This window comes from Syngnathus acus, chromosome 22 (assembly GCF_901709675.1).
Source record: "Syngnathus acus chromosome 22, fSynAcu1.2, whole genome shotgun sequence".
NCBI classification, from domain to species: domain Eukaryota; kingdom Metazoa; phylum Chordata; class Actinopteri; order Syngnathiformes; family Syngnathidae; genus Syngnathus; species Syngnathus acus.
The window spans coordinates 7557062-7803163 of record NC_051106.1 but is presented as its reverse complement, the minus strand read 5'-3'; the positions used below and the strand labels follow the sequence as shown (position 1 = coordinate 7803163).

The 246102-nt window shown below is 44.8% G+C and overlaps 27 protein-coding genes, 4 long non-coding RNA genes and 1 other non-coding gene across 68 annotated transcripts; 19 read left to right on the top strand and 13 right to left on the bottom strand.

Moving 5' to 3' along the window:
• The first annotated feature begins 12635 nt into the window (after positions 1–12635).
• LOC119116339 lies at positions 12636–32685 on the top strand. The gene is made up of 3 exons (XR_005096266.1): positions 12636–12772; positions 32200–32280; positions 32494–32685. It is a non-coding gene; the product is annotated as an uncharacterized LOC119116339 (long non-coding RNA).
• A 1911-nt stretch (positions 32686–34596) lies between these two features.
• uggt1 (UDP-glucose glycoprotein glucosyltransferase 1) lies at positions 34597–46029 on the top strand. 3 transcript variants are annotated; one of them, XM_037241643.1, is made up of 39 exons: positions 34597–34695; positions 35404–35545; positions 35633–35709; positions 35823–35956; positions 36027–36139; positions 36207–36381; positions 36454–36550; positions 36611–36689; positions 36763–36863; positions 37838–37937; positions 38011–38071; positions 38846–38937; positions 39089–39239; positions 39317–39436; positions 39511–39596; positions 40034–40169; positions 40248–40379; positions 40459–40623; positions 40915–41035; positions 41121–41219; positions 41322–41416; positions 41551–41757; positions 41844–41975; positions 42041–42171; positions 42270–42365; positions 42433–42535; positions 42623–42702; positions 42799–42988; positions 43060–43218; positions 43293–43378; positions 43465–43549; positions 43644–43735; positions 43845–44034; positions 44110–44292; positions 44397–44557; positions 44627–44741; positions 44821–44937; positions 45094–45247; positions 45366–46029. In XM_037241643.1, exons 1-39 carry the CDS (start codon positions 34665–34667, stop codon positions 45383–45385), a joined length of 4608 nt encoding a protein of 1535 aa, XP_037097538.1. In that variant the 5' UTR covers positions 34597–34664; the 3' UTR covers positions 45386–46029. The 3 variants fall into 3 exon arrangements, with proteins under 3 accessions (XP_037097538.1, XP_037097537.1, XP_037097539.1); XM_037241642.1 differs by having other exon boundaries at positions 41319–41416; XM_037241644.1 differs by lacking the exon at positions 34597–34695 and adding an exon at positions 35193–35235 and having other exon boundaries at positions 41319–41416.
• A 2266-nt stretch (positions 46030–48295) lies between these two features.
• Positions 48296–54151, bottom strand: LOC119116341 (transcription factor Sp3-like). Of its 2 annotated transcripts, none has more exons than XM_037241647.1 (8): positions 53626–54151; positions 52163–52378; positions 51439–51993; positions 51094–51297; positions 50797–51004; positions 50451–50643; positions 50105–50301; positions 48296–49988 (listed from the first exon to the last, which is right to left on the bottom strand). In XM_037241647.1, the coding sequence occupies exons 1-8, from the start codon at positions 53677–53679 to the stop codon at positions 49732–49734; spliced, it is 1884 nt and encodes a 627-aa protein (XP_037097542.1). In that variant the 5' UTR covers positions 53680–54151; the 3' UTR covers positions 48296–49731. The 2 variants fall into 2 exon arrangements, with proteins under 2 accessions (XP_037097542.1, XP_037097543.1); XM_037241648.1 differs by lacking the exon at positions 53626–54151 and adding an exon at positions 53032–53349.
• A 602-nt stretch (positions 54152–54753) lies between these two features.
• Positions 54754–57702, bottom strand: ola1 (Obg-like ATPase 1). Its single transcript, XM_037242094.1, has 11 exons — positions 57583–57702; positions 57200–57297; positions 56989–57132; positions 56735–56862; positions 56299–56474; positions 56147–56227; positions 55960–56057; positions 55684–55824; positions 55437–55533; positions 55145–55267; positions 54754–55008 (listed from the first exon to the last, which is right to left on the bottom strand). Exons 2-11 carry the CDS (start codon positions 57295–57297, stop codon positions 54907–54909), a joined length of 1188 nt encoding a protein of 395 aa, XP_037097989.1. The 5' UTR covers positions 57583–57702; the 3' UTR covers positions 54754–54906.
• Positions 57703–58125: 423 nt separating this feature from the next.
• Positions 58126–61722, bottom strand: tra2b (transformer 2 beta homolog). Its single transcript, XM_037242095.1, has 8 exons — positions 61531–61722; positions 60071–60210; positions 59844–59991; positions 59549–59737; positions 59328–59443; positions 59095–59259; positions 58953–59023; positions 58126–58755 (listed from the first exon to the last, which is right to left on the bottom strand). The coding sequence occupies exons 1-8, from the start codon at positions 61561–61563 to the stop codon at positions 58745–58747; spliced, it is 873 nt and encodes a 290-aa protein (XP_037097990.1). The 5' UTR covers positions 61564–61722; the 3' UTR covers positions 58126–58744.
• Positions 61723–61954: 232 nt separating this feature from the next.
• Positions 61955–67552, bottom strand: senp2 (SUMO specific peptidase 2). Its single transcript, XM_037242093.1, has 18 exons — positions 67542–67552; positions 65725–65904; positions 65453–65514; positions 65253–65362; positions 65072–65135; positions 64910–64991; positions 64677–64827; positions 64461–64567; positions 64305–64381; positions 64175–64223; positions 63969–64026; positions 63652–63801; positions 63446–63577; positions 63158–63382; positions 63013–63092; positions 62842–62926; positions 62660–62755; positions 61955–62551 (listed from the first exon to the last, which is right to left on the bottom strand). The coding sequence occupies exons 2-18, from the start codon at positions 65871–65873 to the stop codon at positions 62489–62491; spliced, it is 1740 nt and encodes a 579-aa protein (XP_037097988.1). The 5' UTR covers positions 65874–65904; positions 67542–67552; the 3' UTR covers positions 61955–62488.
• On the bottom strand, positions 66397–90176 carry pcnt (pericentrin). 8 transcript variants are annotated; one of them, XM_037242085.1, is made up of 63 exons: positions 89973–90176; positions 89267–89296; positions 87554–87730; positions 86762–86896; positions 86544–86693; positions 85782–86476; positions 85401–85697; positions 84995–85316; positions 84513–84908; positions 84223–84441; positions 84043–84138; positions 83680–83823; positions 83395–83596; positions 83245–83312; positions 83093–83165; positions 82874–82971; positions 82590–82701; positions 82368–82494; positions 82175–82294; positions 82046–82112; positions 81730–81813; positions 81542–81653; positions 81421–81461; positions 81221–81352; positions 80968–81157; positions 80777–80894; positions 80239–80692; positions 79959–80156; positions 79714–79785; positions 79475–79579; positions 79244–79396; positions 78434–78565; positions 77574–77734; positions 77311–77483; positions 77021–77205; positions 76670–76832; positions 76348–76590; positions 75719–75951; positions 75520–75627; positions 75282–75302; positions 74550–74786; positions 74296–74469; positions 74060–74212; positions 73810–73986; positions 72802–73734; positions 71953–72123; positions 71710–71884; positions 71289–71614; positions 71106–71208; positions 70861–71033; positions 70454–70720; positions 70241–70380; positions 70033–70162; positions 69251–69955; positions 68985–69167; positions 68694–68906; positions 68201–68424; positions 68046–68125; positions 67840–67963; positions 67642–67754; positions 67218–67353; positions 66961–67142; positions 66397–66778 (listed from the first exon to the last, which is right to left on the bottom strand). In XM_037242085.1, the coding sequence occupies exons 1-63, from the start codon at positions 90018–90020 to the stop codon at positions 66744–66746; spliced, it is 11808 nt and encodes a 3935-aa protein (XP_037097980.1). In that variant the 5' UTR covers positions 90021–90176; the 3' UTR covers positions 66397–66743. The 8 variants fall into 8 exon arrangements, with proteins under 8 accessions (XP_037097980.1, XP_037097981.1, XP_037097982.1 ...); XM_037242086.1 differs by having other exon boundaries at positions 86544–86690; XM_037242087.1 differs by lacking the exon at positions 75282–75302.
• Positions 90177–90541: 365 nt separating this feature from the next.
• trnak-uuu lies at positions 90542–90614 on the bottom strand. Its single transcript has one exon. It is a non-coding gene; the product is annotated as a tRNA-Lys (tRNA).
• A 137-nt stretch (positions 90615–90751) lies between these two features.
• Positions 90752–96573, bottom strand: atg9a (ATG9 autophagy related 9 homolog A (S. cerevisiae)). Of its 2 annotated transcripts, none has more exons than XM_037242497.1 (20): positions 96221–96573; positions 96065–96117; positions 95573–95731; positions 95454–95497; positions 95191–95255; positions 94945–95094; positions 94722–94863; positions 94502–94642; positions 94313–94433; positions 94004–94179; positions 93818–93940; positions 93555–93742; positions 93323–93476; positions 93012–93191; positions 92715–92927; positions 92413–92642; positions 92189–92306; positions 91855–92119; positions 91622–91770; positions 90752–91335 (listed from the first exon to the last, which is right to left on the bottom strand). In XM_037242497.1, exons 3-20 carry the CDS (start codon positions 95673–95675, stop codon positions 91327–91329), a joined length of 2571 nt encoding a protein of 856 aa, XP_037098392.1. In that variant the 5' UTR covers positions 95676–95731; positions 96065–96117; positions 96221–96573; the 3' UTR covers positions 90752–91326. The 2 variants fall into 2 exon arrangements, with proteins under 2 accessions (XP_037098392.1, XP_037098391.1); XM_037242496.1 differs by having other exon boundaries at positions 95573–95724; positions 96221–96572.
• Positions 96574–99426: 2853 nt separating this feature from the next.
• myo10l1 (myosin X, like 1) lies at positions 99427–116275 on the top strand. The gene is made up of 44 exons (XM_037242495.1): positions 99427–99744; positions 102865–102963; positions 105708–105866; positions 106081–106268; positions 106359–106493; positions 106635–106759; positions 106900–106913; positions 107014–107098; positions 107170–107276; positions 107369–107498; positions 107563–107681; positions 107752–107898; positions 107957–108057; positions 108134–108200; positions 108315–108407; positions 108474–108542; positions 108615–108697; positions 108771–108873; positions 109048–109128; positions 109203–109327; positions 109405–109522; positions 109613–109719; positions 109786–110062; positions 110126–110401; positions 110497–110961; positions 111194–111317; positions 111380–111518; positions 111606–111710; positions 111778–111873; positions 111979–112072; positions 112185–112240; positions 112329–112465; positions 112620–112814; positions 112891–113048; positions 113114–113237; positions 113302–113450; positions 113521–113669; positions 113741–113948; positions 114011–114147; positions 114218–114341; positions 114411–114755; positions 114878–115054; positions 115123–115314; positions 115382–116275. Exons 1-44 carry the CDS (start codon positions 99724–99726, stop codon positions 115484–115486), a joined length of 6108 nt encoding a protein of 2035 aa, XP_037098390.1. The 5' UTR covers positions 99427–99723; the 3' UTR covers positions 115487–116275.
• Positions 100640–110243, bottom strand: LOC119116803. Of its 3 annotated transcripts, none has more exons than XR_005096369.1 (9): positions 110108–110243; positions 108456–108638; positions 108108–108389; positions 107355–107814; positions 106618–106773; positions 106340–106446; positions 105717–105844; positions 102437–102543; positions 100640–101402 (listed from the first exon to the last, which is right to left on the bottom strand). It is a non-coding gene; the product is annotated as an uncharacterized LOC119116803 (long non-coding RNA). The 3 variants fall into 3 exon arrangements; XR_005096368.1 differs by lacking the exon at positions 100640–101402 and adding an exon at positions 102093–102269; XR_005096367.1 differs by lacking the exon at positions 100640–101402 and having other exon boundaries at positions 102093–102543.
• Positions 116276–118200: 1925 nt separating the features above from the next.
• pttg1ipa (PTTG1 interacting protein a) lies at positions 118201–120882 on the top strand. 2 transcript variants are annotated; one of them, XR_005096366.1, is made up of 8 exons: positions 118201–118452; positions 119207–119259; positions 119476–119584; positions 119710–119812; positions 120003–120068; positions 120173–120219; positions 120295–120491; positions 120553–120882. XR_005096366.1 is itself a non-coding variant. In XM_037242498.1 (7 exons), exons 1-7 carry the CDS (start codon positions 118314–118316, stop codon positions 120330–120332), a joined length of 555 nt encoding a protein of 184 aa, XP_037098393.1. In that variant the 5' UTR covers positions 118201–118313; the 3' UTR covers positions 120333–120882. The 2 variants fall into 2 exon arrangements, 1 of the variants encoding a protein (XP_037098393.1); XM_037242498.1 differs by having other exon boundaries at positions 120295–120882.
• A 291-nt stretch (positions 120883–121173) lies between these two features.
• On the top strand, positions 121174–123853 carry sumo3a (small ubiquitin like modifier 3a). Its single transcript, XM_037242499.1, has 4 exons — positions 121174–121350; positions 122421–122549; positions 122657–122728; positions 122838–123853. The coding sequence occupies exons 1-4, from the start codon at positions 121330–121332 to the stop codon at positions 122898–122900; spliced, it is 285 nt and encodes a 94-aa protein (XP_037098394.1). The 5' UTR covers positions 121174–121329; the 3' UTR covers positions 122901–123853.
• Positions 123854–124208: 355 nt separating this feature from the next.
• Positions 124209–126644, top strand: si:dkey-251i10.3 (uncharacterized protein LOC553498 homolog). Its single transcript, XM_037241815.1, has one exon. The coding sequence runs from the start codon at positions 124285–124287 to the stop codon at positions 126463–126465; it is 2181 nt and encodes a 726-aa protein (XP_037097710.1). The 5' UTR covers positions 124209–124284; the 3' UTR covers positions 126466–126644.
• Positions 126645–127053: 409 nt separating this feature from the next.
• Positions 127054–132804, top strand: tspeara (thrombospondin-type laminin G domain and EAR repeats a). Its single transcript, XM_037241816.1, has 13 exons — positions 127054–127497; positions 127941–128149; positions 128476–128801; positions 129189–129279; positions 129363–129516; positions 129582–129713; positions 129777–129847; positions 129943–130107; positions 130184–130379; positions 130456–130688; positions 131722–131900; positions 132072–132173; positions 132273–132804. Exons 1-13 carry the CDS (start codon positions 127410–127412, stop codon positions 132424–132426), a joined length of 2100 nt encoding a protein of 699 aa, XP_037097711.1. The 5' UTR covers positions 127054–127409; the 3' UTR covers positions 132427–132804.
• A 738-nt stretch (positions 132805–133542) lies between these two features.
• Positions 133543–141332, top strand: usp40 (ubiquitin specific peptidase 40). The gene is given in 30 exon segments (XM_037242215.1): positions 133543–133741; positions 133807–133874; positions 133978–134091; positions 134169–134333; positions 134415–134561; positions 134634–134777; positions 134867–135187; positions 135249–135356; positions 135617–135778; positions 135855–135990; positions 136055–136136; positions 136266–136437; positions 136506–136590; positions 136668–136738; positions 137044–137432; positions 137495–137633; positions 137717–137765; positions 137826–137879; positions 138060–138148; positions 138229–138318; positions 138425–138461; positions 138532–138596; positions 138681–138755; positions 138836–139027; positions 139107–139222; positions 139303–139368; positions 139453–139663; positions 139887–139982; positions 140083–140156; positions 140279–141332. Coding segments are annotated over 30 exon segments (3825 nt in total). The 3' UTR covers positions 140388–141332.
• Positions 141333–141473: 141 nt separating this feature from the next.
• LOC119116653 (fatty acid-binding protein, brain-like) lies at positions 141474–142358 on the top strand. Of its 2 annotated transcripts, XM_037242222.1 has the most exons (4): positions 141474–141625; positions 141704–141876; positions 141949–142050; positions 142130–142349. In XM_037242222.1, exons 1-4 carry the CDS (start codon positions 141553–141555, stop codon positions 142178–142180), a joined length of 399 nt encoding a protein of 132 aa, XP_037098117.1. In that variant the 5' UTR covers positions 141474–141552; the 3' UTR covers positions 142181–142349. The 2 variants fall into 2 exon arrangements, with proteins under 2 accessions (XP_037098117.1, XP_037098116.1); XM_037242221.1 differs by having other exon boundaries at positions 141478–141876; positions 142130–142358.
• Positions 142359–143801: 1443 nt separating this feature from the next.
• Positions 143802–155174, bottom strand: si:ch211-266g18.10 (titin). 13 transcript variants are annotated; one of them, XM_037242208.1, is made up of 29 exons: positions 154983–155174; positions 154115–154297; positions 153942–154025; positions 153766–153870; positions 153539–153694; positions 153315–153470; positions 153058–153201; positions 152565–152783; positions 152435–152479; positions 152298–152345; positions 152204–152230; positions 150414–151649; positions 150014–150064; positions 149775–149906; positions 146884–149620; positions 146525–146853; positions 146350–146448; positions 146247–146288; positions 146088–146159; positions 145974–146021; positions 145807–145845; positions 145672–145740; positions 145505–145570; positions 145381–145431; positions 145238–145282; positions 145132–145164; positions 145034–145063; positions 144930–144956; positions 143802–144855 (listed from the first exon to the last, which is right to left on the bottom strand). In XM_037242208.1, the coding sequence occupies exons 1-29, from the start codon at positions 154990–154992 to the stop codon at positions 144770–144772; spliced, it is 6369 nt and encodes a 2122-aa protein (XP_037098103.1). In that variant the 5' UTR covers positions 154993–155174; the 3' UTR covers positions 143802–144769. The 13 variants fall into 13 exon arrangements, 12 of the variants coding, with proteins under 12 accessions (XP_037098103.1, XP_037098107.1, XP_037098104.1 ...); XM_037242212.1 differs by having other exon boundaries at positions 146525–146967; positions 147115–149620; XM_037242209.1 differs by having other exon boundaries at positions 146525–149620; positions 150414–150823; positions 150857–151649; positions 154983–155173.
• Positions 155175–155365: 191 nt separating this feature from the next.
• On the bottom strand, positions 155366–157325 carry LOC119116652 (E3 ubiquitin ligase TRAF3IP2-like). 2 transcript variants are annotated; one of them, XM_037242220.1, is made up of 7 exons: positions 157034–157320; positions 156835–156972; positions 156513–156679; positions 156195–156328; positions 155897–156001; positions 155716–155790; positions 155366–155635 (listed from the first exon to the last, which is right to left on the bottom strand). In XM_037242220.1, exons 1-7 carry the CDS (start codon positions 157045–157047, stop codon positions 155477–155479), a joined length of 792 nt encoding a protein of 263 aa, XP_037098115.1. In that variant the 5' UTR covers positions 157048–157320; the 3' UTR covers positions 155366–155476. The 2 variants fall into 2 exon arrangements, with proteins under 2 accessions (XP_037098115.1, XP_037098114.1); XM_037242219.1 differs by having other exon boundaries at positions 155542–155790; positions 157034–157325.
• LOC119116654 lies at positions 155656–164436 on the top strand. The gene is made up of 3 exons (XR_005096311.1): positions 155656–155741; positions 156220–156312; positions 163581–164436. It is a non-coding gene; the product is annotated as an uncharacterized LOC119116654 (long non-coding RNA).
• Positions 157898–166546, bottom strand: fyna (FYN proto-oncogene, Src family tyrosine kinase a). 2 transcript variants are annotated; one of them, XM_037242216.1, is made up of 12 exons: positions 166304–166546; positions 163593–163855; positions 162449–162545; positions 162152–162250; positions 161895–161998; positions 161532–161681; positions 161282–161446; positions 161027–161206; positions 160390–160466; positions 160107–160260; positions 159888–160019; positions 157898–159168 (listed from the first exon to the last, which is right to left on the bottom strand). In XM_037242216.1, the coding sequence occupies exons 2-12, from the start codon at positions 163843–163845 to the stop codon at positions 158960–158962; spliced, it is 1620 nt and encodes a 539-aa protein (XP_037098111.1). In that variant the 5' UTR covers positions 163846–163855; positions 166304–166546; the 3' UTR covers positions 157898–158959. The 2 variants fall into 2 exon arrangements, with proteins under 2 accessions (XP_037098111.1, XP_037098112.1); XM_037242217.1 differs by having other exon boundaries at positions 163593–163852.
• A 2009-nt stretch (positions 166547–168555) lies between these two features.
• Positions 168556–171568, top strand: marcksb (myristoylated alanine-rich protein kinase C substrate b). The gene is made up of 2 exons (XM_037241847.1): positions 168556–168946; positions 170119–171568. The coding sequence occupies exons 1-2, from the start codon at positions 168845–168847 to the stop codon at positions 170680–170682; spliced, it is 666 nt and encodes a 221-aa protein (XP_037097742.1). The 5' UTR covers positions 168556–168844; the 3' UTR covers positions 170683–171568.
• A 2139-nt stretch (positions 171569–173707) lies between these two features.
• col10a1a (collagen, type X, alpha 1a) lies at positions 173708–178252 on the bottom strand. Its single transcript, XM_037241477.1, has 3 exons — positions 178130–178252; positions 177783–177928; positions 173708–176222 (listed from the first exon to the last, which is right to left on the bottom strand). Exons 2-3 carry the CDS (start codon positions 177910–177912, stop codon positions 174388–174390), a joined length of 1965 nt encoding a protein of 654 aa, XP_037097372.1. The 5' UTR covers positions 177913–177928; positions 178130–178252; the 3' UTR covers positions 173708–174387.
• A 13385-nt stretch (positions 178253–191637) lies between these two features.
• plb1 (phospholipase B1) lies at positions 191638–199977 on the top strand. 2 transcript variants are annotated; one of them, XM_037241476.1, is made up of 32 exons: positions 191638–191705; positions 191803–191920; positions 194176–194246; positions 194309–194359; positions 194480–194540; positions 194613–194671; positions 194824–194897; positions 194972–195015; positions 195088–195196; positions 195326–195377; positions 195646–195726; positions 195794–195859; positions 195929–196029; positions 196130–196211; positions 196299–196403; positions 196473–196568; positions 196626–196697; positions 196826–196903; positions 197147–197207; positions 197267–197325; positions 197402–197469; positions 197671–197714; positions 197792–197891; positions 197956–198007; positions 198150–198230; positions 198309–198374; positions 198440–198534; positions 198624–198705; positions 198905–199009; positions 199092–199187; positions 199325–199399; positions 199618–199977. In XM_037241476.1, exons 4-32 carry the CDS (start codon positions 194315–194317, stop codon positions 199825–199827), a joined length of 2319 nt encoding a protein of 772 aa, XP_037097371.1. In that variant the 5' UTR covers positions 191638–191705; positions 191803–191920; positions 194176–194246; positions 194309–194314; the 3' UTR covers positions 199828–199977. The 2 variants fall into 2 exon arrangements, with proteins under 2 accessions (XP_037097371.1, XP_037097370.1); XM_037241475.1 differs by lacking the exons at positions 191638–191705; positions 191803–191920 and adding an exon at positions 193865–193991.
• Positions 199978–200167: 190 nt separating this feature from the next.
• LOC119115867 (serine/threonine-protein phosphatase PP1-beta catalytic subunit-like) lies at positions 200168–205674 on the top strand. Of its 2 annotated transcripts, XM_037240717.1 has the most exons (9): positions 200168–200282; positions 201461–201592; positions 202828–203058; positions 203133–203237; positions 203341–203412; positions 203511–203662; positions 203737–203871; positions 203934–204060; positions 204091–205674. In XM_037240717.1, the coding sequence occupies exons 1-8, from the start codon at positions 200231–200233 to the stop codon at positions 204036–204038; spliced, it is 984 nt and encodes a 327-aa protein (XP_037096612.1). In that variant the 5' UTR covers positions 200168–200230; the 3' UTR covers positions 204039–204060; positions 204091–205674. The 2 variants fall into 2 exon arrangements, with proteins under 2 accessions (XP_037096612.1, XP_037096611.1); XM_037240716.1 differs by having other exon boundaries at positions 203934–205674.
• A 275-nt stretch (positions 205675–205949) lies between these two features.
• On the top strand, positions 205950–208368 carry manea (mannosidase, endo-alpha). Its single transcript, XM_037240713.1, has 5 exons — positions 205950–206243; positions 206488–207022; positions 207129–207238; positions 207313–207389; positions 207459–208368. The coding sequence occupies exons 2-5, from the start codon at positions 206533–206535 to the stop codon at positions 208090–208092; spliced, it is 1311 nt and encodes a 436-aa protein (XP_037096608.1). The 5' UTR covers positions 205950–206243; positions 206488–206532; the 3' UTR covers positions 208093–208368.
• A 466-nt stretch (positions 208369–208834) lies between these two features.
• Positions 208835–213941, top strand: fut9a (fucosyltransferase 9a). The gene is made up of 3 exons (XM_037240714.1): positions 208835–209140; positions 211063–211189; positions 211271–213941. Exon 3 carries the CDS (start codon positions 211280–211282, stop codon positions 212357–212359), a length of 1080 nt encoding a protein of 359 aa, XP_037096609.1. The 5' UTR covers positions 208835–209140; positions 211063–211189; positions 211271–211279; the 3' UTR covers positions 212360–213941.
• A 1258-nt stretch (positions 213942–215199) lies between these two features.
• LOC119116253 lies at positions 215200–217133 on the bottom strand. The gene is made up of 2 exons (XR_005096254.1): positions 217014–217133; positions 215200–216267 (listed from the first exon to the last, which is right to left on the bottom strand). It is a non-coding gene; the product is annotated as an uncharacterized LOC119116253 (long non-coding RNA).
• A 24-nt stretch (positions 217134–217157) lies between these two features.
• On the top strand, positions 217158–219227 carry fhl5 (four and a half LIM domains 5). Its single transcript, XM_037241492.1, has 5 exons — positions 217158–217462; positions 218060–218234; positions 218419–218588; positions 218660–218846; positions 218926–219227. Exons 1-5 carry the CDS (start codon positions 217301–217303, stop codon positions 219075–219077), a joined length of 846 nt encoding a protein of 281 aa, XP_037097387.1. The 5' UTR covers positions 217158–217300; the 3' UTR covers positions 219078–219227.
• A 1734-nt stretch (positions 219228–220961) lies between these two features.
• On the top strand, positions 220962–223175 carry LOC119116252 (protein yippee-like 5). 3 transcript variants are annotated; one of them, XM_037241495.1, is made up of 4 exons: positions 220962–221131; positions 221216–221279; positions 221371–221516; positions 221608–223175. In XM_037241495.1, the coding sequence occupies exons 3-4, from the start codon at positions 221376–221378 to the stop codon at positions 221830–221832; spliced, it is 366 nt and encodes a 121-aa protein (XP_037097390.1). In that variant the 5' UTR covers positions 220962–221131; positions 221216–221279; positions 221371–221375; the 3' UTR covers positions 221833–223175. The 3 variants fall into 3 exon arrangements, with proteins under 3 accessions (XP_037097390.1, XP_037097388.1, XP_037097389.1); XM_037241493.1 differs by having other exon boundaries at positions 221216–221284; XM_037241494.1 differs by lacking the exon at positions 221216–221279 and having other exon boundaries at positions 220963–221131.
• A 738-nt stretch (positions 223176–223913) lies between these two features.
• Positions 223914–231694, top strand: lbh (LBH regulator of WNT signaling pathway). Of its 3 annotated transcripts, none has more exons than XM_037241893.1 (3): positions 223914–224001; positions 228310–228412; positions 230557–231694. In XM_037241893.1, exons 2-3 carry the CDS (start codon positions 228335–228337, stop codon positions 230773–230775), a joined length of 297 nt encoding a protein of 98 aa, XP_037097788.1. In that variant the 5' UTR covers positions 223914–224001; positions 228310–228334; the 3' UTR covers positions 230776–231694. The 3 variants fall into 3 exon arrangements, with proteins under 3 accessions (XP_037097788.1, XP_037097786.1, XP_037097787.1); XM_037241891.1 differs by having other exon boundaries at positions 223969–224185; XM_037241892.1 differs by lacking the exon at positions 223914–224001 and adding an exon at positions 226553–226665.
• A 2389-nt stretch (positions 231695–234083) lies between these two features.
• lclat1 (lysocardiolipin acyltransferase 1) lies at positions 234084–239331 on the top strand. 2 transcript variants are annotated; one of them, XM_037241939.1, is made up of 6 exons: positions 234084–234373; positions 236248–236415; positions 236501–236699; positions 236759–236905; positions 237600–237716; positions 237833–239331. In XM_037241939.1, exons 2-6 carry the CDS (start codon positions 236248–236250, stop codon positions 238351–238353), a joined length of 1152 nt encoding a protein of 383 aa, XP_037097834.1. In that variant the 5' UTR covers positions 234084–234373; the 3' UTR covers positions 238354–239331. The 2 variants fall into 2 exon arrangements, with proteins under 2 accessions (XP_037097834.1, XP_037097835.1); XM_037241940.1 differs by lacking the exon at positions 234084–234373 and adding an exon at positions 235785–235962 and having other exon boundaries at positions 237833–239330.
• The last annotated feature ends 6771 nt before the right edge of the window (positions 239332–246102 follow it).

Genomic DNA, 246102 nt, shown 5'->3' with positions numbered 1-246102 from the left:
ACATTTAATAAGAAAATGTGAGTATAAACAAACCGCACCTATTTTTAATGATTACCAAAATAGACGTGAAGTATTCAGCGCACGCAACCGTTTTCTTGCTGCCGTCGGCGTGACTGCTTGGAAGCTCCTCGGCGGCACCGCGTTCCTTTGTTTGTTCCCCGTAAACACACGACGCTTACGTCAAAAGAATTAGCAATCTGTTTTCATCAGTCCCCCCCAAAAATGAAATTCCCACAAGCCCTCGCTGCCGTTTCAGACGTCAATATTTTCTTTGGATGAGCTTAGAGGTGGGGAGGGGGGGGCGCCATGTATATCCGACATTCCACAGTCAATTCTGAATTTATGTGATCTGCGTTCTACCCCCCCCCCCCGAACTTTGTTTTTTTATCCAAGTGGAAGCGATTCATTCCATTTGGGACTTTTTAACTTTTTCACCCGTCTATCATGTTGCATTTGAACTGTTCGCAGCAAAGTTCATTGCAAAATCATCCCCTCGGGGTCGACCCCTCCCCTCCTCCCTCGTTGCATTTGTGTAACGTTGCCCGGAACATTCCTCCGTGTTGCTGTACTTTCCCCCCTCCTGCCTGGTTGTTTTTCTTGTGACAACGTGACCTTTGAACTTGTTCCTGCCGGAGGACATATGTTTATATCGGGCGTGCCGGCTTTTGCATTTAATTCTCTCTCACGCAGACAAGAGGGATTAAACAGCCATCGGCCGTCGGGGAATTGGATTATGGTGTGTTGCTAATGATGAAGGTGGGACTGTATATTTAAAATGCTGCTGCTGTTTACTGTTGGCGGGGCTGCTTGGACGCGATTGATTTGTGGGGATTACGCCGGCTTGATGAATATGTTGGAAGAATGTTTGGGATGTAAAATTGGCATTCAAACATCATAGAGGGAGAACAACTAGCAAATACCTGTGTAGAGAGCGACTAAAGAGGCCATAAGTATGCAAAAATGACTTTTTCAAGAGGATTAGAGTATAATGGCAAATGGACTTTTTGGTGTTTTCAAGTGAGGAATAGAAACCAAGACAAGTAATATGTATATATGTATGTATATATATAAAATAAAAGAAATAAATATATATATATATATATATATATATATTTATTTTTTATTTTTGTATTTTTTATTTTTATTTTTTTAAAGACAGCAGTAGTAACATGGAGTGTTTTGCAAGTGCTTATTTACCGCAGCCACATTACAAATAAATAAAATATGTTGTAAAAAAAAAAAAAAAGTATAAATATATGTATGTTGTTTTAGAAATCTGAAGTAGTCAAATAAATGTGATAAATGCAACGTGGCATTATGTAGTGTGCTCCGTATCAATTTTCTTCGTCGGCATTTGCCTGGGGAAGCGCAAGCCGCAACAAACGCAAGCGGACTCGAATAACCAAAGCTCTTTGTTTGAACAGCGTGCAATCGGAGCTCGCCGCTCCTTGCACGGCCAAGACGGGCTAATGGTAGTAACCTCGCATTCTCTTTCTTGCCTGTCCTCTGTTTTTATTTTCACTTGCCATTCACGGGAAGCCTGGAGGCATCTGCTTCTGCCGCTGAGACGTCCGCGCCCGACAGTCCAAGAAGACCTCATAATTACGGCTCTGTTGTGGCTCTGGCCTGGGATTTTCAGCTTCTTGTTTCATCCCGCCACCCTTTTCTGCCCTCTGGCTCAACTTCCGCTTCATGTAGCTTATTGACGTGACTCGTTGGAAAATACAATATTGTTCCATTGATAGCTTTGGGAGCTGGCTCGACGACGGCCACCTTGCCATTAGCGGATAGAAGCATGACAGTAGCCTCGTGTTACACCTGAGACCAGATAGGATGTATCTTAAACATGTTTTTCCCCCACCTCTGGGATTTATTCCAAGGTAACCTTGGAGAAGTGTACGTTTCAACTTCAGCAGTTGGCCACAATTGTTTTCAAGAACTAAGAAATGAATGTTCATATTAGACGTTTTTATATTGGACACAAACGGTGACAACAAAAATAATAATCATTAGACATTTTTAAAAAAAATTAATGTTCAGCCAGAAAAGGAGACGACAAAAAACTTTTTTGCGTTGTGTTCTCAGGCCACTTAGACTGATGGATTGCCGTACGTGACTAATCTATCTCCTTAATGTATCGTTTTGTCAGCAACTTTTACGCTCCTGCTCAGTCATTTTTCTCGAGATACATCCACTCGGATGTGTTTTTTATATGAAATCCATAATTCGATTTGTATCTACCTGAGCAAGTTTCGAGATTACCCAAGAAAGTTTCTTCCGTTTGATTTTCTTGGGCCACACAAAAACAACCAAATAGATCCAGTAAGCATTTATCTTTGCGGCGTTTATTTTCAGAAATGTGTTTGTGATAGTTCACATAAGTGTGGTCTCCATTCAAGAATGTTTTTTTTTTTTGGGAACACAACAAAACCAGAAGCAGACGGACAGAAAAAACGTCATAAAGGATATCTCTCCATTTTGACTCAATCAATTAAAAAAAAATATCGCAATGGATGATAAAAGACGAAATCCTGGAATCCCCGTTCCACCCCCTCTGCTATCCTCCTCTGCCTCCTAAGTATAAGCAGATTAAAGTTAATGATCTAAAGTGAATTAGATATTTAATCATCTTATCATTTGAGTCGAGTCGGGTCATAACTCTGCGCTGATGTGAAATCCCATCTGTTTGAACCAAGCCGTACAATATGCTCCATTCAAAGGTCGACTCGTCAAGCCTCCGGGCTCAGAAAGTTCTACTCTAGCAATTTGGAGATTGAATTGAATTTACAAGCCATTATTATTAGAATGGAAAAAAAAAAAAGGCTTCAGAGTAAACCTGTTTATACAATCGTCAAATTAAAGAAGAGAAAATATCCCTGCACCGATTCATTTCTTTGCCGCATTTTAAAACTCTTCATCCCCCACTGACAAGTAAACACGCCAAGTAAAATGCATGCCAAGTAAAAAGCACTTTAATTTTTTTTGCCACGCACACACAGACTGAAATGCCTGAGGTTGTGGTTAAAGGTGTCCTTCTTTAGTCTCCGCTCCCTTCTCGTCTGGTTAAATGAATGACAATCTATTTGGAGCCATCTCGCCCACTTTGCAGCCCCACGCTTGGGTCAGGTGTATCATCACGCCGACATTTTCCAGAAAAGCTCTTGCGCAAAAAAGAAAATTGGCTGCCTGTCGCACGACTCATTTCTACCAATTTGCCGTGACCGTCTACCGTGGGCTGACAGGGCTGCTAGAGATGATGGCGGAGACGGTTCGTGTCGGGTGACACTTGAGAAATGCTGGCGGGATCGTGACCGAGAGATCGTGGCTGCCAACAGTTGATTTTTTTTTTTTTTTTTTTTTTTGTGGAAAAGTTTGATTTTATTTGCATTTCTATCGTCATCATATTTATTTCAACCGCTTTACAATTTTAGGGTGAGTAACATCATTTTAACCCAGGCAACCTTGTGTTGAACCTGTCATATATATTTATTTATTCATTTATTTTTACGTATTTAATTCTTTGTCTATTTATTTATTTATTTTACCCGCGCAAAAATCCTCGCAACTTCGATAATCTTACTTTTTTAAACGCTACAACAATAAATATAGTTGTAAAACCTGTGAAATGACAATCGGTGTTTGTCATCCGTCACTATTGTAACCTTGCTGCTCCAAAACCAAATGATATATTTTCTTTTCTGATGCAGTGACAAAAGGAAGGTGCCCAGACGGTGTTCTATTTTTAGCATTGTGTGTGTGTCTACCGTCTGTAAAAGATCACATTATTAAACAGCAAGAAGCTTGACTTTTTCATTAAAGCAATCGGGAAATAATCAAAATGCCTCCGTTGATGACAAAAATGGACCTCTTCATTTCCACTGAGGAAACTTCAGTGCATAACGTGATTAGCAGCTTTATGTTTGACATTTTGCACATGATGGAGGGTGCTGAGGTTCGATCAAAGTCCAGTAATCCTATTTTTTCTTTGAAGAAAATAAAGAGTATGCTCAATTTATGAACTAACAAAAAATGTCACATTCCTGTAATGTACAGTGTGAGTAATTATACAGAAGGTTGGCAGGTCTCTGCTCGAAAACGCTTCATTAAATGTCAGGAAAATCCATAACCTGCCCTGGATACATACACTGTGCTCTGAGTGTATCACATTTATTGGTCACATGTCACACATGTGTGTGCGTGTATGCGTAGCGGTTTGGAGCAATGTTCATTTTGTGCCAAAAAAACCCCAAACGTCAAAGCATCTGGCAATTTGCTGTTGAAGCTCTTTCGTCTATTGTTGTGACAAAACATATTTTATAACCAATTCCGGGAAAACCGAGGTAAGAAATACGAGACAAAGAGCTTCTCCAGAAAAAAGCACTCTTGATAAAACAGAAGAAAGAAAACTTGAGAAAGCTCGTCCTATTAATTCTCTATGAAGTTTGAATAAAAGTGACATTGAAATAAATGCGGGGTTTTAATTAGGTTTCGGCTTAACATTTGGAATGTTTGTCAAAGTCAATCAGAAGAAGCGTGTTAAAGCTGCGTTATCTGAGGAGGGCAATTTTCCAAACGGTTGTGACGTTACATGACGGCTAGCTAACTGCTAGCTAACCTTCTGTGATGTCGTTGATAGAAAGACTTTCATGACTTGTTCAAATATTACTGCGGTTGGAATTTGGAACTAGCCTGCATCATACTGAGATATCATGAACTCATTCACTCCCAATCCAGTTAATCTTTGACGTCTATAACCGTCCATGGTAGTGAATGAGTTCAACCATCACCAAATTGCCCCTCAATATTCTGTAAGAAAAATTGCAAAAGGGGAATTGTTTTTCTCGCAGTACGTGTGCAAATATGCCTAATATTCTTTTCTCAGTTCCACGCGACAAACGGGGGAGCCTCGTAAACATCAATCAACGCTCGGTGAGTCGGCCGTGACAACTGCATTACTCTCATTTTATGTTTCCGTCATTAATACTCATGACTCGCTACTCATGTCGGTAAATTGCCGGAGAATGATGTATGTGCGGCACGCTGCCGCGATAATAAATGCGGGACGGCGAGTTGAAATGTGGTCTGCGTTTCAGAGATTCTCCATCGGTAAAGCAGTGAAACTACTTTGGGAGGTCGTGTCAAACTATTGTTTTGTAAAATACAAAATGGCGTCCATCCTTTCCCTCATTGTGTAAGCGATCATATCATCAGTATGCCATTACGTGTGATTATTCATTTCAGCCTCCCCTTTGTTCAATGACACAAAATTAAGAGGGGATTCGCCAACTTCATCACCTCATGCGTTTCTTTCTGCGGAATTCCCACTGGGTCGGCACTTTTCTCCCCCTCGCAGACCTTTTCTAATTATCCCGTTCCCCCTCCTTTCAATAAATACTTACAATAAAGGCTATCAATCACGAGGGAAACATTGATAACCGAAGAGAAAGTCCAATGTCCTTTTGGCACGCCCATCCTGTCATAAATATGAGGTTTGTGAGTGAGAACTGAACCGGCTCACCCATAAAGGCAAATGCTGAGGGAAGGGGGCGGGGCTTCTGGAGAAACAGGAAGGGGAGGGGCTATCTAGTACTTTAATACAATTTCATTAAAAGTGTTTTTTTCTTAAACTATGATTCAAATGGAAGCAAGAAATACCCAATTCTTCTGAAACCAAATGATTATTTACATTGTACTTTTTTTAAAATTACCCAACTGAGTACTCCGTACTTCTCTAGTACATCACGAGTATGTACTTTAACCATCTCGGCCAAAATGAGATTGCGCGCAAATCAGTCACGAGCACCTGCTCAGCCACTTGTACGAGGAATTGAGAACATCTGAGAGGGAACGCCGTCTGCCGGAAGAGTAAACAGTTTGTGGCGTTTGAACGCGGGACCCCGAATGCATTCATTATTTCGTCGTCGCTGCGCTTTACATGTCAACACTCAAACGCCGCCCCGTCGCACTCATCACCATGCAAAGCTGATCTCACAGCAGAAGGCCCTGATGACTCCAGCACGAGAAAATGGCTTTCACTGGACTTTTGAAAGATTCAGATCCTTTTTTTCTTTTTGCCACCTTCTAACAACGCCGCCGTCTCTCCGGGCGTCTGCTTATTTGCCGTCTAATTGGCGCCACGACATACCGCCGGGAGGGCCGCAAATGTAAATGAGTCGTTGCCGGAGTGCAATTTCACCTGGATTGGAGCGGGACGAGTGTCTTGCCGCAGCGAGATTTCATGGAAAAAACATGTCGAAAGTAGTAATATTTATACTTTAATTTTTTTGTCTTTTGGTTGGAGCTATCTTGCTAAATTTGATTTGTTATTTATTACATTAGTAGCTTACAATGTGATAGGAATACCATCTCTTCCTTGTTTTTGACGAGGACATCAGTATTTTTGTTGGCCATGTTTTTTTTTTGAGGCAGTACGTACATGAAACACCATCCTAGAAAGATGGCTTTTTTTAAATTGTTTACACGCTGTCACATTCCCTGTAAGCAATCTACCTATTCAATAAGCGCGTTTATGCAGGAGCCAGGCTCTTTTCATCGAAATCCTGCAAAGGTGCCAAGTGACTTGCAAAGTGTAGCGCAGCACTTTTTTGAACGAGCGAGCTTTTGTGGGATTTGCTTTTCTGTAAAAGTGGGAGCCAGAGCCAAGAGTGTGACGGTGGAGGGGTGTCCGAGGCATCGTTGAAGAGACAGCGCGTGAAACGCTTTTCCAGGCAGAGGCGGCGACAGGAGACGGCTGGTGGGTGGCAAAGCGGCTCTTGTTGCTGCATTTTAAACAGGTTAAAAATGCTCCGTGTTGGATGATGATGCATCATTATATCATCAGCCCATCACGGAGACATTCCTTTTCATAAAGCGCCACACTCGCCCGCCGGTGTCTGCAAATTATTCTGTGGAGGTCTGAGCCCTGCATCACTGGGCATTTGGTATGTTATTATTATGATGTCATCACAATGTGAGACTTTTTTTTTTTTCCTCTTGAAATACTGGACAGGCGGCGATCAAACCTGTCATATTTGTTTACAAGGCATCTTATTGCCCACTCCTCCACAGCTCTAACGAACCAAACAAAAACAGATCTTAGTGAGGCTAACCTAGCCTTAGCATTGGCCTTCATTTAGTGGTGTAGTAAAGACGCCCAAAAGGAGACTATTAAAGTATTTTTATGTGGCTCCATTTTGTTTGGAGACGTTCCCATTTGAAATGGATTTTTACTCCATTTCCACCAACATGATTCATCGCTGTGTTTTAAAATTCGCAGCACTAGAACAAACTTGTGATTGTCAATAAAAGACAAGCTAGCTAGCGTTGCTCATCATGTTCTCTCATTTCTTGCTAAGTGGCAAATATGTCTGAGTGCGGAAGCAAAGTCGACTTCAATTAACTTCACTTTCGACCAACCAGTAATACTTAAATCTGTGCGTGTCCGGTGTTTCTCGTTTGATTGTTGACCTTTGCTTGTAATTAGTTTGGCTCGGAATTTGGTCGCCGATTATGGACAGTTTGCGTTAGCAACATTGTGTTTTCAATTCATTAGTAGTCCATCCACTCGCCAAGCCTTTTTCTGCTCATTTTGCGTGCGTCTCGATAGATATTGACTCAGCAGCGATATTTGGACTACGGGGACCGTACATTTCGATAATTTCTAATTACACGCACGTGAGCTTCAATAAATCTTATCGCGAGGGGCCAACAAATTGCGTCTGTGATCTTGCAATGTCGATAAAATACGACGATGCCTGGTTGATTTTGATTTTGTTTTGCCAGATGAAAGAGGCAAATATCACGGAGGTCTTTAATTGCTTTTGCCGTCATTTATCTCGATGTGGCTTCTGTTTGAGTTCCCCCAACTGTCTGGTTCGCAAAGCCCGCCCTTCTTCTGTCTCCTCGTTGTTCGAGCCGTTGGTTCGGCATCAATCAGTACGGGAATCTAATTTGTCAAAAGGTGGCTGTTGCGAGGGAGGCCGCGCTTTCTTTCTGGAGATGTGCGATAAGGCAAGCGAGGGACTTGTGCTTCGACTGCTGCCAGGAATAAAAACCAGACTTTGGCGCTTTGAAGCCAAGGCGGATCAAAAAAAACAACAGAGGGGCGTTTGAGCTACAGAGGGAGCGTTTCCCCCCTTCCTCTCTGCCTTTGCCGTATTCCACCACCTTTTGTTTGCAACCCGCTTGTCACTCTGTGAGCCCCCACATATTCAGCACAGCCTCTACGAGAATGTTTGTTCGACTACTGCGGGGAAGTGATGTGACGGCGTGCGCTTCGGTGTGATTGTGCATCCCTTGAGGCTTTGTAACTGCCAGTGCAATTTCGGGATATCCAGCTGATAAAGACATGCGGGATGTGTTTTGCTGTTACTCGTAGCTACCTGGATAAACAAAAGGTAGATTAAAAAAAATAAAATTGTTGTAACTTTATATTTTATCGACAAAATAGTCACCCTATCGGTGCTAGTTTTCATTCCTGTACTCACTGATATCACTCGAACTTTGGCTTCATAAGATTTGAAGTCGTGAACAAAGTTCTTGCTGACACACACTGCTGCACTTTAGCCCCATCTACTGGCTGGAGGGCAACCAAAAAATAAATGTTATGTTAGCTATCTGTATGTGTATGAATATTGGTTAATTGAAGGATTATCGCTCCTGTAACTTGATGCTAATTTTTTTATTAGCCTGTCAATGGGATTTCAGCGACGCTGTTCAGCGCATTTATCGTTTTTCTTAGATTGTAATGTCTTTATGATCGAGAGAAGTCAAAATCGAAATACAATGACATTTCTATTACTTATCCAGCCTTACACTGGACTGAAATAAAAAAAATAAGAAATGAATTTTGCCATCATGTTCCCGTTTCAAATGTACTTTTAATAGTCGATCTTTTTTGACGCATCTGCAGGCTGATCTTCTCCGCTTTTCGCTGAAGGATCTTTAGTACAAATTGGATTTTTTTTTGGTCTCACTCTCCAGCCGTCACGTGCCAAAAGACACTGTCACTGTCAGCGCTAATATTAGCAGCGAACAGTACATCTTGTGTCCCCATCACCCTCCAATTCCACCGGTCCACCCCCGGCACCTGTGTTCCCCGACACAATAGTCATTTGTCTTCTCCGTGTCCGCCGCAATGATGCGGGATAACATCGGGGGCCAGCGGAGCAGACAAGGGACTATTGGAATATCGATTCTGCTCCATTCTCCCTCTCCTCTTTTGCTCCAGACTTTTTTTTTTTCTTCTTTCCTTGGCTTGCGTGATAAAGTGACTGCTGCTGATGGGTTTTTCCCTCCTTTGCTTCCGTGTGTAGGCAATTTATTTGGAACAGCTTTGTGGCCATAAAGGAACGCTCGTGTACAAGTTGCTCTCAGGCAATTCATATCTATTTGATTGTGTGTTGAATCTATTTGTTTGCCAATGGCTGCACAGGTCCGCTGGACACCTCTTAGCATTTGGGGAGACATACATTTATCTGCGGTGATAATAATGTGCTGCTGAAATCCCTTGGACAGCATATTTTTGGAGTAGGAATCATTCATCATCATTTTTATTTTTTTATTTAAAAAAGCTAAATGCTCAACGCTGCTTTTGTTGATTCAAAATACGCCTTGTTTTTTTCTAGGACATCAGGTTTTCATAATAATAATAATGATGACAATGATGTTTTTAGATTAGTTGGCGTAATTATTTTTGTGTGTGTGAATATGTGCGTGTGTGCCACCCTACTAAGTCTGTTTATTTTTAACAAACTTGCCATATAAAACAAAAAATACTGCTGTGTAAGTGCTTACTTTTCACTTCCCCAACTAGCCCATATTATGAAATTGTCTGTGAGTCCTGCTTGCTTTTGGAACTCAGCAACACACCCGCATGGAAACAAACATGGAACCAGATATGCACACGTACGCACAAATAAATACAGATCTTAGCAAAGGTCAGCAGTGAAGGTTCTAAAGAGGTCATGAACAAGTGAGGTGGAAAAACACGAGACACACCTGTGCATATCAGATCACAAGATTGGTGTGTGTTTGCATTAAGCTAATGGACAAATTACATGGAATTATTTGTTTAATTTTCCTCAACATATGTCGGCAACTAAGCTCCAGCAACATTTGTCTACCGTTTAATTATTCTTTAGTGCAAAATGTCTCCCCTAAAGTAGGCAAAGTCACACACAAGCACGCACACGCACTCGAGCGTCCGAGCACTCCGGTCCTCAACAGCACCCGGAGTAATTTGTCATGTTCATGATGAATTACACCCTCTCCAGTTCATAGCCTACAGAGAGTGAGAGCACATTTTCCCAGCTGTTTATACAAATGTGTGTTCATTGCTCACAGCAAACAAATGAAAGTGACAAAGTGTGACAAGATGAAAAAGTTTGCGCTGCAAAGTGCGGCTTGTCCATTCATCTGGATTACATAGCAAAAACAGAGCCATCGCTCTTTTTCGGACTCGGAAATCTGCATAGAGTGGTCCGAAGGATACTTTATTATTTTATATTTTCAAAATATTGGTGGTGAATTATATGATTCGAATGAATGAGTCAGGGAGGTAGACTGAGATAGTTCGATGGGGAACTTTTTTTGTGCAAGTGAAATAAAGACGTCCCAAGAGCACCTTGTGGCGATATCGTCTCAACTGTATTCACAAAAGGAATTTTATTGCCCGCATGCTCGCCCATGGCGGTTTGAATCGAGATGTGCAGCCCGGGGTGGGTTAGGGGGGGTCAGGCGGAGGCGGGCGTTCTCATCAGTCCCTTGGCTCTTGGCCGATCCAACACTTCGAATGCCTCCCTCCCCCGGGTAGCATTGCTTCTATAATAGCCTGAAACTATTCAGCAATGGGGAAAGAGCAGGGAGAAAAATAATTCTCACACAGGTCAGGAGGGAAACACCACATTGTGTTGTGAACTAGTCAACAAAAAGGAGAGCAAGGTGTGAAAAAAGAGGCGGAGCTCTACAGGACTGCAATGGTGTATTTCCAGCAATAAATCAGCTTATTCTTTATTGGCCCTATTGTGCAAAGCTCATACTGCTGACCCCTTTTGCTGACGCCTCCAGATGTGATGTGTTGTTCTAATAAGCCGAGAGTCACTGAAGGGACTGAAATAACAGCTTTCATATGCGGGCGGGGAAAACACAACCAAAAGACGGGAAATGGGTTTTAACCAGCATAATCTGAGCGGCCAACGAGCTAACGCCGTAGCATGAATTGCCAGGGATGTGGACCGGGCCGGCCTCTGAAGAATTTGCTTATAATTGATGTCGATTAGAAAAGCAAAACAAATCCTCCCCCAAAATTCTTGAAAAAGTGTTTTCTATGAGAACAACCCAAAATTCCAAAGATGTTAAAAGTTTCTTGGGAAATGGGAAATGCATTCCTTGGCAATTGCCTTGTAGCATTCTGCCAAAAATGCTTCCCAGCTAAGAAATTATTCACAGGGACTCTATTAATAAGCATGCTGTCAGCATGTACTATGGCCAAATTTGGTGATGAGCTATACCATGGCCAATTTTGTACAGATGAATGAAGCGATGCTACAAAAAAGCTAATTGCATTTAACAAAAAAAAATCAACAAGTATAAAAAATTAAACCTTGGTTTGTTATTTGTTTTTCTAGTTCATTTCTGACCATAGTTTAGTATTTTCAATTTGTGTGCCCCCTACTGGCCAGGTCTATGGACTGCACTAAAAGGTGTGCACTCAAAGGTCAAAAGTAAAATTGCCACCTCCAGTGTGTGTGTGTCTGTGTGTGTGTACTTTGTGGAGACGAGCGACAGATAGAAGCAGGCTCGATGCGAAAGTAATATGTTTTGACATTCAGCAATGTTTCGACATTTTAAATGATCTTCAAACGCTAAAGCTCACTATAGTTGGCATTTTATCAACTTATCAACATGCTCGTCTTCTTCCTCGTCTGAACAAATAAATGGTGATTGAATTGCATTGAAGCCTTGCTTTGGAATCGATGCAAGGAAAATATTGGAATCCTGAAAAATAGCACAAATACAACCATTCACGCTCACATTAACACTTATGAGGTCACTTTAGAGGTCAATTTAATCAGTTCAACCAGAACCTCAAAACTGCAAGACTGTGTGTGCTAACACTTTCATAATTACACAACCTGTTTTTTATTATTTTGATTTTTTTACCACGGCGTCTTTCGGGAAAGCGTCTATTTACCATTTCAAAGCCAACTTGCTGAGGTTCGAACCTGGTCTAACCTTACGTTGGGTCACACCAACCATCGCCCTCTCTCTTCTTATTTACAGCAGAGAGCAGGAAACATGTCAGTCTTAAATCGGACATAAAGTCTATGTGATTGATCCAGATGGCGCACAGATAAAAGCCAAGTGGGATCTCGAGGTCCCAGTGTGTGCGTGTGTGCGATCGCATCACCGTTGCACAACAGAAGTGCTGAAATGCTGTGTCGGAAGGCGAGCCATTGATCGATGATAATGAGCGGTCGCTTAAGATCACATGTCGACTCGGGAAAGGAAGAAGGGCTGGAAAGCCTCCTCTGATGAAAAACGCCAAGCTAAGTTAAACATGAGGGAATGATGCAGAAGAAGAGAAGCACGAGTGCAGGACTTAGGAGGGATGAGGGAGCGGATAAGCTCCAAAAAATAATAAATGTTGGATTATTTTTTTTTCTTCTGCAGAAAAGCTGGGCCATCTGGTGAAGTGGAATTACATTATCCATGCACATATACGCTCCTCCTGCTTCTCCCATCTTGGCGCCGTGCTCAAGCTGACAGCAAGGTGAGCCAGTCGCCATGGGGACAACACACATGCGTGGACAAATGTGTTATTTTCCGTGCGTCTTACTTGGCAGGTTTTAATTAATAGGTTGTCATCAAAAAATAAAACTCAGATAGCAGACATAGATAATACTAATAAGAGGATAAGTATACCCTATCGAGATTCTAGCTCTGAGCATCGATAGTCCTCCCTGACGCTAGGGGGCGCTGCAGTACCAATGACTCACATGAGAAAGAAGCACCTGAATGAGAAAAGTTAGTTGTTTTTTTCTTTTTTCTCCATTTCTACTTTGTTGACTATATGCATGTGTTCAACGTAAACTAAGAAGCAAAAGTAAATTCAGTACACGATATTCGTCCGAACGACTTATTTTAGTTCACGAGATTCAAATGGAGCCGTTCAAAACAAATATCATCCTCAAATGTGGTTGTTAAAACGCCTCCCTAAAAATGTAAACAAGCACCTTTTACTCCAATTATTTCCCGTGCTCAAAACAATTCATCTTGACTGCAGAAAAAGAAAAGCAAACAAACTTTTCAAGTAGTTTCCCTGCGGGTTGTGTTTGTGCATATGTGAGTGTGTGCGTGTTGCACACGCCAGCACACTAAGAAAAAATCTTAGTTTCTATAGCAACGCACTCTTATCTCTCCATCAGGCTGTATATACATAGCTCATCTCCGGGGTGTTCCTTCTCCGTCTCAGCAAAGATATTAGCAATTATGTGCTTGTTAGGAGCGGGCCGCAGATAAGGAAGATGTGTTTTGCGTCTGATTACCTTTGTAGAGAGTTCCGAGGGAGAAAGCCTGGGAGCCCCCGTGAGGATGCCGCCACCCCCAGCTCATTTAGAACTGGGTCCTTGTGGAAAACATGACACTTTGGCGTATGCTGGATTATTCCAGAATGAAATATGGAATGAACGGGAGTTTGTTAGTTGTACTGACCAATCACAACGTGGCATAGCAAGATAGCTAGCTAGCTATTTAAGTAGCTCGCTTTCTAGCTAGCTATCTTGAACCAAAGTTCTTACAACTAATGAAACTTACCCCATAACTAAAACTAACACCGAAAATAAACATTTGTTAAGGAAATACACTAAAATCAAGTGTGCTTTTACAACAAGCCTAAATTCAAGAAACTACAGTAGAACCTCAAACTAAGAAAAATCCGATAAGTGCATAGTCAGTTGAATGCATTAAAAAAAAAAATCAAGGCTGCTCCAAGCTGAGCAAAAGTATGTTTTTATCTTCTTATTGAATAAAAGGTGATCCACAGAAGCCATTTATCTGCTCAGTCATTGAAATCTATGACGCTACTAAGGTGAGGACTAGTTACTAGCTGTGGCGTTGTTATTGTTGCAGTACAATAAATAAAACAGAAAACGTAGCCGAAGAATCCATCACGCTATACCGTGAAGTCCATTTCCGTTTCATACAGAATCCACAAAGCCAGACAGTTATAGTTTGATGTTATCTAACCGTTGTGAGTGGATGAGTCAAGTTGTTGTGTGTGTGTGTGTGTGTGTGTGTGTGGCATCAGTTTAGCAGCTTTCTAATAAAACGTCGACCCTCAACCCCCAGCCCCCCCCGTCCTCTTCCTTCCGCCTCTCATTTTACTTTCCACGGTAATACACAACCTTTTTATTGCTTTGCTTCACAAACTTTTCCATGTACTGGATGTTCTTTTTTCTTCTTCTCTTTTTTTAATTTGACAAAAGCCAAAAAAAAAGCTCAGCCTTTGATGCAACCACTTGATCACATGATCATTTCCTCCAGTCACGGATTTTTTTTCTATCAAATCCCTCGAATTCACCTTGAATCTTTTCATAGAATACCTTTGAATATTTTGCTGTCTTCCTTGTCAACCGCCGTGCTCAATCACAGATACATTCAAACTACCCGTGTGTGTGTGTGTGTGTGTGTGTGTGTGTGTGTGTGTGTGTGTGTGTGTGTGTGTGTGTGTGTGTGTGTGTGTGTGTGTGTGTGTGTGTGTGTGTTAAACAACCCCGTGACTCTATTTGCTGCATAACGGTGAGAAAATTAACATCTTCACCTGGCTGCAGGTTTGTTCCTGTTAAAAAGCCTAATTAATCACGGCGACAATGTTGGAAGTGGAGTCGGTCCTGCCGAGCGTGAAATTACCTTTCTCTCACAGGCAGAGTTTGCGTGTCCATAAACTGTGATCCTGGCAGCCCGGCCGCCCCCCCCACCCTCCACTTGACTGGACTATTTGTTATCTCACATACTGAATGAAAGACCTTGAAAAGGGGACCAAGTGGAAAAAAAAAAATATGGCATCAGAGGGTGAGGAAACACCCGATGATGAACAAGGTTGGGGATTTTATCAAGGCCACATGTAGTTTGTTAACTGAAACTTGAATGGCTTAGTCAAGACGAAAACTTTGAGAGCTTGAGAAAGAGTCAACATCTTCTTTGATATGCCACTCAATAATAAAAAAAAAAAAAGTGATGGGGGGGGCAATGAGTTGGAGCAGGTAAGCGAGAGCCTCCTCCGAGTTAGCATTTCCAAATCGATAACTTTTGAACTCCCCGTTGAGAGATGCTCTTGACATCTGTAGACTTATCCTGGAAAGCGGGACCGGCTCGCATGAATCACTGGAAGCACCCACTCGGGCCCCCCCCCTTGCAGCCGCCCACCTTCCAGGCACGGCCCGGCGTCGACCATCTTTGTACTTAACCTCGCGAATGGTGTTGAGACGCCACCGAGCGGGATGCTGGACTATTTGTGGATCAGTGGGAGGAGTGGATGATGGCTGCCGAGATTGTCAAACTGATAGAAATTTGTTTTCCGGGAATGAGCTGACACATCCTTCCGTTAACCGTTTGAGTCGACCTTATTCCTTATTTGAACTGAAAAGTAGCATGAAACATGAAAATGTAGCGAAAAGTGGACCTGAGGCTGAAACTTTTTGTGTCGTTGCTAGTTGGTACGCTGGCTTTTTTTTTTTTTTTTTTTTGTGCAGTAGTCCAAAATAGCACGGTGACATTTAAAAATGACAAGCAAATAGTAAACGGATCAACGGCGCCGTAAGAGCCATTGCCTGTTTCAGCAGCTTCACCGTTGGGCTTTTCTCTGCTTTTTCTTTTTTTTTTTTCTTACCTTGTTTGTTTGTGTTTCTGAACCGTGAGTTCTTTCTACTTTGGAAAACACGGATGTGCAATTTGCGCTGACCTCTGTTTACAGTCGGGAGCAATTGTTAGCGGTCCGCGCCAGCGCTACGGCAGCTCCCAGAGCATGATCCCAAATTGAAAAAAAAAAATTCAAGAAACATATTTTTTTTCTATTTTTTTTACAAATATTTAATCATATTTAATTTGAATTAAATGTAATAATAAAATTCAATAATATACCCTTAAATGTCACAAGTCTCATGGCGGCTTTGAAAACTTTGTGTGCACGACTCATTCACGACACAAATTTCTTTTTTCCTTTCCAGTGAAGCGTGGCAAATAGCAAACCAGATTTTATGGCAAAAATAAAAACATTAATTGTGACATAATGTCCTGACAACACCGTTGCAGCAGAAAACTCAAAATCGACCTGCTGTGGGATACTACCATGTGACACACACACACACACACACACGCACAGATGAAGTCACATGGGACCAATGTTCCAATCTCCCATACAAATCTGCGACGAGGCGTTTGTGTTTTTTTTTCTGTGCTGTCCCGTGGGAACTGGCAGATAATTAATTTGGTTTCATAAACGTCTGTCGCGCCACACACACACACACACAAGAACCGGAAGTTCCCTTTTAAACAAATAATTACATTTCCACACCATTCCCAGGTAGGCCACGTGGAATAATCGGGTTCATGTGTGCGTGTTTAGATGGAGATGCGTAAAGTTGGGATCAAGTCCACAGCTGCTGCTCGGTTTCCTGGGAAATCAGACTGACTGAGGACATGGAGGCAGGGGAGAAACAAAACAAATAAGTACATTTGTTGGGATTGGGAATGGGGGAATAATTAACCAGACAGAGGAATACTGAGATGGGGGAAATGGATGAGTTCAGAAGAGGCAGAGGGAGTAAAATGTTGATGCTAGCTGGCAGCCTGAGAATGTAGCTTGCTTTTCGGGCTGCAATCAAATCCATATAAACCGAGTCATCATTCACACGCGCGCTGCTGCGTCACTCGGAGCAAGCGAAGGAAGCACGAACCGGACACAACATTAGGTACACTTTACATTGCTTCTCATTGTCCGAGGTAAAAATGTAAATATTTGTATATTTTTCCAGGTGACATTTAACCTCGGTTAAAGGTCTCGACAGCGTCGCAATAACGCGGGCAAGTTTTAGTGCTGAACTTAAAGCTGAGAGTGCGAAGCCACGACGGGAAAAGCCAATCAATGAGCGGCACGCCCGAGTCGATCTGGAACCTCTTCCATCACGGTCCGCAGCAATAAGACGGACGCTTACCTGTGCACTTACTCGGCTGGCGGACACAGTCAGCGAGCGCGGAAACACCAAGTCAGGGAAAAGAAAAAGTGCCTCTCGCTCGCTCCGCGTGCTTGCTAATGCATCTTCCGCCGCGTCCTGCTGGGCTCACCCAGCTGCTCTCTGCACCAGAAATAGGAATTGCACCTTCTCTATGTACACTTGCTTTCACAGTCATAGCAGTGTGTGCTTTATTATTCCAATTTGGGAGACACATGTATAATAAAAGCTGAGCACAGATGCCTGAGGTTGGTGCGAAACGTGCAAAACAATTCTCTGAAAAATCTAAAACGTAAATCAAAAGTCGATTATGCGGCTTGGAATTTGGCAGGTCCAAGCAGATTTCAGGTAGGGGGCAGTGAAATTAGTCCAAAGGCAGCACCGCCGCCCGAAAATGCAATTACGTATCATCAAATTGCCGTAAAATCTGATCATCCCCACGCCCCCCCCCCCCCCTCGCCTTTGAGTCGCTTTGGAGTGGCGAGTGTCATTGTTTATGTATTTATTCATTGTGAAGCGGGGATTACCGACTTTACAAGGTCACTCAAACACACACACACGAGTGAATCGCCTATTGACTGGAATGTAAATACGGACTCGCCGCCGCTGTCCTTTCTTGTCAATCCCGGTGGGTTTAAAGTGTTTCCCCCCCTAAAGTGCTGATGAAGTCGCGTCTTGGAGGGGAGGGGGCGAAAGGAAAAGTGGACAGAAGCGGATTTGACAATCTAATAACAGAGGGCACCTTTCACTCATGATTATTGAGCCGATAAATGTATAATAAATCACCAGGAGCGTAAATAATTTACACAAATTCCCAAATTTTAATCCCCCCGTTTGTCATTTAGACATTCTGTGATGCGAAGAAACCCAAGTGGGCTCATCTGTACTTCTGTCAGCAGCAAAGGTCATTTGCGGGTTGTGTGTGTGGGGGGGGTCAGGTAATTATCATGTGACCTCGCACACTTCATGTTCAAATGAGCCTTTGTAAACAATTTAATGGCGAGGCTGCGCTCCTATTTTAGCAGCAGTCACAATATTTCGGGGTCGTTTTATTTTTGTCTGCCGCATTTGTATTCCGTCAAGCGTCTCTAGGCTACTGATGTCTCATATTTATTTAGTTGGGCTGCTTAGACAAACCTCATCCAAATGCATTTTGAAAAAATGAATAAATAAAAACATGACCGGCGGCTCACTCGCTCTCGAAGCGGCCGATCCTGCTCGCACCTGATAAAAGTTTGACTTCGCTTCTCCCGCAAATAGGATCAGTAGGATTCCTTTGAGACGGAGGATGTTCAGTACAGCCCCGACATGCGGATAAACGTAAGAGCGGAGAGCAGCATCTGTAAGAAAGAATAAATACGATGACGGTGTGCTCATTGATTAAATTAAGAAACGGCATTTTTCGTCAATTTGGGTTGTTCGGATGAAGAGCCGGCTCGTTTGGTTGATTGTGTGGCCTGACGTATTTCGAATTTTCCCACGTGATTTTCTTTAATTGCAGCAAAATTGCACTTGATCATTTCACAGTTTTGCCATATGAGCACACAAACACACACAAATAATCCCCCACATCCAAACAAGTCTTCGGGGTGTATTTAGCCCTGAGGTTGCCATCTGTTCCCGCCTGCTTGCTATCCAGCATTTTCCATCCATTCCTCCTTGGCTGCTGTGGTGGCATTTGTTTGATTTGCCGCGTGTGACATTAGCATGTTGTCGGAGAGTCCCATTTCGCGTCAAGCTAGCGCTAATCTTTCAGTATCGCCCAGCGGATCTTTTAAGATTTTGCCTGCCTCCCGGCTTCCGAAAACATGTTTGCCTTGATATGTTGTTGCTCTTCTTACTTGGTCAGTCAGAATTTCAAAAATACCGGCTGGACGTTAGCATTTGAATGCTAATATAATGGTGACGATTTGTACGATTTGGTCTAATGGGATTCCAAACGCAAACCACTTAATGGTGGAGAATTTCAAATATATTTGAGGATACAAAAACTAGAAATCTTCCCTTTCGTCAAACATAATTACGCTTTGTTTGCTCGTAACTACTCCGAATTTTTAAGCACTCCATCATACCTGCCCCAGGTGCCAATGGAAAAAAAGAAATTGGCAAGAAAAGTCAAACCCACTCGGCTGTTTGATAACAAAACAGCACGATGGCACAAAGTGGGACACATTGACGAAGCCGTATCAATTTTGCAGCTGCTCTGTATTAAATATAAAATACATTCGGGAAAGGAATGTCCCGAATGCAAACACGCTACCGGCTGTTTATTCTTTTCTAAGGACTTGAGCATGAATGGAATTCTCAGATTTGCCTCACATGCAAATACACACACTAACATCAATGAAAAAGTTAAAAAGGGAAGATCAATACCGTTTACAATACAGCGAGACCCGGAACGGATTCTAATTCAAAACATCCATACATTATTAATTACCTTAGCAAGACCTGAAATTAAAAGGAGACAACTGGAGCGAATAGTTTGAAGCAATCCGGCCACGAGCTGCTGATTGGTTTTGCAAATTTATGTCGATTAATGCACACTTGTAAAAAGTAAATTTGGAAATTGCTGTGAAATAAAGTATATTGTATCTTTTCTTCTTAATAGTCCTGTTGAGTCCTCCCTATCTCACTTCATATTCTCCACTCTGAGCAATTAACCTGCTGAATAACACGGATAATGTTTAAATCCTTAATAATAGGGATTAGCTGGTAATCAACCACAAGGATCCTCCAGCGACGTCATTGCGAAGACATTTTTTTTTTTTATGCGGACGCTGAGACGGGACGCAGGCATGAAAGCAAGCCATCGTCCGAGTTCATCTGGGTTCAGCAGCGGGGGACTCAGAAACTTCCGAGAATGAAGCCAAAGAGTTGGCTAATTACAAAGCGGCTTAAACGCTCATAATTTGCCTTTTTTTTTGTAGCTCGGGTTATCGACGAGTCACAGCGGTGTAATTTCAAAGACAAACCGAGTTGAGCTTGTAAAAGCCCAATTATTGTTTGAAAATGGAGGAAATGAGCAACAATTCACAAACCTGTATTTTTCTTCTTGGGGTCCTTTGACACCTTGGCTTTGATATTCTATATCATCTTTATGCAGCGAGCATCCTCACGATGTGGCGAGTCGGCCTTGCCGTGCAGGTGCGGCGCTTGTGTTCGCCGCTTGTATGCGGGTGGGATGAAGCGGCTTTGACTACATCCTCCACATAGCAGATAAGGATCAGAGCCGTCTTGATGGAAGGAATTAGGAGCAGAGATTGCATTGATCTCTAATAGAGCGCTACAAACCTGGAAGCGTATCCGGGGAAACGCCTCCCAGACGGGTAACCGGCGCATGTTTATGCACAACGCGTACACCGCTTTACAAATGTGCGAGATCTATTGTCGCGAGAGGACACCACGTCTGAACATTTTCCTGGGAATGAGACACCTCAGGCAGAATGAATCTTTTTCAGTATTAATTGCTCTGTACCTCATTTGAATTGTTTTTGGGGGTTTAACCTTTTTCATAATCTTTTTTCGTTTGAATTAATACCAAACATATTGGTTGAATTGACTCCGCTAAAGCTTGGTGTCATCGCATATCATATATCATATCATATCATGGACATCATTATATTCTAAAGCTTGAAGGTGTTCGCACACATGGGCTGAAGCCCGTGTACTGTGTCGAGCTATCCTTCTCAACCGTGTAACTTGAAGAGCTGTGTGAGAGTAAAGCGATACGACGGGAAGTGAAGCGATAACGAAGCGGGCTAGATTTCACAGGACGTTATCGGCCATTATCTGCTCGAACGGTAATGACGACATCCTTTCTCACGTCCCGCTGTTTCATTGCTCTGTCAGAATGTACTCTTGTAAAAGCTTTGCAGGGTAGTCATTAAAATTGTTGAACTGTTTTCACATGATTCTACGCTGAGAGAATAGCTAGCTAGTTTGCTAGCTATCGTGCTTGCGAGCTAGCTGAGTGGATGGATGGATGGATGGATGGATGGATGGATGGATGGATGGATGGATGGATGGATGGATGGATGTCAAACTGGTCTTGCAGTTTTAGTGAAGACAGAGAAAAACGTGAAGGCTTACGCCGTTCCGATTATTTTGGTCCCACATTTAATCCTTGAGACGTTTAGCCGGTGGAGAGATTTTCCACAATAAAAGCTTCCCGGTTGTTTGGAGGGGACTGCCCCCGAGAGGTCCTGGAAGTTGGCGATTAATTACTTTTTCTTTTCCTTATTTTTTTTCCAGCGAATTAAAGACAGGACAGAAAAAGAGAAAAAAACCTCATCGCTTCATCAACTAATGAGCTTCAGAACATTCCCCCCAACGCGGCGAAACGCCGACACGCACGCTACTCTTATCATCGTAGGGCCTCGTTTCACTTCCGTCACAGACTAAACAGTCCGTTCGGCCTCTTTTAAAATAGATTTGAAGTTCCACTTTGAAGGAGGGCCAAAAACGTACTCCCATCAAAAGAGCCATTCTAAACTTTGATGACTGCCGATGTTGTTTGGTACTTTGGGGTCAAAGGCGGAATGCCCGTTCAAGTTCACACGCACAATTGGCTGATGTTTACCCCCCCTCGTCCGCCACCGCAGCTTTCATATAGGCCGATAAGAGTGAAACAAGCCATTCATTTTTTTTTTTTTTTTTAAATAGCTGAAGCATGGGAAAGACGGCAGAAGATATGCGATGGGAAAAAACGTCTGAGAAAAAAGGAGCGAGAGTTTATATGAAAGCCATTTAATTAAAAATGGACTTCTGATAGGATTACGTCGCTTAAGTCTCAGTCCTCATTTTGACCTTGACTCACCATCCCAACACAGAGACATGATGACGGTCAAACAGTGAATGAAACTATTTTTTTTGCACACCTGTGAGGAGAATTTCCGCACGCTGATGCGACCCTGGAATGTGGAAGTGGCCCTCACTAACAACGGCAGTCGTAGAAATTGTGTTGTGGTTGTACACAAATTTGAAGGATAGTGAAACGAGACGGTACCCAATTACATGGCTCCATTCTCCTCTCCCGTTTTGTCCTTGACATACCATTCCGCCACCTTCTTGTTCTTTTTCGTCCTTTCCCTGCAGCTATGTCTCCATCTGGCCTCCTCACCCCTTCCTGTCATCCATGACACCACACCCCCCCCCCACACCCGCTCCCACCATCCTCATCCCGTTCGCCTTTGAGCGAGGCCGATGAAAAGAACGACCAATTCTTTATCTCATCACATGTCGCTCGACACCATTCTGCTTCGCTTCCTCCCTTTGTGTGTGTGTGCGTGGGGTGTGTGTGTGTGTCCAGGTTCAGATTGCCACAGTGATTAGATGGCTTCCTGTTTAGCAATGGTCCTCAATGGGCTCTGAGTGCTCTTTGGTGTGTACGTGCGAAGCAGCATGTGGCTCATTACCCAAGGTTATCTTAGCATCACAAGTCACAATTGTATGTTTGTGATTACGAGGCAACTCAATGTTAAACACTGTTTTTCCACGTTACAGCCTCATTCCAATTTTATTTATGTATTTATTTTCTAAAGGACAGACCCTGTCCATCCATTTCCAAAGACCACCAGAAGTAGCAAAGACTCTCCATAAATTCCACTGACAACCCAGGCTAAACTTAGCTGCTAACCGCTAACAAAACTCTCAGTCGTGACGGATCACTTCCAAGACACATTATTATTTACCAGTTTAGACAGGACTTTAGCGGCATATTGTGGTATTAGCTCGTTCTACTTTCAGTGACGTAAAGCCGTTGTCAGTGTTGGCCTCTTGCATCCGACAAATGATTACAGTCCAATAAAAGCTCAGCGGCGGTTAGCGCTTACAAAATTGTCGCGCAAGAGTGTGTGTGTGTGTTTTCTTCCCTTAGCTAATCAATGTATTGACCAAAACATAATGAGGCATGTGTGTGTGTGTGTGTGTGTGTGTGCAAGAACCTGCCAACGTCTGGAGGTCAGCAGGAACTATTTAGGTAGCATCATGGCGCGAGGGGGGTAACGTTTACTGTTGAGCCCTCATTTACGCAGCATCCAATTTGAGTGAACTGGCGTGCGTCTATCTGTCAAACACACGGGCGCATCCGGCCGCTTTGTTGATTTTTAACAATATCCATTTCAGCAGGCAAACAGCAAACCAGCACCGAGGTGCATTAGCTATTTATTAGCAAACATTAGCCGAGCGGCACCCGTTGGACATAAATGGCTGTGCAAATAGAGTTTTTTTTAATGATTGTTGTTGTTTTAACTAAGGCTCGAATGAAACTGGAAATAACTCCTGCGACTGCTCAAGAGGGCCATCGTCCCCCAGGCCCGGAAGCTACTTTGCGTGAAAGTTTGCTACCCCACCGCACTTCATCCCTCCAATAGACTTTTGACTTCCATACTGTGGTCGTGCAAATGAGTCAGCTGGCAGATGGTTGATGCAGCAATCTGCATTCAAGTCAGCGGCCTCGTAAAAGCGCCTGAAAGGCTCCCCTATGCTTGCGCACGGCAAACAGCGCATTTGTCTTCTGCGCGCGCGCGCGTTTGTGTTAACACGTCCGGCGGCGCTTGCAAATATGCCCCTTGAAGGATTCATGCGCACGTGCGAGAGCGTTTCGCCGTGTTTGCCGGGTACACGTTGAGCTCGTCGCCAGCGGAATGAGAATAAGTGCCGCTTTGCCATGGCAACGGACGGGTGGGGGGCAAGAAGTCTGGCGGGTGGGATTGCAACCCGGCTCTCATCACGCAGCGGGGGGGATTTGGGCGCACCTTCCTCGAACGCACCTTCCTCATCAGTAGTCCTCAACATCCTTCAACCTTTTCTGTATCAGTCACTGTTGATTCTGTCATTGGTCATTATCACTCACTGGCCGTCACTCATTCTTCATGTCGTCATTGAGCAGTCATCGGTCCTCGTGTCACTCAGCATCACTGGCAGGCTTCCCATTCCATTCTGCTCCTTTTTTTTTCTGGCCCTTCTTTCCGTTGTACTTAAGAGCATGAAAGAAATGCGGGGCCCCCTGAGGGCGAGCCTGCCTTTGTACAATCATTTTAGCGGAGAAAATGGGCGAATGTCTTGAAATTAAAAAATATATAAAAGCTCACGCTCTGACCTTGTAAAGACAATTATAGTCCGCCTGGTGAGGCCTGGCGCCGTTTTAATATAATTGACGCTGACGTGCGTGATGTAGTGACCGCGGCAAGACAGCGGCAGCGATGTCCGCTCCCCCCCTCCCCTCCCCATTTTTGGGTCCTGTCAAAAAAATTATTCACGGCATTTTCTTTCATCATGACTATTTTTAGGCGCAGCGCTGATGGAATATTCTGGCAATTACATGTGCCGCTGATTCATCTCCTCCTTTTCCTCCTTCACTTACTCATGCAAAAGTTGTGTAACAGACCGTTTTATATACGTGTCAGAAAACAGTGCTCAGTCACATACAAACGTCCATTTTATTTGATTTTATTCTAGGATTGTCCAGCGATAGAATATTTTTGACGTGACCATAAAGCAGGCAATGCGTGGTCGCCATGGCAATGACAAAGGTGTTCTGTTCTTCTTATTCCAAAGCGCCTCTCTGCCCCGATGATTTTGCGAGCTGTCATTTCAAGGTACAATTACGACGTATTGCTGCTTTAAATGAAACTGCAGAGGCCGCCTAGAGCTCAGATGCGTTTACTGTCGTCGTATTGTCAGACATTAAGGAAATATACTTCGTTTACTTTCTCTGTACATCTTGGTCCTGATTTGATATCGACAAAGTCTATTCTTGGGCAAAGCTGACCCGGAACATACGATGTGTGTTTGCAAACGAGCAGCATGTCCGGGTTAAAGCGTGTCCTCTGGACTGCCGCCAGTTTATCTTTTTCTTACAATAACATCCTCATTCCTAATAACACGCACAGGTCAGCCTGTCTCCCTACCCGAGCTATTTCTCAGCATTGCTCCCAGGAGAGCTTCTAACAGACAGTGGTGGCACCTCAGCGAGGTCACGCCCGACGTGCGCCTCATTTGTCACCCCGGCTAGCCCTCGTTCCTCAATACGGGAGCCAAATCAAGACGTATGAGTTGCAAACATGCAGCCCTTTTGTGTCTTTAACATGCGCGCTGAATAAAAGATGTATGCTGTACGGCTGGGAATGAATGACCCCTGGTATACGGTACTTTGTGTGCGATTAGTGAGCTGAGTAACTCAGGAGTACTTCAAAGAACAAGAAGCCGCCGGCGGTCGTTTGGATTTACACGCTTGTACCATATTATATAATGTTGGATGGGTTTATCAGTATTTGGGAAAAATGGCTTACCTCCGACCCCCCTAAAACAAAAATGGTACCCTTTGCAGTCCTCACTCCCTATTTTTAGGACCCTTCTAAAAACAGATTTTTATTCCGTGTTTTACAGTGCTTACTGTTTTTGGTGCAAAATTCATTGTTTGAGCTGTCTTTGTTTTTATGTCTGATTTTTACTGTGTGTGTGTGTGTGAGACCTTTGTCATAACTATACAATAGTTTCTAGTATACAAACACAAATAACAGTTGTTGGGTGTTTGTTCGAGTTGTGTGTTTCTTGTATATGGTGTGGACATTTTGCCTGGTGTACACAACGCAACAAGAACAAATTCCTGGAAACAGATCCGAGCGGTTTCTGCTAAATCCCGTGTTTACATCGAGGATGTATGCGCACGTGTGTCTGAGCGCGTGTACGCTTCTTGCCTATTCCTCTTGATTGGTTGCCAGCGTTTGCCTTGTGAAGCCGACACAATGGCATCGTTTCATCTGGCAGCAGTTGAGATGGTTGACACGAATGCATTCAGAGCACAAGCATGAAGCCATCATCTAAAGACCCTTTGTGTGCTTTATTTTGGCTTCTTTCAGCAGCATTAATGAAATATCAATCGCACTTGTTGTTTCATTCATGAGCCCGCTTTGGGTTTGTTTTTTGTTTTTTCCCCCATCCCATTGATTTGTGGCCCGCAGCACAGACTGGAGAAAAGTTCTTTTTAAAACAAGCCTTGAAACTTTTACCAATTGTTTACTCGATATGAAAAAGTGGGAGGCAGCAATAGCATATTGCTGGTATCAATTATTGACCGCCCTGCCAAACGTGTACGCCTGCGAGTCTTCCCAGTTGCTCAAACAATTATCTATTTGGGGATAACGTGACAGAACCCAATATAAATTCTTTCACTTTTATTTTGGTTTCCAACAACCGTCATTGTTTTCTTAGGCTCTCCCTACAAAACAAATGATCATTAACCTTTTGCTAATTTATTTCTCATCAAAAAGATTATACTATCAATCATAGATTACCGAGGGGGGGGGGGGGTGCCCTCACGGCCCCCCCTCTAGCTCCACCAATGAACGGTGTTTAAATTTAGAACTACTCCGTTTTAATGTGTTTGTTCGACAGAATTGCAGATGACGATCTCCATGTGCCAACATTGGCTGATTGTAAACATGTCTGCTGGATCTCATTCAATTGTGAGTGAATGATGAATTCCACCGCCAGGTAAATAAAGCAAGTGAGTGGCAGTCACAGTGAGGAGGAGGCATCTCTCACTTCTATGTCTATCCCCAAAGACTCGATAGCAGACAGCAGAGTGGAAGCCAGCCAGTCTCCCATAAATTGCCACCATGAAAAAGGCGATGATGACACTCCATTTCACTTCTCGTCTACCTGCGATTTCCCCCAACTTCTGTGCCACTGAACTCTGCTTGGCCCGACAAGGCAGCCGGCTTTAACCCGGCGTTAACCCCGTGCATCCACTTCCCACCTCCTCCTCCTCCCTCCTTACTCGTCCCGCCATCTTCACTTTCCCAGAAAAAAACAACACGCTCATTCATTGCGGCAGCTCCTCGCTTGACTGGCAGAATGAATTGCCTCGCGCCATACAAACTTCCCATCCATTTTTAATCATGGTCGGAAAGCGGTTAAGGGAAAGATACGGGAAAAAAAAAACATCAGGATATATGCAAGCTTGAGAAGACGGAGCACGCTCGCAAACAAACATGAAAGCGTCGCGAAGGCCTCATAGCCTCGAGAAGTGGCTCAATACGGTGGCTTCAAGTTCGTGGCACAGGAAACGTTGCAAACTTTCCATTTTTAACATAACCAGATAATGTTTTAGCTAGTTTAGCCCATGTGACACTCCACATTTAGCCCATGTGACACTCCTCACAACTTATTTGATCTTTATTAGACGGCCTTGAAGAAATTAGACCTGGTGCTAATGTCAACTACCGTAGTTAGCATAGTTTCGTGTACATTATTTACATTTGATGAGCAAATCTCCTGGAGACTTTTTGGTGGGTCTACTTATCTTGGAAATGCCAAACAAATTCCATTTTTCTAACTAAAACTGGCTTCATGTGTTCATGGTGTCTATACACTAACATTCAAGTCAGTTGGAATCAAATAGTGTGTGCGTGTGTTTGTTTGTGTGAGATCGTATTGTACGCGAGTGCGTGTTGAACCTAAAAGCATCACACGGTTGAACGCTCTGTTGAATCCCAGCTGGGCTTTTAGACAACTTTGATCGTACACCTTTTTGCCTCGAAAATCTTTTTTCTTGCACCAGTAAACACATGTAAGCAACACTGCCTCTGCTAGCATACAGTGAGGCTATCATACATTGCATTTTTCAGATTTGGAATCCAAATAGCTTTATTGTCATTTTACCTCAAAGTGCAACGAAATGAAACAGAACGGCAGTCTGCCGAGGTTGCCGTTGACAGCGACCTGTTTTCACAGAAGAAAAAAAGAAACATATGGAAGACGAGCACAGGTGAAAGTGAGATGTCAGGCGGAGGAACATTACAGTGGCAGATGCACGTCGGCGTTGACGATGGGGTCGTGTCCTGCGTCATTTGAGTCTGTGGCTGCTACGCCAAAACACGTCTGGTTTCCTTGGAAATGACCTCGCTGGCTCCTAAGCAGGAACACGAAGCACGGAAGAATGAGGAGGTGTAGGGAGATAACAGGGCAGCGGTGGGGGTCAAGCGTCTGTTGGAACCAACATCCAGGAGATAAGAGTCTAAAATAAGGTCTGATTTGGAAACAGGCCGAGAATAATTTCTGTCTTTCACTTTAGCTCTCAATGGGCTTCATTTGGCCCAATCAGCGATAGATTATTCAAGGCTTCTCCATATTGGTATCCAGTATCCAAAGTTTGGTTCTGTGCTGACATTTAGGTGCATTGTTATCATAAGTCCAATTGTCCATCCGTCCATCCATCACTCACTCCATTAAGCTATCTATCCATTCACCCACCATTGAATTGGTGGAACATTATTTAGTGCAAGACAAATGCAAATAGCCTCTGCAAATGGAGTAGACGGAGAGAGAGAGGGAGGGAGAGGGGAAGAAGGAGGTGAGGACAGACTGTCAGCAGCCAGAAGGAGATAGATTGCATGATGGATAAAAGGCAGAGACCAATGAAATATGCATCAGGGGGCTCTTGTGAAATTTTAATCCACACTGTTGACTGGAGGTTGACCCCGGCGTGACCCAACACTTGCAGGAGGCGAAATGTGTGCCGCGGGTAGCGGTGAGGGGGCCAAGGCGAGGTCAGGAGAGGGCGGTAAAGTGGTGGAATGGCCGGGAGGACAGGCTGTAATGAGCCTGGCGGCAGGTGGATACATGTCATCTTGTCTGAGGGTCTCCACTCATGACTACTTCATTTTATACAACTGCGTGTGATTTATTATTTTATTGGTTAATTATATTTTATTATTTAATTTATTCATTGTTATGTCTATTTATCATTTTATTTATTTATTTAATTTGTTCATTATTGATTTTGTTGTAACAAATCCTACTTTGTCGAACGGTGAACCGGCTTTCCGTTGCTGGGACGCGGCAGTGATTCCGGCGAGATGGCAAAATGATAAATCTCCTGTACAGCTTATTCACGGAGCCAAGCTGACCTTTAGCGCGAGAGCCAGAACGCCACGCGAGGCGACGCGACAAGAGAAGACAGAGCGAGAGGAAGCGTAAGGGGATGAAAAAGCAAAGAAGTCACGTGGGATGGGCTTAAAGGGAGCAGATGGGATAGATGATGAGAATGACAATGAGGACGAGGTGATAGAAGGGGTGTGGGTGTAAGTCCATGATGACTAGATGGACCTGGCTGGGTGTGAATTGAGAGGGAAATTATGATGGAGACAGAAAAATCGAGACATTGACAGCGAGAGGGACCGAGAGGTTGTTTCCACACCAAAGCAATCAAAAGGTGAGAAGAGAAAGTGGACAAGTCGTCGACGGTGGTCTGCAAGAACATTTATAACAGTCCCGCGTGCGGCACCTGTCGCGTCTTTAATAAAGTCTCCGTGCTTCGGGGGGGGGGGGCACTTGGCTCTTGGATGGCGAATCTCCTCAAAAGGCAAAACACGTGGTAATTGTAATTATATTTGTCTTCATTAGCGGCGTGTTTGAAGTCCTTTTCTTTCTTATTTGTACTTTGTTACCTCCCATGACCGTTAGTGACAACACTAACAAAAAGCAAACAACAGAAACATCACCTGCAAGTGAATCCGTGACAAAACGGTCAACAGAAAGACAAACGACATCAGCAGCAGCGACGACGCCCCCTGGCACTTGTCGAGACAAAAAAAAGACACTTGAGTTGATTGACACAAAGTTCCCATCACCCCCCATCCTCCTCCTCTTGCCCTCATCTTCCTCCCATATCTCCTGTCTTCCGTCTTTGTCTCTCCTCTAAGCGCTGTCGCGGCACCGACATCTGACAAAACATCGTCTGCGCCATAAAAGTTCACCGGTGGAGCCTTCCTGTTATCCCCGCGTAGCGCTCACCTGCACTTTGACAGTCGTCGTTACATCCAATCCACCATGTCGGGGCCTCCCGGTGGGACGGCGACAACCCAACAGTTTGTTACTCCAAACAAAGCACTCTCTCTGTTTTCTTTTTTTTTCCCGCTCTGCATTAAGTGCATGGGAGTGACTCGGGAACAGTAGCGGGCGTTGGGGGGGCTTTTATCGTTGTAATTTGCAGCCACGCGTCGGGCGAGGCGAGCGGTCGGCGGCGACACCGAAGTGCACTTTCCTCGGGTTGAAATTGACAAGCCAATCACGGATGAATAAATAAAACAAAACAACTCGGCTCTCGGAAGATGCAAAATGAGCGAGGGGGTGACGTATTTCTCACGCCCAGACGTGAGAGTCAGTGCGGTTTGGCATTTTGGATGGTGAGTTGGCAAAAATGCACATTTTTGGGGGGCAAGAGAAGGAAATGGCGGAGGATAAAATGTCACAGTTGATGGACGGCAAAGGTCCATCCTCCGGCGAAAGATGGAGAAGACGGGAGGGGAAAAAGTCACCGGGAGAAAAGCGAGGGATTACGGAGGAGAGGAGAAAAAAAGGGGGCTGGAGATGGAGGGAATATTTGGTGAAAGGTGAAGAGGGTCAGGTAGATTTCAATAGCAGATGGAAGGGGAGAGGAATGAGGAGGGTGTCTTGGGAAAGGTTAAGGGAGATTTTGTTAGATGTGATTTTATTTATTCCTTCCCGACTCTTTCTAACGGGGACTTAAAGTCACCGTGAGGTTACCTTGGCAACCGAAATGTGCAGTCAGACTTGCGGCGGGATGTTATTCGTGCACAATTATCCCTCTGTGACTATTTGGCTGCAACAGATTAATGGTGTTTCCATTCATTTCAATGGGGAAAGATGATTTGAGTTACAGAGTTAGGTTTTTCGCTTGTACTTGTTTTTGTCCTGATGCAGATATCACACATAAAATCATGATCATTTATTTTAATGGATATTTTTTTGTCCCTTAATGCCGACAATAAATATATAACATCTGATTTTTTTCAGATTTGAAAAGACCCAATATTGAAAGACTCAAGTACAGCGTGAGTACTTTTTCCACCTCCGCCGTAGAGAATCAAATCTTCTACTGTGGATTTACACGTGTATATTGGATTGTGTGTGTGTGAGTGTGTGAGGCCATGAATCTGTCCCTCGACCGCCGCCGTCTCCACGGCTGTACGCCGCGTGTGAATCACCGACGGCAAGCGAGCCCATAAAGCCCCGTGAGTGGTTAGCGGCGATGGCTGTTAGGAATGATCACAGCCTGCCTGGCTGCTATACTTCCATCTCCCCCCCGCCTCCCCGTAGGCCCGTCTTGACGACTTGGCCGGGCGCACGGTCACGGCTGACGGCGGTCCCGATGGCCATCACGTCAGCAGCGATGATGGAATGTATGAAATATGGGCTCTTTGTCTGTGCTGTTGGACGGGGTGGAGGTTAGAGGAAGAGGTCAGGGAAAGGGTGAAGGCAAAAGGAAAATTGCCTGTTTGGAAAGAAAGCCTCGCTCTGCCTACATCTTTTTTACCCCCCCCCCCTCCTGTACAGTGAAAGACATTTGTCAGAGCTGATTCGAGCGTGTTAATAATGCATGGTGGTCGATATTATCAAAGCTGATGCCGGCGTCATATTTAAAGCTACGACTTTAGGATGGATGAGGCAGCACGTTGGAGTGCAGGGGTCTGCAACCTGTGGCACTTTTATCCGTCAGTTACGTCTCTCAGAGACTTGCCTCGATAAATATTTAATTCTAAATGACTTTGTTCGTTTGTCAAATGCAAGTTTGCATTTGAAGGTTATTTTGGAACTATATTAAAGACATCACTCAGGCATCACAGACAACAGTGTGAAACTGAAGGTGACGTCGGCAGCGCCGATGTGGCTGAGGTTCAGGCACACATAACACTTTCATCCTGTGAAATACAGATTTTAATTGGCTGTTTGGTTCAAACAGTAAAAAATGTGTTCAGTGATGAGTGCAATGTAAGCACACTGCAAAAGAAGCTCAACAGTGCCCCCGACAGGTGATATGGTATTACCGTCACTTCTTTATCCAGTCCCTTTGGGAGTCCTCTTTTTTTTGGGGGTGTAATGGTGGAAATTTATCAGAAGTATGATCGGCTCATAAAAATGAAATGTTCCGCCGCCTCTACAGGATCTGCTGAAGGATATACGAGGCTGAGGGGGATTAAGGTGAACCCCAAGCTGGCTACTGTCCAAAGTATTCTTTGCCAAGGTTAGACTATCCTCTTGGCCTTTTATGCACACACACACAGACACACACCTTGGCATTATCTTGCCATAAGCAAGGTTAAGGTTAGAGCACATCTCTCTTTTTATGTTACTTGGAAATGTATTTATTTATTTATGTATTTTATTTATTTATTTTGGGAAAGCTCCGTATTTTCAAGAAATGCCTCAAATATTTTCTCGATGAAATATCTTCCAGGGTAAAAGTGGAAACCTTCTGCAAATGAAGAAGACACTCCATAAACGCAAACATAGCAGACAGTCAGCTCCATCCATCACTGGAGGGGCTCACAGGACCCCTGGGTGCCCCCTGGCAAGTTCAAACCAGCAATCCCCTCACTGGTGGAGCACAAAGAAGGTGACCCCGAGCTACGGCAAGGAGAAGGGTAATAATAATGATAATCATCATCATCATCATCCCTCTGGGTGTATCCAAGCGCTTGGATGGAGATGGCAAGGGCGGGCGGCGGCATTAAAGGCGTCCTCTTTTTGCCGAATGGATTTCTTTCAGCATTTTAAAACATCTGTGCATGTGTGAGTGGGCAAATATAGAATGTCTGAGATCATCACTGTTACAGGACGATGATTAGCACGTTTGTTGTCACCTACAAACATTGGGTTCTCACGCTGTAGGTGTCAGTCGTCCAAAGTTTATGGCTTGGCTGACATTTCCAGAGCCAGTCAGTCCGTGTAAAAAGTTTGGGACCCCCTTTCTAACTTCAATGGAGCAAGCTGATTTGTGATTTCAGGACGAACTAAATGGAATGTTTTTTTTCCTGCATTTGCTTTGTTGACGCTGGCATTTTCCAAATATACAATTCCGTCTTTGACGGCAGCCATTCTTAGCCGGGAGCATGGCGGCGGCTGTGTCGCGAGTGACAGAAGTGGTTCATCGCCGTCAGGTCGTCTTTGTCTCGGCAGACTAATTACGGAGTAATGGCTGTCAATGATGTCAGGGAATTGATGCAGCGCGACACATGCTAACGGCGCTCAGGGGTCTCACGGAGCCTCGCTAACTCGATGCGCTGCTTATTTATAGAGCACGTGAACGGGCCCGAGAGCGCTGAGATTTATGTTGCCCTGTAAAAAATAAAAGAAAGAAAGAAAATGCCATTAGTCTCAAGCGCTTGAATATGACGATGTCATCTGTTCTGCTGATGGAGGACGGATAAAAGACAAACTTGCATCCCGCGGCCGATGCATGCCTCCATGGGACCCCGTGCAATATTTGATTTTAGGGCCCTCTGCCAATAACATTGAATGACTTACTCCTAAATTAGCTAGAGCTAGATATGAACACTCAATATATGAATACTTCCGCCAATCACAAGTCCCTTCCCACTCGCTTATTTCCCCTTTTTTTACGATTTGTCTGGTGTTTGCAGTTTCACGACAGGGGGACCCCAAGATGACCCCCATTAAACAGTCCGGTACATTTTTTTAATTAGTGAGAACTGGCGCGAAACGACGTGACGCCTTCATATTAATGGGACTTTAATTGAGGTCGTTGGCGGGTCCCCCGTTGAGGCTTTCAACCTCTAAAATGGCTGACGTGCCCGTAAGGGTGGCGGTAGCAGTAGACGACCCACCGACCCCCAAAGTGCACTATTTGAATGATGACAGCCATCTCTGTTATTCATGTGAGGATGTCACCTTGTTGACAATGACAGTCCCCTGCAGTGTGTGTGTGTGTGTGTGTGTGTGTGTGTGTGTGTGTGTGTGTGTGTGTGTGTGTGTGTGTGTGTGTGTGTGTGTGTGTGTGTGTGTGCGTGTGTGCGTGTGTGTGTGTGTGTGTGTGTGTGTGCATTTTCTACATCCTGCTTAATTACACTTGTGCTAACTGACTTGTGGGGACACAGCAGCCAGCCGGTGAATGCGGATCCATCAGATTGTTTTGTGTGTAAAGAAGGTGGCTGCACATGCACTTTAAAAGTGAAGGTCAACGCCGTCAGGATAATTAATGTCGGCCGCTTTTCACAAAATGTTGAATCACAGGCTGGAACCGCTCCCTCCAGAGGATCTCTTGTTCAATTTCATTTAAGCCGCAGAGCAAGGAAATGGAAAAGAAAAACGCAAAGAGCCATGATGTATTAGTATTATTATTATTATTATGAAAATAATACGAAGATAGATACATTTAAGTGAACTGGCGGACGTACCTCAAGCCTTAAAAAAAATACCTGAATTAAAATATGTACGCTTGTGTAATTTTGAGAGACAGATATTAGGAATCATGGTTGTGATTCGCTACTTTATTTTTGTCTTTTTTTTTTTTACGGCAGGGTCCACCCACCTCTTTTTTGATCAGGCTAATGTATTGGCTACCTAAACTGTCCTCTGACAAAGACCCCACCTACTCTCCGGCAAATCATGACTCCAGGAAGCTCCGAAGCCGGCTTCGGTGAGGAAAACAAGACCTTTCTTTTGCCTTCAAAACGTTGCCTGCCTGCTGGTTTGAAAGGAAATGGTCTTAATCGCGCTGCGTGCTGACGAGACCTTTCCAAACGATGGTTTACTGTTAGCTGATAGCGCTAGCTTCTGCAGCTAGCTGCTGTGAACTCGCCGCCATTGATTTTCCTTTAACCACAACATAGACGTCTGTAGTTCGTATTCACTGAGTGTTTGATTGTGGCGTCTGTCAACGTATTCGCACTAATAACGTGACAGCTCTGGCCTATCGAAGCAGTGACAAAACGTCCAAACTTTGCGGTCATTGGACGAAGCGGCCACGCTGAGAGTTCCTATTGGTTAGAAGCCGTAGCGTCTTTCTGTTTACAAGCGAAACTGCTGGTGCACTCTCATCTTCCCGTTACAGGAAATGTAGGCATACTAAATGATGTCAATGAGTCTTTAAGGGACCTAAGTTGCCTGTTTTTGCAATGTGGGAGGAGGCTGGAGCAAACCTACGCAAGCATGGGGAGAACATGCAAACACCAGGAAGGTGGAATCAAAAAACATTATATTGTGGTTGTAAATGGCATTCTACTCATATGTCCAATATCTATTTGAATTCGATTCATTGTTCAGTCCTAATCTCTACAGTTAATTATTACGTTGCTATCTCCTATATTATGTATGCCCTAATGTTTCTTCTAATGCCTGCTGCCAGGTGCAGGCTGGACGATGTGGCTTCTGTGGATCTTGCTATTGTCGCCACTCGCCGCAGCGTCTGGTGGCGGGGCAGACTCCAAGGCCGTCACCACCACCCTCACCGCTAAGTGGGCTGACACGCCTCTGCTCCTGGAGGCCAGGTGGGAATGAACAAACACTGCTTAAAATGTCCATTTAAACATTTACCAAAGCGCAATGGCAAATTTCTTTTGCGTCATCGTATTCAGTGAGTTCCTGGCAGAGGAGAGCCAGGATAAATTTTGGGACTTTGTTGAAGCCAGTCAGAACATAGAGGACAATGATGGTGAGCGGTGATGTTTGCAATTTCTGTCAAAATGGCTGCACCCTTTAATGGATAAAAATTGATTCATTTGATTGATTCTTATTCCAATGCCTTGTTTGCTTCTCGCTCTCCAGCCAACACAGACCAAGCCTATTACAAGGTGATAGTGCAGACAGCGAGCGCCTTGCTCAGCTCTGTCCAAGTCAACATGCTCAAGTTCGCCCTGTCCCTCAGAGCCTACTCGGCAACAGTGCACTCCTTCCAGCAGGTATTGTCAATGTAACTTTTTGTTGTGATTGGTTTTTATCCGGCGTTTAATGATCCTGCTGTGCCTCTAGATTGCGTCCAATGAGCCTCCTCCTGCCGGCTGTTCAGCCTTTTTTAGCGTCCACGGAGAGAAAACGTGCGATCCCGACACCTTGAAAGCACTCTTGAAAACGGCGTCAGAAAGGTAGCGACAAACACAAACAAATCACCAAGACTCCCGATAATAATTGACCTCTCTGTCACCCTCCCAGGCCCAAGCCTTATCTTTTTAAAGGCGACCATAAATATCCCGGATCAAAGTCGGACGCTCCCGTCGTCATCCTGTACGCCGAGTTGGGGAAAGCGCAATTCCGGGAACTTCACCTGGCCGTCGTGGACAAAGTCGGCGAAGGCCTGGCCACTTACCTGCTCCGTCATTATGTTGCTGTAAGTGTTACGTTCAGTTTGTCCTTTTGAAATGATCATGAATCTTCCTTCACGGATCATGTTTCCTGGTAGAATCCAAGCGCAAAGAGGGTCTCTCTCTCCGGATATGGAGTGGAGTTGGCCATCAAAAACCAAGAGTACAAGGCAAAGGATGACACACAAGTCCAAGGTACACATGCGCGCACACAAAACCACACTCTGTGATTTAATTAATTGATTGCGGTTTTAGGGGCGGAGGGGAACGCCACGATGATCAGAGAGAACGATCCGGTGGATGAGGTCCAGGGATTCCTTTTTGGCCGACTCAAGTGAGCCGAGCACACTTTATTTCCTCGCCGCAGAATAAGAACACGTTATCAGAGGGGCATTGTCTATCTCCAGGACACTATACCCAGAATTGAAAGAACAGCTGAAGGAGCTGAGGAAACATTTAGTGGAAAGCACCAATGAAATGGCACCACTCAAAGTCTGGGAAATGCAAGGTGAGTTTCGGGGTATTCCAAAATGATTTTGAATCTTTTGAAATGCAGCCATATACAATTCTAGACAAAGAAATGAATTTGAAAAGGGCAATCTAACACCAAGTAAGAGACTCCGAACAGTCGGCAGGGATGAAACACATCCTCGGCTTACAGTTTAACACCTGCTGGCATTATATCTGCCACTTGCAATTTTGAAGAAATCCATTTTACGACGTTGTAAATACCCCCCGCAGCTTTGCGTCCATTAGTTTGTCGACAAAGTTGACAAATGGCGACTTTGCGCGAGCAAAGTCCCGTGTCGCGGTCTCATCATAAAATACTGCCATGTTCATTCACCTCAGTTGTAATATGATTTCCCGGTCCGTATCACATCAAGTACATCTCGATATCATCAGTTGAATTGATAATGCGCTAATAGAATGGATAAAATGATTCCATTTAAAACATTTTATTAATAAAATGAGAATGAATGTAAAGTGGAGTTGATATTGCTTCGTGCCGTTTTTGCCTCTGAGCTCGTGTCATCATGCAGGCCAAGTCGCAACCCGTCTACAGACTCACCAATCAATAAGCGGGGTCGATTGTCAAGAGGTCACATCTTCGGGGAGATGCTGCAGCATTAAAGCCGCATTGATTCGCATTTTACAGCACCCTTGAAATAATCTACTTTCGCACAGTTTCTTTCCACTCCCGCCAATTCGTATGCGTTCCGGCGTACTTGGGCAGTGTCTCCTCAAGGCCGCACGGGTGTGTGTGTGTGGGGGGGGGGGGCTGAGCTGCCTCTTCAAAGTTTCGGGTGCGCGTCGGTCAGGTCTTTATCTGCAACCCTGCCTGGACTGATTCAAGCTGACCTCGAGGTCCATGATACAGCAGGGCATTTAAAATAGATGCTTAGACTTAACACAAGGACAATTATCGTGAAATGCAGCAAAATGCTGATTCAATAAAAACAATTTGCACCTCCTATTTTACAGACTTGAGTTTCCAGACAGCTGCCCGCATCCTGGGTGCCCCAGCAGCCGAAGCCCTTAATGTTATGAAGGACCTCAGTCAGAACTTCCCCAACAAGGCCAGGTAAACGCGCACATAGAAGCACCTGCCTGATGAAGTTCCACTCATTAAAATATGTCCATCCCCCCCCTTGTAGGTCCATCACCAAAACAGTGGTCAGCGCCGAGATACGCAAAGAGATTGGCGAAAACCAGAAGGTACCGCTTGAGCTTCTCAGCTATGTCACTGGCCGTTTGAAAGCTGTGGAGGCCAGATTTTCAACAGCGTGAATTGAATCGCTTTTCATTGTGCTGCTGTCGTTTTATAATCGACTCTTGTCTTTAAATGCAACAGATAAAAAAAAATTGTGAAAGTGGAAAAAAAATTATAAGTACCACAAACCAATATTGCACAGAGCCCTCAAACAACCTCCTCGTCTTTAGGGTCCAAGGGGAAATATCTCAAAATGAGGACCACTTCCACTTTTTTTTTTTTTTTTTTAATATTACTTAAAGTGTGGACGAATGCACCCGCGTGACATTTTCTCTGTCTGTTTGAGCGAGATGCACAATATTTATTTCCTCGGCGTCCTGTTGTAATTGCGGCGCTCCCAAGTTTGATTAAACTGACATCTTTGTCTCTCCCTAATGAGATTGAACGGGCGCCAGGCAGCGACTTCCTGCAATGTCACGCAGGCAATAATTAGCTTGTTTAGCTCGGGCTTGGAATTGCTCAACTACTGGACTCTTAAGCAATGCTGACAGGGCTTGTTTGTGTTGACCAGTTAATAGTGTAAGACAGTTTCAGAAACTGGGGAATGGCTCCCTCTAGTTGTACACAAAATCACTTGGACTAACTACTGATGGTGATACTCCGAGAGGTGTTTTCTTATCGGTGGTACTTGGTGTAAAAGATTTGACAACCACTGGCATCACAAACAAAACAAAACCATGAGTTTAGTATGAATTTGGGGTTTATTGGTCTTCTTTCAGTTCTTCAAAGGAACACTGGGGCTGCACCCAGGCGACTCTGCCTTGTTCATCAACGGCCTGCACATCGATCTGGACTCCCAAGACATTTTCAGGTACTCGCACTTGAGTATTTAGCAAACCAACCAGCTGTTTGGTCCTTCTACTGCTGTGATTATTATTTTTATTTTCTGGCATCATTTTTAGTGTTGTATACAAATATGTTGAACTCGGGCATACTCTGAGCTGTTTTGTGTTTGGTCCTAGCGTGTTTGAGGTGCTGCGCAGCGAGGCGCAAGTGATGGACGGTCTTCGCTCGCTGCTCATCGACACGCCCTACATCCACGACATCCTCAAGCTCAACGTGCAGCCGACAGACTCCGACTACGCCGTCGACATCCGCAACCCCGCCATTAGCGTGAGAGGAAGCGTCAACCCCTCCAATCATGTTCATCATTTCAGATCATCATGTTGTGTTGTGTGTGTGTGTTTTAGTGGATTAACAACTTGGAGATAGACCACAAGTACAGCTCATGGCCTTATAATGTTCAGGAGTTGCTCAGGCCCACATTCCCCGGAGTGATCAGGCAGATCCGCAAGAACTTCCACAATCTGGTAGGACGCCACCCCCCAAACCAAGCCAGAACCAAGAGCAACACTTTCACTTTATTTTGTGCGTTTGTGTGTAGGTGATCATTCTGGATCCGACTCAGGAGAGCGCCGTGGAGCTGTTAAGTGTCGCAGAGATGTTCTATTCCAACAACATCCCGCTCAGGTAGCTGCTTTCGAGACCACCAAACAATCATTAATAAATTTTCTTAGTTTATTTAAGGTGGTATTTATTTTATTTTCCATGTTTTAGAGTGTTTAATGATTTGTGTATTACATATTTTACAGCACAAATATGACTCAATAATCACATTTAGCATGATGACAACGTAATTATGATTAAGCTGCCATTTGTTTTTGTAAAAATGTAAATATTTGAGATAGGAAAAAGTTTTTATAATATCTCTTGTCCTATAATTACTATGACATTTTAAGAGATGAGCACGACACTACTGGACCTTTTGGGATCAATTTAGTTTTTTCATACGTGGTTGGGAGGACCCTTAAATTGTCTGCACCTGGCATCTTTGGTGAATGCTGATGGAGTGAACAGCGCACGCTCCGCATCCAAATAAGAAACTCACCTATGTGTGTCTTTTGTAGGATCGGGCTTGTGTTTGTGGTGTCGGATGAAGACAACATTAACGGAATGGAGGACGCGGGCGTGGCCCTGCTGCGCGCTTACAACTACATCAGCGACGAGGTGGACAGCCACAGCGCTTTCGACGCAGTTGTCTCGGTGAGTCCAAGCCGCCGACGTGCGATACACCACAGCTTTGTTGTCCACGTCACCTCATCTTTTTTTTTTCTCCTTAAGATGTTCAACCATGTCCCTCCTGGAGGGCGACTGACGGTCAGCAATGTGATTAAAGTTCTGGAGAAGAGGTTCCCCTACGTGGAGGTCAGCAGCGTCCTGGGAGCCGACTCCACCTACGACAATAACAGAAAGGTGAGGCGGACCGTTTTATCCCGCTCAAATCCGGTTCGCTCGGACGTTCGCTGGAATTGTCGCGTGTGCGCATTTTCAGGAAGGACGGGCCTACTATGAGCAAACCGGAGTGGGCCCACTACCGGTGGTCATGTACAACGGAATACCGTTTCCGCGCGAGCACCTGGAGCCGGACGAACTGGAGACGGTCACCATGCAGAAGATCCTGGAGACCACTTCTTTCTACCAGAGGGCCGTCTACTTGGTCAGTTGGATCCGCAAATGAGGATTTGATACTCGCTTTTCCACACCCACTCGAATCCACTGATTTGCGCTGTTTGCTAATGACTTGTTTTAATCTCCGCTGTGCTGACTTGCGCTAAACTAATGAGATCGAATGCTGAGCTAACAGTCGAGGGAGGGCGCCCGCTGCTGATTGGCTGACAACAAAAGGAACAAAATAATTAGTTTTCTCATTTGGAAACAATTTGAATCGAAGGGAATGGGTCTTTTTTTTTTTTTTTTTTAATTCATCATAAGCGACGTTCATTCGTAGGGCGAGCTGGCCAGCGATCACGACGTGGTGGACTTCATCATGAACCAGCCCAACGTCGTCCCTCGCATCAACTCCCGAGTGCTGTCCACCACCAGAACTTACCTGGACCTCTCCGACACCAGTCTGTCCATTTTCGATAACAGCCCTAAAGTGTCATAAGGGAGCCTCTTATCCAACCCTCATCCCTTTTTTTTTTTTCTCCTTAGACAACCATTTTGTGGACGATTACGCTCGCTTCTCCACACTGAACATGCGGGAGAAGAGCACCGCCGTGGCCAACAGCATCAATTACATGACCAAGAAAGGTCAGCACTTTAAAACGGGACTTCTTTGAGGCCTTCACTTGTGAGCTAAACGCACGATAGCACATCAACCCAGCGTGAAACTTTTCTTTTCTCGCTCAGCAGATGATGGCTACATTCGGCCTGTGACCTTCTGGGTGGTGGGAGACTTCGACATGCCTTCAGGACGCCGCCTCCTCTATGATGCCATCAGACACATGGTGACGGCATTTTTTTGTTTATCCCATTTTTGCTCGATTATTCTGTCTTTAGCTGGTTTGATAGTTCATGTAAAACAGAAAAGCGCAACCATTTTCCCAGCCAAGTCTCCGCTGACGTTTCTTGTCACCGACAGAAAACGAGCAACAACGTACGCCTCGGCATGATCAGCAACCCGTCGGCCGAGCTGTCGGCCGAGTCGAGCCGCGTGACGCGTGCCATCTGGGCCGCCATGCAGACGCAGTCCGCCAACAACGCCAAGAACTTTATCACCAAAATGGCCAAAGAGGACACGGCAGCAGCGCTGCACAAAGGAACCGACATTACAGAGTTCGCTGTTGGGGTGAGGTTCATCTCGCTTCTCCGTCTCTGTTCATGTTGTGGCAAAAATTAAGAGTTGTTTCATGTTTTTTTTTTTTTTTCCATCAGGGGATGGACTTGTCATTGTTCAAGAGTGCATACGAGAGTCACAAATTTGACTTCCTGCTTTCCCATGCCGCCTACTGCCGAGACGTCCTCAAGCTAAAGAAGGGCCAGCGAGCCGTCATCAGCAACGGACGAGTGAGTTCTTATTTTCTTTGCTGGCTTTGTTCCTCACTTTACGCTTTCCCTTCTTCCCGCCGCAGATTATCGGGCCACTGGAGGAGGAGGAGGTTTTCAACCAGGATGACTTCCTCCTGCTGGAGAGCATCATCCTCAAAACCTCGGGCCAGCGCATCAAAAGCAAAGTGCAGCAGTTTGGCATCGAGGAGGACAGGTAAAAAACACGCTTCTTAGCTTCGTGTCTCGTTGGTACACCGAGCTCACGGCCATATTTATAGTCTTTATAAAAATTGTGCCCCTTGTTTCTGCCAGGGCCAGCGACCTGGTGATGAAGGTGGACGCTCTGCTCTCGTCTCAGCCCAAAGGGGAGGCGCGCATCGAGTATAGCTTTGCCGACGACCGCCACAGGTGTGACCTTCTGACCCGAAAACGCAAGCAAACGCGAGCGAATTGATAACTTTGCGCTTATCGGCAGTGCTGTGAAGATCCGCCCCAAGGAGGGAGACGTATACTTTGACGTCATCGCCGTGGTAGATCCTGTGACGCGGGATACTCAGAAACTGGCTCCTTTCCTGATGGTAAGTCCATGCGCGCTAAGACTTAACTGACTTCATCTTCCACTTGTCTCCTGTCCGTGACTCTTTGACGCTGTGGTTTGCCTTCAGGTTCTGAAGCAGCTCGTCAACGTCAACCTGCGTGTCTTCATGAACTGCCAGTCCAAACTTTCTGACATGCCTCTCAAGAGGTACCTAGAAATCCTGTTTTTAGCGTAACGTTAGCATTTTAGGAAATTGTGCCCGTTCATATTTGAGGCTAATTTATTTCCCCGCCTCCTCTCCAGTTTTTACCGCTATGTGCTGGAAGCCGAGGTGGCGTTCCAGGCGGACGGCAGCTTCTCTCCCGGCCCGATGGCGCAGTTCCTGGACATGCCCCAGTCGCCGCTTTTCACACTGAATCTCAACACTCCGGAGAGCTGGATGGTGGAGTCCGTGCGCACGCGTTACGACTTAGACAACATCTACCTAGAGGAGGTAACCTTCATGCTATGAGCGTGAGATTTTTTTGAATCTGCTTATTTGACGATTGTCTTGCAATTTGGCAGGTGGAGAACGTTGTAGCGGCGCAGTACGAGCTGGAGCACCTTCTCCTGGAGGGTCACTGTTTCGACGTCAGCTCGGGCCAGCCGCCGCGCGGCCTCCAGTTCACGCTGGGCACCGCCTCCGAGCCCGTCATTGTGGACACCATCGTCATGGCGAACCTTGTACGCTGCTTCCCATTGGACGTTGTCACAAATGCTTTGACTTGGCCGTCAACGTGGTGAAATGTGTTCCGCAGGGTTATTTCCAGCTCAAGGCCAATCCAGGTGCCTGGAACCTGAAGCTGAGGAAAGGCAGATCTGATGAAATCTATAAGATTTATAGGTGACAATCACACTTGGGCAGGAATTCTTTTGGCATCGTCATTTTTGGACCCAATACTCATGAGTAAAAGTGTTTCCCCATCGCAGTCACGACGGGACGGACTCTCCGACAGACTCTGACGACATCATTGTGGTCTTGAATAACTTCAAGAGCCGAATCATTAAGGTCAAGGTGAGTTGGTGTGTCACGTTAACTCGGTCGGCGTGGTTTCTTCTGCCTGAGTTTCCACATCTTACCCACGCATGCACCCGTGTGTGTCCATCAGGTCCAGAAGAAAGCAGACAAGTTCAACGAGGAGCTGCTAAGCGACAGCAGCGCCGAGGAGAACGACACCGGCTTCTGGAAGTCTCTGACTAGGTAAGCTCAAACCTTTTGAAGAAAAGTGATAGTAATTTAAAATATCTGTTTTTGTAAAAAAAAACAAAAAAACTTCTCGACCTTGAAAGCCTTCTCCTCTCCCCCACAGAGGCTTCACGGGCGGCAAGAAGACAGAGGAGGCCAAGCAAGATAAAGAGGATGTCATCAACATCTTCTCTGTGGCCTCGGGTCACCTGTACGAGCGCTTCCTCAGGATCATGATGCTGTCGGTCCTGAAGAACACCAAGACGCCCGTCAAGTTCTGGTTCCTCAAGAACTACCTGTCGCCAACCTTCAAGGTGAGGCCTTGTCCATCGCTAGCCGCCTATAATATCACACGCTATGCTTGAAAGCTTGTCTTTGCCGTCCCGTAGGAGTTCATCCCCCACATGGCCAAGAAGTACGGCTTCCAGTACGAGCTGGTGCAGTACAAGTGGCCCCGCTGGCTTCACCAGCAGACGGAGAAGCAGAGAATCATCTGGGGCTACAAGATCCTCTTCCTGGATGTCCTGTTCCCGCTCGCTGTTGACAAGATCCTCTTTGTGGATGCTGACCAGGTCCATGAAACAAACAAATTTCTATGACAAACATTTTTTTGTAAATGTTACTTTTCTTTTGCTCACCCTCATGTGTATAATTTGTTGTTCTTGTGGGCATTTAGATCGTGCGTACTGACCTGAAGGAGCTGCGGGACTTTGATCTGGAAGGTGCGCCGTACGGCTACACGCCTTTCTGCGAGAGCAGACGGGAGATGGACGGTTATCGATTCTGGAAGTCCGGATACTGGGCCAGTCATTTGGCAGGACGCAAGTACCACATCAGGTACATGAGACAAAAAACAAAACAAAAAAAAGGTTGGTGATTTGGCCTCATGTGCTGTGTTCCCTCCAGCGCCCTCTATGTTGTGGACCTGAAGAAGTTCAGGAAGATCGCAGCAGGGGATCGACTACGTGGTCAGTATCAAGGCCTCAGCCAGGACCCCAACAGTCTGTCCAACCTGGACCAGGTAGATGCACAGCTTCAAGTTGCACTCAACTCTTTTGAATGACTTTTTTTTTTTTTTTTTTTTTTCTTCTTCCTGAAAGGATCTTCCAAACAACATGATCCACCAAGTGCCCATCAAGTCTCTGCCTCAGGAGTGGTTGTGGTGTGAGACGTGGTGCGACAACGCCTCCAAGAAAAAGGCCAAAACTATAGACTTGGTAAACAACATGCACCACAAATCAGAAAAAAAAACACAAATACGATGCACACCAACACCAAAGTTCTCATAATTAACAAAAACAAATCAAATAAGTGAAAGTAAAATTGAAAAAAAAACAAGTGTCACATCGATTTGCTTCTGCTTGTTTTTGTAGTGTAACAACCCAATGACGAAGGAGCCCAAGCTTCAGGCGGCCGTGCGGATCGTGACCGAGTGGAGCGACTACGACCAGGAGGTCAAACGGCTGCAGATGCTCGTCCAACAGGAAGTGACACAGAAAACTACCACAGCAGAGTCGTCCAGCACAGGTACAACATTAGTAATTGACACCCACTAACCATGCACAAACACACACATACAAGGCTGACTAGATACAGCTCAACCTCAAACTTCAACATTGGTCTCTTGAACGTTTGCTTCTTTCAGACAAACACACGGAGCTGTAAGGACGCATATCTTATCAGGACGGACGCCAAAGCCAGCTCTGTTTCAAGAGTGCACATAACGACTGTCCACAAGATGGCAACTTCCATAATCAAGCCGTGTTTTGTTTCATGGCACCGCCGCCTCACATTTTTGAGCTTCTGGGTTCCTTCAAGGTTTTTAGCCTTCTGTGGGGAGTTTGCCAGAGTACCTGGAGGACTTTGAGCTTTGGTGATTTTCTCCAGCAAATGCATGTTAGTTTCATTCAACACTGAACACAATTGGCAACAGTGATTGTTCCCTGCGATCCGCTGGCAACCGGGCCAGGGTGGACCCCTGCCTCTTTCCCAGTCGACTGGGATGGGCTCCAATTTGTGAGAGTATGTGTGTGAGAAAATGTTATTTGTGAAAGATAGTCTATCAAATTCCATTTTTGTGGTCACTATGATGTCCATGCTTGACGACTTTGTTTTCAATGGCACACACACTGTGGTGTGGTACGAACTTCTTACCTTTTTTTTAACTGCATTTTTGTCACCGACTTGGGGAATGAAGACTTTTCTTGAGTGCCGGCACAGAGGGCAATAAATTAGTGGAATAATTCCTGTGTTTTTGTTGTCATATTTTTGTTTAAATAAAACAAAAATGCCTAAATTGGTTGACTTTAGATGTTTGGTATTCTTTTTGTTTCAAATGTTTTTCTCTGTGAAAATTACACAAAACAAATGTATCTCGCTTTTAATATAGGTTGGTATGATGGAGAGAGAGAATCATGCATACATATAATGTAGTATAATATAATATATGATAAATGTAATATTTAATCTCATATCATGAAATATAATATAAAATATATAATATAATATATCCATGCTGTGGGGCAAAAATACACATCCACCTAAGGCACTGAACCGAAATCCTCCAATTTGAGGGTCAGCGGAGGTTTTGAATTGCTCTGTCGCCCCCTCGTGGTAAAGGTGTGAAGCACATGCACCAGTAATATCAATATAATGAATAGGTATACACTAATATACAATAAATATATTTGTGATAAGGGTGTAATAATAAATATAAAATATATTAGCAATGAAAATTTATTTTAGATTCAAGTACTATTTTTAAATAATCTATTTATATATTATCTATCCAATATAATATAATGTATTATCATATAATATCATACAATATATAATATAGCCATGCTGCGGGGCAGAAATTCACATCCACGTAAGTCACTGAACCGAAACACTCCAATTTGAGGGTTAGCGAAGGTTTATGAATTTCTCTGTCGCCCCCTCGTGGTAAAGGTTTGAAACACATGCTTAAACCATTAATATCAAGTGTACCTAATAACAGGCCACTTTATTAGGGAAATATCATGGTCAAAGGTCACGACTAGAGCTTGACACCTGTGACCTTTGACCATGACATTTCCCTAATAAAGTGGCCTGTTATTAGGTACACTTGAAAATGGCGATGTACCTAATGGAGTGTCCGTGTGGTTCCCTCGTTAAGTGCACCTGCGTGAAAAGTTTTAGCTCCGGCAGAACGTGAAAGGAGCTAAAACTTTTCACGCAGGTGCGCTTAACGAGGGTCACTTGGAAAACATGTTGGAATGCGGCCCCGAGGACTAGAGCTTGACACCTGTGACCTTTGACCATGATATTTCCCTAATAAAGTGGCCTGTTATTAGGTACACTTGAAAATGGCAGTGTACCTAATGGACTGTCCGTGAGATTCCCTCGTTAAGCGCACCTGCGTGAAAAGTTTTAGCTCCTTCAGAACGTGAAAGTAGCTAAAACTTTTCACGCAGGTGCACTTAACGAGGGTAACTTGGAAAACATGTTGGAACGCGGCCCCGAGGACTAGAGCTTGACACCTGTGACCGTTGACCATGATATTCCCTAATAAAGTGGCCTGTTATTAGGTACACTTGAAAATGGCGGTGTACCTAATGGAGTGTCCGTGTGATTCCCTCGTTAAGTGCACCTGCGTGAAAAGTTTTAGCTCCTTCAGAACGTGAAAGGAGCTAAAACTTTTCACGCAGGTGCGCTTAACGAGGGTCACTTGGAAAACATGTTGGAACGCGGCCCCGAGGACTAGAGCTTGACACCTGTGACCTATGACCATGATATTTCCCTAATAAAGTGGCCTGTTATTAGGTACACTTGAAAATGGCAGTGTACCTAATGGAGTGTCCGTGTGATTCCCTCGTTAAGCGCACCTGCGTGAAAAGTTTTAGCTCCTGCAGAACGTGAAAGGAGCTAAAACTTTTCACGCAGGTGCGCTTAACGAGGGTCACTTGGAAAACATATTGGAACGTGGCCCCTCGAGGACTGGAGGCCGACACCCCTGGTTTAAGTGAAAAGTGCCACACCCGCCCTCACCCCCACTTTCTGATTGGCTGTTTGATCTGTGACGTCACACGGACACTCCATTAGGTACACCGCCATTTTCAAGTGTACCTAATAACAGGCCACTTTATTAGGGAAATATGGTCAAAGGTCACAGGTGTCAAGCTCTAAAAATGAATTTTATATTTATACATTATAGTAATTAATATTATTATATAGTAATATATTTAACCAGTAATATTCAAATATTACACTTTTATTAAAAATATATTTGTTTTATATATATTAGTATATATTCATTTTATATTGATATTAATGGTGTAAGCATGTTTCAAACCTTTACCACGAGGGGGCGACAGAGCAATTCATAAACCGTGTTAACCCTCAAATTGGAGTGTTTCGGTTCTGTGAGTTACGTGGATCTGTATTTTTGCCCCGCAGCATGGCTATATTATATGATATATTGTATATTTTGCCCCGCAGCATGGCTATATTATGATATATTGTATTATATCAGAGAGAGAAAGAGAGAATCAGATGGAACCACTCTACCACTTTTTAACAGATGCTCAGACACTGTGACAGAATGTTTCAGACTTTATTGTGATCGTTTGAAAAAAGGTTTTACAAAACAAGGTAACATTCAATTTTTACACCAACTCTTAATAAAAAGAAAATCATTTTAAAACAATGTTTCGATATATTGAAACAAATTGTGTCGACTAATTGATGGCTTCTATAAACAAGATAATACACTTAAATGAGTGCTACAAACATGCGGACAAACATGAGAATTATACATGGAGGAAACAATAATACAACAAAATTCACATGATTGTTTTGATTTTGTTTTGTTAACTTTCAAGTTCACGTGGCCACACATGTTTTATTGCAAGAATTGAATCTCACCTCATATCTGGACTGGAATGTTTGCCTCTAAGATTTGTTGCATCTGTTTGGCCGAATTTTCACCAAACAAATGTGAATTTACCACAAGTGTTACTGTACGCACAAAAAAAGCCATCCAACTCCACATCCTTATGATTTTTTTCCTTTCATCTGAAAAGTTTGGCTGTTTTCCATATTAAAATGAAAGTTTGGAGATGCATGTTTTTCATTGGACTGATGAAACACAAAAAAGCTCAAAAACACAAAGGCCAAAAAAAACAACAGATGACAAATTTTCAGAGAAACAAAGCAAAAGCATTGTGAGAAACATTCAATTCTGGGCGCTCAAAGAAGCTGCATATTTTGTCAGCTATTTTTGGAAGCTCACTTAGTGTTAGCCTAGCATTCACAAAACCACGCCCTAGCCGACCAGATCTTGTCCAGCAAACGGCATGACGTGGTATCATGACAAAACCCTCTCTGGAAAACGTTTTTAATTTAGTGCATAATTGAAAGGTGAGAAAAACAAGTGAGCTGTTGTGTTTTTACAAAGATCTGCGCCAACCTAAACCGTTTCCGAGATGAGCGGAAGTGCCCATCTCGTTCAGGAACCGACCTTTGGTCTTGTGACGTTGTGATGATCGAAAAACTCTAACGGTGAGGGAAAAAAAACGAGTGAACTTCTGCATTGGACGTTTTGTCGGGAAATATGGCTGCTGACTAAATCAACTGTACTGTAAGCGCACTTCCCAAACTTGTCGGGGAATCTTTCCACGGCGAATCTTTGTATTCAATAAACAAAAAAATAAAAAACACACACATGCACCTCCAGCATTTTATACACGACTATGATACAAAATAAGGCATTTCATTGTGTAGAACGTGTGTGAGTGTGTGTGTGTGTGTGTGTGTACATAGCAACCATTTTGAATGCTTCCGCTGGCCTATAAAAAGACTGCAAAAACAAAGTCTGAATAACTCTTACTTAAAATATATATATTTGTCATATATATTTATATTCATATGTAAAAAAACAATAAAACCAAAGAACCCAAATCAGAGAGGAGATCGGAGAGGCTGTCCTTGCGATAGAGCAGTTCTCTCTCTCTCACCTGTCCGTCTCGGCCTCATTCCAACACCTCGCCGGGCGCCACCGTGACCAACTGCAGCGGGATCTCCTGATTGGCCACCAGGTTGTGGGCGCCGGTCGACTGCAGGATGAGCGTGGTGCCGTCGGCTGTGATGAGGGTGTCCGCGGGCAAGGGCGATGACGACGAGGCGGGCGCGCCGCCTTTCTTATTCTGGTGAGTCTTTATGTGCTTGGCCAGGTGGTCGCTGCGCATGAACCGCTTGGAGCACTCGCCGCACACAAACTTCTTCTCGCCTGGGACAGACATGCAGTTGGCAATATTAGCTTAGTTGGATTTAAATGTACAGTTGTGGTGGTACAATGAATAGCAACAACTTGCAAGCTGCAAAAAAAAGAAAAAGCTCCGTTACCTGTGTGCGTCCTTCTGTGTCTTTGCAGCTCGTCACTCCTGGTGAACCTTTTGCCGCAGTACATCCAGTTGCACACGAAGGGCCGCTCGCCGCTGTGCCAACGCAGGTGGGCGCGCAAGTGCGACGTCTTGCCGTACACTTTGCTGCAGCCCACGATGTGGCAGATGTGCAGCTTCTTCTTGCCGAGCCCGGAGCCTCTGCGTGAGTGAGACACGTTTAAATGACATTCCACCTCAAGTCACAAATCCTACCCCAGAAAAACACAACTCGGGCACGCCGAACTGCGGTGTTGCTGAAGCGACACCATCCAATGTGTGTCGTTTCAGACGATAGCGCTGTCGCTCACCTTCCTCCCGACTCTTTACAGTTGGGGCAGGTGCAGGCCACCCGCCGCAGACGCTTGCCCTCGCCGCTGGCGGCATCCGCGTCGTCGTCGATGGTCATCTGCACGCGCAGGTTGTTCAGGTCGCTGGGGTTGAGCGTGGAGTCGCCGCTCAGGTGCCAATCCTCGGAGTCGGGCTCCTCCTTGATTTGGATGCCTGCCTCGACACAAAGGGGGGAGACGCGCACTGAGGGAGAAGGCAAGCCAGAACGACGTGCAAACTCAAACGCCAAGCCTTACGCCATGTTTTTCAAACAAACATTCGGACTTCGTATTTGAAAACGCAAAAGTAACAGGGCACGCGTCGTACCAGCCGGGCTGTTGGTGTCGTCGCCCTGCTGCGGGAACTGAACGCCGCTTTGCGTCAGCGAGTTGACGGTCACCGTCTGGAGGTTGGGCAAGCTGACCTGGCCCGCCTGGCCCAGCGGGAGCGTCTGCACGGGGGCCAAGGTCAGCTGCTGCGCCTGGCCCTGCCCCTGCGGCAGCTGGAGCCCCTGAAGCGACTGAACACCCTGCACCTAAAAACAACAACACACGCCTCCATCTCTTCTCCCAACAACTTTGTCTTGACGTCCCCGTCACGCCGGACCACCCCACCCCACCCCACCTGGAAGGTCTGCCACTGGATCTGCCCGGTGGGGCTGACCGTCTGGGCCTGGATGAGGAAGGTCCCCGGGTTGACCAGCTGGACGCTCTGAAGTGTCTGATTGGCCGCCGCGTTCAGGTCCTGGCCCCCGGTCACCTGGGCCTGACCGTCGCCCGACAGTTGGAGGATGGGCTGCGAGAGAGTGGCGGCGCTGGAGGACGACACCTGAGCAACACCGGTCAGAGGAAAGAAGATGAAGAAGCTTAGGCTGCGTTCGGGAGGAAGGTGGAATGATTGGGCTGTCAAAATTAGTTCTAACATAAGACAAAAATAAGAGCATTCAAACAAAAATATCTGCACGCTGACCTGGATCTGCTGCAGGTGGGAATTAAAGTTCTCCGAAGTGGACGTATGGTCCGACACGCCAGCGGACACAGCCGTGGCCTGGGTCAGCACGCCCGTCCCGTCGATGGTGGCGGGGAGCTGCGAGGGGGCATCCGAGGCGGACGCGTAGAGCTGCTGGTGTCCGTCGCCCGTCAGTTTGCCGTCCTGCCCGGGGTTCTCCAGGGTCTGTCCGCTCATGATCAGCTGGCCCTCCGCCGTCACGCCCGTGGCGATGGGCACCGTCTGCGCCGCCGTCAGGCCCAGCGACTCCAGGTCCACGCTGTTGATGGGCACGAAGGTGATGTTGCCGGGCAGCCCCACTGGGTACGCCGAGCCCCCGGCCAGCGGAAGACCCTGGATGGACTGCGCTTGCCCCGCCTGTGTCAGGAGGTCCGTGGTGGTCGCTGCCGCGCAGCCGATTCCGATGCCACCTTGGCTGCCGTCTTGGAGGAGCTGGATTTGCCCCGTGCCGTCATCCAAGCCTTGCGTCTGGAAGCTCGTCAGCGTCCCGTCCGCATTTTGGATCTGGGGGATGACCTGAAATGTACATTTTCCCATCATCAGCCTCGGCCACACTTTGACAATCACTGATCGATAACAATGGTTTGAATCATTATCACAAACCATGAACCCACAATCAATCGGAAAAGCAAAATCATACAATTGAATTATTAGATCAACGACTCAGGTGACAACTTCATCTCACTTGATATTGAATGCCCGACACGCCATTGGCCGCCGCCTCGCCCCCCGGCGCAGTGACATAGATAGGCTGGCTCGGGAGACTCCCGAGGGGAAGCACGTACTGCCCGTTGGATGTAGCCATCCCGCCGTTGGGATCATCCTTTGCGGACGAGACGGGCGTTAACACCTCCCAGCGGTCTGATCCCGACAGCTGAATGGCAGACATGTCTGTCGTCGTCTGCGGAGGTGGAAAATGCGCCCATTAAGCTTTAGCAGATTAGCAAGCGGTAAGCAGATCATCACATTTCGAATCACACACACATTCGAGTTGGTGTATAAAGGCCCGTCCATCTCAATATATTTTTCCATTGTATGCTGGTCTTCTTTTACAAAAGAAGTGAAGCAACATGCATGTTCTGGGAATGTGTCGAGAAGCCAGAGCGGCAGGAGAAAACACACACAAGCACAGTGAGAACACAGCAAGCACAATCTGGTTCACTGTGTCGCACTAGTGGCCTAACAAATAAGTCACATACCATGTTTCACTTCCAACTAATAGCACGTCACTGCTTTGTTTCCTTTTGCGATTGTGCAATGTCACTCAATAAAGAACTACAAAAAGTGGTCTCAATGCTTTAAGGATGTTTAGGGATCTACAGAAACCCTGAACCCTTTGTTCACACTTCAAAACTCGAGCCCTATTCTCTTTGCATGAAGACATTGTCCAGAAAATGATGCCATTTAAAGGAGTCATTACATAGCATTTACTTTAACGTTTTTATGAGTATTTGGGGAAATAAGATCACTGGAATTGTTTTTGAAAGATCTGTCTGATATTGCTGGTCTCGTGCATATCAGTTCATCTTTCTTTGACATTGTACAAACACATACGTACGAAGGCCTGCTGGTAGCTAGCTGGCCAGGAGAGATTCGAACCCACTGAGCTGAGAGGCACGCGTGCAAACCACCAGTGCACCATGCTGCCCTAAAGAAATGGGTCAAACTGACCACAAATAGGAGAGGATGACAGCATTGCAAGAGTTTTCAAGGGGACAAATATGCAATAGCGCCGCTAGCTCACATCATGGAGGCTAGCAGGCGAGTGGGGGATGGGCGAGAAATGAACGCTACTGTTTTTGATTATGGACGCCGAAGCGGAGCGACATTACGCCGTCGGTGGCGCGCCTACACCCGCCCTTTGCGTCGCGGAGAGCGCACCGAGCGACTGTCCCCGTACGGAGCGACGGTCTCGCAACGTCCTCCCCACTATGGGCGGGTTTTAACGGGCTTAAGAAGTGGGTGGCCGCTGTAGAGAGTGGGGGGAACACAGGAAGTGTACTACGGCGTTTCACCCTCCTCCACCCTTCCCCACCCCCCAATGGCATCAAAATTTCAAAACGTGTGAACTTCCACGCTCGCTAAACACAACGCCGAAAACCACTCGAGAGGAAGGAAAACAAGGGGGACCTAATGTGGCGAGTTTACCTGCGGTTCCTGAAGAAAGTCGCTTTGACTGCTGTCCACGTCCGCGGACGCCATTTCTCCCTTGTTTCACTCGGTAATCTTCAACTCCCGTCGGGCCTTGAAAGCCCCGCAAAGCATCCCCCCCCTCGCTACTCTTGCTCGGTCCTACCCCCGCTAAAAAAACTTTCCCCTCTCCCCACCAAGCCGAAATTCCCGTCAACTTTGCAGGGACGCGACGGGCCACCGGGACAAGGAGAGCGGCTGTTTACAACTCCGTCGCTAGCCTGCTAGCTCGGCTGCTAGCTCACCATAGCCGAGCTAGTTAGCCGCCGAGCAAAAAAAATAAAAAGGTTTAAAAGAGACGTAGCTTCCGTCAATAAAACTCACCGCCCGGGTAGCACGTCGATGCGCTAACTGTTTTTATAGTTTACATCCCGAGTGGGGATGTAATTAAAAGCTGCTAAACTCCAAACATGATCATTTTATCATAGACGAGCTAGTTGGGTTGATCGGTGAATAAGGGGCGATTTTTTTTTTCTATTTTGATTGACGGTGCGGGAAACACAAAGGGGCGGGACTTAGCGAGGTCGCCTATGCAATTTGCATCGCATTACAGGACGTCCCACCTTTCTTCTTTGCAGCCATTGGCTGAAGGTGCCAGTAGTTCGTAGCCTGATTGGCTGACCTGAATGTCAATCGTTTTTAAAGTACGTGTGTTTCCTGTTTGGTTGAGTTGGAGAAAGAAAGCACGGGAACTTTTGCCAAGTTTTTAACTTTTAACTATATTTTAAAAACGTGTATTATATGCGTGTATATTATTATGATCACCTTTCAAAAAACAACTAGCAGAATTAAATGACATTTTCTGACCAATACCCCATCCAATTGATCATTTTTTGATCGCAAACGCCACGAGCCGAAGGAATAGTGATGAAAATGAGAACAGCACGATTATTATTAATTGACTGGACACACACTCAGCTGCTCAAAGTTCTAGTACATATATATATATATTTTAAAAAAAAAACAGTTATTCATTGTGTTGTCATGTTTTATTGTTCAATAAAACCCTTGCTGTAGTTCCCTGGGATTGACCTGCAAAAAAATCTCCACAAAGTTAGAAACGTCAAAAATATATAAAATCATGAGTGGGTTTTGTCACATTTTATTGATGACCAGGCTGAGATTTTTGGGGCAACATTGACAGTCCACATGATTGCGTAGCGGATCGAAGGCATTCTGTGTATGGTCAAATAAAAAGTGTGGATGGCATTCTCTTCTTTAAAATGATTATTGACATTCCTATTTCTTCTTGGGTGCATTGGGTGTGTTGAACTTAAAGAAGATGATGTCACCGTCCTCCACCACGTAGTTTCGACCCTGTTGTCTGTATTTGCCTGCAGCCTAAATTGGGCAGATGAAAATGCAATATACAAGATAAAAATGACGTATTTTTATTAAATAACTTCTTGTGGACCTGAGAAACTGCAAAAATTTCCTCTCTGATGATTGACACTTTGTGACTCCAGATATGCCGTACCTTGACTGCATTTTCGGTACCCTCCTCTTTGAAGTCGGTATATTTCATCACCTCGGCCATGATGAAGCCCTTCTCGAAGTCCGTGTGGATCTTTCCGGCCGCCTGTGGAGCTTTGCTGCCTTTCTGTTGGGGTGCAATGATAAAAAAAAGTGACCTTAATTTTCATAATAACCTGAACCGACTTCACCCTGGGAATAAAAAAACAAAACTGGTTTTCCAGGTAAATTGTCTCCAAGGATCAGAATGAATCGTTTCACTCCTTTGTGGTGACAACGCTGAAGAACACACTTACCCGGACAGTCCACGCTCGCACCTCGTCCGGTCCCGCAGTGAAGAAGTACTCCAGCTGTAGTGCCGCGTAGCCTGTCTTAATTATTTTGGTCAGGACACTAGAAGGAGACCACGACAACGACATTATGTGTCATGACCAAGGTTAGAATAGTTTGGGGATTTTTCATTTTAGCAAAATTGTTTTTAGAAAGCTCATGTATAAAATTGACAGACAAAACTAAGGACATTTTCACTACAGTTTGGACCACCTCTGCGTCTTTTGCTCCTCGCAGTATTTTGTCTGGTCCTCTGGCTCCATGTCAAATAGTTTGGACTCCAACGCTCCACTGAGGGGGATCACCATGGAGCCCGGGTCGTGAACATCCACCCACTCCTTGATTTTCGCCAACCTCAGAGAAGAGAATAGATGCTACTTTCAACATGACAACACACACCTGAACCAAAACAAACCCAAAAAAAATGACAAAAACGATCCATGCGCAAACAAACAAAAAAACAGACACACAAAAATACGAGACACATACCACTTGTTCTTTTTGCGGATGTAATCCTTCTCGGAGAGGTTGACCAGGTAGATCATGGGTTTGGATGTGAGGAACAAGTACTTGTTCAAAACCTCAATCTGCAACATGAGCACATTTCCACTCAGGAGAGCGCCGCCACCCCCCCACACAAGAACGCAGAGCCACTAAATGAGGTTAAGCGCCGGACCTCTTTGTCATTCCAGTCTCGGCAGAATCGCACGTGTTTCTTCTCATCCATCACCCAGTTCTTCACCTTCACCATGATGTCCTGAATAAAGAGGAGGCGCTCATCCGTTACCTCGCTTCCATCCGGAAGGCCGATGACAACACAAGTCATACGTATTCGGGTTTAAGCTTCTTATCGTTGCCTCGGACAGCCGTCTTCTCCAGCTTGTCCAGAATGGGCGCGATCATCTCCTCATCTTTGAGCCGCAGCTCCTCGTGGATGATCTCCATGTCTCGCACCGGGTCCACGTTGCCCTCCACGTGGACGATGTCCTCATCGTCAAAGGCACCTAGAGAAACGGTGAAGTTAACCCGAGTGCGAATGCTTTTAAATCCGGGTGAAAAACTTCTTTTAGTGATAATTTAGATCAGTCAGCCATTTCTCTTATATTCATCTGGTTTCTATCTAATACTTAGCAATAATAAGAACATTATGGCTCTGGGACTTGTTTGGGTTCAGCACTCTGGGCTGCACCTGTGCGCTTCACTCAAGTTCTTGGCTCAGGCACTGACACACTGAGACACACACACAAGCAGACAAGTAACTCACGTGTCATGTGGAAGATGGCATCACAGGCGCTAATGTGAGAGAGGAAAGCGTTCCCCAACCCTTGTCCCGAGTGTGCGCCCTTCACCAGGCCGGCGATGTCCACCACATTGAGAAAAGCAGGAACCTTACTGGGGAGGCGATGGCAGAAGCGTGTCACAGGTGGTGTACGGTCAAAACTTCACTTACTCACTAGAACCTAACTACTTCACTCAGCTCAGTCACTATCCTTTCTGTATAAAATCACATCGTCACACCTGGCTGGTTTATGATATTGGCAGAGAAACTCGAAGCGTTCATCGGGTACTGGCACTCTGCTCTCGTTGGGGTCGATAGTGCAGAAGGGGAAGTTCTCCGCTGCTGCTTGGCTCTTGGTCAACACGTTGAAAAACGTGGATTTCCTGCAAAGACTTCATCTCAAAATCTGTCTTAAAAAAAAAAAAGCATCGTGTATCAAATTGTACCAACCCGACGTTTGGCAGTCCCACAATTCCGATTTTAAGCGACGTCCCGAAGCGTCCAATCAACGGGGGCGGCTTAGGTGCGTCTCCCTTCTTTGGAGCCATCTGCAAGAGTGGCGTCAAGTTACCATTCGGCCACGATACATTCTCCTGAGGAATATCACTACTTTTAGAGCTCCTACAGACACTTTGTAGGCTCTGTAGCTTTAGGCTAGCTGGAGGTAAAAACGTGGAGCTTCATTCAAACCCGATTTATGCTAGGGTTAGCAGGCGGCTAATATGAACCACACCTGAATATGTCCGAGGAAGTCGCTGACCGACTCTCCACGGAGACACTTAACTTAGACCTCAGGTTTTGAGTTTTAGTGTGAAAACGATTTTCATGTGTACCTTTATTTCGTTTTCTACGTGCCGTACACTTCAGCGATTGCCGCTCACACGGACCACTCGGCTGGGAAAGACAGCACGGGCTGCAGCGAGAGCTGAGCGGAAGTGTTTTGGCAAGCAAGTCTTCCGATTGGTCAGTGTGACAGCATACGTCACAGCGACGTGTAACATTTTCATCCCGGAGTAAAAATAAAATACCGAAGTATAAAAACACTGGCGTAGAAGCACTTTCACCATCCCATTTTCTCTTGACTGCATAAACACACATTTTAAATTTACATTATGCAAAAATGAATTGTCTTGACAGGCGAACGCCTCGATTGGTTGGTGCCAGAGTGGTGCGGCTACGTCAGAGCTGCGCGACGCTCCGACCCCATTTTAATAACACAATCTTATCTTCACAAATAATTCACAGGGTTGGGATCTTTGCATTTAAATTTTCTTTAACTGGCCTCATCCATGCACTTGGGGAAGATCATTTGCATGACTGTACTGTCAAGGCATCATTTTGAAAAAACATGCAAATAAAAACACAAAACTGCTGACAATGGTTTCAGCTTTTATTTGAAAATCCACATGACAAACGTATGACGCATACAAATTCTACCTCCTGTATACCGTGTAATATGACAAACTGCAGAAGGGACACAAGCCATTTATATACTGTGGTGGGTACTTCTATTTCTGAACATTGAGAAAACGTAATGAAAGCTTACCATGTCTAACATCCTCATTAAGAACTTGCTCTACGAATTGAGTCTTTATAATGAAAAAAAAGAAAGACTACAATGGCTGTCATACTAAGAATAACATGGACAGGTATTATGACAGAAGATGAACTGAACATTAGCAGATGCATTCAAACCTACTGCAAACAAAGTGGACAAAATTACTTTGTGTATTGTTTAAAAAAAAAAAAAAAAAATCCACACTCCAAACATACGTTTCTACTACAAAACAAAAAAGCCATTCTTTTAAACATCACCTTTTTTGGTTCTGTGTTCAAAATAAAACAAAAGAGTGTCCAGATTTCAGCAGACAAAACAACTTTCAACATCAGGAACGTTGTGCACGTTATCCTTGAAATTTGTAAGGTAAACTTCTATCACTGGTCTGGTCAAAACATCCAAAAATAAAAATAAAAAATCATGGACGACTTCACTGCTCAGTAGTGACCTGTGGGAAAGAAAGGAAGAAATACATTTATTTTTTTAAATAGTGATTTAGTCCATTCATTGATACCATTTTCCCTCAAATAGTGGCCTCACTTGTCATTTATTTGCATCAATAAATACCATACCCCAAATTGACGTGCCTTATTTAGTAAGCATAGAAGAAAAGACAGTAATCGTGTGTGCCAGTGTCAAACATACGTGGGGAGTAGGATCGTGATCTGGATCGAGAGCGGTACCCTCTGCTGTAGTACGGCGATGGAGATCTTCGTCTATCGGACAAATAAAAACAATTCAATGTCAACCACCAATCCCACAAGATAACCAGACGCAAAGCACTTACCTGTATGATCGGTACTCTCGGTCGTCATAGCGATCGTAGTCCCGATCGTAACCACGATCATAACCACGATCGTAGCCTCGGTCGTAGTCCCTTGACATGCGCCTTGAGCCGCCGCCTCCCCCTCCGCCGCCTCCACCGCCGCCACCACCGCCACCACCTCCACCGCTGGAAACGGAACATAGAAGCTCAGGAAAACATTTTCGAACCTACGGCGTGGTCAGGACGACACTCACTATGTGGGCCGTCCCATGTAGATGCCAGGAGTGGGGGTGTGCGCTCGTTTGGTAATGGAGAAATCCACGCGGATTCGTCGGCCGTCCAGTTCCATTCCGTTAGCGTGCTCCTTGGCCTGAAGGAACATGCGGGCGTTAGTCATCCAAATCAGCATGTTGGTGGGAAACCCGTACCGCAGAAGCTTCAAAAGTCAATTAATTCCTGGGTAACTGATACTCGCCTCCTTGGAGTCCTCGTAGTTCTCAAAGTAGACGAAAGCGAAGCCCCTGGAGCGCCGCGACTGCTGGTCGTACACTATGTTGACGTCCGCCAGGGGGCCATACTTTGAGAACACTTCCCGCAGGTCCCGCTCAGTGGTGTACAGGCTCAGGCCAAACACGCCCAGGCATGTGTTTGGGTCAGGGTTGGCCTTTGGGAGGCAGAAGGAGTTTGGCAATAAGCACAACAAGATCTTTTTGGCCCATTAAAATAATAAACAGCTGGTTTGCAGCCATTTTGGACAATGTAATAGTTACCCTATTGCCAATGTGCCTGCGGCGGTTGGACATGGGCGAGCGGCTGTGGCTCCTTCGCCGGCTGCCAGAGCGGCTTCGGGATCGGCGACGGCGAGAGCGGGAACGAGAGCGGGAATAGTTCCTACGTGAGCTCCGGTGGGAACGGGACCTAAGAAGATGATGCAGCGCTCATATGAAGAGGCAGTTAACTCAAGACGCTCCCGGTTGTTACCAAAATAGGGTCTTACCTAGATTTGGATTTGGATCTGGAGCGTGAGCGAGACCTGGACCTGGAATGCTGGGAACCATCCTTGGAGCGTGCCGGCGAGCGGCTGGCAGATTTTGCCGATCGCTGAGGGGAGGAACTCCCCGAGCCAGGCTGTGGCTCCTGGACAAACCGGACAGCGACGTTAAGACAAAACAAGTCGCGCTGGTGTTAAGAAAGAATGATACAAAATGTGTGACTCCACTCGCCCTTTAAACCTTTAGAAGGACTTTTTTTTTTAGGTTAGCGTATTTATATGGATGAAATACACATGAAATACATGAATGTACTTATTTAGCTGAAAAGCAGATTTGAGATAAATAATAATGAAGGTGGGGCGCTAGCGAGTGAGTTACAGAGAGGGACATTTAACATGCATGATTTAGAGAAAGAAAAGAGAATAGCAACATAATAGGCTGTTAAGAAATTACTCCTACCCGGCCAAACCTCTGATCATAACTTCATAACTTCTTTTACTTCATTACTTCAAAACAACCCGTCATTTCTTCTTTCTTCTCTTTGACATTACGACGTCTTTTTTGCTCCTCTTCCCCAATTTTACCATCTGCCATTACAACACTAGTCGAGGGATAGGATCTTGAGCGCTTCTTTTTTTCTGCTCCCAATACATTAGCATGCATCAACGGCATTGGCTTCAAACATTAATAACTTCGCATCAGAAACGTCTTCCGCCTTTTTTTCTTTCTTCCAACCTCAACCTTGACAAAGAACAAACAAGGGGGTGATAAGGCAAGTTGGTTGGTTTGGTTGCATTTAAACACCAAAAGGCACAAAGAAATAATACCAGCATAACCAGATAACAGTAAGAGTGCACAAAGGAGTATATTGAAAGCTACACTGAAAGTAATACATATGGTGACGAGCCAACGTCTCAAATTCATTGTGATAAAAAATAAATACATAAAACTAGTATTATGTTAAACACAATTGGGAAAAAAATCCGCACGATATTGAACGCAACACTACGACCGCCATTTTCCCCTAATGGTTTTATTTTACTCATTTTTATTCAGTGTCGCCCCAACTACTCCTTTGTCACAAAAAAATTCAATACTCAACACAGCATTGATTAAAATTCACATTTACAAAATACAATTTAGACGCAGTTTTACAACCGTAGGCAACATGTGTCGGATGAATAAAAGCATGGCCATGGCGGCGCGGCCTAGTCTAAGAATGACGGCTGATAATGGGCCGCATGCTTTCATTGATTAAAAAACACAACTTAAAAATCAAGGGAAACAACTAACACATTACATAAAACATATCCAATACCACATTTTTGGTTCACGGTTCAGAAGACACGTTGCCATAACCACGTCGGCTGAACAAAGCAACAAACATTGGAGCTAACAAGCTAACGTTAGCTTGGCGTCTTTTTCCCCGCTCGATGTGTTCCGTTAAAAGTCAAACAAAACTCACCTTATCCCTGAACTCTTTCTCGGTGTCGCTCATGTTCGCGTCACTAGTCACCTTTTTAGCAAAAACTGCTCTGACGATTGATTTTGTTATATATAGATTTTAAGCCCCAAATAGCTTTAACGCTGTGGTAAACTGGATCAAGACGAATTAGGCTAGCAGAGGGGACTGTCTTTTCGCTTCCGGGATTTTCGAAATAAAATACATAACTTCCGCCTGAACCCCGAGGAAATAAAAAAACTTCGAACACAATCCAAGTACCGGTATTTTGTTTTCGTAGATCGTTAATTGTTATACTACTCAACAATATAAAGTACAGCAAGCCCTAAAATTTAAAAGCTAAATTTTACATAATCAAAAGGGAATATGAATGTCTTTAACTATGGCTGCTCGCTACACAAAAAGTAATGACGTGTAGATACATAGATTATATTATAAACTTTTATTACATGAGGGGAAACAAACAAAAAAACACTTTAAAGCATGAACTTAAACATGCATTTGTATACAGTAGTTTGCTATGCATTCAATACTGTACGCAATGTGCCTCACATCTCTTAGCAGTTTATTAAACTGGGGGAAACAAAAATATATATTCTCATTCAGTCATTTCAAAAAATAATGATTTCACCAAGTTTGTCAACATCTCCGGAGTAGTGCTTGAATAAATTAGCATCTTGCGAAAAACATGGAAGTGACCTGCACATACTGTAATAAGTGAATACGACAACATAGCTCAGTATGATGTCAACCTCTCCAGTTTCAGTGTGAGAACCCTGAAAGGCACTTGCGGCAGGACTTCCAACACAAAGGTTTTCCTTAAAAAAAATAAAATTAAATTAACACCAATGGTTGTTGCTTGTGTCTAAATGTCTCCAATTACAACTCGGAGAGGTGGGGGGGGGGGGGTGCCGTGTGTGTTAGTCCTTTGCAGGTATCTGATGCTGACGCGCTGAGCAAGCTATAGGAGTTTCTGATGCACAATTTCCCAAATCATCAGCTTCCGGAAAAGAGGCATGTGCCACTGCAGAGAAAGTAGATGTTGTTTATCAACAAATTAAGTTGCCCACGCTCACTCAGTCGTTCATTCTCACTCACCACACGTTGCATAAATACACACACTCTCCCATACCTGTCTAAAGGTGAGCGGCTTTCCTTTAGCGATATATTGAGCGTATTTACACGCAAACACACCGCAATCGCTGCCATTCTTCTGCTGGGGAATCTCCTGCAAGGAAAGAGACAGCATTTTCATTGCATGCTTGCATGAGCAAAGGAGATTATTTGAGGAAATGCTACCAGTGGGCTCCTTACAGTGGGCCGCATGCAACTGACGTTCCATTTGGTGGTGTCCAGATCTCTGCCTTTCTTTGCTCTGTGTTCCTCCTTCAAGTAGAGGCTGGGGGGAAAAGAAGCCAAGTGTGTGTCAGTTTGGAGACGATCGCACAAAAAGGTGGCGAGAGGGAGACGACAAAAAGGACTCACAGCAGTAGACCGCAAACAGCATCATGTCTTTGGCCCATCGAGTCGTACGACTTCACCGTCTTTGCTTTCAAGTCTATCACCTGCCAAGCAAGGCAAATCGTTTTTTTTCCATTTTTCACACAGTTCCCGTGTGACGTCGACTCACAGCTAAGGCCCAGTGGACGCCCATGTGTAGCGGGACCAGTAGCAGGTCATAGAGGAAGATGTCCACGGCTTTGGTCCAGCGCTTCACGGCGGCGTGACCACCGGCCAGCCCGCCCGGACTGCCGCGGAGCTTCGGGTAGAAGAAGGTGCTGAACGAGTACACCCGTGGTCCCGCGGCAGAGTTGGAACTCTCCTCCATGACCAAGGAAAGGTAGAAGTTGATCACCTGCACACAGGGACAAGAATGTTATCGTTGGCCAAAATGACCAAAACAATTCTGAAGGAATACCTCGTCGTTGAGCCAGCCGCCTTCCTGAAGAGTGGCCAGGTCTCTCTGCGTGATGCGCAGCTTGAAAGCAGCACTTAAAACCAAGTTGGGGTCACTCTGGGCCAGAGCGCCGCACACCTCGGCCGCCATCTCCTGCAAATGCGCAAAAAGACAGCAAACGGGATGATAAATCTGATCTGATAATGGCGTGATCGTCTGTAAAAGACCTTGGTGAGTCGAGGTATATCGTCGTCGGTGTGTCGGACATGCGTGGAGAGTGTGTGCGAGTCCGCCGGGCTGGCGGCGGGCGCCACTCGGTCCACAAGGTTGAGGCGAGTGGCAACTTCAGTGGAGAGGTCCCAATCCGAAAATGGTTTCTAAAAAAAGACGGGAGAATATCAATGTTTACAAGCAACGACAATGTGTGGACTTCCGCTTAGCAGAATCCGTTGAGCACTGTAATCTTTTTACATGCAGCTTGGATAAAATGCTAGCAAAAAGGTTAGCATCGCATACGTCCTACGATAAATAAAGGCAAATTAACCTTTGAACATTTCATATGCTGTCTGTCATCCGAGTTGCTGAGAGGCAGGGCACCCCATCTGGCAAAAAATAAATGGAGTTAACGCCCACACTTAAGACTATTGACAGGAAATTCCATAAATAAAAGCCTACAACAGACCTCAAAAATTATAAAAAAATTTCAGCTCATCTATCTGTGTTCAACCTCGAAGAAATAATGGCACCAACCTGCTCTTATTTACAGGAGCAATTCTCCGAGGTAGCGCGCCGGGGCAAGCTGTTCCGGAAAAAAAAAAATTCATTAGCGTACTTCATTGCTTAACATTTGTATGAACAATAAGCATAAAAAAATATTTACGGGAATATGGCATCTTTTTGGAAGCCGACTCGGAAGGCTTTCTTGTTACTGCATGTTCACCGTGGGAGAGCAACACGCTTCAAAAACAGTCAGAAGATATTGAGCTGTCTGACACATTCTAGTCGTTGTGTACCAGACTTTTGGTCTTGTACTCACGCTTTTGGTTTTGTTTGATTGAAAGGTAGCGGCTGGCTTTTGCTGTATTTTTCTGTCACCATCTCCAGCAGGCGTCTGTAGTGCTCTTTGTCATTCTGCTTGATGGTCTACAGAGAAATCAAGAACGAAAAACATTTGGTGAAACGTCTTCTAAGATGGGATCGATTCAGAATGAAACGATCGGGATGAACGAGCATATCGGCAGGCGTGATGGACCTCTTCCACGGTAAGACTGGGTTTGTAGCAGCGATTGTGTCCAAAGCCATTGCAACTAGTCTGGTTGGCGTTGGGCATTCCCACACTCACAGAGGGCCGTGAAGGCAGCAGCTGAAGGGAGCCCCTCATCTCAGAAGACACAGTGGTTCCACTGAACAGATGAGACAGAGAAGTTTAAGGCCTGAGTAAACATCATTTCTGTTCTGTTTGTCCTCCTCCCAAAATTGACTTGCCTGAATTTCCTCCTTAATGGTGGCAAGGAGCTCTGGAAGGGCCTAGCTCCAGCCCTATCATTCATTCCGATCCCTGGTTTATCTGCGGCGAAGAAACCAATTTAAAACAGACTATATGGAGAGAGTATATGACATTTGTGTTCATTTATTATCTTCACACACCCATTCTCCAGTCAGGGCTTGTCACCCATGGAGTGCCCAGCTCATCGATTCCCAGCGCGACAGACTGGAAAACAAGAAATTACACTTTTGAAAGAAATGTATTATTATTGAAAAAGAAATCCCAAGTGTTATGTTAATGGTAATCAAAAATATATATTGACAACTGGCTGGGTATTATGACCTTTAAATAAGTGTCCGGATACTGTACATGATTATTGGGGCATGGTTTCCGCAACCGAAGCAGGCTTGCAACCCCGGCCACAGTGTTCTTGACGAAACTTATCACCACATCTGTTTGGAAAACAAAAAGTGATGATCATCAATTAGCTCATTTTTAAGTCAGTGCAAGAAAATAGCGATTTATTTTTTTTATGCCCAGACCTCGTCTACACCTTTTTGCTGAAACCGGCTCGCTCTGGCCAACACTGTCTGCTGCATCAACACTGGAAGGAGAAGAAAGGCTTCTAAATAAGATGCATGCGAAGGAAGACAAGGAATGAATCTGCCTATCATGCACTCGCATATATCAAGTTGTACTAAAACTCGCTAGCTTGTTTGGATAACGTAATGTGACGACAGTCAGAAAGTTAGTCCAGTCAAATAACGCTGCAGCAAGATCGACTAAATTTCGCGTTTACTGTTCGTTTACTAACCTCTGGTAGCTCCTCTTGACCGGTCTACCGTGGCTCTCTCGGCGCCGTGCTAGCGTGCTTGTCAGCAGCTCCCCGTTATTAGCTTGGTGGTTTTGACCCGTAGTGGGCTCAAATAACGACGAGATTCCGTCAAATATCCATTCATACATCCCAGATACATATGTAAAATGGCAACCAGGTCTCTACACGGGCCAGGATGGTCTCTCTTCGTCTCGGGGTTGTGTCCAAAAAGAAAAGAAAAGATGTACGACACTGGTATCGGTAGCGAAGCTAGCTTAGCTTGTTGTTTGGTTTCGCAATGCGCCTCAAGCGTATTTGGTGTCGTTTCACCGAGTAGGCGGTATTCGATGTTCCTACAGAAGACCACTTTGTGAAACAACCGGGGTCGTTCGGAGTCTGAAAACGAGCGCACCCAAACCTGCTGTCACTGGATGACGTCAGGAGAAGAGGATTGGCTGAAACTGAAAGTGTCTATTTACGTAATTGTCAATAATAGGAAAAAAAAAAAAAAACATGTAGCACGAATTAACTAATAAATAGTCTGGATTTTTTTTTGTAAAAGATTCGAACTGATCATTATAAAAATTTAAATGCAGTATTTCTTAATATAGCCCATATACCATTTATTACATTCTAGTACTTTGTAAAGCAGACTTTGAAAACAAAGACCAGTTTAAAAGCACATTTAAAATATTTATTATCAGAACAATACAAACAATATAAAATGGCCAATGTACAATCAGCTGTACAGCTTAAGGACTTTTCAACACACGCACATAAAAACACGCATGACACAGCACATTTGGTGATGTACAATTTGAGTAGAAAAAAAACATTCTTGAAACAAGAGAAAAACTCATTTGAGCATCAAAATTGAAATACATAGAAAACAAATGTCGTAGAAAAGCTCCAAAAATACTTTGTGCACAAAATGACACGTTATGTACATGTACAAAACGGTACGGCTTTGACGTAAGGCATAGACAGCTGCAAACTGGGGACACTGACGGCATCAATGGTCACATTTGGGGCTCATGCTGGACGACTGAAGGACCTGAACGGACAAAAATACACATTTACTTTAGAAGAAAAAAATCATACATTATTGCCTTGACTGAGAGTGTCCCAACTTTCGGAGTGTTTTCAAGTTACAACTCGTGACATTTGCTTTGAGTTGTGAGCAAATATTTGGGCCAATCACAACTGCGGACAATTTAGAGTCTTCAATTAACCTACCATGCGTATTTTCGCTAAGTGGAAGCAAACTGTAGTACTCGGAGTAAACCCACGTAGGCAATGGGAGGGCATGCAAACTCCATTGAGGGAGGCTGCAGCCCAGATTGGAGCTCATGACCTCTAAATCACAAGGCGGGTAGGCTAAGCAGAGATCCACCGTGCCGCCATCAAAGATCCATCCACTGAAATAACAGGAGACAAGGAATGCTGAAGGTGACCCGAGCGGCTGCCGACAGCCATCGACCACTCGCACTCACCTGGGCTGTGCGGGCAAAGGGGTGACAAGCAGCTCAGGTTCTCCCGTAGCCAGCGTTGCCGATAGCCAATCATATTGGGGGACTGAATCACTTGTGATGTCCATCACATGTTTCTGGGCGGGACTAAATGCGACTGCTGCGCTAGGTTGGGGGGGCACATTTGGCAACACGGCCCCAGGATAACATTGGGGTTTGGTTTTTACTTTTAAAGTGAGTGGAGGCATGCCTTAAGTGCTGCTATCAGATCACATAGCATTTGGGTAAGGGAAATTAATTGGGGAAAAAAAATTTTTTTTAGGTGCCACCCCCACTTCAGTGCTTCACCAGAAGAGCACCAGATGTACAACACTGACCTCCCCTATATTCATAAATTAGCATTTATGGAAAAAAGAAAAACAAGCCGAGAGCTTCAAGGAACGCTCACCTGGCTTGGAACCGACCAGCCGATGCTGGACCTTCTCCAAGTGGTGGATGTAATCAGTCAGGGATTTTTCTGGGTCTTGAGACGTTGAGGCTTGAGTTGGAGTTGAGCAGGACCTGCAAAAAAAGAAAGTTTTGTTAAAAAAACAACAACTCCTAGATACATGTCACGTGGTGCAGTTTCTATGTGAGGGCGGCAGACCTGTTGTGCAACCTGAAGGACGTTTTGCTGGGCGAGACGAAAGCAGACGCCGCATCTCTGTTCGGGGAGAACTCGGGATTCAAGCGAGGCTGCTGTTGCTCTCGTAAAACTTCGGCTTTCAACCCTAAAATGGATGCGCAGAGTGAAACCCTGCCGACGCGCAAAATCCCCGAGTGGCATCGAAGGTGCGCATCAAAAGAGCCGACCTGGAGCGTGGACATGTGCGGTCGCGCACACAGGTAAGCGTCTGATGGCTTTGTGCCACTTCCTGGTTAGGAACTTCATTCTGGCGAGAGAAACGTTTAGATTCAGTGCTACGAGTATTAGCGCAAGCTAAATGCTTCCTCAGTTCCATCCGCACCTCGAGATGGCGATGACCACTCGCACCGCCGACCGAAACCTTCCAAGGGGCTTCCGGCACGTGGTCGGCGGCGACGGTTGTACCCCCATGGTGGTGATCAGACACAGGGTGGCCCGCTCACACTCCTTGAATCCTCCAAGCAGCAACAGCAGGTAGCGTTTCTGGTACACCAGCGCTTTCCGGAAGCTCTCGGCGCGCAGGTAGCGCTCGTATAAACGCTGCACCTGGAAAAGGAACATTTGACAAATTGTTGTTTAATCTATCAAGCCTTGTTGGCTATTGAGCCTTCGTTTTGGGTGCTTTGCCGCCAACTTGTGGTGTCTACACGCAATTACAAAGCCTTTTTCATTTGCTCCATTGGAGAGCAACAATTCTTTTCATGGGTTTCAATTCTACGTCCACAATAGTCCCAATTTGATCTCAACAACAATGTACAATCCTATTTTAAAATACTGACAAAAATTCCCACTCTGGGAGAGTTTTACCCACTGACCTTGCTGGGAGCCATTTCGTTGACCGGTATGTTTTCACTCTCCGAGGCCATTTTAGCCAGCTCATTCTCAGCACGGTGCAGTTGGCGCTCCAGGTAGGAGACTTTATGTTTCAGGGCGCTCTTTTCTTGGCCTAGAGACGTCACGCTGCGTGTCAACTGAGCATTCTCGCTCAGGATCTTCTCCAGCTGGCTGGGTGAGGTAGTGGGCGCTCTCTATAGCGAGTAGGGAAACTTTTGATGAAACTTGTGCTCGTTCGAGACCAAAGCGATGCTCGGCTGTCTCGATTGTACCTGCTGACTGCGTTGTGAGGTTTGGCCGCCGGCGTCGCCGCGATCCAACCGGCAGCGTTCGCCGCTCAGTCCCGAGATCCTCTGAGCGGCCATGTCCCGCTCCTCTTTTTGGAGCTCGGCCAAAGTGCGTTGTAGCTCCTCCGTGTGTTTCCTGTCCTGCTGCCTCAGCAACTCCAGGTCGCGCTTCCACGAGAGCAAAACAGAAAGAAGGTCAACCTTTCGTGTACTGGTTGTCAAAATCCATGGATGAGCCTTGCCGCACTTACCAGTTTGTTATTGGTCCTCTCCTGCCGTCTCTCCTTCTCCATCTGCTCCTGCCAGCCCTTTTGGCGCTCCTGCTCCCATTGCTCCTCACGTTCCTTCTGCTTGTCCTTCAACAGTTGCATCCTCTCCTTCAGTTCCGCGAGCTCCGCAACCTGCGCCTCCAAAGAGAGGTCGACCTTTCTTTTCTGCTCCCTCAAGGTTTCCTCCCGGCTCTTTTCCTCATCGAGTCTCCTCCTGCTCTCCAAGACCTCCGCTCTCAGTTTGTCCGCCGAGGCTGCGAGATCCTCCCCTCGCCTTCGCTCCTCCTCGAGCTGCGAGCGCAAGTCGGAGATGAACTTCCTGTCTCGGGCGGCGTCGGCTTCGTGTCTGCGGTTCACGTTGTCGATTTGTTTGGAGCAGCGGTCAAGCGCTTCGTCCAGCGTCCTTTGGGAGTCAGCCAGCTTGGAGCGGACTTCGACGAGGCGGGATTCCGATTGGCTCAGGAGGCGTTCCAGGCGGGCGTTCTCCTCGTGTAGGTCGGCCGAGTGCCGGCGCTCGTCTTCGAGCTTCTTTTGCAAGTGGTCCAAACGCTTCTCCAGCAAATCGCTGCGGGACTGCTCGATCTGGAGCTCGCGTCTCAGGTTGCTGCTCGCCACCTTCTCCTGCTCCACGAGACCCTGGAGGGCCAGCATCTCGGACCGCCGCTCCTCAGCGGCTGCTCGCATAACCTGGGAGAGGACACGGGTTCTTTAGGTGAGTTTGGGAAATCACACAATGCCCCCCCCCCCCCAGGTCTAGTCCCTACCTCTAATTTTTGCTCGACCTCATTCTCTTGACGCACGTTGAGAGCTCGTTCTTGCTCCAGCTGCTGCTTAAGCTCCAGGGCGAGCGCTCGTTCCTTTGTCAACGTCTGCTCGCACTCTTCTACAGTCAACCTGCGGGATCCATTTTAGCGCTTATATTTACACGAGGAACGTTTCGCATTTGGCATTAGGAATGCGAGAATATTTTACCTGAGTGTCTGTATTTTGTTCTTTTGCTCCTGCTGTGTCTCGTGTGCATATTTCAGCCGCTTCTGGCTCTCGTCCAGATCTGCCCTTGTTTGGGATTCTGACTGCAGCTGCTCCTTGTCAGCGCCAGCTCTGGTGTCAGTCTGGAGACGGAGGGGGAAAAGTGTGTCAAAAACACAGATTGCGCGGCAAAAACACACACGTTAACAAACTCACATTTGTACGCCTCTGTGCCATTCGGCAGAGCAGCTCACGCAGTGCGATCACCGTCTCCTGCAGGGCCCTCTTCTCCTCCTGCCAGCCCATCGGGGCGTCGGACGACGGCTTGTCCCCTTGGCCCAGTAAAGCGGGACGCTCTTGATCCTGGAGCTGCGAGAGCGAGTTGAATTCCGCCACGTATGATGGATGGAACGAGGACGAGGCCCGACGCTGGGACAAGGTCAGTATTCGACAGCTTTCTTGGTACACTTTCCTTAACAGGGCCTGTTAAAAACATACATATATAGTCATCCCCAAATAGAATAAATAAAATTAAAAAGTACCAAAATTAAATTAGAGCTGCTGCATCATAACTGTTAATAAGTGATTTAAAAAAAAAAAGAATTTGACAGTGCCAGCTCTACCTGAAGTTCCGGAGACAAAAGGTCATCGCAGTAGCTCATGCTGCCCGCAGCGCTATCGGTGTTAGCCGTGGGGTTCATGCCCCGGCAGCGGAGATACTCGACAAACTGTGCGTCCAGCCTCTCGGTCTGGTCCAGCTCCACTCGCAGCCTGGCGCCCAGTTCCGAGCTCATGTCTGAAGCGAGGCAGATGAAGGAAAGTCTCCGTTAATGCTGCATTGCAGATGGGGGCGATCACAACTACCCACTGCTGCCGTAGCCGTCGCTGGCCCATTCTGGTGCCGATATGGAAGAGGCGGAGCCGAGCGGTGACGGGGGTGCTGTTACGTCAAGTCCTTCCAAATCACACACCTAAAATGGATCGATACACAAAGAAACGATTTCAAACAAATGTCTTCAAAACTGAACACGATCCTATTGCGAGCACATACTTTGTCTTCGCCGACCGAGTCCACGATGGAGAAGTTATCCGAGACGGAGAGCGATCGAGGGGAGTGGCTGCTCTGTGTGGTCAGGTCCGGTGTGATGGTCCTGGAGAGCGGTGGCTCCATCGCCACCACGGGGGATTTATTAACCCGAACGTGGTCCTGATCTAGCACGCTTAGCTCGGACAGACGAGAGCCCAGAGCGGACACGTGAAACTGTTCTTGGAAGAACTCTTCGGAGCGCTCCAGGTGCCGCAACACCTCCGGGGAGCTCAAGGAGGTGTTGTCACGGTAGAGCCTCACCACGTCTTCTAAGGCCCTCTGAGAAAGATCTGAAAGGTGAATTTGAGAAGGTCATATTGGTTTTGACTAAAATAATAATGAAATGAAACAAGCGCTGGACCACGGAGGTTCATGGAGGACTCACCCCTGTACGGGTCTCTCTTGTATTGAACAAACGTGTCCGGTTGGCTGTGCTGCAGCTGGCTTTGCTGGGGGACCAGCGTCTCCTCGTGTGTGTTCAGGTCTTCCCGTAGGCGTTCAAGCTCTTCTTTCAGCAGGCGGTTGTTATTTTCCAGGTCCGCTACGGCGCGGTCTTTGCTCTAAGAATGGAATTTGAAAGGGAAATTTCAGGTTGAACATTTGCAAAATTTGAGTGTCCGGTTGTTACCTGTCCTTCTTGGTGTAGTTTTTCAGCCCTTTGAGTGGTGTTGCTTAAGTCTTGTTTCACGGTGGTCAACTCTTCCCTCAGGGCCTGATGCTCTGCCCCCAGTCTCGCCAGCTCCGTCTCGCTCAGCCTTAAGGCGGCATCGGCTTTAGCCAGAGTCTCCTCTGCATGGGTCTAGTGGAGAGGCAACCAATGACACACATGGGATTTATTTTTGTCTACAGCGCGACACGGACTCAGCTGGATCCCGGCACAAAGTAGTCCAACGTAATCCAAATGAGCTTTTTTGGCTGACGAAAACCGCACGCAAGAGAACAGCTTGATAAACAAAAGCTACCCCCGAATCTTTTATCTGCTTCCTCATTTCAATGTCACTTCCCCCGCGACGCTGCCGTGACGTGCCTTCCGCTATAACTAACTGCAACCAGATGTGCTCCCGCTGCTGCAGTACATAGTTTCCTTTTTTTTTTTTTTTTTTTTAAGTGGCAGCGAGGCATCCATGGACCCCAACACCCCCAAAAAAGGACTCCCATACTGGCCAAGAGAAATCATGAGCAATATTCTTTTAACAGCTGATCCCATCAACTTTCGCTCATATTTATATAATTGTCTGTAGTCACCATTTCAGTCATAAAGTACAAACTATATATTGTTGGCGTTACTCTTTCCATGACCTAAGGATACATCCGCATCCAATAATTAAATTTGATTCATGGTGTGGTTGATTATGTCTTGAAGCAAGGAAGGCAAAATGGGTTGCAATACTTGGCTGCAACCAGTAGAGGCGCTGTTGCTACTGTCTCAAATTACTAGCATTAATTGTAATGTTTTTTTTTTTTTGTGAGGACTCACCAGCACTTCCTTTTGGGCATCCTCTTGATGAGTCTGCTTTTCTAGAAGCTGAGCAGTGAGCTCGTCAACGCGGGCCCTCAGCGCAGCGGCTTCTTGTCCAAGCCTTTCAATTTCCTCCTGGAGCTGCCCCTCCTCCCTCCTGAGCGTCTCCCTTTCATCCGAAAGCTCCGCCTTGACAGTCTCGAGCGCGTCCGCCCTCGCCTGCTCCTCGGCGACGGCCTCGTCTCTCTCCGCCACTTCGGCTCGCAGCCTCTGGACTTGTGCTTCCAGAGTCAGGCTGTCATTCTCCATTTCCCGGTCTTTGTTCTTTAAAGCCTCGATTTCTCTCACGAGGTCTTGAGACTTCTGTTGAAGTTGAGTAACCAGAGAGCTGAGGTGGTCTCTCTCTTTTTGCACGGCGTCCACTTGCTGTGCCTGTTTTCGGAAAGCGTTCCTCTCCTCCTCGATGCCCACCAGCTCGGCCTCCTTGAGAGCGAAGAGGCCTCGGATCTCGTCCGCTTTCTCCCTCTCCGCCGTCAGCCGTTTGCCAAACTCTTCGCCGTGCCCTCTGTACTCTTCCTCCTGGGTTAGCAGCAAACGCTCCAGGGCCTCCTTCTCAGCCACCGCCGTCTCCAGCTGACTCTGAAGCGCTTTCAGGCGGGTGCGGAGGGGCCGAGTCGACGCCGAGTGACTCAAGCTGAGTTCGTGCTTCAGGCTGCTGGGCCCGACTCGAGGCTCAGGGCTCGGGGCCGGCGATGGGTTGATGCTGTCGCCGTCCTGCGAGTCGCTCACTTCGCACACGTTGGGCCCGAGCCTGGAGAGCTCGGCTTGCAGCGTGCTGATGACCTCGTGGAGGCGCTCTTCTTCTTCGCCCCTGTCCTGGCGCAACCTGGCAATTTCTGACTGGAGATGCTCCACTTGCGAGCTTAGGTCGTGGAGCTCCACCTCCAGATCCTTTTGAGAAAGCAAATAATGTTCATGTACCAAACCTTTTGGTGAAAACCAGGCTTTATCAAGTGTCGTTCGAACCTTATTGTTGGTATTCTCCAGCTCCTGTTCCAGCTTTTGAATCTCATTATTGAGGTGGTCAATCTCCTGGTTCTTCTCGTGCAGTAGAGCAGAGGGGAGGGTCTCCACTTTCGGATCGTCCACCGGTCTTTGTACCTCTTTTTCCTCTGCCAGAATACTAAGGGAAGACACTTTTTCCTGATAAGAAAAACACAAGGCAGCTGTTAGATGAGCACAATGTAAAAATACCTGTCGATTGAGACGAGGCTACCTCGAGGGCATCTATCTGCTTCTGCAGCTCGTGAACGTGTGCTGCGTTGTCGCTGGTGAGTCGCTCCAGTTGGAGCGCGAGATGTTTCAGCTCTGTTTCCTTGATGCTTAGGTCGCCCTGCACGTTCTCCAGTTGGCCCAGTAGAACGTTCACCTTCCGAAAGACAGCGACGTGAAAAGACTCGAAATTCTTACACAATCCACATAACTGTGAACGGCAGACAAAATGCGCCGTACCTCTTGTTCCTTGCTCTGTAGGCTTTGCTGTGCCACGTCCAGAGCATCCCTGAGCTCCTGCGTGGGTTCTCGCGTGTTGTCATGGTAACAGTGTCTCGTCTCATCCAGCTTGGACTGCAGCGCTGAGATCTGAAGCCTGTTGGACAACTGTTGCTGTTCCAGGGCCTGCTTGTCCTTGCGAGGAAGAGTAGAAATTTACGGTGCAGGTCCAAGAGAGTCGAGAGCCAAAAGTTGAAGGAGCCAGCTTCTCTTACTTGCGTGAGCTCCTCTTCCCTCAACTTAGCCCGGTGAAGTTCTTGCTCCAGTTGCCCGACGGCTCTGTTACACTCGGTGCTACTGAGCAGGGCTTGCTCCAGCTCGCGGATCCTTGTAGCCATCTTGTCGATCTCCTCGTTGCGCTCGGCGAGCTCTCTCTGCGCCTGCTGGTTGGTTAGCGCCAAGGAGGCGTGGTCCTCCAGCTTGTCTTTGATGATGGCTTGCAGACTCTCCACCTTGGAATATGTCAAAGGGGTGATAAGGAAGCTTTAAGAGACGCAGCGATGGGATTTGTGAGCTGCGGTGGAACCTCCAAAGTCAGAAACTCCAAGCTCTTCTGTGATGCTTGATGATTTGAAATACCTTGATTGTTCAACCTAAAGTCTCACGAAATTTCCTAGCCTTTCTCAGACATTGCGTCTTTTATCCACAGCATGACTTTTGACTTTGGAGGTTCCACTGTATATGATTTGGAGCTAAAAAAAAAGGAGGCATTTGGGATGAGCAGCATCTGGGAGAAAATGACGAAGCCATTCATTGGGAGGAGCGACATGGACGTGACGGAGCGTTTAGGCAAGGAGGAAGGCAAATGCATGCAACATGACTGACAAAAGGCGGCCACTACACACACACAAAAAAAAAAAAAACTCGACCAAAGCGGAGCGATAACGATGCAACAACGCACACCATGCATGAAATTGAGAGAAATACGCTCCGGTTGAAGTCCATACCTGCAGAACCAAGTCCTCAAACTACAGCAGTCCAATTCAGCACAGGAATAAACACATGGCAAAAGTCAAGCTTTGTTTCAACACGCTTGCAAACACCAACAGGCTCGAGGTTAAGAGCTCCTTAACTAACTGCATCACTACACACACCTTCATGCACATTCTATTTTGGAGCTATCGGTTTGTTTTTTTTCCTTTTCCATCCTTTAGTGAATTTATTAAGACGAGCGAGTGAAATCACCTTGTGTCCTTTGACGTCGCCGCCGGCCGTCTGCCTGAGCTGACTCTCCAGCCGTCGGATCTCCTGCTGGAACTCGTCTCTCTCGTGCTCACGCTCCACGGCTTGTTCCTGTTTGACCAAAAAATGTAATCCTGGTCTATTCCATGAAACCATGCAAGCATGGAAACAGAAGTTATGAGAGAAATATTTCTCCTTTTACCTCAATGAACTGCCGATCGTGCTTGAGTTGTTTCTCCAGCGCTTGCACCTGCTGGTCGAGGTCTTCGGCGCGGTTCTTGTGGTGCAATTCCTTCTCCAGGCCCTTGGTCTCCTGCTCCTCCAGCTCCCTCTCCAGAGTCCGCAGGCGCTGTGACAGAGAGCTGTGGTCCTTCTCGGCCTGCCGCTGTAGGTCCAGACGCTCCCGGGTCAAGCGCTCCGTCTCTGCCAGCAGACCTTTGGGGGTGGAAGATGGTGGAACAGTCAAGTAAAAGGTTTCCAAAATTTCCCCAGCTTAACCTTTCCATGGATTTTTTCCCCCCATAAATTTCCAGGAAACGTTTAAGGAAAGGGGGAAAAAGAGAACACTTCACTCCAAGAGCCTTTACCACAAACGGGCGAACTGGCAATGATGGCGTTGTGAAAGCAGACCAAAAAAAAAAAAAAAAAAAAACACAGCACACAGCCTCCCCACCTCTACATTGCAAACATACTCTGACCCACAAACCGGCAGCGGGATCTAAATTGAACCAACGGCCTGGAGGAGAGAAGACACATCTGAGTGCGCCCGTTACGTAAGCTTGCTCACTGAACAGGACATTTGAAGATTTTACGGCTTGTCGCTCTACCCACCTTTTTCCCTCTCCCCGAGGTCGGCGGAGAGATGCTCCTTTTGCCGCAAGATGGCGGCGTGCTCCTCGCTCAGCTCCTGGTGTTTGGCTCGCAAGTTTTCCAGCTCGGCGCAGAATCCCTCCGTCTGGTGAGTTTTCCTTCGGAGGTCCTCCAGCTCCTGCGCTAAGCGCTCCTCCTGCGCTTCCTTCTGCAGGAAGGCCTCCTCCAGAGCCGCCTTGTCGGCCACATAACCCTCCAGGAGACCTGCGTGTATCATGATGAGTGAATTATTTTCTAAGCGAGGCAGGCCAGTGCTTCGAACAAGACAAGACCCGGCGCTCACCCTCAGCCTTGTGGAGTTCCAGCTCCAGTTGACTCTTCAACTTCACTTCCTGCTCAACCTGCATCAACAAGAGATTGTGCTGCTCGAAGAGTTGGGCCGAATCCTCCTGGCTTTGGGCGAACCTCTCCTCCAGAGACAAGTGGACGTTATGTGTCTGCTCCAGCTGCAGTTAGGGGAAGGTTTGAACCTGGGTTAGTCGTATTTGCCAACCGAGGGAGCTCATCAGTACAGCACTAATATTAGTCGCTATTCACAGCGGATAAAGAATATACAATGACGATTGTTACTATATATCATAGTGAAAGGCTTTTCTATCTGGAATCTTAGGAAATCAAATAAAGTGTACAGTACCTGTGTATTGGCCTGGTTGAGCAGCTCCAGGAGCATATCGACTGTTTGGCGGAGTCGGTCGGAGGCATTCATGGCCGCTTCCTCTCCTCCAGGATTAATGTGCGTGTCCGAAACCAGCAGACTCTCGCAGAGTTGGTGTGTCAACTCCAACTCCTCGGCTTGAGACTCATCCGCAACCAGAATGCCTTTTGAAAGAAACAAGAGTGTTAACTGATTAGTCAAATCCGCTGAACTGCTTGCTGTCAAGCCCACATGCTGGGGGGGGGGAAAAAAAAAAAAAAAAGACTGACCCGATTCTTGTGCGTCACTATTCCCTAATGGGCTCCTCTGGTGGGTGACTTCCCCAGGCACGTTGCTTCGGGTGTTAATCTTTTTGCCAATCAGCTCTTCAGTCGCAACGGTACTACGAAGCATTTCAATCAGCGCTTTCTTCAGCTTGTCGTTGTCCTGGTGCAGCTTACGTCTACATGAGACAAATGAAGGCAGGAAAAAATGACTGCCACACACACACACAAAAAAAAATCTCAGAAGAAAAATCAGAGACAATACAAACCTCTCTTCTTTGGCGGTCTGCAAGTCATGGGTGAGCATTTTGAGAAGGTTGCCTCCCTCCTGACTCTCACGCTCCCGTCTTTGGAGGAGAGTGTCCAGCGTCTCCATCTCGGCACGCTTGCCTTCCAACTCTCCTCGCAGGCAGCCGATCTCCGCTTGCAACTGGGAGGAAAAAAACGAGGTTACTTGTCAATCCTATTGAATTACTAAACTTTTTAAAATCCACATCGAGTGCAATCTGCCTTTAAAAAAAAAAAGTTTGTCCAACTTTGGGACTCGCTCATTAGATTTCTCTTACCTTGCTTATTTCCCTATCTGCCAGCACCAAAACCAACAGAACTTCCCTCCCCTTTTCGCTCCCCCTCCTACTTCCCATTAAAAACGCTTCACGCAGCCACCTGCATCAACCAAACAATGGCATCACCCGGGCAACAGAACGCTCTCAAGCTGCTCTTTGCTGACCTCATGATAGAGACGCTTGAGTGCACATGTTAATATGTTACCATCAAACAACCAAGTATCAGGTGCTATGACGACAACAAAAGGGTATGCAAACACTCACTTCCCATTTGCAGCACAAATACAGAGCTCAAGCAAAATGTTTCACGCTGTATTTTCTTTTTTATAGTTTGACAGGCACTGTGACTTATACTCTGGTGCGTTCCCTAATCGTGTCGACTTTGTGAATTAGCGCCACCTTCTTTCCACCGACAATAATGCACCAAAAGTATCTCCCGAAAAAAAAAGGGTAAAAGAATTAAAGTTTAAAAAAACGTTCTTTCGGCTTCGAAAATATTTCACCCTGATAGTTAAAGCCGACTTGCATGCTCATGACTGCTTGCATGTGCGTGTGAAGCGTACCTGGGCCACCACAGTGTCAAGCTGCTGCAGTTTTGCGGTGAGCTGACTCATTTTGCCGGTGTAGTTGCGCTCCTTCTCTTCCTGTTCCGCCAATGCCCGACGCAGGTCCTCAAGCTCCGCCTCCTTTCCAGCCTTGAAAGAAATAGCGATGCATGAAGTGGGGGGAGAAAAAAAGAATGCCGACGGCATCTGCTTGTTGTTGTTCGCTGGCTGCGAGTGAAATGTCTGAGAAAAAAAAAATATCGCATTCGTCCTACAAACCTTGCGCATCAGCGGATAAAAAGCTTACATCCATCCCCCTTAGCAACTGTTCAGATGGCAGCGATGGAAAAACACGCATGTACCGAAGCACATGCAGACAGACGGCCAAGCGTGCCGCCTCTCGTATAGGACGGCGGGATTAAACGGAAACCGGGTTTGAATAAAGCTCCACTAGGAAGGAGTCCAATAGCGGGGAGGAAAAAAAAAAAAAAAACTAAACCTTCAGATGAACTAGTGCATGTGGAGATTAGAGGAGCAATGTAGCAAACACACGAGAGCATGAAATAATCCAGAGATTACATAATGTTGGCCCAAACGAACACGGTTGGATAGATAGAGAAACTATTAGACGTACACAACGTCTCCCTCGTATTTTCCCTTTTGGCAATTGTGGATTCTTTTTTAGCCAATCCTCATTTAAAGAAAAAAAAAAACGATTTGCTGTTTTTCTGATCAAACTATTGGAGTGAGTTGAGGACCTTCATGACGCCCTCTATTGTCTAGAATCACAGCCATTGTAAGCAACAAGTCAGCAAAACCAGGTTTCACCTTCTTGTGCTGAATCTCCTCTTGCAACCTCTCCCTGGATTGGACTTTGAGGATCTCCGCCTCCTCCAAGAAGTGCTGTCGTTGCCTCGACGACGACTCTTCAAGCTCCCGACGACATGCCTCCAGTTCCCGTGCCGAGGCTCCTTTAAGCTCCTGTGGTTTCACAGAAATGTCAAAGCCTCTCCTCTAATGGGCTAGTGTGAGTAGAACTTTTACACACGACAAACACACCTGAAGATGGAGTTGGTGCTGTTGAAGAAGTTGTTCTTTCTCAGCGGCGTACGCCTGCGTGAGCTCCTCAAGAGCAGTGCCGTGTTGCTCCTCAAGTTCCAGAACCTGACAAAATAATTTGCTGTTCAGTATAAAGTCTAGAGAACATCCAGAAGCACTTTTATGACATTTCTGTATGTTGATAACTATGTGATTGATATATTATTTGCTACATCGCTCGGATGATTGGATGATCATACCTGCGTCTTCAGGCCAGTCAGAGCTTTGCAGTGTTCAGTGTCCAAGGACTCTTTTTGAGCCGACAGTTCAGTCTGTAAAAGGGAACGCAAACTTCTATGAAATTAAAAATATCAAGACTAACTGTGATTGAATATTACATTAAAAATTGTCAACAGGAGCAATATTTCCGTTGATTGACGCAAAATAACGATTGCATTATTGTAATATTTCGCGATTCCCATCAAATTCATGAACCCTTGTTCACCTGGTGAGCGTGGCTGAGCTCGGCCGCCATGGCCCTGAACTTGTCCACGTGTATCTGAGCCAGATCCTTTCGCAGCTCCTCTCTGAGAGCCTCCTGCTCGGCGGCGTGACGCTCCATTTTACGCTGGTGGTCCGCCTTTTGACCACTGAGGTCCTGAAGATGCCTCTGCTCCAGTTGCACCATTTCATCACGCAGTGCCTGATATTCCAAAAAAAAAAGGGATCAGAAAGCATTTGGGATTTTCTTTCTGCTATGCGGTCCTACAACTGTGTGCACTTACGTGTACTTCCTTAAGGTACGTTGCTTCCAGGGTGTCCATGTTACTGAGCATCCTCTTCTCCATTTCATCCGTCTCCTCCTGGTGTTTCCGAGCCAGCTCGGCTTCTCGAGCCTCCAACTGAGCCCGACCGGTTTCTTGAAACATGACCTCGAGGGCTTCCAGGTCCTCCCTGCGCTTGGAATTGAGCGCCGCTTCCAAAGCAACAAGCTGGGCTTTGTGGTCTGACTGCAGTTGGGAAATGACGGCGGCGAGCTGCTCCCCGTGCCTGGCGCTGAGCGAGTCCACTTGCTCTTTGTGTTTGGCGTGGAGAGTCTCCGTCTCTTTGGAGTGTTTGTCTGCGAGGGCCGCTCGCTCCTGTTCCAACTTGGCGTGATGTTTGTTGCGCAGCTCCGCCATAGAGATTTCATTCTTCTGAGCCAAACACTGCTCCAACACCACTTTTTCTTCCTCAAATCTGAATTTAATTCAATTTAATTTTAGGCCCTGGGCCAAAATGATCAAGCAATATTATCATAATAGATGCTAAAATGTTTCTCACCGGTCCTGGGCTTGCTTCAGTCGCTCCTCCGCCTGCTGCTGGAGAAGAAGCATCAGCTCTTTCATTTCCTTTGCCGTGCTGTTCTTCTCATGTTGGAGCTCCACAAGAATCTGGGGGCCTACGGGCACAAGCGGCGGAATTTCGAACCCAACGACCATCACGTCACTGTTAGCGGCGCCGAGTAATCTTACACTCGCTCTCCGTGGACTTTTCCTTCTCGGAGAGCGCTTTTTCCAAGCGCGTCTTCTTCTCTTCCATCTCAGTCTGGATGGCAGCCAGTTCTTCTTGGTGCAGGTCTCTCATCCTCCTCATTTCCTCCTGGCCTTGTTGCGCCAGAGCGTCTTTAAGGCTGACACGCTCCTTGTCGAGATCCCTTTTCAGCTGCGGCAGACACTTCGATTTAGCTTCCGTATGATCGATGAATGTTCAGAATTGTTCCTGTACCTTTTCATTCATCTGATGCAACTCGCCGTTGCGTTTGTTCACGTCGGCCAGCGTGTTCTCCAAAGTGTGGATGAAGGTCAAATTGGTGTGCAGCTCCTCAATGGCGCACCATAGACGCAGTTCAACCTCCACCTGATTAAAATGAGCCTATTGTGTCAAACGGCGGCCATTTTCTACATATTTAGTTTTGATCCTCCCACCTCGACTTGTCTCGTCAGCTCCATGTGGACACGAGTGATATCTGCAAGAGACGGGTTACGGGTGAATTTTGGCTTGCCAACTGCGACATGAATATTTGGATTAAAAAAAAAAAAAAAGCACCTTGTAAGTGACGGTCAGAAAGTTTGGCTCGGAGCTGCTCCAGCTCCAGCGAATGGCGAGTCTTCATCTCCTGCAGTTCGCTGTAGTAACGTTCGGCGAGATCTGAACGCACCTAAATGAGCACGCAGAAAAGTCGGATTTTCATGTGGGGTGGGTTAAGAGTGAAAGATGGGAAAGACGTGACTTACCTGGTGCAGTTCTTCCTTAAAGGATGATTGTAGGTCACTGAGGTCCATTTTATGTTTGTCCTCCAGTTGAGTGTCAAACATTTTCTGGATAGGACAATGAGACATTTTCTATGCATTCAAAGACTTGAGTCAAATTTACAGCACCATGGCAGATGCTCAAATTCTTTTTTTCAACTTGAAAAAACACCAAATCGAGTAACTTGTACTAAATCATAAATGCGGATGCGAGGCGCAGGTATTTTTCTCTCCACTTGGGGGCAGCATACTCACATTCTACACTGCATTCTGAATTCCACTGCAATTTGCGTTTGCTCACCTTTTGTTCGTCCGCTTCAAAGCTGGTGTCACGTTGCACGTGGTCCGTTTCCTCTTGAGATATGAAGCTGGAGGAAATATTTCATGTGAGTATTTTAGGAGATTCGTTGAGGTGGCTTTGCTGGTTTACCTGCAGCTCGTGGTTTTGAGCACAGACTCTTCCAAAGCACTTTCCACCAGTTTCAGCTGGAGCAGAGCAATTTCCTCGCGGTAGCTCTCCTCAGACACTTGCAACCGCTGCTCAAAATACCTGAAGGTAGGGGTGAGGGGCACAGTTGTGACACCCTACCAATGTGATGAAATATTATAGTTTTGGTGTATACCTCCTCAGGCTTTCCAGCTCAGCCTCATTCTGCTCTTTGATTTCACGCTTTTGTTGGTTGAATTCGGCTTTGAGGCGCTCGATGTCGTCCACGCAGGACGAGCGAGCCAACAGCTGCTCCTTCAGCTCTGAGATAACAAAAACAAAAAAGGTCGATGCTTGGAGCGAAAAACATTTTCAGGTTCGTGATGTCGCATTTCATCAGTGAATTTGTAAAGCTCACCTCCGAGCTCTTGACGGCTGGCTCTCATGCTCTCCAGCTGAGTCCACAATTGACTGGCTTCCTGCTGTGAGCTCTTCTTGAGCAGATCTTTCTCCTCCTGCAGCTGCGTCACCTGCTCGACAGAGACCAAAGCATGACGGCTCGATTTGGAGTGGCCCAGCCGACTAGCGCGAGAACATCCGACACCGGAGGAATAATATCTAAAGGATAATCTGACTGGTTGATGAGAATGAATTAAAAGGAAGGTTAAAAAATAAAATGCTCAAATTTGGTCTGATGGGCACCTCTTGCTGCAGCTGCTGCATCTCCTCTAGGTGGCGCACTTGCTGCTCTCTCTCCTGAAGCAACACATTGTGGCTGGACATCAACTCCTCCAGAGAACCTGAGAGCCATTTAGAAGAAAAAAAAACATGTTGAAATATTCAGAAAGTATTCAGAATAAGACATCAAGTGACATGACTTATTCATATGTTTTCATAGAAATTTAAAACATTTGCATCTACCCTTGGCTTTGATAAGAGCTTGGCTGGTGTGGGCGAGGGAGGCCTGCGTTTCGGAAAGTTCTGACCTGAGAACCTGCAAGGAGAACAGAAAATTAAATTTCCTAAATGGATACATATGGAAAAACACATTCACTGAAGTCTTTTGGACTGACGTTTATCTCTTTGGTCTGCTTCTCCTCCATGGAACCTTTCTCGTCAGCAAACTGCTGCTTTAAATCCTCTGAGAAAAAAACAAAACACTTATGAAATAATTGATTTTAAATAATAATAATAATTGAAGCTGTCTGCACACAGCCACTCACCCAGGTCACGATGATGCAACTCACTCAGTTGGTGCCTCTGTGCTTCATTCTGCTCTCTGATGCGGTCCAGTTCCAACTGGTGCTGGTCCCCCAGGGACGCCTGAAGCTTTGCGAGAGCCGTCTCCTCGGAGACCACGAGCTGGGATGGCTGGTGGTGCGTCAAGCTCAGGCGCAAGGCTTCCAGCTCACGGCTTTTCTTGGCCTTAGCAAGGGAAAAAAAGACAACAATGAGGTGCTGACAAACACGTCGTCATGCAAAAAAAATAAAATAATTCACTTCTTTACCTGTTCCTGTTCCATTTCAACTTGGTGTGCGGCTTCCAGACTCTCCGTCACCTCCAATAGAACTTGCGTCTTCAACCGACTGAGCTCCTCATCGTGTTTCTCCTTCAGCTCCGACACTGTCCGCTCGTGCTCGCGTTCCGTCACCTACGTCGGGAAGCGTTGAAGATGGTCGTGCACAAGAACCTTTTAAAACTGTTCATTTTATTATTTACAATAAATGAATGAACCAATCATTGATTAATAAATGACTAGAATTCTGATAAAGCAATTTTGGAAAATTTAATTCTAAAATAAATGCTGAGTGGGCAGAATTAAAGTATGACCATACTTTGCCTAGCGCAGCACCAAAGTAAATTTGACTACCTGCTTAATGAGGGTGATCTGTCGCTTCTGCTCCTGCTCCATGGCCGCTTTTTGCGCCAGCAGCTCACTTTCCATGCGGCTGTCCAACTCTGACATCTAGCAGTTATGCAGGAGGAGGGAAAAAAAAAACATTACAGAGCCGGAAGAAAAGAAAAATCTCCTTAACAATGTTGGTTGTACCTCTTGTTGATGTTGATCCAGCAGGTTTGCCATCTCTTGTTGGTGGGACACCTGAAGCCTCTCCGTGGCCTCCTCCACAGCCGAGACCTGCCGCTCTATCAAAGCCTTCACCTCGTCCTCCCGCTCCTTTCTGAGCTCCTCAAGGATTTCCCTCACATCCTGAACTTCTTTGTCCTTCTCCCGTCTCTCGTCCTCCCATTTCTCTTTCTCTTCAGAAAACTGTAGAAAAGAGGTGGGGGTGTAAATTTGGTGTTTTTTTTTTTTTTTTTTGTGATTGGTGTATGACTCACCTCTGCATCCTTGACTTGCAGCAAGTTCTCAAAGTGTTCAAGTTCCTCCCTGAGAACCTGTTCCATCTTCTTCATTTGTTCAACCATCTCCTCTTCTTTGCTCTGGTATCTGCCTTTCTCTTGCTTTGCCAGAGCTTGGGCCTCCTCCAGGTTGACCATCTCAGCTTCCAGTTCACTCCTGCGCTTCTCAGCATTTTGCAAATGGCTGCACTTCTTCTCCAATTCTACCTGCAGGTTTTTGACCTCCATTTGGACATCTAGTAGGTGAGCACGTGTGCTTTGGAGCTCCTCCGCTGTTAGGTCCATTGCCGAGGTTCTTTCATCCAGTAGAGCAGAAGTGGTTTGATACATTATTTTTGTCTCTTCCAGCTCCGATGTAACTTTGTTATAATTTTCCTTGGAGGGGGAAAGGGAACAGTTGTTTGCATCATTTCAGCAGTAATCATGTTATCTTCATCTAAATCTTTTTTCCCCAAAGGTACCTGCAGTGTTTGCAGACGGTTGTCAGCATGTAAAGTACCATCAGCAGTCTGTTTAATCTTCTGTAGAGACGCTTCCAGCATCTCCTGCTGGTTTTGCTGCAACAGGAACAGCGTCTCGTTCCCCTCATTTAGCTTCTCAGACGCTTCATCCTCCTCTACCGAAGAGACCAGCGGGGACGTTTCCTCCGATAAGGCGGCTGGGTTGTTCTTAAGGCCATCTTGACTTCTCAGGTCCAACTCCTCCTCGGCGCAAATCCTTCGCTCCTTCTCTTCCTCGAGCTCTCGGAGGGCTTCCATGAGCTCCTCCGTAACTTGAGCCCACCTGGACAAAGATGGCGTTAGCGGTGCGCTTGCTCCAAATGGCAGAGTAAAAAATTTTTGAATCGTTGACAACTTGAGTCTGTACCTGTTCCTAACCTCCTCCACCTCTTCTGCAGTCTTGCACACTTCATCTCGCATCACGTTTAGTTCGCGGTCCTTCATGGACAGCTCCTGACGCAGCTCCCTGCACTGCTGTTTGAGGTCCGTCTCGCCGCTCGTCCCCGCTGGCTCAAAAACGGAGTCGTTGAGCCATAAGGCGTTTGAACTTTCAGACGCACGAACGAAGGGTGAGTCGTCGTGAACGTCCGAGTCCTCTTTGGGAGCACAGTTGGAGATGGATAGCAGAGGTTGCTCGCAGAAAAGGTCACTGTTCAGCTCAAAGCTGTAAAGGGGAGGTGCAATTTTATCGAAAATAAAATGGTGAGGTTGACACAGCAAAAGCACAGGAGAACAAAAGTGATCAAACCTTTGGTCTGAAGAGATGTCCAGCTGACCGCAAGGCCCGACATGAACCTGTGAAGACGATGCAAAGTAGCGTTCCATCAGAATGTCCCCAGAAGACGACACATTCAAGCTGTCCTCAACCGGCCCAATTTCGCCGTTGCTTTTGTCGATGCCGGCGACCTCAGAGTAACCAAAACCAGCTTTGGCCTGATTCTGAAGGTTCTTGGAAGCTTTCAGTCCCGTGACTTCTTTGGCGCTCTCCTCCAACAGCCGGTTGATCCTCTCCAGCTCTTCTCTGTGCTCCTCTTCCAACTTCCTCATAGCTTCCTCCTGTTTCAGTCGCTCGTCCTCAACGTTTTGGAGACGGCGGGTGAACACCTCCTTCTCCTCGAGGTAGTGAGTCCGGACTTCGCTCAGCTGGCTGAGCACGTGTTGGTGACTCTCCTTCTCTTTTTCCAGCTCGGAACACAGGCGTAGGCAGTTGTCCTTCTCCTCTCGTAGCTTAGCCCTCAGCTCGGACAGGACGTTGTCCGTCTCCGTCTCGCTGTCGGTGCCAAAGCCCTCGGCGCCGGTTCGGGCACCACTTCCCGACCGCTCACTCGATGCCTCTTCCGTGCTGAGGTCCTCATTTTGGGAGGTGAGCATCCACTGCTGTTTAGCCGCATCACAGATGTCTGCTCCGGGCTGATTTTTAAGGCGTTGAAAGCCCACGCTGGTCTGCGTCACAGAATATTTACAGATTGAAGTTTAGTTTCCACTTTTAAACCGTCTTCCCCATCCAGACCTGTTGGAGCTGTTTCTGTAGGTCCTGGATCTGGCCGGCGAGGGACTGCACCTCCAGCTGGACCTCGTCTCGACTGGCCAGCGCCTCCTGCAGTTTAGAGGTGAGCTTGGCGATGATTTCGTTGCGCTTCTCCACGGCCTGCTTTAACTGCTGCAAAGGTGAATGAAATAATGTTGAATTTGGAACCCGGTGTGACAAAGAGCCTCGATGGTGCGTACCTGCAACTGTTCTTGACTGGTGAGCGCAAGCAGCTCGTCATCTCTCAGTTCACCGACGGGTGAAATGTTCGCCTCCGTGGTGAGAAGCTCGTCCTTCTGTCGGTGAACCTCTGCGTTTTGGGGCTTCGGTGTATCCTACGGACACGGGCGTTAAAGATTAAACAAGTTCAAACATTGCTTTGCATTTAAACTCTTACAAAACACACTTGCTTGTTGTGTTGAAAAGAGAAAAAAAAAAAAAGGGGGGTCTGTAAATGTCAGTTAATCCGGGCCAGGTTGCCATGACAACACGGCTCGCAGGCAACATGATGGTTAGTGACCCATTTCTGTAATATATGTTCGCAGAGCCGAGCGGAGAGGAGGGTTACCGGGTTACTCGTTAAAGCGAGCGACGAGAACACAAATCACGCCGACACGCACTGCGCACGTTTGAGCCATCGCGTCGTCGCCCACCGCAAAGGCAAATTGGGATAATGGGAGTGTTTTGAAAAATAGCACAGCTTCATACATAGTAATGACGACTACTTATGTAGCGCCTTGGAAAATGTGGTTGAAAAGTGAAATCAAGAAAAATGATAAAATAAGACACAAGCTCACCTTTAGTTTTAAACCTCAACTTTGGTGCAACCTGAGCGAGACTGCGGGCAGCTCATAATAGGGTCAAAGTTCACCAGACCCATGTGCTTTAAAAGTACCCAAAGCTTCCGAGTTGGTCAGATTTTTCCCACGTGGTGTCTACCCGTCAGTTCTTGTGTCTGTTTGACTCGGAAGATGTTGCAGTTGGAAGCGTACCTCGTGTACGGAGTTCCCATCCGTCTCGTTGTGATTTGCTGGCGGCGCCGGCAGCACTATGTGGGAGTCTTGCGTCGCACCGTCATCCTGCGTGACAGGCGGGCCCGTCCTCTTCGACGCCTTTTTCGCCGCCCCCGCACCGTTGCTCTTCGCCCGCTTCTGTCGGAAGCTAGCAAGCTACGCAGGAAAGACAGCGAGAGGTAGATGGACACGTAGGTCAGCACCGCTGAGCACCACCACACCAGTAGCATGGCGGACTTTAAAAAAAAAAAAAAAAAAAAAAAGTCAAGAAAAAGACGAAGAGTCACAAAAAGTGTGCACCGTTGATCATCCCCATTCTGGTGAATCGATTCGGTACAATAAAAAGTAGAAGAAATTCCAAACTTGAGCTTCGAGGAGGCCACCCATGCAAAATCAGACCTTATTCATTTTTGAACATGTACCATCCACTTGATGATGCTTCTCTGTGTCCCGTCATTTTTAAGCAGCTTAAATCAGACTAGAGTCGTTCAGATTGTGAAGCCCCCTCGTGACCACCGTTTCGTAGATGCCCGGCGGCAGATTCTCCTGCCACTCCTTCATCATAATGTGAGCACCGCACTGAGCCGAGGGACGCGCAAACTCTGAATAAGGGATGGTATGAGTCTAGACGGAGGAAAACAAGGCGGCGCATCGGGACTATTCATACGGAGAGGAGGAGACAAAGCAGAGTGTGTGTGCGTGTGTGTGTGCGCGCAACAGAGCGTTCAATTCGATTCAAGACGACATGGCCTTGGGAGAGCTACTTGTTGCTCTATGCGAGGAGTCACACGCATGCGCATGTTGGGTTCAGCGCCTTGTTACTACTGCCATCATGTCACATACAGTAACTCGGGCTCTGCTAATGTAATTGTGGATTAGTGCAATGAATCATAGCAAAAGGAAAGTCGATTTATAAGACAGTCTCGCAATGATTCTAATTCTGCACGTGTGGTTTGACTGCTACAGGGTGAAGATGCAGCTTGATATGAGAGCTAGTCACCAACTCAGTGGGCAAGTGGTAGAGTGTCCGCCCTGAGACTGGAAGGTTGTGGGTTCAAACCCCGTCCGGGTCAGACCAAAGACTATAAAAATTCTTCCCTGCTTGGCACTCAGTGTAAGGGGTTGGAATTGGGGCTCCCCTCTCCCCCAGGGGATGGATCAAAATCTCATCTTTAAATGCAGAGGACAAATCTTACCACACCCAGATGTGTGTGTGATGATCATTGGGACTTTAACTACATTACGGAACAGACCATGTTTTTTTTGTTTTTCTTTTAAATCTGAAAATAGCATTTTCAAGAATCCTATTCACTGCCTCTGCTTGAACATAGCACAAATAATTAGTGACTGTCACAGTAGAAGTGCTGAAATATAGCCCAAGGCCACTCGCATGTGACTAAACAGCAGTTGAGTGTCGAGTTGCAATTTTGTCATCAACAAAAGCAATGCCCGAGAAGCCTGCTGAGATTACACTGAAAACAGTGTGTGCAAACAGAACTGAAATATTAAAAACTGCAAATCAATTGAAGCAACAGCAATGACTATAGAAACACCATTCATGAGATTGACCACACCTCCTTGCACAAGAGTGGCAGTGAAATGTTTCAGCGGGGAAAGGCACACCACCCACAAGAGTCTTGAATCCATAAGAATAATTCAAAGTTATGTCATCTCATCTTCGTCCTTACTTACCGACTGCTTTCGTGGCATGTTAGAGGAGTTCTGCATGAATAGAGAATATCGCAAGATGAAATAAGTATTGTACTTGACAAGCAGCATGGAGCTGTTATAAAGAGTCAAACCTATTGTGGTCACCAGACAAAAATTCAGAGTTATCCTTCAGTCATCCTATTTTCATTTGAATATCACATTTCTGCGACCCAAAACCATAAAGGCAAAAGTGGTTCCATATTGTGGCCCCAACATGTTGACCCCTGACAATGACGAAATCCAGTAACTATTGTTATAGATTATTCCACAAGAGTAGTTATTAATGTTTTATTATTATTTGACTACCTGCTTCTACCTAAATGCAGTAAAAGGAACTGTTTATCTACATTCCTTCTTGATATGTGTAACAAAAAATGATGATTCTGATGCCTGAAACCTTTTTTTTTCTGAATGCAAAAGAACTGCGCCGATTTGAAAAGTTGGGTGTTGTTATCACGATTGCACTAACCCGCGTTTTCAGCGCGCCAAATGAGTTTACGTCGCAATTGTATCATTGCCTCTCACGCGTAGCCAGGAGAATGTGAGACGTACAATGGCGAATAGTTGGCAAAGTGGTGTGAATTCAGCGTAGCCAAGCAATGAGCAATATAAATCTGTGACAAAAGAGTTGGCTAACGTGCTAGCATCCAAACACTAGCGTGTGCGCACTGTTAGCCCAGCCACCAACCTTAGCTCTTCCCGCCTCTAGTTTCTTCTGGCGTTCATCTTCGTCCATTTCCTGGCTAAGGCGAAAATATTAAAATGTAGGACAAACGTCCCGAGTTGACTGAAAAGCACAACTTTTATTTTTTCTGAGCATAAGTTAACATTAAGAAATCTTCAAGCTTCCTCGAGACGCAAAACTGTCAAACGCTATTCAATATGGCCGCCAAGTAAATTTGTGTTTTCTGACCAAAAGAGCCAATCAGAATCGTCGCGTTCCGCCTCTTCGTCCAATGAGATTGTCGGTAAATATAGCACAACGGAAAAGAAACCGCCCACTGGTGGGAACGCCAAGCGAATGTGGAAACTTGATGACCAATCAAATCGCGGCCTGATGTTCCAATGCTTGACTATTTTGCCCCGAGAGCCAATCAGGACAGAACAATGGAATGTTATTGCAACATGCTCAAAAGAGAACGTAGTATTGTACGTAGTGTAGTATAAGGTAAACAAAATTGTGCGACTGTCGAGTGAATTCAAAAGAGGTTACGTATATATTTTACTGCATTTATCGAAGAAATGGAAAAAAAACTTCGCCCGAACAGGGACTTGAACCCTGGACCCTCAGATTAAAAGTCTGATGCTCTACCGACTGAGCTATCCGGGCTCTGACATATCAGGTGGAAATAATGTTTATAATGAAACATAAAACGGGTGCGGGCGAAATTCAGAAAGATCGAGACAGAAATAGGTTATTACGTCCGTTTGGTATCCGGTTGCTCTCAGAAAACAGGGACATAAATCGATTAGATTACGTCAGTTTAATGGCTGAATTTACATCTGTACAAATCTTTATTTTACAATAACTATGAACAACATAAAACTAATCTCTTTACTACACCCATAACATTCAGCATCTCATTGGATTGACAATCATCTCTATGGCACATCCCTTTTGTGAGTCACATAATTTAAAAAACAAAAAAAATCGTAAACGTTCAGGCGACACATGCAAACACCAAGTCATTCAACTGTATCAAGAATGGTGAATTGATGATATTTCGAGTCGTGCTGCTAATGCTACGATGAAATAACTTCTTCTCTTGGTTAGCATTAACGACATAAACTGAGAATTGTTCATGATGACCTTAGTTCAAGATAGTAGTAGCGAAAACCACCTGAATCTGTTATCTTTTCACAGCAAGTGTGCATAACTCACCGTCTTTTTTAAAATAACGCTGAACTATCTCATGCAAAATGTCAATTCAGGGTCCATTCTTACATAATTTTTACTATCAGAGTCAAAGAGAAAAGTCCAGTCAAAGTTGGCGTGTTTAGGTGTCGTTGAAGGGAATCCACTGGTTGATCTGATGTCGTAGCTAACAAACCTGAAATGAAACAAGCAGTTTATTTCCATGTTATTTTACGACAACAGAGTTGCTATGTGAGGTATTTTCATTTTAATACTTTATTTGATCTCAAGTATTTCAAAGAGATTTGCACCCAACCTCAGAATGCAACCAACCACGCCTCTGTTGTTTACACTAAAGTGCAACACTAGGGTGTGTCAGAACTGGATGGAAGATTACAACTCGGTGACGAGTGGTACGTGAAACAAAATGCGCAAAGAGAGAATGTAGCCTTTTGGATCCAGACTTTAGGTGCAGCGTGTACCTTGTGGATGTGCGGTGGCAACTCATCCTCCGAGCTCTCCTCCGGTAGTGACTCGTGGCGGCGTGGTGCCAATTGGTGCGACTCTTCTGCCCAGCCACCCATCGGAACACGAGCGGACCTCGTCACCTTCCCCCCTGTACATAAAATATCTGCGTGGGAAGCAGAGTGTTAACTTCATCATGAGATTCAATCCACAATCAAACGTTGTATACTCTGCCTGCCCTGCGACTTACCGGCGTATGGCCGCCGGTTACTGCCGCCCTGTTGTGACGCCGTCCCCTCCGGGCCCGCGGCGGCGGCGCCATCAGAAGCCGAAGTAGGGATGGCGGTGGGGCTGGGCACCGTGGTAGGGAAGGTGTGCGAGCGTGGTAGGTGTTTATAGCGCGAGCCGGGCACGCTTTTCACCTCGTCCGGGATGCTGTCACTGCTCTCGTCGCTCTCCTGCCTGTGCCACGTGTGCCGGGAGAGCGCATTGCCACGGGACTGCTGTTTGTGCAACTGCGTCAAAAGAAATGATAAACGTTAAAAAAAAATAGCTCAAGAACAACTGTGGACACTTGCACTTACCTCGTGCATGTAAAGTGCGTGAATGCTCATCTCCGTGGAGGCGTACTCGGACAAGACCAAACTGGTGAGTTGAGCCTCCCATGCACTGCTGCCTGAACTCATCGTGCGGGCGTCCGTCCTTTGGGAATTGAGTAAAGAGAGCAAAAAAACAAATTAGACTGAATGCAATAACTGCGAATAGGAGAGTTTATCTGCTGTATTATTTTCAGATATACTGCTCGTACCCAGAGCCTGCCATGGTCCTGCTCGTGGCGGAGGCGTTCCCGGCGGTCCTGTAAGCCCCACTGAAGCTGCCCCTCAGGTGAAGACTGCTGCTGATTGGGGAAAGCGAGCGCAAGGCCGCCACGGCGTCGCTGGCCGCCACCACGTGACCGCTCAGTGAACCATCCCGGTCAAAATGAACCGAGGGCTGAGCGGACGGCGCTGCCAAAAAATTGGCAATCAGGCTCCTCGGCTACAAGGGGACGGGAACAAAACGATAGAATCAGCGGGCGGTTTGTCAACGGAGGGACGCTCATGTGCGTACTTGCGATTCGGAGAGCGAGGGCGGATGCATGTCTGAGGAAGCGCCGGTGGCCTCTCGCTGAACTCTCTCCTTCAGCTGGCTGATGAAGTGTGTGGTCTCCCGGGGAGGCTGCCACTGCGGGTTGGTGATGGCAAAGTGCATCAGGGACAACTCTGTCTTGCCGTCCTCAGCCTGCTGGTAGATGGACGCCTCGGTCTTCCCCTCGGACATCCACTGCGGAGGCAGAGGTACATTTTTACTACGTAACAAAACAAATTTTACATTAGATGGCTTACCATGACCTCATGAGGTTCTTACCGCAGGGTGGCCGTGTTGCCTGATGTCCATCTGAGCAAATGAGCAAGTGTCTCCCACACCCACCACCTCCACGGTGAAATTTCGGAAAAAGTCGATGATCTCCAACGACTTCCTCCTCAGGCAGAAGATGAGGATGATGGGAGTCACCACTGGACTCAGCAGCTCTTCGAGTATAAACACCTTCAAGGAAGAAAACCATGATGAATAAAATGATCAATTAGGGGTGGGTACAGCCTGCTCCATCCTTTAATTCGGTCGACCAAGTTATGTCATCAAGAATCCACATTTGCGGGTTTGGCGTTCATACTCACGGCTTTGTACTGGAAGAGCTGCGAGAACTGGTCTCTTGTTTCATATCGGTGGGCATTGCCCTGCCAGTGGTCAGGCATGTAATGAATATGAGCCAGGATGACCCGCAACAACTGCTCGGGACAAAACACCATGTGCTTATCAGGGATAAACGACCTGCGGACAAAAACATACAGCTCCGATCTTCACACTGACATTTTATTGATGTGAACTCATCCGGAACAATATCCTGACCTGCACACGGTGATGCACACCCCCAGCAGCGTGATCGACGACAGGACGTGTTCAACTGCGAGTACGTCCTCGTCGTAGATGGTCAGCGCGATCAAAACGGCCAGCAGGGAGCCGGCAAAAAAAGCCACATTCTTGGCCACCACAGTTAGCAGAGGTGAGAGGAAGCAGTTCATGTACTTGGATGCAGCCTGTGTGTCAATGAGGAATGGAGGAGGTGGAGGTTAGAGAACGTTGATGATTATCGATAGACCACAGTCAGTCACCTTGTAGCCTTTGCTAAGCCTGGACATGAGTTCATGGTCCAACTCGTTGAAGTGGCGCAGGTAGCATCGGCCGTACAGAGACCAGCATCGCGCCCCGAGAGAACCGGGCTCTCGCTTGATCACCTTGACACACACACGCATCATCATCACGCTCGATCGAAAAGTTGAAAGAGAAGCCGTACGTACTTCTGTGTAGCTAAAGAAAGCATAGAGGATCTGCCACACGAGGATGACGGGACACAAGAGGAGGTTGGCCACGCCGATCCACAGGATGCGCGACGCCAGTCTGTCGGCCAGCTCCAGACGGTTTACTCCTCTCTTATACTCAGACTTCAGGCTCCACTCGTTCTCAAACAGAGAGCCTGGAGGAGGAAAACAAGGAAGAAATGAAGCAAAATAAAAATATGTGCTATCGAACGCAAAGCTATGGTTTTCTGAAAAATCGTACACAACGCGAACATTTTTTAAATATGCACGATCGGCGAAGAAACCAACCTGGTCCCCAAAAGAAGATAAGCTCAAAGTTGTATTTGAGGCCGCGCGTGAAGAACACAACGTCTCCAAGAAGTGGAAGTCGAAAGCGCACAGGAAGTAGAGATTTATTCACCATGGCAACCTGCAAAAGTGGTCTGAGATTACGCAGAGCTTTGATAGATACAAAGGCGGCACGCAGACAATAACAACCATATAATTTTTGAAGCGGAGGATGCGGTGGTAAATGTCCAGCTCCGTCAGCTCCTTCTTATGAATGCAGATCTGGTGCTCCTTCTGGATCTCCACTATCCTGGCCTGAACCTCCTGCCACGTTGCATACGGTAGCTCCGACTAGTTAAAACAAAGGAGTCAAATTATAATCGTTTTTTTAATCGTAATAATAATGGCATGAGTGACACCATCGTCTCACCATTGTCATCTTCAAGGCATGAATGTAGAAGGATCGGATCTCCCAGTAGCAGCACACGTTGTAGATGAATTTCACCAAGCGATGGAGCCAAAACACTCCGGAAATCATCAGCACAAAGATGACAAACGCGTTGTCTCGGATGCTGCCGGGCGGAATGGACAGCGTTATCTGCTGTGAGATTGTTACATTAATAAACATTCCTGATGGGAAGAAGCTGCCTTACCGGGCGTTGCAGACTTCCACCGGCACAAAAGCATCCGGCAGCGTGACCTTGGAGGAATCCGTGTGGTTGACAAACTTGTTAGCGAAGAGGATGTCATAGTCCACGCAGTTAGCGAGGAACACGGTGAAGCCCACCACGAACAGCAACTGACTGCGGCGGCAACACAGAATCCGGTAAAACGCAATTGAACAGCATCGATTTAAAAACAAAAAAATGCTTTCAAAAATTTTAGCGGCTATGACGTACATCAGCTCGAAGATCTCGCCCAGGAGCATGCACGTGAAGCCATTTTTCTGATGCAAATTATAAACGTAAAATATGTTAAGGACATTTTCAATTGGTCACGAGATAGATTCCTGCATCTCATAACTACTCGATACAGAGATACTCAATTTCATGTGATTCTTTTTAAAAAAAAATACTAAATTGGGATATATATCTTGATCGGGATATAAAATTGTTAGTATCGGGATATAACAGTTATGGAGATCATAAGCTCAAAAGGATATTCTTTGGAAAAACAGGTCCAGGTTTTCGATGTGGTGCCATTGGGCTGCAAAAAAAAACAAATCCATAAATATGATTTTTATAAGAGCCCAGGATTTTGTCATTTTTATGCATCACCTACATTTAGCGCCCTCAGGGACGTGCATCAGCAGGTTCTCCTCGCCCGGCGGGGAGTCGCTGTACGACGCCTCCAGGCGCTGGTACTCCGTGTCAAAGTGCGCCATCGTGGGGGGAGCGGCGTCAGTGATGAGTCGCCGCGGCCGCAGCTACTGTCTGCAGCCCAGAGGACGAGATAAATGAAATGATGGGAAGTAAATATGACAAAAGGAACATAAGCAAGTTTACTTTCCGTCAAAGGATAACATCTTGACTAGAAAGCTCTAGAACAGCTGAACTTTATTCATAGTGAATCAGTCACTTAAAATGGTAGCAGGTGTATGTTGACCCGTAACATAAGTTTAAATATTATTATTATTAGAGGGTATATATAGCTTTACTCCCACTCCAGAAAACCTACAAAGATGTTTTTATTCAATTATCTTGGACGAGATGAGGCCTACGTTAAAGGTGAATAAATTTTTAAAATCTGTTTATGTCCACAGCACAGGCTCACCTCCATTCCAGCACAAGGCGTCCCCTCCAGCTGTGGATATTCGTCATTCCTTACTAGGCAAAAAAAAAGGGGAACGACATCAAGGACGACATTAACACACTGTTTACAGTACATATCAATATGGTAAAATGGTCATATATATCAAATGTAGCTTACATTTGACGACGTGCTCTTTGGAAGAGGATGTAAACAAACGGCACATTGGCGAGGTGGGGCTGTGAAACTGGTTCAGGTGTTGTTGCTGTGGTTGACAGCGAAAAGGCCCGCCTTATCCACACCTTGTGAAGAGTCACACAGTCGGCGTTCGTTTCTCGCGGCGGATTCTCTTACGAAAGAGCGAATTAGCACGTCGAGAATTTGATGTTTTGCTTTCCAATCTGCTGCCCCCGTCTTCCGCGGTTAGCTTTCGTTTTTCAGACAGCGACTCGCTTGCTAGCGTCAAAGGTATGACGGACATAGAGCGTCAGCCAATTAGAGAGCGTGTTGTAGGAGGTCGTCACCCAGCGACTAATCATATTTGAGTAGAGGCGGGCCTTGTCAGGTGACGGGCTCCCTCTGTAAACATTGCGCAATGAGGAACTACCGCCACCGCCTGGTCAAATGATATTTGACAAAATATAAAAATGGTAAAAAATAAAAACATATGGGTATGTTAAGTTAATTTATAAAAGATCATTGATACACAAGTCAAATCTAAACAGAAAATTAAATACAGTGGTGAGGAAATAATGATTAAAAACAAGATTTAATGGAAAGATAAAATATCAAAGCAGAATAAATGAAAAACTCAAACCAAATAGAGATGATCAAGTTAAAATCTCATCATAACGGCATGGTAAACACAAGAAAATGTGATGGAGAATAAAAAATCTTGTCCATTTGGTTCACTGTTATGCACTCGTGAGTGTGTTATGGTTGTGCTCAAAACAACAAGATGAAGGAGCTGACTGTGCATTACCGTGATTAAGGTTTGCGCGGTTGAGCCTACCTTCTGTCACCCTGCTTTCCGCGCTGAATATTTAAATAGTGTGCTGCTGCCTGTACGCATGTGGTGGGACAGCTGGGCCTTTTGTACACTGCTTGAGTTGCACCCTTCAACAGTCATCACACATGCACGAAAAGCACCATTGTAGACACCCACAGTCAGCACAAACTGAACATTTTAAAAGAACTTCTATTATCCGGTTAATTATACTGATCGGGGTCGTTTAAATTGGCCAGATTGGGATTAGCCCCCCCCTTCAGATAAGCATTGAAAGTCACTGAAGCACTTAACTAGCTTCAAACAGTACCGCAATTTTCATCCATTATGCATGAATCTGGAAAGAGGGAAAAAAATAACACTCTCAGACACACCGTTAACATTTTTTTTGCATTGAACAGTTTGTAAAAAATTGGTGATATCTATGTCATTTTCAGTGTGATATATGGACCGTGTGTTGGAGTATACTATGTGCCCTGCTCCAGGCTGTAACAAGGCCGATTAAATTACCCAATTGTCTCTCGGGAATTAGGGGTTGGGGGGTTGGGATGGGCCCTCATCGACTAATTTGAACCCAAAGAGGTGCTGTCATGCCAGCAATATACAACCCACGGGTGGGTAGTATTGCATTAGCCAGGGGGGTGTTTGCAAGTGGTGGTGGAGGGTGGGTGGAGTGGGTGTGGCCTCTCAGGATGAAGTCATCCTATCTCCAGACACAGCAATTAGTATACGTCCCTTCCTGAATGATCATCTTTATATGGATCGCAGTCATCAGGTCTATTCATTGGATCCAACTCTGTTGCTAACCAAAACAGCAGCACTGGCTGACTCTTATTAATAGTATTTATAGCTAATCATACATTATGCGGAGATGTCTTCTTTTAACAGGTAGACCTCCGAAACCTTGTGTCAATCTCACCATAATGAGCCTAGTTGCTAACCAAAACATTAGCACCTACCAAAGCATAGAAACAGCTATATGTGATTTTAGATTATGCGATAACTGCGTCTTCTGATACAACACTTGTATTGACGCGCAGTCGATTTTGCAGGTATGGCTAATGCACTCACACTACAAATTTGCAGCGTCAGGGGAAGAGGAGAAGGGGACACAAAGGAGAAAGGGAGCAAATAAAAAAAAGTTGACGTGGTCAGATGAGTAAGCAGAGTTCTGCTCTCACGGAACAAACCTATCAATCCACCAAGGGGATGCTCACACTGTTGTCATGGTGATGCGATTTCAACCGACGTGCGCGTGTTGTCATGCACAAGTGGCTTTCGGCCATGTAATTATCAACCGCCGCGACCCCCACCGTCTTTTTGCACTGCAGGGATTTTGCTGGGAAAATCTCCCGAGCTGTAGCATTTAGAGAATCGACTTCCAAGTAGACCTCCAGCTGAATATGTTGATTGCGTTTGATTACATCCGGGAGTATTGGTTGGGAAAAATAGAATGAGAATACGGTCAGGTTTGTGTGTTTCTTTTTAGTCTATTTCGATCAATATTTGACCTGCAGTTGGATTTGTTGACTTGGGCTGTCTATCCTCCCCGTTCCGAGCATTCCATGATGCATTTAAGGTTCATTTTAAAGATGATCCCTTCATATCCTGAGTCTATCTTCTCTCTGTGAGCAGTACGGTGAAGACATAATGAGCCTCGCAGGAGGGCCCCACTTTTACCCCCGGGGCTCCAGAGGGGAGGAGGCTGAGCTTTCACAAAGCCGCACCCCGACGAGGCCTCACGCCGCTGGGCCGACTTCGGCTCTTACACCTGGCCCCAGCAGGCTCGGAGCTAGGGGGCTTTTAAAAGTGCACATTAACCATCTGTCCGCCGCTATACGAACAAAATGATGTCTTTGGAGACTTGTTACGTTGTCCTTTTTCATTCACCCTAATGTAAGGGGGTGTCAGCATTTGGATTTGCTGTAAAGGGGGCGGGGCTGTTTTTCCTGAGCGACAATATGAAATGATTCACTTCTGACAGCTCACTCCATATGGCTAATTTCGACATATTTCATGGTTGAAGTCAATCTGTTGCTGTCTCTTATGCTCGCTCCACAGTCTCCACTTGGCTGCAGTGTTATTGTCTGGCTGCCCTCAGTCTCCACTTTATTTTCTGCCGTACTGTGCCACTCTACTGTAGCTATATATGAAAATAAAAATACACAAACTAATTCTCGGACAATAAGAACTTTCACAACTTTTGTTAAATATATTTTTTTTTCCTTAGAAATAAACATTAGTCTTTAAAAATTCACTAAATAACTTCAAGATGAAAAACTTGCGAATATGTTTTTCATATTTTCAAAAACAGGTTTGAGATAAGTGCACCCCCATTCAACGCACACACACACACGACTCGCTCTCCACCCCACGCACACACACACACACACACACGCACACGAGACCACGGAAAACAAGCAAACCCTCCGACGAATCCCAGTCAGTCGTGGACATTCTCCCATTCCCCCCTTCCCAGCCCCTCTCCCTCCATCCGTGGATCTGTCACAAGAAGAAGATGATGATGATGACGGTGAGGATGTGAATGGGACACGGACGCATCCAGCATCCGCATTTTGGAGCGAGCACGCGGAGATTTGCGCACCGGCGAGCGGTGCCAGCGTGTGCGCTCTGCCGGGGCCCGGCGCGCGTCGTCTGGGCGAACTGACGGAGAAGGATGGAGGCGTTTTTCACGGAGGTAAGATAAATATCGCGTCAAGCATCGTTTAGCCTTGATTCACTTTTGACGTGAGGATGCTGTTGCACGTTTTCCTCTATTTATTTTGTATCCCCGGGATGATGGCAGGTGTTGCGATCCCGGAGACATGCAAAGAAAACGGGCCGCCTCCTTGCGTATCGCGCAAGCCGAGCATGATGCCACATTGCAGAACAGACCGCAGAGCTTGGATGAAAAACAAATTGGCCCAAACGAGAGCTGACACTCTTTCGCCTCCATAAGGCTCTGGTCTGGATTAACAGGCAAATCTGTTAACGCGGGCTGGGCTTTGCAAAAACAGCTTGGAACGCCCTCATCTCTGTGGATATTGAGGATTTTTTTTTTCCTCAACGATTTTCTGTGTGCACTTTGGGGAAGGTGCACGTATCGGGGTGGTGCACAGCTGGAAAAGGAAGGGGGGAGGGTATGGTGTCTGCCGTGGGGAGTGGTGGAAGAATGGAATCGGCGAGATTGCATTGCAACTCAAGTGGGACGTGAATGTATCTTTATTTTGCAAAGAGTCATTCCTGCAGTGAAGCCTGACTGAATAGCAACAATTTGCTAACAATGAATCCCAAAATATGTTCATAGGTCACTTAAGAATTGAAGAAAAATGTGTATTCATTGCACCAGTTATGTCACCTTTTTGTTGTGTTTTCAAGAAAAAAAACAAATAAAATATATCTTATAATTTGATTCATCCAGCCAATTAATCAAAGGTATAAAGTTTCTGCTCAACACTACATGCTAGCTGATATGCTAACTACACACAACAAATTAAGCTATCAAATAAATGGCACAACTTTGATATGAAGCTTTTTGAAAATATGAATAATCATTTGTTTAGTAACAGACTTTGTCTTGCAGACGTATTTGGCAAAGCTTTAACACGATGAGGCTGGTGTTTTATGCAAAGAACTTCATAACCGCATTAAAATATTCATCAGTTGGTTAAATCGTGTGCAGGAAGCTAGAATAGAGAACCAGCCACACTATAAAAGCATCTTGTTTGCACGTCGAACAGAACAGAACGTGCGTGTGATACATATTTCAACGTGGCTTTTGCCCGTCTCGATTGTGCTTGAAATTATGCAGGATTTGAAGTAGCGCAGGCAAAGAGGGGAGGGAAGAGTCGCTGGAGATGTGTGACCTATATTCTGAAGCTCCCAACACATTTGTTCTGCTCAGAAAGCTGCATCATTTGACTTTTTTTTCCCTCCTCGGCTCGTCTCCTTCCTCCCTTAAGCTACAGCTCAGTGCCATGAGTCCTTTGCTGTAGCCTACTTTCATGCACCGGCGTGTAGGTGGGACACCACTATTGCTGTCGAAAGGCATCAAGTCTATGCTACTGTAAGGTCATTGCAAATAAAATAGCATCTCCCAAAATGCTTCCTTCCCCCTAGAAGGGTTGAACATGGCATATGGCCAAATCACATTCAATTGGTGCATTGAATATTTTTTTTCTATTTTAAAACGTTTTTAAGCTTTTGGTGTTTTTTTTTAGTCCAACACTCAGCAAAACTGGAACTCCATCTCCCAGCATCCATCTGCGGCAACAGAAGGAGGCTGTTACCATGGCGCCCTGTTGCCGTCGAGTCCTGTTGCCATGGTGTGTGTGTGACAGAGCAAGAGACTGTCGTCTAATCCAAGATGAGAGAGAATGGAATAATTAGCAGGCTCTTTAAAACGAGCCTCTCAAAGAGGATTTAGGTTTACACAGACGCGCAAACAAAAACACGGATATTGTTCAATTCTGAAAATAAAATAAACATTTTTGTGCAGCTAATGCATATCGAATGTTTTGGGGCAGTGTTCCGTTTCAACTGTAATCTTGTTTCATGTGACTCCCGCAGGACAGGTGACAAGCATACGTCCCACTCACACTGAAACACACCCACACGAAAAAGTCAGATCTCATTTGCCGCCGCTATAATCTGCTGAAAGCCCGTCTGTCCCGATTGTGTTATCACCTTTAATGGAATATTACTGACACACTTTCATGGCCGTCATGCAGCTCAGGGAGGGATCAGAGTGCTTTATGACAGCTCTGGATGAGCCTTTCACACCAAATCAATATAGATACAAATGTATTTCATTTTTTTGCTTTGCAATATAGGACTCTGAGAAGTCAGAGTCGTGAGCCTTGCGGAACTCCACTCACTGTAAAAGCTTTAAAAAATAAAATAAAATAACGCAAGATTATGAGGTACCACCTGAAATTATATTATTGATCAATTATTATTATTTATATTATTTTTCTCATTGTTTGTGCATTCATTGACAAGTATCCTTCGTTTTGGAATCAGAGGTTTGGCATGAGGTCACAGGGGTCATGATTTCACAATGAGGTTTAATGGAGCATTTCGACAAGATGGAGGGCTTGGGTCGGTTTGGGTTACCGGGATCATATTTCACAGGGGGAGGCCGAGTGTACGGATGGAAGGACTCTGCTTTGGTGACATTCCGTGTCTTAAGGTTTGTTGTCATGCATGGCCATCTCTCCCTGTCTGGACTCGTCATTCCCAAGACACGAGGGGAGAATGGGGGGGATGGGAGGGATATATATCAGAGTGCTGTGCTTGGTCTTTCATAACCGACCAAGTGACTGGATCAATATGAGACTAAAGAGCAATTACTGTAAAGCTATGCACACATTTGCTCATGTTGAACGTACCAATGGGACGGAGAGCCACTGAGAGAGTGAGGTCATGTGGTCATCAGGTCATGTGCCGGAATCCAATACGGGTCGCTGATTGGGCTTGGTTCTCTGATTTCTCTGACCTGTCATTCAACAGAAGCAAAGAGATATCAAGAGCTTGTTGCTTTACAGAGGTGGAAAGTCCAGATGTTGCAGTCTTTATCTCTCATTAAACACATCTGTCTGTGCACTCGGGCGGGCCTGACCGGAATAATGCGTGAAGCTTTTTTTAAATACAGCTGTTATTTAGTTTGACATTGCTTTTTCTCTCAGCAAGACCAAAGCGCCATAAGCCATATCTGCCATCTAGTGGTGAAGACTGTTATTACAACTCAAAATGGATCAGCTTCAAGTCTCATTTGTCTTTTCTCACAATTTTAATCATAAACTGCTGTGTGTTCCAGGGGGCCCGAGTTTGGGTCAGGGAGAAGGAGCAGTTGGTTCCGGCCACGGTCAACTCCTGCGGAGATGGAACCTTGGTGGTCACTACAGACTATGGAGAGGTAAGGACACACACACACATACACACAAGCATAGCAAACCTCAAGCATTTTCGAATGGGCAGATGTTAAGCTTGGCACTCAGCATGGAGTGTTAGCTCCTCTGGCAATATGCTCTGCATTTAAGCTTCACATTGCCATGAAAGGCAGCTTCGCCACATTTGCATTCATTCTAAGAACAGCAATTAATCCCAAAGCAGGGAGCCCGAGAGGTCTGAGACTCATTTTGAAGCACCAACGCTGAGTCATGTAGCGTTTGAAGGTGACTCTCCGGTAAATTGGAGTTTTGTGCTGTCCTTTCATGCTCCAGCCTAAGCATCAGCAATGTTCTGATGCCGTCAGATTGATGTCTCAACCTTTGTCTTTTGCAGCAGTTCTGTTAAATATAGTTGCAAGGAAAAAAAATACAAGAATGACCTGGATGGTTTTAACTTTGTTAAGCCCTCCAGCATGACAAATATTCAGCACCTCCAGCAAGGGCTGATTTAAAAGCGAACTGGGGGAGGAAGGACGGCAGGGAGCTTCGTTGTATGTGGAACGAACGAGGGGGTTGGGCAAATTAAGGACATTCATAATCCAGAAGAATAATGAGGGTATTTGGTGTGATAGGCAGACTTCAAGATTGGGAGATATAAGCAGGAAAGTACAAAGATATTGTTTTGACACATGAATGTATGAGAGAAGAAAATATATGTATGTGTGTGTGCTGGGCTCAATAACATTCAATCCAAATTATAATGTGTGCCCCTGCCAAGATGTGCAGATTAGATCAACATGCGCACCTTGTTAATGAGATCTCAAACCTTCAATTACATTATTTTGGCGGAGCTTTAACAAGGGGCTGAAGGCAATGTTGTGCTGCTTTGATTTTGTATTTAGGGCTTTCTGATAATTCCTTAAATGATTAAAGTCTTCCCAGTAAGGAAAATAAACTGAAATAATGTGTGGCGTCCCACAAGGCTCAATATGTGAACCCCTATACTTTCAAGTAATTTGCACTCTTTACAAATTTAAGTAAAAAGTAACATTTGGAATGGGAAAGAATTCAGAATCTTGTGTCCTTAGATATGATTGAAATAAAAAGGTGCTTCCTCGTTCTTTTGAAACAACTTCCTAACATCCCGATAGCAACTCTAAATTTAGCTCTCATATCTCCTGTGGGGTTCCTCTCCTTTCCGTGCTGCCGCGGTCGCCATGGTTACCGTCACAGAATCGCTATCCTTTTTTTAAAAAAAATTATTTTTCTCAAATATGCGTTTATTGCGACACAATAAAGCCAACGCCAGACAAAACGCACAGACGCCACCAGCACCCGTGTGTCTAATTTCATTCCATACGCAAACATGCGCGCAGATAACGTGCGCAAACGCGAACGCACACGCAGGTTATGTTAGCATCGATGCGTGTGTGACGTGACCTGGATTTCGAGCGCGGTGGCGAGAGCTCACTCGAGCAGGAAACATGCTGCGGGGATGCTTTACGAGCACACACACACACATGCTCGCAAATAAAACCGAAATGTGACTGTGCAAAAAAAAAAAAAAAAAAAGAAGCGCTATTTATTGTGGTATAGTGCAAGCTGGATGACCCACATTCCTCTTCCCCATCAGTTTAGTGTCACCGGGCGGCCGCAGAGGACACTCATGCGCTTACTCACTCCCCGCTTTTTTAATTAATTTGACACAAAAACACACTTATGCAAATGTAGCGCATTGCATGCTAAAAAAAAAAAAAAAGGGGGGGGGCGCAAAAAAAATAAAATAACTATGCAACAAATATGATAATATAAATACAGTTTGGGCCGGATTGAAGAATGGAACATTTTCCAATGGTGAGAATGATTTAATAATCATAAAGCGGCTCCTGTGTAGCAGCCAGGATGAGATTAAACGATGAGCCATGAAGGTCATCTGATCCCAGGTCAGTGCAGCCAGCTTGCAAGTATCTGATAGTTCATCCTGAGTTTGGTCGGACGGGGAAAAGTACGATTATATCAGTCACTGTGCCAAGGGGTCTTTCTCCCTCTCTGTGTCTTCCGAATTAATATGTTAAATCACATGAGGCGCTTCGCCTGTTATCATGCAAAGCATATTCACACATCAGAGAGCTTCAGAAGACAAATCTAGTACATAAAAAAAAAAGAGGCTTTCCTTTTACGTAACAGACACGAGAGACATGTTGGAAGCTATCGTCCAGTTTCTTTGCTTCTTGTAAAAAATGTCAAATGTAATCTGGTAGAAAGCATTTTTTAAAAAATATGTATAAACCAAAATTATATGATTCAATTCAGTAAAAATGACAAGGAATTAAAATATCATTCGCATGTGTTTCAATAGGCCAATAGTGGCCACGATAGAAACTATAGAACATTTCCAAATTTAGACAAAAAAACCCCAATTTAAGTTGGGTGAAAATTCCATTGACACAGCTAAAAAAAAAAAAAAAAAAAAAAAAAGGAAGTGGACACAAAAGGCCAGCAAATATAGCCCGGAGGGACACAAGCTGTGACATTAACAAAGCACTCTTTGAAAAGGCCATACTTCCTATTCTTGGACACGTTTGAAGCAATGAATGGATGACCTTAACGGCCATTATCTCCTATCGGGGTGTGTGCGTGTGCCCACATTTGACCTGACTGCACACCGGGTCACATTTACTGAAGGAGAAAGCCTTTCATTCTGATCATATGAAGACTGCATATAAAAGTGTACGTCCGTTGTGATTGACATGTGTCTGTCATGTGTCAGGTGCTGTACCTGCAGCAGGCCGAGGTCACCAGGGAGCGTGTGTATCCCATGCACCAATCCAGCGTGGACGGCGTGGAAGACATGTCGGCGCTGGCTGAGTTGCACGAGGCGGCCATTATGCATAACCTGCACCAACGCTACCAGAAGGACAACATCTATGTGAGAAATTATCTTTCAGTTTGAGGCATTTTGTTATTTTTGACTTACTCAAATCATTTTAAGTATTTAATTTTCTCTTTTAACCCCTCGCAAATGCTGTCACCATGACAATAACGCAAAATATAAAATGCTACCAGTTGCCATAGCGCTAATTAGTTAAGTAGGCTAACAGGCGCCGATGTTCCAAGGTTAATTAGGGATGGCTTTTTTTCAGACAAACATCGGCAGCATCCTGGCGGCCGTCAACCCTTACAAGCAGATCCCAGGTCTGTACGACTTGGAGCGGGTGGATCTCTATTCTAAGCATCAACTGGGCGAGTTGGCGCCGCACATCTTTGCCGTGGCCAACGAATGCTATCGCTGCATCTGGAAGAGACACGACAGCCAGTGTGTCCTCATCAGGTGAAATTTGAATTTTGATTTCTGGTGGTCTCGTTTGAATCCGTTCAATTTTTCAGTCAAAGTTTCAATACCGATTTGTGTGTGTGTCAGTGGCGAGTCGGGAGCAGGGAAGACGGAAAGCACTAAGCTGTTGCTCCAGTTCCTGTCGGTGATGAGCCAAAAGTCGGCTGCGACGCCACTGTCGGAGAAAAGCACGCACGTGGAGCAGGCCATTGTACAGAGCAGGTACTATTTAATATTCGCAATATTCTCGAGCGATCACATGACTACTGGAAAGAGGCAAATAGTTGCTGTTAGAGACTTGTTTTGAATTAAAGAGTTGTCCCAAGAGTTTTGAATTAGCCCTCACCTTCATTTTCTTCACAGTCCTATCATGGAAGCGTTCGGGAACGCCAAGACCGTTTACAATAATAACTCCAGCCGCTTCGGGAAGTTCATCCAGCTTCACTTCTCGGAGTGCGGCAACATCCAGGGAGGCTGCGTCATCGATTGTATCCTCTTCAATCTAAAAAAAAAAATGTTTTTGTTCATTGTTATTAAATTAAAGAATCGGCATAAAAGATATTAGCTCTCTCCAAATCAGCAAAGAATCGATGAATCGGTTGATTTTCCTTGATTCGCGTTGTGTCAGACTTACTGGAAAAGGTAACCGACTGTAAATCATTTGTGAGACTGTTATTTTGTTTTGCGGGAATGTTGTTATTTTGTTTGCGGGAATGTTGACGATTGGGTTGATTGGTCGCAGAACCGAGTGGTGCGACAGAACCCCGGCGAACGCAATTACCACATCTTCTACGCGCTGCTGGCGGGAGCCAACAAAGAGCATAAAAGCAAGTTTGCTTGCGAATCAAATTTATTGGATTTTTCTCCAAATTAATTTCTTTTTTTTTTATTCGGTCAGGTCTCTACTTCCTGGAGGATCCAGCGGAATCTTTCCATTACCTCAGCCAGTCAGGTTGCCTGAAGGACAAAAGTCTGAATGACAAAGAGCTATTTAACAGTGTTATGGTGAGTTCATACAAAATGGAGAAACAGTGTTAAAGATAATATTTGAAAAAATAGTGTCAATTTTTTTCTTATCCTTACATTGTTGCGAGCAGGAGGCCCTGAAGGTGCTGGAGTTCTCCGAGGAGGAGATCAGGGACATGTTCAAGCTCCTCTCGGGCGTCCTGCAGCTCGGCAACGTGGACTTCATGACGGCGGGAGGAGCTCAGATCACCACCAAGCAAGGTCGGTGCCAAGCTCAAAAGAAGAAAAAAATATTTGGGATAAAGCGTGTTTATGCTTTTTCCAGTGGTGACCAACGCGAGCGAGCTCCTCGGCCTCGACGCCTTCCAGCTGTCCGAAGTGCTGACTCAGCGCTCCATCATCCTGCGAGGAGAAGAGATATGCTCGCCGCTCACCATCGAACAGGTCGTTAAACACTCGCCAATTGTTTTTTTATTCCCACAATGCTAACCGACCTTCCGTGGCGTCGTCACAGGCTGTAGATTCTCGGGACTCGGTTGCCATGGCGCTGTATTCCCAATGTTTCTCCTGGATCATCCTCAAGATCAATCAGAAGATAAAAGGGAAGGAAAATTTTAAGTCCATCGGCATCCTGGACATCTTTGGCTTTGAGAACTTTGAGGTTTGTGACATAAATGCACTTGCGTACAGGATAAGCAAATGAGTTTGGGTGTCTTTAGGTGAACCGCTTTGAGCAATTCAATATCAACTACGCCAACGAGAAGCTCCAGGAGTACTTCAACAAGCACATCTTCTCACTGGAGCAGCTCGAGTACAACAGGTGCATTTTGGATTTGTATTAACATTATTCTATAGGGAATCTAGGAGCACCTAATATCTGATTGTCGCCTTCACAGGGAAGGTGTCCAGTGGGACGCCATCGACTGGATGGACAACGCCGAGTGTCTTGATCTCATCGAGAAGGTATTGCACGTAATCCGCAGTCTCCACTTGGATGCAGCACTTGGTTTTCTCGTTGCTCTTCTTTGAGAGAATTTCTCTCATCTAATGGGCCGACGATTTTGCTTGGCTCTTCAGAAACTGGGCTTGTTGGCTCTGGTGAACGAAGAGAGTCGCTTCCCCAAAGGCACGGACTTCACTCTTCTGGAGAAGCTTCACAGCAGACACTCTGTGAGTTACCTATTATTTTCTTGGGGGTGACATAGAACCGATACTGACGTTGGCATTTTGCGGCAGACCAACCCTTACTACGTGAAGCCCAGATTGGCCGACCATCAGTTCGGTATCAAACATTACGCCGGGGAGGTGAGTAGCGCTCATCATTTCTCCTTTGCGCTATACATCCAACGTGATGTCTTGCGTTTCGGGCGTCTTCAGGTCTTGTATGACGTCAAAGGCATCCTGGAGAAAAACAGAGACACCTTCAGAGATGACATCCTCAACATGCTTAAAGACAGCAGGTAGGTAGGACACATGGGAAAAAAAACTGTCCTTTGATTCCTTCATAAACCCAATTTTGCACTATGTCTTTAGATTGGACTTCATCTACGACCTTTTCGAGAAGGTGGGCAGCAGGAACAATGAGGAGAAGATGGGAACGGCCAGACGCAAGCCCACCGTCAGCTCCCAATTCAGGGTGCGTGCACAAAACACCGGCAAATTGCAAATGCATATTTGAACACAAACGCCGAGGCAACACATGCGGACAGACAATATCACAATCGTCGAGGGCATATATTCTTTATCCTCTGCAAAAATAACGATCAACCAAAATCAAACTGGACACTGTTTTATTTGTCTCCCCTGCCAGGACTCCCTGCATGCTCTCATGGCCACTCTAAGTGCATCCAATCCTTTCTTCATCCGCTGCATTAAGCCCAACATGGAAAAGGTCAGGATGCTTCTACCTCATGTCTCGTGGATGAAATGATTTTTTTTCTTCAAAATTGTTTTTTTTTCTTGCAGAATCCCAATGTGTTTGACCCTGAAGTGGTCCTCAACCAGCTGAGGTACTCAGGGATGCTGGAGACCGTCAAGATCCGTCGTGCCGGGTTCCCCGTCCGAAGAACTTTCAAAGACTTCTTTGTGCGGTGAGTCATTCTAAAATCCGACCATGTGCGTTGTCGACAATGGAGGAGACAAAGGTGCCATTCCTTCTTCTCGCTAGATATAAGATCATTTACAAGGAGAAAGCAGCTACAGCGGGAGATGACAAGAAGAGGAGCACGGATCTTCTGACGAAATACGACAAGACCAAGAAGGAGTGGCAGCTGGGGAAGACCAAAGTAACATTTTTTTTTTTCAATTTCCACATTTGCAATGTGATCATTATGTTTTAACAAGAATACTTTTTTTTTTTGCTCTTTCCTGTCCAGGTGTTCATGAAAGAGTCTCTGGAGCAACGCTTGGAGAAAGACCGCGACGAAGTGCGACGTCAGGCGGCCATGATCATTAGAGCCCACCTTCTCACTTTCTCGGCCAAGTAAGATCCCCGTCTTCTTTACTTTTTGCAAATATGAGAACTGTAACAAGAAGGCGTGTCGATTAGGAAACACTTCAAACAAGTGCGCGCCAGCACCGTCGTCCTGCAGAAGCACCTGCGCAGGCACATCCAGCGAGGACGCTTCGTCCGCCAGCGCAAAGCGGCGCTGGTGCTCCAGAGGCACCGGCGAGGCCAGGTGGCCCGAACACGTGTCCGCAAGCTTCGAGAGGAGAAGAAGAAGAAGGAGGAGGAAGAGAAGAAGCAAGGACAGGAGGACGTTGGGGAGACGGAAGGCCGTGTGGAGGAGGAAGGAGCCACTGAAGGAGCCAATAAATCCTCAGAGGCGAGTTTTTATCATTTATCAGGATGAGCGGCAATCACCGATTACCTGGAATCTCCATTCCAGGACGAAGTGCGTCAGATGGAGGAGATCCTTCAGCTGGAGCGTGAGATCGAGCGTCTGCAGAAGAAGCGCGAGGATGAGGTGTCGCAGCTGTGCGAGTCGTCCAAGCAGGAGCTTCAGCTGCGCCGCGACGCCGAGCTCAAGCGCATGAAGAAAGAAGCCTCGCGCAAAGCCACCAGCCTCATCGACCTGCTCAACTTCGGCGGCGTGGATCCCACTCAAGGCGAGGCCGCGCAGGCCGAGGTCGCTGGCAAGGCCGAGCCTCCCAAAGCCGCCCGGGTGAGTCTGGATGTCATCCACGATGCGGTCGGCTAATTCATGAAAAAAAATGGAATGATTTTTTTGGGTCTATCTTTGAAAATCTGGCGGACTAGGCTGCCAGCGCCACGCAGCCCGGCACGTCCAAGGACGAGGAGGTGGACGAGGGTTTCCACGCCGAGGAGGAGTTCATCCCGCTCCCTGACTTTCCCCCTCCGGTTGAGACGGACACCCCCATGGATCAGGCCATGTTCGCTCACCTCCCTCCCCCGCCGCCGGCGTTCGCCGAGGGGATGGTGCCCCCTGCCGCGCCCCCGCAGGAGGGGCAAAAATCCGAACCAGAGAGGAAGGTCAGCATGGTCGACAGCCTGGTGGACGGCGAGGAGCCCATCTACAGCATGCCCGCGGACACCGAGTCCGACTACGACCAGGAGGAGGAGGAGGGTTCGGTGACGGCCGGCGACGACAGCTCCGTGTCGGGCAGTAATCGTGGCAGCGCCGCCGTCGCTGACGAAGAGCACCCGCGCAAGTCCACCTGCACCAGCGTCAGCGCCGAGTCCTACCGGGAAAGCTCCGACTCTGTGAGGACACGCACGTGCGCGCAGAAACAATAGAAAGAAATACATATCATTTTAAATAATTAGGAAAAAATGAATGATTTTTTTTATTAAATAATATATTAATAGCGTAATAATATGATATATAAATAATAGTAATATGATATATAAATAATAGAATAAAAACCTAAAAATAAAATTGATTGATTCCTTCAAAAATGGATCCTCACCATCATTAAGACTTTTTGGATTTCAGTACGCAGGCAGCGACGACGAGCACGACGGCATGATGGACACCGACGAGGAAGCCACAAACGGACGAGTGACCTTGTTCAACGGCAACGGGCCGCCGTATTTCCACGGTTACCTCTACATGAAAGGTGAGGCTTCATCTGGCCTCGCTTTATGTCATTTTTTGACTCCGCCTTCTTCCACCATGCAGCCGGCCTGATGATCCCCTGGCGGAGGCGCTGGTGCGTGCTAAAGGACGAGACCTTCATGTGGTTCCGCTCCAAGCAAGAGTCCCTCAAGTCCGGCTGGCTCTACAAGAAAGGAGGAGGCCTCTCCACCCTCTCACGCAGGTTCTTGTACTGTTAAAATTAACAGGCTTTAGTCAAAAGATTATAACAAATGGACCTTCTGAAATCAAACAGTTTGTCTTTGAGCAGAAACTGGAAGATGCGCTGGTTCGTTCTGAGGGACAGCAAACTGATGTATTACGACAACGACAGCGAGGAGAAGCTGAAGGGAACCATCGACATCCGGGCTGCCAAGTAAATCATCTCAGGAGGAGGAAAAGAACCAAACCAGAATTTCCCCTCTTTTTTTTTGTGCACTCAGAGAGATCGTCGACAACCACGAGAAGGAGAACGCTCTGAACATCGTGACGGATGAGAGGACCTACCAAGTTTTTGCAGAGTCGCCAGAAGACGCCAGGTCGGTTGGTCCTTGTTGACTACAAGCTTAATTATTTATTCATGACAAAAATATTATTTTGTGCCAAGTCATTCTCACTGCCGCTCTTTTTTTTTTTTTATGTAGCGGGTGGTTCAATGTGCTGAGTAAGGTGCGGGTTTGCACGCCAGAGCAGCTTCTGGAGATGTCCCACGAGCAGGCCAACCCCAAGAACGCTGTGGTCAGTCCCTAAATACAATTTTTGGTCCAATTAGTAGACACTGACCGCTCAAAAAATAGGTGTGCATAAACCTTTTAGAATGTCATTTCTGTTCTTAATATTTTGACCTCAGGGAACGCTCGATGTGGGCCTGATTGACTCTGTCTGCGCATCGGACAATCCTGATCGGTGGGTTGCCATTTTCTTTTTGGACAATTGCAGTTGTGAAAATAAGTTAAGTTGGATTTTTGTTTTTGCACTTTGGTGCTTTTTCCAGGCCCAACTCCTTCGTGATCATCACAGCCAACCGCGTGATCCACTGCAACAGCGATACGCCCGAGGAGATGCATCACTGGATCAGTCTGCTGCAGAAGCCTAAAGGCGACGCCAGGATCGAAGAGTTCCTCGTTCGAGGTGACATAACCTTTGTAACATCGACAGGTTCTCTGGGGCTAGCCGCCAGCTAGCTTGCGAGCTAGCTTGAAACGAAACAAACCTCACAATTACTTTTCGAAGTAAAGATTTCCTTTCTGCTTTTTCTTTCCCTCTTGCTTGCTCACTTTTCAAGGTTGGCTCCAGAAGGAGGTGAAGACCAACACCAAGAGCGCCTCGCTGAAGCTGAAAAAGCGCTGGTTCGTCCTCACGCACAACTCGCTGGACTACTACAAAAGCTCCGAGCGCAACTCTTCCAAAATGGGCACGCTGGTGCTTAATTCGCTATGTTCCGTCATCCAGCCGGACGACCGAGTGCACAGGGAGACGGGTGAGCAAAAAAAGAACAAGAAGAACTGATTTAAAAACATTTCCGTAAAACTGTTCTCAATCCCCCCTCCTCTCAGGATACTGGAACATCATCGTGTATGGTAGGAAACATTCCTACCGCCTCTACACCAAAATGCTGAATGAGGCCATGAGATGGACAGCGGCCATACAAGGCGTCATTGACAGCAAGACCCCCATCGAGACCCCGACTCTGCAGCTCATCAGAGACATCAAGGTAAAACCCTGTTAGATAATCATGACTTCATGCTGAGGGCCGTTTCGAACCTGCTGTGATATTAGCAGGAGAACAGTGTGAATCCAGAAATCGTGGAGCAGATGTACAGGAGGAACCCCATCCTCAGATACACCCAGCATCCGCTACACTCGCCGCTACTGCCGCTACCGTACGGCGAAGTCACCAGCCGTAAGTTCTTCTTCTTCACTCCACCTAGTTCTCCTTTCATAACGATTGCCGTGTCCTCGTGTAGTCCAAAGGCAGCAGGGCTACGCGAGCCTCCAGGACGAGGCGGTGCGGGTTTTCAACTCGCTGCAGGAGATGGAGACGCTGGCAGATACGGTCCCCATCATCCAAGGCATCCTGCAGACCTGCCAGGACCTGCGTCCTCTCAGGGATGAGGTTGGTACTTTAGCTTCCGTAACCTAGACCAAAGTAAGTCAAGCAATATAACCCCTGTTGTGTTCCTCAGGTTTATTGTCAGGTGATCAAGCAGACCAATCACGTGCCTCAGCCCAACAGCCCAGCCAATCGGGCGCACTGGCACCTTCTCACCTGCATGAGCTGCACCTTCCTCCCCAGTCGGGTCATCCTCCGATATCTCCGCTTCCACTTGAAGAGGTGTGGCGGTGGACCCACCCCCCAACTGGACTTCCTGGAAACTGCGTCTCTAACGTGTGCATCTGCATTAGGGTCCGGGAACGTTACCCCAACACGGAAATCGAGCGCTACGCCACTTTCATCGGGGAATCCTTGAAGAAGACCAAGACTCGTGAGTTTGTGCCCTCTCAGGAGGAGATCGCCGCCTTGCTGGTGAGGCAGGAGATGAGCACCACCGTTTACTGCCATGGGGGAGGATCCTGCAAGATCTCCATCAACTCGCACACCACGGCCGGAGAGGTGCACACGCATTTGATCGTTGAGGGAGAAAATTACAATTAATTCAAATCTTTCTGCTGAAGGTTGTCGAGAAGTTGATCCGAGGGTTGGCCATGGAGGACAGCAAGAACCTTTTCTCTCTTTTCGAGCACAATTCTGTGACGGATCGAGCTTTGGAGAGCAGAGTTATTGTGGCAGATGTTCTTGCCAAGTTTGAAAGGTATGTCGAAGCCCAACAACCAACTGACTTTCCAACTCAAAGCAAACCACCTGACCAAATCTGTTTCCAGGCTTGCTGGCAGTGAAGAAGAAGAGGAAGAAGGAGAATGGAAACTGTATTTTAAGCTCTACTGCTTCTTGGATGTGGAGAGCATGCACAAAGAAGGGGTGGAGTTTGCCTTCATGTTTGAGCAGGTGAGCTTCTCGTCTTACCAAACCGACCGACCGACCGACCTCTACCCTAACCCTCTCTCTGCATTGCAGGCCCACGAGTCTCTCATCAGCGGACACTTCCCGGCATCCGAGGAGACTTTGCAGCATCTGGCCTCTTTACGTCTCCAGTATCTCCACGGTGACGGGGCGGGCCGGGCCGGCTGGAGCCTGGGGACCGTCTATCCCATCGGACGTCTCCGCAGCCGCATCATCCACTCCACCAAGCCGGGGGTGGGCTCAGCGAGCGCGACGGCAGGAGGAGTGACGGCGGAGGGTAAGGCGGCAGCCGGAGGAACGGGCGGCGTTGGCGGTGCAGTTGAGAAACGCAAAACGCCAAGCTTCCTGGACGGCACGCTGAGGAGGAGCTTCAAGACGGGCTCACTCAAGAAACAGAAGGTTAGTGAGGAGCAGAAACTGGAATGTTCAGATCTTTACCAAATGAGTGAATGTTTGATCAGTTCGCCTTAAATGGTTGCTCAACTCTGGATGAGCAGATATGGATGGATATGTGTGTCCAGGTGGAGGAGGAGCAGATGCTGGAGATGTGGGTGAAGGAGGAGACGTCGGCCACACGGACCAGCGTGCTGGAGAAGTGGACCCGGCTGCAGGGAATGGCTCAGCACCAGGCCATGCTCAAATACATGAGCATCATCAAGGAGTGGCCAGGATATGGATCTACTCTCTTTGACGTGGAGGTAAAGATCACCAATGGGATAGGCCACAGTTTTTTAGAGATCTTCCTCTGTGAACTTGTCTTCTGCAGTGTAAGGAAGGGGGTTTCCCTCACGACCTGTGGCTGGGCGTAAGCGCAGATAACGTATCGGTGTACAAGCGAGGCGAACCCAAACCGCTGGAGACGTTCCAGTACGAGCACATCACGTTCTTTGGTGCCTCGCAGATCTGCACCTACAAGATCATCGTGGATGAGAGGGAAATGTTCTTTGAGACACCGCTGGTGAGCTGATTTTATTTTCTTCCTTTTAGTTGTCAATCGTCCGATATTGAAATGAGACTTTCTTCAGGTTGGCGAGATCACCAAGATCATGAGGGCTTACATTAATATGGTGGTGAAAAAACGCTGCAGCATCATGTCCGTCACCAGCGTCGCCAGCTCGTGCGCCAGGTGATTGCCGTTGGCCAATCGGTTTTCCCCAGCGGCTAACGACGCCTCTCCTGGATGGGGGAAGTCGCCCCAACTCCTACCAAGGATGGAAAAGTGGATGCTGAACCCGCAGGGATCAATGGAACTGGGTTGAAGACATTTCACCATTTTTTTTTTTAAAGCATGACACATGAATCTGGATTTTGGAGCACAGTCCTTTCACATTACCCCAGTGGTAGCCCTTGCATGTAGATGTTCAAGCACACTCCAAAAGCTCAGATTTCCTTCTACGTAGGCCTCTAGCACAAAACATCCATCAGCTGTCCTGTCCTACTTTGACCAGGACTTCGGGGACTCCTTGGAGGACCTAGCTTTTCTCTCTGTGGGCTGCATTAAAATATTCGGGTATGGTCTCTAACACAGGACCTTAGAGTCCCTTCTTGGATCCAACCGACCTGGGGACTGGAGGCTGAATCTCGACACCCCTAGAAGACTTCAAAGATCTCTCCCAAGAACCCGCCGCTGGACCATGGCTACCTCTTAGGATGCTGGGGGTTTCTCATCCAGGAACCATGGGGCCTACCTCTGAGGCCGCAAGGTATGGCTCCCTGATAGGACTCCACCACCTTAGGACCAAGTTGAACTTGCAGGGCTCTTTCTTTCCTTCCATCTTCACTCTCGTCGCATATTATTAAGTTAGTGTTCAAATCTTTGCTTGCTTTTGTCACTGTTTCTTTTCCATGTGACATCACTTCTATCGCATCTATTGTTATTAAGGGAGGGGGGGGGGTCTTCTTTTTGGACAAGGGGTTAAGAAAAGAAGACATTCACTCACCAGTGCCACTGTGTGGCCATTAGAAGAAACTACAGCCAAACAGAAAGCTGCTTGGAACAATATCAAGGAAGACAACCAATGTGATGTACCGCGTTCCACTCACATGAGTCAAACACAAACTGAACCGAGTTGTTCTGTTTTTGTATTGTTTATCACACATAATAAGAGTTATTATTGAGTTTTTGGCGCTCACAGCACTGTACCACCGATAGAGAATCTACGCTAAAGGTGATGGGACACCTCTTGTGTAAGATACGAGCAATTTAAAGGGTGTCATTCACTGGCAGTGCCATTCATGTGACTCGGAGAGAAAATTATGAATTTATCTTTTTTTTTTTTTTTTTTTTTTACACCAAAAGTACTGTATATGCTTGTTTGATCATGCTGACTGTTTTTTTTTTTCTTCATAGCAACAATGACATAAGCGCACCAATCTGTCTGTATGTTTCCGTGTGACTTTACTTTCTGGTTCTGCTATTATAACTACAACAACGCCACTGCTAAAAGTGCTGTGTGTGGAATGCTGCTGTGTGTGTGTATGTGTACCATGTTGTAATCCAAACCGCATTATATTGGAAAATGAAAGGAAGAGAAGTAACAAGTGTATTAGATGTATTTATATGACTACGCAAATGATGATGATGTGATTGTGTGTTAAAGGCAAGGGAAGAGTACGGGGACATTTAATGGGAGGGAGGCATGAGGTTATGTATTTATTAACATTGATGAGTATTGAGTGTGAGTATTGATGAGTGTGTTAATGGAGGAGGGCTGTGTCGTCTATTTAAAAAAAAAAAACTATTCTAAAGGTGCATACCGTATTTCCTCAAATAGTGGCATTAGCATTGAAGCTATTGTTCACACAACACTTAACTGCTGAGGCCAAGTCAACTCTGTTGCTAACCAAAACAGTAGCAACCAAAGGTACAGAATCAGTCGATAGTCTTCCGATCTTTAGACACCTTGACATGTATCCACTCAGTAAAATGTTCTTCTTTGGAGCTATGCACCTCGTCCCATCTGCACTTGAGTAAATGAGCGCCCCCTCTGGCCACTAATTGGGGAAATATGAAATGCAGTCTATGAAACTGTGAAGAGACAAATATGGATTTTGCATAACATGACAAAGGTTCCATCCAGCTTGAACTTTTGGCAATAAATAAGCGCAAAACTGAAGAAGCCATACATAACAAGGACCCTGGAACCAACCGCCTGTTCTTTGTGTTCGAGCTGTTCGCTTCTGTCCGTCACGGCTATTTTACCCAACAGGAACTTAAGCAGTTTGCGATCTCGGGTGGGGCGACAGGAAAAAAAAAAAAAATCCTGCCATCAGCCGCAGGCGGCCAATGTGGGTCTTTTTATTTATTATAATTACATTTTCATGTTATGCTTACTATCATCTTTAAACATCGTGCTTGTTGAGAGACAAAAAAATAAGAGAAAGAGATGTGTGTTGTTATTTTTTATTTTCAACTGAATTTAAAAATCATGCTTTAATAAATTATAGGAATTGTCCATTGATGTAAGTGGATTTCTTGTATTCAACTAACCTAACTTTGTATTATGAAAGTCTGCTAGCATAATGCTACTAGACATAATACTCCACCCCGTTGCCCCCACTCTCTATGCGCCCCTGGCTGACAATATAGTTTGCTTCAAAAAGTTTTTTTTTTAAATATGCAATTACCTCCTAAAAGACACTGCATTCTTTGATTGAATTGTAAATGCTACATTTTTTTAATTAAATTTAGGATATCTTTGTTTGATTGTATAAGTAAAACAACTAAAGAATCTGAAAAGAAAAGGAATTTTATGACGCAAAATATACAAGGAACAATTTATAAAACAAAAATAGTCTTGTATATTTTTGATTGGATGACGCACTTAAAATGTGTCAGTGTTTCCTCTCACTGGAACGTAATCGCACACGCCTTCCTTCTCTTGCGTGCGAGTTAGAATTTCGGCGTCTCGCGTTAAGAACCCGAAGCAGACCGTCGGGTTTCCTCTCACCCACTGGATGAAATTTACGAACTACCGGAGGAATATAAGAATTATCAACCAAACCGAGATGGATATTAGGAGTTTAGCTGCAGTTGTCATTTTTCTTGCGTTGTCTTCGACTCAAGTTTTAGCCCAAAATGCCACACCTGGTGTAGGTAAGAAGAAACACCTTCTTTCCCCCTTTTTCTAACATTTTACTTGCGTTAACGTGTACTAATATATAAAGTCGTTTGGCGTCAATGTCATGCGGGTTGAAGACGAAATATTGAAGTCTTGATTGGTTTGTTAGTTTTGGCGTTTTGTCAAAAAACAAAGGTGAACTATTAAACTCACGCCATGTTTTTTCTAATCTATTTCCTCCAAACATTTTTTTCTTTTCAATTCCCATTCCCCTATTTTACAAAAGAAATACCAAACGGTGTTACTTTATCTGCAGTGCCATTTATATATTTATTTTCAAAAAAAAAATTTATTTACTTGAAAGGGACTGGTGCAAAAGTAAATAAAAATTAAAAAATGGTGGCGTGAAATTACACAACTAAGACTATCTGGGGGCCAAGATTGTCTCCTTGAAGACAAGAATGTTTTTTTATTCCACTCTTGGTCTCCATGGCGAGATTCCCACTAGGATGAGCAGGACACAACAAACACACCAAGGACCTCATTTAGTCCTCATGGCACCAGTAGGAAATAAAGAAGGACAAATACTTGAGTAAAAATTTGCCTCATCTTGAATATTTCTTTTCCTGACAACTTTTTACGCCCTCCATTTTAAAACAGATACTTGAATACAATGTGTCTTTTCACCCCTTCAGCCTCAAGAGCTTTTAGCATCATTACTACTTTGTCTGGTAAAGTGAGAAATGTCAACATTGTATTTTAATTGTTATTAATCCTCTTCTGACACAGCTTGCGAGTCCATGAACGGGACGAGCTGCGAGCAATGTCTGAGCAACGTGACGGTAAGCAACCTTGAAGGAAGTCTTTTATGTTTGCTTCATGTGAGGGAACTCAAAAGAGGCCAAAACTTCACCACGGCCGCACCTGTCCGACCGGTTTGAGCACTAACTGATCTCATTCTGTGCCTCCCTCCTCCCCCTCCCTTCTTTGTCAATCTTTGAAATTCCTCAGCAGATATGAATCATTATCTATCTTTTTTTTGTTTTGTTTTTCCATAGTGTTTGTGGTGTATCAAAACCAAGACGTGTGTTACGTATCCAGTGAGGACCATCCTGCCACCGCATTCACTTTGTCCGCTCTATGACGCCCGCTGGGGCCTGTGTTGGAGTAAGATGATACCCTCGCACAATATGCACACACGCTGGTCACAGCATTAGGCACACCAATGCAAAATAAATAAATAAAAGTAAATAAAATGCCTCACCCGTTTTGGTGCATTCTCTGCTGCGCAGTGAACTTCCAGAACTTGATCATCACGCTTGCAGTGTTTGGTGGCATTATCATCATCGCCCTGCTGATCTGCATGTTCTGCTGCTGCAAGTGTGAAAACATTGGGTAAGTCTCTCGTTTCGTAATGCAGCAGAAAAACAATTACACATTGTGACTTTTAAAACGCCAAATAGCCTCCGATGCTAACATACAAGAAACATGAGTTCATCACATTTGTGCTTTGATATCTTTAGGAACCTATGTAAAGGATTTAATGATTTAATGGTTATTTAATTGTTTTTGTTTTTTGCGCCAGATCGTCAAGTTTTGTGTCCCAGATGGAGAGGCAGGTAAACAAGTCAAGGAACAAACAGGAGGGAAGGTAATGAAAATTATTTTGGGGAAAAAAAAAAATCGTTATTTTCTTTAACACAATTTTGATTCTTTTATTGTGGTCATGATTTGTCATTGCTTATGTCTCCGCAGGCGTGCCGAGATGAAACAGAGACACGATGACATCAGGCAGAAATACGGTGAGGCCTTTTCCTGTGATTGATGGATTATTGTAATTATTTTCAACGATGCTAACTTTGAACGTTTTCTACCAGGCCTAAGTGGACCAAATCCATATTCCCGATTTGGATGAGAGGATTTAAACAGCGGGACTTTATTTAACAAAACACCTGTTTATTTTTTGCAGTAATGAATTAAAGTAAATTGCCATGTAATTATTATACAGTAGATGCCGATGTCATTCAGCCAACAGAGATTAATGTTGTGTGACGAGACGAGGCTATACAAGAACGATTTTGCTGTTTTTTCCCACTCCACGCTACCTATTTGCTAAAAGTGGCCACGACAAATAATATTTCTCGAGCTTGATGTATTTTTAGATGTTTTCTGACCATACGTGATGTCTATAAGCTGATATCAGTCTTAAGTAGTTTGTTTTTATCATATTGTTTGGCTCCTGAATAAACATTTGGTGAAGGAAATCTGTTCAACTAACTTTCCAAGGGTCCTTCAATGTATTTAAGTAGTTGTTCAATTTTGAATTGTAGCATTAAGAACCTTTTTTTTTTTTTGCACTTTTGTCCTGTTTTAAAATGTTAATTTAAGGTGAATGTGTGTCATTCACTGATACACCTTGTAAAGATACACGTTCTGTAGGAAATAAAGTATAAAACGGACACCAACCACATTTTGTATTTTGTTTGCATGGCAAAAGTGTGGCTGCCGAAAGAGTGGAGAAATTATATAATTTTGGTGTTCCTCCTAAAATTGCAATTGCAATTTAATATGCATTTTTTTTTCAAAGTGCTTTGTTTCAGTTTATTCCCATGAAAAGCTTCCAATTTAGGAATTTCGCAATCCCAGCGGAGTCCTCCCAGTGCGCGTGGCCGAGGATTTTGAAAGAGGGTGGCAGCGCGCGCTCCCGCCTCCGCGTTCCCGCGACTTGGTGGTCACGTGTCTCCGGGCATCCAATTAATTTCACGATAGCGTTTCAACGCGCGCTCCCGTCACCGGAGGAAGCTAGCCGAGGACACAAGGCGGCAGGAAGACAAAATAAAATACAAACACGCAGTCAACCGGCTTTTATAAAAATCTTCTTTCTTTCCTCTGCATTTTGAAATCCGGCAGCCATGTCAGAGGAAAAGCCAAAGGTGAGACTTGGCGTTGTTTAAAAAGGTGATAGCTTATCTAAACGTTTTTTGCCATGGGGAAATGGCCTGTATTTTGCACGTTTCTCTCAATTGGCGCAGTGTTTGTTTCGCAAATGAACGAGTCTTCCTTTATTTGTGTTGAAATCATCCAACGTTCTGGAGCGTTAACTTCCGACCTTTGTGATTTTTAAATATTAAAATAAAGTGGTTTGAGGATTTTTCTTTCTTTCTATTTTGGGGAGGGGGGGGGGGGGGGGGGGTTCTCGAAACGGCAGCACGCAATGTGCGCAACTGCCGCAAACCCTCGCCGTCACAATGGGTTAACGACTCGCACATCATACCAAATTAACGCAATGCTTCACGCTACAGAGCCCCAATTGTGTTAGTTTTATTCTCCCTGGGCCTTCTTGTAGCACATTTGGACGAAACGAGCCTACTTGCGTGGCCCAAATTGAAACGTTTGTGAGCGAGTGACGTATCTGCCTGCTAGCATCGAAGCCAACGTTAGCGGAATTGGTGCTATGAGGCTGTCGTTTGAGGCCTCGGCTATTGTGTTTAATATTATTTTCAATTTTACGCTAATGTAATTTTGTGTTTTCATGTTTGCCTGTTAACCCTTACATACTGTTTATTTTCATACACATGAATATCTTCATAATGGTATTCCATAATGAACTTACTGTTTTCAAAATGTAATTATTACTTCTTAATAAATATTAATCCTCTGACCTCTGAGGTCGCTTAAGTTTACTTTGCATGATCATTGTTTTACTTTTTAATTGTTTCAAGATCCCCCAATGATCCAGATTCAGCGATGAATCTTCCTCGCCCTATAAGTGCATGTTTCATGAAACCTGGGCTAAACGCAGACAGTTCTGAAGTGTTTCAAGATTCCAAGTTACCACAATTCCATAAGTAATACAGGCTTACGGCATCATTGTTGTGGTTTTTTTCGGGGGTCATTTGCAAACAGCATGTATGGGTTAAACAGAAATGAAATTATGAATAGCTTTCTCCTCTGCTAACTGAATGTTTTGACAAAATATCCATCTCACCTTGGATATGCGCAGGAGGGCGTCAAGACCGAGAATGACCACATCAACCTCAAGGTCGCGGGGCAGGATGGCTCGGTGGTCCAGTTCAAAATCAAAAGGCACACGGCCCTCAGTAAACTCATGAAGGCGTACTGCGAACGACAGGTGAGATTTGCTACTTGTTTTTGGTGAGGTTTTTAGAAGAGGCCTTATTCTGATCTAAAGATACAACGCGGCCCACACAGTCTCATTTTATCGTCTCGTTCATACAGGGACTCTCACTTAGGCAGATCAGGTTCAGGTTTGACGGGCAGCCCATCAACGAGAACGATACGCCTTCGCAGGTTTGTGAGCCTGGCCCTTTTTTTCGCTTACGGACAGGATGTCGGTTACAATGGAACCTCAAGACTTAGCAGAAAAATACCTCTTACCTTTTGTTTTTTTTCCCTCTAGCTTGAGATGGAAGACGAAGACACCATAGACGTTTTCCAGCAGCAGACGGGCGGCCGCTGCTAAGCATCCTTCTACCCTGTTGACAGACCCAACTTGCTCAAGCCCACATTCATCACCCTTTTCCATCGCTTCTCTCAGCTATTTATATTGTTATTATTATTCACTTAAGCTACAGTACATCCGTTGTGATTTATTTTTTTGTGTGCGTATCTGGGTGGGGTACTTAGGGGTTCTCTAACACTGGCGTCGGTTCGGACCAACGATGCAACAGCTTTGTCGCCAGTGAGCGTTTTCGGAATTGTCTAGTTTGCGTGGGCACATGTTAGCCTGCCGCCGTCAACATGTTATTATTTCTAGCCGCTTTCGCTAAATGACTGTTTATGTTTTTAAGCTCTAACTCTGTGCACACAGTTCAGAATGGGATGTAAGTATCAAAACTTTAACACGACCAAACAAGGAACTCAAAGGAAGTCTGTATTTTTGCTTAGTTGCTGCTTTTTTGGTTTCTGCATGTCCAAGAGAGAGAGACTACTTCCGTACCACCAAGTATTTATTCACACAGCAAGAGGACATGGATTTATGACAGTATATTATTAACACCTACACCTCACTTGAGTTTGTGTCTGTGTGTGAGTGACTGTTTGTTTGTGTGCGTGTGTGGCCTACGATGAAGAACATTTAGCGCAAACGCAACAATAGTTGACATGGGAAGGCATGGGGACATCTCATTAGATCTAAAGATCTAAAGCTTCAGGTTAAGTTAGACATGCTGTAAAATAGTTAACCCTTTATTATTAGAAATAGATGACATTGCCCCTACAGTGTTTTTTGTGTGTTCAGTACATCAGCTGTTTGTATTGTTTGTTCAAATGAGAGCACACTTACCTAGCCATGGTGGAGTAGCTCAAAAAGTTACAAGGTTGCCCAGGTCTTCTGACGTTTTGTTTCTCTACTGATTTGTATATTATTTGTGGTCTTTTACTACTGTATACAATAAATATAGTTTGGTACTCAGATTTGCTGTTTTGTGTATTAAAATGTTTAATATCTTACTTGGAAACTAGTCTCCATGGCTTATCGTGCCTACAAATTCGAAGACTATACACCGGCGCGTTGTAGCTGCCTAGCTAACTTAGGTGATTCGGTGTCGGCCATGTTAGAAGGGACAACGTTCCCATTAAAAGGCAATAAACTGAATCTTTGGGGAATCTTACGACGTTGCGTGCAACTGTATGCCGAACAATATACCGGCCGCCTTTGTTTTTCGCTTTCTTGCCATCCACGTGTAACGCGCTGAAGACTCTAGGGGGCGTTGTAACTATTTCATATATTATGGCAAGGGAGTAGTAACAGAGCCGAAGAAGACGAGGAGGCGGAAGTAGTAATACTTGTTGTCACTACACGTGTATTCTCGAGTCACCCATCCTCCTGTGTTGTCAGCAGCAACATGGCGAAGGTTTTGACGAAAAAGCGGACGATGAAGAAGAATCGCAAGAAGGCCGTGAGCGTTGTAGATGACAAGCCAGAAGTAAGCTACGATTTTCAAGATGACTTAACAGAAGCTGATGAGACTATCGCTAGTGACTTGGAGCAAGACAGCGATGATGAACGCAAACGGCTAAAGCTAGTGGAGGCTATCAGCTCTCTCGGAGGTGCGAAACGAAAGAAAAAGCTCGGGGAGCGATCGGAGCCGGCTGTGCAAAAGTCTGAATTTACCGTCAATGCAGAGGGGGAGGGCGACAAAATAAATTTGTCGGATCTCCTGAATTCCATGAACAAAGTCTCAGCTGTCTCGAACCATTCCAAGAAACAGCTGAAAAACCTGCAGCGAAGTAAGAAAACTATTGAATGCCCTCTCAGTAGGCAGGAAAGTGAGAGGATCCAGAGAGACCTGACCTTTCAGAAAGTAGCATCAGAGGTGACCCATTGGGAAAGTGTGATTAGACAGAACCGGACTGCTGAGCAACTTATTTTCCCTTTGAATCAAGAGCCACCCGGCCCTAAGCCGATGGGGGAGGTTGTCACGGGCTGGCAAGCAGAAACTCCCCTTGAACAGGAAATATTTTCCATCCTGTCTGCCAACAACCAACCGACCACTGACCCCACTTTGACCCCTGCCGAGGAGGCTTCCGTGAAGGCCATGAGCCTGATGGAGATGAAGATGCGCCGTGCTGAGCTTCAGAAGGCCAGGGCTCTGCAGACCTACTATGAAGCCAAAGCCCGACGTACGAAGAAGATCAAGAGCAAGAAATACCACCGAGTGCTCAACAAAGAAAAGCGCAAAGGTTTCCTCAAGAACTTTGACGACATGTTGAAAAATGACCCGTCGGCTGCTTTAGAGGAGATCAACAAAATTGAGTTGGGCAGGATGCAAGAAAGAATGTCGTTAAAACATCAGAACAGCGGCAAATGGGCCAAGTCCAAAGCCATCATGGCAAAATATGACCAAAGTGCTCGCAAAGCGATGCAGCAGCAGCTGGAGGTCAACAAAGATTTGACGCAGAAACTCGCCATTACTTTGAATGACGAGGACGAGGAAGACGAAACCCCGGAAAATGTGCCCGATTTTATAAACGAAGCACTGCCTGGGACGGATTCCAATCCCTGGATGAAAGGAAAGCTCTCCGAAGATCCCGCAGAGAAAGTGAAAGAGACACGTGACGTCGACTTGACTGCAGAGTCCACCGGAACTGCTGTAAATGTCGAAGAGGAGGAGGAAAGTGAGGTGGAGGAGACTGAAGAAGAATCTCTCCTGCGCGAGTTTGAGAACCGTCGTAAAATGCGCCGAGATCCTGACACCCTTGAAAAGGAGGACCCCAAAAAGTTTGAGGACCGTGGAAAAGTGGAGGAACCCGCAGATGCCTCCCTTCAACTGACGGGAGGCCAGACGGACCAAATGGAGACTTTGGAGTTCATCGAGCTTCTCAATCAAGAGGAGTCAGTTCAACCCGAGAAACCTCCTGTCAAGCCGCAGCCGTCCTCTGAACAAACGAAGAAAAATCGCAGCAAAGAAATAACGTTGAAAGAAGTTCTCACAAAAGACGCCGCGGCCATTCTTATGCCGCTCGCTCCGACCACCGTGGTCACGGAGGACTCGGACGAAACGCTCGCTCAGACGGACCTCATTCAAGAAGCCTTCGCCGGCGACGACGTCATCTCCGACTTCATCAAGGAGAAGAAGAATCAGGAGAACGCGGAGAAGCCCAGCGCGGTGGACACGACGCTTCCCGGCTGGGGGGAGTGGGGCGGGGCGGGCCTCGTGCCCTCCCGCCGCAAGCGCAGGAAGTTCCGGGTGAAAATGACCCCACCGCCGCCAAGGAAAGACCAAAAACTGCCCGGGGTGATCCTCTCGGAGAAGAGGAACAGCTCGCTCAGCCTTCACCAGGTGAGCATGATGCCGTTTCCTTTCACCAGTCACGTGCAGTTTGAGAGCACCTTGCGCTCTCCCGTGGGCCGCAACTGGAACACGGAACGCACCGTTAAGAAGATTACCAGGCCCGCCGTGGTCACCCAGCTGGGGACCATCATTGAGCCGATGACTCGGGAAGAACTGTTGAAGAGCAACAAAACACAAGCGCAAAGGAAGAGAGTGGGGAGGAACTTAAAAGGAACTGTTTATGAAAAGTAGGGTGGCAAAGAGGTGGAACATTTCAGTGGGAATTTTGTAAATTAGGAGGAGAAATATGTCTAAAAAAAATGGATGATGTGGTTTCATGTTTTTGGTTCATTTGTGACGTGATCATGCAGAAACAACATATTTCATTGTGGCTTAAATTTGGAATAAATGAGAATTTATGTCAATTGGAATGGTATTTGCTTTCTTGGTCCAGAAGAGGGCGCTCGTGTCCCAGTAATGACGTTAAAACTATCAGGGCAGGGGGAAAAGATAGAGCAGTAGAACCTCTTTTTATTATTTAAAAGAATGGACGGTAATGAGGAATTCTAATGCACAATTTGAAAGATGCTAAAACATGCACCACTTCAAAAAGAACATTTTTAATATTTTTGAGAAGCACACATGAAGAAGGGCTTGACGAGGTTAGTTTATTATTAAATGGTAAATATTATTAATAGTTAGTTGTATTGCATTCAGTTCAACCAATTATTCCCTTGTTTGCAATTACTCTCTTATGAATTTGTCTTTAAAATAAATATTTTATTCCATTGTTTCGCAAATGTTAACATAGACATTAACATAAAGTCTTCTGTAAGACAGAGTCCCCTGAAAACCTGGTATATAAGTGTGCATGTTTGTGCGTGTGTGTGTGTGTCTGAACAAGACTGTTTAAAAAAAAAAAAAGCTGCAGGACGAGTGACAGCTCATTTGCATGGCGGGGGCCTCTTTAAAGGGGGCTGTGCAGGTGCACGGCTTCTCCACACTTCAGTGGATTCCTCTCCAGACACACATGCTCACAGGTCCTCCAGAACCTCCTGTCTTGTATTTCCCCTCAACTTTTGGACTTTTTTTTTTTCTTTCAAGAAGGATGATGTTTAAGATGCTTTTACCAAAAGAACATCCCGCACGGAGACCCTTTGTCAAGGAGATCGAGTAAAGTGAAGAGGCTCGTGGTGATGATGTCGTCACTGCTACTCTCCCAGCTGCTTCTGCTCAGCCTCAGGGTCATTTTCATGACAGCTGACCTTGGGGAACAATGTCCAGGTAAATATTTCCCGCTCTCTCACTAAAGTCTCTCGTAATAACCATGATCCAAGTAATAATATCCGGGAACCCCCCTCCAGCCGCAAATTCCTCCGGTTTGCCAAGTTTGGGATGCCAATTTTGCACTTCCAATTTCATTTGCATCCCTCCCCGCCTTTAAACAAGTACAGACGTGGTCCGAAGTTGGGATTCCGTTTTGCAAGCGATTCCCATTTACGGGAAAACACTCAAAGCCACCGCTTCACCACCCAGGGCTATTCCGCACATGGCAGGTATTCCGGCATGCTACGACGATTTTTGAAAATGCAGGAGTTCCCACTGGTTGGCACCCACGTCATAATCCTCAAAACTCAGTCATCCCCCTTAAAAAGAAAAATAATCATCCCCTAACATTTGTTTCACCAACCACTCCACCATGACTAATATTAGTCAACGGCCTCCAGATTCGGTTCCTGTGGATCTTCTATCTGCTGTCCTCAAGAAGGACGCCTCTGCATTCACGTCAGGGGTTGAGGTGAGGTCATCCGGAGGATTCCGCGGCGTCCATTTCACTGGTCCTCACGATCCCGTCAGCCTGCTCTCCGATTGTGAACGCTCCCCGAAAGACTTCTCCATCGTGGTTACGCTGAAAGTGGCTCACATGGCACAAAAGGTGAGTGACCCGCACGGGATTTTACACAAGAGTGCCCTCTAGTGGTGTCTTGGTTCCAAGGAACTGTGGAAGTGAGATGAGGAGTTTCCTTGACACAGAATGAGTCTTGTTGCCATCTAGTGGCAGACTTTGTCAATTACAATAAGGGGTCAATAACGGTTTTTGCTATTCCTGTGGCGGTTCTAGGTGGGGGGCCAGAGGGGGCTAAAGCCTCCTTAATTCTGTGTCTGGTCTCCCCCAAATAGTCTGTGTTCTGAGGATTCACTATAAAATTCCAACTAGCATCATTGAGTAGATTGTGTTGGATTTTTTTTTTCACCTTCCAGAAAAGTGAGTACATCTTCACCATGATGGAGCCAAAAATCACAGCGCAAGGAGCGCTGGAGGAAAAGGAGGATGACGAGGGAAGTAGGCTGCAAATAGACACGAGTGGCAAAAAAGTGAGGAACAACGCAGAACACCGCCGACTCCTCCTGGGACTGAGGCTCTCAGGGAAGCGACTGCACTTGCTCTTCAGAGGGGAGCGAGGCGTCACGGAGCAGCAGATGTTCCGGGGCGCCCAGCTCGCAGACAACCGCTGGCACACCCTGGTTCTGTCCGTCGTCGGTCACCAAGGCAGGCTGACGGTGGATTGTGGCACACTGCGTGAAATGTAAGTAACCTAGACCTGGATAAAGACCACGGTAGTACTTTACTAGCTTTGATTGTAACCCCGTGGATGCTAACGTCGTCAAAACAAAGCACTGAGAACATGACTGTGTTTTTAAGTTCACATGAACCAGGAAGCAGGATCAGAATTTTCCAACCCCACCACCTGAGTCCCGTTCCGTCCCCTCGAATGCGCCCCGCGGGGATCATAGATCATTCAACGCAATACATCAGCAGTTCTCGAAATATGCTCACAGCCTCCGGCCATACAATGTCAGCAACCTGACATCGTTTGATAGATGGCTCGGAGTGCCTGAAATATTGCTAGCCGTAAAGATAATATATATCGTTGACGTCAATTTATGAAACTGCTATCTTTTCTGGCAAGCAGCCTTCCCTCCAGGTCCTTTCCGTCAGACCTCAGCTTTCACCTGTCCAGATTTCACATTGGCAGTCGGGGCAGATGGAAAGGATTGTTTACGGTAAGGCCCGCATTCCTCTCTTGATGGCCCTTCTCATCTACTCACATTGTTCGTCAGAGTAAGGTTTAGGGTTGAATCCACAGGGCCTGTTACGACAGTTGGTTCTGGTGCCGGGTTCTGACGCCACCCATCAGATATGCCCATCTGCCCAAGCTCAACTTGCATCTCTATCTGTTCCGCCATTGCTGTTGTCAGATGTCGCCGGGAAGAATCCCGCAAGTCAGCTGATCCCATACGGTAAAGTCCATGCAGTATTTGTAGCGTAATACCCAAGTCTCTTCTAAATCTTTGGGAACCACCAGAATCAGAGACGAGAGTGTCAGTGGGTTTGGAGCAGATGTGTTCCGAGACACTCCGAGGCCAGTTGCGGTTTAACCCGCTTAGGAAAGCCCTTTACGTTTGCGATGGGACCTCGTGGATCACCGTTCTGGAGGGTGAGAAGCCAAAATCATCTTCAGTCTCGGTTTAGAAATGAACAAACGTCTGCATCTTCTCAGATCGTAAACGACTGGACTATGTTGAGGAACGGCAGGTTCTCAGCACCAGCTCAGAGACACATGACATAGAGGTAACTAAAAGCTCTTCTAAAGATCTACGTGTCAGTCCCATCACTTTAGACAAAGACCAAAACTTAAGAGCATCTTTGTTTGGTGTCATCTTCAGGTCTTCCAGATTCAAGGCGTGGGTCTGATGGCTGCCATGGCTCATCGCTCCACAACTTCTGGGTCCGCGGTGTATCGGTGGAGCCAACAAAATGGCTTCCAGCTGTATCAGAATCTTAGCACACACGGAGCGCTGGCATTGAGACATTTCAACATGGGCAAGAAGGTATGACAAATGAGATTGTTAGATATTCCACCAGCAGCAAAGTTTTTCTCTCCAAAGTCTTCTTATTTTGTTCTAGACATTTCTGGTGGTGTCCAACTGCAACATAGGCGCCAGTGTGGGAAAGGAAGTCGATGTCTCCGTCATTTACAAGTGGAACCGAAAAAGCAAACAATTTGTGCGCTTCCAGACTTTGGAGACTCACTGTGCACGTGACTGGGAGGCCTTCAAAATCCATCGACACACATATCTCGTCGTCGCCAATCACAGGAAAGGTAAGAAAAACAAAAAATGCTTACAATCAAAACTTCGATAATAACTTTTCATTTTGCGTCACCGTCTTTCCCGTAGGTCAAAACAACCACACCATCGACAGCGTAGTTTACAAATGGAACAAACCAACCAAGTCCTTTGAGGTCCACCAGAGGTTGAGAACGTCAGGGGCTTACGACTGGGAGTCCTTCAAAGTGGGACCTTATCATTTTTTGGTCGTGGCGAACGCCTTTGACGGCGTAACCACGTCAGTAGACTCTGTTATCTACGTTTGGGTCGACGGGAGCTTTCGAGTCCTCCAAACCATTAAGGTACAATATTCTTAACTGTCTTTGTTAGTATGATTTCCTTAGGGGGTAGTAGCAAGGGTCTACAAAACAAATAACCCAAATTATTTTTCAAAAAACTCACATAAAAATTATGTGTTCCCTATGGGGGACAAAAAAGAATCCCTGGAAAAATCCCCAAAAGTCAATTATCTGGCCTGGCACCTGTGTTCAGGGGGGGGGGCAGTGCCTCCACGCCCCCCCCTCTAGCTGCGGCAGTGACTTTATCTGAGATTTTATTTCACGACTATATCACCAGACAGACTCGTAATTTCCTCGCCGATTTATGTGATGACGGGTTGAAACGCAGTACAACGGTCCTGTTATTGCACTCGGATGGAGGGAACAAACACAAACACGGCGAGATGAAAACGAGTTAATGATAGGGATGGGGAGAAAAAAGCATCAGGCGTGTGCCCGCTTCCAAAAATAGACCATGCTGGCCGTAGCCGACAGCAAGTGTCATACCGCACTTTCTGTGAAACATGTGTTGACACATTGATAGGGCCATAAGGAGATGAGCGTGATTGAGGGGAATTCCACAGCTGAATGAGAAGATTAGTCAGAAAGCAGCCAGAAAAAAATTAATCACGTGAAGTCACCCAGAACACTCCGACATACACTCTTGACACTTCCATTTCAGATTTTTTTTTATTGTCTTTCTATAGATCTTTACGCCGTGATGTTGCACGTGCAAAAAAAAAAAGTTACAATCATTGAGTGACTGGAAGTTGGAGGTTCTGTTGCATGGAATTCAGTTTGAAAAGCTGAATTTTTTTTTCTTTTCGTGGGTGTTTGCTTGCTTCGCGTGTAAGCCGACCTAACCGCTAATTGCCTGTCTAATTTACAAGTCGTCCTAACACGATTGGAAATAATAGTCTCCCATTAACTGGGCCGGAACTGATCCGGTTGAGTCAGCTCACTTTTACAGCTTTAATTAAATGTTTGCCCACAGACGTCTTTAAACGTTTTTTTTTTTTTTTTTTTAAATATATATTTATAATTTTTTCTTCCGCAGACGTTTTGCGCCACTGACTGGGAGATGTTCCAGATAGGCACACGGGTCTTCCTGGTGGTTGCCAATGGACACCGTCTCCATGGCAACGGACCCAGTCAATATGCCATCAACTCTACTATATATGAGCTGGACATGATCGGGCAGGTGTTTGTCCGTTTCCAGGACATCGTCACATACAGGTATCATTAAAAAGGCCATTTGAACTTCTTTACCTCCCACTACTGGTGAACAACATGTGGCACGTGGGCCACAAATGGCCCATTACAGTCTTTGAATGCCCCCAAACCACTAAGAACTCAGAGCTTGTGTTAGGCAAAAGTATTTACAAAACTTTTGCTTTCTACCAACAGCGCAGTGGACTGGGAGTTCTTCAGTCTCGGGGAGGAATATTTCCTGGTTGTCGCCAATTCCTTCAACGGGGAATCGTACTCTCTCAACAGTGTTCTCTACAGGTATTCGTCGTTTCCCGTTTGACATGCAAGGGATTTGGAGGCCAGCATCCTGTTCATTTACTCGACACTAACGTGGGTTCTTGCATCGCCCGTGTGAAGGTGGCAGGGCTACGAGGGCTTCGTTCCCGTCCACTGGCTTCCGACTATCGGCTGCAGCGATTGGGAGTTCTTCAGTGCTGGCGGAGACTCTTATCTGATCTACTCAAGTGCCAAAGCGCCTCTCGCCAAAGTGTTCAAGCTGAAAATGTACTGAGCTCATTCACTACCATATTTATGCGTGTGGATGCATGCCCTGTCCATGGGGGCCCCGCAGGAGTCAGCCCACCATGCAAAAACCTCAGAGGAACTCTTATAAAAGGAGGATTGCAAGTGCGCACACTAGTTTGTTTGTTGTATATGTGAATTCAGTATTGTCCTCAGAGGACAATTCCAGAACTTTAACCTACCTTAATGTAAAAACATGCAGTGTATGTGTGTGTGTATGTGTGTAAAAGTGCCTGCCTGCAGCATGAGGATACATAAGAATGACAGTAAGTTATTAAAAGAACAATAAGCTACTTATCAATTTCTATAAAGGTCACTTTTGTTGACTAGGATATTTTGCACACTATTAAATGTCAATTGTTCACTATCTTGGTTGTGTCAGTAAATATTATTTAGTAAGGCCCCCGCTTAGACTGAAGAAACAGATTTTTTAAATTTGTTCCCTGACTGGGAATAACAGCAGAGAGAGTGCCGAATACTATCGACTGGAACACCTGGAAGATGTTATATGACTTTTTTTTTTTTAATTATTATTTGTTTGGTTTGCTATTTTAACTACAACTTCCTGTTAATTATAATTTAAAAATCCGAATATAGAAAATTGTTATTGCACGCAACGGATATGACGTCACTGCGTTATGCCCCCCAAACGAAACTACAAGCCCCACAATGCTTCGCGGCGACGTTCGTGCCGAAAAACAAGATGGCTGCCCACTGTCCACCGGCGGCATTTGTATTTACGTTCGCCGCTTTAAGACCTAAAGTGGAAAAACAGGACTGTCTAAACAGTGTCGAGTAGATAAACAGTTACCTAGTTTATTCCTATATCGAAACGCTTGGTCCGCTTTTTACTTGACGTCGCTCGTTAAGGACAGACGGACTGTTTCCTTTTACCTGTGCTGTCGAGCCAGGTGAGCCGAACTTGTTAGTTAGCTTTTTTGGACGCATTTACCAGCCCCGGCCGGTCGCTATGTTCATCCCCGTCAAGTCGTCTTATTTTCGCGTCAGTCCGGCAATTGTCAACCGAGAACTGGGCAAGACCAAGATGAGATAGCGGGACGCAGCTGGCGCGTTTACCAAGCAACACAAAAGCCAACGAAACGTCATGTTTGGGAATCTTTTTGAGGAGGATGGCGATGAGGCTGAAGGAGCCTTCTCCTCTGGGGGGACGAGAGTTGCCAAAGCGGGAGACGAGCCCCCAGCTCCCCGAGGAAGAAGCAAACTGTGCGGCATTCGGAACCAGGGAGGGACGTGCTACCTCAACTCCCTGCTCCAGACCCTCCTCTTCACCCCTGAGTTCAGAGGTGAGGCTGCAGATGGGATGACAAAGATCTTGTCTTCTTAATTTCCTGTGTGCATGTGTGTGCAGAGGAGCTCTTTGCATTGGGGACTGATGAGTTAGGAAGCCTTGAAGATAAAGACAAACCTGGGGCCAAAGTAAGTGCTGAAAAGTCCAACAGCGCTTTTAGGAACACTCAAAGCTCCATTCCAATGTCCAGTGTCTCTCCACACAGCCATTGTCCATGGTTTCTTCCTGTAGGTCCGTGTCATCCCTCTGGAGCTTCAGAGACTTTTTGCCCGTCTCTTGCTTGTGGACCAACAGAGCGCCTCCACGGCAGACCTCACTGACAGCTTTGGCTGGAACAGCAATGAGGTGTGTGCGCATAGAGAAGACAAAAGCAAATTGTTGAATCCTTAAATTGTGTTTTCGTTACACTGTGAAAACTATAGAGAACAAACCAACACGACGTGCAAGAACTGAACCGGATTCTGTTCAGCGCTCTGGAGAAATCCCTTGTGGGCACCTCCGGCAGCACGCTCATCCACCGCCTGTACCACGGCATCATCGTCAACAGCATCGCTTGCAAGGAGTGCGGCAACGTTAGCCAACGACAGGTCCGCAAAACACACCGACGATGTGACGATGATTCCTTTCTACGGGAATCAATAAATGCATTGGTGCCCTCCACACCTTAGGAGGACTTCCTGGATCTGACGACGTGCGTCTGCGGCATGTCCAGTCTTGAGGAGGCTTTGTGGAGCATGTTTGTGGAGGAGGAGTTGTTCCAAGGCAATAATCTGTACAGATGTGCAATGTGTGACAAATTGGTCACTGCTGCTAAGGTAAAAACTATTTGAATGTCAAAATAAAACAGATTTTTTTTCTTCAATTGAAATAATTGACGTTTTTCTCAGTCTGCCAAGTTGAAGAAGCTCCCCCCGTTCATGACCATGTCCTTGCTGAGGTTCAGCTTTGACTGTAATAAGTGCGAGCGCTACAAAGAGACGGGCCGCTACAGCTTCCCCCTCACCATCAACCTACGGCCATTTTCTCAACAGGTACAAACTGAAACTTTTTCACGTGATTGACATCATCGTGTGTCAATTATGATTAAACGTCATGTCCCAGTGCTTTTGCGTCCTTGCAGACGGACGGAGATGATGCCGACTACTCCTACGAGCTGTTCTCCGTCATTATCCACAAGGGCGGCTGCTATGGCGGCCATTATCACGTTTACATTAAGGACATCGAGTGCCTAGGTGTCTGGGAGCCGGCGGTGAGATAACAAAAAAACATAATGCAGGACTGGATCCAAGAATCAAACTAATCTCCTCTGTGTGTTTGTCAGGAGGATGACACCGACAAAAAAAAGGCTCCTCTGAAGGCCAAACAGCGAGTGAAGGACCTGCCTGAGAGCAAACTCAATGAAAATGACCCTCTGAGTGTCCTCACTGCTATTATTGAGCAGGTATGAAAAAAATCCACTCTTGTGTGCAGCAGTGGTGGTGATTTCGTAATTCATTTTCTAGGAGCCATCTAAGAGCATCCGGTTAGACCAATTGGGTCAGAAACTCATGGAGAAGCTCGGTTCCTCTTGGGGCAAAGCCTTTAAGAAAGACTATGGCCCCATTGCCAAGGTGTGTGTATTTTCTTTTATCTAATTAGAATGTGGAAGGTGTGAAGCAAAAGGTCCAGCATTAACTTGCATCAAATTCCATTCAGAACAATTAAAATGTTTAGCAATTTAACCAAATAAAATGAACTGCCAAACTTCATGGCACGGCATTGCGTTTTTGGCAACGTTGCGTGTGACTCAGTCTTTTCACAATGCTCCTTTTTTGTCAAAGGGAAAACAGTTGAACTAACTTGTTCCTGATTTCTTCACCCAATAAAACAGTTCCTGCAGTCACACAGTGATGTTTTCATGTTGGTATCCAACGGTGCCCAAGTAGCACTGAAGACAGAAAGCCCCATGAGCGAGCCCCCTGGTCCTGCCGACCCCCCCGCCGCTGCAGGCCCACAAGGTGACACCGTTGCCGAACTGGAGCGCCAACAAGAGGTCCACTAGAACCATAATAGAATAAGTGAAGTGACCCTCCTGGTGGATATTAAGTGATGAAGTCGTGGTTCTGCAGGCGAGCCACTGGTTTGACCTGAACGACTCCGCCGTGACCTCTATCCGGGAGTCGGACATTGAGAAGCAGTTCCAGGGCAAAGAGAGCGCCTACATGCTGTTCTACAGGAAGAGTCAGCTGCAACGGCCCACAGAAGGTAACAAACGCAAATAAAAGCTGACAAGACCACCAAAGAAACTGAAGACTCTCTTCCTTTGCAGCACTGAGCAGCCCTCACTATAAAGTTCCTCATCATCTCATCCAGATGGCACAGGAAGAGAACGTCAAGCTACAGCAGATGCGGTACAGAGAATTTTACAACCCACAAAAGTCATAAAAAGACAGGTTTAAAAAAAACGATAGCTGTGCTGCAAATCACAAGACCTCAATGATGCGAGTGTGATAAAAAGTTAACATTGTTCCCAATCACAGGGAGGACTATGAGGCCAGCAATAACCACGTGGAGCTGCGTGTCCACCTGGCCTCTTCTTATAGGCTGATCAACGGAGCCCTGCAGCCAATCAACAGCGAGCCCAATCCCGGCACTGCACTTCTTTTCGACCGCAGAAAGACTGTGGGAGAGTTGCGATTGGCTATCTATGAGGTATTTATTCCCCAAAAAACATTTGGCTTAATGACCGGCAGCTCAAATAAGCAGCGTCTTGTCATTAGCAACAAGAACAATGGGAGGGTGACATGGTTGTGACCTTGGCCAAGATGCTTCCAGCAGGTCTTCACCTGTACAACACCCTCACAGGTGAGACACTTGAGTCGAAGGCCTCGGGGTTACAATGAAGCACATGTCTCTTTACATTTTATATTTACTTGTTACAGATGACAGCGTGTCACTGTGCAGTGCAGGCATCAATACAAACCCTGACTTGTTTGTATGGAATGGACTCGAGGTGAGAAATTAATCCAAACTGTTCACTAAAGTGGAACTCAAGTATTCTTTTTTTACATAGTGGTGCACTGCTGCCCTCTGCTGGCGGATTGTGCTCATTACTCCTTAAAGACTCATCAACACCTCTCACCAAAATTACATCAACTAATGGAGTTATTCTTGGCATTTCATGAGTTAATAAACAAATAACCATAAATAACACAAATTGTAAACATTGAAATTAAATGGTGAAAAGATCAATTCAGAAAATCTGAATAATTGAACTGTTTAATTTGGGACAAGCGAAAGCAACTGTGATCTTTTCAGGTATGCGGCGCAAGTGTCCTAACCGGAGTCGAATGGGAGCCGGTGCTGCTCACCGTCGTCCGACCCTCCGTAGAGGCGCGAGATGAGCCGGAGGGGCCGGCGATCGACGAGACGGGCGACAGTACGAATGGCGGCGAGGGTCTCAAAAAAGAGGCGAGGGCGTTCGCCGGCGGCGCCACCCTCAGTGAAGTGCGGGAAGCTCTGGGCGAGCCCGCCGGCAGTCTGCTGTGTCAGGAGCAGACGGACGCCAAAGGAGGACAGCGTGGGGGCGGAGGCTCCAGCGGGTGGCGGATGTTTTCGCCCGACGACATGGTCCGGACCCTCAAGGAGCTGTCGCTTAAAGATGGCGACGCCATGCTGGTGCTGGAGCCGCAGTCTTTTGATAACGGGTAAATCACATGACGTTAGTTGTATTTTCAGCATGGCTCACTTTCGCTCCTGTTTTGTTCAGCATGTTCACCGTCAACGGAGACGTGATCACCGTGATGACGCCGTCCGATTGTCGCTGGCTCCAAGTGGATTTTCAACCGCAGGGTGGCGGCGACGCGGACGAGAGGCGTAGAGTCAAGGTTCCCGCCGCGGGCGACATGGTTAGCCATTTTTTTTTACGTTGTTTATTTTATCTGCATTAAATCAAACGTTTGAGATTGCACGTCTGTTTGTGTGTCTGCAGCTGCTGTGTGAGGTCAAACAGAGAGCCATAAAGGAGCTGCAACTCCCAGGCAAGTAGAAATGAAAATGACGTGCAGTGACTTTGTAAGTTTCCATCTTCTCTTCACCAGGTGCAGACTGCTGCTTGCGACAGATGGACATGAGTGGGAAACTCCTTCCTCCAGGTAGTGTGTTTGATGCGTGTTGCTTCATGGCTGGGAACTCCCCCCTCATTTAGAAAACACCCCTCGCGCTCGCTCTGTCATTGTCGGCCCTCATTAAATTCTTAAAAGCTACGGCTGCCTTTTAATTTTCCAGCCTTTGAACTAGGCAGAGTTGTGACACCTCCCCTTCTGCTTGAACAGTATGCGAGGACCTGTGCGTGCGCGACGCCGGCGTGCGGCTCATGACCACCATGATGCTTTGCGTGGGACGTGCCCCCAAGGCTTCGCAGGTTTGTTTATCTTCTTGATGGGTATAATACAGGTACCTTCTAAAAATAAGCATTGATGTTTCTTTTTGTGGGCTTTGCAGCTTTTCCTGCACTTTTCTGTGGGTTCAGCGCCACCTACTGGAATACTGGAGATGGACATAAACATAGAGAAGACCTGCACTGGTAAAGAGGTAAGAATGACAGACGGAGAAAATGAAGCTTCAGGTTTGCTTCATTTAGGGAGTTTGCAATTTCCAACCTCTTTTTTTTTTTTTTCTTTTTTTTTTTAATTTGCAGTGTCTACAGATAGCGCTTAATGCTTTTGGAATCGATGGTAAACTTCAGTTTTTTTTCTTTTACCATGTAAGTTTGACTTTCTGATTGTAAAAGTTTCATGTTTGCAGGAACCTGTTGGCACTTGAGAAGGCTCGACTGGTGTGAGGAGTTGGGAGAGCCGCTGAACGACGAGGTGGGTGTCGAAAGAACCGCGTCGCTATATATCCTCTCGAACTAATCGTCGCCTCTGTGACACTTTTGGATCATTCCTCCTCAGGATGCATCTCTGTCAGAGTTGAAGATAAACAACGGAGAAACACTCGTCATCTCAGAAGGACGACTTCCTCCAAAAGTAATTCCAACATCTGGTATTTATAATTAGTGCATGTTTGTCCTCCATAGTATCGTCATATTCCCCCCCTCTCCAATCAGGGCTTTCTTGAGCTGTCCGTCTGGCTGTATCGAGGACCTGTTTCCATAGCAACAGATAAGAACCACACTGACAACGGCCCAGCTGAGGAGGATCACGCCGCAGATCAAACTGATTCTCACCCATCCGATCTTACGAGTGTCGGCCAGGTGGAGATATCAGTCGAAGGCAGTCTGGAGGACCTCAAGACTCAGGTTGCTCTGAAAGTCCCGGATGAAGTGGCCCTGTCAGAAACATGATTTGGAAACAATATGTCGCTTCTTTGTTTACCAGGTGTTGACGCTTCCAGCTTTACAGAACGTGTGTGTGCCCGCAAACCTTTTGCGGGCGTGGGAGATGGAGGGACGCAGCTTGGCTCGCATCCTCAGAGGAAACCAAATCACACTCAGGCAAATTTTTCAAATAGAATAAATAAAAAAGATCTGGAATGTGGTATTGTCACTTGATGCTTTGTCTCCTATCTTCGCAGGAAGCTCAAGATAACCAGCGGCTCAAATATTTGTGTGCAACAGCTGTTGAAAGCGGAAGACCTCGGGTAAGAGAAATTTCCCTTTTACTTTACATTTTGGTGTGTGATTGCATCATTGAAGTAAGATAGATTTTTCCTGCTTTGACGAAGCCCCAAGGAAATTGTGCTGAATGTCAAGATGGGAGTACCAGGGAAGCGCTGCTACCATCCGGCAGAGGAGCTGATCTGGGACGCTTCGAGGGACCCATCGCCCGCCAGCTTGCGTACCTTCGTGGCTGAGAGCTACGGCTTGCCCGCTGCCTCTCTTCGGTTGGCCAAGCAGCGGCCGCACAAACATACCTGGGAAGAAATCTGCAGCTGGGTGAGTCATGGCTTTTAATTGCCTATAGATTCCGCAAGATGGCGACAAAGCATGACATGAAGCTCAACTCATTTCAACACAGTCTCTTACCACCATGAGTCCGCTAGATGGCGCCAAAGAAATACTTTTAAAAAGCCTTTTTCTTGTTTGGCCTGTGCAATTCAGCAAAGTCTATTCCTGTCATCATCGTTGCTGTTAATTTGACTTTTTTTTTTTCTTACAGAGCAGCCAACTTTCCAAGAAGAAAAAGAAGAAAAAGACAGATTCACTATTAGGAGCACCGTTTCATCTAAAGGATGGCGATGTGATAGGTGTCAGGGTAAAACAAAACTCAAATGAGAGAACATTTTTAAAATGAATGAAAAGGAAGTCTTTTTAAAATAAAATAATTGTAATGTTTTTTTGTGTCCTCTTTACAGAACCTTTTGATTGACAGCAAGGACTTTGACATTTGGGAGGACGAACAAGAGCAAGCAGAGCAACAACACAAAGGGTAAAAAAATATTTTAATGCAAACATGGAAGTGCTTTTTTTGTCACTCCCTTTTCTATGACAATACCCGTGAAGTCAGACATGTTGAATTGAATACTGATTTTGGGCTTCTTTTTTTTTTAGAGATCGGGCTGGAGGCTCAAACTGCGCTGGATCACAAACAAAGGCGCCCAAAAGGCCCGAGGTGGCGCTATCCATCAATGTCGGCGTCTTCAGCAGCAACTGCCACTAGCGCACAGCCGATGGCGCCCTGTTGCATAACAGAGACAATCCTCGAAGAAGAACTGGAAAGCTTCTTGAAAGTTTATTGACCAGCCACTCAAGTACCAACAATACTGTAGATTGTACATAATGTGGTTGGAACTTTTTGTTTAATTCAGGATAACGATGTAACGCTTCAAAATGGAACGAGAGGGAGAAGAGGCCTTTACTGTACATTGACGAGCATCGGTGCCGTTGACCCTCCCTACCTCACTCTTGCAGTCTACCTCCGCTGACCTCCCCCCGTGTTTTTTTAAGCGCATCAAACTGCCAACCAATCCTGAAATGTTAAAGGTCCCATGCAACTATTTTTTATTTAGGTTTTTAAATCTCTTTTAAGATCGTTTATGTCAGATTTGCAAGATAATTATAAATATGTGAATGAGCTTTTCTCTGATTGGTTCGGTTAGTTACCAATATGTGGCCGTCTTGTGGCTTCAGTCTCGGTCATGTCCCAGACTTGCCTTGACCTAAGTTGGACATGAAATGATGCAAAAATTGGATTGTGGTAGGATTTGACCTTTCATCATTATTTATTTTGGGGGTTTCAAGTATTGGAAAAAAAAAAAACAATCTTCATTGGCTAAACGGTTTAAAGAAACTTTTGAAAGCATTTTGCAGGGGCACCAATGTTTTTTTTAATAACTTGTGATGGTCTGCAAAAGTAAATATTTATCTTGGAAAATTAAATGTTCTTGCATGGGCTGTGTGAATTTGTAATTCATCAGTATGACATTTTTGAATGAGAAAAATATCTTTTTGTTTTGTTGCTGTAATAATCTCACTGTAAGCAGTGCCAACAATTATGGCTGATGATAAATGATCAGAACATATTTTAGAGTATTTTCCTCAATAGGTTTTACTGTAAAATGTATTATCCAAATAAAAGTATCCAGAATAAACGTATTCAATTTTGGTTTGCGCTTGTTCATTTTATTTATTTATTTATTTATAGAGTATGCCCCTTTGCAGCTTACGGCGGGCTGTCAAATCGGCTTTCTCGCTTCAGCGCATGCGCCCGCCTCCCTAGCCCAAGTCGATATAAAACGGACTTCACTGAATGACGCTGACCCCATTGATTTGTGCGGCGTGGTCAGTTCATGTTGTTAATCCATTTTGACTGAAAACCTGCAAAAATGGTGGATGCTTTCTGCGCTACATGGAAACTGCTGGACAGTCAGAATTTTGATGAGTACATGAAAGCGCTCGGTGAGTCATTTATTTCAAGTTTGTGCATCTTCTCTGGTGAATTTTTTTTTTTGCATCTCCAAAATCTATTCCCACTAGGTGTGGGCTTTGCCACAAGACAAGTGGGCAACGTGACCAAACCTACAGTGATCATCAGCCAGGATGGGGATAAAGTGATCGTGAAGACCCAGAGCACCTTCCGCAACACCGAGCTCAGCGCCAAACTGGGGGAGGAGTTTGACGAGATCACGCCCGATGACCGAAAAGTCAAAGTAACGTCACTACCAAAATGCAATTAGTAATCGATCATTTTGATTAACAAAACTTTGCATTTTATTTGACAGTCCACCTTCACCATGGAAGGGGACAAATTTGTGCAAGTGCAAAAGTGGGACGGCAAAGAGACCAAATTTGTCCGAGAGCTCAAGGATGGGAAGATGGTGATGGTGAGATGACGTCATTAGTTCTTCGTGAAACCTCACTTGCAACTTAATTTTTTGCTTCCTTTGTGTTTCTTTTTTCCAGACTTTGACGTTTGATGGCGTCCAGGCTGTGCGAACGTATGAGAAAGCCTAATTTTCTAATATTTTATTCGCAAGGAATACTTTGCTATTTTTATGTTATCGTCTGTCCTTCTACTGATATTTTTAACCTGTTAGACAGGAGCGTGAAATATTTGCGCTTCTGTTTTTAAGTTGAAGAAAATGTTTAACATGCAAACATTTAATAAAGCAAACATTTGATGGTTGAATAATTTGGGGTCATTTAATTCACATTGGTCTGAATAAAAGACTCACTTGTGTGTGTCATAAAAAAAAAAGGGTGAGATAAACATCAATTTGTGTGTGTGTGTAGCTGATTGAAAAACACTGCACAGGGTGGCGCCTGTGCTTTTTGCCAAGTGACAGCTGCAGGGTCCAACGCGACCGGGCAGCGTGAACGACCTGCAATGAACCCTGCAGAATTGCCACACACACACACACACACACCACACAGACAGAAGCTGGAACGAGGATAGAGGCGGTGACGTCACTAATCTGATTTAGGCCATGGTGTCATGACGTGGAGGCAACATGCGATGGCGTGGACCAACCATAGGTAAATCGCGTGACACACACACACACACACACACACACACACAAAAGAAGAAAACAGATTGATAGACAAGCTTAAGATGAATTCAATACTATAATCAATCATCGTCAGCATTGTGAATCGCGCACAAGGAGCTGTGTTCTTCTAGCTGCCAACTTTGCTCTAAATGCACAAACAAAGGTTGTGTGCTAACTGGAGTGGAACTCCCATTTCAATTGAAAATGCAGTCTGCCAAAAGGTTGTCACAAAACGAGCCAAGAAAGCTAAGAAAGACACAGTCAGTCGTTCCCATAATAGACAAAAACAATCGTTTGGTGTCTGCTAGCTGCTTTTGTCGGCGAGAAGTTCCCTTTTTGTTTGGAGTGAAGTGAACCCATGGACCTCGGTCCAGGGTTTTGGGCCCACATAAAATAGACGCTTGTTTTTGATGGGCTGAATACACGATACAAAATATATTTTGTCATTTTATTTCTATTTTTGGCTCTGACATTACAACACAGTGATTAGAATGATCACATACAATGATCAAAACTTCAAACTAAATTTAGTTCAATCAAATATCATTTTTACATCAATTTTTGTATTCAGTATGAAGTGATTAGAATAGAAAGTATCATGTCTGTTTGGTTTTGATTTGGACTTTGGTTGTTTTCCTGGTATTTCTACATGTCTTGTTAGTTAAGCGTTCCCTCCCCTGTTCTTGTTAGCGTCGTCCAATCAGCTCCCTCAACCACTTGTATCCTTGCTTCCTTGCGCTTGGGTCCTCAATCCCACGAAGCTGACAGAAAGCTTTGAATATGTTCAATCAAGACTTTCCACATGACGACACACTTGCGTGACTCTTTTATTGAATGTCAAATCCAAGCGCAATGAGCAGACACAATGGTGCTGTTGTTCTATTATTATCCTCCTCAATGGGGATCAAAATTGTATTTACAAAAAGTCTACACACCCCTTTTCAAATGCCAGGTCTCTATCCATTAATTTTTAATTAAGTTGTAAATTTTTTGGGTCACACTAATAGTGGATTTTTTTTAACATAGCATTTGAAGAGGGGTGTGTAGACTTTTTATATTCACTGTACATTCTTTCTCCCTTTTCCCTATTTTAAATCTCTGACACGCACATGCAGATTTCAGGTAGCTTTGACCTGGCGTATTACACAAGTTGAACCTAACAAATACATTTTCATTACATTCTAAATATATTTATCTCAGTAGAAATATTGCAAAGCATTGGCAGTAGTGTTTGTTTGACACAAAACAATACAACCCTGAGCACCATTCACTCACACAAGACATGTCCCACTTATTATGATTACAAAAAAAAATGGGATTTACATTTAGGATGATCCTCTCAGGCTTCGTCAATTGTCACAAAGCGTGACAAACAACATCTGTTGCCGTCTGGCTGCTGACAAATGAGGCGACCCTCTGTCAAAACAGCATTGTTTTCATTTTCTTCAGAAATATGTAAATCTCCCAATCCCCATTCGGTGCTTTTCATCTGTTTAGTTGTCATCGTAATGTACAGTCAGTTGTTTTTGTTCTGTCAACCAAAAAACGAGCACAAAATGGCGCACTGTGAGCCAACGTTAACATTGGCGCAGACGTGCGTGCTGATTAAATAATCAGACTTTTTAGGGAGTCTTTTTCCATCCGGATGTTTTGGGAGCTCTCATGTATGTGGCATGCTCATAAGTGGCGTGCAAAGGGGGGGGACCGACAGGGCGGTAACCTCCCTCAACCAATTGTCAAAAAAAAAAAAATATATATATATATAAAATAATGGCATAAATTACTGAAAAATAAAATAACAAAAAATAATATAAAACAAAGAAAGAAAAAAATAACTTCATAATAAATTACCAATAAAAAAAAAAGAAAAAACTAAAATAAAATGAAAAAAAAAAAGGTAAAGGAATGACATTGGCTGCACATATTTGGTAAGAGAGCTCAACCAAATGTGACCAAAATGGCTGCGTCCATGTGGCAAGAATTACCCACAATCCCCCGCTCCAGTCAGTCGAGTCGGGCTCTAAAATGGCGGCCGGCCGTCAGCTGCTCCGCCTCAAACCTGCAGCGGCGAGAACGCGTAGAAGGGAAACTGGGCTTCGTCCTCGTCCACGAAGAAACACTGGAAGTAGGGCAGGTCGTCTGTGGGCGGAGTCAGGTGATGTCACATCACCTTATGATGTCACATCCTGTCACCTATCGCAACTCGTACTCACCTTCCGGGACAAAGTCATCAGAATCCGCTGAGAAAATAATGTTAAAAACACTTTTAATGACTCCATTCAACTTAATTTATGTCAAGCATTATTTTTTTTTTTACCTTTCGGTTCCTCCTCCTTTGAGGATTTATCTGCAACAAAATCAATAAGTTAGTAAATAGTAAGAAATAATGACGTGCCCTAAAAGGACTCAACCTACTTTTCTCTTGTATCTCTTTAAGGACTCTGTCTTCTGTGAATACAAGTAGAGAATTAATAATAACAAAATCAAAATCATACACTGCATGTATTTAAGCGCTTGGTACCTTTCGGCAGGTCGTCTTTAGTTGCCTTTTTCTCCACGACTTTTTCTAAACACGACAGAGAAATTATGCACACTCGAGATGTTATTCATCAATAGCAACTTCGGCACTGAAAATAACCGCCGTCCTCAAACGCAGCACGGTACCTTTTGTCACTGTTGTGGGCTTTTGGTTTTCTTTGGCAGTCTTGTGCTCTACTGTTAAAAAAAAAAAAGTAAATAAAACTACAAAAACACTATCAGAGAGGTCTGAGCACAAATAAAAATCTACCTTTTGTCTTTAGGAGTGATGTGGCCTTTCTCTTCTTTGCTTCAGTCTTCTCAACAGAGGTAGGCACTTGAAAATATGAAAAATAATGATTATTTCTGAAAGATACAAGCGTTGGAATGCTATTGCGTGAGTTAGCGTAGCATCACAAAAGTATCCTGTACATCCACCTTTCTTTAGTGGAGCTGCTTTCACTTTCTCTCTGGCTTGAGTTGCATTTTTAGGAGCAATCCCCGCTTCTACAAACAGCAAAAATAAAATTGGACACTTTTTTTTTTTAAATGATGAATTAGTGAAACACTTACCTTTGACGCCAACTCTGGGTTTCATCTGAATTCGAACAGCTTCAAATAAAAACAGAAAAAGTCTGTCAGTGCTAATTCTGTTAGCCTGTCTTAGGTGTTTTGCACTGCACGTTAGCATTAAGCTAAGAACGTTTCGTAAGTCAAGCCACCGCTTTGGATATGCATACGTGTTTTTGCGGGTGTCTCCTGGATTTTCTTTACCGGCCTTGTGATAACTGAAAGAAATTAAAAATGAATATAAATTCAGTCGATTTTAAAAGTATAAAAAAGAAAGAAATGACCTTTCTTCATTGGCACAATTTTAACTCTCTCCTTCAGCACCGAAGTGATGTTTTTTGCAGGAACTTCTTTTTCTGGCAACACATTAAAAAAATATGAGTGCGGATGCTAATGTGGTTAGCTGCTGCTAACATGATGATAAAATGGAAAACACTTTCCACCTTTTTTTGTGGGTTCTGGTTTGGCTTTCACCTTGGGAACTTCTAGAATTGGAAAAAAAATCATCAACTATTTGTAAACATTGTGTTGAGCGATTCGACGTACCTTTTACTTTTGTCACGTTGACGTGTTCTTTTTTGAGAACTGGCGCTATTTGCTTTTTGGTGACTCTCAGGAACCGGAAAGGTTTCTTGGAAACATCCGCTGAAAAAAACGAAGAACCAGACAGATGTCACAAAAAGTCGAAATCATGTTGGCGATTTGGTTTGACCAAATTTACCTTTCGGTGCAGGTTTTTCTTTTGGAGTCTTCTTGACTTCTTTGACCACTTTGGAAGTGTCGATTGTATCTTCTTTGGTGGTCACCTTGACAACTTTTGAGAGCTTCTCCGGTTCTTTTTTAGACGGTTTCAAAACGTCTTTGGAGGGTTCCTTCGGTTTTTGCTTGGAGGGATTCTCAGGTTCCCTGGAAATGACATCTTCAGGTTTTTCCTCCTTGGGAGGTTTCTTTTCCTTCAATGACTTCCTTCCTTCTGCTTCATCAGCCACCTTGATTTGTTTTTCTTTCTTGGCAGGTTTCTTCTCTTCAACGTCTACTTTGGTGTGTATCTTTGCTTCTTTGAGGGGTTCTTTGGGTGGAATCTCCTCAGATGGTCTAGGCTCCTCTGGGGCTTCTTGAGGTGTTGATTTGGGTTCCTTCTCCATTGGGGTTGGTTTCTGAGGCCTGGTCTGTCTTTTGATCACTTTTTTGACTTCCATCTGCTCTCCTAAAGATTTCCCGGTCTCTACTGTGTCCTCTTCTTTGGGAAGTTTCTTCTCCTCTTTCATCTCAGAAGGTTTACTTTCATCTTCTTGAGAAGGTTTCTGAGGCCTGGTCTGTCTTCTGATCACTTTTTGGACTTCCATCTGCTCTCCTAAAGATCTTCCGGTCTCTACTTTGTCCCCTTCTTTGGGAGGTTTCTTCTCCTCTTTCATCTCAGAAGGTTTACTTTCATCTTCTTGAGAAGGTTTCTGAGGCCTGGTCTGTCTTCTGATCACTTTTTTGACTTCCATCTGCTCTCCTAAAGATCTCCCGGTCTCTACTTTGTCCTCTACTTCGGGAGGTTTCTTCTCCACTTTCATCTCAGAAGGTTTACTTTCATCTTCTTGAGGAGGTTTGTGGATGTCTTTGTCTTCTCTTGGTTTCAGAATCTTTCTCTCCTTTCTGAGGGGTGTCGTGATGACTTTGTCTTCTCCCAAAGATTCGTCAACTTGTTTTTTCTGAGGGATCTCCAACACTTCCTTGGGAGGTTTCTTTTTTTCCTTGTCCTCAGAGGGTTTAGGCTCCTCATGGACCTTCTGGGATGGTTTCATGAGGTCTTTTTGGAGTCTGGTTGGTTTCAGGTGCGCTGTCTTTTTCCTGAGAGATCTTTTGACGTCTTTCTCCTCTTCAAGTTCTTCATGTGGTTTCTTCTCCTCTGTCTTTGTAATGGTTGTCTTGGAATCTCGTGCTTCTTGTTTCTGGAGATCCTCTTTAAGATGTTTCCTGATTTCCTTTTCCTCTTCAGGAGGCTTTTTGACTTCGGTTTCATTGCTAAATTCTTTGTGTGTCTTTTTGAGAACTTCTTTGGAAGTTCTCCTGAAGAACAGCACTTTTTCAGGAGGTGTTTTGCCTTCTTTCTCATCTTTGGCAGCTTTCTTTGCTTCTGTGACTTCTTTGTGGATTTTGAAAAATCTTTTTAAAGACGTCCTCTTGTCTTTGACTTCGGAACCACCTTCAAGTGGTTTCTTAGGTTCTTGAAGGACCACTGAAGACACGTTTGCTTCTTTGATGGGTTTCTCAACTTCCTTGGGAAGTTCCTTTTTGGGAGCTTTGTCGACATCTTCCCGAGGACGCCTCTTGTCTTCTTTGCCTTCCTTTGGTGGTTTCTCTTGCGCTTCTTTGATGATTCTTAGTTTTCTGGGAAGCTTCTCGCTGGTTGGTTTTTCAGCTTCTTCAAGCTTTTGTTCTTTGGGAGGTTTGCTAACGACACCCTTGTCCTCTTTTACTTTCAACTCATCCTTAGTCACTTCTTTGACCGACTTCTTTTCTTTCTTTGGTTTCCTGACTTCCTTCTCATGGCTTGGAAGTTCTTTGAGTTCCTTTGGAGGTTTCTTGGCTTCCTTGGAAGGTTCTTTGATTTCTTTCGGAGGTTTCTTGGCTTCCTTAGGAGGTTCTTTGACCTCCTTGTCTTGTTTCTGCGGCTTTGTGACTTCCTTTGAAGTTATTTTGACCTCTGTGTCTTCTTTCTTGACTTCTTTCTCTTTTCTAGAAGGTTCTTTGCCATCTTTTTCATCTTTAAGATGCGTCTTGATTTCTTCAGAGGGTTCTTTGGCCTCCTTCTCTTCTTTGAGAGGCTTCTTGACTGCCTTCTCCTTTCTTGAAGGTTCTTTCACTTCCTTTAGAGGTTTCTTGACTTCTTTGGATGGTTTCTCAACTTCTTTTGGAGATTTCTTGAGTTCCTTCAAAGTTTCTTTGCCTTCTTTCTCTTCTTTAAGATGTTTCTTGTCTTCTTCAGCTTTTTCTTTGACCTCTTTCTCCTCTTTGAGAGGCTTCTTGACTCCCTTCTTTTTTCTAGATGGTTCTTTGACATCCTTTGGAGGTTTCTTGGCTTCTTTGGAAGGTTCCTCAACTTCTTTTGGAGGTATCATGAGTTCCTTCAAAGTTTCTTTGCCATGCTTCTCTTCTTTCTGAGGTTTCTTGACTTCTTTTACTTTTCTAGAGAGTGTTTTGGCTCCCACCTCCTCCCTTGGAGCTTTCTTGACTTCCTTCAATGGTTCCTTGATGTCTTTCTCTTCTTTCGGTGGTTTCTTGACTACCTCCATAGTTTCTTTGACCTCCTCTTCTTTTTGAGGTTTTTCGTCTTCCTTCAAAATTTCCTCGACCTTCTCGGCTTTGTGAGGTTTCTTTACCTCCTTCTCTTTGACTTCTTTGTGAGGTTCCTTGACTTCTTCAGGAGGTTTCTTTACTTCTTTCTGAGGTTTTTTCACTTCCTTTTCTTTTCCTAAAGGTTCTTTAACTTCTTTTGGAGGTTTTGTGGCTTTCTTAGAAGGTTCTTTGACCTCTTTGTCTTCTTTTGGAGGTTTTTTGACTTCCTTCTCTTTTCTAGAAGGTCTTTTGACTTCTTTGAGAGTTTTGGGCATCACCCTCTTGTCATCTTTTATTTCTTCTTTTATTTCCTCAGTAAGGGTCTCCTCCTCCTTTTTCTCCTCTTTAGCAGGTTTCCTCAAGTCTTCTTTCTCTTTCTCGGCCCTTTTTGGCACTTTGATTTTGGAGAACTTGACTATGAAGGGCTTCTTTGCATCCGTTGTGTTTTCCGGAGTCTTTGCTTCTACTCGCAGCTCCTTCAGTGTTTCTTCTAAAAGTGAGAGAAACAAATTATTAAGCATGGGGAATTGAAAAATGAGACAAAAAATATAGATATGTAAATATTTTCAAATATTATATATGTAATATGTAAATATAAAATATTGTACAATACTGTAAATATGGGTTGATAAAGTTTAACTTACCTTTTGATTTTTGTGTCTTTTTCTTAAGGAGTTTTGTGATGGCTTTGAGCTTCTCTGCTGGTTTTTCCTCACTGGTTTTGTTGGTGAGCGATTCCTCATGTTTAACGTCTGTCTTCTTCTCTTTCAAAAGATCTGCATATAGTAATAAATATTGGAATATGAATCCCGATTAAAAATAAAAAGAACATTTGTGTTGGGATGGAAAAGTGGGAGATCGACAAAAGCCATCACAATATTACCTTTAACTTTAACTGCTGGTGTCTGCTGTTTTTTGGTTTCATGTTTGACAACTGAAACATAGAAAATAATCACAGTCAATCATTATTTATTTATTTATTTATTTAGGTTTGTGCGACCATATACAAATAATACCAAATATTGTAAATAACACTATAAATGGTCGCTGCCGGTCCCAAAACCTGGATTTAAAAGAAAAAAAAAAAAATTGGGTCGGTTGCATCCAATGTAAAAGTGTGCCAAAGCAGTCATGCAATAACTCGCTAACGGGAGAAACCAAAAGTCACAATAACGACAAAATATGTCACTATTTTTGACCACACAGTAACATTTTCATGATTGAACATGAAAAAAAATGTGCAAGATGGAATGGAAAATGACTTTTTTTTTTGGATCGGGTACCTGGGCGGAGTTTGATGGAATATTTCATGTGTGCAGGAACAGGAACAGGAACTTCCGCATCCTCGCCATGATGAAGGTCTTGCTCTTCGTCATCCTCACGCGCAAAAGGTTTGTCCTCCTCCAAAGTTGCTGCCTCCTCCTCTTCATCCTCCTCATCCTCATCTGGGATGGTTGTCTCCTCCTTATCCAGAATTGCTGTCTTCTCACCCTCATCCTCATCTAATGTGGTTTCTTCCTCCACATCATCTTCTGGCGTTGTCTTCTCTTTAGTCACGTCTTCCTCGCCAGCAACAGCTTCTTCCTCCTCCTCATCTACTGTTATTTCCATCTCCTCGTCATGATCATCTACTGTTGTGTCCTCTTCGTCAGCAAAGGTTGTTTTCTCAACGTCTTCATCTTCCTCCTCGTCAACTTCAACAGTTTCCACCGCCTCCTCCTCATCTTCATCATCTTCATCTACTGTTGTCTCATCTAATGTTGACGTTTCCTCCTCCTCACGATCATCTTTGGTTAGAATCTCCTCCTCTTCATCAGCTATTGTTTTCTCTTCTTCATCATCACCGTAATCGTCTTCAGTTTTCTTGTCATCTTCATCACCATCCTTGATTGTTGATATCTCCTCCTCCTCTTTGGTCTCCACATCTTCGTCGTCATCATCCTCACTGGGAAGGGCTTCCTCCTCTTCGTCAGATATTTTCTCATCATCGTCATCTTCAGTTATTTTCTCCTCTTCATCATCTAAAATTGCTGTCATCTCCACTTTTGCTTCCTCCTGTTCCTCATCTACGGTTGCCATCTCCTCATCATCTTCATCATCAGCTGAAGTTGTTAATTCCTCCTCCTCATCATCCATGTTTGGTGTCTCCTCCTCCTCCTCCTGATCTCTTGTTATGTCATCACTCTTTTCCTTCTCATCATCTCCAACTGCGGCAGTCAACTCTTCATCTTCTCCAATCTGCTCTCCAGTCTCTTCATCCTCTATTGCGCTCTCCGCTTTTGCATCATCATCAGCATCCAAGGGTGTCATCTCCTCGTCATCTAAAGGAACCTCCTCACTGAACGCAACTCCTGCAGCTTCAATCTTCTCCTCTTTCAACCCACCATCCTCTTCATTCACCTCCTCTCCTTGTCCTTCCTCTTCATCATCCACTGCTTCCTCCTCCCCCTCCCCTTGGGATGCTTTTTTGTCTTCTCGCAGGTCTTCGTCCGAGCGCATCATCACCGTCACCTCTGCAACTGCACCACCAGCTCGTCACGTCACAAACACAGTCCACAAATTGACGGGCGGGATGAGGTGGAATGAGACAGGCGGCCATGTTTTTTTTTTTTTTTTTACACACATCAACGTGCTTACATTAGTGTCCCATGGTTGAGACAATATGACGCAATCCCGTTCGTACGAAAAAAAACACGAAGACAAGATGCTTGGACAATGCTGTGTATCACTCTCAAAGTACACAAGATTTTGTAAAAACAAACACGACACTGAGAAACATAAAATCACATTATCACGTCTGATCCACAAAAAAATCATAGAGGGGTGTGTTCACTTTTGAAACATCACCCAAGGCTACTTTTAACTGTTATCTTTGGTGTACACACATAAACACAAACATATAACTGGACACTTTTTAAATGTGTTAAATAAGAGGCAATCAATACACATTTTCTTTGCATGCTTAAAATTTAGTTGAACCTTGAAAGTAGATTTTTTTTGTGTGTGTTCTACTTTCATGGTTTCACTGCATAGACAATGCTTTTTGTATTTGTATAAAAAAATATGGTCTTACCTTTTGCAAACGGTGGCAGAAATTCACCTGCATTTTTTTAAAAGATGTGTTAATAAACCATAATTTAATAACACACGACAAGCTAGAGTCTCACCTTTGCGTCTCACCATCGGCAGCTCGGAGTGAGGTGCTGCACTTTCATCTAAATCGAGAATTCCTTCATTAAGAATTTCTTTATTGATTATAATTTTACATTTTATATTTAGAGAAGGGTTGTAATAAACAAGAAACCTTTTTCAGGGATGATGTCCTCGGGCGGCATAGCGACCGGTTGAGCTAAAAATAAAATAAATGTCAATTTTTGTACAGTTCATTATATTAGGTACACCTGCACAGTAAATATGAACATTTTAAAACACACCTTGCTTGCCCACAATCATGGCCGACATGTAGGCCACAAATAAATCCTTCTTGCTGGTCAGCTCCAACATGGCATCTTCAACTGTTTTCGCAGGGTCAAAGGTCACGTTGGGGAGGACCCCGGTGATGGCGTTGGCAAGCATTTGGTACTGCTCCACCACGATTTCGGCGGTCCTGTTCAGGGCGGCCGAGGGGCTGAAGTAGACCGCTTCCTGGATGTCTACAGAGGTTAGCGACGTGGGTCAAATTCAGATTTTTAAATTATTACATTGTATTTTGATGAATGTGATGCTTCCTGGCATTTGCGCCCCCTTGTGGACACTCCCTCCGCTGGATTATAAAATAATGCATCAAACGTGTTCAGCGGTCTGACAAGACATTTTATGTATGTATATATGGAACCTGATGATCCAGAACAGTCTCAAGTCCTGAAATGTCTATCCCTTAACCTTAAACAAACAATCTTATTATTGGTGAGGATGAAAATCACATACCGTTGACTATATCAACCACGCTGTCCTTTGTGACAGACATCACTTCCTGCAGGCCGTCTGCCATTTTATGGACAGTGTCATTTGTAACACTGACGAGGTTCCTGCCAAACGCTACGAGGTCCAAAAAGCCGAGGTCCACGCTTCCTGAAAGTGGAAAAAAAACAACAACTTTAGTTAACTGTGAAGCAAGGTATCATTCAAAGTTTTGAACTAGCAAAAAAAAAATTAGATCATAAATTCCAGAGACATATAAATACCCTTGACTAGATCCAGAACAGAGTCCAGGATGCCACAGAAGAACTTCTGAATGGAGCCCAGCAGGCCGCAAACAAAGTCATTGGTGCAGGAGAACACTCCTCGACACCACGGAACCGGATCCATGAAGCTCAGGTCCATTTTACCCGAACACAACACTGTGGAGTCACCAAATGTCAGAGTTTACCAAGACATCACAAATGCAAATCGTCAACAGTTGACTAACCTTCACTGATATGTGTTATAGAAGATAACACGACATCCACAGCAGCACAGAACGTGTCCCTGAGGGACGCCGCCAACCCGCTCACAAAGTCATTGGTGGAATGGAAAAGTCCTCTGCCAATCACCACCGGATCCACGTAACTCAGGTAGAAGACGTCTGCATTTGGGAGGACAATTGCACACGTCAACAGTGTTGCACATTCAAGATGAAAGTCTCCGGTTCCACACCTTCCTCGTCGGAGAAATATTGCACAAATTTGTCTTTGGCTTGGGCTATTTCGTCCATGGCGTACGTGGCCGCAGACATGGGGTCACTTAAGTCGGGTGTACATTCTGGGAAGGAGATGAAATGTCACAAGCCTGCCGAGCAGGTGATGGATGCTAACGCTAAGCTTTGAGGTCACCTTGGAACTTGTTGACGAGATGGGACACTTCCTCCGCGGCGTCATACGCAGCTTGGAGCGGGTCGGACATGATGTGCTGGATGTCTGCACATCGCAACCGAGCAAAATTTTGAAAAGCATGCAAAAAATATGATTAATATTCTGTCAGTTCTGACAGATTATTGACAACTCACCTGGTACTGCTTTGTACTCCACAAAGTCAAACATGACCACGCCCACCGTCAACCAGCATAAGAGAGCGGCCAGAGCAACAAGCAGCTCCACAGACACACGAAGCTTGTTCAGCACCATCATAGCTTTGGACTTGATGGAGCCACCTGCTTCTGCTGCTGGGGGCCCATTGGCGCGATTGGCCCCTTGATGTGGCAAAAAAAAAAAATAGAAATAGTTTGTTCCACAAAATATACGGTAGCTTCATAGATATATTATAACATAAAGCTAAAAAATAATTACATAATGGAGAATAATTTCATGTGTATAACAAATGGAAAGTTGGGAGCAAAACGTTGCAATACTCGTAAAATCCGCTAGACGTCGCTGTTTCAAGCAATGTAATGCACTGCGGTTATAAACTCACAGTTCCCTGAGGCAAGAAACTTCACGATCACGATCCACTGATTTATTCAACGCTTACCTCTCCTATATTGAAAATGATTAAAGAGTTATAAATAATACAGATTCGAGCCCATGCGTCATGGGGCTGCTTAGCCTTTTGCTAATGTTCACGATACATGATAGCTTGTATTTATAGCAACAACTGCTTCAACACATTTGAAACTTTCTGTCACTGTTGTGTGCAAGACAAGACACTTTTCAAAAACATTTCATGAGCTTGTCATACTGTTTTACTGCATAATGTTCCTGCCATTAATATCAAATATACATTTATTATTATTATTATTCAACTGGCGTGACTTTCCCCCCCCCCCCCCCATTTAAAAAGTGAGTCAATTTAAGAGCCCATTTAATGTATTTTAAATGGCAGTTTTCTAAAAGTTCAGCAGATGGACCTCACATACAAGTTATGTCAATCAATCCTACCGTCAGCCATATTGATCACTTTCTCTTGTTACAATCCTTTTGAAATCAATTCCGGTCCAGTCATTTATTCCATAACTGATCACTTCTTCAAAGAAAAGGAAAAAGATGAATAAAAAGCATGAACAAGTGCACTTTACGGGTGCATGTGGAGCTGCCAGTGCGGAGGCATTGACCGAGGGGAGCGGGGTGGGGGTGGGCCCGGTGATTTTGAACACAGGACACAACACGAAGATGTAACTTTACCCCCCTGACGGGTTATTCTTAGCCCGGCAGCTCTCACACACCTTTTTTGGAGGTCAACAGTGGGGGTGTAGGAGAGGAGTGTGAAGTGACTTATCAGGAAAGCGCGCCCTCTAGTGGGACAGAACTATAGTCAAACAAACTGAGATGACAAAGCAAATCAAATGTTTTATTACTGTTTTTTTCTTGAAGGTATAAAAAGATTATAAATCATTTTGCAAAATTATTATATGCCTAAATATAAGACGTAGGATTTAAGGTGTGGCAGCCACAGGTGTGATGATGAGTGTGAGCTCCCCATGCACCGGAGGAGGAACAAATCTTTCCTCCCTCAGCAGTCGCAACAACAGGTCGTCCGTGTCACGCGGCCAGCGGTACACGCGAGTGTTCTGAAGCCATCCTGGAACGTCCTTCTGCACCGTGACACGGCATGGACAAACACTAAGCAAGCTATGTTGGCAATCAAAATAATGTGGAGGAGGACCTGGCTAACCTGGGAGGCGTTAAGGAAGAGCACAGGTATGAAGCGGAAGTTCAAGCTGCCTTGTTGGATAAATTCATGCTGCATCTTTTTAAAAAATGTAAAAAAGATAAATAAGTGCACCAATCTAGTGTATGACAAAAATCCCGCATTTGAACAGGGGTGTGTGGACTTTTTCTATCTAATGTCTTACCATGGAGTAAATGTATTTAGTGTGCAGACCGTGGGTGTGCACAGCACAGTCTTCAATGTCGGCCTTGTAGCGCGGACTGATAGCCACAATGATGGGCGTGGATGGCTGCAGGAAATGTTAAAACATGGCAATCTTGTTTATTTTTTCAGTCATTTATGAACTTGTGTATTTTTGTCATCCATAATTGTGTGTCTGTGTGCGCGTGTCGAGGTGAAGAGACCGATTTTTAAACAGCCACCTGGGTGCAAGTAGATTGTCTGTCTCCCCCTGCTGGACAGTTGGGGAACTTTCTACTTACGTCTTTCATAATTGTGTCCTCCCAGGTTGTAAGGGGCCCGTCAACCGCAGCTTGGAAGCCATGTTTGGACAGAAAGTCAACAAAGGCCATCATCTCACAAGATGAGTCCGAGGAGCAGGTAATGAAGATTTTTCCTGAGCGCAAAATCAGTCAAAAAAATCGTCTTTCATTAAATGCATTGATTATTTCTGTCTCAATCAATCCCCTGGTTGAAGAGAAGCTAACATAACATGGAGAGAGACTTTATATAGTTATGGGACTGCTATGCTGTAGTGACACAATAAGAGATGTCGCATGCCAAACCACAACACGACTCACTCGACTCATTTGGCAAGCTTCCTCGTCTCTGTTGCACATGCGAGGCTGCGGACGAAGTGGCGGAGGAGGAGGAGGCCGTCGTCGATAAGGTCACGCCGCTGACCTCGGGCGGCACAGAGAAATGCGGCACGTTCACCGAGACGCTTGGCGACACCTGACGTTGTATCCTGACACAAAAGACAAATGTTGCAAAAGTACTACATTCAAATCTTGCTAAAACTTTGTAAGCCCCCATTCCACTCCTTTTTAAGTACATAACAGATTTGTACTTTATTACTAGTCAGAACTGCAAAATGTATTAAATTTGTTGCGATCTCGTTACCAGTTTTGGGAGGGCAGCGCTAGGCTTTGGCATCGCTGACAAAAATGTTGGGTCCCATCACCCTCATCCTCAGACTTGAGTGGCAAAGGAGGTTCAAGTTGCTCCACTTCCTCCTCCCAACAGTTTCCATCCTGCAATCTGACAATGGCAATATTTATCAGCACCGATAATCACTAAATTGCTCCCAAACGTTGCTTACCTGTCTGAAGACATCCGTCAAATGCGCCCGACTTTGTTCACCTCGTACATCACCGCAAACAGATTCCAGCGGAGCTCGCTCGCCATCCGCTGCATTCCTGGCACGCATGCGCGTGCCTGTGTTGCTGCTTTATGCAAATTCTCCACGCCCAAATCCACATGCCAGGTTTCGAAGCGGCTGAGTGTGTCGCTAATCCAGATCGTCAAGAAAGGCTACAATGCAGACAAAACTGCAATTATAATACGACAACCCGCCATCTAATTGTGACCCGCTGACCCCTTTTACGTGCGCTAAAAGTCAAATATATAAAAGACGGATTACTGAAGCGAAAAATAAAATGACTGCATAGAACCTGTTTGCAAAAAAAATATAAAGTGTTTTTTTAATTAAATTAAATGTTAAAATGCAAGATTAATACTCTACATTTATGGTTATTATAATTACATCCATAAAAATGTCTTGTTTTTATATCCGACAAACATTTACGCCATATTTATTTTAGTATGGGACCATTTAACGAAGAAATACATAATAATTAAGCTAATGATAACAGCAAAAGTATTTTCCCTTTTTCCATAACGTTCGTTTCTCAAATGTTGCATACACGCTTTTCAAAATCTCAGCTCCTTTTAGCCACACAAACAACGAAAACAGTAATAAATTAAATCTTTGCTCATATCAATTAAAAGCTATCCGTCATTAATCTCGTGGCTGGTAGACACGCTCTCGCTAATTTGCATACAGGCTGCGGTCGCTTCAGTCACGTTTGCTTTGAGTGATTGACGTTGAGCCCAGAGGGGAAGAAAACAAAATGACATTTCGGTATTCGTTTTGCAATAATAAGACGCACCAGGGAGAGCAATATTATTTTGTTGTTTTTAATTTCAAACCATTTACAGGTAATTAGACAGAGACCATAAATTATAACAACACATAAAGCAACATAAGAGACACACACAAGGAAGGGCTGGCATGGAACGCTCCCAAGCGCCGCAGGCACCCACTCTTAAAAAGATCTGAAAAGATGTAAACATGTTTGGTCTCGAACACGTTTGGCAATTTTGGAGTGGCAGTTTTTTCCCCTCCCTCTCTTTTTTTTTTTTTTGCTTGCATTTGCACTTTGTGTTGGTGCGGGGTGGAAGAGTTTGCTAGGCAATTAATAGAAGGCATTTTCCTTACAGCGAGCTTTCCCAAACTGGCGTCAAGGACCTAAAATACAATTCTGGGGTTCAGTTATTGATCATCGAGCAGGCACATCGTGTTGTTAATTCCTATTGAATTGTAAATTGTGAAGTTTAGGTATGGATCCAGTTTGGGAAATCCTTACAGAGTCTTACTAAAGAGGAAAAAGGCAAGAATGGGTTTTATAGTACATCGGAGTTCCTTGAGAAAATGAGGAAGAGCAGTAGCAGTACTACATGGAGTAGTAATGTTAATAAACCTGGTAGAAAACAACACAAAGAAAATATCTCAACATGTTCAAAAACATTTTTGCAACAATTTATCCAAGCGTGTGCATTGAAAATGTTGAGCGTCAATTATACTGGGGATTCGACAAAAACACATTTTCATTTGACATTTTTATCAACATTAATTTATCTGTTATCTTTCATTGGGACTTGATAGAACCGTTTTCCAAAAATATAAAAAAAAAATAGAATGTTGAATGGAACCAACAGAAAGAAGTAACCAAGCAATTTTTGTATTTACACTTTGTACAAGTCACACAGCTCCCTGTCGTTTTTTTTTTTTTTTTTTTTTTTTTTGCATCCAAGGCAGGCCCATCTCCTTCATGATAGTCATCTTTCCTCTGTGTGTGTGTGTTTGTGTGTGTCTTGGAAGAGGTGAGGAGACAGCTTTTAAACAGTGAGTGGGGTGCGAGCAAGATTTCTGGCTCCCTCTGCTGGACAGTTGTGGAAAAGCCACTCAAAGATTATCCCCCGGCTGGTATTGAGGCTCGGTGGCAGTGAAGTAGTCCTCCAAAAAGGCCTGCAAGTACTCGAAGGTGGGCCTCTCCTCGGGGTCTTTCTTCCAGCATTGCACCATGAGCTCGTGGAGCGACGTGGGGCAGTCTTGCGGGCACGGCATGCGGTAGCCTCGTTCAACTTGCTCCAGCACCTCGCGATTGTTCATGCCTGGATCGCACGGAGGGAGAAATGATGTGAGGCTCTTAGCAGTCTGATTTAAAAAAATAAATAAAAAATTGGTGTTGGTGGAAAAAAGAGCACTTTGGCGCATGGCGTCATTTTCGGAAAGAAAAATCGTATTCAGGCCGGAGTGGATCATTGTGGTTGGATATTGTTTTATGTTCCCTGTGTAATGTAGGTCAGCTTAATGGAACACAAAAATATTGCATTATAGATGGTTCTATGTTCTCATCCTGGACTGGAACTCAAAGTAGATCTGACACAATCAGGAATTTGGAGCTGATCAAGTTTAAAAAAAAAAAAGAAAAAAAAAAAGTGTGATCTCTTCATAGGAGTGAAGTACACACAGTTCCACATTTAATAATTCATGAAAAACTCACTCACGGGCAACACGGAAATTGGTCCACAGTCTATTTTTAGAGGGTTGAACCCATTTTTGGTTTAGCTTCCAGCCATCTTTGGCGAGTAGAGTACAAGAGAGACTAAAAGAGCACTTGGTGAGGATTACAAGGACTGGATGAGAACTTGAGGGGGATTCGGGTGTTACTCGTGGACTAGGCAATTAAACTAGGAGCATGTCTTGTTTTATTTTTTATGGATGACGCTAGTGCGCATTACGCAACACGCTGTACTGTTTTTAGAGTCTGACGCTAAGGCAGATTTGTAATGCTCATGCATATACAAAAAGAAAATCCCATCAGACGTACCTGGATAGGGCACCCGGCCTTTGGTCACAAGCTCCGTGAGCAGGATACCGAAGGACCACACGTCGGATTTGATGGTGAATTTCCCGTAGAGCGCCGCCTCGGGCGCGGTCCACTTAATTGGAAACTTTGCACCTGCAAATAATGGGAAAGTAAATTTGCGAAAATTCAATTTTAAGTGGTGGTTCATTTAAAAGGTTTGCAAACTACTGTTTTGTTGACCTTGTCTGGCCGTGTACTCGTTGTCCTCAATGAGCCGGGCCAGACCGAAGTCGGCAATCTTACACACCAGACTGTCTCCGACCAGAATGTTGGCCGAGCGCAGGTCTCGGTGGATGTAGTTCATCCTCTCGATGTACGCCATGCCAGCTGCCACCTGGGAAGTTGACTCTGTTATTTATGAATCATGGAAACAGTTTTATAAGCATTTGAGTTGAAGGAATTCATAAGCTTGCAAAATGGGGTTTTACAAATTCTTATTCAATATTTCGCATTGATGCCAGACCTGAGCCGCCATGTCCACCAGATTTGGAAGTTTCAGGCATCGTCCTTCTCCGTCTTTCAGGAAGTCGAGCAAACTCCCTGAAACATAGAAAAAAAAACACACTATTGTTTATATCGATCTCTTTTGGGAAAATGATTTGATTGGCTGAGTCGTGTCCTGTGGGAGGAGTCACAAATCATGTGACTGGTATTTACGTTTCTCGGTATTTGGCAGCTCTGAAATGAAATCTATTTTTTGTGCAGTTATTATGGCACATGACCCCCATTTTTTTTTTTTTAAATGTCATTCTCCTTTTTTGTTCTTCTGCTTTTTTTTTTTTTTTTTTTTTTAAATCAGCCGGCGATTCGGATAAAAGCTGCCGTGAAATCAAGTTTGCCTTGCGTGCGTTTTGACCCAAAACAACAGAACAGAAAGCCAGAATCAAAACAAGCGACGTGAGATCAGTGCTGGGATCGGCGCCACCAAAGTTCCACTTTATTGGCCCAGATTTTTTATTTGCTGTAGCGACAGAACGCTCGGCAAGACCGCCTGCTGTCATCGCTCTAGTTTTATACGCGGTTCGCATGCGTTGATGAATTATGTACGCGTCACATGGGGGGGAGGGGGCGAGCACGAGTACGTCACATCGACGCCGTACCTTTATTCATGTACTCGGTGACGATGTAGATGGGCTCCTCGGAAACCACAGCGTAGAGCTGCACCAGCTTATCGTGACGCAGCTTCTTCATGATCTGAGCCTCCTCTAAAAAGGACTCCGGTGACATGGTGCCCGGCTTCAGGGTCTTCACCGCCACCTTGGTGGTGCCGTTCCACGTGCCTGCAAAAAAAATCACAATCTCAGATTATTTATATTTATTTATTTATCACCAATTATTTTTTTTAGAATGCTTACCCATCCAGACCTCGCCGAACTGCCCATTGCCGAGGCGTTTGATGAGCTGCAGCGACTCCCTGGGGATCTCCCAGACGTCTTTGGTTTTGATGGACAGGTCCGTCAGACGGGGCATGCCCTTGTGGCAGGGCACGATCAGCCGGCAGCACAGTCCCGCCGCCCTGGCTGTCCGAAACACGAAAGAGACGGCGCCGCTATGAACGTGTTGGATGCGGTCTCATCCAAATGTGGACGCTTGGCGGAAGCTCACCGGAATAGTGGTGCACGAGTTGTTGGAGCGTCTCGAACTGGGCTCTGGTGGTGATGTAGTAACCGCCGCTGTCCAATTTGCGGATCTTGTAGTGTTTGACGTGGTCACCCTTGATGTCGTCCCAGTCCTGGATGGAGAGGGAGTAAGCGCCTGGAATCGAGATCACACATTGAGAAGATCGCTTTAAAAGCCACCTGGCGTTAAATTGCACTGACGGTGCTAGAGGGGGGGCCCACAGGGGCGCTGGACCCCCCTTTCGAAATATACTTGGCATCAGGCCAGATCATTGATTTTCTGTATTTCCAGCGAAAAAAATATTTTCTTTATTAGGCAAATGATTTAAAAAGATGGCGGCATGTGTACCTTTGGTTGTTTCGCTCTCCCGGATGAGGAAGGTGCCTCTGGCATTGCTGTTGGACAACAGCTGCCGCTCGGCATCCTTCCGGCCCAGTTTACCAAAATACCAGCTGCAGAAATAAAATAAGCGTAAAGCATGGCGCCGTTTGAACATTTCTTTCATTTCTCGCTGCACGTGTTGTGAGACCAAGTCTGAAATATTAATGACCGTGAACGCCATGCATAAAAGGGCGGGGGCAGGAGGGAAAAAAAATTCTACGCACTCCTCGGCTTGGATGGAGTCCACCGGGGCGACGTAATTACTTGGAATGTAACCAGTTCCACCTGTGGTAAGGGAGCGGGCCTCCCACCAGTCGCCCTCTCTGTAGGAAAGGACAGACAGGAAGTCTGAGGAACCGGTCGACACGTTCTTCAAAGCCATACGGTGAAGTTTCATTTCGTCCTCCACCTCTGACCCATTTCGAGACCTACAATTTTTTTTTTTTTTGCTAATGGTCCCTTTGGATGCGATGGGGGGGCTCCGCCCTCCAGCGCTATTCCGCAGATGTTTTCAAGCTTACGTGCTGTTGAGGATCTGGAACCTCTCCCCTTTTCTGAAGCTGAGGTCATCGTCCGTCCGGGCTTCGTAGTCGTACAGCGCCACGAACAGCGTCACCCCTGCAAGACAAAGCCATTAGGAACCGATTTGCAGATGGACTCGTGTGGCAGGTTCTCGTCAATGTTGGCTTGTGGATAGTCTTGGAGGAGGATGAGAGACGTGGTCAAGGTTCAGACTGGTGCCAGATCCGCAGGCCTGGTGATAAGTCTGGCCTTAGCATGTTTGGCTTTTTCTTGTGGTTTTTGTTATGAGGTCGCTCCATATGCCGAACATATGTTGTTTGATATGTCAAAGCCTCCCACATTTTTAACTTTTGATCTTATTTGCTGGTTTATTTCACAAAACTACACGCAGCTTCTGATTTTTATGATTAGTATTTCCTTTTATCCCACGCTATACATCTAGTCTGGTTTTGTAATTGAGTCAGCAGGTCTTGAAGGAAACGCCGACAGAAGGTCATCTGGTTGCAATTGTTTAAGGGCAGTGACCCACCAGATGCAGTAGATGGCGCTACTGGGACTTTTGAAATCAATCAATTTTGTGAGTTTCTGAAAGACGGCACGCAAAAGGTTAAAGTTCTTTGCAATGTGCCGCTATAAGTAGAACTTGCTGACATATGGCATTTTGAGTTCCATTTAGTAAAGTCAACATTTTGTGCGTGACACTCGGCGGACTTCTTCTGGCCTTCAGGAAGTGGTGGAAGCTGGTATAAATAGCCAAAACCAGGCCACCATTTTGGTTTACGCAGACGACACTCCGACTTGGGTTTGACTTCTGGACTTTAGTTTACGGTTTGGCTTTATGGCTTCACGCAGAAAAACGCTTTTAGACAAATTTTTCCAGCACATTTCCGGTGCATTACTTAGCGGGCCGATGCTAATTTTAGGACAGAAAAGTCTTTGGAGGAGGTTTTCCCATCATTCTTTGTTGTCGTTAGAAGCAACACTAAGTTATGCAAGCCTTTCAGGGAGTGCCTCGAAATAAATATTCACAAGCGTTTTAATTGGGGAGCACAGACGCTCATTTAAGATGAAGATAAATTAAAACAGCTGTCAAAACCCTGCTGGCTGTCATTTTTTTTTTTTTTTTTGCAGATGAAATCTCACCCGTCCCTCCTCGAGAGCGCAGCGTGCCCGACTGCGAGGACGTGTGCACGCCTCCGAAGACGGTGACCCCCTGCGTGGCGCCTCCGCCGCCAAAGTTATTGTAATTGGGGATGGTGGTGACCCCGAAGTTGGGCGGGTAGTGCTGCGGCGTCGGGTCGGCGCCATAACGATAACCCGGGTGGTGGGAGAGAGCGGCGTCGCGTCCCTCGGTGAGTTTTGCTGCGTCTTTATCCTTACATTGGACGCAGCCCATTCTCTGGCTTCTGAGGAGGACACACAAACAAAATTAGGAATGAGCAAAAGGACGGGGACGGGGGGGGGGGCAAAGTGAAAGAATAGCTGCCAACACCAGTGGGGAAATTATGATTCAATGTTCCATTATTTCAGCGGCTTCCTCGGAGGCTCCGAGCCGGTCGTCGGAACAATCTTTCAATTAGGTTGAAATTAAACACCAGACTTTACGCGGCACAACTAATTACACAGTAGAACAAAATGTGGTGACACTGAATTCCTGCAAATGTCTTGACTCTCTCTCTCACCCTCATCATTCTGCTTTTTCACCCATTTGCATTTTTGTGGGGTGAAACTCTTTTATATTTATTTGCCCAAGGATGGCAGACTATGATAGAAAAGTCATAAAATGTGCTGTGATATTCAATGCAAAGCCGTTTACCGTTCTAAACTGGAAATTAATTCACTGAAACAAAAAGCAGTAATTTAGGCACGAGCGCACATACGCGCGCAGTGCCGGGAGCCGTAACGAGATACAAGTCCATTTATAGTAAAGCGGCAGGGTCAATATCGTAAATTAAACGGCGAGTCATGTCAGGGTCACATAGTGTCGAATCCTGTGTAAAAAAAAAACAAGGCAAAGAAATGTTGCTAATAGCATGGAACTGTGCAGAATGCCACTGCGAATCTCATTACCTTTACACTTTTGCATGGCCGCCATTGTCGTAATTCATAAATCCTCCGTTTTATGGCGTCGTTGATGTGTAACTGTCCGCGGGCACGTCGTTCAGCTTGGCGGAGGAGGCCACTGAGACTAATCTCTTTAACATTGCCGCAGCATCAAAAAAAAAGTTTTTCTTCCCTTGGTCCCTGGCAGCGGTTTCAAGAAGAGTGTTTCATGTTTAAAAGCATTGCCATGTCTTACATCTTGTCTTTCTGTTGTACTGTAGTAAACTGAAACTTTTTTTCAAGTGGTGCAGCAGTCACGGAAATCACAGATGAAAAGATTAACGCACGCAAAGCTGCATTTTTCCAATATGCATCGCTCAAAACGAGTCAAATAATGGTGTTACATTTTGTGGTGGTGGTTATAAGCCTGAATTTTTATGTGACCTATTCAACAGAAGACTTTAAGTATCGGTAGCTGGTATCGGCGTACTTCACGAGTACCCCATACCTTGAATTGAGAGACAAAAACACACGAGTGTTGTATTGTGGTCTTTGTAAACTGCGTCATCATAAGTCATTTTGCAAACGTCAGCTTGAAGCGTAGGGGTCCCTTTGCACTCACATGACTGAGGTCACCCCCAATCCACTGATGTCACATGTGACCTTATTCAATTCCGCAATGCAAAATCAAAATGCAACCGTCATTTCTCGGGCCGCATGTTGACCGGACTCCACAATCTCCTCCATTATGGCGACACCGCCCCACCGAATAGTTACAATATTTGCTTGTGTCAGACAAGCGACTTCATTCAGTGTATTAACAAGAAGACAATGGCTGCAGTTCACCGGGCTACAAGATTAGCCGGACAATGCCGGCCAGTGTTGCTCTTGCAAAGTGATGACCATGAAAAGAGCTTATTATAAAAAAGAAATTCACAGCTGAGCCTCGCACAAAGTGGATGTGTAGGATGGAGCCCAACGGGCCTTCTTAACAAAGTCAGTGCAGAATCTGTGGATGGCGGGCCATCGCCAGCCCATAATATCACCATGACGACCAACATTAAAACATAGTGTTGAGTCAATGTGTATTTTAATGAGAAAAAATAATTTGGAGGATAAAGAAATCATAGAATTATTTTAATACGTGAATGAATGCATGGAATTGCCTATAGATACCACTAGGTGGCAGAAATGCACCACTTTTCCATTAGACAGGGCTTTGGCTTGGAGATGAAAATATGGATGGATGGATGGATGGATGGATGGATGGATGGATGGATGGATGGATGGAGTCTTTTCTACTTATATAAAGTATTGGAATCAGTACACACCCTTTTAATAGCTGGACTTCTACTGAAGTACACACTGTGTACTTTTTCCACTCCTGCTACTCTGCTATGTCGCTCTGTCTATCCGGTCATCCTCCTCCTCCTCATCATCATCACTGTTTTGATTCCAGTTAAAGATGGACGGACCGCCCTTGCACACACTTGACACACATAACCCGATTAGGAATCAGATTTGATTGGCTATCAGGGGCAATTATTTGCAGCTAAATCAACAGGAGGCTGTCTGCGGGGGCCTTGCGTGCTGTTTGTGCGGTCAACGCGGCTCTGACTGCAGTGCATCCCCATCCCAGCTGCTGCAACACAAGAGCCCCCCCATCCACTGAATCCCACTGCAAAAACATCATCACCTCGCATTAACAGAGACTATATTCTGCGCTATGCGGCTCCCATTTGAGAAACAAAAAAGCTGACAAGCAATTGAAATGCAACTCGTGAGTAGAAAAATAAACCAAACGTGCTTACCGGAGAGGAGGTGGGGTGGTGGTGGTGGTGTGGAGAGGGGGGATTTAAAACTAATCCATCGGAGTTTCCAGCCAGTGACTATTCGGCTTCGTCCCTGGGATTTTCCTCCTTTATCCCAGAGGCAGTGTAACAGGCGGAAACGAGATACAGAAAAAGAGGGAGAGAGAATAGCGGTTCCCGTCACAACCGACTCGGGAGCCCCAGGATCTGCCGTGCGTACATACGCCCGTGACGAAGGCGGGGAGACAGCATCAAGACAGCATTAATAACAAATACTACTTCCGGTATGTGCCTTCAGAGTAAAGACGAGCAATACCAAAAAAAGCTATATATCGTGGTTAAAAGTTGCCAGTTTCGACACACAAAATATTACCAGTACTTTTAGAAGATTTTACAACATATTCAACGAGAATGAATACAAGTAGGATCATTTTAAACGCTGAGAAGACGTTGCGTAGGTAAAATCGCTTTTATTTTAAAAACAACCGCTTCGTCTCTAGTTGCTTCACACAATCCAACTTTGCGGATGGAAAATTTGATTGACAGTTAATGTGGCCTATCAAGGGCTACAATAGGGAGCATATTCCACCTTCTGTTTTTTCCTCTTCCCCTCCTCTACCCTGGTTTGAGGTGACAGAATCCAGGGCAAAGTTGGCAAATGGACTGCTCTGGTTTCTTTCTTTATTTAATTATTTATTTAGCCAAAAATGGAAAAGCATTTTCTGTGTCTGCACAATGAACCATATTTGATTTTGTTTTTAATGAGCATAGTTGCTCAGCACTTTTCAAGATGCAATGTGGGATACACTTATGGGTAACTCACGACACAGGTTTTTTTGAAGGAGGTGGCCTGCCTGACTCATCTTGCATGCACGCACACAGAATTCATGACGATGTGAATCAGCAATCGAGGTGTCTAACATCCCCATCTCGACTACCTTGTCCCCCCCCCTCTCCTCCCAGAGTTTACATATTCATATGGCAGCGTGGCGTGAAAATGGCAGCTTTGCATGTCATCATGATAGGACAACAATAAAGTGTGGCCTAGTTCGCCTGCAGAGTGGTGCGGGAGGGCGGGTACAGAAAAGTCAGCCTAATCCCGTGCCGTTTGTCTGCGTGTACTCACTCTCACTCCTCTGTGAGCTGGGTGCCATTTTGGACTTGTTACCATGGAGATGTGGGTCACGTAGTGATGGTAGCTGCTGCCGGCGGAGTCCGAGTGCTGCGGGCTGGCTGGGTCAGGCAGCAGGGTGAACTCATTAGATGTGGGTCACTGGGAAGCTCCAGCTGCAACAAGCAGATAAGATGCTATTATGCAAGTGGTGGGCATATGCTATACTTTTATCATTAGCGTCGGACTTTAGAAGAACTGAAATGGCCCTGGAACAGAAATTGCTTTCCTAACCACAAATACCTCTCTGAGAATATATGATCTAATAGTCAATTCCATTTAGATGAGTCATTCCTAATTTGCATGAGGATTTAGGCACAAGTATTATTATATTTTTTCATGTTTTCTAAAAAATAGGGAATAAACAAGATGTAATTTGATTAATCCAGTTCAATGACCAAAAAAGACAAGAGACATTTCCAGGGCATATTTACTTCTATTTCAAATATATGTCTAATAGAAGATGCTTAAACAATTTTAAGGACGCAACAAAATCACAATAAAAGGGCTGATAAATTTTTTTTATCTGATGTATTATAATAATGTAAGTTGGACATTAAGAGCAAAGGACAAGAGAAATAAAACAATTTTAGGCACATTTTTTAAATATCTAGGAATCACGTTTACGTAACATTTTGTTTCAGGAGAACTATCATTTATACAACAAGTGTACGGTTCTGTATTTTGTGTAAGAATTATTTCATATATGGGCAGCAAATGTCTAATTCTGGAATATATACTGAAGCTCTTGTGCTTTTCATTAAAATAAATCAATGAGGAGTAATAGTAGTAGACAGTAGTAGTATAGCACATTAGGCCCGAACTGTGTAGTGTGCCTGACTATACGAATGCAAACAAAGAAACTGTGCAAAATGCAAACTCTCGAAAAAGCGTCCAGACAAGAACTGAAGTCACTAAGAAGTTTGTGTAGCCATGTTGTTGTCCCTCCTATTGTCCTCGCTGGCCCGCTCCAAGATGGCCCCCCCACGCGCGCAGTCGGCTGCCCGCTTTGTGATTGGCCAGGTGTGACGTCAGCTCCCGGACGCCCATTCAGCTGTCGACTTGGGCGTTGTACTCTGGCGCATCTCATTCGCGGCGGGGCCAATTTCTCTTCTTCCCAAACTCCACTCGACCTACAAAAAAAAGAGAGAGAGGGGGAAAAAAAAACGAGATTTGCGTTTGCGATTGTTCTCCCGTATTTCAAACACGTTTTACCGGCTAAAAACCTCCACGCGGCTATTCGGGTGCCCTTTATTGCCTTGCTCGAAGTAGGAAGCTGCCGCGATTTGATTGTTTGGTGAGGGAGAATAAGAACGCTCGCGGTCTTTGTTCATTCATTTCATCGCTCGGGTTCCCTTTGTTGAACGAGCATGGGAGCACAAATCTCCAAAAACGCCGGAAAGGAGGAAGCCGCGGTGGAGAAGCCCGGCGAGGCTGCGGCTGCTACGGCAGCGGCCAAGACTAATGGCCAGGTAATATTCAATGTAAATTATTTAAAGTATTAATTGCGGCGTGGGCAATGTGTTGCGTTAATGGGGTGCTTCTATGTTGGGCTCGCCAGCATCCAGGAGAAAGTGGCGACCACGTTGCCTATTTTTTCCACGTTTTCCTCAGGAATTTGAACGCCACTCGTGTTTAAAATACTATATCCGCCGACAATCAATTATTGAGACAATACGCTTTTTTTTTTTTTTTTTTTTCAAATGAAACCATGAAATATCTTAATTGATTTTAATTGATCACATCCCACGATTGCCTCGTGTTTTATGAACCAGGAGCATTTTCTTTGTGCTAGAATTCTTAACGTGGGGTCTTCTCTGGTCGTTTAGCCATTTTTACATCCACGCCACGCCTTTGTTGCCAGATTCAAGGAGGAGAGCCATGTTTTGTCCCCCACACCCTCTCAAAATACCCTAAATAATATTTAATACTATCACACAACGCACCAGACGGTAGATTTTACCACCATTTTTAAAAATAATTTTCATGATGATTAAAATGATGAGGCGAAAGCTTAAAAAAAGACGTTTCGACGGGCCCCCACCACGTTAAACGCCCGCCATCCCCTCCTAGTGGCGCTGAGAAGGTACTGCGAGTGAAAATGGTCTAGACTCGGCGATCTGTCGTCACTCTCCTAGCAACAGATGTGCTGCGCCTTTACTCGCTTTTTTCCTATTGGTCGAAAGCAATAGCGTTTGAATTTAATTTGCAAGCGGTATGCGATAGGGCGAGATGTGCTGACGATAGCAATACTTGGCATTATAAAGGTGGAGGCCATGTCATGTTCAATTTCAATGAAACTTTCTGACCTTGAGGTGATTATGTGAGCCCCCCACCCCCGCACCACCTTTTTTGTATAAATAATTAGTTGCAGCAAATTATGAATTTGTTCAGACTAAATGATCACTTCACAAATTAAAATACGTTTTTAAATATTTTATTTTTGAGCATTGTATCAATCTGTTCTGGCTTTAGCATTGATATCAATATTAGGCATTGGCATTGATACCATACCAAAGTCATTATAATGCCAATCTTGGTTCATTTTCGTAACACCACATTGATATCAATATTGCTGCCTGTCTATAATGCTCGTACTATTTCTTTGGTCAGCCATTTGAACTCTCACGCTTTCCTGTCTCAGGAGAACGGCCACGCCAAAACCAACGGTGATGCCTCCCCAGCAACAGAGGAGGCCAACAAGGCCGAGGTCCAGGCCAACGGCAGCACCCCCACCGAGGAGGCGCCAAAGGAGGATGGTGACAAGGCGGAGGAAGCTGAGAAGGAGCCAGAGGCCGCCGCCACAAACGGCGAGGCCGCTGCCAAGCCTGAGGAAACGACCGAAGACAGCAAGCAGAAGAAGAAGCGCTTCTCCTTCAAGAAGCCGTCCTTCAAGCTGAGCGGGTTCTCCTTCAAGAAGACCAAGAAGGAGTCCGAAGAGGAGGAGAAGGCGGAAGAAGAGAAGGCGGAAGGGGAGAAGGCACCAGCCCAGGAAGAAGGAGCAGCGGCAGCGGTGGAGGAGGAGAAGGCCGAAGGAGAAAAGGCGCCGGCCAAGGAAGAGGTCAAGGAAGTGGCCGTGCCCGAGGAGCCCAAAGCTGATGAAGTGGCAAAGGAGGAAAAACCAGCTGAGGCTTCTTCACCAGCCGAACCCGAGGTCGCCGCAGCTGCCAGTCCAGAGGCCCCCGTCACCCCTGCCCCTGCTGAATAATTCTACTGAAGAACACGCCGGAATGAAGGAGGCCCATGAAGCCCATCTGAAAGAATGCGAGGATTTGTCTGAAACCAGGGATTTAGTTTTTCTTTATTTTATTTTTTTGTCTGTTTACTTCATTTTTACACATCTCATCCACAATGACTGCAATGTAGGTTCTGGGACGAGCTTCCCCGGCCCTGTGCTTGCATTCGTGGGTGAACGTGCAACTGTGAGCTCGAATGTTTTTTCTTTTTTTCTTTTTTTTCGACATCATGCTGACCTATTTAATTCAAGTATTTGGTGCTGGGCTAATTGGATGTAGCAGCTAAAGTTGTGCGTGTACTGTGCAGCGAATCAAACAAATAAAGGGAGAAAAAAACAAGCCCTCACACAAGTCTTAAAACAAAATGTCGTCGTTTACAACTCTCGTGGACCACAAGCGTTCCCCTCTTGGCGGAACTAGATTTAGCAACCAAACAAATCTAACAATAATATAGGTGCTTATCACTTCCTCTGCCGTTTTAGACTCCGTCATTTCCAAACTGTAGTAATGCACGTTGTATAGACTTTGATATTGCTGGTTTTATGACTGAAATGTACCTAAATGACATTTTTAACCCATTGTAAATGACTGTTTTCTTGTTATTTTTTTTCTCCACCATTTGTAAGACGAAATAAAACTGGGAGATGTTTTAAGCAAAAGCAAAACAGAAAAACCAACAAAAAAATGATCAAGCTGTGATGATTATATAACACTTCATCTATAGACTAGTACATTTTAGATAGGACATCTTTTTTCTTCTTTTGTACATAAAGATTGAATGTAACATTGGCTACAACATGGTATTTGGGTGGTGACTTTCTGTGAGCACTGAAGAATAAAGGAAAGTGTGAATTGGCACTCTGGTTCATTTTATTTTGTGAAAGTCTTAAATCCAATCATTTCTTTAAATTGTCAGCTCTGATTCAAACGTGCTAACCACGAGTTTAAATGACAAACTTAAAATGGGTTCTTTGCCCTGCAGTGCCCCCTTTTGGTAAAATGGAGAAAATTACTTTCTCCTTTGGCAAGAAAAAGCTTGTTTAAACGTTTCTGCATATTTATTATGAATTGTAGAAGTTTGCTAAAGTAATTTCGACAAACTCAACCCACTTACTAAAATATTTAGGAAAATATCCAAAAGAGAAAACCTGCGCAGAGTGATGACGTCATCAAGCTAATTGCTCCGACTGACCACAGCTTGACCTACCGTAAGCCCTCTTTTCAGTTTTTCATATAAAAACAAAAAATTAGCCGTAATATAATATCCCTCGGACCAAAACAACCAACCGTCTTTCTCATATAATCAGAAAAAACAATCTTTGTTTAAGTTTTGCTTTATTTTTAGAAGTTTGTACCTGACCAGTTAGCATAGCAGCTATTGCGTGACATGCTAGCATGTATTGTTGAGCAAAATCTCTAATTACTGATTTGAGCAATTATGTGAATTACATCTTTATACTTAAAAAAAAATAATAATTTAGTTCCCCAATTGCCAAGTACTCATATTAGCTGCTCTTAGTCAGGGCTATCAAATATATAGAAGTGGAAAGTATCATTGGCACTGATGTACAGTATAATGATAGTCAGTTTAATGATAGTCATGACTTTTAATACACCTATGAAACTGTAAATTTTACGTTTGTAAGACCTCAGGGGCATCGGACCACGGTTCCTTTGATGGTTTGTATGTTTATTGCACCAAGTATGATTATACGTGTTGACATTTTCCCTGCAGTGAGAGTAACACAAATATGCAGACGCATTCCGCAATATTTGACGCACTTAGAGACGCAACCTATAGTTTTGGGGTGTCATAAATTACAGCGTTTGTGCGCAAACATTTTTTTTAAGTGTCTGAGGTTGCAGATGCTCTCACCACTGTCATGTCAGGATCGTATTTGTGAAATGAATAAATACAAATAAACACGGCCACCGAAAAATGTGTTTTTGAAAATTGCAGGAAACCTACCCGATGTGTTTATACCCACCCACAGCTACACACCCATGTTTCTGTGATTAGGGGCTATGTATATAAATAAATTTGACTTGACATTTCAGAGCCCCACCGCAAGAGGGCGACAGCAAACTTCACAACATCAGGTCATTAGGAAATCAAATTGGTTTCCTTGCAATGTGAAGCAAACTTAACTGGAGGAAAAGATGGAAGAACAAAACATTCGGTACATTTGTGTTTTTTGCTTGCATTACAGGTTATATTTCTGGTTTTCACCGACCAAGAATCAGATAGCGATTGGTCCTGTCAACCACCATTTAACAGGAAGTGGCCTGCTGCTAACGCTTTTGGTAAGTGACCAACCTTGCTAGACTGCCAATCATGTTCCAAACAAGTGTCAAATGATCATAAACTATCAAAAGCAGGCATGATGCATTCCAGGGAGTTATAGTCGTTGATAATTTAGGCGTGCGGCTTGTGGAATCAACCAAAATGCAAAACCCTGTCTGGTCCTGTCTTGTCTGTCTGCCTGCACCGACCACAATGTCCTTCCAGTTTATACCAGATACTTTCCTCATTTTTAGGTTAGGAGGGGGGCGGTGTACATGAAACAGCACCTGTACCACATGCTCACTATTTGTAAGAATCCCACAGGCTCGATTTTATAAATTTTCATGGTCCCCTCAACATTCTAGATAAGACACATGGCTTACAATTTTAGGGGTGTGAACAGGAAATTTATGGCCAAGTAGGGTAGATTATTCAAACTAATAATTTTATTTATTTATTTTCAAGTATTTAAAATATTTTGGATTTTATTTGTCATTGATAATGTAATGTATTTATTCCTGCAATGCATGTTCTAATATAAATGTATATCGATTCTAACATATTTTCTTTGTATTTATGATGTTTTTATGTATTTCTCAAAATCTACCATCCGTTATATTTAAGTACTATATTGAAGTTGTCGATACAATATGGTGTATTTTCCCAACTGAAATCCATGTGGGTCATTTAAAAAGTGATCCCAGGAGAGAATGTTCTTGTTAAGACCTTTTTATTTGAGTCAAATAATGCTTTTCATGACATAATGCATTTCCAGGGATAAAAAATGGCATTTGCTGCTCAGAGAGTGTCGCTTATTTGACAATATTCCGATTATCTTTCTTTATTCATCATGGTCAATTTGACCATTTTGCCATCTCACAATATTCAAGTCATATACAAAGACAACAGTTACAATGTGTTGCACAGGAAGTATTGATGTACTTTTTTTCTTTTAATAAGATTACTGGGCACCAGGACAAGGAATAAAAACAAAAGACAAGGTTGTACAAAAAAAAAACAAAGGGAAAAAAAAAACGGTAAAGTCAGAATCACCAGTTGAAGTCTTTAGAAAAGAGTGGAAAAGAAAAGAGAGAGAAAAAAAACAGGGCACAACACAGATTTAACACCTCGGGTTCACATGCTGTCTTCATTCTGGAAAGCATCTTGTAGTTGTAGGTCTTGTTGTAAATTGCTCTCCCCATCCCTGATCTCCTGTTTACATAAATTAGATTTTTCCTTCTTCGAAGCACCTATTTGTTGTTGTAGTTTTCAAGTCGACATGCTTCTATTCCTCAAAGGCAAGAGTCAGCAGTAGGGTTAACTCTTGATTGGAGCAATAGAGAGCACATTTAGTTGGGTGGCTGTTGGGTTTCCCGTCTCAGAGACCGACTCATCACGTCGAGGCGACCAGGAAACCAGAGAAGGAGCAGTGCACGTTCTCGGCGGCGAAGACTCCGTTGGCCTCCTCGTCGGGGATCTGCACGTACACGGTGTCCTGCTCGTTCAGCAGGAGCACGGCGCTACCGGACATCTGGTCCAGGAAGCCCTTGTTGTACTCGTCATAGGAGAACATGACAGGCTCGTCGTTCTTGTAGAGGGCGACCAGGGCGTGAGCACCGTTCACGTGGATGCTGTAGGAGAAGTAGTAAACTCCGGGGATCTGGCATGTGAAGATGCCGGACTCAGGGTCATAGTGGTTCTCGGCATTGTACACAATGTGGTCGAACTTGATGGGGCTGCCGGAGGCAGGGTAGGGAGTGGTCAGAGCTGCTGTGAAAGCGGACATGGGAGCCTTGACCATAACCTCGGTCATTCCCATTCCCATTCCTTTCTCAAAGACCACCTCACCGGGAGGGCCGGGAAGGCCGGGAGCGCCGGCGGGACCGGGTGAACCATCAGAACCACTCTCGCCAGGCAGACCGGGGGGACCTTGAGGTCCGGGGACACCTTTAGCGGTCATGCCAGCAGGGCCGGGAGCTCCAGGGAGACCTGGATGACCCTTGTGGCCAGGAGTACCAGCGGGACCTTGAGGTCCAGAAGGTCCACGAGAACCAGGAGCACCATCGGAGCCAGAGGCACCGGACTCACCAGCGCGGCCGGGGAGACCTTTGGGTCCAGCAGGGCCGGGAATACCTGGGGCTCCTGGGGTACCGGGGGCACCAACGTGACCCTTCTCACCGGTGGCTCCAGTGGCTCCTCTGGCTCCAGCGGGACCACCTGGGCCGGGGTAACCCTGTTTGCCTTGGAAACCTTGGGGTCCCACATCTCCCTTGTTGCCCTTGGGTCCTGGAGATCCAGCGGCACCGGTGTCACCCTTGGGGCCGGTAGCGCCAGTCTCACCTGTGAAACCTCTTACGCCAGCTGGGCCCATAGGACCAGTAGCTCCAGTGGCACCAGTGGCACCAGTGTATCCAGTAGGACCTTGCTCACCCTTGGGACCAGTGGCACCTGGGCTGCCAGTAAATCCTCTCTCTCCCTTCTCACCATTAGCACCTGGCTTTCCGTAACCTGGGGTTCCTGGGGCTCCGGGGGCTCCGGCAGCTCCCTGGTGTCCTTTGGGGCCCATTGAGCCAGGCAGACCTGGGGCACCGTTATCACCGGGTTTGCCAGAAATGCCAACACCGGGGGCACCGGTGTGTCCCTTGGGTCCCTGTGGTCCCATGGGACCAGAGGAACCATCTCTACCTGGGCTACCTGACTTTCCTGGTTCACCGGGCATACCTGACTTTCCTGGCTTGCCAACTCCGGGCTGACCTGGAGCTCCAACTGGTCCCATTGGTCCAGTGTGCCCTGTGGCACCCTGGGGTCCTTGAATTCCCATACCTCTATCTCCCTTGGAACCTGGCAGGCCAGGAACACCGGGATGTCCTTTCAGACCAGGCTCTCCTCTTGGTCCCATTGCTCCAGGAAGACCAGATGGTCCGGGCTTGCCAGTAGCAGAGAGGCCGGCGGGTCCGGGGTTTCCGGGAGAACCGGGAGAACCCCTGGGTCCTTGAGCTCCGGGGGCGCCAGTGTGTCCCTTCTCACCGGAGGATCCAGGGATACCGGGTTTGCCGGGGCCGCCGGGGGTTCCGGATTTGCCAGTGATAGAACGACCGGGAGATCCAGGAGGTCCAGGAGGTCCGTGGGGTCCGGGGTGACCAACGCCGCTCTTACCTGTGGCACCAGGGGGCCCAGGGGGGCCCATGGGGCCAGGCTCACCTGGAATACCAGGCTCCCCTGCCACCACTGTAAAAAGTTACCCAAAAAAACATTGTCAGTGGAGAAAAAAAGAGGAGGCAAAATGCAATCAAACTGAAGTTCACAATGTGAGTTTGGAGTTTTGAAAATCTGGACTACAAACATGGCTACAGGAATACTAAAGAATACAAGTCACTGGCAATATTTTACTGGCATTCCTTATTTCTATTTGATAAGTTCCTATTTTACAGGGTTTGTCTCTGTCGCACAAAAATAAATAAATTATTAAAAATAAATGAATTATATGGTTATATATTTGCTAAAATTGATTTGTAAATTTAAAAAAAAGCAGACAAAAAATAGTTAACTATATATCAACTGTGCAGTTGGATGTTTTTGTACTTGCTATTGGTTGTCGCTGCCTTTTGTTTTTGTCTACTGCCAGGTTGGCATGGTAAAAGAATTTCTCAACAAATATACGTACTTATAATACATATATATGTATATATACATATGGGGAAAGGTGGAAAAATATTGAACATTATTAAAAAGTTAAAAAAATGATTTCCTTCCTCTATCATCAGATGTGTTTGTTTTGATTTTTTGGGTGTATTTTTGGGCCTTCTTTTACTCGCAATATCCTCAGCTTTTTCTTTTAAAAGAAAATCTCAAAGGAGTCTGCATCAAAAGGGTGACTTTTTTTTTTGGGTTGCTCTATTTGCACTTGTAACTTTCTGCTCTTCTTATGTGGTTCCGGTAAATCTCCAAATTAAGCCTGGCACATATGCCCGCCTCCCTCTGTGGCACACCCAAACAAACAAACCACATTGCCGCTGCTGGCTGACTGGGCTCTAATTTGCCAGTGCCAAAATAGCAGCTGGAGTGCTGCTGTCTGCAAGGCAAGGCAAAACATCATCTTGCCTTCTGTGAAACTTAATATGTCTGCAATTATGCATGTATCCCGCACAAAGCCATCATGCCCGGCCGGCAGATGCAAAATGACAAAAATCAAGATTTTCCTTAGTATGCCTCTCTGGGTTTAAAATAAATAAACCCAAACCAATCTGTATCTTTGTGCGGAATAGCAGTCACAAAACAATATGATTTCCATCAAGATTTCTTTGAATATCCCTCCTCTAGTTAAACTATGCATTTTAATCTCACCTTTTTGGAAACATTTTTTTTTTTTTTGGCCTTTAACTTCTCGCCACCTCTGCTAAAACCGACTTCATCCTTAGTTAAACAAGTCAGTCAATTCTACCCCTAAAATGAGATCATTATAACATAGTCAGTATTTTGTTCAATTTTTGGGGGTTTTCTGAATATAAAAAACAGTTAAAGTAAGTATTATATCTATCTGTATATATTTTCGCGAAGATTAGCCGTTTCAAAATAATGTAAGATTTTCCTAAAGGCTCAAAAAACCTCAAGATGTTTCTTAACGTGACTTCCTTAATGCGCCGTTTAAAAAAATGTGCCATAACCTATTTTGTATTCATCTCTATCAGGACAATCAAAACTAGGATTATGATTTTTTTTTTTTTTTGCCCCTAAAACAGACTACAAAAATTCATTCAACAATTGGCGATTTTTATCTTATTTTCTCACCCTGGCTCTTGACCTGGTAAGGCTCATACTGGGGAGCGGCCTTCACCACCTTCTTGACAACGTAGCCCTTGCCGTGGCCGGCGACCAGGGCAGCCATAAGGACGACGATACAGGCGACACGGATGTCCATCTTTCTCGATCAAATCCTGCAAGAGAACAATTTGCTTTCAGAAGAGAGAAACATAAATCCCGCATACACAGTTCTATCATGGCTGCTAAAACTTCAACAAATAAGTTCCACCTTGCACGGTGCTGCAAGTTGAGCAATCTTCCTTGGAAGTAAGAAACAGCCCATGGATGCTGAGTGCATCCATAAAACAAATAGACAAATAAATAAAGACACTTACCGACACCAAATTTTGGGGAGAAATCACAAAACAATCTCAGCACCAGCAAGCTCCCGGTGCTTCTCTGTATATCCTTTGGCTTGGAGCACAACTGAGGATATGCTGCCTTTCCCCTGTCAAGGTTCCGAGTATTTATACCATAGCTGCCCATAAGCATCATTACAACAACAACAAAAAAAGTCCCCACCATGCAAGTACCTCCCTTTCTCAAAAAAAGCAGAGCTGTAATTAGCAGGCAGATCGACCCAAAACAGGCATGTCACATCAGGGTGCCTCCGAGTCTTGAAAAAGACACACATGATGATTATCACTTTTTTTTATAGAACGTCTTCTTTTGAACAAGACAACAATGCACAAAAAGAGCAGAGAGCCACAGAAGAAAAGTTATGGTAGTTTTTTGTAGTTGTCATTCTTGGTAAGACTTGAATTAAATTTGACGTATTTATAGTCATGACAAAAGGCTTGTTTGTTTTTGTTTCTTTTGAACTTTAATAGAATTGATCTAAACCTGATCGAATTGATGTGTTTCGTGTTATTATATTTACCGAGCTATTATTTTATTTGCTGGAAATATTACACAAATCTGCAGTGGAAATCACAATAATAATGTTTTTTGGAGGGTTCCTTTGCTTTTACACCCTTTAATTTAGTTTATTTAAATTTTCCCTTTATTCATTTCTCATTTCATCAAAATTTCTGAGATGGGGGAATAAGTCATGACGCTTTTTATTTAATATAATCAGATATTTATGACTTTTTTTATTTTTCAATCTGTTTTTACATTACATTTTCTGACCTAAGACATTTAATTGTTACGTTACTGTTAATTAATTTAATTGAAGCTTATTTAGATTTTTATTGATACATTTTCTTTTCCATTTGTTTTTACACTTAGTTACTTTAAATCTATTTCATATCCTGGAGTTCATGTTTACAGCAACCCCACTATATAAATATGCCAACGTCTCAAAATACTTGCCCCTAATCTATTTTAAAAAAAAAAAGACAGGTCCAAATTGATATTGGCTCGTTTATTTGTCCACAAAGCCCACATCGAGTGTGTGCACAGTGTCTGCAACATTTACATGATGAATCTCTCCGACTGTCTGGACTCACCGGAGCTTGTCAGACAAACAGGAGGAGATGTTTTTAATCATGGTGTGATAGTAAACACTGATTTTTAATATACTCCACTGATTCACACGTCTACAGCTTTATTGTTGTTAAAATGTGTGTTTATCCCCCTGTAAAGGGCCAGTTAAATAAATCGAGAAGCTTGGTAAATGCTACTGTTTGGTGGCTCCTTGGTGTGGTAACCCAGTTCAACGCCAGGTGGCAGCAAAAATAGCAGAGGGAGAGGAGACATCCAAATTATGATTTCCAGCATGAGTTGAGAGTGCAGATAATATGAAATTAGCAAAATAAGTGATCGCACAAATTAAGAAACTTCTCTGACCTAGTATATACTTTACACAGAGACCCCACAAAATAGAACAACAAACAAAATCTCTTGCAGACACAGACCCTATAAAATAATTCTCTCCCACAGATATCTTGAAAAAATAAATAAATATGGAAAGACACTTTTAAGCAAATATAACACAAAATAGGTAACTTTCACAGAGACCTCAAAAAGACAGTTTTATACCGACCCTACAAAACAAGTATTTTTTACAGAGATCCTGCAAAATCAGGGATCACAAAAAAACTTTATTTTTGTTAAACGAGTTTTACTTAAGATGAAAAACAAGACCCTGCTAAAAAGGACACTTTCAAACTGTTTTAAACATAGATCCTGTAAAATTAAAATAAAATTCAAAGTCACACATTGACCATATTAAAAAGACTTTATTGCAGTCACCCAGCAAAAGAACCCAAAAACCTTTATTTTTACAGAGTATTTACAATAAGCTTTTTTTTTAACATAGAAACTCACAAAATATGCATCTTTACACAATGATTTTCAATCTGACAGAAAAAGGACCCCTAACAAAGAGTTTATTCATTTTGGGTCTTCTCCAGTTAGGTTGCCGGTCGACAGTTCACAAAGAAGGTGAGTCTAATTTTTTTTGGTGACTATTTTCGGGGTTCATGGCGGCACTGAAAGCTGAACACTAGAGGGAGGGGAAACGCCTACAATTACAGTCGCATTTCTGGTGGTTTGCAGTGTTGTGTTTCCTCCCTCCCGTCGTATTATCTTCCCTCGTCCTCCACCTTGGCCTCGCTGTGCTTTGACACAGTCCAGCTGTAATTTCTCCATTTTGGAGCTCCGCCGCATAGGAAATGCCCACACCCAAATAATCACATGTTCTAAAACACACAAGCGACCATAAATGATGCGTGTAGACTTTTTTCCTCGAGATGGCTAATCTATTTAGAGTGCAACTCCCCCACCCGACCTCCTCACTCGTTCTCATGAATTCTGACATGGTGTGTATTTACATGACAGCCATCTTTCGTCAGCGGCTTAATTAAAGATTCAGCAGCAGTTTTGTTTACGTAAATGAGGGCACATTATCTTTAATTTTGTCAAAGTGCTACCTTGCTGACGTGGGTCACGTGGCGTCGGCGAGATCTGGAACAACCAGTCTGTGAATGTCTGGCTAACTTGCTAGCTTCGCTAACGATTGATAAGGTAATTATTAAGCAATTAATGTAACGGAATGCGACTGATAGGACCCCAAAGCAGACACAAAACGTAGAAGAAGCAACTCAAAATCTTTATTCCAAATAAAGTCTAAATTAAAAAAAAATATTTCGAAGTCACACAAAGTATAAGATAAAATAAACTGCTGCTAATGAGTAGGAATAACAATATTAAACAAAATAGAAAAATAAAAAAAAAACTAAACATCCAATTGTTGAGTTCTTAGCAAAATGCAGTTTTTTAGCCAGCAAGCGGAATTTTTGTTTGACTCAAACAGCAATTAACCACGTTTCCCTTGTGCCACCAAATTTGATATGTACTATTTTAGAATAGTTGAAATGACAGAGCAGCAAAGGGTGGAGCGAGGATTCGAAAAATCTTATAAAATCCTCCCTGCGTGTTTATTTATGCATTCAAACATGGCGATGGAAGTCGTCCGCATTTAGGCCTCCAAACAGTTTTTTAAGCTGGAAAAACAACAACAATCCGCATCTGCCTGCGCCGTCTCTAAAGGGACTTTTATACTAAGATGTGGAACCCGAGTCAACTTTGGATGACTAGAATTAAATGTCCAACCTTGTTTTTACCGTCTGCCGCGTTTATTTTTCCGAGCAAACAAGGTGGCTCCTTAAAAAAAGAAAGCGAGTGTAGTGAGTGTTCAGCGTAAGGCTCAGCGCGCAGGTCATTACCGCACCGCAGCGCGACTGATGTGGTCTGTTGGCTCTATTGTAAGGAACCACAAGGGACCAGGTTCAAAGCGAAGACCAGGGCCGGTGCTACAGTTTCCGTTACAGCGTCCAGCTACATGCTATGTGACATCAGCTAATAAGGAGACACGTCAGAATCTACAGCGCCGCATGACATCATGCGGTACGCTTTGTGGCGAAACATACAGTAGCACTTATTTCATTACTTTCACTTTAGAGTCGAACGAACTAAATAATGAACTATCGAACGAATGGTTGAATGAACGAACAAACAAATTAACGAACTAACAAACTAAGTAATGAACGAACGAACAATGCGTCTGATTCGTTTGATTCGCCTGATGTGTCACTTGACCCTGTGCTTTCTTAATAAAAATTGTATATAAATAGTGCCTTGTGAACGTAGCTAAACTGTTTTGGGTAACATTTTGAAGTGAACATTTCATGGCTGATTGGCGACGACTGACACACCTGAAGCGAAACACAATAAGCAAGCTAATGGAACTTATATATCTTCATTTTATTTCTCGTAATCATACGACAATAGACAAAAGAAAGCAGGGAGTCCAAGAAGCAACTTGGGCGGTAGCAAGCAGCTGGCACCGTGTGCGGCGGCAATATCAAGCACTTTGGAAAGATAACAGCTTCAGAAGAGGAAAGGCTCTCTCGCCTTTCGTGCCTGTTTTGGTGCGCTCCAGTGCACAGGAATGGATGTTTCTGGTTTCTTGTCGCCGTGCTGACCGAGGCTCAACCCACACCCAGGAGGCGCGTATAATTGTCGGTTGATGTAAGCGAGCCGACCGACCAAACCTAATCACGTGAGCCGGGATAGGGCTAAAGATACACGCGTCGTCACAAATTTAATGTTTCAATAAACTCCGCGGACCGCTAAAAGCTACTTTAGACTTTATGAATGGCACACTTGACGGGGGCCCTGGGGAAATTACAGGCTCCTGGACATAAGCGCGGCCCCGAACGGAGCCGGAAGTGTTATAAGGGACTTGAAAATGGCGGTGGTGGAGCTAGGTGGTGATGTGTGGGAGGTCACACTTTGAGGGATGGATGAAAAGGAAGCTTGGAAAAGGCTCGGCTTTTGATCCTCGTGTTTTTCTGTCTTCAAGAATAGAAAAAGTCCAAATCTGATTAAAATAGAGGTGATTTTTTTTTTTTTAAAGATGACGTGCGCTTCAAGCAAGTCGAGCTGGTTTACAAAAGTCTTCCAAGCTTTCTAGTTTTGTCTCAAGTTTCATAGAATCAGAATAAATGGTCATTTTCTGAAAACGAATGTACTGCCTTTGTAACTAGTATGATTTAAAGGGTAGCTGAATTCCGAATGGAAATTGGCTACTGACTCACAAATTCCTAGTTCTTTGGAAACCATATTGTGGAAAGTTTCATGGAACTTGGTCTTTTAAAAACGCTCAGCTTTTAATACGCCCCCTTGAAGTCCAAATGAAAAACTCCAAAACTGTTGAAAATAGAGCTGCGTGCCGCCAGACGACGCTTTCCAGTTAAGCGAGTCGAGCGCGAGCTTATCGCCGCAGTGATGATAAGTTTTGCTGCCACATTCGCAGCGAGCCAAGTTTATTTCGGAAACCGTCTGACTCAGCTACTTAGGCAAGACAATATCAGATTTGCAGCAGCCAAAGACTCATTTAACTAAAAATACAGACCACTTGTGCGCATAATATCCAGAAAAACAACTCTGTGTATGTGTGCAAAAAAAAAAAAAGAGCAACAAATAAGCTGACTCAGTAGGGATTTGATGAAAATGATGGGATGCTCATGCTGCGGCCTATCTCGCTCCACTCGAACACCTCCGCCAGATTTACCGCTGACATATCCGCATTTACGCTTCCACTTAGCTTTTAGTGGAATCCTACTGCGTCCTGCCAATGCAACCGCTACCGATTAGTCAACTAGGAAAATCATCTGTTTTTTTTTTGTCTTGACACATGAAAATTCATCAAACTTGTCATGTGCTTTTAATCCATCACAGTCGTAAACAAGTGATTGACTTGTTAATAGTGAAAACCTCACTTGGTGTTAATTGCACAAATGGAAACCCCCGTGGAAGACTCTTTCAAAAAAAAAAAAAGTCGTGAGGTGGATTACGGCTATTCCTAGCAGGGTGCGACGGGATTTACAAAGACACTTATTTAAAATTACACACATCAGAAAATTCCTCATCAAAATAGATGCCAGACGGTATCTGCTTCTTGTGGGATGGTTTCAAAGTCAAATTAAAACCGCCTCAATGAGAGTTTGGTGCCTAAGTGCGGCTCACAGTGGCGTCTTGTATTTAGGGATAATGACAAAATGACAAACACCAAATTTCACGTTCTGACTGCCAGTCAGTGTCGTCTAGTTCTCAACAAAAGCCAAAAAATGGGAAAAAAAATAATTGCGTAGACATCTTCTGGGCCATTCCATTCCATTGGAGAATACAAAATACGAAAACATACACTTATATAAATGAAGTAGTTGATACGAGATAGGTAAAATAGTTTTGTCCAAAACACAAGACAAAATGATAACCCCCCCCCAAAAATAGTTCAGCCATTTCGTAACAAAGGCCCAAGAAAGGCCAAGAATGTGCATAGCCCACTGGATTTCTCCAACAATAGCGGCTTTTTATGTAACAATAATGTTGATTCACTATGCGTGGGAAATGCGGTCGCTCCTCTCACCTCTCAAGGCAGGTAGTTAACGCTGCACCGCACAACTTTGCGGAGAGACAATATAAGCGTTTGTTGTCTTCGTGCTCTAAAATTGGCGACCGTGACCGTGTCTGCCCCCAAATAAATGTCAACCATAAATCACACATGCCATCTTTTTATTGTACAGTACATCTGTCCCCTTGACGATGGTGAGTTCAGGGCCCGACTTTTATGGCTTCCAAAGGGGGCTGATGTGGGCTGTGTGCTATAGTTAAAAAAGAACACAGCTTAAATATAGCAAAGGCAGCTGCATCCTAGCGTGATGCATTACATAATATAGCGGTACGTTACAAGTTGAATTTGTTCTGTCACTGATTAACTAACTCAAAGGGCTCTCTCTATATTTGTGCCATGCAGCCCAAGTCTGGCGTGAATCTGCACATCGGCAAGCTAGACTCGTTTTTTTTCGCAGATGCACAGAGCATAGAACACAGCCGACTTGTTTCAGAACCAATCGAAGCGGCTCCTCCCATTCCACTTGAAAATGGGTGCGTCGCAGTAAATTGTGTCATTCATAGCTAGCTAGCTCACTACACGTGTAAGTGGTACTAACTAACTAACTAACTAACTAACTAACTACCCAACCACAGATGTGATCCAGTATATCTAATACTTGAGCTAAAGTGTATCGTTAGCCACTGTTTTAGCCACGCCCACCATATAAGGATTTCACGACAAAATTTTACTACTTTAGTATGTAGTACAGTTTAAACAAAAACACGAACATGGAAGGGTGGAATCGCACAAGGCCCTTCAGTTAATTTGGGTTTTATAGTCAAACACATTCCCCAAATGGTACTCTGTGAGTGAAGTGCCGCAACACAGAGGTGTGCGAAATTATTTACTGCGGTTCGAGGTGCAGTAGACCTTGGCGGCGCGTCAACAAAAAAAAAAGCAAACGGAGCCACCTTTCCCCAAAACATCCTGTACCTTCTCTCAGTCCTGTTTTTCCCCTTTTAATTAAATATCTGCCAAAATTCCTTCAGCCACTTGACCAAATTGCACTTGTAAAAATGAGGAAAAGAGGCTCTTCCTTTATTTTCATTTTTTGTTGCTCATCCAAGAAACATCCCAAAATAAACCGGGATGAGGACACAGGAAGAGGAGGTTCATTTCTTTTGGTTTGGGTTTTTGGTAGCTGTCTACCGAGCCAGACTTGATATTTACAGCCGAAGGTTCCAGTTTGGATGCAAAAACCATGCAGGCTACTGTCAGCTGTGTGACACAGCATGTCTCCGCCGATGTTTTTAATCCTTACTTGGGAGACCGCTTTGTTTTGACCACCATTTTTGGACAAAATAAACGTAGACAAAATGAACTCATAGGCTAAAATCAGATGTTTGGCAAAGAGACAAGACAAGCCGCCAAGTGTAAATTATAACTGTAAATTCAAAAAAACAGTTGACGGCAACCAACGTGTGGAAAAATTAAACATCAGTTCGGGTGGGGTGGGGGCACTTAAAAAAGAGCCAACAGCAAATTTAAAAAGACAACAAAAAATAGGGAGGTGCAGGAAAAATACAATTACAACTTCCAGACGCCCAGGCCGGAATTTGGATACTAATAATGTGCACATATTCTTATTTAATCTATATTTTCTAATCTACCAGAGAGAGAAAAAAAATCCTTGTGCATTTTCACAAATTTAGCCAATCAAGGCGATTCTCATTCTGATCCATGATTGTTTTTTTTTTTATTTGAAAGAAGCTAAACACGATGCGGGACCTATCAACCAAATCTGCATGTTCACATCATTCATGGTGGTCAACTGAGATAATAAACACTTACTGGTGGTCTGCAGTCATGTTGCAAAAATAAATAAATAATAAAGTCCCCAAAGAGGAGCTTAAGAGCTTGCCGTGTGTTTCTCATGGACGTCACCGAGTCATTGTGCTCTGTAATTTGGGTGCAGTGACCACGACGTCGGACCTGTACAAGCGAGGTTGGATCCACATGTAAGACTCTCCTTCCTCGAAACAATAATAACAGTAACGCAGCGGGTCAGGCAATGGATAAAGCACAATGACTGCTTATTGGAAGGTTGCTGACCTTCTTTGCCTTTAATCTCTCCTTTGTCATTTCCGTAATGCAGGCGTCCCCAAGCGAATTGGCCGTCTCACCGTCTTTGGACATTTGACCTTTGATACCTATGATGACATTTCCGAAAGGGTCCCAAATTATGGAAAAGGTGAAAATCAGCCCTGTGAACTATTTGGGTCCGCACCACATTTGCACTGGTTACCACGGAAACGGTAAAAGAGTCCAACTGATTACGAGGATTTTTTTTGGAACATATCCTGCATGAAAATGAACAGTATGTAAAGTTTCCCGGATTTGAGACTTTGAAGAAGTTTCCGCGGGTTTTATCCGACGCCGCTCTCTCCGCCGTCTTTTCCTGCGGCTACTATTTGTGGATTTCCAAACGGGCTCTCCAAATGTGGAAGACTGAGGTGCTGTGGTCAAGGAAGATTCTAATACAAGTTTGCTTTGCGGTCCATGTCCAGACAGGTTGAGTCAGACTCTGGAGCGTCACTTTAAATACAAAGTCCACCACGACCTGTTCCGTGACGCAGGGTGACTTTGTTATTGCAATGTTTTAAGTAATGTAACTTCAATAATATCATTACTCATTGTTACTTGTATTAAAGGCGGAATACTATGGAAACGTGATTTTTTTTTTTTATATTTGTATGCAATTAGTTGGGTGCAATTTCGCTTACTTTTCATTTAAGTGGTTATATCCTCCTGCTGTGAATAGTGACGCAACACTTGAACGGCACTACGATAAACAAGCGCGGTTACTTCAAAGTCCATGGGAAAATTCGGGCTGCTTTTTTTAATTTAATGGATGCAAATCTATATTTAAGAAATGTTTATTTTCTTAAAAAGATGAAGGGGTTTGCGACGTTTCGTGCGTCGATATCATTTCAAGCGGGCTGCAAATAAGCGGAATGGCAAAGTCTTCTGAAATGCCCAAATTTGAGGTTTCACACCTCCGCAAAGGATTGGGTCGCTCCGTCCGTCCACCTCTTTTAACAAGGCAACTTTGGTGTGATTAAAAGAGTGAAAAAGAGGGAGTTAGGTGGCGCTATAACGCGGAGGTGATATTTAACTTTCATGCACAGATCATTAAAAGTTGCCAGATGGAAAACGGAATTCATCACAAGCCAACATTAGCTTCTTCTGAACACGTGGGGCATAGCTTTTTACAAGCCAAATCCGGGGGACATATTTTGTAAAATTGACTTTTCATTGTTTGAATACAAAATGTTGGGTTGAGGAGGCAGGAAAATGCAAAACATGGCTGTATTTTTATTAAGAGGATTATTATTTTTTTTTAAATCAGTTGGCCTTTGTATTCAGCCGGCAGGTATTCAAATGATCATAAAAAGTTACATAAAGCCGTAATCGGTTTCCATAGCAACTAAAGTGACATTCAATTTCATTTCCCATTCCCCCCGAAGCCCCTCACTCACTTAATTGTGCATCGCAATCTCATATTTGACCTCCGCAGGGTGCAGTGCTTTGCTCCATTGAAATCAAGCTAATTATATCCCGGCTAGCAAAGGCTATATTTTCCCTCTTTATTATCCCTCTCAAATTTGGCAACTGCGAAACACCCTTTTCCAAATTAAAGGTCGTAAAAATGCCAGAACCAAATATTACCAACAACAACCTAACATTTTTCGCAGTATTTTGCAGTAAAAAGAAGGAAAAAGCGGCCTGGTTTTTCTGGGCTCACCCAAAATAAGACGCAGTGTGTCTGCTTTACAGCACATTTTGTAACAATATGGCGTTCAAATAAGGGCTTTTAAATCATTTGATGTCGCACTAGCTTGTAATTTGGAGAGCAGCTTCTGTGTTGTTGCTATGGTGATTCCTAACGACTTGCTTTTAGCGGTTTGTTCATGGCGTACCAGCCTGGACCACCAATGTGTTAGGGCTAGCATAAATGCTTTACTGTTCCGAGGTATTTGCAGAGCTCGTTCCAGCTTACAACAATGTACAATGGCGTGCCAGAGTGCAGAAAAGTTGCTTTAAGACAAAAGTAGTCCCTCACAAATTTTACTCATGAGTTGACCCACCAAAAATTCTCAAGAAGCCACGCCGGTAACACAGCAAAATATGCCATTTAGCTTTCAAGCGGCCATTTTAATGTCGTTTTTCCAGGTGTCTAACAAAGACAGACTTGTTATAGAATTTTACAAAAATGTATCTTGCGCAGACAGTTTTAATTACCAACACGGAATTTGGTAGCCAAGTCTATAATGAGTAGACTCACAAAAAGTCTTACGAACACGCAAAGTTGTGCATTTTGGTTACAGCCACTAGTTTAAAGGCATTTCAAATCCTAAGTGGTTGATATCAAACCCTTTTTTTATTTATTTTTTTTATATAAACTTGTGAGGGCCGGTGTTAAAATGTCTAATTATGCCCGACATGTTTTAGTGTTCTCCCACTTTCCCATGCCTTACTCGGCACTCTGTAATCAAGTCGCACGAGACGAAGCGTCACCGATAGAAGGCTAGCAAGAACACAAGTCGCTGTCAGACCTTTCATTACGCCCCTGTTCACACGGGATATAACAAGGAGACGTTTATATGCAACTTATTTTCATCACCTGCACATTAAGACCGCATCCCTTAGAATTACCAGACGGCTTACTTTTTGATTTATGCCCAGACTTCCATTTGATTCATAATTATTTACTTGTATATTGCGCAGTAAATGACAGTAGGGCTTTTCTGTCATTATAGGGTTTGCAACAATGCAGCAATCATAGCCGCCCCAGTCGTTTTTATTTTTTACATTCCAGGAAAAATACAGGACTCCTGCCTCTGCATCTTTATTTAAAAGAAAACCCGCATTTCTTTTCCAAAAACAATGTTCTAAATCACACAGATGGCAAAAGAAAAATATGTGTGTGCGTGTCCAACCACGTGTTGCTAGGCAGAATTCAAATGTACAGTTTGAAATGTTTCCCAACACACAAGAAGTCACAAGAAATGTACAATACTAAAATAATGTTTGTGTCTTCTTAATTTACTAACAAATATACTTAGTATTAAAAATCTGGGGCTGTTAAGTTATACACAAAGTTAGTTTGCTGCAGAAATGGCAACAGGTGGATCCACAGGTGAATTGTACTTTACGCCACCTAGTGGAAGAGCATTGAATTGCTTTCCCCTCAACAATCCACCAAACAATGTTTGCCTTACTCAGCAGTTGTTCTTGGTTCCATTCCCAGTACTTTAGCATTGGTTGCAGACACCAGGTGAAAAAAAACACACCAAAACAGGTGAATTAGAAGAAAATAGCATAAACATGCTGCTGGCCCAAAAAATAATTACAAGTGGACAAAAAAAAACCTTTATAAAAATGAGCGCATTACCTACAGGCGACACAGATCATTTCACTAATGTCACTTAATTTGTTTAGGAAAGTATTCATGCCGTCATAAGCACCTAAAAATATAATATATGCCATATGAAAACACCAGAGCGTACAAATTAAGAGGCAAATGAAATTACCGCTACGTTAGCATTTCGTACCTGTCGCCAAATGGGCAGCTGGCCACTCGTTTATAGCTTCTTTTTTTTTTAAGTAGAATTTTCTTTAAGATATGGAATGAGCATTCCAAAAGTATAAAAAAATAACTCCTTTAGAAAAAAGAAATACTTCATGACTACTTTGTTAGCTAGCTGCCATGTGTTTGTCACTTATGTGTGCATTTCTACATTAGCTTCTTGCCGTAGCCGCCAACTGGCTAGCTGCCATGCCGGTCACTTATACATAGACTGCCATTTTAGCGCGTCACGCAAGCCGCTAACGTATTTTTACATGCGCGTGACCCCTCAGAGACATAATTTTTTGCAGAGCGAAAATGTTTGAAGATGGCTATATCACCATGTATGGTGACCACGAGTACATGTGTGCTCAGGGGCAACAGAGTGGGTGTTTTGTGGTTTTGGCCCTTTGGCGCCTACTGCTGGGCAGCCCGACACATATTTCCCAAAACCCCACCGGGAGTTACAGTGAAAGCTACCATCAAAAACGAGTCAAAAAAAGACTTTTGATCAACCTTTCATGGGCTCTTTCCCGCCATACTGTCTGCACTGTATCTATAGAATTTGTCATTGCGGCCCATTGGATGGGTTAGTGCTACCTTACCATTATTGCTAATTGACATCCTCCTTGTTTCCAGGCGACCGCCGAGCGACTGAAAAATGCGTCACGAAGGACATAGCGGGGTAATTTGTGGCTTGAACTAGTAGAGTTGTGGTCCACAGAGAGGTATCATATGGTCATTTTTTTCCACTAACCGCCCCCCAGCAGGCTTCTTTCATGGAGCTACCTGTGTGTGCGTACCACATGAATGACTAAAAGAAAAAGGTTACTTCCCTGGTAACACAAATTCTATGTACAACTGACAAAAATACATCAACTTGGGGGCTACTAGACAGCCGCTAGTGTACAGCAGTCTACAAACAAGTGCGTCTAGTTATCTGTCATTCCAGCCAATGAATGGCTAGCTATTTGCCATCTCAAAAGCTACATACAAGTGTCAAGCATATGCCAGTCAGCTAGTAGGGAGTTAGCAGACTAAAGCTAATGTAGCAGTCTACCTACAAGTGTAGCTAAAAGTGACAAGTTTCGCATCTTTCAGCTAGCCAGTCGTCGGCTAGATAGCTAGTAGCTAGGCCTAGAAGCTAAAGTGAAGCGAGAGTTACAAGAAAATGGAAGCAGACCAAATGGCAGCTAGCGTGAGAAGCCACTGTAGAAATCTACGTACGAGTGACGAGCATTCGTCAGCTAGCTGGCGAGAGTGAGAAGCGGAAGAAGCAGTTAGCATACTATAGTGACACGCATGTGGCAGCTAGCCATTCAGTGGTTGGCGAACTAGGCGAGCATGAGATGCTAACGCAGCACTCTTCGTACAGTATGTTTAAGAAGCATTTTTTTTTTTTCTATTTTCGTAAACACTGGCGGAAAAGAAAATCTGCCGACTTGTTTCCATGTAAATGAACTCCAGTACCAACATGGTTTCTCAAGTATACTGTACATAAGCATCAAAGATGATCTTTTAACTCTATTTACATTGTAGACATTTATTTTCGAGTTTATTTCAAGTATACAAATACAACATGCAAACAGTTGTAAGCCACAGTCCAGACTTTTCAATTTAGAAAAGCACACAACAGGATATTTATAACCCGACACCAAAGCGTGCTCAAACTGTGTGATGTGTGCGTCCTCTGCACTCAAGTGACCATCTGGACGACACCCTGCATCCCTCAAGTACGCGTGAGGACATAGCGCTAAATACGACAACAAAGCAGAGCTTTTCTCCAGTGCAGTTGATCCCCACAAAAAAAAATATATATTATATTTTCATATATATATTTGCAGCGCCATTTCTTTCTTCTATTGCAGTAGCAGTGGTCTTCATATGTTCTAAACCCTTGCAAGAGGTCATTTGCCAAGCTTGGACAATGCATTGTGTAAATAACCGGTTTCAAAATACGAGCAAAAAAAGCTAGCATTGCATAAAACACAATAACTAAAGCTAACCTTGCATTTTTATTTATTTCTTGGAAGGATGGCAGGTCCCCATTTCCCAGCCATAAAGTGCAACATAAAGGACGCCGGAGACCGCGTAGTCGTCAATTAGACAACCGCCGTCGGTCACCCTGAAGACCAAAGGCAATTTTCAAAAGTATGCGGCCATTGCTGTCACACATACATCACTCTGGTGCAATGTATATTAAGAGCAGGGGGTCCGTGTGGTGTTTACGCACGCCATGCATTAATGTGCGTTTACGGCCTAAAAGGGACACGACAATTATAGGTTTGAAGAAGGAGTCATGTAAACAGGCTGTTGGCTAATTTTAAGATTGTACATCTTGAGCTCAGAAGATGAAGTCTGAGGTGCAGATTTAGGTAAAAGACATATCATTAAGTTAGAGGACACTGGGATATATTTGTCTGTCCCTTTCATGGCAGAAGAAAACCATGATGCCTTATTGGTGGAGTGGGGGGGGGGGTCCTAAGCAGTGTCTCACAAAAGTTCGTTACCATGAGGTACCATATTGAACTTCCAGGACCATTATAAGAAAGTGTGAAGTCGGGAACACTAAATTTGACACATCCGGCCCCCCACTGAAACCTGAGACCTAACACTAACGAGTCACATGACACTGGGGTCTAGAAATTTTGAGGTGACAGTAAATTCAATGTAGTAGAGTAAGATGCTGAGATAGCAGTTTGGGTTCGGTGGGCTCTTTATGAGCTCTTAGAACTTATTCATCAACTACACTGCAGTAGTGCCGCCTGGTGGTCACAGTAGGAGCAGTACATTACACCCCACTTTGCCGATTGTTTTCTTGCACCTCTCCTTAACACGGAAATCCACAAGGGGGCAGTGTTGTTCAATAAATATATACTGACTACACTACACTCCTCCCCTTTAAACTTTAACCTCCCCAAACTCAAAATACTGCAATAAGTATAATCGTATAAACAACATATTTTAATCTATAACTGAAAGTGTGGTATGATAATCAAAACGGAGTTTTTCTTTTTTTAATTTAGCTTCCTCAAAATCAGGAAAAAAATAATACATTCATACAAATATTTAGTTTTAAAAATGATTAGATAACTAAAAAGACAAAATAAAACCCATATTAAACTAAATGTTAAATGATGTTACACTCTTGCAGTAATTGCAACGTTACAGCTGGTTAATTTTTTCCCCCGCTTGATGCGAATCTGATTACAAGGCATGAAGATAAACTCCATATCCTGGTTCATTCCAAGGGTCGTGCTATCAACCAAGACAATCTGCGTACACCATAAAACATATCATATCATCACCATCTCCAAAACTCTGCTGGACTTTCACCATTTGACTGAATTGCTTGTCATGAACGCATTTATTATGCAAGCTCTTAAAATATGCGGAAGAGGAGTCTCAAGTTGTAGTTTAACACAAAGTTAAACATCAACCTATTAAATAGATTTTGAGCTTTGGGACCTGTTTGTTGTGCTTTGTTGAAGCGAGACAAAATCCTTTTTGTTCGTTTGTTGACTGAGGTCATCGTATTTTTACACCCAAATGATTTTTATTATTCGCCAGGAAATGGAATCATATCTCTTTGGTTACTATCACTGTATCCACAAAGTTCATAATGTTCTTTTAAAGAACGGGACCTATATATATTTTTAAGAAATGCCTTTATGACAGCCCCAAGATTTAACATCTTTATTTCATTTCATTTCACACAATAAATTACATTATTACAAATTGTAATATTTCTCCTGTTTCGCTATACCGCAATTGCAAGTATATTAATATTTTCACTAAAATATATTGAGTAGATATCAATACAAAAGTTAAAGAAAAAACTTTTGAAGCATCATTTTTTTTAAATCAATTTAAATTACATTGAATTGTTAGCAATACTCTTCCCTAATGTGTGTCAAATATCCAAGACTTCACATTACAGGGACTTTAATAATTTCACACACTATGATAATCTGTTTTTTTAATTCACTTAGCCACAATATTGACATCCACTGCATCCCTGAAGAAGCCAATGAGACTTAACTATGCTTTGTTATATTGTACGACTTCTCCGTCATGCGAGGTGGGGACCAAGCTAATAAAGAGCAAGACAGTAGTTAACTGCCTCACCCGTAGTGCAAGGTGATTGTTTAGTCTGCTATCATGTCCGGATCTATGCTCCTCGCTTGGTTTCTTCTCATTAGTTCTTCTCTTTTACTCACAGGTAAGATGCTCCAAGTCAATTTATAGTGCGTAAATTTGTGTGGGCTCCTAAATCTTTTATTTTGGTCAGGGGCCACTGTGCTCTCTCTCTCTCTTGCTCTCGCTCTCTCTCTTTTTCTCGCTTTCGCTTTCTGTCTAAATAGTTTTTTTTTAAATAAAATATTTTGTACTCTTATCCCACACAGACACTCTCACCATTGACATTGAAGATGTGCTGCAGTCAATACCACTCATCCTGGAGGACACTTCCGATCCGGTAAGTACATCATGAAGCCCGTCCCTAATGCATGCAAAGGCTTAAAAATACTCCGTTTGTAGGAGGACATGTCAAGCAAAGTGGCCGTGCAGCTATGGACAAACAACGTAACGGTACAGTGAGGACACGCTTATGGTTGTGACATACTCGTCTTCTTGACCTTGCACATAAAAACGAAAAAGTGAATTTTAATTTGCTTGAGAAATGCCTCCTTTAAATTGATGCCTTTGTAGGTTATGGGCACTGAGATCCCCTGCAAGGACCGCCGACCGTATCCAACAACACCAAACTCGGGTAACAAATCGGATTTTTACACAAATAACCCAATCATTGAAATGTGAATGGCATTTGGCTTGTCATGTGTAGTTCATCGGCTCAGACCAGCCGACGTGAAAGTGGTGGCCGCAGTCGGCGACTCTCTGACAGTAAGTCAATTGGCCAAGAATTTATGATTTTGATTCATCCAGCTCAACTTTTGAATTTTTTTTTTCAAACTTGATTTGAATACTAATTTAATTCTATTTTTAGTCAAATGTCCACCAATATCTAAATGATTGATTGATTTGTGGATCCGCAGGCAGGCAATGGTGTAGGCGCCGAGTCCAACGACCTTCTGCTGCTCCTGAACGAGTACAGAGGACTTTCCTGGAGGTAACACAAGACCGGGCACGACTGTTAATATTTTTTTATTTGGCGCATAACCGACTCATTTGTTACATTCTCAGCATTGGCGGCGATGAGAACATCACCACGGTCACCACTTTGCCAAGTATGTACGTGTTTCTCGGGTTATCATGACCAGTGACATTATGTCATATGGGTGTGTGTGTGTGTTGTGCAGATATCCTGCGGGAATTCAACCCCTCCCTGACTGGCTTCTCTCAGGGAATCGGAAAGCAGGGCTCACCCGCAGCCTTCCTCAACCAAGCCGTGGCCGGAGCCAAGAGTGGGTCAGTAAGACTCACTCAAATATTAATAAAAAATATATGTATTATTTCCTATTAAAAAAAATCAACACCTTTGCTGTACTCCCATTCTACTGTATTTGACCATGAAGTTTTTTTTTTTTGTTTTTTCAGTGATGTCGCGGAACAAGTGCGCATCTTAGTGGACATCATGAAAAACGACACGGTAATAATTATTGACTCTGATGAACACCATCAACATTTGCTACTACTGCTTTGTAATTTAATAAGACACACACACAATGGGAGTTTGTAGTTGCAAGTAGATGCCACAAGATGGTTGCAAAGTACTTAAAGAGGATCACGAAACATCACCTGTACACAATCGTAAACCCATGTGACGTAGGATTGCAATTTATAGTTTATTTACATGACCACAACATACTTTCAGTTTCGTTTTATATTTCAAGAAATTCTTCTTAACTTGAGCGCAGAGGATCGATTTCCGCAACGACTGGAAAGTGATCACCATGTTCATCGGCGGCAATGACATATGTGACTTCTGCTCAGACAGTGTGAGTACCCAAAATGACGCATGCTGCTAAAATTCCCACACAAATTAAATATTCTTAAAACACACAGGTGATCTTCTCACCCAGGAATGTGGCTGAACGCATTCGTCGAGCTTTGGATATACTCCACAATGAGGTACACACACCAAAGTTATTATCACCCAGGCACTGGTAGAATTTAAAACACCTTTTTATGACTTTTTAGGTGCCACGTGCGCTTGTCAACCTGGTGGAGCTGTTGAACATTTTACCGGTGCGAGATCTGCATAAAGATAAAACGCTGGGATGCCCCACCTGGTTCGGCAGGTCAGTGACGATGGCACGATAAACAACACCAAAAAAGATCAACGTTAGAGTCACTAAGCCAAAGTGAGAGATTAGCGAACACGATGTATGTTTTCCTCAGGATGGTTTGCCCGTGCGTATTGTCGCCAAAAGATGGCTCAGTTGAACTACGGAAGACGGAAGAATTCCTCCGAGGTTATCAGGTCAGTTTTGACATACTTGTCAACGGCAGTGAATGAGTTTGAAGCACCGCTTTTTTTTTTTTTTTGGCCGTCTGTTCCTTTTCCTAGCACGCAATGCGACAGCTGGTGGACTCCGGGCGCTACGACACCCATGACAACTTCACCGTCGTCCTGCAGCCTTTTTTTAGGGAGGTTTTCCTGCCGACCTCTCCGGTAAAACCTGCCACTATTATAACATGCTGTAATAATCCTAATCATGATTCCAAATGCTTTTGCTATCAGGATGGAAGGCCCGATCGCTCCTATTTCTCACCTGACTGCTTTCACCTGAGCCAGAAAGCTCACACGCTGATGGCCCGAGCCCTCTGGAACAATATGGTAGGATTTGCGTTGATTTGATTTAATTTGATTTGAAATCTCGCTTGTTTCATGCAGCTCGAGCCAGTGGGAAACAAGACATTCACGCAAGACTTCATGGTTGAGTTTGATCTCAAGTGCCCCTCTGAGGTAATCATATTTTTGTGTGTTTGCAATTTGACAACATTTCCTCCGCTCAGTTAATGTTGGAATATGTATTGAAATGTATTTTGGAAATTTGGCCAGGCTCTGAATTATTTGAATGTCTTTCCTTTTAGGCAGCACCTTTCTTTAGAACGGCTGTTAACAGCAACTACACGTTTCCAGGACCTCCACCGACTCCTGCACCGATTACCGTATGTTGCTTTTTTCATTTATTTACACTCAGTCAGCTCGCTTAATTTGTTTTCTATTTGTGTTAATGCAAAGGGATCTTTGCCTGATTTTGCCATTCCTGCTCTTTAAAGTTGCTGTGAAGGGAAAATATATTTTGAAGAGTGTTGTTAACAACTCAGCCAAATTTGAACTGCAATATACAAAATGCAAACAAGCTCAAATTGGGACTCAAATTTGAGAAAAAATATTCTGTTCTTTTGTAGAACTGGGGCAGCGACTTCTCATGTCTCAACACGGAACCGTCCGACTCGGCGCCCACTTCAGGTACCAACCTGACTCCACTAGTTGGTCAACAGCATGTCATATTGCGCTGGTTGTGTTAGCTCACAAGGTCCGGCCGGCCGACATCAAGGTGGTGGCTGCTTTGGGGGACTCCATAACAGTACGTCTTCTAACCACGACCACCCAAACAAACCATTTAAACCGTCAAAACAAATGTCATATTTGCTGTGTTTTAGGCCGGCTTTGGTGCTAAGGCAAAGACTCTATTGGAGCTCAGAACGGAATATAGAGGAGTGTCGTGGAGGTGAGACGTTATGTTGCAGTTTGACCGAGCCACTTTTACCCACAAAAATATGATTTGACTTCAAAATCAATATTTTCAAGTCATTCGGACGTATTCCTGGAGATTTAGAAAAGCGCCCCCTACTGTCAGACATATATTGATGCAACAGCCAACCTCACACTTGTTCAGGTTGAATTTACTTGCTGTCCTCTCACCCCGTAGCATTGGAGGCGATAAAAGCCTGGAGACTGTTACCACTTTAGCAAGTAAGACATCCTACCCCTACGTAAAGATGCGATGACACTGCTAGGAAGCAGCGTCGAGCCTATGTTGCCCCCACCAGACATCCTCAGGAAATTCAATCCAGACCTTAAAGGAGCATCAAAAGGTCAAGGGAAGAAGAAGAGCGGCTTCAACATGTCTGTTTTGGGAGCCAAAGTCTCGTGAGTTAAGCTATTTCTTATTTGTGTATTTATGTATTCCACGTTAATAATAAAATAAATACAGGGGAATTCCAGGACAAGTCAGACGCCTGATTGAAGTGATGAAAAACGACACTGTGAGTTTTACATTGCATAGTAAAATATATCAAAGGTGAAATACATCGTGTTAAAAATATCAACTATGATTAGGATGCATGCTTTAAAACCAAAAGTCTGTGAATATTAAAAAAAGATATATTTCAAAATACATGGAAGCAGACGGTGGATTTTGCCAACGATTGGAAGCTGGTGACTCTCTTTATTGGCGGCAATGACCTGTGTCAGTTCTGCAACGACAGGGTGAGTCAGCCATCACATCAACCTCGGGTCATCAACTTCATCTGATCCCATTCGAGTAAACAAAAGTCTTGTCTACAGGCCTCTTTGTCGCCTCAGAACTTCAGCCGTCACTTGACGACCAGCTTGGACCTGCTGTACAAAGAGGTGAAGTAAGATGCTATGCTAAAAAATGTGGTCTCGCTCTAACAATAGTCTGCACACCCCTTTAGGTTCCCAGGACCATAGTCAACATTTTGGAAATCCTGCAGATCGAAGTCCTGCGTAGGATCAAGGGGGACAGTATCGGGTGCAACGTGATACAACCGTATGCTCATCATATCCACTACTCTGTATTATTTATGAAAACCAATGGTTAGCCAAGCATGTGTGTTTGTTTTGATGATTTGTCGTCAGATTGTCATGCCCGTGCTTCATACTACCGGGAGACGACTCTCTTGAGCTGGCTGAAGCCAAAAGGATCAATCGAGAAATACAGGTGAGAACTGTAGTTTGTATATATACTTGTTCCCAGTGTGTATGATGGTTTTTACAAAAAATAAATCTTACAAAAAAAACACAAGAGTCCAAAGTTGGCTGGGATGGGTTCCAGCTCACTGCAACTGCGGAGCAGCATCTAAAATGGGTGTAGGAAGTTTGGCAAAGCAAAAATGGTTCATTTGTCTTTTCTCCTTCAGATTGAGACTGAGAGAGTTGCATACAGCGGTCGCTATGACGACCGGGAAGACTTTGCCGTGGTGGTGCAGCCCTTTTTCAGAAACTCCATTATCCCTTTGAATGCTGTAAATCGCCTCCACACATACTGAAGACCGTTCGATCGCAGTGAGAACAAATAATACTTAAAACTTGCTTTCAACTCATTAGGACGGCCGACCCGATGTCACCTACTTTGCCCTGGACTGTTTCCACTTCAACGAACGGGGACATGCCAAGATGGCCGTGGCCATGTGGAATAACATGGTGAGTGAGACGACATCAGACAAGTGGAAAAGGAAGCTAACCCTCAGCAGAAGTGCCACAAGTATTCCCACTAGTCTAGCTAAGTAGAAATGCAAACTATCGTGTTGTTGTTTTTTTAAGTACTGGTTTCTTTCCAGTTGGAGCCTGTGGGCAAAAAGCAGACGTACAACAATTTCACAAGTGGCAGAGATGTCATCAAATGTCCCACAGAGGTGAAGAAACTCGTGCTTATATGGTGGATTTAAAAAGTCGACACACCCCTGTTCAAGTGTCATATACAAGAGACCAAGATCAATAATTCTAAACTTTATTGATTTATTTAGTTATTTTTTGTAATATCACAAATAAAACGGCATTTGAACAAGGGATGTAGACCTTTTTTATCCACTACACATCTCCCATACTACAATATCTGTCTTGTACATTGCAGGAGCATCCGTATATCTTTACAAAGATGAACAGTGCAACACACTGCTCTGAGGGGGTCCCGCTATGGCTGACCACAGTGCTTGCCGTTTTCGCCCTCCTGCTGGGCGGGGCCTTCACCTGGCTGATGCTCACATGCAGAGCCAAGATGACTGGGAGGAGCGTGAACTCAGTCGTACCAACAGAAGTGCAAATAAAGACCTCTTTCTTTTAAACTAGGGCAAGGCTAACTGAGTCCAGTAATATTCAATATGCAATAATTGATGTGTTAAATAATAGTTCTGCACTTGTCTTTTAAATGAACATTTTGTTATATATTTTAATCTATTGGAAAACATGATTGTAATAAAGATTTTATACAGTTTCTAATTTTCCAATTTACATGTTTTTTTACTCTACTAAATGAAATGTCTTAACTAAAAACAAGGTAAAATTATATAATTTTTAAAAAGATATAAACGATTAATATTAAAAAAACGAAATATGACTTGTATTTATTGACGTCTCAATAAAGTTGTAAACGCATCTCTGGGTGACACCAGCGCCTTCTAGTGTTCGCTGGACGCACTACGACTTGCTCTCGTCCAGTACGAGTCGACTCCCATCAGAGCGTGAAGATGGCGGAGGGCGAATTGAACGTGGACAGCCTCATCTCTCGCCTTCTAGAAGGTGAGTCCAAACACACACACAGATCCCTGACGAATTCGCTTTTCGGCTTTGCGCCACCCTACTCACGGCTTATTTTCCTAAACCTCCGGAGCAGCCGCCTTGTTTTTACGTCACTAAAATAGCAACGAAGCTAACTGAGTAGCTCGTTAGCTTGACGCTATCTCGAGCCCCCTCAGTGTTTATAAACAGTCGGGCGGTGAACGCCTACGTTAGCATCGCTTAGCTTCGTCGTGTACTTTATGACGATCAAGGCCACTTGATGTCCCACGTTGTTCATATGACTAAAATGACCAAGTTTGGACATAATATTTGATCGAGTAGGAGTGGCAGTTTCGCGTATTAGGAAATTTCCCCAAACTCACCAACTTAGCTTTAATGGGTGTTGCCTTTCTCGTCGTTTGCCTTACGAAAGTCGGAATCTCAAACAGTTGTTCTCTAACTTTTTATATAGTTCACACCACTTAAAAAACAAAAAAACAAACTTAAGTGTCCGAGTACCACCATTAGGGCTAACATTAAAACGCAGTAGGCCTAATTGTCCATCAGAAATTTTAATTCCTATAAAGTACTGTATTTCGTGACATTTCAAAAATTGAGTCATCGCACCGCCATTTTTTCCTTTTATAGAGTTGCAAGCAGACATTTTAAGTTATAAAGTGATGCCAGACAGTTGAAGAGAATATTCAATCAAGTTAAAACCTTCATTTAACCAGAAAACAAGACCCACTGAGCGATAATGACGTTCAAATATTCCCCACCCCCCTAAAAAAATCAGAACTAACCTGTCTTGAGAAAAAATCATATGTGGGTGAACAAGTGGACATTTTGGCAGACATCTGCTGCACAAATTGCGAAACATTTTTATGGTGGGAGGACCAGATTGCAAGCTAGAAGGGGTGTAAAAGAAAAAAAAAAGAGGGCGAGATGAGCAGTATCATCATTTAATGTTCTTAATTAAGAGCCTTGCTGTTCCCATGAGAGATATTTTTTGCCGTGAGTGCAGCGAGCTGCTTTGGCATCGTTAAAAATGTCCTTGGCACAAGTTCATTTGATTTATTTCTCGCCGTCACTGCCTTATTGAATGAACATAGAGGGCAAAAACACTCAGCGTGGTTTATGTTCTGTTAAAAAAAACAAAAAAAATGGATAGAATGACTCCTCTTGTCTGTGTGCTCCAGTGAGGGGATGTCGCCCCGGCAAGATCGTGCAGATGACGGAGGCGGAGGTGCGGGGCCTGTGCATCAAATCCCGCGAGATTTTCCTCAGCCAGCCCATCTTGCTGGAGCTCGAGGCTCCCCTCAAGATCTGTGGTCAGTAATTCGCCAGGCACTTCCTCCATTTTGTCTGTTTTCAAGCGTCGAATAGAGAACACACACCTCTGCAAAACATCATCACTTAAGGGTTTGGTTTTGAAAAAGCGACAGATGGACCAGGTCATGTAAATTGATAACATTGCATGTAATATATATATTTTTTATTGTATTATTTGAAAGTGACACAATTAAATCGTTTTTCTAATTTTGTTTTATTTTGTTTGCAATGAATACTGTACTGTAATAAATAAGTACTTTGGGCAACCCAGGACATTATGAACACTATGAAAGGAATTTAAAAAGTTTTTCATCTTAACACGTACTGCTAGAAGAAGCCTGCAAAAGAGTAGCGGAATCATAGGGCGAGCTTTCTGCGGATCTCCCCTCAAATAGCCAGAGACTTCGATGTTAGTGTGCTGCTCATGCAGAAAGCAGCTTTGCGAGTCCTGAGGGCTGCACCACTGGGGAACTCCCACTCTGTACACACACACACAAATGTACAAACGCGCAGTCTATTTCTTGCGCTGCAGCTCTGAGTTGTCTTATATAACCACTCCGCATCACAGAACACTCGCCTGGGTCACTCTTTGCTTGCTCGGGGAAGGCAAACAATGTCTTGTCATTCCATAGCCCGAACTCAAGCGTGCTCTGCATTCCAAACAGCTCTTGACTTTTCCTCCATGTTCTTTTGGACCGCTTATTAGGAAGGAAGAAAGCCAACTTATGAAACCACCGGACAGATCTCGATCTGCCCCATTTGCCTCATTTTGATGGCCAAAAAAGAATTCCTGGTTTGCCGCCAAAATATTCTTACCACTTGTGCAATCATTCATTTGCACTTAGTGTGTTTTTTAATCTTCGATACAAAGAAGGCCCAAATAAGACGTTGCGTTGCAGTCATGTCTCGTTTTGGTGCCAGAGGCGGTTTTCCGTGTAAGACAAGAAGTACCATAAATTGCAATTTTGACCATTCAGGTCCGTATGCGGTCGGGTTGTGTCCTGGTCCTGTTATTATTTTTTTGGGTTGACACGGTTTTTTGGTGGCATGGTTTGCCGGAAAGGCCCTGGCACACGTGCCGGCCGCAACTGGGCCTGTTATTACTCTGCTGACCTTCAGCGAGGAGACTGAATTAGAACAGCTCTTATTTGGGATATAAAAAGAATTAAGGCTTGGCGTCAGAATTAAGCTCAAGAAAAAGCGTTGGTTCAAACATGTCCTCTCTCATGGTCAGGTGACATCCACGGCCAGTACACGGACCTGCTGCGTCTTTTCGAGTACGGCGGCTTCCCTCCGGAGGCCAACTACCTGTTCCTCGGCGACTACGTGGACCGTGGCAAGCAGTCGCTGGAAACCATCTGCCTGCTGCTGGCCTACAAGATCAAGTACCCGGAGAACTTCTTCCTGCTCAGGGGCAACCACGAGTGCGCCTCCATCAACCGCATCTACGGCTTCTACGACGAGTGTACGTTTGGACACGCACAAACGAGCCTCACCGCCGCACGCAAATAACATTTGTTCTGCGTATGCGCTCGCCAGGTAAGCGCCGCTTCAACATCAAGCTGTGGAAGACCTTCACAGACTGCTTCAACTGCCTGCCCATCGCTGCCATCATCGACGAAAAGATCTTCTGCTGCCACGGAGGTCAGTAGATGACAGTTCAAGTCAACAAATACAATGACACAACTCGAATCAAGCAAAACTGTTTACCCTCGGAAAATAACCAAGTGGTGTTTTTACCTTTCAGGACTTTCGCCAGATTTGCAGTCCATGGAGCAGATTCGCAGGATTATGAGGCCAACAGATGTGCCTGATACCGGTAACGTGTTGGAAACAATTTCTATTTCCAGGTTTCCTTATGGCAGCAAATGAAAAAAAACATCTTAGCATTTAAATGTGTGTTTTCGTGATCCACAGGTCTGCTCTGCGACCTGCTTTGGTCGGACCCGGACAAGGACGTGCAAGGCTGGGGCGAGAACGACCGCGGGGTCTCCTTCACCTTCGGCGCCGACGTGGTCAGCAAGTTCCTCAACCGCCACGACTTGGATCTCATCTGCAGGGCCCACCAGGTAATCGCTGCGAGCGTAGACGGCTGCGCTTTGGGCGGGCGGGAGGGAATGACGACACGCGCCTCCTCTGGCAGGTTGTGGAGGACGGATACGAGTTCTTTGCCAAACGCCAACTGGTCACACTGTTTTCGGCGCCCAACTACTGCGGGGAGTTTGACAACGCCGGCGGCATGATGAGTGTGGATGAGTCGCTCATGTGCTCCTTTCAGGTACAATCACACACACTGGAGTGTCATGTTCATATCTGATTGTTGATTTCTCTTGTTTAAAGATTTTGAAGCCCTCAGAGAAGAAGGCCAAATATCAGTATGGGGGGGTCAATTCCGGTCGGCCTGTCACTCCTTCCCGCACCACTCAGGCCCCGAAGAAGAGGTGAACGCGCAGCCTTGTAAACCCCCCCCCCACACACACACAGACACACACACACACACACACACACACTGAAATACCGCACACCCTCTGACCCAGCAACACCCACCCTCTCAGTCCGCTGCATAGCACAGCTGCAGTGGAACCTCCAAAGTTGATGTTCAAATTTCTTCGTAAAGTTCATGCAATAAGAGCTCAAACGTATTGATTAAAACAACTCTGATCAAGTGTTTATTTACGTTAGCCCGGTTGTAAGTAATTGATGTTTGATTACTCGGCGCTCATTTTGTGCTAAGCAGACGGACGCTTACCTTGCGTGACAGTAAGTTTAATTTCATGTCTGGTACCAACACACCAAATTTAATCAACTGGAGTCTCTTATATGTTCCCCCTTAGGAGGTTCCACTGTGCTAAACTGATTTATTTCCACTGACAACTCTTCCCCCAGCCATCCATTGACCGCTCTTTTCTTAACATGTAAGCGTACATACGTTTGCTGTGACCAATCTGTTACTTCACATTTGTAATCGTTTGCCTGTTTGTTCATATTTTGATAATATTAACACACATTGTGAGGGGAATAAAAATCTGTATTTTTTTTTTTATTTTCTCTTGACACACAAAAAGTCTAATTGGTGTCATTTTGCTGAGTGAGCGCCTCCCGATATTCCAGCTGAACACGCTTACGTACATGTGTATTAAAGTACATGTATTTCCATCGCTATCGACACGTGACGTCTCCCTGGTTAGTTGCAAAGAATGTGAAGGGACCGGTATTTATGAAAGATCGAACTTCCCGCCCTCCTGACATGAATTCCACCGTGCCTCTGTTTTCAAATATTCCACAGACAACAGTGGAACCTCTGACGTCAACAAACTCTCGTTAAATTAACTTAAACCAGCAACCAGTGGCACCATAAAACCTTCAAATGTAACACTCGGTCCAAAACGATCCAAATGAAACTTATTGGTTCGCAAAATATTGCTCCAAATCAGCATTCAACTTTGGAGGTTCCACTGTATTTTTCTTTTTGTCATTTGTCATATCAGGATTGTTTCCTTAGGCAGTCATATCATCCTTTTTTTAAATGGTGAAACATAAATTCATAGAATTTTTCGATGATGGTCAGTATTTTTACTTGATTATTTTGAATCGAGACGTGCAGCGTGTGTGTGCGGCATGTCCTTGCTTTTTCTATGATAAGTGCTTAAACCAGCTTGTGGATTCTTGTTAAATGTGTCAAAAGAAAACTACTAAATACTCAAACGAATTGTACGTGATGACACAGAACCGCATCTTTTTGGAGCTTTGCCAAGTGTTGTCCTTCCATCCTACTCCTCTTCCTCCCCATCTTTTTGGAGTCTGATGACTGGCAGTGGAAGTGGCCATAGGCTTGCACCTGACCTGGCATTGCTATTGTGATCGTGACGCCACCTGGTGTTTAGATGCGATGTACTACAGTAACGCTCTCCGCCTGCTCTTTGGGGCATACTTCTTCTATATGTGGTTGTTTTTGTTTGTTTTTCCTCTATTCACACGCTTTTAATTTATTTCCTAATAACAACATATGAAATGAGTGCAGTGTTAACCTAGTTTTGCAATTTGTACGAGTTTGAAAGTCAATAAATGGGTGGAAACTCAAGTCGTTTGCTTGCTTTTTGAGAGTAAAATACTACTTTTGGAAATACAGGCACACATAAACAACCAATATTACATAGGTCAAAAAGGTGAAGTGCAGTAATTAAATGTGTCCGGCAGATGTCACACAACCCCTGGACGAAGAGCAAAGTGGAATGCAGCTGTACCGGAAGTAAATGTACACATAAACTGGATGCCTCGCGAGAAGTGCAGCGTTTAGATTTGGTGCGTGTACCGTTGTAGCGGAAGTGGCTTCATCCGCGCTGATGTACAAATAAAACGGATGCCTCACTTTGCACTCCGCAAATAGATCCACTCTGTGTATACATCTTGGATTCTGTCAACCCGGAGTCACCGGGGATTAAGTACGTATAAATTGCTATATCATGTCCAGCTAATATAGCAAAGAAATGTCTGGTATAAGCAATTAGTAAATGTGCCTGTTAATTATTTGTCAAATGTATCTCGGTTAAGAAGGGGTGAGGTCGTGAGGCGGGATACATCATGCTTTGCGGTGTAAACGTTATTTGTTATTATCGGCTCTGGTGACTCGTCCGAAGTTAATCGATACAGGTAAGAGTTGAAGCCTGGTTGATTAATTAGCCATTAGCTCGCTGTTTTTATAGTCGCAGACCTATTTGGAAATTGGGAGGGTTCTGTTACAATCGTATACGTTAGCTACGAATGCTTACTTTTGCGATCATGCATTTTTTTGCAGATTAAAACAACTTGCATTTATTTGAGTAAAATCTATGTAATTTATTGTCATTCATGCGTTTAAAAATGTTGAAATGTGTTATTTCTTCTTCTTCTCCAGATTTGTTGACTCCACAATGAACTACAGTGCTTTGGGTGATGAAGAATGGCCCGGTTCCGACGTAAGCAGTGTGCGGCTTTGCTGGCTGTGGTCCTGCTCGTGCTCATCGTGACTGTAGCGCTCAAGTTGCTCGCCCCGGAAGACAATGCGTTTCCAGATGGCAAGGAGCTTCCCCTGGACCAGAAAGACGAGGCGAAGGAGAGCGACGTCCGACCCGGGTTGAGCAAAGCCGCCCGATCGGAAGAGGATGACAAACTGGCGGCCATACTAAGCAAGTTCCCCCCGCCAAACTACTATCTTCACGCCTTCTACTACATCTGGTACGGCAACCCCAGCTTTGACAGCAAATACATCCACTGGGACCACCCACGGATGCGGCACTGGGACCCCAAAGTGGCTGAGAGGTATCCACAAGACAGGCACATCCCGCCTGATGACATCGGGGCCAACTTCTACCCGGAGCTGGGGCCTTATAGCTCCCGGGACCCGGCTGTCATGGAGGCCCACATGCAGCAGCTGCGTACAGCTGCCATTGGTATGAGGAAAAAGTGTCACGACGCATGAAAAAAAAACCACCCTTAACTAATGATTTCTTACATGAGACAGCTCGTGCTAACTGAAATGATTTACGGCGACCTCAGGGGTCATCGCCGTTTCCTGGTACCCGCCTCATACCAAGGATGACAACGGCCAGCCGATCGATGACATTGTGCCGCAGCTCCTGGACATGGCACAGCGCTACCACATTAAGGTGACAACGTGAATGTTGTCATCTCTACTGTCACTCAAAAATATCTAGATATAAGCTCACAAATGTGTCCACAGGTGACTTTCCACATTGAGCCCTACAAAGGGAGAGATGAAGTCAACATGCATGGCAACGTCAAATACATTATTGACAAGTGAGTCCAACCTGGCAACATTCCGACTCAAGAACATTTTTAAACCTCAAATCTCTAAACCCCCCCCAGATACGGCGAACACCCGGCCTTCTTCCGCTACCGCACCGACATGGGTAAGTTCCTCCCCCTATTCTACGTGTACGACTCGTACCTGCTGAACACGGAGCAGTGGGCCCGGCTGCTGCGGCGCACGGAGAGCGGCGGCATCCGCGACACCCCGCACGACGCCGTCTTCCTGGCCCTTCTGGTGGAGGAGAAGCACCAGCGCGAGGTGCTGAGCGCCGGCTTTGACGGCATCTACACCTACTTCGCCACCAACGGCTTCACCTACGGCGCGACACAGCGCAACTGGCAGGCGCTACGGGCCTTCTGCCGCGACAACGGCCTCCTCTTCGTCCCCAGCGTGGGACCGGGCTACGTGGATACGGGCGTGCGCCCGTGGAACTTCCAAAACACCAGGAACCGCATCAACGGCAAGTACTATGAGACCTCGCTGAGCGCCGCGCTGGAGGCCAAGCCCGATTTACTTTCCGTCACGTCCTTCAACGAGTGGCACGAGGGCACGCAGATCGAGACGGCCGTCCCCAAAAGCGGCTCGGTGCTCTATCTGGACTACTTGCCGAATAAACCGACCATCTACTTGGAGATTACGCGTAAGTGGGCCGCCATATTTGGCGACGAGCGAGGAAGACGGCGGGAGTGATCCGCCCGGGACTTGAGGGGCTTTCCAATGGTCACATAGGTGGGGCACGGGCGGATCTCTGCTGTGAAGAGCAAAAATCTCTGAGTCATTGACACCCCACCCAAAAAAATGTTCTGATGACTTGCATATGCCACAAGATGGAGGCTAAGGTCTTAAACTGAAAGGACCATAAAGCATCAACACTGCATTTAGCATGTATGCAATCATGAACCCAAGGGAGATATTGATGGTACTTTCAATATTAATAAAAATAAATGGTGATTATCATTTAATCCATCATTGACCAGCTCTTTTATAACCTGAACCAATGAAGGAAGGCTACGCTGTGACTGTCCATGGCAAAGGTCTAAATAGTGACTCAGCCTAGTCTGGTCACTGTACAGTAAATTGAGTCTGAAGTTGCTTGACAGCATTTATTGTGAATAGAAAAAAATCTACACACCCCTCACTGTAGAGAGCCAGATTTGGTGTTATAAAATAAGAAAATCTTTCACAACGTTTGCCTTTATTTGACAAATAACCTGGACAACTTGAACCGCTTAAAAATAATCCATTGTCTTTATAGGACACATAACCTGTACAACTTGAACTGCTTAAAAATGATCCATTGTCTGTGGAGGAGTGTATTAATGTCCACCGTATTTTCCCCAAAGCACAATGAATACAAACGCGCAAACTGGAGCGCCGCAGTGGCGATCAACACAAAGTAGCGAGCCTGCACATCATCCCACAAAAACGCGCGCACGGTGGAGCCCCGCAGTGGTGATAAACAGAACAAGTCAGCGAGCCAGCACATCACAGCTCAGCAGCACACGTACACGATGCATGCACATGCACCATATTTCTTGCTTTTTTTTTTTAACATGTAAATTCTTCTGCCGCAGCATCCAGTGCGCATTACACGCGTTACAAGGTGCAACGCGCGCGCACACGGAAGAAAAAGTATGAATGTGGGCTGGTCTGGATGTGGTGACGCTCACACGACGGTGGATAATTCCAAACACATCGTCGTCATGCGAATACAATGACTGGAAGGTTTCTCGAGATGGTGAGTCGAATTCCTTTATTTGCCCCCCCCCCCCAACCCCCCCGGTGACGGATGGCGGATTTCGCGCACGTCCAGGGGGCCGAATTGCGCCGAACGCGACTTGCGTGACGGCGGCATCGTGTCGGCCGCGAATGACCTTCAGCTCCGCATCTCAGGTGCTCTCGTGACGGGCATCGAAGTCTTCCTCGTCAGTGTCCGATTGGAACAGCGTCAGATAGATTTCGCCCAACACTTGGCCAGTCTCCCTTTTGATCCATTTTTTTTCTAGCATTTTCAGTGACAAGGGTCTGTTCATGCTCATTTTATTCATGCACAAAGCGCTAAGTTACATTTAAATAGCGAGCGACACGTATAGCTGCTCCAGAGTAGACGTGACCGGGAAATAAAGAAAAGGGTGAAGCAACACGATGGCATCAACATCGACTGCCTTTAACTTAAAATCGGCAATATATGCATTTCTTTTGTCCTCCATAATGAATGACTGAATGAATGAATGAATGAATGAATGAATGAATGATGTCTTTATTTTAAACATATTGAAAATAGAAAAGGATAAAAAATAAAACAAATAACACTTTTAAGTGCCATGTGCAAGTGCATACAACAAACGATAAACCAACAAACTGAAAAAAAAAATCAGTAAAAAAGAATGCTCGAAAAAGAGTTGGAGGAAGCATCGCTTTTTAGGTTCCTACCCTATCCTCACAGCAGAAACTTCTTCTGAAAGGAAGTCAAGTGACTTTTTTACGTCCTTGACCTCCTCCAGAGGCGTAGCCAGGAATTTTTCCAGTAGGGGCGCACCCCCACAGGAAAAAAAATCGAACATCGCCCACGCCGTTCGCTGATCGCTAAAACAACATCCGGGTCCGGGAGGCAAACGGTGAATGGATAACATCGCGCACATAGAATAGCGCAAGCACATTCGCGCAAGACCGAAAGAAAAAAACGGCATGAAAATGAAGAATCGAAAAAGCTCGATTTTTTTCAACCGGGGCGCAGGGAGCCCTAACCGGGGCGCCGCCCCGGCTCGCCCCGGCTTGGCTACGCCTCTGACCTCCTCCGTGGACATTGTTAGGGTTTACAAATGATCTTGATGGTATGATTATGTTAGAATGTAGACTAGATGTCAAGTTATTGTTTTGTTAAGTCATGTCAGTTTGTCCGTTCTGTTAGTTCGTTCTCTTCAATAAACCCTGGTCCAAGCTGCATTTGGTCGCCCATCTGTTCCGTGAAACTAGAATTATTCACTTTGTTTCAACCTTTTACATTTCCTTGACCTCGGTTGTTGAAACTTTCCAAATGATGTGCAAACATTCTTGCTTAGTTAGTCATCTAAAATGCTCCACTAGTTTCTGTTATTCATAACCTGATAAAACAATAAGCTGGGACCCTCCACACTGATTAACCAGTTGCTGGTTTAATTAATCAATCATTTCCAATGTCACCCCCGCCCCGCTTGTTCTCAATAAATATGCTTTTGCAAGAGACCAAAGGCAGACTTTGTTCGAACATCACAGGACCTACAGTAACGAACAAATTCTCCGCTCCGTTTTTTCGGCTTCATATTGCTCACGTTGGTCCCAGCTCATGGCTTTTACGCACGCCCGGTCCTATTCTATGGATCTCTCTTCCACCTCCGTGGCTGGAAGTCCACGCCGCCACACGCCTGGAAGTTTGTTTTGTTAAATTAAGAGCCGTTTACCAAACCCACGTCTTTCCTTGTACTTTTTTAACGCTACAATATAGTTATATAATGCGACCTATATTCCGGAGCGACTTTTAGTCCGAGAATTACGGTAATTAACTCGTGTGCACATGCGGCTTATAGTACGGTGCGGCTTATTTAAGAAAGGTTGAAGGTTACTGAAACATCACTTGATGTTTCATTTTTGTGCTTGCTTTGCCCCCCCAAAAAATTAAAGGCATTAAGAGGACCTGTTAAAGACACATCCCAGCCCGTCGGATCGTCGCTGTAGCCACCTCTAGTTGAAGACTCCATGTAGGAACGTCTGCTCTTCTTGGATTCCAGCTGCAAGTCAAATCCACAAGGTTGGTATCGAGATGTTACATAACCACAACGGTCTTCAGCCACACGCCGAGATATAATTTCCCGTTCTGTTCTTCTTCCAGTACAGAGTAATGTCCTCGGCAGCCGTGCACAGAATCCTACGACCACTTTTTTGGGGCACCTTCATCCTCGGGTGCTTCGTGACTCTCTTCTTGATGTATTTTAAGCCGTCCACCAGCTGGCTGTCTGGTCCCGTGGAGTCCAACGTGTCCAGCGAGCATGTCAAGGGCGCCTTCTACTCCAAGGTTGACCGCAACATAACCACGGTGCTCATCTGGTTCTGGCCTTTCGGAAAGACGTACGACCTGAGCGTGTGCCCGTCGGTCTTCAATATCGACGGCTGTTTGGTCACGGCCGACCGGAACCTCTACAACAAGTCAGACGGCGTTCTTATCCACCACCGGGACATCAGCTCCGACTTGTCCAACCTGCCGCCGCTTCAGCGTCCGTCCTTCCAGAAGTGGGTCTGGATGAACCTGGAGTCACCGTCACACTCTTCCCAACTGGCCGGCATCGAGAACATCTTCAACCTGACGCTCAACTACCGTCGCGACGCCGACATCGAAGTGCCTTACGGCTCCTTGTTGGCCACCGAGAGCGAGGGCGACTTTGTCCCGCCCAGCAAGAACAAGCTGATCTGCTGGATCGTGAGCAACTGGAACCAGGAGCATGTGCGCGTCAAGTACTACAACGAGCTGTATAAGCACATCGAGGTGCACGCGTACGGCCAAGCCTTCGGCGAGTACATCACGGACCAGGACTTCTTTCCCACCATCGCCAGCTGTAAATTCTACCTGGCTTTTGAAAACTCCATCCACAAGGACTACATCACCGAGAAGTTCTACAACCCTCTGGCCGCGGGCACCGTACCCGTGGTGCTGGGCCCGTCTCGACAGAACTACGAGAACTTTGTCCAGGGGGACGCCTTCATTCATGTGGATGATTTCGCTTCGCCCAAGGAGCTGGCCGACTACCTTCTGCTCCTGGACAAGAACGAGGAGATGTATCTCAGATACTTTGAGTGGCGGCGGCACTTTAAGGTGAAGACATCAATGTTCTGGGCTGAGCACACGTGCCTGGCCTGCGACTACCTGCGCAGGCACAGGGAGTACAAGACGGTCAAGAACCTGGACAAGTGGTTCTGGGGCTGAGCCAGCTTGTGAAGGCTTTTTGACTTGGATTCATTGCCCCCCCCCCCCCCCCTCACTGCTTGCACTTCTTTTTTTTGTATTGATTCAGTGATTTGATTCAAATTGAGCCAATTTTATGGGAAGCCTTATTTTGATTTTTTTTTCTCTCGTCCCCGCAAAGTGATGCCTGAACAACGGAATATGTGTCGCCGACAAGAGAAACCAAAGAAAGTGAGAAAAAAAAACCCTTTTCTTGCTGAAGTCTCACTGGCGGCTCAAGTTTCGACATTTTTGCGTGACTAGGTGATCCCTTGGCAGGGACTCATGGAGAGTTTTGTCTTTGCAGTATAATTTTTTCTTTTTTCCTCCAAGCATTCCAAATGCACATTTATTTGCGTATATTTATGCAATGTTTATGGTTTATTTGAAAGTTATGTGCTTTATCTTGTTTTTTCATACTGTAATTCTGACCTAACGTTTGAGTGATAGACTTTGGCATGACGTGAACTGAGATTGCAAAGTGCAAAGTCAGCCTTTTATACATCATTTTTATCTTCTGCCATACACTGGAAAGTAGTGGTGTATATAAACTGATGATTTACGATACTTAAGATGGATGCCAAAAGGAAAATTACAATTGCCTTTGTTTTTTTAAATTAGTTAGCGGACAGAATTTTCTAGCAAAATAGTGAAGTTAAATTTTGGGTCAATAGAAAACATTATATTCACTTGTTTTTCTGTCTGTATTCAAACATAAATAATATTTAAAAAGAAATAATACATAAAAACTGTGAATATATTTAAAAAGTAATTTCTCCCTTCATTGCACTATTTTTTGGGATTTAATCAAAGTGTTCAAAATGATCACTCTGCCACAAATGCTAACAAACTATTTTTTTCCATGGCAGAATATTTGCAGTGCAGTTATTGTCCGACTTTAAAAAATAAAACTACAATAAATTGTGAGTATATGTATAAATTACCAAAGTACTCCATGAAATCCTTCAATTTATGGAGAAACATAGTCTGCTGTATATTTGAAAAAAAAAAAATCCATCTCATTAACATTGATAACAATATCAATATCGATATTATCTGTATTTGGAAGGATGTGTCCAGTGCTCACCACTACTGGAAAGAACTTTTTTTTCTTATGGAGAGCCATAGTGAAAGCTGTATTCATGTAAAAAGAAAAAAAAATGTCAGATGACATAAGAAGGAATTTGTTGTGTATATTTTTCAATGTTTGGCACACCCTGACATCGATGGAAGTGTCGTGGTAAATTTTACCGAGCTTTGACGATTTCACGCTCGGGTGTGTGTTTGTTGCGTTCGCCCGCTTGTCTCTCTTGTTTTGCCAAACTTGTGCGGCCTTCGCATGTGCGAATGTGTCGCTCTCGCACGCCGTGTCTCTAATGTCCGAAAAAGAACAAACTCACATTATACGTGGGATCAACTCGTGTCGAGTGTATTTCCATTTGAAATGGATCGATTGAGGGTTTTTTTTTCCCATTTTTGCCAAATCACTGTATTTTGCCAAATGTTGTATTTGAACTCTAGATGTCAGCTAGTGTCAAAGAAAAAAAATAAAGAGTGAAACATTTGATGGCACCTATTCCAAAATACACACACACACACACACACACAAAGTGCAATATAATGCGTGTGGGCTGGTATAAATAGCTTGGGAGAAGCCCAGCTAAGTGATTGATGATGTCAAGGAGAGTATGTTATGTTGGTTATGCCTCAAACCTCGGCCTGTTGTTAGTTACGACCTGACCCTCGCAACCACATCGCTATTTGCATCCCTATCCTCTGCGTACTAGTGGGAAGTGACCAAGTATATATTTAAGTCCGACTTCAGTACAGAGGAGTTGAACTCGTCTCTTCTATCTCAGATCAGCTTTACCCATTGCAATGAATGGAGATGTTATTAATCCGTTCCAACCAACTGACAATGCAGCAAAGAAAAGATACAAAAAGGAGCATGGTTTTTTTTGTGCGTAGCTATTTTTCATGTCAATTCTGCAAATGATTATTGTGTATAATTGACGGGGATTTTTTTTTTTAAAGCACAAAACAGTACTTCTGCCTTTACCTTCTTTTTGCAGTGCCGGCTTTTCTACTCAAGTCCTCTGTCTTTGTGTGTTAGTCAGTTCAGTGATGTCAGTTATCCACTGATGCTATTTGAGGATTAATAGGAAGGCTCAGTTAACATTGGTATAGGGTCCAACCAATCTGCACGAGTCAAGGAATTGCACTGCAAAGCTATACATATTTTGACACTTCTAGTTGGCACAGTATTAATTTCAGTTTGAATGTGATTCGATATGATTATGTGGAAAAAAGAGGGATAACAATACATTTGTGTTATATAATTGTTAATTGGAAATGTGGTAATCACATCCGGGGTGAGAGGTCATGAAAAGGGGTGGAGCCAGAAAAGAAAAGATGGACGACGGCGGGCGAGAGACAAATATTCGAGTGGATTCAGAAAAGTGGAACTTTTATCCAAAATGTCCAAAATGTTCAGGGAGGATGCTTTTGGAAACGTTAACTGGGATAGAGTTAGTCGGTTTAGTGAACGACTTAGCAGAAGACGTCAGTGAGGGAAATTAGCCGCTAATGCTAGCGCACAGAGTTTGCTAAGCAATTAGCGACAAGCTAACGCAATAATTAAGGCCTGTGTGGAGAAACGAAGTCGCCAATGAAGACAAGGAGCGTTTGGTAGGACTTCGTGAACTAGGAGCGCTTTGCTGACATCGTCTGGTGGACTTTGGACTCGCCCTTGTTGCTTTCTCCATCTTTGCTGTCTGGACGACCCAAGTGACCTTGCATCATTAAAAGTAAGTTTATTTTTGTCCTTGGGTGATGGAGACATTTATTTTAGGCTACTATGTATACAAGCATTGATCTGGCCATCAACAATAACTAGAGGGACTTTATATGTTTGAAATTTTATTTAACCTTCATAGAAGATAAGAACTCATGAGCCACCTCTCAGGACTGTACATTGCGCAATCTACATACCCATCTGCCTAACCTCATGCCATGATTCATTTTGGTGAAAATTGAGGAAAATGGGTCAGGTAAGATTCCCGGACTGGTCCTCCGTGAAGAGATGCAAGGTTCTTTTCGCCCACCCATAACCGTTGCCCTATTTGTTGACGCTCCAGCTGTACCCAGAGGGAGGTGAGGGAGGTTTGGTGGCGCGCTTGTGTCTTTAACCTCCACAGCGGGACTTTGTCTAATGGATGCCACTTAGGATGTCATCGCCATGCCAACCAGCTGTCGGCAAGGCCTTTGTGCCACGTCAATGTGTCCGACAGTCACTCTCTCCCACAAGTCGTCGCCTTGAAAGGAGCCGCCGGTGTAAATACTTCAAACAAAATCCGATGGCGGATTTACAAAGCCTGAGTACATTCAGATAAGAGTGCCATCGAGGTGGGGGTCAAATAAAGGCCTTTTTCATCTGACAATCAGATGGCAGTGGCCTCACCTATCAAAATCAGAGGATTACAAATATCATCAGATTTTCATTTTGGTGTCACGTATAATCGAGAAGCACCTGTTATCTGTCACTGATGCTAAAAAAAATCGAAGATTCATAACACGGATTAAAAAATGGCACGCGATTTGTTGAACTTTTCAGAGGTGCTGACACTAAGGTCTTAAGATTTTTTAGGATTGTCATCCGCTGAGCTTGAGCACTGTTGCGCTTTAATTCAACTCTTTGCGTAATCTTCCTACAAAATGAAAAATAGGGTCTAATCCGGGTCAGCGTGCGCTATTCCTTAGAGATGTCTTGTTTAATAGACACGGAGGGAATGTTAAGTGTCGACAGGATATAGTTCGTCTTGGCAGCGTAACGTTGGAGGATTAGCCCAGTGGTCTTCCTGGGGGCTATTTTTATGAAGATGTTTGCCTCGCTTGATCCGTTGGGAAAAACGATAGCAGCACAGTTCAAGACTGTAAAGTAATTTGGCGACTGTCAATCACTTGTTGATGCTGCACAAAAAAAATGAGAGGATTTGTGTCATTTCAGAAGGGTTTTGTTGATAAGTCGCGAATCACATGCACTAGAAGTTTATTCCAGCGGTCCCTCGACGTAGAAATGGTCCAGCTTAGCTTTTTCTGCAAAAAAAATACTAATATTACAGCAGCTTTTATTGTCAGGTGCAAATCCAGAGTAAATCTGCCTAGAGGCGTGTTTGACTCTGTTACTAATTTCACAGCCAAGCCGACGTAAAAAGGGCGGTCTGTGCCGTTGTGGGTGTGAACGCAGCCAAGCCCATTCGGCTCCTCCGGCCCAATCAAATCCACCCAAATTCTGCACCACAAGAGAAATTTTTAAAATCTACTCTATTTTCTGTCACCAATTTGCAAGGTGCAACGAGGGCATGTAATAGAAAACTGCCAGCGAGGGGCGGCATGCTCTGCCAAATTTCCAAACAGGGTAAGCAAGACTTGCCCCAGAACGAAAAAGAAGACACGCCAGTGTTTAATGCGCCTGTCTACGAAAATAGGGCCCTTGAGGTCCATCTTAAAGGCCATCTACTAATATGCCCTTTGTCCTCACAAACGCAATCCAGTCGTACGAGTAAGAGCGTACTAGTAGTGCACACTAAGAGGAATACCAAGGATAGGGTATAAATGCCCAAATGGCTTTCCAAACCTCCGGGCCTTCTTTTCTGGCCCACAGTTGAAAAGGCTTAGTGATGTGCTGGACATGGTCTCCCTTAAAAGGTCCAGAATGATGCAGCGCCGCACGTCGGACCTCCCCCGGAGATTACAGCTAATAAGAGAGGCAGTATTTATAGAAGACACCCCCTGGCCCGGTGGATACCCCTTAATCCGCGCCTCGCCCCCTTTTTTCCATACCGCCTTTCGTCGGAGCATCTCACGGCTCATCCTCATTCCGGCTTCGTATCGGCTAAGCGCCCCGAGCGACTATCAGCGACAATGTCCACCAACGAGCGCTTCGACTGCCATTACTGCAAAGACTCCCTGCTGGGGAAGAAGTACATCATGAAAGAGGACACACAGTACTGCACTAAGTGCTACGAGAGCCTGTTTGCCAACTGCTGCCAGAGCTGCGCCAAGCCCATCGGCGCCAACTGCAAGGTAGGCACTCGGCGTGCAAGTGCTTGAGCCGAACAAAAGTTGGACTCGCAAATTAACTTTTCATAACTGTGGTCCTAAGCAAGTGAATGAATGCTAAGAACCATGGAGGTACACTAGCTTAGTGTTTACACATAAAGCGAAGTACAGTGGAAAAAAAAAAGCATTGTTATAATCAAGAGGAACAGTGCTAGTACGTGCCAAATAGTGTTCCTCTATGACTCAAATTTCAATGTATTACTTTCCAAAAAAACGATAGACTAGCATCTAATGTGCTACAGTTACTCTGACTTACCACTTGTTAAACTGTGAGAAACTAACCTACTAGATAGTAAGACCATGAAGCTTTTATACCTAGAAGTTATTTGACTGATTTAAAACAGTCAAAAAAGTGTGTCATTAGATAGTGGAAATGAACTATGACCTACTCAATTGTGATGCTGGAACAGTGAAAGTAACCTAGTGCTTGCCAAATAGTTATCCCCCTTGGACTTGACCAACTATTGCAGTCATCCATGGCCTGCAGCTTGAACTTATTAATAGAAAACAATAAAACCAAATCTGACGTGCCTCTACTTATCTGTCCATTGATGGGACTAGGACTTGTCCTACAAGGACCGTCACTGGCACGAGGAATGCTTCAAGTGCGCCAAGTGCAGCCGCTCCCTGGTGGAGAAGGCCTTCGCCGCCAAGGACGACCTGACGCTCTGCACCGAGTGCCACGCCAACGACTACTCGTCCAAATGCACCACCTGCAAGAAGACAATCATGCCAGGTGCTCCGATTCTCTTTCGATGACTATTTTACCGTCCATCAACAACCTCGCGCACAGCAACGTAATACCGCAGAGCTATGCGCTAAATCCCTTCCAAGATAAACACTAGCGTTAGCTCGTCGCAGCCGTGACTATTTTGAGTGTCTGACTTGCTCTCGTCAACCCCCCCTCTCTCTCGTGTCAGGTTCCCGCAAAATGGAGTACAAAGGCAATAGCTGGCACGAGACGTGCTTCCTGTGCCACCGTTGCCAGCAGCCCATCGGAACTAAGTCCTTCATCCCCAAAGATAACGGCTACTTCTGCGTGGGCTGCTTCGAGAAGCAGTTTGCCTACCAGTGCTGCGCTTGTAAGAAGGTAAGCTCGGTGCGTGTGGCCGCGTCGGAGTCACGGCAATAAACTTGATGCGGCGGCACGGTATTTGGCAGGCCATCACTACGGGCGGCGTGACATACCAGGAAAAGCCGTGGCACCGCGAGTGCTTCCTGTGCATCGGCTGTAAGAAGCAGCTGACGGGTCAGCGTTTCACCTCCAAGGAAAACTACCCGTACTGCCTGGAATGCTTCAGCCAGCTCTACGCCAAGAAGTGTGTGGGCTGCACCAAGCCCATCACAAGTGAGACACCTTGGTCTTTTTGATGGGAGTGGCCTAAGTGCGGAATGACCTGTGTGTTTTTTTTTTTTTTTTTGCACAGGTATTGCCGGCGCCAAGTACATCTCCTTCGAGGAGCGTCAGTGGCACAGCGAGTGCTTCAATTGCGGGCAATGCTCCGTTTGCCTGGTGGGCCGAGGCTTCCTCACCCAGCGTGACAACATCCTGTGCACCGACTGCGGACGCGAGAAGTGATCGGACACGCTCAATGTAGCATCGCGCTAATGTTTACAAAAGGGAGGTAGCGCAAATTGAATCAAGTCTTTAAATCGAATCTCGCACAACACTTGAAGGCTTTTTGTCAAGTCTCACACTAGATTTGTCTTTTCTTTACCATTGTACTTACTCTTCTCTATCTCCTACATTTATTTTGCTGCAGTTGCTTGCTTTGTGGAGAAAAAAAAATCAAGAATATTCCTTAGTGGCATGCAACGCAACTTCAAATTAGAAACCTTCACTCAGCCCTTTAATGCACTGACACTGAATGAGGAGGCCTAAATGGTTGAATAAAGGAAAGGCATATGGATACCGTTTGATGTGGCTCATCCTTTTTTATTTTTTAATGATTATCTATAGCCCTCGTAGAGCCGTATCCGGAACTCGGTTGCGTCCGGTACCACTGCGGAAGCGGGTCCGGTGGACACTGGTAACTTGTCAGCGCCCGAGTGGCCGCAGAGCTGCCAACTGTGTGACTCACATGAGGTGAAAGGCAGTTCATAAAAGGGCACTATCGGGAGAAGCCGTTTTATTCATTGTACAGTGGGGTCAGCGTGGGAACAAAGGCACCCACTCACAGGCTCCTTTATCAGGGGATGAAATGAGAGAAAAGGACATGTCTTATTCATGACTCACAGCTTGACCGCTGTTTAAGCCGCTTTGGGTTTTATGCGCTCGCATGCCAAATTGAGCCGTGCATTGTTTCTGTCATTTGAATGGCAATTTTGTGCTCGGTGGATTGCTGCTTTAAAATGACAAACTGACTTTTACAGGCTATGTGTGTCAAAGTATTCATCCATATGCAGAAACTGTGTTTCATCCTAAAAGGATGCAATCTATTCAATTTATAGTTCATGCTTTTTCCAGAAATTTCAAGTGTTGTAAAAAAAAAAAGAATAGCGGTTTAAATATAAACACGAGTGGACCGATGGTATGGATTTGCGGGAAAGAAAAAAATCTACCAAATTGATGCTATAGATTTGCTTCTCATTAACAGTTGTACCTAATCAAATGGCCACCATCTTTGTGGAGCAGCTTGAACGTCAGGTGGGTACGCCTCGCTGACACCTCCAAGTTGGCAAGTGAGAAGAGCAGATGGCGAGCTGCATCATGCCATGGATGAACGTCAACACGGCCGCGTTTGTTGTATCATCCAGAACATTTTCTGTAACCAGTTTGCGTATGGTATTTGGGTACCTTGCTTAACACATCACAGGATAATCGTTAATTTAAGCAAAACCCAATAACCAGGCCTTTACTTGACATTGACTGGAAAAGAGATTTTTTTTTCTGTTGGTATGTGTGTATTGCACTTAATGCAGTTTACAATTGCTTGCACCTCACAGGATGTGTTGTGCTGGACCCGAGCAAAGTCATCCACGTGTGTCGAGACATGCATGGGCATCTGCACTTCATGGAAGACTTGCTGACTGCAGTCAAGAGACATGGCACGGGCAGGGCCTGGTGTGCGGAAAGGAGGTGGATGGCGCCCTCTAGAGGCTCTATGTCAACTGCGGGACTGCGCACAACAAGTAACAACCAGGTTATTCATAATTTATCACTCTGCCCAGCTACAATTACAACATCGTGCAAAAGTGAGTAAACCCATCACATTTTTGTAAATGTTATTCCGTGATGGCACAACACTCAATAAATGAAATCTGCAACTTGTATAATGGTTTATAGTTACTGTCACTTCAAGATGATCCAACATAAAACCATAATTAAACGACTGGCAACCAAATTGAGTACACAAAGTGGAACATTTACAAATTGTAAAATCATGTTTGCTCACTGCTGCCCTCTGCTGCAGCGTCGTCAAATTGCAGCAGCAGTTTGGTGGTGTATGACGTCACGACCGGATGTTGACAGTGTGTGCTCTTGGACACGCAATTAGGAACAGCTGAAGAGCAACAACAAAACCATCGACGAAACCGAGACTCCGACGTATGTACGTGTAAAACACAACTTAATCCACCCTGACATCGTTTCGAAGAGGAATTCTGGACTTTGCCAGCACCCCGGAGACCTCGGTAAGGAGTCGACAGTGAGCTTAAAAAGATGTTAAAGCTCTTTCCCCCCCCGACGCCGCTGATGTCGTTTTTGTTGTCTGTTAGCGCAAGCGGCTAGTGCGGCGTTAGCTTCCTCAAACTCCTGCGAGGATAGAAATTGTAAATTATAGTAAGTTTTAATAGCCTCCTCCTTTTTGTGTGCTTTGACACAAGTATTTGACGCTTCATAACATGTTGCGTATTGGCTTTTGTGAATGTAGTCAGAATGGGCCGCATCTTCTTGGACCACATCGGTGGAACGCGTCTGTTCTCTTGCGCCAACTGCGACACCATCTTGACCAATCGCTCCGAACTCATCTCCACAAGATTCACGGGCGCCACCGGCAGAGCGTTCCTCTTCAACAAGGTACTCCTACACACGCACTTTATCTTTTCAAAACCCCTCAGCCCAATGTGATATTGCATTCAATAATTTATGTGTACATACACGCTTCCAGGTGGTGAACCTTCAGTACAGCGAAGTCCAGGATCGCGTGATGCTGACGGGCCGACACATGGTGCGAGACGTCAGCTGCAAGAACTGCAACAGCAAGCTGGGCTGGATCTACGAATTCGCCACCGAGGACAGCCAACGTTACAAAGAGGGCCGAGTCATCCTCGAAAGGGCTCTGGTACGGGAGAGCGAGGGCTTCGAGGAGCACGTGCCCTCCGACAACTCCTGAACATGCCGCCATGCTTCTTTGCTGCTGCGCCCATTGACTTCACAGAAAAAAAAAAAAAAGATTAGGGGTAGGTTTTTGACCCCCGTTTTCTTGATTGGCAGTGCGGAAAAAGAACGCTTGCTTTAAAGAACGCCTCCAGTTTCTGCGGCCGTGCGCTTTATTCGTACTCAATAGAGACAAGAACAAGTGACCAATTTATCGATTACTCGTCAATTTTCCTACTATTATTGTTTTTGTTTGCAATCGAGAAGGGAGAATTGCTTCCTGAACTCCGGATTTACAATTTCACACAAAATTCTGAACGATCAGTTAACCAATTCTGTTGTTCAATTATAATTTTTTTTCTACCAGGAATGAAGGAACACAATCTGATTGTAGCATCGACATTTCGACTTTCACAATCTAATCCACTCTACACGATCAGCTGCCGTCTCAGTGATCAAATCATTGATTATTAACAACTGGCATGACATCACCAGCCTTGATTACGGTGCCGACTTTTCTCTTATTAGCGTCATTCAATAGCCATCACGGAAAGAATGCCTTTGACGTCAACATAGCTAAAGGTGATTGTTAGCCTCACGCTGGGTTTGATTACGCTGCATTCTTCTCACTGTTACGTTGCTAACCTTTCACCATGGAGCGCGCAGATACACCCATTCGTTAAACGGGCTTTGTGCGCTTTCTGTAATGTACGACATTCTCCACCCGTTTCCTTGGTTCATAAAAGCAAGTTTGTTGCTTTCGTTGAGCTTATAATAAACATTCACATGCCAGCAAAGAGCTAGGAGAACTTAGCGGCTTCTCGGCCTGCATGTGGCTCATCGCTTTTGTGGATAAAGCCCATCATTTCGTCTCTCCTTTATAATAAAAAATAAGATACAGTGGTGCCTTTAAATACGGGTTTGTTACGTGACCGTGATCATAACAAGGCAAAATGGAACTGCAACATATTTGTTAAAAAAAGTAAAATCATTTAATTAGATAGAATGTAAAGCATTAAAACTGTTTTTGCTTCATAATTCAATCCTGGTGCTGCTGCTTCTGGTGTACCCAAATTGGCCAGCAGGAGGCAGTGTCTGCCATGCATTTGTGTTCCAATATTTGTTTCAAGGTGTTTTCCATTGTTTGCTTTAAGCCTGGTCTCGTATCTCAAGGCACCACTGTATCTGAGGATAATTTTATATATGTAAAAGGTTGTTGACAGTTGATTGGTTTAGCATTTACGAATGGTACCATGGTTTCCAATTTACTCTATAATTGAGTTATATTATTTTATGTGTATTTTCACGATTTGAAAAACGTTGACTTGTGCTTTAAATGCAGCTCTGTATTATATCTTGTTCCATGTGTGATTTTATATCTTGAATTATTCACTCAAATATTAGCTGAAAAAGAAAATACAGTACAGTGGTACGTTTTTTTTCCACTCACAAACACATCGTCAGTAATAGGCCAATAATGTCTTGAGTAATTTCACACTTAGTGGGCAGACACTCCATTTGTACATAATCATTGAAAAGTCAATTTTCCAGCATCTCTGGAGGATTTTACTCTCCTTTCAGCCTTTTTTTGATAGGGCCGCTTTTTGGCCAGTAGGTGGCAGTAGAGCACCACGAACGCTTTCAGACCTGAGCCTGGGCAGGCCTGATGTGTGACGCACTCCACAGGGTAGAATTAGTGTCATTGGGGTGGGAGTAGGGGATGTTTTATGAGGCTTGAAGGTCAAACATGCAACGCATCATAATCAGCATTATCATCATATAAGCGTGTTATTGTTGTATTTTAAAGGTGGAAGAGTCACAAAGAAATAAGTGCCGTTTGCATGATCCAAATGACGTCATGCCTTTTGAAAAAGAAAACATTTATGAATGGCAATACAAAACAGGCTCATCATCAAGTAGTTGCTCATCATTCCTTTCCGTCCAGCACGCCTCCGCCACCACTGGAGACGACATATCGATAGCATCCTGCCGCAGCTTCTCCACCATTCCAACACAAAAATGAGATATGACGGCCGTCGTGACGTCTCCTCATAGCCGGCGCTCCGATTGGCTCGCGTATGGAAGGGGGCGGGGCGTTCGCCATTGAGGAATTTGACGGCGACGTACGTACACACGCCTCCCGGATAAAAAGTGCACACGAGAGTGGCGGTGACGAGCAGACGAGGTAAGACGTGACAAGACGAGACGAGTCGGCTGGCAGTTTAGTGTCTTTTTTTTTTTTTAAAAGTCTCTTGCTTAATTTGTAGTGTTTTAAATGTGATGTTTCAACGTGAAGTTTAGACATTCAAAGAGGCAGTGGCAGCAGGTGCGCTTCGAATGCATGTCTGTATTTCTTCGGACTAATTCAGGTGAGTCAACCCCCCCCCGCTTCACAACACATTTTTTTATCTTTTTGTTTTAAATAAGCATGTATCCGGGTTAGCAGGCGCCTTTTCGCTAAAAATGCTTAATCTACTCCAATGAAGCTCCACCAGGTGATCCTAATCGACCGACCCCAACGTGAGCATCAAATGGGAAAAAATAAAGTCTGTTTGTAGCGGGCAACTTTGAAAGAGGTTTTACATTTATTTTTTAATGTCTTTAGAGTTGAAAATATCTTTTTTTGCCTTTACGTTGTTGCAGGACTTATCCCTCCCCTTCCTTCCCTTCTCTCCCTCAAACCTCGGGTTGTATAATGGCTGCAGGTGCACTGCAGTCACAAAAGAGGATGTTCCCATTTTTCCATGTCCTTGATGTACTAGTACACCCTTTCTCTTCACTAGTACTAATCAGCTCACTAGCAGAAGAAACATTCTGATGCCTCGACTCTCCCCTTTTGCCTGCATATATGAAATCGATTTATTATCCTTGATGTCTACAGGCAACCTTAACTCACCTAACATGTTGTTGAGGTTTTTCGAGACTTTACATTACTTATGTTTCAAACCCCCTTCCTGTCTCCGGGGAAGATATGCGAACTGCTTTTTGGTCTTTTGTTGCCGAGCATTGTTCTGCAGGTTGTCGCCTCGGCAGGAAGTTGACACTCGACAGCTATCTGCACTGCTTTGCTTCTGCACTTTTTTTTTTATTTTTTAAATTCACAATTAAAGTCAGATGCACTGAAAGTTGTGCAGATATTTTAACTGTTTTCATTGCAGGGCCATTTTGGTAGGCTTAAAATCTTAGTTTGATTGGCACCTTGGTTTTAAAATACACGAGACAGCACTCTGGTCTCTATTCTTGACATGTGACCTATTTGCCTTCTGTCTGCTGGCCCATATCCTACCTGGGTCAAGATGTTGAGGATTTCACCTGTACCTGTTAAGTCACTGTGTGTACGCACGTGATCGTTTCTGAAAGCTCCAGTGTGTTCTGTATTCAGTCGCTTTTTGCGTAATCCATTTACAGCCGGGTTACTCGTGTCTGCACTATTTACAATGAGGCGCACTGTTCGCTCTTGCGTGACACTTGGCGACGATCGCAGACGGCATTCTTGTCTTGAGGATTCCGTTGGTTTGATATCCAACTTGAGGTGCGCTCTATCGGACAATTTTGGCACACTTTCCAAAGCGACTGGCGTTTATGCGTGTGTGGACATATTTGTGAGTGCGCACACTTCCTCCTCATTGTGCCCCTGTTATGTTTTATTAGCCAAATGTTCTGTTATTCTTAGCCAAGCAGGATGTTTATACAATCCTCGTGTAGAAATATGACTGGCAAGGCCTGAGTGTTTATCTTTGTTGCCGCTTCTCAGGTCGTCACTGTCGCACTTGCTTGAGCACCCCCCCCCCCCACACTCCCTTCTGCGTTTTGCATGCCTGCCTGGCCCTCCTGCATCCAACTCACGGGTGAAATGACATCCACCGTGATAAACTTCTCATCTCACTCAAGCCTCCATTCTTATTATAGGTGGTAGTTGCATAAAGTTGAAAGAAAAATAAAAGAAATGCATTCAAAGCCTCGAATGAAATACTTCAGTTTCAAACCCATTTGTATTATGTAGACAAATGTGAAGTACACGTGGAGTTTTATTTTTCTGTGAAAAGCGTTTGTCTATTGATGATGATTTATGCAGTGGCGGAACTAGGATTTTTTTTTTTCCTTCGGGGGGGGCCAAGGGTTCCTAGAAAAATCAGAAAATAACCATAAATCAATTATCTGGCCTGGCACCTGGGGAGTCTGGGGGGGGCAGTGCCCAATTGCCCCCCCTCCTAGCGCTGCTCTGTGCTTTTTCTACTTGGGACAGGCTTAGAGAATCGAGGATAATCCAAGGTAACATTTTAACCGCTGTAAAGTAAAAACGATTACTCGCTTGCTAACTTGTGACCGAGACAGAAGTAGTATGTGTGTATATTTAACTACACAAGCCCCCGAGAGGCAAGTCACTTGACATAAAGGCTGAACACAGCTGATTTTGTGGTGCGCACGGCGGCCGGCGTCCCTGTTGGCATATTTCCACCCTAACCACACTGTACCAAGAAGCCAGGATGTGACGAATGACATTTTTTCGGCACTAATATTTTCGGCCTGTTATGCCGCATCATGCTACCGATGTGAACTCACAATGACTCACCTGGATGATCCTCACTCTTTCACAACCACATCACATTTCCCAGAAGTGTGTAATTGAGACTGGAAAAATTCCATTAAAAAGCAGTCTCGGTCTGGTTTTTTGTGCTTCAGGGGTTAATCAGCTGCCACTTAGTGAGTCGTGTCATGTGATGCCACTACCCCCCACAAGCACTCATTTGAGTGGACTCTTACTCTGGAGGGATACAATTCAGAGCTTGTGCGTGCGTGTCCTCACGTCCGAAGCTACTCGGGTTCGTTTGTCATTGGAGTGCCAGTAGTAAGTTTGTATGTTGCTATCTTTTAGCTTTTTGGGGGGCATGAATTTCCCAAGTGATTTTTTTGTGATAATTGAGTCATTGTGCCTGTTTGGGTCGTAGGAAGGAAACTTTTTGATTCATGCTTGTTGTGATGATTGAAATGAAATCGGTCCTTGAGTTGAAGAAATTTTAGTTTGAAGAAATAAGGCACATTTTTTTCACTATTTTTAGTGTAGGTCCAATCTTTTATTCCTTTTTTTTTTTATAGGTTATATATAATTGGATGCGTTGCTTGCGTTTTAACCTTTCAAGATTCTTCAAATTATCGCAGTCAGTTGTTGCCTCAATGTACTTTTTTTTGCTGAGTCATGTTTCTTGTAACCAAGCAGCATTGTGAAATGTTATGTGAACCAGGACTGTGGTTTTTGTGATATTTTGGTCCCCGGATGGCTTGTGGTTAAAAGATGCGAATATAAAAACAATGTCTGCTTGAGCTGTAGACAGAGTTTGAGAGGTAATTGTTTTGTTTAACTTTTTGCGTTTTCTTTTTCGCACAACTGCAAAGGATTTGTCAATTGAGAAGTGAAGGCATTCTGTTTTGTTTTTTTTCTTTCCCCAAAAAAAACAATTTTAAATTCCACCAGTTGTAATTCCTGATCATGATGTTCCTCTCCTTCCCCATCATTGTGATCCAAATGTCAGAGATGTGTGTTGCAGATGCCCCACCAGGCTCCGCCTCTTAAAGGGCCAGACACTAAAATACATTTTATATTTTTACCATATTTTATGTTTGCAACGTTTTGGTTCAAATACATTTTATTTATATATTTTTGAAAAGTCTTCATTTGTTGAAAGCAAGTTGGACAAACTATTTAATTAGTTCTTTTGACCTCTTGCTGCTGAGGACTGTCGGTTCACAGTGTGTTCGACACAAGCCAGACCTGTGCTCGCACATTCCTTTGAGATGTTTCATGATGGTTGAAATTCAAATGTATATATTTTTTAAAGATAAGAAAGAACATCTCATAGCCATTTAAATTGATTTTGTGTAACAAGCCTTTACATAATAGTACTTATTTGGAATGAATGTGTTAAACACCATCCTCGCTTATATCCTCAAAACACGTCTGAGATTTAAAGTGGGTCAAGCCAAATCTCCTTTGAGTCGGCTCACGTCGAGCGTCTCGTCACAGTTTTCCCTTTGCGGCCAGGAGGCATCTCAAAGTCCAAGCTGGTGATGGCCGTCTCACCATGGCACACTTGAAATAGACGGCCGGAGAAGGCCGCAGAGCATGGCGTCCCAAGACGGCGCGTGGGCCTCACCGTCGCCAATCGCCGTCGTAAAACGCTAACGACATAAAAACGCTATAAAAAGGGCTTAGCCTGCATGCAATCTCGTGCTCCTTGGAAACTTTGGTCAAGCTTTGATGGAACAAGAGTACATCGAGTTCCCTCCCCCCCAGCACACTCTCACTGTGGTTCAGTGGAGCTCTGCAGGTCATGAACTTGCCGTGTTGTGTTTGGATCTCCGTATCATTCTGACTATATTTAAAAATGTGTTTTTATACTTTATTTGCAAAGCATTGCAATAATTCACATTCAGCTATTGAGCATTTGATTCTGTCAAGTGGGTGAACATGATTTTTTTTTTTTTTCCCCCGCAGTTGAGTATTTGTGCCCGTCTGAGATATGACTGAGGTGATGATCAACAGCACCCCAATGGACGACATGAGGCTCAGTCCCACCAAGGACAGGCTTTCTTTCCAGGTATGTTTTATAAATGTAAATCAATCTATAAATAAAACAAATAAAATAGTCAGGTTTTATTACCGTAATTTTCGGACTATAAGTTGCACCGGAGTATAAGTCGCACCAGCCATAAAATGCCCAAAAAAGTGAAAAAAAACCATATATATGTATATAAGTCGCTCCTGAGTATAAGTCGCCCCCCCCACCCAAACTATGAAAAAAAACCGCGACTTATAGTCCGAAAATTACGGTATATATATTTTTTTAAATCTGTGGCCAATTTGTTGAACTTCATCTGACTATGCAAAATAGCAAAAGGAAATAAATAACAAGCCTTGTGTAGTCTAGCAAGCCAAAAGAATATGCTGCGTCTGAATGAAAAGCCAAAACTAATAATAAAAATATGTTTTGGAAAATATCAGCGCGCCAGTGAAAATTGGCATTAGTGGTGTTTTGCGCATTCCTGCAAACAAAGCATCATAAAAACAATACGTCTTCATTTTGCGCGTGGGAGGAAAACAAATACGGCGAGAACATCCGACGCACTGGGACGTGTCGTAAAACGAAGAATAAGAAAGGAGGTGTCGGTGACGCCCGATTGCTCGGACGCAAACGGCCATCAGGTGCTCTTGACAAGCGCCTTCCAGCGGCTTTGTTTCACTGTCACCTCAACAAGGTCATCCAAAACGCACAGCTGCTGTAGCGCCGGCAAATTTCGCAACCGGCGTAGTAAGCCATGTCGCTCGATGCCCGTCTCAGAGGATGTAGCTTGACCCGAAGGAAGAGGCCGACTTCCTTGCGCCGTTTCGCACAGCACCTGTCGCGGATGCCGGGGGCAACGGGTTCAAACCTGCCTCAAGGTTCCAGAGTGCAACTTCTGCCCTGGGCTTTGATCGGACCGAGTCCATCTGTACACTTTGGTTTCATTTCTTTTAGATGCAAGCTTACGAACTGTGTAAGAATTGAGACTCACTAGAAAATAGTTTTATTCGATTAATCGATTTTACTTCTCCATTAGTGTATTACGAAATAAGTGATTAATAAAAACAGCCAAGAGAGATTGTTGGACTCGACAAACTTTTTGAAACTGTGCCATTCCATTTTCCAATCGGACGTGACACGATTACTCGATTTGATTACAGTAGTTGCCGATTCAATTCAGTTTTGTTTCTGGCAAACATAAAAGTCCCCTCCAGCTTTTTACTGTAATTCTGCTACTATTGTGTTGACGTAAGTCCGTGATAGCTAAGTGTTTTCCGTTTTCGGGTTATGTCCGGAACTCGGTCGTAAACCAAGCATCCCTTTTGTATATTTCTATCGCAACAATGAGTTTTTCCAATATGCTAGCGTATCAAAAGGCACGCCGGTTTAGTCCTGTTCGTACACAATCCCAAAATAGCGCTGCCGACGCTTCCTGCCGCCGTAAGCAAAACGAGTTGTGACGCGTGTCCAAAGGCAAAGTCGTCGCTTGTCCGCACCCCCTCTCGCTCCCTCCCTCCCTCCCTCCCTCCCTCCCTCCCTCACCCGTTTTAGTGAGAATAAACCTCCCAGTGATGGACTCTTGTGTTTTCCTAACCTGATCAAATTCTCACAGTCTGCACAGAGGAAGACATATTTGCTGTCTTCTCATGCGTTTGATGGAATTCCTGGAGGCTTGGCCACAGCTGCATCCCCTCTTTCTCTCGCGCTCGTCTCATCTAATGCTTACTTTCCACTCGGCACTTTGCCCAGACGCTGACCCACCGCCCGCAAACGTCTCCGAGTGAAATATGCTGGGCTAAAAATATTCATCCACTTTGTCCAAACAAAAATGCTGTTCTTGGACCTGGAGGATTTTTAAAAAAATTTTTACTTTGCCCCTTGGGTTTATTCACCGGTTCCTGGGAACGGTTGTCAAATCTCAAATAATCTCCCCTGTCTGGGGCTTTGGCCAAACATTTGACGTCTCAACCTTATTCCATGTTTGTTACAATGTTCTTTCCTCAGACTTTTTTTTCACCTCCCCAACTTAAATGAAATCTCTTTTCGGAAAAGGCCGGTTTACTATCGATTATGCCCTCTTTCGTGCTGTATTGCTTTATAACGAGCTGTGAGCAGCTTGGCATGTAAATCAAGGCCAAGAACGCATGACGATTTTTGACATTGGCATCTGTCCTCGGCAGATCTTCCCCGACCCATCGGACTTTGAGCGCTGCTGTAAGCTCAAGGACCGCCTGCCCTCCATCGTGGTGGAACCAACCGACGGCGAGGTGGAGAGCGGCGAGCTCCGCTGGCCTCCCGAGGAGTTCCTGGTAAGCGAAGGGGAGGACGACCATGACGAAGCGCAGCCCAATCACAATGGGATCCAAAACGGACAGGCCCCGGCGAACTCCAAGCACTAGGAGCCGCTAGCCCTTTTGCTTCCGATGTCCAACCGTTCACGCACTGGTCACGCTGCACCTTAAACCTTTCCGGCTGACACCACACGAAAGAAGCAATAGTTTTGTCGCACTGCCACTCGATGGGACGTCGTTCGCATTCTTGAGAAAAGACTTGGGACTGCGCTAACACCGGGGGCCATGACATGGCTCCGCTGACCCACCCCACCCAAAAAAGAATTGCGCTTAACCCTCCAGCTGTGTTCACTCTCTGGATTGCTGTTAAGTATTTGCCTCTACGCAAGGTTTAGCCGTTTTGTTTGATGTCGTGGGTGTCGCATGAGCTGAGGATTGTATTCTTTTTTTATTTTCCAGTCTAAAGTTAACATCTTTGTACTTGTAGTTCAGCGCTAGATGGTAATAGATTTTTTTTTAAGGAGATAGTAGCATGTAGATGTTTAGTGCAGTTTTGCTTCAAGAGTGATACATTGTTGTACTATTTCGTCGATACACGGGGTTCTTCACTAAAGTCACAATTCGGCACACGGGTAGATTTCCAGTTGTAGCCAAAAAGTGCAAGGAGGAGAAAACCGGTGCGCTGAATCGATTTACTAGTGACAACAACTTTGTATAACTCGTGAGGGAAAACTGCTTTAGTTGATACTAGCGTGCTAGCGTGTTCTACTTGTGCGCTTCACTGCGGCGGTTTTAAGCAAGAGCAAAGGAAAGGGAAGCTAGTTTGCTAACCGGATGCTAATTGCTCGCCCTGTGTGGCCTTACGACTTGACCATTTGCAAATTACAATGTTTTTTTAATTATTTTTTTTCTCTTCGGTGGACGTATAATGGATCCCGTCACAAGTGAACACTCTGCTCCTCTCTATTCTTCCAACTTGTTTCTGTGGAAGCAGCTGTACTTTTTGTCACCATGTAGCATCGATATGTACCTTCAATGTCAGAAAGTAGCATTGATTTTGTCCGTCACGTGTTCTTCTTCTGACTTGTTATATGTGTGATATTAGGGCTGTGTACAATATCTCTCTTTTTTTCTTTTTCTTTGTTTCTCTGTCTATAACCGAGCTGGTTGTTTTTGTAAAGCTCAGGGAGAATAGCTGCCATCTTTGTTTTGTTTTTGCCATCTTTGTTTTGTTTTTGTCATTGTATTTAGATAACTGTGTTTTTTCTCTCTTGCTCTGTTAACAGAGGCTGTAAATAAACTTTGAATTTGCTAATCCAGCTGTGTGGTTTTTGGCCTACCTCTTTAAAAGAAAACATTTGGCTTTGACGTATCAAAAGCAATATTTCCTTTTTTTCTTTGCTGGTATGCTATCTGGACAACTCTAAATTTTCACATGAACTGAGGTCACAGATCATGTGACAAATTATTCTAAAAATGAGTTCACATTAAAGCACAATGCAATAATTAAGACTGGCTAGTAACACTCCTTGCTGACAACGTGACTTTAATTTTCAACAATGTTATCCTGAAGCTAACATGTAGCATTCTTTTGTAAGTGTTTCACTGATAAAGCTTCTCACTCATTCTTGGAATTCTTTCCGATGGAAACAATGTTAAGGCTGATCCCAGAGTGTCGGCCGAGTTTGACCTGACGACCAGTAGACAATACTGGCGACTGCTTGTCTCTATTAAAATGTCTTCTTGAACATATACGCACACTCACAACTGTTTCCAGTCCGCGCATCACTTTAATCCGCATGTTTCCTTGCATTAAGTCATAAAGAGAAAAGGAACACTTATCTGATGTACTCTTTTTACACTCCAGCCTTTGCCAAACTTTTTAAGTTAAGCTGCACACTTCATCCCAAATGCCAGTGACAAAAAACAATTATAGTGGCTTTATTTTGCCCTCCCACATAGTACAGGTATGTCGTAATGTCTTAAATATACCTTAGACTTGATAAATAAAACCTCTAATGAACAACACGCTTGCTTATATTCATGCCTTTTAAAGCAGAGCGTGTATCGTTTCTTCTACCCACTGCAACACGGCTCTCCTGTTACACATGATGTCAGCATGTAGTGATGCATGTGTGTGTGGTGAGGTAGTCAGGCTGATGGACAGCAAAGAGAGAGAGAACACTTAGTCAGATTCAAGACTTTTCCATGATCCTCCTCCCTGTGGCATGCACTCTATTTGATAGACAGGAGAGAACCATGCAAGTTTATCATCGATAGATCATTCTAGAATTAGGACGCCAATATTTATGAGAAATGAACCATTTATGTGACAATATTTTGTTAGGTTTAAAAAAATTGTTTGTGATAAATATTTAATTGTATAATTGATTCATCAAGCTCAACCATCAAGAATATACTTTATTTGTAATATTTTGTTGTGTTTGGTGCAATCTTGTTACTGATGCTCAGGGATCTCAAAAAGAAAATTTAAAAATATGACAAAATAAATTCTTCGTGCTTGATGATGTCGTTTCTACCATGGTGTCATGTGGCTCACTTTTTTGCTCTCCTCCAGTATTACTTCAGAACAGATGTTTTCACTTTTCAAAAACACTTGATCATAGGCCTCAAAATAAATAAAGGTTTATGTCATTCCCCACCCTATGTTTAATCAAATTTCCTGAATAAATGCAAAAGAGCCACATGAGTTCAAGTTGGACCGCACGAGCCTCTTATGTAAGCCAACGTGGGAAAGGCAAGAGTGACTTTTTTTGGGCATTGCCTCTCGTCTCTTTTGAGTCTATTGATAGCACTTTGAACTTGTTGTTTTTACATTGAGAGAACAAAAACGTTTGTTATGTTTAACATTCTTCTCTTCCACGACCTCTTTAAATCTTCTCGTCTTACGTCCCGCAGGCCTTGCACCTGCGATACCGCCACATTTTCTAAAGTGTTTCTTTGTAGTTTTGCCATCTGCTATATCGGTGCACTTATCCAGTGTCCCTCTGTGCACTCCTCCATAGTCTTAAAGTAAAACGGATTAGAGTGGCGAGAACGTAAGCTGCCTGTTTAAATCGACATGTATGGCTTTTCAACCCGAGGGCCATGAAATACGTACTTGTATATAATAAGGAGTCATGTGAAGGTGCTTTCATGACACAATTCCACTGCAAAGTAAAAGAAAAGAAGACTGACGGCATTATTTAAACACGTTTGGAGGTTGTGAAGTATAATGCCGAGCTGAGCTAAGTCATGGTAGCAGAGAAACGAATGGCCTTGAGAATATTTTATCCAAGTGGAGACTGAGGGCATGACGAAATTTGTTGAATTTTGAAACACATTTTCACAATTTCTCCGTTTGTGTTTTATTTAGTAGGTAATCCTCTCGAATATAGACGAAACAGCACCCCCTGTCGGAGGCCGGCTGTAATAACTTTACAGGGAGCAAGTTGAGAGGTCGCGTTAGCAACGAGGCGACACTGTTAGGATGTTTATTTCACCTTCGCTTTAACTCAAAGTTTTCAAGAAATCCATTACCAAAACCGGGTTCATCTATTTTTTTTACTGCCCCGAATAAGGCTCGCTTGTATTCTAAGAGACACCTCGCCCGTTAGCTTCCGTTAGCCAGGTTGCTATGTTGCAGGGAAGCGGTTGGACGGACTCTTCAGAGTTACAACTCTTTTTTTGAAAAGCACTTCAAAAGGTAAGTTTGTTCATGACTGACAGCTTAACGTGCGTGTTGGAAAGCTACTCTCCGGGCATGTTATATGAATGGCACAGTCTAATAAACTATTTCTTTTGAGTTTAATTCCCCGAGTTAGCTTAGCATTCGGGCGAGGCCAGAGAACGAAGCAACACTTGGTGGGCTGGGCACGTTACAAACTGCAGATCCGATTTGGATGACGCCCATAGTGATTTTTTTATTTTTTATTTATGTTTTTTCACTATTTTAGTAACTACCACACGTGCCAGTATTTCCTTCAACGCTAGAATCAGCCATTCTCGTCGTATCATCTCTTCGAAATTGGGTTGAAATTACGCCCAAGACACCTGTTCTTAAAAGAAATCTCAACAGGTTGTTGTTTTTGCCTTTGTAACTGATGTTTGTGCACCTAAAGATTAAAAAAATATATCTCAATAACTTAAATAATAAATTAAAGTGCACATAAAAGATAAATACAACTAAACTCTTTTCTGGTGTGCTGTGATGACGTTTTTAACAACTGTATACAGATATGCAGTTTGAATTTTTTTTGTGCAGGAAATTTTATTTTCAATCATTTCATGACCGTCCAACTTCATCATTATAAATATTTATCTATAGAATTTAGCATTATATCCATTTTAGCCTTATTAAAATGCTGTCGCAATATAAATCAAAGAATAACTACTGTTGTTTTTAAGGACGTTACAGAAAATATTTGAAGTGCATCAATTTGCCTGATATTAAAAAAATAATAATTTGGCCTGCACACTGCATGGCAGCACAAGATAAACAATAATTAAAAAAAACAAAACAAAGCAACTTAAAATGACAGACATGTCTTGCATGTTTCCAAAAATGGTCACAAAAATCTAAAGAGGTAATAAAATCAAACAAGCTGTCGCATTTGAACCTGAGTTGACGTTGGCAGGTAAGCCGGTAAGCCGTCTCCAGTTTGACACACGCGACGCACGTCAGCACTGACACGTTCAGCCTTTTAGGTAAAACCTTTTGAGAAAGAAAAATGTACTACTGATTAAAGACCCACCAGTGGTCATTTTGCTTCTTTGTTAGGTGCACAGTCAAAGAGCGTAATTTTTTAGACTGATTAGTCATTTCTTCATCTCTGCTGTCCATTTTTTTTTCCAACCTCCTCACCACCTTTTTATTTTGACCTATTTAGCACAATCAAATATTTTCCTCCATCAGTGATTAAAAATGTCGTAAAAATGTGTTGACCAGTGTTATTATTCATGCCTCACATTTTCCGTTATTAATATCAGCACTGCCTGCATGCTGTTTATTTTTTTCCACCTTAATTAATAAACCCTCTGAGTTTTCACTTGCTGTGTCATGTTGCTTTCGATGTGCTTGTGTATTTCAGCGTGTGTGTGTGCGCCCGCGCCGGTAATTGAGGTGGAAAGGTGCGAGCTGCATTGCGCACCTGCTGGATGAAATAAGTCCCCGTAGCGTCAGCTCGAGACTCAGCACGTCAGCGCGGCCTTATCAATTCAACACTCCGCAGGCCCTTTTCACCTCCGCTCGGCAATAATTGACTGGCAGCGCCGTTGCGTTTATGACTGGCCAAGGTTATTTCAAACCTTTATTGGATGGCACACTTGCTAGTTGTGCATTTGTAGTTCTGCCTGATGCTTTTTAGCTGTGGTTACATTTTTCAGCGCCATTCTTTCATTCTAACTCGGGACCTCATGAAGTTCATGAGCTCCTTGAACGATTGTCTCATAAGAAAGCCCAAAGTATAGAATGTGATGTCCGGAATCAACTTTGTGTTTGGCGAAGCATGAGAAACTCCATTTAAGTTTGGAAGCTAATGGCGGTATCTCATCTATTTTATTTTTTTTTGGTCCTGGCAGATGGCTGTGTCCGTGCGGGGTTTGTACTTTGTCCTGACCTTGTTCTTGGCCAGTTTCTTCGGGAGCATCTTCATGCTGGGTCCGGTCTTACCCCTCATGCTGCTGTCCCCCGCCTGGTACCGCTGGATTACCGACCGCATCGTCGCGACCTGGCTCACCCTGCCCGTGGTGCGTACGTCGGCTCGGCTCTCACTCGACCCACTTTGCCAGGTTGTATTTGAAGTCGTACATTTTGTCTCTCTCCCACAAACAGTCCCTCCTGGAGCTGGTGTTTGGCGTGAAAGTGGTGATCACGGGCGACGCCTTCGTCCCCGGGGAGCGTAGCGTCATTATCATGAACCACCGTACGCGTCTGGACTGGATGTTCCTCTGGTGCTGCCTGCTGCGCTACAGCTACCTGCGCCTGGAGAAGATCTGCCTCAAGGCGGCGCTCAAGGCCGTGCCCGGCTTCGGTAAGTCAAAACGCGGCCGTTTTCCAAGGGCTTCTGATGACAGCGCAGATGCTCTCCAGGTTGGGCCATGCAGGTGGCATGCTTTGTCTTCATCCATCGCCGCTGGGAGAAGGACAAGGAGCACATGGGGAACATGCTTGACTACTTTTGCGACATCAGAGAACCTCTGCAGCTGCTGCTCTTTCCCGAGGGTACCGACCTCACAGGTGAGCCACTTTGGTGACATTTGTGGATTTTAGTTCGTATGGACGTTTTATGTTTTAATTCAACACAAGGATTTTTTTGAGAGTCACACTTCACCCTTCTCATTTGACCATACCGAGCGACACGGCAATGCAAACACAGTTTAGCAGCGCTAGCGCATAACCAAATGCTTGTCATCGCACTCCCAGAATGCTCTGATGTCAAACGACAAAGCTCTCCCTTAAGCCGAGGAAAGCTCCCTCGCTCAGTTTCTTATATGGGGGCGGGGCTAAATTTCTCCTTTCGTGTCATGATGTCATTTCGGGTGATCCAGTCAAGTGACATCATAATTAAACAGAGTTGATTAACATACAAACCCTTTTTTGTACGGGAGCGATTTATTCTGTCCTGCCCGAAGGAGCTGCGGCTGTTACATAACGTGACTAATGAGTCAGTATAGAGTTAGTTAGCGAGTTCCCCGGGAAATGTTTGATTAATAAACAATCATCTGTCTTGGTGTTTATGTCCTCTTGTCTCTCTGCTTCCTCGTCTCGCCCTCACACAAATGTGTGTTTGTGCTCACCAGCGCCGCTGGCATTGTCATCGCGACTGTTTTGTTCATCTCAATAGGGTCGTGTAATTGTAGAGTATACAGTAGCTGAAGTGTTCTCTCGTTCTTTTTTTTTTACGCCAGCCTTTCTTTGTTCCCTCACACAGAGAACACGAGAGTGCGCAGCGACGAGTTTGCCACCCAGAACGACCTGCCCAAATACCAACACGTGCTGCATCCGCGCACCACCGGCTTCACTTTCATCGTGGAGCGACTGCGGAAAGGTGAGTGACGCCCGGAAAGATACGCTTGGGATACCAGATACCAGTTCCAGAGAAGGAGATGGTTTCCCGTGGAGATTAACATAGAAAGCCGAAAAAATGTTGCCTGTGTTCCCCAGGAGCGAACCTGGATGCAGTGCACGACATCACGGTGGCTTACCCCAAAAACATCCCCCAGACCGAGCGCCACCTCATGCTAGGCCACTTCCCCCGCGAGATCCACTTCCACGTGCGGCGCTACCCCGTCGCCACGCTCCCCGCCCCGGCCGACGAGCTGGAGTCGTGGTGCCGCCAGCGCTGGGCTGAAAAGGAATCCCGCCTGCAGGATTTCTATTCGGGCCAGCCGCGGGCCTTCGACCGGGAGGGCGTGGCGCGGGTGCCGCCGTGCAAGTCGGAGCTGCGCGTGGCTTTGATCAAAGCGGCTTCGCTGCTCTACTGGACCAGCTTCATCGCGCTGTGCTTTGCCGCCTTGTGGCTGTGGGCTCCCGTCAGGTTGTACTTCCTGGTAGTGGTGGGCGTGTACGTGGCCCAGCAGAAGTTGGCGGGTGGGCTGGAGCTGCTGGAGTTGGCCTGCCATCGCTATTGGACCTCCGTGGCGGCTAACGGGGATGACAAGATGCTGGATGGAAAAACGCGGTGAGGACAATGACGAGCTGGCACACTGACGATGCCTTTGGTGGCTGGGGTCCGCCTACAGGCAGCTCACTTGACCTCAGCAGGAGGCTTGAGAGGAACGTGTTGTGATCAGCACTCATTTGGTCTCCTATTATTATTACCTCCGCCAACTACGGATTGCAGTAGACAAAATTTCTCGCAGAATGACGCATAGAGTGACTCATACGACACGACAACCTGTCTTTTAAGATCTCCACATCTTCCCCGTACGTACGATATTTGTTTCAGCGTTTACACGATGCACGATGGAGCAAAGCCATACAACTTGCACATCCTCTGCTCGGACTCATCGAAATGTACTTTCAAATACCTCCTCCTTGGGTAGCATTTCGCTTTTATATAAAACAGGAATGTATTTTTTCCCAGGGGGGTGGGGCTACTTGTTTGTACAAGTACAAAAGCCAAAGGTGTGGGAGAAAGTAAATACTCACTGATGAGGGTTGGCTGGAGTAGTTCCTTGAGATTAGAAGCTGATTTTTTTTTTTTTGCTTAAGGCTCAAAGAAAATGTCCTTATTGGGAATGTTTTTTTTGGGGGGGGCAGTCTTGGGATGTTGGGACAACATGACCCTCCCGCCACAGTGGTGGCACAGGAGGACCACCAGACTTGGAGTGGAAAACTTAATTTGTCTTAATGTTGAACCCCGTGACGAATCAGGGCACAGCGTCAATTTGAGTTAAGGCCACGATGTGAGGAAAAATGCTGATTGTCTGTTGAGAAGGTGAAATTTAGAGTCTCTGCTTTCCACACTCACTGTGATCGAATTGTTATGAAAATCAGATTAAATGTACAATCTGTTTTTATTTTTAGTATTATTATTTGTTATTTCCTAAATGCTGATGCTGGACCTCTTACATGGACTACCCTCAGGTAATTGTGGTGAGTTGATGGGGAGGAAAAAAAAAAATATGACTATAGCAGATTAAATGAACTCCATTCAAAAATATGTGTTTCTATCTTGTGTACATTTAATGTGTTTTGCTTTTTCTTTGGCTTTAATTATTGGCGGTGCAACGCTCATTGCAGGACGACGGAGCAGCCTCGAGTCCAGATGTTGAGAAGTTCACTGAAGAATGTCGTGCGTCATCTTAGGGTGAGTCGTACTACATTTTAGTCGTGGGAACCGTTGCATTTATTTGTACTGAATCCCATTGTAGTTCTTGAAGTCAAGTGGGATTCATAATGGCACTCAACAGTGTAAAAGTCTCTTGGGCTTATACTGCCCCCATGTGGCCAAGATGGACGCACCGGAAGCTGTATTTAAGTGCGATTGCGTGACAAAAACTTTTACTATTTTATCTGTTTAATTATGTCATTGTATTTTATTAATGAACTACAATATTGCGGAGTGCATGAAAATATACATTGCAATTTTTTTTTACAGGCGGCTAGAACAGATTACTGGCATTGCCATTCATTTCATAGGGAAAAGATAACTTGAGATGTGTTTTCAGTTATGCGCATGGCCGCTGAATTAATTGAACTTGTATCTAAAGGCACCACAATTTATTTGATGTTTATGTGTATTTTTATTTTGTTATTCTATTCATACTTTAAAGATTGAATCGACTGAGAATTTTGGTGTTACACAACAGCGCATGTCTCATTCCCCCTCCGTCGCCAACAGCAGGCGAGAAAAAAAAAAAGGTCAGGAGCTTTGAAGGTGAAGTGCGGTCACCATAGTAACGAATGTTGTCTCCGTTGTCGTCTAGCAACGGGATGTAGAGTGATGTCAATGGAAAGCGTGCTATTTTCTCCCCGCTGACACAATGTCACTGCTTTGTGTGTGTGTGCGTGCACACACGCATGGCCTGCTAAGGGAATGGAAAAGAAGCTACGATGTTGACATCCCCACGAGTCAATGATAAGCTAAAATATCCCCCTTGGGACAATGAATTGTGCCAATTAAAGGTCCCATTGATGCAGCTCTATCTTTTTTGGCCGCCGATACACAGCAGGATCATCCTTTGCGTTTAGATACAAGCTCAAAATTTGACTTAAGGCAAGATGTGTCATCACACCGCACATCAGTTTTCAAATCACGTCTTTTACTATAAATACACTTCAACCAGTGGCGTCACTAGGTTTATTTTAGGGGGGGGGGCTTTAGCCCCACCAAAAAAAAATCCACCCCTCCCCAAACTCAAAAGACCCTAACATGCTTAACTAGGCATTCTGCTCATCACACCACACGCTTTTAAGCAGGTTACGTGGGGACAAAGTGAAAAAGACTGCAATGAATTATAAAGCAGGAGCTCTCTCCCTTTCTGGGACGAAAGGTGGAGTCTTCTTACATACTGTTCATTTTCCACACACCCGTAGCATGTTCGGGTTGATTTTGAAACATAATAGCTGATTCCAGAGAAACTCTAAAATACAATTTGAGGTTAAAAGAGAGACCTATAGGTTGCTGTCAACGCCCCCCCCCCCCCCCCCCCCGGAAAAAAAAAAATCCAATTCGACCCGAATAGCTTGTAAAGGTTGAAGAGCACATTTTATCATTAGATGCTGTCGTTTCTTCCCCAACGATGTCGGCTATTTATAACTGCTCTGCGACAATAAGCAGGAGAATAATCTTAAGACCCTATTTATAAACCCAATCAAATCTCTTCCCTAGGATGACGATTTGAGGGGGAGAATAAAAAAAAAAAAAATGCCATTCATTTTTTTTTTTTTTTTTGTGGCTCCAGGGAGCAACATGACTGGCATGCATTCCACCCCCCTTGAATCGCTGTAGTAAACGACAGCAGTTCTCTACTGCCACCCTGTGGCTGTTTTAGGTCATGACACCAATGCATGTACAGTATTATGACGCACCAATACCTATAACCCTTTTGTCTTGCAATGACAAGACAAATCCACACGACGTCGCTGTTGTCCATTAACTCGTCTGAAAACGCTTCGCAATCGTTTCTGTCACAGCAGCACCCCCTGTCGTTACATTGTAAGAGTGCAGGCCAGCTGCTCCACATAAACAGCTGGCTCTGAAAGGCGAGAACAAGCACCAGCAGGCCTCTTTTTGGCTTTTTTTTTTTCCTTTTCTTTTTTTTAATCACAAACGTGTGTTTTTATAGACTTTACCGGGAATGATAACTTTTGAAGTTAGGGCATCAGTGACGGAGGCACATATGTTTATGTGCGTAGACAATGATCTAAGTTGCATTTTTAAATTTAGAGTTGTGGTCCCAGTGTCAAAACAACTTTTAGTCACATGCTAATTAATTTAGCATAGGCTTGGTGAAATTAACACTCGTGAGAGTAGCAGTTGTAGTGGTTGTGGTAGTCATTGTGGTGAGAGTGGTGGTACTGGCATCAAAATGATAATAGTAATAATAATAGTGTGTCGGTTGCCGTGCCGGGGCATCGTATCTCTCTCCGGGCTCACTCTTTCTCCCTTTCTGTCCCTCTCGCAGGTGGTCCGTCCGCAGAGCCAGATTGAATATTTCATAGGAGACGAGTGCGCCTCTGGACGCTATCATTGAGGCCACATGTCGGCCCTGTGAAATACGTGGCCTGCCAGACCTCCTCCAACGCCACCCCACAGCCGCCATCTTGGCTCCACCGTGGGCCTCCTAATTGAAAGCCAACCGCGGCGAGTGCAGATGTTGGCGGCTGTCTTTAACCCCTTACGTGGTGGCCAGTCTTGTAGTGGAGCTAACAACGATACAGTGAAACCTTGGTGAGTTACGTTTTTTTTTTTCTTCAATGATAATCTAACCTGAAAAGCATCCACCTGAGCGGTGGCAGACACCCAGTTGTTGTGCTATGCTATGTTAGCATCTGCCTGTTAAAATTAAATTGTCTGACTACTAGAGATGCACCGATCCGACTTTTTCAGTTTCGATACCGATACCGATGCCGTGGTTTTGCGTATCGGTCGATACCCGATACCGATCCGATATTATGGTTGACTTAACAAGCTACATACCTCTACATGTGGAAAAGAAAAGACTAAAGGCAATGGCATCAGGCATGACTACACAGTTCATTCCTAAGACAAAATGTAACAAGATAAAGCAGATTCATGCAATGAACTATTTATTTGTAACATAAATTGTGCAACAGCAGCAATAAAGTGTATCAGCATTTAAATTCAAGTAAATTAGGATACAAACTTCTTAAAAAAAAATATATACAAATGTTGCAGCTGAAACTGCACTGGGCAAATATAGAAAGGGTGATCAAGCACACAGTAACCAAATATTAAAATAAATAGTAAACATTAGGTGCCGTTCCACATCACTCATGACCTGTTGATGCTAAATGCTCATTTAAGCAGCAATGAGAAGTGCTCCCTGTAAACAAGCTCCGCTTAGTACTAGTACTATAACTGGCAGTACTACCAGCACCCCTGGCAACATTAGCTTTGCGGACATTACAAACTGCCGTCGAGCTAGTTGGCGTGTTCAGTTTAAAGTACCTCCACACAGCTGACTCTTTCGTTCGCTCCATGTTTGCGTTTGTTTAGAAAACTCTCGTGGATGCGGCACACGTGCTGCTGACGTATGACGTAGCCGCGTCCCGCGGCACACGTGCTGCTGACGTATGACGTAGCCCGCGTCCCAATAGATTAAGGAAAGGATCGGCTCACAGATCGGCTGCATTTTCCGATACCCGATCCATCAATTTTGTTGATATCGGGGCCGATATCCGATCCAGATATCGGATCGGTGCATCTCTACTGACTACTAATTATTGATATTCCTCGTATTGTACTGCTCTGTGAAAAAAATCAAAACAAATCCCTCTTAGCGACACTAACTTCCATTCCTTGCTCTGTTTATTGTACAACTCCGCTGATTTTATGTCACAGAAGTAGACCTGGATGACATTTGCCCCCTTTTTTCTTTTATCCAAGTGTTTATTTTAAAGTGGAAAAAGTCCATTTCACCCCAAAAGACAGCATCTTGAAACCATTAGGAAAAATATTCCAGATCCTAAACAGAGCAGGCGGGAGTGTGTACATCTCCCCTAATTGCACATGTACGTCCCACTTCCCTCTATTCTCTCTCTATTCCTGCTTGCAGCAGGTGAAAATACGCAGATGAGGCTCAAACACTCCACGCACGTCACCCCGACTGCTCGTTCGCCTCGTCGAGCTCGCGCGCGGGAACAAACGGAGCAATAACTCTCTCTCCGAGTGTGAGCAGGTGAAAGGAGAGTTGTCGCTCACCCAGGCTCCGTATAATGTTTTAACGCACCAACCCAATAGGGACCCTGCGTCAATAATGCTGTCAGCACCTCGTGCGAGCGCCGGCTCCGTGCCGTGACGTCAACATCCAGCATCCATGGGAGAGAGAGCAAAGAAAACACACAAAGGAAGCCCTAATCCCATACATCACACATGCTATTCCAATCGAGGGCTTCCCTTATTTAGCGACATGGGAAGGGGCAACGTAATAAAAACAGCTTTGTAGTCGTGCCGGACCGAGCGGTGGTGCTTTAAACGGTGCTAGCAGACTCGCTCATTAACGTCGAGTGATGGACAGCTTTTAGTTCTAATTTGAGCGAGTCGTTTATTTGTCTAAAGTGGATTTGGATCTGCCAACCCGGTCAAATCCAGTTTTCCATTCGGTTAAGTTTTGAGTCCATCTTGTGATGAGAGGAAGCAGCGGCGCAGGGGGTTTCGCTACTAGTTAGTGAACTTGTCTGTCTCCCGTCCGTCCGTCCGCCGTCACGCACGCACTCCGAGCCCTTCTTCCAACGCACATGTTTGGATTGCTGGCGGCCTTGTCAGGAGTCAAGTAGAGCCTCTTAAAATGTGGCCCCGGGCCAAGGGTCATCCGCTAATGAGTAAAAGCTTCTCCATTGTCGGCAAGGAGGGAGCAGGGAAATGTTCTCGCTCGGCGGGCGGTGCGGGCGAGGTGTGAAGGGATGGACGCTGGCAGGGGAGAAGTAAGGCCAAAGGGCCTCTGACACTGTGTCAGGAAGTGGCGAGGGCTCAGGTGAGCAGGGCTGACAATGATAAACTCTCTTTTATGCTTCCAAACACAAATGGTAGACTGGCTAAAAGTCGGGGTGTGGGCTGGTATAGCGTTAGGGGGGGCAGGTGGATGACACCAAATGATAGCTTGAGAAGAAAAAGATGAGAGACGCTCGCCGTCTTTCTCCCACTGCAGTCCAGACCAAGAACATGTATCAAGTCTTGCTTGTTCCGACAACTGAACTCTGTGAATACTGTCCGGACTTGTCGGCAGGACCACACAGCCTGATGACCCCCCCCCCAAATTAAAAGCCCCCTTTGGCTGTCCAGGTGGTCCTCTTGACACTTCATTTGGTACATCTACATAAACCCGAGTGCTTGGAAGTGAGGAGCAAAACCTTAAGTATACAAAGATGAACTTAATCATTTTTATTTTTTACTTGAACGAAACAATTAATTACCCAAAATACCTTTTGCTGGAAGACTTTTTATTTTTTTATTTTTAAACTCCTCGCCCCAAAACCCCACTTGGGTGTGTGTGTTTGCGTTACCAGTGGTGGGCTTTTTGAAGGCGCCCCCCCCCTCCCTCGCCCGTACATTCGATGAGCTCATCCAGATGTCACCACTATTCCCCCGCGCATGTCTTCTTCTGTGTTTAGACAAGAAGAAGTAGAAGAAGAGAGCGGGACCATGTTCCAATTAGAGACGGCTAAACAGTTGATGTCAAAGAAACTAAAACTAACATTTACAGGCTGCTTTTGAGGGATTGCCTTTAAATTCCGCATCCCAGAATGCAATGCCACAGCCTTTGCAAGCACCAAACCTGGCCTCACTGTAAATGAGCGAACAGATTATCAACATTTTTTCCCCCCCATACTTTCACACGAGACGTTTGCTTCAGAACTCCCGACCTCGCAAAGAACCACACTTGAGCCGTGACCTCATTTGGGGCGGCAGAGTGCAAACAATTATCCCATTAGTGCTGCCGCTCACCTTTTTCTTGCGGCCGGGATTCCCACATGTGAAGAGGATCACAAAAAGACAGACCAGGGGGGGGTTTAGGAGGGGTCGGCCCACACACACCTGGACGGACCCGTGAGAGGTCTTCAAAGCTCCTCCGCCACCTGTGGAACACAGCCAAAGAGGCTTAAATGTTAAGTGTAGTGGTCTGCAGGCCTACTTATCTGCATAGACCAAACAAACACTTAAACACACGTACACACACACATGCACGGAGCTCCATGGTGAGGCTTGGGAACGTGTGGGTGCGGGGCTGCTGTGTAGGAGCCGTTTGAAGCCAGCTGTCTCAACCTGACAGCCTGTTGTTTTAGAGGCCTTCGCTATGGCCGAAGGGGGCCGAGGGGAGAAAAACAACACCAGGAATGTGTACAAGTCAGGACCCAACAGTAAATCCTTCGTCCGCTTCCTTTCTCCCGACGCCCAGCGACGGGAGAGCTGGGCGAAGGGGTCCGAGGGAGGCGAACGGACGTGGGGGCACCATTGGTTTCGGTTCTTTACTGCTCTCTGCGGCGGGCATCGAGGTGGACTAGCGGCTAACACTTGAGATTCGATGATGAAGTTGTCAGGGGGGAAGATAATCTTATTTTGATTCTTGCATCACAATTTAAGGCTGATTCACATACAAGCTTGTTTCTATTGGACCAGAGTCGGGGAATTTCCAAAGCATGTCATCTTTTGCTCTAAATGCCGCGATTAGCGCACGGTGTGGCTACGCCATTAGCCGCCATGGTGCATAGCATACGTGCATGCGTATCCTCTTGGGAAAGACGGT

What these genes read in the sequence shown, in the direction of transcription:
- uggt1 (XM_037241642.1), top strand. Translation starts at nt 34,665, where the DNA reads ATGACTCCAGGAAGCTCCGAAGCCGGCTTCG. An exon ending in TGCTCCGTCATTATGTTGCT is followed by an intron (nt 36,382 to 36,453) that starts GTAAGTGTTACG and finishes GTTTCCTGGTAG; the next exon opens with AATCCAAGCGCAAAGAGGGT. An exon ending in GAAATCTATAAGATTTATAG is followed by an intron (nt 43,379 to 43,464) that starts GTGACAATCACA and finishes TCCCCATCGCAG; the next exon opens with TCACGACGGGACGGACTCTC.
- LOC119116341 (XM_037241647.1), bottom strand. Translation starts at nt 53,679, where the DNA reads ATGGCGTCCGCGGACGTGGACAGCAGTCAAAGCGACTTTCTTCAGGAA. An exon ending in TCCAGTGGCAGACCTTCCAG is followed by an intron (nt 51,005 to 51,093) that starts GTGGGGTGGGGT and finishes TGTTGTTTTTAG; the next exon opens with GTGCAGGGTGTTCAGTCGCT. An exon ending in TGTAAAGAGTCGGGAGGAAG is followed by an intron (nt 50,302 to 50,450) that starts GTGAGCGACAGC and finishes TCACTCACGCAG; the next exon opens with AGGCTCCGGGCTCGGCAAGA.
- ola1 (XM_037242094.1), bottom strand. Translation starts at nt 57,297, where the DNA reads ATGGCTCCAAAGAAGGGAGACGCACCTAAGCCGCCCCCGTTGATTGGA. An exon ending in GTGGGACTGCCAAACGTCGG is followed by an intron (nt 57,133 to 57,199) that starts GTTGGTACAATT and finishes AAGTCTTTGCAG; the next exon opens with GAAATCCACGTTTTTCAACG. An exon ending in GAGACTGGAATGACAAAGAG is followed by an intron (nt 56,058 to 56,146) that starts GTCCGGCGCTTA and finishes CTCATGTTGCAG; the next exon opens with ATTGAGGTTTTGAACAAGTA.
- tra2b (XM_037242095.1), bottom strand. Translation starts at nt 61,563, where the DNA reads ATGAGCGACACCGAGAAAGAGTTCAGGGATAAG. An exon ending in AGAAAGAGTTCAGGGATAAG is followed by an intron (nt 60,211 to 61,530) that starts GTGAGTTTTGTT and finishes CGGTTTGTCCAG; the next exon opens with GAGCCACAGCCTGGCTCGGG. An exon ending in TACATGGGACGGCCCACATA is followed by an intron (nt 59,260 to 59,327) that starts GTGAGTGTCGTC and finishes TTCCGTTTCCAG; the next exon opens with CGGTGGAGGTGGTGGCGGTG.
- senp2 (XM_037242093.1), bottom strand. Translation starts at nt 65,873, where the DNA reads ATGTATGAATGGATATTTGACGGAATCTCGTCGTTATTTGAGCCCACT. An exon ending in TCAGTTGCATGCGGCCCACT is followed by an intron (nt 62,756 to 62,841) that starts GTAAGGAGCCCA and finishes CTTTCCTTGCAG; the next exon opens with GAGATTCCCCAGCAGAAGAA. An exon ending in AGCCGCTCACCTTTAGACAG is followed by an intron (nt 62,552 to 62,659) that starts GTATGGGAGAGT and finishes CTTTCTCTGCAG; the next exon opens with TGGCACATGCCTCTTTTCCG.
- pcnt (XM_037242085.1), bottom strand. Translation starts at nt 90,020, where the DNA reads ATGGACGAAGATGAACGCCAGAAGAAACTAGAGGCGGGAAGAGCTAAG. An exon ending in GTGGAGGAGGTTAGGAACAG is followed by an intron (nt 85,317 to 85,400) that starts GTACAGACTCAA and finishes ATCTTTGTCCAG; the next exon opens with GTGGGCTCAAGTTACGGAGG. An exon ending in GAGCTGGAAAGCCTGAGGAG is followed by an intron (nt 82,295 to 82,367) that starts GTATACACCAAA and finishes CCCTACCTTCAG; the next exon opens with GTATTTTGAGCAGCGGTTGC.
- atg9a (XM_037242497.1), bottom strand. Translation starts at nt 95,675, where the DNA reads ATGGCGCACTTTGACACGGAGTACCAGCGCCTGGAGGCGTCGTACAGC. An exon ending in CGTCCCTGAGGGCGCTAAAT is followed by an intron (nt 95,498 to 95,572) that starts GTAGGTGATGCA and finishes TTTTTTTTGCAG; the next exon opens with CCCAATGGCACCACATCGAA. An exon ending in GGCGAGATCTTCGAGCTGAT is followed by an intron (nt 95,095 to 95,190) that starts GTACGTCATAGC and finishes TTGCCGCCGCAG; the next exon opens with TCAGTTGCTGTTCGTGGTGG.
- myo10l1 (XM_037242495.1), top strand. Translation starts at nt 99,724, where the DNA reads ATGGAGGCGTTTTTCACGGAG. An exon ending in TCACTACAGACTATGGAGAG is followed by an intron (nt 102,964 to 105,707) that starts GTAAGGACACAC and finishes GTCATGTGTCAG; the next exon opens with GTGCTGTACCTGCAGCAGGC. An exon ending in GAGCCAATAAATCCTCAGAG is followed by an intron (nt 110,063 to 110,125) that starts GCGAGTTTTTAT and finishes TCTCCATTCCAG; the next exon opens with GACGAAGTGCGTCAGATGGA.
- pttg1ipa (XM_037242498.1), top strand. Translation starts at nt 118,314, where the DNA reads ATGAAATTTACGAACTACCGGAGGAATATAAGAATTATCAACCAAACC. An exon ending in AAATGCCACACCTGGTGTAG is followed by an intron (nt 118,453 to 119,206) that starts GTAAGAAGAAAC and finishes CTTCTGACACAG; the next exon opens with CTTGCGAGTCCATGAACGGG. An exon ending in CCGCTGGGGCCTGTGTTGGA is followed by an intron (nt 119,585 to 119,709) that starts GTAAGATGATAC and finishes TCTGCTGCGCAG; the next exon opens with TGAACTTCCAGAACTTGATC.
- sumo3a (XM_037242499.1), top strand. Translation starts at nt 121,330, where the DNA reads ATGTCAGAGGAAAAGCCAAAG. An exon ending in AGGCGTACTGCGAACGACAG is followed by an intron (nt 122,550 to 122,656) that starts GTGAGATTTGCT and finishes TCGTTCATACAG; the next exon opens with GGACTCTCACTTAGGCAGAT. An exon ending in AGAACGATACGCCTTCGCAG is followed by an intron (nt 122,729 to 122,837) that starts GTTTGTGAGCCT and finishes TTTTCCCTCTAG; the next exon opens with CTTGAGATGGAAGACGAAGA.
- si:dkey-251i10.3 (XM_037241815.1), top strand. Translation starts at nt 124,285, where the DNA reads ATGGCGAAGGTTTTGACGAAAAAGCGGACGATGAAGAAGAATCGCAAG.
- tspeara (XM_037241816.1), top strand. Translation starts at nt 127,410, where the DNA reads ATGATGTCGTCACTGCTACTCTCCCAGCTGCTTCTGCTCAGCCTCAGG. An exon ending in CAGAGACACATGACATAGAG is followed by an intron (nt 129,848 to 129,942) that starts GTAACTAAAAGC and finishes TGTCATCTTCAG; the next exon opens with GTCTTCCAGATTCAAGGCGT. An exon ending in CAGGACATCGTCACATACAG is followed by an intron (nt 131,901 to 132,071) that starts GTATCATTAAAA and finishes TTCTACCAACAG; the next exon opens with CGCAGTGGACTGGGAGTTCT.
- LOC119116653 (XM_037242221.1), top strand. Translation starts at nt 141,553, where the DNA reads ATGGTGGATGCTTTCTGCGCTACATGGAAACTGCTGGACAGTCAGAAT. An exon ending in CCGATGACCGAAAAGTCAAA is followed by an intron (nt 141,877 to 141,948) that starts GTAACGTCACTA and finishes TTTATTTGACAG; the next exon opens with TCCACCTTCACCATGGAAGG. An exon ending in AGGATGGGAAGATGGTGATG is followed by an intron (nt 142,051 to 142,129) that starts GTGAGATGACGT and finishes TCTTTTTTCCAG; the next exon opens with ACTTTGACGTTTGATGGCGT.
- si:ch211-266g18.10 (XM_037242202.1), bottom strand. An exon ending in ACCCAGAGTTGGCGTCAAAG is followed by an intron (nt 145,741 to 145,806) that starts GTAAGTGTTTCA and finishes TGCTGTTTGTAG; the next exon opens with AAGCGGGGATTGCTCCTAAA. An exon ending in TGATGACTTTGTCCCGGAAG is followed by an intron (nt 144,856 to 144,929) that starts GTGAGTACGAGT and finishes CTCCGCCCACAG; the next exon opens with ACGACCTGCCCTACTTCCAG.
- LOC119116652 (XM_037242219.1), bottom strand. An exon ending in GCGCTGCCCTCCCAAAACTG is followed by an intron (nt 156,680 to 156,834) that starts GTAACGAGATCG and finishes CTTTTGTGTCAG; the next exon opens with GATACAACGTCAGGTGTCGC. An exon ending in AAGCTTGCCAAATGAGTCGA is followed by an intron (nt 156,329 to 156,512) that starts GTGAGTCGTGTT and finishes TTTTGCGCTCAG; the next exon opens with GAAAAATCTTCATTACCTGC.
- fyna (XM_037242216.1), bottom strand. Translation starts at nt 163,845, where the DNA reads ATGGGCTGCGTCCAATGTAAGGATAAAGACGCAGCAAAACTCACCGAG. An exon ending in GACTCCATCCAAGCCGAGGA is followed by an intron (nt 161,999 to 162,151) that starts GTGCGTAGAATT and finishes TTATTTCTGCAG; the next exon opens with CTGGTATTTTGGTAAACTGG. An exon ending in CACCGAGTACATGAATAAAG is followed by an intron (nt 160,467 to 161,026) that starts GTACGGCGTCGA and finishes TCTATGTTTCAG; the next exon opens with GGAGTTTGCTCGACTTCCTG.
- marcksb (XM_037241847.1), top strand. Translation starts at nt 168,845, where the DNA reads ATGGGAGCACAAATCTCCAAAAACGCCGGAAAGGAGGAAGCCGCGGTG. An exon ending in CGGCCAAGACTAATGGCCAG is followed by an intron (nt 168,947 to 170,118) that starts GTAATATTCAAT and finishes TTCCTGTCTCAG; the next exon opens with GAGAACGGCCACGCCAAAAC.
- col10a1a (XM_037241477.1), bottom strand. Translation starts at nt 177,912, where the DNA reads ATGGACATCCGTGTCGCCTGTATCGTCGTCCTTATGGCTGCCCTGGTC. An exon ending in TTACCAGGTCAAGAGCCAGG is followed by an intron (nt 176,223 to 177,782) that starts GTGAGAAAATAA and finishes AACTTTTTACAG; the next exon opens with TGGTGGCAGGGGAGCCTGGT.
- plb1 (XM_037241475.1), top strand. Translation starts at nt 193,931, where the DNA reads ATGTCCGGATCTATGCTCCTCGCTTGGTTTCTTCTCATTAGTTCTTCT. An exon ending in GTGGCCGGAGCCAAGAGTGG is followed by an intron (nt 195,197 to 195,325) that starts GTCAGTAAGACT and finishes TTGTTTTTTCAG; the next exon opens with TGATGTCGCGGAACAAGTGC. An exon ending in TCATCAAATGTCCCACAGAG is followed by an intron (nt 199,400 to 199,617) that starts GTGAAGAAACTC and finishes TGTACATTGCAG; the next exon opens with GAGCATCCGTATATCTTTAC.
- LOC119115867 (XM_037240717.1), top strand. Translation starts at nt 200,231, where the DNA reads ATGGCGGAGGGCGAATTGAACGTGGACAGCCTCATCTCTCGCCTTCTA. An exon ending in CTACGGCTTCTACGACGAGT is followed by an intron (nt 203,059 to 203,132) that starts GTACGTTTGGAC and finishes TGCGCTCGCCAG; the next exon opens with GTAAGCGCCGCTTCAACATC. An exon ending in AACAGATGTGCCTGATACCG is followed by an intron (nt 203,413 to 203,510) that starts GTAACGTGTTGG and finishes CGTGATCCACAG; the next exon opens with GTCTGCTCTGCGACCTGCTT.
- manea (XM_037240713.1), top strand. Translation starts at nt 206,533, where the DNA reads ATGGCCCGGTTCCGACGTAAGCAGTGTGCGGCTTTGCTGGCTGTGGTC. An exon ending in GCTGCGTACAGCTGCCATTG is followed by an intron (nt 207,023 to 207,128) that starts GTATGAGGAAAA and finishes CGGCGACCTCAG; the next exon opens with GGGTCATCGCCGTTTCCTGG. An exon ending in CACAGCGCTACCACATTAAG is followed by an intron (nt 207,239 to 207,312) that starts GTGACAACGTGA and finishes ATGTGTCCACAG; the next exon opens with GTGACTTTCCACATTGAGCC.
- fut9a (XM_037240714.1), top strand. Translation starts at nt 211,280, where the DNA reads ATGTCCTCGGCAGCCGTGCACAGAATCCTACGACCACTTTTTTGGGGC.
- fhl5 (XM_037241492.1), top strand. Translation starts at nt 217,301, where the DNA reads ATGTCCACCAACGAGCGCTTCGACTGCCATTACTGCAAAGACTCCCTG. An exon ending in CCATCGGCGCCAACTGCAAG is followed by an intron (nt 217,463 to 218,059) that starts GTAGGCACTCGG and finishes TGATGGGACTAG; the next exon opens with GACTTGTCCTACAAGGACCG. An exon ending in CTGCACCAAGCCCATCACAA is followed by an intron (nt 218,847 to 218,925) that starts GTGAGACACCTT and finishes TTTTTTGCACAG; the next exon opens with GTATTGCCGGCGCCAAGTAC.
- LOC119116252 (XM_037241495.1), top strand. Translation starts at nt 221,376, where the DNA reads ATGGGCCGCATCTTCTTGGACCACATCGGTGGAACGCGTCTGTTCTCT. An exon ending in GAGCGTTCCTCTTCAACAAG is followed by an intron (nt 221,517 to 221,607) that starts GTACTCCTACAC and finishes ACACGCTTCCAG; the next exon opens with GTGGTGAACCTTCAGTACAG.
- lbh (XM_037241893.1), top strand. Translation starts at nt 228,335, where the DNA reads ATGACTGAGGTGATGATCAACAGCACCCCAATGGACGACATGAGGCTC. An exon ending in AGGACAGGCTTTCTTTCCAG is followed by an intron (nt 228,413 to 230,556) that starts GTATGTTTTATA and finishes TGTCCTCGGCAG; the next exon opens with ATCTTCCCCGACCCATCGGA.
- lclat1 (XM_037241939.1), top strand. Translation starts at nt 236,248, where the DNA reads ATGGCTGTGTCCGTGCGGGGTTTGTACTTTGTCCTGACCTTGTTCTTG. An exon ending in CAAGGCCGTGCCCGGCTTCG is followed by an intron (nt 236,700 to 236,758) that starts GTAAGTCAAAAC and finishes GATGCTCTCCAG; the next exon opens with GTTGGGCCATGCAGGTGGCA. An exon ending in CGTGGAGCGACTGCGGAAAG is followed by an intron (nt 237,717 to 237,832) that starts GTGAGTGACGCC and finishes TGTGTTCCCCAG; the next exon opens with GAGCGAACCTGGATGCAGTG.